The 256,070-nt window shown below is 42.6% G+C and overlaps 7 protein-coding genes across 16 annotated transcripts; 6 read left to right on the top strand and 1 right to left on the bottom strand.

The window, feature by feature from the left end:
- Positions 1-697: 697 nt before the first annotated feature.
- Positions 698-4,411, top strand: LOC120054490 (torsin-1A-like). Its single transcript, XM_039001915.1, has 7 exons — positions 698-786; positions 985-1,251; positions 1,699-1,821; positions 1,918-2,183; positions 2,738-2,913; positions 3,019-3,143; positions 3,782-4,411. The coding sequence occupies exons 2-7, from the start codon at positions 1,086-1,088 to the stop codon at positions 4,027-4,029; spliced, it is 1,104 nt and encodes a 367-aa protein (XP_038857843.1). The 5' UTR covers positions 698-786; positions 985-1,085; the 3' UTR covers positions 4,030-4,411.
- Positions 4,412-21,776: 17,365 nt separating this feature from the next.
- Positions 21,777-43,042, top strand: eps15 (epidermal growth factor receptor pathway substrate 15). 8 transcript variants are annotated; one of them, XM_039002534.1, is made up of 25 exons: positions 21,777-21,902; positions 24,570-24,611; positions 25,114-25,203; positions 25,324-25,371; positions 25,478-25,573; positions 25,718-25,780; positions 26,033-26,158; positions 26,378-26,437; positions 26,664-26,876; positions 26,965-27,110; positions 27,400-27,562; positions 28,307-28,389; positions 30,127-30,199; positions 33,677-33,838; positions 33,993-34,190; positions 34,429-34,749; positions 34,861-34,929; positions 35,070-35,250; positions 35,376-35,420; positions 35,531-35,904; positions 36,211-36,283; positions 36,398-36,468; positions 36,755-36,902; positions 37,118-37,305; positions 40,268-43,042. In XM_039002534.1, exons 1-25 carry the CDS (start codon positions 21,876-21,878, stop codon positions 40,412-40,414), a joined length of 3,207 nt encoding a protein of 1,068 aa, XP_038858462.1. In that variant the 5' UTR covers positions 21,777-21,875; the 3' UTR covers positions 40,415-43,042. The 8 variants fall into 8 exon arrangements, with proteins under 8 accessions (XP_038858462.1, XP_038858463.1, XP_038858467.1 ...); XM_039002535.1 differs by having other exon boundaries at positions 35,067-35,250; positions 36,214-36,283; XM_039002533.1 differs by having other exon boundaries at positions 21,778-21,902; positions 35,067-35,250; positions 40,271-43,042.
- Positions 43,043-54,779: 11,737 nt separating this feature from the next.
- ttc39a (tetratricopeptide repeat domain 39A) lies at positions 54,780-91,228 on the top strand. Its single transcript, XM_039001678.1, has 18 exons — positions 54,780-54,793; positions 56,013-56,117; positions 69,229-69,360; positions 70,746-70,789; positions 71,125-71,222; positions 71,362-71,426; positions 71,520-71,619; positions 71,817-71,882; positions 71,994-72,102; positions 72,304-72,371; positions 72,869-72,928; positions 73,035-73,196; positions 73,435-73,526; positions 88,176-88,296; positions 88,756-88,867; positions 88,966-89,080; positions 89,234-89,350; positions 89,521-91,228. The coding sequence occupies exons 1-18, from the start codon at positions 54,780-54,782 to the stop codon at positions 89,636-89,638; spliced, it is 1,698 nt and encodes a 565-aa protein (XP_038857606.1). The 3' UTR covers positions 89,639-91,228.
- A 607-nt stretch (positions 91,229-91,835) lies between these two features.
- On the top strand, positions 91,836-129,952 carry rnf11b (ring finger protein 11b). The gene is made up of 3 exons (XM_039002531.1): positions 91,836-92,326; positions 125,759-125,928; positions 128,081-129,952. Exons 1-3 carry the CDS (start codon positions 92,204-92,206, stop codon positions 128,250-128,252), a joined length of 465 nt encoding a protein of 154 aa, XP_038858459.1. The 5' UTR covers positions 91,836-92,203; the 3' UTR covers positions 128,253-129,952.
- A 7,340-nt stretch (positions 129,953-137,292) lies between these two features.
- On the bottom strand, positions 137,293-158,788 carry cdkn2c (cyclin-dependent kinase inhibitor 2C (p18, inhibits CDK4)). Of its 3 annotated transcripts, none has more exons than XM_039002528.1 (3): positions 158,116-158,788; positions 140,386-140,512; positions 137,293-138,680 (listed from the first exon to the last, which is right to left on the bottom strand). In XM_039002528.1, exons 2-3 carry the CDS (start codon positions 140,509-140,511, stop codon positions 138,321-138,323), a joined length of 486 nt encoding a protein of 161 aa, XP_038858456.1. In that variant the 5' UTR covers position 140,512; positions 158,116-158,788; the 3' UTR covers positions 137,293-138,320. The 3 variants fall into 3 exon arrangements, with proteins under 3 accessions (XP_038858456.1, XP_038858457.1, XP_038858458.1); XM_039002529.1 differs by lacking the exon at positions 158,116-158,788 and adding an exon at positions 141,203-142,304; XM_039002530.1 differs by lacking the exon at positions 158,116-158,788 and adding an exon at positions 141,321-142,304.
- Positions 157,951-238,003, top strand: faf1 (Fas (TNFRSF6) associated factor 1). Its single transcript, XM_039002526.1, has 19 exons — positions 157,951-158,236; positions 160,507-160,575; positions 165,804-165,850; positions 169,430-169,662; positions 170,276-170,367; positions 170,574-170,665; positions 175,049-175,154; positions 195,322-195,408; positions 202,130-202,225; positions 202,318-202,444; positions 202,539-202,602; positions 202,704-202,785; positions 209,788-209,942; positions 216,953-217,089; positions 217,291-217,379; positions 220,984-221,064; positions 221,356-221,433; positions 229,296-229,508; positions 236,821-238,003. The coding sequence occupies exons 1-19, from the start codon at positions 158,189-158,191 to the stop codon at positions 236,902-236,904; spliced, it is 1,980 nt and encodes a 659-aa protein (XP_038858454.1). The 5' UTR covers positions 157,951-158,188; the 3' UTR covers positions 236,905-238,003.
- Positions 238,004-250,167: 12,164 nt separating this feature from the next.
- dmrta2 (DMRT-like family A2) lies at positions 250,168-251,846 on the top strand. The gene is made up of 2 exons (XM_039001914.1): positions 250,168-250,619; positions 250,957-251,846. The coding sequence occupies exons 1-2, from the start codon at positions 250,168-250,170 to the stop codon at positions 251,801-251,803; spliced, it is 1,299 nt and encodes a 432-aa protein (XP_038857842.1). The 3' UTR covers positions 251,804-251,846.
- The last annotated feature ends 4,224 nt before the right edge of the window (positions 251,847-256,070 follow it).

Here is a 256,070-nt window from a genome sequence, read left to right as displayed (position 1 = left end):
TGACTATGGCTGCATGCCTCCAGAAGGACATCTTCTGAGGCTGAAGGGAGCTTTTCCGAAGGCGCATGGAGATCACACGCTCTTCAAATGGGCAGCAATGTTGCGATGGAGGGAATAGCCTATACAGAGACTACCTAAAACCACTGCAACAGAGTTATTGTAAAGTGTGGGAATAAATTTATGCCAGATTTAGCCTACATTTAACCTCTAACATGTTAATCTCAAAATCCATATGTTCATGACCCGATTCATATAAATCATGTCAAATATTAACCCCTCCTACACAATATGCTTTGGCAAGATTGAGGCATAAAATAAATATCCAAATATTTTGAGTGGCAAAGACTCAAGTGGTCATACATAATTCATAGATGAACTAAACAGCTATTATTCTGTTTTATTATTCCTGGTAGATGCCAATGCTGTAGAGAGACACTTAGCGGACTGAAACTTCACTGTTGTAGGCATAATCAAATTGTATTGGTCACATACACATATTTAGCAGATGTTATTGCGGGTGTAGCGAAATGCTTGTGTTTCTAGCTCCAACAGTGCAGTAATATCTCACAATTCACAACAATACCTAATTGTGAAGTAAATTTAAACCAAGGAGTGATATAGAATGGATACTTTTAACTTGAAAACGTGCAGGATACCTCTTTCCGGTTTCCCTGACTTCCGTTTTTTCTATACTGTGTTATGTTTGTTCGCGTAGCACTCCTCACAGGCCGTTTGGTGTACGTTTTTTTGTTTGTTGGTGAGATGAAATCTCCAAAACTGTGAAAGGTATTATAGTACATCATAATTGCAACACAACAAGATTTGTTCAAACCTAAAATGTTAGTCCGTAATCGTAACATGGTGTTTGTATGTTCACAGATTAAATTTAACGAAACATTCCATGTTTCACGCATTGCTTTTCTTACTATCCTAACAATTTTGATATGGATTTTCTAACGATACGTATATTCCATCTTTTGGCAGATATTTCGCTCCATAGTATGACAGGTTTGAATGGACAGAGGTTTGAAGAATGCCGTCATTGACGACCACTCTCTTATAATCGCACATTTACGGCGTCACTGATGTTCTACTACCCACTATTGCCCATATTTTGGGCTGTTTCTGCAAAGGCAGATTTCTTTCAATTTGACAGTATTTCAAATGTATCTACGTATTATTTCAATTATATTTATTGTAATATATGGCAAGGGGAGTGTCAACCGAATCAAGATGATGCGACTCAGCAAGGTATGGTGTTTATTTATTTTCTGCAAGTTAAAAAAAAATGTTTATTCTGTAGAAATATCAAAATTGAGACCGTAATTCCAACAGTCTGGGTGTAGTCAGATCGATCATGTCGGATCTATCCTCACTAAAGAAACAGACGCACTGGAGCTTGTACTTGTCACTGACTGTCCATAGGAACAATTTGTAAGGCATAAATTCGTTTTTACACAGGACAAACCTATTTTTATTACAATGCAGATAAATATAAGTAAGCAACGATGATTAGTTAGTTTATTCAAACATAGAGGGAATGTCTTATTTAATTTATTATCCAGTGATGATATGTAAAAGTGTTAGTATTTTCCTTGCAAACTTGTCTTAAGCAGAAATTATAGTGTTTAATTGATTGCAACAGCTATGTCTAACTGCATTACATGTTTACACTGTACATTTGTGTGGCCATTTTAGTACCTACTAGGGACCTATGGGCAGCATTCCCTCAAGACTATATCAGTTTGCTGTCACAGTGGTATTGCAGCCTGGGACAGTGCTGTGAATCAGGGGATTGTCGGATAACAAATAATATTACAGGTAAGATGAAGTCATATTGAGGCAATATTTATATTAATGTATGTTCCACCAGCTATGTCATTTTTGTGCAGTGCTCATTTTGATGTTCTGTTTCAGGTCTGGCTAGTGATCTACAGCTAAAGCTTCATGGGCAGCACCTTGCCCAATCAGTGGTTCTGAAGGCTGTGCAGGGCTTCATCAGTAACCCTGAATCCAATAAGCCATTGACCCTCTCCTTCCATGGCTGCTCCGGCACGGGCAAGAACTTTGTGACCCGGATTGTAGCTGACAACTTGTACCGGGACGGGGTGAAGAGCGAGTGTGTGCGTCTGTTCATCGCCCCATTCCATTTCCCCCATGCCAGACTAGTGGACACATACAAGGTGAGCCTAGCTGTTGGTACAGACATGACTCCTCTCTGCCAGGAACATGTGCAGAACAGAACTATGTTGTGAATATGGGTTAATAGATTATATAATACATCTTTTGAGACCCTGTTTTATTGCCATGCATTGTCAACATTCATGGAGTAGGACTACCTAAATATTTAGTTTAAAAAGAAAATGTGAACTTTAACATTTTCCAGGTCACCACCTAAATAAGTTATTGGAACTCACACCAGCTAGGCAACCTTCCAACCAATTATAAACTCAATGTTAAATTGCATAATACATACTATCACTATTTCAAAATGATAGTGAAGCAATTGATTCAATTACACAACTTGATCTCGACCAAAGCAGGAATTAAACAAATGTACAATACTATGTCCAAACTCAGAAAATTATTGAGAGCAATTTTTTGTGGATTAAAACATGTAGAATAATACATGGAATGCCTGTGCATATTTTAATCTTGTGAATATATTGCACACCTGTCTTAAATGGGAGCGAGTGAGAGGTGATATTTTTGTGCTCACACCTGGCTCTCTTTCCAGGGCCAGCTCAGAGAAGCTATCCGGGACATGGTGCTGCGTTGCCCACAGACACTTTTCATCTTTGATGAGGCTGAGAAACTGCACCCCGGCCTTATAGATGCTATCAAGCCCTATATGGACCATTATGACAATGTGGATGGGGTCAGCTATAGGAGGGCTGTCTTCTTATTCCTCAGGTTAGCCATATATACCCTTTAAATTATTGCGAGGCCTCTTCCACTAACTCATGTAAGGAAACCCAACTGACCCTAATCAAGATATGTTGTAATAATTATTTGTAGTAATATTGGTGGGACCACCATCAACGATGTGGCCTTGGACTTCTGGCACTCAGGGCAAAACAGAGAGGACATTGGGATGGAGGACTTGGAACACCGGCTACGTGCTGAAGCTATGGATTCTCAAGGTACCAACAGTGGCTTTACAATCACTCACACTCATTCTCAGCTTTTAGATATAGTGCATTTGGAAAGTATTTAGACCCCTTTACTTTTTCCACATTTGTTACATTACAGCCTTATTCTAAAATTGATCAAATTGTTTTTTTCCCCTTGTCAATCTACATAAAGACAAAGCAAAAACAGGTTTTTATAAATCTTAGCAAATGTATAAAATAAACATCACATTTACATAAGTATTCAGACCCTTTACTCAGTACTTTGTTGAATCACCTTTGGCAGCGATTAAAGCCTCTTGGGTATTAAGCTACAAGCGGGAGTTTCTCCCATTCTTCTCTGCAGAGCCTCTCAAGCTCTGTCAGGTTGGATGGGGAGAGTTGCTGCACAGCTATATTCAGGACTCCAGAGATGTTTGATCGGGTTCAAGTCCGGAACACTTTCCAAATGCACTGTAAATACGTTTTCACAGAGCAAGATTGAAGATGCCTTTCTCATGAACCCTACTACACTGTTAACACAAAAACTAATAGTTTGCAAAATACAGAATACTAATTAGAAATGGATTAAAACATTTGGAATTACATAACATGTTTTGATGTAAATACCTTTCTTGAATTGTGGATTTACCAGTTTGTCTGCTTTCCAGGAGGCTTTGCACAGAGTGAACTGATGTCAGGTCACCTTATTGACTTCTTTGTGCCCTTCCTACCTCTGGAATACCGTCATGTCAAGCTCTGTGCCCGTGATGCCTATGCAGCGCGGGGTTTGGAGCCAGACGAGGGAACGCTGGACGAAGTGGCGAAGGCCATGCTATATATACCCAAGGAGGAGAGGCTGTTCTCTGCCCAAGGCTGCAAATCCATACCACAGAGGATCAATTTCTTCCTACCCTAAACAGACCAATGCAACCCAGAAAACACATGAACAGTGTTTTGGCAAAAAGGAAAAAGTATGTCCTGCTAACATATTGAACATTTCTGCAATGGCACATGTCAATCAAACATGTGGTATGCCCATTCCTCACCCTACACTGCCAAGAAAGGAAGCGTAGAGCATCTGGCTATAGTAAGATTCAATCTGATAACGAAAGAGATTTGAGTGCATTTTCAACTTCCTCATTAGACAATTTTTATGCAATTATTTTACGTCAAGCTCAGGTCAACTCTAGTATTATTATTTGCATGTACAGTACCAGTCAAATGTTTGGACACACCTACTCATTCAAGGGTTTTTCTTTTTGTACTTTTTTCTACATTGTAGAATAATAGTGAAGACATCAAAACTATGAAATAACACATATGGAATCATGTAGTAACGACAAAAGTGTTAAACAAATCAAAATATATTTGATTCTTCAAAGTAGCCACCCTCTGCCTTGATGACAGCTTTGCACACTCTTGCAATTCTCTCAACCAGCTTCATGAGGTAGTCACCGGAATGCATTTCAATTAACAGGTGTGCCTTGTTTAAAGTTCATTTGTGGAAATTCTTTCCTTAATGTGTTTGAGCCAATCAGTTGTGTTGTGACAAGGTAGGGATGGTATACAGAAGATGGCCTTATTTGGTAAAAGACCAAGTCCATATTATGGCAAGAACAGATCAAATAAGAAACGAGGAACAACAGTCCATCATTACTTGAAGACATAAAGGTCAGTCAATCTGGAAAATGTCAAGAACTTTGAAAGTTTCTTAGTGCAGTTTCAAAAACCATTAGGCGCTTTGATGAAACTGGCTCTCATGAGGACTGCCACAGGAAAGGAAGACCCAGAGTTACCTCTGCTGAAGAGGATAAGTTCATTAGACCTTAATGACAGCCGACAGTGTCATCTCGCTTCTAGTCCTTAGGAAACTATGCAGTATTTTGTTTTTTTCTGTTTTATTTTTTACATTGTTAGCCCAGACAATCTTAAGTGTTATTACATACAGCCAGGAAGAAATAGAGGATATCAGAGTGACGGCAACTTACCAACATTACGTCCAGGAATATGACTTTCTCGAAGTGGATCCTTTGTTTGCACCGCAACCCAGGGCGTTGGATCTCATTCCAGAGGCCGACCCAAAGCAACGTCTCCGCAGAAGAGGTAGACGGAGCAGCCTCCTGGTCAGACTTCGGAGGCTTGCACACCACCCACCGCTTCCGATTATATTACTCGCCAATGTCCAGTCTAGATAACAAGGAAGACGAAATTAGGGCAAGGGTTGCTTTCCAGACATCAGGGATTGTAACAGTCTGTTTCACGGAAACATGGCTCTCTCTGGATATGTTGTCGGAGTCGGTACAGCCACCGGGATTCTTTGAGTCGCGGCAACAGAAATAAACATCTCTCTTTTGAAGAAGGGCAGGGGTGTATGCTTCATGATTAATGACTCATATTATAATCATAACAACATACAGCAACTCAAGTCCTTTTGTTCACCTAACCTAGAATTCCTCACAATCAAATGCCGACCATATTATCTCCCAAGAGAATTCTTGTCCGTTACTGTCACAGCCATGAATATCCCCGCTCAAGCCGATATCACGACGGCCCTCAAGGAACTTCACTGGACTCTATGCAAACTGGAAACCACATATCCTGAGGCTGCATTTATTGTAGCTGGGGATTTTATCAAGGCAAATTTGAGAACAAGGCTACCAAAATTCTATTAGCATATTGATTGTAGCACTCGTGCCGTCAATACACTGTATCACTGCTTCTCTAACTTCCGTGATGCATACAAGGCCCTCCCCCACCCTCCCTTCGTCAAATCTGACCATGACTCCATTTTTCTCCTCCCGTCCTATAGGCAGAAACTCAAACAGGATGTACCCATGACTAGAACTATTCAACGCTGGTCTGACCAATCGGAATCCATGCTTCAAGATTGTTTTGATCACACGGACAGGGAAATGTTCCGGGCAGCCTCAGAGAATAATATTGATTTATACGCTGATTCGGTGAGTGAGTTTATAAGGAAGTGCATTGGAGATCTTGTACCCACTGTGACTTAAAATCTACCCTAACCAGAAACCGTGGATAGATGGTGGCATTCGCGCAAAACTGAAAGCGCAAACCACCGCATTTAACCATAGAAAGATGACTGGGAATATGGCTGAATACAAACAGTGTAGTTATTCCCTCTGCAAGGCAATCAAACAAGCAAAATGTCATTATAGGGACAAAGTGGAGTCGCAATTCAACGGCTCATACGTGTGGCAGGGTCTACAGACAATCACGGACTACAAAATGAAAACCTGCCACGTCACGGACACCTACGTCTTGCTTCCAGACAAACTAAACACTTTTGCCTGCTTTGAGGATAATAATAGTGCCACCGACGCGGCCCGCTACCAAGGACTGTGGGCCCCCCCTTCTCGGTGGCCGATTGTAAGACATTTAAACGTGTTGACCCTCGCAAGGCTGCCGGCCCAGACGGCATCCCTAGCCGTGTCCTCAGAGCATGGTGCAGACCAACTGGCTGGTGTGTTTACGGACATATTCAATCTCTCCCTATCCCCGTCTGCTGTCCCCACATGCTTCAAGATGGCCACCATTGTTCCTGTACCCAAGAAGGCAAAGGTAACAGAACTAAATTACTATCTCCCCGCAGCACTCACTTCTGTCATCATGAAGTGCTTTGAGAGACTAGTCAAGGATCATATCACCTCCGCCTTACCTGCCACCCAGGACCCACTTCAATTTGCTTACTGCCCCAATAGGTCCACAGACGATGCAATTGCCATCATACTGCCCTATCCCATCTGGACAAGAGGAATACCTATGTAAGAATGCTGTTCGTTGACTACAGCTCAGCATTCAACACCATAGTACCCTCCAAGCTCATCATTAAGCTTGAGGCCCTGGGTCTCAACCCCGCCCTGTGCAATTGGGTCCTGGACTTCCTGACGGGCCGCTCCCAGGTGGTGAAGGGAGGAAACAACATCTGCACTTCGCTGTTCCTCAACACTGGGGCCCCACAAGGGTGCATGCTCAGCCCCCTCCTGTACTCCCTGTTCACCCATGACTGCGTGGCCATGCACGCTTCCAACTCAATCATCAAGTTTGATTGCCAACAACAACGAGACAGCCTACAGGGAGGACGTGAGGGCACTCAGAGTGTGGTGTCCGTAAAACAACCTCTCATTCAACGTCAACAAAACAAAGGAAATGTTCGTGGTCTTCAGTAAACAGCAGTGGGAGCACCCCCCTATCCACATCGACGGGACAGCAGTGGAGAAGGTGAGTTCCTTGGCGTACACATCACGGACAAACTGAAATGGTCCACCCACACACACAGTGTGGCAAAGACAGCACCTATTCAACCTCAGGAGGCTGAAGAAATTTGGTTGTTCACCCAAAACCCTCACAAACTTTTACAGATGCACAATTGAGAGCATCCTGTCGGCTGTATCACTGCCTGGTACGGCAACTACACCGCCCACAACTGCAGGGGTCTCCAGAGAGTGGTGCGGTCTGCTCAACGCATCACCGGGGGCAAACTCCCTGCCCTCCAACTACAGCACCCGATGTCACAGGAGGGCCAGAAAGATCATCGAGGACAACAACCACCCGGGCCACGGCCTGTTCACCCCGCTACCATCCAGAAGGTGAGGTCAGTACAGGTGCATCAAAGCTGGGACCGAGAGACTGACAGCCATCACTAGCACAGAGAGGCTGCTGCCTACATACAGACTTGAAATCATTGGCCACATTAATAAATGGATCACTAGTCACTTTAATAATGGCACTTCAATAGTGTTTACATATCTTGCATTACTCATTTCATATGTATAAACTGTATTTTATACCATCTACTGCATCTTGCCTATGCCGCTCGGTCATCGCTCATATATGTATTTATTCTTATTCCATCCCTTTTCTTAGATTTGTGTGTATTAGGTAGATGTTGTGGAATTGTTAGATTACTTGTTACATATTACTGCACTGTCGGAACTAGAAACACAAGCATTTTGCTTCACTCGCAAAAACATCTGCTAACCATGTGTATGTGACCAATAACATTTTATTTGATTTAGAGTTAACTGCACCTCAGATTGCAGCCCAAATAAATGCTTTACAGAGTTCAAGTATCAGACACATCTCAACATCAACTGTTCAAAGGAGACTGCGTGAATCAGGCCTTCATGGTCGAATTGCTGCAAAGACACCACCTCTAAAGGACACCAATAAAAAAAGAGACTTGCTTGGGCCAAGAAACACAAGCAATGTACATTAGACTGGTGGCAATCTGTCCTTTGGTCTGATGAGTCCAAATTTGTGTCTAGGAGATGCAGAGTAGGTGAACGGATGATCTTCTCGTGTGGTTCCTACCGTGAAGCATGGAGGAGGAGGTGTGATGGTGTGTGGATGCTTTGATGGTGACACTGTCAGTCATTTATTTAGAATTCAAGGCACACTTAACCAGCATGGCTACCACAGAATTCTGCAGCGAAATGCCATCCCATCTGGTTTGCGCTTAGTGGGACTATGATTTGTTTTTCAACAGGACAATGACCCAACACACCTCCAGGCTGTGTAAGGGCTATTTGACCAAGAAGGAGAGCGATGGAGTGCTGCATCAGATGACCGGCCTCCACAATCACCCAACCTCAACCCAAATGAGATGGTTTTGGATGAGTTGGACCGCAGTGTGAAGGAAAAGCAGCCAAGTGCTCAGCATATGTGGGAACTCATTCAAGACTGTTGGAAAATCTTTCCAGGTGTAGCTGGTTGAGAGAATTCAAGAGTGCAAATCCGTCAAGGCAAAGGGTGGCTACTTTGAAGAATCTCAAATATATTTTGATTTTTTTTAAACACTTTTTTGGTTACTACATGATTCCATATGTGTTATTTCATAGTTTTGATGTCTTCACTATTATTCTTCAATGTAGGAAATAGTAAAAATAGAGAAAACCCCCTGAATTAGTCGGTGTGTCCAAACTTTTGAGTGGTACTGTATATCTTTTTGTTTTGTTGGCACTGATATATTACAACTATCTGCTTAAGCAGTGGCAGGCACGTTCAATGCAAAGGAAGAAATACTGTATATTACAGCAAACTAGACTAAATATAATTCAATTAACTTTTGAAGGGCATTTAAATGATTATTCTAGAATTGTATATAGATTACTTGTTTTACAGGTTGATTAAATATTCACAGGTTAACAGTGTGACATCACTTTAAATAATTTATAACCTGCTGAAAAACTACAATTCACGTTTGAAGAAAGTAGTATTGATGTGCAATAGTACAGGCAACTGCTTATTGTTGAAATGGTTACTGAACTACAGTGCATTCAGAAATTATTCAGACCCCTTGACTTTTTACCCAAATGTTTAACATTACAGCCTTATTCTAAAATGTATTAAATAGCTTTTTTTCCTCATCAATCTACACACAATACCCCATAATGAAAAAGGAATGTGTTGCACATTACTTAAAAACAAAAAAATCTCATTTACATAAGTATTCAGACCCTTTCCTCAGTACCTTGTTGAAGCACCTTTGCCAGCGATTACAGCCTTGAGTCTTCTTGGGAATGACGCTACAAGCTTGGCACACCTGTAATTGGGGAGTTTCTCCCATTCTTCTCTCTCTAGATCTGTCAGGTTGGAGGGGGAGCGTCGCTACACAGCTATTTTCAGGTTTCTCCAAAGATGTGCGATCGGGTTCAAGTCCGGGCTCTGGCTGGGCCACTCAAGGACACTCGGAGAATGGTCCTGAACCCACTCCTGCGTTGTCTTGTCTGTGTGCTTAGAGTTGTTGTCCTGTTGGAAGGTGAACCTTCGCCCCAGTCTGAGGTCCTGAGAGCTCTGAAGCAGGTTTTCATCAAGGATCTCTCTGTACTAGAGATCGACCATCTTTCCCTGGAACCTGACTAGTCTCCCAGTCCCTGCCACTGAAAAACATTCCCACAGCATAATCCTGCCGCCGTGCTTCACCGTAGGGATGGTGCCAGGTTTCCTCCAGACTTGGCACTCAGGCCAAAGAGTTCAATCTTGGTTTCATCAGACCAGATTATCTTTTTTCTCATAGAGTCCTTTAGGTGACTTGGCAAACTCCAAGCGGGCTGTCATGTGCCTTTTACTGAGAAGTGGCTTCCTTCTGGCCACTACCATAAAGGCCTGATTGGTGGAGTACTGCAGAGATGGTTGTCCTTCTGGAAGGTTCTATCTCCACAGAAGAAATCTGGAGCTCTGTCAGCGTGACCATCAGGTTCTTGGTCCCCTCCCTGACCAAGGCCCTTCTCCCACGATTGCTCAGTTTGGCCGGGCAACCAGCTCTAGGAAGAGTCTTGATGTTTCCAAACTTCTTCCATTTAAGAATGATGGAGTGTTCTTGGGGATTTCAATGATGCATACATTTTTTGGTACCCTCTCCCTGATCTGTGCCTCAACACAATCCTGTCTCGGAGCTCTACGGACAATCCCTTCGACCTCTTGGCTTGGTTTTTTCTCTGACATGCACTGTCAACTGTGGGACATTATATAGACAGGTGTGTGCATTTCCAAATTATGTCCAATCAATTGAATTTACCACAGGTGGACATCTCAAGGATGATCAATGTAAACAGGATGCACCTGAGCTCAATTTCGAGTCTCATATTTTTTTATTTCACCTTTATTTAACCAGGTAGGCTAGTTGAGAACAAGTTCTCATTTGCAACTGCGACCTGGCCAAGATAAAGCATAGCAGTGTGAACAGACAACAACACAGAGTTACACATGGAGTAAACAATAACAAGTCAATAACATAGTAGAAAAAAAAAGAGAATCTATATACAATGTGTGCAAAAGGCATGAGGTAGGCAATAAATAGGCCATAGGAGTGAATAATTACAATTTAGCAGATTAACACTGGAGTGATAAATCATCAGATGATCATGTGTAAGTAGAGATACTGGTGTGCAAAAGAGCAGAAAAGTAAATAAATAAAAACAGTATGGGGGGTGAGGTAGGTAAATTGGGTGGGCTATATACCGATGGACTATGTACAGCTGCAGCGATCGGTTAGCTGCTCAGATAGCAGATGTTTAAAGTTGTTGAGGGAGATAAAAGTCTCCAACTTCAGAGATTTTTGCAATTCGTTCCAGTCGCAGGCAGCAGAGAACTGGAAGGAAAGGCGGCCAAATTAGGTTTTGGCTTTAGGGATGATCAGTGAGATACACCTGCTGGAGCGCGTGCTACGGGTGGGTGTTGCCATCGTGACCAGTGAACTGAGGTAAGGCGGCGCTTTACCTAGCATAGCCTTGTAGATGACCTGGAGCCAGTGGGTCTGACGACGAACATGTAGCGAGGGCCAGCCGACTAGAACATACAGGTCGCAGTGGTGGGTGGTATAAGGTGCTTTAGTAACAAAACGGATGGCACTGTGATAAACTGCATCCAGTTTTCTGAGTAGAGTATTGGAAGCTATTTTGTAGATGACATCGCCGAAGTCGAGGATCGGTAGGATAGTCAGTTTTACTAGGGTAAGTTTGGCGGCGTGAGTGAAGGAGGCTTTGTTGCGAAATAGAAAGCCGACTCTAGATTTGATTTTGGATTGGAGATGTTTGATATGAGTCTGGAAGGAGAGTTTGCAGTCTAGCCAGACACCTAGGTACTTATCGATGTCCACATATTCTAGGTCGGAACCATCCAGGGTGGTGATGCTAGTCGGGCGTGCGGGTGCAGGCAGCGAACGGTTGAATAGCATGCATTTAGTTTTACTTGCGTTTCAGAGCAGTTGGAGGCCACGGAAGGAGTGTTGTATGGCATTGAAGCTCGTTTGGAGGTTAGATAGCACAGTGTCCAAGGAAGGGCCAGAAGTATACAGAATGGTGTCGTCTGCGTAGAGGTGGATCAGGGAATCGCCCGCAGCAAGAGCAACATCATTGATATATACAGAGAAAAGAGTCGGCCCGAGAATTGAACCCTGTGGTACCCCCATAGAGACTGCCAGAGGACCGGACAACATGCCCTCCGATTTGACACACTGAACTCTGTCTGAGAAGTAGTTGGTGAACCAGGCAAGGCAGTCATTAGAAAAACCGAGGCTACTGAGTCTGCCGATAAGAATATGGTGATTGACAGAGTCGAAAGCCTTGGCCAGGTCGATGAAGACGGCTGCACAGTACTGTCTTTTATCGATGGCGGTTATGATATCGTTTAGTACCTTGAGCGTGGCTGAGGTGCACCCGTGACCGGCTCGGAAACCGGATTGCACAGCGGAGAAGGTACGGTGGGATTCGAAGATGGTCAGTGATCTGTTTGTTGACTTGGCTTTCGAAGACCTTAGATAGGCAGGGCAGGATGGATATAGGTCTGTAACAGTTTGGGTCCAGGGTGTCTCCCCCTTTGAAGAGGGGGATGACCGCGGCAGCTTTCCAATCCTTGGGGATCTCAGATGATACGAAGGAGAGGTTGAACAGGCTGGTAATAGGGGGTGTGACAATGGCGGCGGACAGTTTCAGAAATAGAGGGTCCAGATTGTCAAGCCCAGCTGATTTGTATGGGTGGGTCTGAATCAAAGGGTCTGAATCCTTTTATTTATTTATTCTCCCCAATTTCGTGGTATCCAATTGGTAGTTACAGTCTTGTACCATTGCTGCAACTCCCATACGGACTCGGGAGAGGTGAAGGTCGAGAGCCTGGCATTCTCTGAAACATCCCAGCCAAGCCGCAATACTTCTCGACACAGACACTTAAACCCGGCAGCCAGCCACAGCATTGTGTCGGAGGAAACACCGTGCACCTGATGACCGTGTCAGCGTGCATTGCTCCCATTCCGCCACAGGAGTCGCTAGTTGTCAATGTGACAAGAACATTCCTGCCGGCCAAACACTCCCCTAACCCGGACGACGCTGAGCCAATTGTGCACCGCCCCATGGGTCTCCCGGTCGCGGCCGGCAGCGACAAAGCCTGGACTCTAACCTGGATCTCTAGTAGCACAGCTAGCACTGCGATGCAGTGCCTTAGACCACTGTGCCACTCGGGAGGCCGTAATGGTCTGAATACTTATGTAAATAAGGTATGTTTTTAGTTGTTTATATTCGCAAAAATTTCTAAAAACCTTATTTAGCTTTGTCATTATGGGATACTGTATTGATGAGTATCTTTATTTAATCAATTTTGGAGTAAGGCTGTAATGTAACAATGTGGGAAAAGGGAAGGGATCTGAATACTTTTCAAATGCACTGTACATGGTCTGAGTATTCCACGAATATGAACTACATTTTTAAGACGTGAATGTAACATTTGTGTCCCCTACACTTTTTTTGATCTAGAATTATTGACTGTTTCATTTACTTGATTTAAGTTATATAATTAAACATTTTTATTTAACCTTTATTTAACTAGGCAAGTCAGTTATGAACAAATTCTTATTTATAATGACGGCCTACCCCGGCCAAACCTGGACGACGCTGGGCAAATTGTGCGCCACCCTATGGGACTCCCAATCACGGCCGTATGTAATACAGCCTGGATTCGAACCAGGGACTGAGGTGATGCCTCTTGCACTAAGATGCAGTGCCTTAGACCGCTGCGGCACTCGGGAGCCCATTATTATAATCTGATTATTCCAACAATGCTTTGATGCTTTTTTTTGTCCATTGGGAATGTGTTACTTGCACAATACACTTCCTAATTATAATTAGCAAGTACATACATATCAAGTTTTTATAAGTGTTCCATTGTCTGTACATGTGCTGTAGCTATTTTTACTGCCTGTTTTTCCGTCATTGTAAAAAGTGTTAGCATATTGACTGCACATCTTTGGTTTTGTAAGAAAATGTGAGGTTGCATTATGAATAGGATATGACTTATGATATTGTGTCATCCTCCATAATTTCTGCTTTTTATTGACCCCTGTCCATATCATTGTGTGTGTAAAAAAAAAAAAAAATGGTTAGTTGTCTCTCTCAGACCAGGCAAACAAAGTGGCTGCAAAAGAAAGAGAAAGTGTACTGTCCCAGATGGATTTTAAGTTACGTTAGACTAATAAAGGATCCTTGATTAATTTGAGTCGGTTTACTGTTGAATCTAAAACCTGCACTCATAATCAATTGTGGGCTGATTATTTCACCTCAGTTGATTCCCATCAGCATGCTTCAGTTCTGCTGGCACCTAGCCGAACTCTAGGGAGGTAAAAGAGTGACTTAATTATACAAGCATGTAAAATATGAGTTGCACCTGTATACTAAGTTTTGTAGTTGCAAAAAATATTTGCAAACATGGAACTTCTTTTGAGAATAAATACAACACAAGCTCATAACATGATGTGTGAATAAATACAACACTTCCAAACATGTAAGTTGATATGTGAATAAATTCAATAAGATTTGCAAGCATGCAATAACATTTCAGAATTAATGCAACTAATTTACTAAACTTGCAACTGGTGAATCTTCTGTGAATCAAAACTACATTTGTCGATGTTGAATTTGTGCGCTCAGAGTTTTGGCACTAATTTTGTGACTAACCTGTTCCAAATGTTTTGCAGTTGTAAAAAAGAAATATGCAAGCAAGCAGCACAGAAAAACACAAGCTCTGGTGGACAGGGCTTTTTCTTCCGAACAATCAGGTGAGGTGTTGTCATTCTGGATTGTGCGTTCACGTTTTACATTGTTCTGGTCTGGAAGCCTGCTTTCTACTGTGTTAAATATGGATCAAATTTGTTAAAATGACTAGATAGCTAGCTAAATGATATTCACAGAATATGTTATTAGATATCTGTTAATATCTGGTTATTTAAAGTTAAGTTATTTATGCAGAAGTTGGATCTAGTGGATATATGGAGAGAGAAATTTTCTGTTGAGAGATCCTACGTATATCTGGTGTTACAAAACATGTACTAGATGTTTATGTATTGACAATTGGATGGTTTCAGAGGGCTTACGAAAGGATGTTTCTGTTCATATTGTTGACACACCTATAACAGACCATAGAGCTATTTGCATACAAGCTAAAATATTTCTCTGTAATGATAGTCAGTGCAAGGCTTTATAATGGAAACTTAATAGCTCCATATTAAAAGATGAAATAGTCCAATTTGATATCATAGGGTGCATTATACATTTTTGGAATACAGTCCAGAAGTGAAAGTCTCCAAAGAACAAACTGGGAAGTTCTAAAGTTTGAAATGGCTAAATATTTAAGAAAATATAGCAGTGATCTTGCGAAGATTTGCTCTTCCAGAGACCTAATAGTCTTTCAGATACGGATAAAGCGGAGTTAATTAAGGAACAAAATAAACTGGGTGAAATTTACAAGGTTAAGGAAGAGGGTACTTTCATCAAGAAGGAAAGCAGAACTCTGCTAATTCTTTCAGACTGGAGAAATTTCACTCTAAAAGTAACTATTTTGAACAGTTAAAGGTGAATAATATGATCTAGGACAATTGCCAACTACTGTGCCAATTTTTTACAGGAACTTAATGTACAGTATACTCCTCTAGGTAGTGTGAGGAGTCTGCAGCTCTGTTCTTTGATTCTCTTGGAAATGTTATCTCTATTGATTCTTTTGATCAAGAATTATGTGATAATTCCATCTCCTTAGAGGAAATTATAGAGGCTATTGATCACTTTCAAATTAACAAATCCCCTGGGGTTGATGGTAATACTACCATCAACAGAATTCTGCAAAAGTTTTTCCAAAGAATTGGCCCCCTTTCTATTGAAAGTGTACTCTGAATTATAGCCAATGAAGCACTCCCTCCCACTCTAACGCAAGGTTTAATTACTCTAACTCCTAAACCTAAAAAATACTTGTTACTCATTGATAATCGGTGCCTTTTAAATAACTATTATAAGCTAATAGCGCTTGTCCTTGCTAAACGATTAAGGGCTGTTTTGGATGCCATTATAGAGGAGTCCCAGTCAGGGTTTATGAAAAACTCTATGGAGGTAAAATAGTGACTTAATTATACAAGCATGTAAAGTATAATTTTCACATGTAAAATATGAGTTCATGAAAAATAGACATCTAGAATAATGTCAGACTGATATTAGATATCATAGATTACTCAAATGTGTTCTCTGATGAGTTTTATACTATTTTGGGATTCTTATAAAGCCTTTGATACAGTAGAACATGAAATTTTATGCCCTTAAAAAATGTGGCTTTGGAGAGGTATTTTGTAAAACTATTAAAACTCTGTATACATATGATAATATCTCTATGAAATTGAAAGAATGTACCTCTCCAAGGTTTGAATTAATTCAGGGTACAGACAAGGGTGTCCAATTTCACCTGATCTCTTTCTATTAGCCACACAGTTTATTACTTCTCATATCAAGACAAGTGTTTTAAAGGGCATTTCTATTGCAGACATGGAGATTATTAGTCAGTTAGCGGATGACACTACCCTCTTCTTAAATCATTCATCTCAGATTCTAACTGTGTTTAATGGGATTCATTCATTATCTAAAGCATCTGGTCTGTTGCCAGTTAAAAACTGTGATATGCCCTCAATTTCTGACATCCCAGTTAAGGACACAGCCTTATCTGGGAATTACGATAACTAAGAATGAAAAAGCTTGATGCATACTGAACTTTAACCCTATCACAGAGAACTCAAAAGAAACTTAATCACTGGATACAAGGGATTTATCTCTGAATAGTAGAATATTGCTCACAAAGAATGAGGGTATTTCCAGGCTCACTTATGTTGCTTTATCATTACATGTCGAAAATCAGATAAGCAAGATACTTTTTTTATTTTGTATGGTAGAACAGGACACATTATATCAAGAAATCTGTCATTATGAATACTTGTGAAGAGGGTGGTCTCCATTTTCTTGATTTTCCCTCTTTGAATAACACTTTAAAGATTAATTGGATTAAGCAATTCCTGAAGAATCCTACCTCTATATGTCATTTTATCTCACAGTATGTTCTTTCTCATTTAGGTGGCCTCAAATAACTACTCCGAAACAATATTATATTGGTGATTCAACTCTTCAATGGTATTTTATTTAATTATGCTGAATTTTTAGCTTTCATAAAATACTGATCACTCCAAAGGAATTTGCTGTAGTTTTTGATGCAATCCCCTCTGGAGTTATTGTACTTTTTATGGATGTAGCCAAATCCATCCTCTCTTCTTTACCTTCTCTTGATCCAGCTGACAGCAGGCAATATAGATTTCTCTCCTTCTGTTTGGAACAACATTAGGAAAATATATGCTTTATTTCAATGTGATGTTGTTTCAGTCCCATACCTCATGTCTTTCTAGAATGGCCTCTTTCTTTTTTTGGTCTCTTTTTCAGAAATGTATTTTAACGCATGAGATTAAAGATATTCTAAATTAATCCATAAGTGCTACACTACTAAACATTATCTTGAAAAGTAAAAAAATATATACATTGATGTTTTTTATACCTTCTGTAATGAACAACCGGAGACTGCTTTACATTTATTTTGGTATTGCTCTTATACCTGGAAGCTATGGCAAGATATCAGAAGATTTGTTTTAGATCAAATACATGGAAATATTTCCCTTCTACTTGAAAATGTGATATTTGGTTTACAACGTATATTAACGTATATGCAAAGCCTTTCTTCTTAAGTAACCTCATTGTTATTTTAGCTAAATTCCATATTCATAAATGTACATTTATGAGTCAAACGCCTCTTATTATTTTTTTATGAAATTGAACGTTCGTTAGTTTTACAAGGTCTTTATATAATGTATTGTCTTTATTCCCCTGACCGTTGTTTGTGATGTTTCTATACTATATTCTATACTCCGTTTGTTTTTCTATATTGTATATTTTAAATCGCTTTACCAAAAAAATAAGAAAAACTACTACCAGAATCACAGAAGGTGCACATGATTTATTGCACCTGGCGCGCCGGGTGGGTAGCGTGTTTTTTTTTTTACCCATTCTACTGCATTCGTGCAAACTCCGCTCTCTCACCCGGGGCGCCGTGCGAGAGATAAATATCACCTACTCATTCGGCTACTGAGGGGCGTGTGTGAAGCAAACGCGTGGTCAGCTGGCATTGGCTGAAACGATTTGTCCCATGCTTTTTTCAATTAATTCGATTGGTTAAAGGTTGTTACGCTTCCTCCTGGAGCTGCTATCCAATGAAAAACAGACATCTGTTTGGAAACGAGAGGAGACCATCAACAGCGTTTGGGGCTTGCAGTAAGTGCAGCATTTGAGGTCAGGATTTTGACGAATACAGCATGTAACTAGCCATAGCTAGTTTTACTGCTAGATTCGGTGTCTATAAAATGTATGGTACTTATTTACATAGTGTATTACATTTTCTATTTTAGAGGGTATTTTTTTAGCAAACTGAAATGACAACCCTGTCGATGCTTTTGATGGCCGTATCGGTCGCATCAATAACGTATTTACTGAGTCCTCCATTTATTTCCGAGAACAATTTGAAGATGGGGGTAAGTAATGAATAAATACTGAACCTTCATGCGTTTTTTTCGACCGTTGAAATGTGGTGATTGGACTACATGTCATATGTTGGATGAGTGTCACAGAGACACAATTTCATAGCCTGCTCACTTTATGCAATATCAGCTTGACATGCTCAAAATGTAATTCACATTTAGCTGACATGTTCTGCTTTAGTGATTACTGATCCAAAACACCATCAATGGGTTGCATGCACTCCCTCTGACCTTTTCCCAGATCAACCACACAGGTACATACATGGCCCTTGCCAAGTGGCTCTGCCCTCATTGCTCAGGTCATTTACTTACATCTGATTTTTGTATAACATTTCGCAGATGGGTGGAATCTAAACACAAGTCAGACTATGGGAAGTTTGTTCTCAATGCTGGTTAATTCTATGGAGATGTTGAGAAAGACAAAGGTGAGAAGAGATTAAAGGTGCCTCTGGCAAATTGCCATTTAGGCTCCAGCAATAGGATCTGGTGCGTCTAGCTGTTTCTCAATAGGTTGACACTTGAAATTAGTATTTCGTGTTTTTTAAACATTTCAGGCCTTCAAACCAGCCAGGATGCTCGCTTTTACTCTGCGTCCTCCCGCTTTGAGTCCGTCAGCAACAAAGACCAGTCACTGGTAATCCAAATACTTTTGCATAGTGAACTAACCACTTTCTGACATTGTTTTTCCCAGGGGGAGAGAATCCTGCCAACAAGGGGAAATGGGTACACCCTGAAATTGACAACCCTGACGACACTGCTGACCCTGAAATCTACCAATATGCCAGCATGGGGGTGATTAGATTTGTGGCAGGTAGAGTGACTGACTCTAATCCTTGATTAATGTAAGATGGTGTGTAATGTTTAACTTTAACTATTCTTTTGACTGTTTTTTTGGAGAATTAAAAATGAATGTTTATTTAAATCTTAACCAATGACTCTTCATCATTTTACAGGAAGTCAGGGACTATTTTTGACAATTTTCTCATCACCAATGACCCAAAGCTTGCAGAAGAAGTGGGGAACGAGACATGGGTTGCAACAAAGGTAAGTCGATTTAAAAAATATATACACTGCTCAAAAAAATAAAGGGAACACTGAAACAACACAATGTAACTCCAAGTCAATCACACTTCTGTGAAATCAAACTGTCCACTTAGGAAGCAACACTGATTGACAATATATTTCACATGCTGTTGTGCAAATGGAATAGACAAAAGGTGGAAATTATAGGCAATTAGCAAGACACCCCCAATAAAGGAGTGGTTCTGCAGGTGGTGACCACAGACCACTTCTCAGTTCCTATGCTTCCTGGCTGATGTTTTGGTCACTTTTGAATGCTGGCGGTGCTTTCACTCTAGTGGTAGCATGAGATGGAGTCTACAACCCACACAAGTGGCTCAGGTAGTGCAGCTCATCCAGGATGGCACATCAATGCGAGCTGTGGCAAGAAGGTTTGCTGTGTCTGTCAGCGTAGTGTCCAGAGCATGGAGGCGCTACCAGGAGACAGGCCAGTCACCACCTGCAGAACCACTCCTTTATTGGGGGTGTCTTGCTAATTGCCTATAATTTCCACCTTTTGTCTATTCCATTTGCACAACAGCATGTGAAATATATTGTCAATCAGTGTTGCTTCCTAAGTGGACAGTTTGATTTCACAGAAGTGTGATTGACTTGGAGTTACATTGTGTTGTTTAAGTGTTCCCTTTATTTTTTTGAGCAGTGTGTATATTTTTTTTTTGTGATTTACTATCAACTTTACCAGTTATGTTTAGGTTGAGTTGTCATATAATATGCCCTCTCTAAAAGGTGATGTGCGCATTGTCTCCTACCCTGTCAATAACTTATTTATTTTTTGCTGTCTACACAGGACCCTGAAAAGAAGATGAAGGACAGTCAGGAAGAGGAGAGAAAGAAACGGGATGCAGAAGAGATTAATAAAAAGGAGGATGAAGGAACTGACTCTAAACACTAAGATGAGTTATAAACTCAAACAGGAACTTCTGAAAAGGAACCCTGTCTACTATGATCCATTGGTGCAAGGCTGAAGACGGGGCTTTGTTGGCCTTTCCGTTAATGATTGACGCTTCTCCCCCAAAACAAATGGGTAGCTATTTTGTTTACATGACAAGGGAAGGGGCAAAAACTAAGGACAGCAATTAGTTATGTTTCCATGTGATATTGATAAACTATGGGAGTTCAGATTTGTTAAGGGTTAAGATTTATTGTTAGATGAGACAATTTTGTTTGCAGTGACATGCCAGTAATTGTTTTTGAAAGTGAAGTTTACAACAATTTGAATCTCATCTCTGAAAACAATGTTCTTCTGCTAACTACATTAAGTATATTGACCATCTAAAATTTCCTGACAATGTTTACCTCAAAATGCATTTTGTTTGTCTGATTTAATCTGACACATTTTTGTAGAGTCTGTGCTACCCGATGTCTGGTAGGTGCTTGTACCCCAAACATGTATATGGCATTAGGATGGTATATATATATATATATATATATATACACACAGTGGGGCAAAAAAAGTATTTAGCTGACTAAATACTTTTTTGCCCCACTGTAGATATCTCACCTGTTTTGGATATGGTGTGAAAGTCTACTGATTATCCTTTTCTGCAGATTATTTTCAGCACCCATGGGGTCACAAGGTGTATTGGGTAGGCAGAGTTTTCACTAATTACTCAAGCTACCTTAAATCAAATGCACCTATTTTCTAAATTTAAAATAACAAAGATGATCAGACTGCATACATACAGCTGTTAAGATGTTCTAAAGCACTAAGCAGGAGGGTCTGATGCCTGACCATTGATATGTTCATCTTGGGGGAAATGTTGATTTATTTTTTATATTGTCATTTTTCCCCCCTCTGGTTTTTAATGCCAATGTTTCTGCACTGCTCTACCCTAAAGACTTGTCCCAATGCTGATTGGAAGTTGACCCTGTTGTGAAACATTTTATACTATGTATGGGGAGGTTTTCATTTTATTGTGGAAGAAAGAAGTTCTGATACAGATTACTCTCCAATAATGAAACATAAAGGAAGTGACTCAATTATTGTTTTTGTCTCATTCTTATATATTCTATAACGCTCCCAGTGTGTGTGTCGAGTAATTTGAAGGTAACTCCACCTTCCGGTGGATAATTTTGCAGCGTTGCAAACAGCCATTCATTATTACACTGGCATAAAATTCGTTCACATTTACACCAGCGCACTGCTGCAGACAGTCGCGGGCGCAGCGCCATCTGACGTAACTGATTGCATGACCCCATTCCAGTACAAAAATTCCAGTGCCTCGTTTTTAAAGCTTCCTCAAATCTATCGCTACGCAGAATGAAGTAGTGGGAAGAGAAACATTATGGCTGCTAGTCTTTCCCTGGCTCAGGTAAGTATTTTATTTCAAAACAACTGGTGATTAGTATGTAGGTGTCTTGTACTTATTGAGCAAATGGATTTAAGGACTGTAAGTGGATTTGAACTGCTGTGCCTCGCGGTCTTGAACTCTTTTGAAGTTTTCCTCAACCCAAGATATGACTGGGTAAAGTTTCTGCTTAACGCCTTTGGGGACTGCGTAAGGGCGTTGCTAGCTAGGCTAACATTAGCTGCCTGTTGTGTCAATTTTGCAATGGTCGAATAACTACAGTAGCTAGCTAAAACTTTTGCGTAGTTTCTTTTGATTGTATTCACTGGTCAATACATTACCTAGTTAACTTTGCATCTTGAAATAAAGGACCTCTCAATAAGAAAGTTCCTATTTGTTCGACTGTCAACATTTATTTGAAAGAGTGATGTTAGCTAACTAACTACCAGTTTGCGCTCATGCTGTGTGAGCCGCTTAGCTAGCTAGGTAACGTTAACTAGCTTCAATCCACTTTACTCCCTTTGTAAACTAACGTTTATTATTGTAACGTATAAGGTAGAGGATATCAAGTCAGCTGTCCGATATAACAGTTTTAATAATTTCTTAAACTACCAATACAAATTAACTTTAACTAGGTAGCTTGCTCTCATCAGCTAGTTAGCGAGAAGAGGAAGTAGCCGCATGTTGTCCCATATGACACTGCCAATGGCCAACTATGTTGCAGACAACCGCTGTTTTATTAATCACATTGATATTAGCATTGGTTTTCTGGTTAATTTAAGTTGATAGTGGACATTATTTGCCAGCAATATTCTACTGGCTAAGCTAGCTAGTTAGTTTAGCTGACATCCTGACTATGGTGATATTGTTAATCTCATAGCTACTAAAACGTAGGTATCTACATATTTTGACTGCATAATGATTGCGTTAGCTATATGTCATTGACTAGCTAGCGAAGTTAGTATGCACTGATTATTATCTTTGTCTTATGTTATGGGATATTACCATTCCTCAATGGAGTGACATGTTCTTTACCTAGGCTGAGCTATACCAAGGCAAAAGACTGGGGTTGGTAACTACAGTTGGTGCAATTTCTTGGCAACAGGGCTGTGCTGTGCGGGGGGAATAAGGATTGGACAAGAAAATACTGCATACAGCACAGTATAGCTAGTATCATGAAGATTATTCACTGCTATGCAATTAGTCACACAAAGACTCCGTGTTTAAACAGCCAACAGTTCCAGGCACACAATTGTTTCCAATAGAACATGGTGTGGGGGTCTGGGAAAGATATAGTGAATAATGGTCGGATTATTAATGTATTATTGAAGTAACATGCAATGTCATTATAAGCTTTTCAATGAGTAAGCTAGATCTATATGTTTTATATAGCCTTTTGGAATCGTCTGACTCGTCTATAGTACTGTAAGGTTGCAGTTGTTAAAATGTTAAATTTATTCGTTAGCTGTTCCTTGAATATATTAATATTTTTGTGAAAGTGCAAAGGAGAAGAGCACATCCAATATTTAGTCTGTTCACAGAGAAAGCTCTTACTGGTCAAACACTCCCATTGTGAATGCACCATAAGGAGCCACAGGAAGTGAATGTCAGGAAGTCCATCTCATGGTTTTCTTCTTCGGAAATCAGAAAATACCCATTAATTTATTACATTACTTGAGGCGCCATTTCTATGATAACTTTAAACAAGGTGGGATAGTGCTCCAATGATCTATTTCATATGATCATTGGCAGATGACGGTCTTCTCCTGATCTGATTTCATACGTAGACTAGACCCTATTTGTCTTATTCATTGTGTAAAAGGTGGTAGTGCAGGCTATTTGTTTCTTTGGAGGAGTTCAGAAGGTTGGTTGACTTACGTTACTGAGGAATGTGATTATCAGTAGGATTTGATGCGGTGGTATGATTGATTATCTATGATGTTTGTATGTAATGTATGTCTGTTTACGTCTGTAATTTGTTTATGATGTCTAAGTTGTTACGTCTGGAAACATTGTTCCCCTGCTGCTGCTGTCTTGGTTGGACTAGGTCTCTTGAAAAGTAGATTTTATCTCTGTGAGACTACCTGGATAATAACTTAGTTTAGCCTGTTGCTTGGACTAGGCATTCCACTTTTCTAACCACTTGATTTCAAGCACTGCACACACACAGTACTGAAGTACACATTGCCAGCCTATGACTGTATTAGCCTAAATGTAATTGAAACCCTGTCTTGGTAGAGGAACTTGAGACACACTGATTAACTATTAAGATGAACATGATGCAAAATGCTCAGAGGAAACATTGATTTCCTGTAGAAATAGGCCTATTCCTATCTGTAATTTATTAGCCTTGCTTTTTGGCAGCTGCCAGGGCAATGTAATACAGGCTTGGCTAGAAGTCAAACAACCACTTGTGGATCTCAGTTAATGGGTCTACTGTGAGTGTACTGTGTTCTCGACGGTGTTCTGGTTATTGAACTAGCACGTTGATATGTAGGCCTAGCTTTATTTAATGGATTATATTTTTCTACTCAGAAGTCCTATGCTGCTTTGCTTTTGCAGCTTGGTTGATGTTGGACAAATTATTGATTGACATGTAATCTTATGATTGGCTTGCTTGAAGGGTGTTGTCTGGCCCTTTTTATGATCATAAAATGTGTCTCAAGGAGCATTTTATGTCTATCTCCACAGCTCTCAAGTGGAAATCCTCTCTATGACAAATACTATCGACAGGTAAGGTGTCTTTTTGTGAGTCCGTGGGCGAATTACCAGGATGTACTAAAGCAGTAGTACCTTGGTTTATAAGCTGAGTAACAGAGAATCTCTCATCTGGATGAGGCCTGTTCAGATGAGAGAGCACCAGATAGAATGGGAAATGCTGTGTCGCATTAGCCAGCAACTGCAGAGCTGCACTGAACATGTCTCCAGGCTTTTCTCCACTCTGTGATCTACTCTGTGCAAGATGAGGCTTCTTTATGAATTAATGATAACTCTTTGCTAACCCTGTCATTGCAGAGGCTCAAAGAGGACTAAGTGAAATTGTTAGACACTGCAATGGGAAAATATGATGTATTAAGGACTCCCATCAAAGTATTAGCCTATACTTAAGCATACCTGTTTATTAAATACTCAATAAAATGTGGTATTGCAAAGTCAGCACAAATTAGCTAGAGATCTGGTGCTTTTACTGGCTAATTCTTCTTTCTAGTGTTGACTTGTTTTGTCTGTGGTGTAGGTTGACCCGTCTGGTAGTGGACGGGTGGCAGCTGCTGATGCAGCCTTGTTCCTGAAGAGATCAGGCCTGGCAGACCTCGTCCTGGGCAAGGTAAGATACTAGATGACACAGCTGATGGCCAGACACCAAGCCATGGAACTTACCCAGTATGGTTGTTTGTGGGAATTCCTATATGGCATGTAATTTAAGTGATTTAAAATGTCTTCTTAGATCTGGGATTTGGCAGATTCAGAACGCAAGGGGTGCCTTAACGATCAGGTAGGCCAGCTGTTATTTAGTAGATTTACAATGTCGTGTTGGACGTATTCAAAAAATCCTTGTAGTAAGACAACCAGAATACACTTCTTGTCTCTGCACCCATCAGCAATTCTTCATTGCTCTCCGGTTGGTGGCCTGTGCTCAAAATGGACTGGAGGTGGCACTCAAGAGTCTCAATTTGTCAGTTCCTCCCCCAAAGTTTGTGAGTACAATCATCACTGAAACCCACAGTCTCTATTCAAGAAACAGACGTTTGATTTAATAGCATGTGAGCTTTACTACGGCAAAAAAACAGCACCTTTGTCGATGATGCTTTTTTTGGGGTCTTTTTTTGTTGTTGTCTCAGCATGACACAAGCAGCCCACTTCTACACGGGGGAGTGTCCATTGACAGCCCATGGGTGGTCAAGGTGAGGGGAAACCTATCAATATTTCTTAAATGTAATCTTGTAATTTTATCCTGGTCCCTAATAATGAAAGCAGTAACAAACCACATGTGGATGACACATTTCTTTTTTTATATTTACCTCTTATTCAAATCAGTTTTTCAAAGCCATTTCAGGGGGGTTCCGAACCTTGCAAAATCAATCAATTACTTTTATCTAAAGTGGAAATTATGCTTGAATCACGCACCTGTACCATGTCCCTGTGTGACTTTTCAGACGGAAGAGAAGCTGAAATTTGATGCCATTTTCGAAAGCCTCTCCCCCGTTGGTGGAATGCTCTCTGGGGAGAAGGTCAAACCAGTGTTGCTCAACTCCAAACTTCCAGTGGATGTACTGGGAAGGGTAAGCCTGACATACAGTATCTACAGGGCTCCTAATGAATGAGTTTTGGTGACCATCACAGAGTAAATGCATGGGGGGTGGTCTTGTGTTAAACATTTGTGTTGCTTTTCCAAACTTGACTTGGATGGTCTATTTTACGACTGGTCTATTTTACTGACTTGATGAATTTTGTTAACGTATTGTTGGATGTGGTGAATTTCCCCATAAATAATGTTGCAGGTATGGGAACTGAGTGACCTAGACAGAGATGGTATGCTTGACCGAGATGAGTTTGCTGTGGTAAGAAGTAGATTAATCATTAAAGTGTAATATAAACATTTAGTATGTTCAAAGATGAAATGTGGACTATTTTGTAAGATTTAGTGTGGGGTTGTGCTTCTCGAATAGAATAAGTAGTTTGTCAACATTGGACTTTCCTGATCTTACATTGAAACAGACATGAAAGGCAGATATATGTATGTGAATCGTATATTTATGAATATATATATATGTTCTCCTTCATTAGGTCATGTACCTGGTCTACAGAGCTCTGGAGGGGGAGCCCGTACCCATGTCTCTGCCTGCTACCCTTGTGCCACCCTCCAAGAGGAAAAAGCTCCCTGTCTCTGTACCCCCTGTGATGCCCCTTTTACCCTCGCCCCCCTCCATCAAAGAGAGACGCTCCTCCCATTCCGGGTCCAAAACCCTGCCCTCCAAACCAGCAGCGACCCCAGTCACAGTGAGTATCCTATTCATCTTAGTATGAAAGTGAGGCTGAAAGACTTACCCTCATCTCTAACAATCCTGTCCCCTCTGTCTTTTTTCAGTGGGCTGTATCTCCTCCAGACAAAGCCAAGTATGATGAGGTTTTTGCAAAGACCGATCTTGACATGGATGGTCTGGTGTCTGGGCCTGAAGTCCGAGATATCTTCCTAAAGACTGGCTTGCCCTCCGCCACACTAGCACGCATCTGGTAAGACATATCAGGACTTGTTCAGTATTAATTCAGGCAACTTAGATAATATGCAGTGCCTGCACTTGCATTTACTAATTAAATCTGGACATTGGTCATACAGGGCTGGTTTCTGGACCTAGAGTAAATTCTTGGACTAAAAAGCTATTTCAATTAAGATTTTCTATTGTGCAGGACTAGGCTTAATATGGGTCTGTGACACCTGCCTATAGTTTGTCAATATTATGCCCATTCCTGGAGGGGTAAATTGATCTTTCTATTGTGTTATGTGGTCATCTGTGTTCCACAGGGAGCTCTGTGACATTGGGGACATAGGGAAGCTTACCAGGGAACAGTTTGCACTAGCGCTGCATCTAATTAACCAGAAACTGACCAAGGGTGTGGACCCACCCCAGAACCTCTGTCCTGAAATGATCCCTCCCTCAGACAGACTGAGCGTTGCAGCCAAGCAGGTAAGACTCCTCTCCATCGTCCTGCACGTTGCAACCCAGTCTTAGACGGCCAATAATCATAAACTGTGAATATCTTATTTTTATCCAGTGTATTTCTCTATGAAGAATGTCGGACTATTTTGATGAATAGGCTACTTAATTGTGATGCGGATTTGGTAACGTCTATTTCCTGATGTTTTACTAAACCTTTCCTTCCCTTCTCCTGTGGTGTGGGTTTTTGTGTTCTAGCTTGCTGCTGTGTCTCTGTCCCTGTCTGTGTATGCTGTCTCTTTGCGTTCTTCCTCATGACTCATGCATTGTACACAAGGTGGGATCTCCCTCTAACTGGGGACTCTCCTGAGTGTTGGCTTCACGGTGTCTCTGGTTAGCCCCTGGCAGTGTCACCCGCCCATGTTACCTACCTCATAATATTTCCTTTGCTTTCCTCCTAGTTCAACTGTTAGTCATTTTAGTGCCCTCTACCATTTGTTTGCATGTAGATGTGCTTTCGGTGTTCTCCCCCATTCAGTTTATCTTGTATGGGTCATTTTGTGATTTCTTTAGCAAAATGGGTTTGATTTAACTGGTGAGATTGATTAGTTGCCACTTTAGCTGGAGGCTCATTTTATTCCACATCGTGTTTGCCATTCCATTGAGCTAATGTTTAGACATTGTGTATATGTTGTAGTGTATGTCTGGTCAGTAAAGCTACACTGATGTGAATGTAAACAATGTTTTCTGCTCTCAATGATCTCTCCCCACCAGAGCAATGCAGCAAATCTGGCAGCAGACTTTTCTGCCATCAAGGAACTGGACTCGCTCAGCAATGAGATTGTAGATCTACAAAAGTGAGTGGCAAGCAGTTGTATTTGAGGGATGGGTTAGCTCCAGCTTTGTTTTGACAGGAGTTTGTTGGCGCATGTAACTTCCCCTGTTAAGGTTGCTATGGCAGCCAAGGAACTGGGCCTTGCTCTGTCTCACATTGGAATATTTCAGGGAATACATGGTATAGTTGTAAGGGGAATCTTGAGAAAAGAGACAAGTTCTCCGCTACGGTATGTTTGTTGTCTGCAGAAAGAGCAGATGGAGGGGAGCTGGTAGACTGTCCAGGGACTCATAACATGAGTGTGGAATGGAGCCTTTAAGCAGGGTCTCCAGAGGTTCTCTCACTCTTTGTGTGTGTGATGAGGGAGAAACACCTGCTGAAGGGGAAGGTGCGGGGGGGGGGGGGGGTTTAAGGCAGCTCCTTAATACTGGGATAGGCTTCTCCCCCTTCCTCTGTTTGTCTGCACTTTCTCAACATCCAATATTTTCTCACCTTCTAACAAATCCCATAGCTGCCCCACTGCAGACATAACAGCAGCTTGATATGGGGGAATTAAAATGGATCTCTTTACAGTTTGTTGTTGTTACTTCCCTTTTCTGGTAAGCAAAGATTGAGGATAGTAGTAGTCTGCATCAGTATATGAATATCAGCTGTAAGTTTCAAGTTTAGGAAAGATTAGGAAAATTTGGGATTTTAGCATTTCAGAATAGTGGACCATAAACTGCAAAGATGATTCATGTTTTCAAGATTGCTGTGAGTGTCCTTGAAGGTGCTGCTGTCCGTGAGAGGTATTCATGCGGTGCCCACTGCCCTATGGAGGGGCATTGGATGAAGCTGTGTTTTTCAACTGAGCCTGAGAGCATTACTGGGTGAGGGTGTCATAGATTTAGACTGACTGTCTGAAACCAGCATTTTCTTATTTTTGGCTGACATTGGAAGAGGTGCGTGGGATGTTGTTTACACATGTTGTTTCTGTATGGTTGCCAGCCAGGGCATCACAATATACAGTCAGTTAAGTTAGTACTCCTGACTCATACGTCGCCTACCTCACTTCAGATTCTCTCAACTGGTTCTACACTCTCTCGACATGTGTGGCTGTTTGTATCTGGCTGCCTTTTTGTTTCAACAGTCTTCATGTTGAGCAAAACATTTAAATTATTGATTTGATTAATATAAACTGTGGTAATATCTATTCTGTTGCACAGTTATGCCTTTTGGCATTTTAGTGTTTTACCTTGCTAAATTAATGGCTTTGTTAATGTCAGTAGATTAAGGATTTGGGCTTGGTAGGGAGAGCAGATAACCGAAAAGGCCCTGCCTATTCTGCACATTTTCCCACTCATCACATCCTCTGCTCCCTCCCTTTTTACCTTGTCATCTGACCGTGCAGGAAAGGGATGGGAGGGGTAGGTGGGAGGATGAACTGACAGGGAAAGGAATGATATTCATCCCTCCCTCTCTCTGCTGAATCACTGAGACTTCCTCCAGGCAGCCATCTGCACACAGTCCTGCCCCTCTGTCTCTCCTCCTCCTGCTCTCCCATCTGCCAGAACACACACACACACACACACACAAGACCCTCTCTCGCTCAAGGCTGTTGCTGCAGGCGTTGGTCGGTCAGTGCGGTCTGCTACAGTAGGATCAGGATGGTGGTGCAGGGAGAGGAGCTGTCATCTGGTGGTGGGGTGGTAGCCTGGCTGGGGGTGCCCTTGGTCTCTACGGTGATTAAAAACTCATGTCTTCTGTGCTGGTCTTACAGGGAGAAGAGCTCTGTAGAACAGGACGTTAATGAAAAGGAGGAGCGCGTCAGAGAAAGGACTAGTGAAGTCCAGGTACAGTAAACTTGCTGCCTACATGCCCCTCAGCTCTCTCACTACCCTTAGATTGTTTATTTTCATCCAGTTGATGACTGTATTGTCTGAATTCGTTTTTTTGTTGTCAAATGTTACAAAGCTGTAACATTCTACTGTTTAGTTGCTCTTGTTGAATGTGTTAGCGGTAGTCTGCTTGGTTCTTTTAGGCTGTGGCTGAGCAGAAGAGAACATACTCCCCTGTGTCTGTCTGTCTGTCTGTGTGCGTCTGAGTATGAGTCAGAGCCGTCTCCAGTAGTTCTATGATGCACACGTCTACACAGTATACAAAACATTAGGAACACCTGCTCTTTCTATGACCGACTGACCAGGTGAATTCAGGTGAATGCTATGATCCCTTATTGATGTCACTTGTTAAATCCACTTCAGTCAGTATAGATGAAGGGGGAGGAGACGGGTTAAAGAATGGCTTGTAAGCCTTGAGACATGGATTGTGTATGTGTGCCATTCAGAGGGTGAATGGGCTAGACAAAATATTGAAGTGCCTTTGAACAGAGTATGGTAGTAGGTGCCAGGCGCACCGGTTTGAGTGTGTCAAGAACTGCAACGCTGCTGGGTTTTTCACTTTTAAGTTTCCCGTGTTAATCAAGAATGGTCCACCACCCAAAGGACATCCAGCCAACTTGACACAATTGTGGGAAGCGTTTGAGTCAACATGGGCCAGCATCCCTGTGGAACGCTTTCAACAACTTGTAGAGTCCATGCCCCAATGAATTGAGGCTGTTTTGATTGCAAAATATTAGGAAGGTGTTCTTAATGTTTTGTACACTGTATAGTGCACCGTGTTGAGATTGATGGCACAAACTGAACTGATGTGATGTAGCCTCAAGCTGTATAGTTTCTGCTTCAGTAACCAGGTTTCCATCCAACATTTTATACTTGAGTAAAGTACATGTTGGATAAAAAGAATTTAAAAAAAAGAATGGGCCTGATGTAAAAATAAAATGTCGGTAAACGTTCCAAATGCCGACAACTAAATACGCTAGACAGTGGGATCTCTTTTTGTTGTTTAATCTTAGGGATCCTTTATACCCCACTCCCGCTCGAATCCCGTTAACGGGATTGATTTGACAACATCCAGTGACATTGCAGCGCGCCAAATTCAAAACCAGAAATACTCATAATAAAAATTCCTAAAACATACAAGTGTTATACATCAAAATAAAGCTTAACTTGTTGTTAATCCAGCCGCTGTGTCAGATTTCAAAAAGGCTTTACAGCGAAAGCAGACCATGCGATTATCTGAGGACAGCACCCTGCATACAAACACATGAAAATCAGATTTCAACTAGGCAGGTGCGCGACAAAAGACAGAAATAGCGATATAATAATTAATGCCTTACCTTTGAAGATCTTCTTCTGTTGGCACTCCAAAATGTCCCAGAAACATCACAAATGGTAATTTTGTTCGATAATGTCCTTATGTCCCAAAAGTGTCAATTTATTTGGCGCGTTTGATTCAGAAATACACCGGTTTCAACTCGCCCAACATGCCTACAAAGTATCTAATAAGTTACCTGTAAACTTGGTCCAAACATTTTCAAACAACGTTCCAAATCCAACCTTAGGTACCCTAAAACGTAAATAATCTATAAAATTTAAGACGGAATAAACTGTTTCTAATACCGGATAAAAACAATGTAAAGCGCGTTCCAGGTCATGCGCACCAAAAGTCTGGTCCTGCTGCTGGGTTGTTGCCCTCCTACGGCCTCCTCCACGTCTCCTGATGTACTGGCCTGTCTCCTGGTAGCGCCTCCATGCTCTGGACACTACGCTGACAGACACAGCAAACCTTCTTGCCACAGCTCGCATTGATGTGCCATCCTGGATGAGCTGCACTACCTGAGCCACTTGTGTGGGTTGTAGACTCCGTCTCATGCTACCACTAGAGTGAAAGCACCGCCAGCATTCAAAAGTGACCAAAACATCAGCCAGGAAGCATAGGAACTGAGAAGTGGTCTGTGGTCACCACCTGCAGAACCACTCCTTTATTGGGGGTGTCTTGCTAATTGCCTATAATTTCCACCTTTTGTCTATTCCATTTGCACAACAGCATGTGAAATTTATTGTCAATCAGTGTTGCTTCCTAAGTGGACAGTTTGATTTCACAGAAGTGTGATTGACTTGGAGTTACATTGTGTTGTTTAAGTGTTCCCTTTATTTTTTTGAGCAGTGTATATATATTTTTTTACAATTACCTCCATGTTATTATCAAGGATATGATTTGATTTATTGATATACCTATTTAAAGGAAGTATATTATTATACTTTCATATTCTGTCATCTGGGGTTGCCAATCTTATTTTACGCAAACAAATGCATTTTTAGGAAAACATCAAGTGTTCTTGAATGAGCCAGTGCCATAGCAGAGGTGTATCACCTGTAAACCATAAGCCTGTGTGTGACTATCACCTTGTCTCTATTTGATCTTACTGGATGTATGAATGTCAGGTTTAATTATCTCCTCTCAGGTCCTGACTTCATTAACATTTTTAAACACCTAGAAAAAGGTGTATATTACCACACTTTCATCCCAAGTGATCAAACATAGAACTCTATAGGCTATATTAACTTCCATTCAAGATTAAATATTTTCTGCTGTGTATTTGTGAAAGACTACTTTTTCTTTGGTACTGTAGGTGTTAGCCAGTGGTGTGAACGGCTGTCATTAGACAGACAGCACTGTTTTCTCACCCCAGGGTTCTGCTCAGCAATGACCAGTCACTGCCAATTAGCCAGCATCCATATATTCATGATGGGGGAAACTAGCTGGTTTTTCAAGAGCTATATGAGTAATTAAGATTGGATTGTACAGTAAAATGTAAGGGCCAAAAAATAGTTCCTCAGTGATCATGGATTATTCTCTCTACAATACATGTTTATTAAGTTATATTGTACTTTCTGACTAATTATTGATCCCTCTTTGTTCAGAATAATTAAACTATTTGCATGTTAGTAGGCTAGCCTTGAATCCTTGGCACGTGTAGCAGTCCCTTCAAAATGATTAGGAGATGTGGGCAGGAGTGCTTTGCCGCTGTGCTGACGTTGGCTTGATAAATGGCTTCTATTTTGGGCTGCGACTCTCTGGCTACTTTAAACAGACATAGCTTAGAGTGCAGAAGCTCCCTAGAGGAAACGGACAAAGACGTTCATCCCTCTGAGCCTGGGCTGAGGAGCGGCTGATTTAGTTTTATACCACCACTTCCCCAAGAAACCTCATGTAGGCATTAACACTAAGTCAGTGTGATGCCACTTTGGGTAACCTCGCGTTGATTTAGTTGGAGCACCTCGTCAAGGCTGGCAGTCATAATGTTTTGACTCTGACTCATCCTCTCTGCAGTCTGCTCAGTTAGTCTCTATTCCTATCCTCTGCTCCTTTTATCACTTATTTTTCTCTTTCTCTGGCTGTTATGTGACTGTTATGACTTCCCCCCTCAGGACTTGCAGAATGAGGTGCAGAAGGAGGGTGGGATGCTGCAGCGGCTGCAGTCTCAGCGCCAGGAGGTCCAGGATGCTCTGGAAGAGCTGGACCAGCAGAAGACCACTCTGGAGGAGCAGCTTGGTCACATCCGCCAGCAGTGCACCCATGAGAACCAGCTGGTGAGACTACATGACCTATCAACCAACCACAACCTCACACCGCACCTGGAACACCTTCAGAGAGGAACCAGTCAATAGCAAGTGTATTGGTTGGTCCGCTTGTCCTCTATTTTGTTTTAACTCTTCTTCTTTTTCTCATCGTGTGTGTGTGTAGATCTCGTCACTAGAGGTGGAGCACGCGGAGCAGGAGCAGAGGATAGAGGAGTACGAGGAGCAGCTGGTGCAGGCCAGAGAGGAGCTGCTGCAGCTGCAGGAGGAGACACAGCAGTTGGAGGAGAAGGTGCAGGCAGCGCGGGAGCAGCTCACCCCCTTGCAGGAGTCTGTCCGAGACTCCTTCTCTCAGGTTTCTCAGGTGAGTCTACTCAGACTCACCATCATTACTACCACAGTGGTGGCATGGTGCAAAGATTTAATGGTGGTGAGACAGCAAAATCAACAATTTTATAGTGATGGGTGTAAATTCAGATTTCACTAATGTCTATTCCTGACATAGGAAAATGTACAAGAGAATATCAGGTAAAGGGTGAGTTAGTGGATTGCTCTCTCTCTCCCTTCTATCCCTCTGCTCTTTACCTCTGTACTGGGGGCAGGTGGAGCAAAAGCTGAGTGATCTACAGTTGGAGGAGAGGACAGTCACATCCCAGCTCAGCTGGAAGAAGGCCCTAGAGGAGGATCCAGTGCTGGTGAATGGCTCAGCGGATGAGCAGCACCTAGAGGACCAGGCAGAGGAGCTGAGAGTGGAGCCTCCAGCCATCCAGCCACAGATGGGGCCAGCTGAACCGATAGAAGTAGTGAAGGAGGATAGGCCTAAGACCCCAGAGGAGCCGGTGCCTAAGTCTGATGCCTTCGAAGACCTCTATAACAGCCTGTCTTCCACTACCTGGCCAGTACCACAGGACAACCCTGTGAAGGCAATATATCATACTCTGAAATATGTCATTTATAATTTTGTTCATTAGTCTGTATGTGTTCTGTCATGCCATCATGGTGTCTGAAATGTGTTTTTCCTTCTCTTTCCTTAGGAGCACATTAGTCCTGTTGCTTTCACTCTTCAGGAGCAGAGAAGTCCTACTTCTGAAGTTGTAGCAGAGGTAGAAGAACAGGAAGAAGAGTCGTTTTAAGCTAGCACTCCCAATGAACAATATGTTCACATAATCTTTAGCCATTGGATTCTTCCCTGGGCTCATGCCTGACCACTGGACTGTACTGATAACCTGTATTTTCTCAGCAGGTGGAATCCCCAGAGCCAGAGAGGAGACCAGAGTCAACTGAGCCTCCGCAGGCTACCCCGCCTGCCCTGCCTCCACAGACCACTCCCCCTCCACTCCCTGCCCAGCCTACCATGTCCCCAATGACCAGCCCCCCTCCGCTCCCTGGCATGGACTTCTTCCAGTCAGACCCCTTCATTGACCGTGAGTTCCCCCTCCACCTCACAAATGGTACAATTAATTAACAGGAGCCATTTCGAACTTGACAAACCTATGTATTTAATGAAATCCCAACTGATTATTGTATTTCCTTCCGTCTCTCTGTGCAGATGATCCATTTAAAGATGATCCGTTTGGAAAGGCAGATGTTTCCTGTGAGTGAGACTTATTAACTCACCAAATCGTATTATCACCAAATCAGATATTTTCATATTGGCCTATATTTTGAATGTTAACCTATAACATAGCTGTTCTTCATCAACAGATCCGTTTGGTGGAGACCCGTTTAAGGGCACAGACCCCTTTGCTGCTGACTCCTTCTTCAAGCAGTCTTTGGCTGCCCCCTTCCCTTCTGCTGACTCCTTCACCCTCGCTGACCCTTTCAGTGGCAGTGCCAGCCTAGCAGAGCCCAATCTGTTTGCCGCTCCGCTCAACAATGCTGCAGGAATGGACCCCTTCAGCTCCAAACCCCAAAACAAGGCAGCCAGGGACCCATTCAGTGCCAAGGTCAACAATGTGGATGCAGATCAGTTTGGATCCAAAATCGACTCCCTGGCAGAGCCAGACCCGTTTGGCTCGCAGGGCACAGCAGGCCCAGATCCCTTCAGCTGCTCCCAGCCAGGCTCTGAGCTCCCCACTGTGAGTGGTGCCACCATAGAGATCCTATTAAATTACGATAGTATTCTAATTCCTAATTCTATGGGTGCCACAGTGCTGTACTGTCCATATGCCTTAAGAACACTCACTCAGGCAGCTACCCAGTTTACCCCAATCCCTCCCCCTGCACCAACACTTTGTGTTAATTATGCTCCCAGAAAGACTGTCTGTGCATGGTTATGAAGATTGACTGTGCACCTACTCCTGTCCTTAATTATTCTAGCTAGGTTGGCACTGTTTTATAGGATTTGAGTCATAAAACTGTCATTGTATGTGTTTTTCTCCCAGAAGGATCTCACTGCAGCAACTAATGACCCTTTTGCACCTGGAGGCACTGCAGTAAATACTGGCTCTGACCCAGGTAAGACTCCAGGGATGGAGCTTCCCTCTGGGCAGTGGGTGGTAGGGCAGATGGTAGTACCCTGTTTGGCTAAACTGTGTGTGCTGAGTAATATCTACACCGTGTGTCCTTCAGATCCATTTGCTGCCGTCTTTGGCAATGAGTCATTTGGAATTGGATTTGCAGACTTCAGCACCCTGGCCAAGGTAAAATCCTGATTGGGTTCTCTAGTTGTCCCTGTTGTGTATCATCATGCTGCGACGTGAGGAGGACTAGGGAGCACTAGCTATTAACAGGGACTTCCGTTTAACCTCTGTCCTTTTTTTTTAGATAAGGAGTAGTTTGATATCTGTGGGTGTGAGCATGTCTGGAGAGGACTGCCTGTTAACACATTCCCCTCAATTATTCATGCTGTCAAGGAGGAAGGTGGTGTTGATGTAAACATAAGAGAGTAGTCAGTCATGCTCTTCTGGACCTCTGGTTGTTTGCCAGTCGAACAGTTCTGACCCCTTCGCCTCATCGAACCCGTCCAACAACAAGAACCTGTTTAAGGAGGACAGCCAGCCCAGCAGCCCTGATGTTCCGCCAGCTTTGCCCCCCAAGACGGGAACGCCCACCAGACCTCCCCCTCCACCCCCAGGTCAGTTCTCCTGCTGCTCCGAACTCTGGAAAGCTCATTTTCCTTCATGCTGTTTGTTGTCAGTGCTTTTCTGCTGCCAATTACTAGTAGCAGAATGGCATTTGTATTTAAAACATGGAGATTTAGTTCCTAGTGTGTTTTTATAGTCCTTGTTGCACTTGTTAGGAGTTCTTCCCTGGGCGCCTCATTCCTTACTGAGGTGTGTGTGAATGCAGGTAAGAGATCCTCCATCTCCAGATCAGAGTCGTCGGACTCTTTCCACAGAAGGGGACCATTTCTGCCCCAGGGCTCAGGAGATCCCCCTTTCTCCCAACCTGCCAAGGACACTGCCCTGGACCCCTTCGCCCCATCCTCACCCCGCCAGCACGCACGGGACCCTGACCGATTTGCCAGCTTTGACAAAGTGAGCACCTCCCCTGCCCCCTCTTCCTCTCCTGACAGCGACTAGGTCGCCCTCCTCTGTTTCCTCGCTCACAAGCCACATCCAGCAAACGGCACTCTCAGCATCTCCTCCATTCATAGCCAAACTCTCAACCTTAACTATCTAAGGAGCATTTTAAGGCCTTAAGGAACTCTGTGTGTGTATATAGACTTTTGATTATTTTAAATGCGTTCCTTTGTTTTGCTAAAGAGGCCATCTCTATAATTTTGTGTCCATTTAAAAAAAAAAAAAAAAATTCCTTCTACCTTATGTATTCCACAGTTTATTTTATTTTCAATGTTATGTTTCTTTATGTAAAGTTTTATTTATATCTGTAGTTACATTTCTGTTTATTTCTAAGTTGAACTGGAGTTTAGCCTTGTAATAATTGAAGATGTTCCCTTGATTAACTTGCACTGCCTAACTTTACTCATTTATTAGTCTAGATATACACTGTGTACAAAACATTAGGAAAAACTGCTATTTCCATGACATGGACTGACCATGTGAATCCAGGTGAAAGCTATGATCCCTTATTAATGGATCTTGTTAAATCCACTTCAATTAGTGTAGATGAAGGGGAGGAGACAGATTCATTATGTATTTTTAAGTCTTGAGACATGGATTGTGAATGGGCTAGACAAAATATTGAGGTGCCTTTGAACGGAGTATGGTAGTCGGTGCCAGGCGCACCGGTTTGTGTGTGTCAAGAACTGCAATGCTACTGGTTTTCATGCTCAACAGTTTCCTGTGTGTATCAAGAATGGTCCACCACCCAAAGGACATCCAAGCCAACTTGACACAACTGTGGGAAGCATTGGAATCAACATGGGCCAGCATCCCTGTGGAATGCGTTCGACACCTTGTAGAGTCCATGCCCCGACAAATTGAGGCTGTTCTGAGGGCAAAGGGGGGTGCAACTCAGTATTCCTAATATTTTGTCCACTGTGAATATTAATAAACATTCTAATATATTTAAAATCAATAATCTTCACTGAGTGACATTAGTCACCACTAACTGGACTAAAAGCACACACGTATTCTGCATATCCCTCATGAGCCCCTGGTTGGCTGTGGATGGGAAGGCTGCTTGCTTTGACTCTTGTGATGTATTTATTTAGCACAACCCCAGAAAGGATGAAAGGCTTGCTCGAGCTCCTCCTCCTCCCTCTGACTGCCTCCCTGCATGACCTCCTGCGCCCTGCACACACTGTGTCCTTGTGTCTGATTGGCTGGTTCCCAATGACCCTCCACAGCTCCTCATCACCTTCTCACTCTGACTGGAATCATTCCTCATCCTGCATCCTACCATTTGTCCTGCTATTACCACTAATACCACCCATTAGCACTGACTGCACTGTGGAGGATACTTCTGCTCTCTTGAGTTTTTACTCTTCTGTTCCTCAGTCGAATAAGCTCAATAAAAGGTCTGAAGGGTTCCATCTCTGGACTCCATGTGTATCCATATTCACCAGATTGATTTCCCACAGATTGCTGCTGTTTGTGTAACGGAGTTAAGAACGTACCATAAGCGCGCTCCACAGCTAACTCGAAATGTTGTGGATTGAGCCATCCAATTGGTACCTTTTTGGGTGGCTCAACCCATTGGAACATTGTCAAGGAGAGCAGTCACATGTGTTGGCAAAGCAGAGGTCCCGAGTTGGAGCCAGTTTATGAGCCGAAAAGGGGGGGAAGTGGTACTAGCTAAGAAAGCAGCGTGACATCCGTAACATTTGGTCCTTTTTATGTTCTAATATGATGCGTCAATTCTGGTGTAATCAAATCCTGGATTCAATTATGACTTGAGCTGTAAAACAAATAACAATCGGTTTGCTCTGAATTCACTAACCTAGTTTTACTGCCCTCTTATAAGCATGTATGGATGTTTGTTAAATTGAGTAGCCATTTTATGAGTAGAGTAGCAGAAGTCAAATGATCCAGAGGGTTGAAAGGACAAAGAGGACATCCGTCTTCAGATTAACACTAATGTGTAAATGACTCTGTGCATTAGGCAATTGTGGTGGTCAGATTACTTCGACTACAGTTAACGTGATTGAATTTGTGCATATAGTTCTAATGACACTACTTACTACAGGTTGTTCACCTTTTTGCTCAACTCTCTTCAAAGTACCCTTTATTAATATTTATGTGCCAAACACCAGACAGTGAACATAGACTCACATGCTCATTATCTAGAGGGAAGTAGTAATCTTGTTAAAACAGTATAACGTCTCCCAGGTCTGACTGTTAACTTTTGTGACCTCCTTGCCAATGTGCAGAACTCTATATAGAACTACTGCTTTGTCTTTGTCGATCTACCACATCTCTCCTTTTGGTATCAGTCACGTGCACTTTAGGACTAAGAAATACGCATGTCACAATCTCTGAGCCAATAGTCAGCATATTGCAGTACAATACTGTATTCATTTGCATTCACATTGATATAGATGGGACACTGCAGAGACACGCATGCTTCTTATTATATTCCGTATGTACTCACTAAACACTAACCAGGTTTTGCCATCCCACTGTCTTATGTGCATGATGTCTGTGTTGCTGTTTGAAACAGACTTGTAAATTCTGTCACATGACTCTGGGGTGGGGGGTAATACATTTGTCATTTTGACTCTAAACATTGTGAGAAATTGCAAATGTTCGCTATTGGAACAAACAAAAAGCTATATTGTAATGTATAGAATGGAACAGCTTACCATGACCAAGGCGATCAGTATGCTGTTGCTTCGGAGAGACATGGCTGTTTTTAATACAGAGAATTACAGACATGCTGTATCTTGGGAAAATTTGTGTCCGAGATTGGGGATGTTAAGTTCAGTGGATGTCTTTGGGGGGGTTGTAGTATGTATTTTCTGGATCTCTGAGGTGTTCTGATGGGGCTGTGCTGTGTCTATGCGTGTGTTTTTGTGTCTTTCTATGTGGTGTGAAGCAGCAGTACCCTACCGAGGAGGACATGATTGAGTGGGCGAAGAGGGAGAGTGAGCGGGAGGAGAAGGGGCGCTTGGCCAGACAGGCACAACAGGAACAAGAGGATCTGGAGCTGGCCATTGCCCTGAGCAAGTCAGAGTTCTCCTGAAAGACTCTGGTCACCCCTTGTGACCCAGCATGCACCAAAGGAAGGAAGGAGTGAGGGGTGGGAAAACTGAACTAAAGGGCCTACTATTCGGTCCCAATGAAGAGATTTGAGTATTTGCTCCTCGCTCCTACCCAACCCCCACATTTCCACCAACTGTCTTTTGTTTCACTCACAATTGGCATTTTCAGAGTTTGTCTATGTAACAACAAATCCTCATGTTTGTTATTTTTGGTGTTTGGCTGAGTAGTGGGTATAGAGATGATTGGCTGTTAGACTTCAGTAGTCCTCCTGGTACAATATGTAGACATGGAGATTGTATGTGTAGCTGTAATGTCCCCTCATTTCAACTACACAGACCACATTGCTAATAACCAACTGCAAAAGTTCAGTCCCCGTCTGCATTGCTCTTGCCTGCTCCAGACCAGATGGTATTGAGCACTTTAAAAAATATATTGACTTTATATGATTAACTCTAACAAGATAGGAAAAGAGTAATGCTCATCTAATTCATCTGGCTGTAAACCAATGTCAAATTGGAATCCGTATGTGATCAAGGGTTGCCTGGAGCAAGTGACCTGAGCAGTCGTGCAAGTTGACTGCTCTGTGGTTGCCCCATTGATGACAACCCTAATGCAAAGAATTCCAGTAGTCTGGTCTTTCTGGTTCCTCACGTGTGTAGGTGAAAAAGGCTACTTTACATTTTGATCATAATCTTTGTGCAAACCAGAAAATACTCCTGACTTGCCCAATGGGTGCCTTTTCAGACCTTAATGTCAATCTCTGTCATTCATCTGTCTATACACCAGACATCTACAGTACAGAGTGAATTGTATTTCGTGGCTGGGGTGAAACAATGGCTTGTGTAAAAAACAATGTTCTTAGATGACCTGACATGTCCTTACGTCAAGTTCTACCAAATTAAATGAATTAGCCGTTTTATGAGTAGAGTAGCAGAAGTCAAATGATCCAGAGGGTTGAAATGGCTAAGCGGACATCCGTCTTCAGATAAACACTCATGTGTGAATGACTCCGTGCATTAGGCAATTGTGGTGGTCAGATTACTTCGACTACAGTTAACGTGATTGAATTTGTGCGTATAGTTCTAATGACACTACTTACTACAGGTTGTTCACCTTTTTGCTCAACTCTCTTCAAAGTACCCTTTATTAATATTTATGTGCCAGGCAGTGAACAAGAGTCACATGGTTGTACAGGTGCTAAAAAGAACTAAACCAGTAAAACCACTTATGTCCAAACCTCTGCATGTAGGCCACTTTTAATGATCTTGATAAATAATCTACCCCTCCCAACACTACCCACCAATACAGTCAAAAGATGAAGAATATGACTAAACTATTTTATTTTGTGGTTCATGAAGTAATGTGTTAAATATCAGATGTCAAGATTTTGGAAAGTAAGTTGGTTGTACAGGAAGATATTTGAAATGTATTTTAAGTTGAAAGATATAATGATTGAATTGTTAACTAGAAACGTGGATACAGGCTGAGTAATACATGTGTGAAAATACTTCCTACTAGAATAGTTGGTTTTGCCATCTGTAATGTCTGATTCCAAATGTCACAATAATCTACAACATATGACACCTTGTCTCACCTCTTTAGACATGCAATAGTTTAGTCATGTATTCTGGATAAAGGAGTTTTTTTCCTGTACTCTTGCTCAGAAATACTCCTGGCCCCACTATGGAAAATTCTCCCTTGTTTTATATACGCTGCATTTTCAACACGTCTAGTTTTAGGTGAATACAGTCGTCAGTAGGGGGTTCCGTTGTAAAGCAAATGGCTGTTGCTGCTCATGTTAGTGTTGTAAAGTTAAGCATCTTTTCATGTTTTGTGTTTCACTGAGGTGATTCCACAGTGTTTGACTGCATTTCAAAGTCTTAACTGACTGAGGAAAGTATCCTTTGCCTTTTTGTACAAAGTCTGTTCTTCTGTCTGTGAACTTCAGCCACTTGGGGGTTTTTACTTACAAAGCCCTGTTGTGTTGGCAAGGAGAGGCCGAATTGGGGGTGAAATTAAATTAAGGCATGTTAACATCTCAAAGCATACCATTAAATGTTTTTTTTGTTTGGTTATTTGTTTTTCAGACGAAATGAGGCCATGTCACTAATCAAGAGGGCTATACTGTGTAAGTACACTGTTGACAAGGGAAAGGCAAGGCGCTCGAGTGATATGGGCTGACTGTTTTCTGACCAATGCACAACTTATCCTGCTTTTCATCCAGGTTTAAGTTCATCAATAGAGAGCATTTTGTAAATGAGCTTTGTGGTCAGTTATGACTTTCTAGTGTTTTTCATTCAATACATGGTTCTGTTTGTAAATACAATGGAGTTGTCCATTCTCCTGTGAGACAGTGGTTTCTTTTATACCCTCATCTAGTATTTAAAGGCTATCAAATAGTATTGATCATTTGTATAGACTTCTCTATTTTCAAATTACAAACCACTTTTCTTTCATATGCCGTCTACGTATAGGCTTTTAAAAACGGGCTAATTGTAGGCCTATTTTAGTCAATTTAAACATGTCAGTATTTGGAGTTATGGTCAGAATATGGTATGTGCAACATTTTAATTGAAAACAGAATAATAAATATAAACCTCTCGAACAACACCGGACTGATAAATGCTTTTTTTGTGTGGGGATGGATGGATGTCAATCAAAACTGACAAGCGTATTATCAATATACTGTTTTTAATAATAAATGTGAAAGCCTTCATGTATTTTATAATGGCTAAATGCCAAAGCAACTCTATAGTTGACTTCAAATGAGTTTTTGTAGGCTAGCAGTAGTCTTGGAAATCCCAGACCTAGGGCAGCAACAAGCTGGAACATTGGTAGGTCTACATTGTTTGGAGGCAACCCGTCTGACTTGGGGTTCTCCAACCCTGATTCTGGAGGGCTATCCTCCTGTAGGTTTTTGCTCCATCTCCAGTTGTAACTAACCTGATTCAGTTTATCAACAAGCTAATTATTAGAATCAGGTGCGCTAGATTAGGGTTGGAGCAAAGACCAACAGGACAGTAGCTCTTTAAATGTATTTCATAAATGCTTCAAAATTCACAAAAAGTGACTAGCTGATGAAGATTACCATAGAGCAAAACATATAAGATCTCCTAAACTGGTGTTTACCACAGACCTTATTTTCGTTGTTTATCCAAAAACTCAATTTCCCCATAGGCTTTGTCCAACGAACTATAGTGGAGGTAGTGCCAACAAATATACATTATTGCTCTCTAGAATACCACAGTAGGAGTCATAATACACTTAACCTAACAGTCAAACAGGGAAATAGCTCCAATCGTTTTTCCACCATTCAATTTTCCCATAGGGGATTTTAGAAACACGTCAAATAAGGGCTGTGTTTCATGTAGGTTTACCCAGGCATGACGTTTTGATAACTGTAAATCTCTCTAGGACAAGTTGACTTATCAATATAGTCATCTGTATTTACCCCACAAAAATGTAATGCTAATGTGGCTATCATAAAGAACTACAAATGACATGATGATCTGGACGAGACTGCCGAATCAAGGCAAAGGTAAGAATCTCTGGATTAACTATCTGTTAGCTAAATGTAGTAAGGAATAAAATTGGGAAATTTTCTTTAAATGGACAATTCTGTGAACTGTCTTGTGCAAGTTTTACTTTTACACAATACCTGTTAGCAAAAGTGTCAGCTACAGATGACATGCAGGAGCTTGTAGCGATTTGTTGTTTTGCATGATGTCTACTTTTACGCTAATTAGCATTTCAGAATCTGAGAGTAAATAGACCCGAATATATTGATAAAAGTCCACCTGTACGAGAGAGATTTGCATGGTTATCAAAACGTCACGCCAGGGTAAGCCTACACAAAACACAGCCCTTATTGTAGGGGATTTTAGAAACACTTATGGGAAAAATGAATGGTGGAAAAACGATTGGAACCATTTCCCTATTTGACCGCTAGGTTTTACGGGTATCATGACACCACCACTGTGGGGCTGTATTGGAGCGCTCTAAGACCTTGTAGCAGTACTACTGACCCACATTCCATTGCACTTTAAAAGGGATCTGGTTATAATAGTGATGAGGACATCCACGTTTAAAAAAACTAGGTCAGGAAAGAGGAATATATAGTTATCAAGAAGACACAACCTCTTCCTCATACTTTATCAAACACTCGCCAGATACATTATCTCCTGCGCACAGGTAAAAACCGTATGTCATTTTAAGGATAATCAGGCGCCGCACTTTTGCTGGATATTCTGCACGTTTACAGTATTTCAGTGCAGTGGAATGAGTGTTATCACTGGTTGGAGACGCAGCGTGAAGAAAAATGGCAGCAAAGGGTGAGTCGCAAAATCCACTGAACTATACAGTAGGCTAGTTGCAGTAGCCTAGACAAGGTTTTTTACGAAGAAACCCAGCAATATTTGTATTTACAGTCTACAGTAGTCTAAGCATGTTGTATTTGTGGTCACAACAGTAGCTATGTTTCCATTACCTTGTCCAGTTATGTTGTTTGTCGACACTTAGAAAGTTTGCATAGAAAACCGATGCAACAATTGCCTGCTAAAGTGCGTTTCCATTTAATTATCTTCTGTCGATTAAAAACGTGTGGACGTAATGACGTGACACCTAACCCTACAGTGTCGAATACAAATATATTGGTTGAACTGTTTCCATTACCCATTTAGGCAAATTGCGCATTAATATATTGGCGACAGCCTGTATGTCCTCCAACCTATCTGTTTCATGTCTCAGGTAGCCCACGAAAGCCAGCATTTTACTGATATGCCATATTCTAATAATTATCACGTGCCAATGTATAGCCACGATCAGTGCCATGGTGAAACCTGCATTCCTGTAGATCTGAAATAATTATATGATGAAATTTGCCAACAAACCAGAAAAGCAAGGCGAAGCAGTTTTGGGATTCATTAAAATTAGGACAAACCTTGTCCTGCGAAGAAACATTATTAGAAACTTTTTCTGCATAATTTATTCGAAAAACACCGTTTCCATCATCATTTGTCGAACGGATAAAAACGTATCTTTAGAAAATGTCCATATCTGCCGTTGCCAATACACATTTAGCAAAGATTTCTTTTGCGACATTTCTTTTGTCGAATAAATCTAGGTCAATGGAAACCTGCCTAGTGTTAATGATTGATTTGTGCGATGATTTTAGATTACCTATCCGATTATTGCAGACGGATTTGATAAATATTGAGTGATTATGTACGCATTCTGATTATGATACACTTTTTTTATTTGACAGAAATTGGAATGTTATTGCCAGCTGTTATATTAGCATTTAGATGGAGACAGCATGTAGTAGGAAATGTAATATATTTCAATTCTGCAAAGTAAATAAGAAAATTAAGCCACTTTAGATTACTTTTTCTACACATCAAATCAGTTGATTTTCAGACTCAAAAACCTAGGAATAGCTTCTCTAAAGTATAATCTAAGATACATTTCTATAAAGTATAATCTAGGTAAAGCACATTTGTAATCACAGTACCACCATGTTGCTCTTTAACATTACATGCCATCACCAGTGGTTACATCTGGAGATAAATGTACAGTCAAGAAAGTTCAATTAAGATGGGGTAAAATTAGGCTTACTGTAAAGGAAAACTTTTGTAATATCATGTTAACAAATATTTATTGGCAGTTACGGAATTCATAACTCTTTTCTTAAAAAATACAAAAGGGAAGAACTAAACTGCATAGTAACAGGCTACTTACTAACTAGCTTGTTACAAACTAATTACACAAATGGTTAAAATTGTTCTACTGATAGGCCTTACGCCCGCCCGACTAGCATCACCACCCTGGACGGTTGCGACCTAGAATATGTGGACATCTATAAATACCTAGGTGTCTGGCTAGACTGTAAACTCTCCTTCCAGACTCATATTAAACATCTCCAATCCAAAATCAAATCAAGAATCGGCTTTCTATTTCGCAACAAAGCCTCCTTCACTCACGCCGCCAAACTTACCCTAGTAAAACTGACTATCCTACCGATCCTCGACTTCGGCGATGTCATCTACAAAATAACTTCCAATACTCTACTCAGCAAACTAGATGCAGTTTATCATGGTGCCATCCGTTTTGTTACTAAAACACCTTATACCACCCACCACTGCGACCTGTATGCTCTAGTCGGCTGGCCCTCGCTACATATTCGTTGCCAGACCCACTGGCTCCAGGTCATCTATAAGTCCATGCTAGGTAAAGCTCCGCCTTATCTCAGTTCACTGGTCATGATAACAACACCCACCCGTAGCACGCACTCCAGCAGGTATATCTCACTGATCATCCCAAAAGCCAACACCTCATTTGGCCGCCTTTCCTTCCAGTTCTCTGCTGCCTGTGACTGGAACGAATTGCAAAAATCGCTGAAGTTGGAGACTTTTATTTCCCTCACCAACTTTAAACATCTGCTATCTGAGCAGCTAACCGATCGCTGCAGCTGTACATAGTCCATCTGTAAACAGCCCACCCAATTTACCTACCTCATCCCCTTACTGTTTTTATTTATTTACTTTTCTGCTCTTTTGCACACCAGTATCTCTACTTGCACATGATCATCTGATGATTTATCACTCCAGTGTTAATCTGCTAAATTGTAATTATTCGCTCCTATGGCCTATTTATTGCCTACCTCCTCATGCCTTTTGCACACAATGTATATAGACTCTTTTTTTTTTTTCTACTGTGTTATTGACTTGTTTATTGTTTACTCCATGTGTAACTCTGTGTTGTTGTCTGTTCACACTGCTATGCTTTATCTTGGCCAGGTCGCAGTTGTAAATGAGAACTTGTTCTCAACTAGCCTACCTGGTGAAATAAAATAAATAAATAACTATGTAAAAGAAAGCAACAGCTACCAACCCCTCTCAGGTGACTTGCTTTGATAAGGAAAAATACACTGTGCTGAATATAAAGCTACTTAGGGAAACCAATTCACTGAAATATAAACTATAATGGTAAATGGCTCCAAAGAATAGCATCTACAGTATCGGCCTTGTATTATCATTGGCAATCTCAGCATTGGTAAATGAGACACATCCCTAGTACTTACTGTTCTGTCTGTTATACTGTGACCCTAGGGACGCCCTGCAGGCGAAAGAAATCTCAGCCGACCCCAATGGCTCCCCAACACTGTAAGTTTACATGAAAAACATGGAACAGTTTCTGTGAAATATATATTTATCATCATTATGCCAAGGAATTGATTGGGATTTGATTAATATAAACATTTTATAACAGCATGGTTTGCTTCTAGGTTGTCCGTCATAAACAGTCCAGAACTTGACCCCATCCTCACAGATTTCAAGTAAGTTTTCCCAGCTGTATTTCTTAGAAACAATGATCTTTCAACTTCGGTCCCCTAGGCATGTTTGACAACAGAGTAACTGAATTACATTTGTACTTTGTCTTTGTTCATGATACATATTACATTTTGGTAAATCTGCCCCTGCACTGAAAGTATTTTTCGGTGTCAAGATTTCTATGGGTTACAATATTACGTTACTCACACAATAGTACCTATTCAAATCGTTTCCATACCTTGTGCTCACCTTTTTTTCTAAATGGCCTCAATTCTGCCCCCGTTTCAGGTTACAGTTACCAGACAACAAAGAGGCACTCAACTCCACAGAAGCATCAAACACGTAAGTCTCAGAGTCAATGGCTGATGGCTGAGTGATATACAGGATTGATTAGTTTGTGGAAAGGCTATTGACAGTTAGCAGTCAGTGGGGGGGGGGGGGGCAGTGACATCGCTCCTTCCTGCTGTTCAATATATCAATAATTCAGATAAGGATGCCATTAAAACTGGCAATCTCAGCTCCGGTCCAGGCAGGGATTGACCAAGAGGAAGACGAGCCTATCTTCTCATCCATAGAGATATCATTAGATTTCCATGCCTCTCACCTCACCAATGCCTCTCACATGTGGAAAGAAGGCTGTTGTTTTATTGACATCACATGATTGAAGGTGGAGCTGTCCCTGAAATAAATTGCTTTCCCATGATCATGTATAACAGAAAACAATTCCACTGAAGCAAAAAGAGCAGGAGCCCAAAAATGTTTTTGGACTAAATTGAACCTCTAGATGTTGTCCTAGTGCTCATAGATTTAAAAACTTCAACTGATTCAGCTTAACAGATGTCAGAGAGAAAGCTAATAGAACACTGTAAGTGTGTGTGTGTGTGTGTGCATGAGTGGACCTCTTTCCTGTGTCTTGAGATTTACAGATTTACCATGTTGCAGATCACTTCTCCTCTATGACCTACATGTAGACAGCTGTCTGAGAGCTCATTCTGATCAGTGGCTGGCTCCTTTCATGGGTCATTCACTTTCAGAGCGATTGGCTGTGGTGTAATTACTGGGTCTCAATGGTACTCATCTCTCCTAAGCGCTACACAGCGTCCTACTGGCTCTGTCCTACTGGCTCTGTTATAGTGGGCAGTGTGTCTGTGCTGCTGCAGTAGTTAGCCTGAGTCACTGCAGTAAAGGCTTCCTTCTTCGCAGGACTCTTCCTCTCACCGGCATGAAGTCACTTTACATCTCTGTACGGAATCTTACTGAGGGATTTTGAAATCTTCTATTAAATATATTCAGTGATCTGAATTAGTACCTGAATATTTTTTTTATTTTTATTTTTGATCGTCTGAGTGCGGTTGCCTGTCCTCTTCGGTTGATGTAATAGCCAGGGTACCTCTTATCTGTGCTGCATAGTTAATTTTGTGTATGATTTTTGTTTATCATTTGACTGGAGTCCTGTGCGGCTAGGCCAGCCCTGCCACTGCCTCAGCCAATCAGTGAGGCGACTGCAGTGTGTAGCGTGAGTGTGATGATGGGAAGAGGTGGGATAGGAGGAGAGATTAGGGACTGTGTGTGTGAGAGCGATAGAGTGTGTATGCATGTGTGTTTGGAGGCAGAGAGTTGGGGGGTGGAAGATGTTTAGTTTCCCTACGTGTGATAGTCATCCCAATCTTATTAAGAGCTGCGTTCTTCCTCCCCTCGCCTGCCTGCTGCTGCTGCTGCTGCTGCTGTTGCCAGAAGGAAACAGTGTGTCGGGCTGCCCTGCTGGAAGGGCCTGAGCCAGAGATAGTCAATTATCTTCTGCGTTTGCTGTCTTTACTTCCCTCTAGTACTCTGTCTGCTAGATGAAAATGTCAGGAGAAGCAGAAACTCTATCAAACGGGTAAGAGTTATGTAGATACTGCTGCGTGGTGAAGTGATAGGTACTGACAATGTGTTGAAGTAAACAGAGAGATGCTGAGTTTGTGGTTTTGTGTGTGTGTGTGTGTGTCTTTGAATGTGATATACTGTCACTATTAACCATTTCTGTTTTTGACTGTGATTGAAATAAGATAGGATTTTTAATTGAGCTGTATCCAGTAAAACTTGACAGGTTTTTTAAAGATCCACCTCATCTCTTTTGTCTCATGACTTCATTGTGTTTAGGAACAGCTTGTTTTACTGCTGTAGTGCTTTGTTTGCCTTTCTGTTACTCAGCCTCCAGGACTTTAATTCAATGGAAAATAACACTGGTGAAAGAATTCAGGAGGAAGGCAGATAAAGCTATGTTTTGTCACTCTATCTTTGTGTTTGTGTTCAAGTTTCCCTCAAAAGAAATCAGCATAGCAGAGTTGCTGACTTCAATTCATTAATTATCTGGATGTATACTATGTACAACCTTTCAGGAAACAATGGCCTCCATTATGTGTACATTATCATGCCATTTCTCAGACCCACCTACATTATTCCCCTATTGAGTTTATGGTTAACCGTCTTTATAAGTGTGCTATGTTCATTCAAATGGCCATAGTAGCCAATAGGCCAATGTTAAACTACATTGTCCTGCTTTAGCACTGTCTCTTGAACAAGTCTTCTTGAGTTGTCCGATTTACATCTGTACTTTCTGATGGACAAGTTTGCTATCTTTGGTCTGATAAACAACTTAACTAGCTCTCCAACATAACAGCCAAGTCACTTGACATTTTTTATGTGCGTCAGCAGGTTTTCTTTATTCAATAAGAAATATCACATTTTATTAAAGGTGGTGTACTGATTGTAGCAACTGATTTGAAACTGGGCCTTATGGACCTTTTAGATGGAAATACAGAAGCTACTAGAATGCATCCATCTTTCTGCATCTTTATACCGCATTACTTTTCAGGTATTGCTTATACATTTCATTATAACTAAGTGAATTGAATATGTTCATGACTGTGTGTGATAGTATTAGGCCCTAGACTGTCTGTGTTGCGCTGACATTCATCACGGTGTGTTAGTGAGCAGGAAGTTACAGGCTGGTGCTGGTCATAGGTTGGATGGATGTTATGGTCATCCCCATGTCATTAGCCTGTGAATGAGTAGAAATACAGGCTTGTTGTTCCATATGATCCCAAGTGGACTCATTACAGTTTGAGAAATTTCAACCATGGTATAGCACAGGGATGGGCAACTGGCGGCACATCATTTTGTAGGCCCGTGGATTCATTTAGGAAATATAAAAACTCAGTTGCGGGAACTCAATTGCGGTCTCAACTTACTGTTGAGTTAGAATAGTACTTAAGGTGCAATTTCGAAATTTGTTTGCGCATCTACAGTTTTTCCTCTTATGTCAGTCACTGACAGTCACTCAATTAGCCCATGTCAGGATTTGTTTTTTAGATTGTTAAGTTAGTCTAGCCAGCTATCTAAACTTGTAGTTGTCATGGTCGAATTACAGAGCGTGGGGCTCCCCTTTGATTTTGTTAGTCACTTTCACTCAGATTTCATACTAAAACCTGTAAACATTTCTCTCCACCCTATGGCAGAAGGTGTAGAATTGCAGTAAATTAGCTGTAAAACTGCTAATTTCTCTCTTCGTCTCATGACAAAATTAGTAGAATTGCATGAAATTAACTATAAAATTGCTAAATCTTTTCTCCGCCCATGGCAAAATGTGTAGAACTACAGCAAACTTGCTGTAATTTAAAAAAAAATCTCCGCTGTCAAGAGCAGGACCGCTAAAATGTTTGGCTCACAAGGTGGGGCCCCATTTGGGCACCCAAAGGGTTAAGGCCGGCTCTGACTGCATGTGTGGGTATGGATGGGGTTGAACAGACCCGCGAGCCACTTCTGCCCCTAATGATGAATTCAGATTTTTTTGTGGTTCCCACCCCATCAATGTTGCCCTGGTCTAGCATAAAGAAGTCCTCTGTATCACTGATCTGCAGGAATGTAAAGGGATGTCAGTTAGCCGTCTTCATTGTAGAGATTCTCCTCAGTTGTGTCAGCCGGACTCCATTGTTTGGTTCAATACATTGTGTCCATGAGCCCAATTAGCTGAGAAGACATTATGTCGACTTTGGGACTGTTAAGCTTGGGGTGGTTTAGGTATGGTACAGTTTGGCAAATAGTGTGACGAACCCCCACTTTGTTGTGAACTTCAGAGGCCTCAGCCAAATTGTTGCTGTGTCTTTCTAGGTATAACTTTGGACAGCTTTCTTGGAACCTTTTATGAAATGTTATTGAGGTCACACCGTGGCTTCAAAGGTACAGATCCTTTCTGTACCAGTAAATATCTGTTGTAAACAAACATAAAAAATGTTAATCAATGAAAGTACAGTTGAAGTTGGAAGTTTACATACACTTAATGTTGGAGTCATTAAAACTCGTTTTTCAACCACTGCACACATTTCTTGTTAACAAACTATAGTTTTGGCAAGTCGGTTAGGACATCTACTTTGTGCATGACACAAGTAATTTTTTCAACAGTTGTTTACAGAGAGATTATTTCACTTATAATTAACTGTATCACAATTCCAGTGGGTCAGAAGTGTACATACACTAAGTTGACTGTGCCTTTATACAGCTTGGAAAATTCCGGAAAATTATGTCATGGCTTTAGAAGCTTTTGTTAGGCAAATTGACATAATTTGAGTCAATTGGAGGTGTACCTGTGGATGTATTTCAAGGCCTACCTTCAAACTCAGTGCCTCTTTGCTTGACATCATGAGAAAATCGCAAGAAATCAGCCAAGACCTCAGAAAAAAAATTGTAGACCTCCACAAGTCTTGTTCATCCTTGAGAGCAATTTCCAAATGCCTGAAGGTACCACGTTCATCTGTACAAACAATAGTACGCAAGTATAAACACCATGGGACCACACAGCCGTCATACCGCTCAGGAAGGAGACACGTTCTGTCTCCTAGAGATGAACGTACTTTGGTGCGAAAAGTGCAAATCAATCCCAGAACAATAGCAAAGGACCTTGTGAAGATGCTGGAGGAAACAAGTACAAAAGTATCTATATCCACAGTAAAACTAGTCCTATATCGACATAACCTGAAAGGTCGCTCAGCAAGGAGGAAGTCACTGCTCCAAAACCGTCATCAAGCCAGACTACGGTTTGCAACTGCACATGGGGACAAAGATCACACTTTTTGGAGAAATGTTCTTTGGGCTGATGAAACAAAAATAGAACTGTTTGGCCATAATGACCATCGTTATGTTTGGAGGAAAAAGGGGGAGGCTTGCAAGCCGAAGAACACCATCCCAACCGTGAAGCACTGGGGTGGCAGCATCATGTTGTGGGGGTGCTTTGCTGCAGGAGGGACTGGTGCACTTCACAAAATAGATGGCATCATGAGGGAGGAAAATTATGTGGATATATTGAAGCAACATCTCAAGACATCAGTCAGGAAGTTAAAGCTTTGTCACAAATGGGTCTTCCAAATGGACAATGACCCCAAGCATACTTCCAAAGTTGTGGAAAAATGGCTTAAGGACAACAAAGTCAAGGTATTGGAGTGGCCATCACAAAGCCTTGACCTCAATCCTATCGAAAATTTGTGGGCAGAACTGAAAAAGTGTGTGCGAGCAAGGAGGCCTACAAACCTGACACAGTTATACCAGCTCTGTCAGGAGGAATGGGCCAAAATTCACCCAACTTTTTGTGGAAAGCTTGTGGAAGGCTACCCAAAACATTTGACCCAAGTTAAACAATTTAAAGGCAATGCTACCAAATACCAATTGGGTGTATGTAAACTGCTGACCCACTGGGAATGTGATGAAAGAAATAAAAGCTGAAATAAATAATTCTCTCTACTATTATTCTGACATTTCACATTCTTAAAATAAAGTGGTGATCCTAACTGACCTAAGACAGGGAATTTTTACTAGGATTAAATGTCAGGAATTGTGAAAAACTGAGTTTAAATGTATTTGGCTAAGGTGTATGTGAACTTCCGACTTCAACTGTACATAGTGCTCTATTGTTTTTAATGGAGAGGAGTCTTGACATCACCAACAGAGATTTGTTTGGATGAAGATTCTAGCTTCATATTAAAAGATGTGGTGAACCTCCACTTATTTTTTTCTTAAATCACCCATTTGAAAGACCTGTAATTTGATGCCGAGCGAATGAGAAAGCAGCTCACTGAAGAAACAGTGAAAAGAATCCAATCTTGTCAGATAAGAAAAATCTAGCGTTAGGCTGATGACAGTAAAAGAACACTCAATATTAGATGCAGTGAAAACCATGTACACTGAACAAAAATATAAATGCAACATGCAACAATTTCAAATAAGGAAATCAGTCAATTGAAATAAATTAATTAGGCCCTAATCTATGGATTTCACATGACTGGGAATACAGATATACATCGGTTGGTCACAGATACCTTTAAAAAACAGTAGGGGAGTGGATCAGAGAACCAGTCAGTATCTGGTGTGACCACCATTTGCCTCATGCAGCGTGACTTCTCCTTTGCATAGAGTTGATCAGGCTGATTGTGGAATGTTGTTCCACTCCTCTTCAATAGCTGTGTGAAGTTGCTGGATATTGACGGGAACTGGAACAGGCCGTGGTACACTTCGATCCAGAGTATCCAAAATATGTTCAATGGGTGACATGTCTGGTGAGAATGCAGGCCATGGAAGAACCGGGACATTTTCAGCTTCCAGGAATTGTTTACAGATCCTTCCGACATGGGGCTGTGCATTATCATGCTGAAACATGAGGTGATGGTGGCGGATGAATGGCACCTCAATGGGCCTCAGGATCTCGTCACGGTATCTCTGTGCATTCAAATTGCCATCGATAAAATGCAATTGTGTTCGTTGTGTGTTGCTTACGCCTGCCCATACCATAACCCCACCACCACCATAGGGCATTCTTCTTCACAACGGTGACATCTGCAAACCGCTCGCCTACACGACGTCATATCATCTGCCCGGAATAGTTGAAACCGCCATTACTCCGTGAAGAGCACACATCTCCAGCATGACAGTGGCCATCAAAGGTGAGCATTTTCCCACTTATGTCGGTTACGACGCCAAACTGCAGTCATGTCAAGACCCTGGTGAGGAGGCCGACCACACAGATGAGTTTGGTTGGTTGTGTGGTGCAAACCCACAGTTTGGTTGGTTTGGTTGTGCAAACCCACAATTTCATCAGCTGTCCAGGTGGCTGGTCTCAGACGATCCCAGAGGTGAAGATGCCAGATGTGCAGGTCCTGGGCTGGAGTGGTTACACGTGGTCTGTGGTTGTGAGGCCGGTTGGATGTACTGCCTAATTCTCTACAACAACGTTGGATGCGGCTTATGGTAGAGAAATGAACATTCAATTATCTGGCAACAGCTCTGGTGGACATTCCTGCAGTTAGCATGCCAATTGCACGCTCCCTCAACTTGAGACATCTGTGGCATTGCGTTGTGTGACAAAATGGAACATTTTAGAATAGCCTTTTATTGTCCCCAGCACAAGGTGCACCTGTGTAATGATCATGCTGTTTAATCAGCTTCTTGATATGCCACACCTGTCAGGTGGATGGATTATCTTGACAAAGGACAAATGGTCACTAACAGGGATGTAAACAAATTTGTGCACAAAATTTGAGAGAAAAAAGCTTTTTGTGCATATGGAACATTTCTGGGATCTTTTATTTCAGCTCATGAAACATGGGACCAACACTTTACGTGTTGCGTTTATATTTTTGTTCAGTGTAAAAGCCTGCTCAGATTGGGTGGGAAAGTGGGACAATATCATGACCTACACTCCTCACAGAACGTTTGGAGGTTGTCCGTGTTCCTCTTGCCCCCCCCCCCCCCCCCCCCCCCCCCCCCACTGAAAACAGAACAGGGGCACTGCACCAGAGCTGCCTGGAAGAGAAAATAAGTGACGTGGCTCTTTTTAAAGATATCCGTTACTGTAGATAGCCAGTGAAGTGCTCCTTTGTCGTTAAAGCTGTGTCATGCTACTCTACAGGCTGCTACTCTACATAGAACTCAGACATGTCACCTAGTTGACATGAACAAATACATAGGTTTTGTCCTGGGGTTCATTCATAAAATAATAGAATATATTTAGGTCCACTGGGAAGTTGGCAGTAATCAGCTTCTTTCATTCAACAATGTAAACCTAATTTATCAGAGGTAAATTATTTTCTGTTCTGAGGGGATGTCAAGAATATAATGTGTTATTCTAACATTTAGGTCCTGCACTGAGAAGCAATGGGTAGGTACTTAATTGACCAATGCTTCATCTCTCTCTGTCCCCTTTACCCCTTTTCTGTGTCTCAGGTCCAAGAAGTCGGACCTGTCTTTGGCTCTGGAGGACTGCATGGCAGCAATGGACCTGTTCCTGAGGAATGACTTTGATGAGGCCCTGTCCAGGCTTCGCTGCAGGTGAGACCTGTACCCTGGTAATGTGTGTCCACACAGGTGGCTGGTGGTAATACACAATGTGACTGGTGCTACAATGTTCACTCTGTGCTAGTTTCATAAACATCACCACCTCTCCTGTTTGACACCCATTCAGCATTGTGTTCAAACACACCATCATCAGGTTTCTTAAATTTCCTCTGTGAATTTTCTCCTCCATTATCATGGCCTTCTCAACATTCAATCTTTTCTCTTCTTTGGCCAATCCCAAGTCCCAGTTTCTCTCCAGCCCTCCCTACTGTGTCTTCCATTTCCCATCCTTTCACTGTTTCACAACTCAATAGATGTACTTAATCCCTTTCAGTTCCCAATGTTGATATCCTGTCTTCGTTCTGAATACATGGTTGCCTAGTCTATGTATACAATTAATCTCTCCAAGTCTTGGCATATTCTGTCAGCTGTCACCCTGGGGCGAGACAAGGGGAGTGATGGTAGACTGAGTTGTTTAGGCAGAGCAAAGGTATAGGCACTTAATCTTCCCTATGGCTTCCTTTGTTTGCTATTCCAAGAAAACCTTTGTGAGAAAAGCCTCAAGAAAGCCTCCACGTCATCAGAATCCTAGTGTGTAATATTACCTAATGTGTTTGTTGAGCATAGGTTTACACAGCATTGTGTGGTAGAACAACGATAAGAGAAAATCTATGGAAGGAAAAAAACCTGTAGAGAAAGCCTGTGGTGCTGAAATAGCAATGTCTCTCTCTCTCTCTCTCCATCTCTTCTTCCCTCTCTCCCTCCTTCCCCTCCCCCCAGGCTGATGTATTGTACTGACGCAGTAAATTGGGCCAGGTATATTCCAGAACCTCTGCAGGGCAGTGAGCACACAAAGTGGCAGGCTTTCTCCCATATACTAAACACTTGTAATAATGCAGAGAGTATGTTTATACTGTGGGGTCTGCCCTTCCATATCACAGATTGATGAACACAGCAATATAATGTATGTTTTAACGACTTATGGTGTAATCGTAAAAACATACAGCAACTCAAGTCCTTTTGTTCACCTGACCTAGAATTCCTCACAATCAAATGCTGACCATATTATCTCCCAAGAGAATTCTCGTTGGTTATTGTCACAGCCATGAATATCCCCCCTCAAGCCGATACCACGACGGCCCTCAAGGAACTTCACTGGACTCTTTGCAAACTGGAAACCATATATTCCGAGACTGCATTTATTTATTGTACCTGGGGATTTTAACAAAGCAAATTTGAGAACAAGGCTACCTAAATTCTATCAGCATATTGATTGTAGCACTCGTGCGGGCAATACACTGGATCACTGCTTCTCTAACTTCTGCGATGCATACAAGGCCCTCCCCCGCCCTCCCTTCGGCAAATCTGACCACGACTCCATTTTTCTCCTCCCGTCCTATAGGCAGAAACTCAAACAGGATGTACCCATGACTAGAACTATTCAACGCTGGTCTGACCAATCGGAATCCATGCTTCAAGATTGTTTTGATGACGTGGACTGGGATATGTTCCGGGCAGCCTAATATCGAGAATAATATCGATCTATACGCTGATTTGTTGAGTGAGTTCATAAGGAAGTGCATTGGAGATGTTGTACCCACTGTAACTATTTAAACCTACCCTAACCAGAAACCGTGTATAGATGGCGGCATTCGCGCAAAACTGAAAGCGCAAACCACCGCATTACACCATGGAAAGATGACTGGGAATATGGCCGAATAAAAACAGTGTAGTTATTCCCTCCGCAAGCCAATCAAACAAGCAAAATGACTGTTTAGGGACAAAGTGAAGTCGCAATTCAACGGCTCAGACACAAGACGTATGTGGCAGGGTCTACAGTCAATCAGACTACAAAAAGAATACCAGCCACGTTACGTACACCGACGTCTTGCTTCCAGACAAACTAAATACCTTCTTTGCCCGCTTTGAGGATAATACAGTGCCACCAACGCGGCCCGCTACCAAGGACTGTGGGCTCTCCTCCTCCGTGGCCGACGTGAGTAAGACATTTAATTGTGTTAACCCTCGCAAGGCTGGCATCCCTAGCCGCGTCCTCAGAGCATGTGCAGACCAACTGGCTGGTGTGTTTACGGACATATTCAATCTCTCCCTATCCCAGTCTGCTGTCCCCACATGCTTCAAGATGGCCACCATTGTTCCTGTACCCAAGAAGGCAAAGGTAACCGAACTAAATTACTATCGCCCCATAGCACTAATTTCTGTCATCATGAAGTGCTTTGAGAGACTAGTCAAGGATCATATCACCTCCACCTTACCTGCCACCCTAGTCCCACTTCAATTTGCATACCGCCCCAATAGGTCCACACTGCACACTGCCCTATCCTATCTGGACAAGAGGCATACCTATGTAAGAATGCTGTTCATTGACTACAGCTCAGCATTCAACACCATAGTACCCTCCAAGCTCATCATTAAGCTTGAGGCCCAGGGTCTCAAAAGCAACGGCACCGCCCACAACCGTAAGGCTCTCCAGAGGGTGGTGCGGTCTGCCCAACGCATCACCGGGGGAAAACTACCAGCCCTCCGGTACACCTACAGCACACAATGTCACAGGAAGGCCAAAAAGATCATCAAGGACAACAACCATCCGAGCCACTGCCTGTTCACCCCGCTACCATCCAGAAGGCGAGGTCAGTACAGGTGCATCAAATCTGGGACTGAAAGGCTGAAAAACAGCTTCCATCTCAAGGCCATCAGACTGCCGCTCGGTCATCGCTCATCCATATATTTATATGTATATATTCTTATTCCATCCCTTTACTTAGATTTGTGTGTATTAGGTAGTTGTGGTGGAATTGTTAGATTACTTGTTAGATATTACTGCACTGTCGGAACTAGAAGCACAAGCATTTCGCTACACTCGCAATAACATCTGCTAACCATGTGTATGTGGCCAATAAAATTTGATTATTTGATTAACTATACAGTACCAGTCAAAAGTTTGGACACACCTACTTATTTTTGGGGGGACTGCACTTGAAGAAACGTTCAAAGTTCTTGACATTTTCTGGACTGACTGACCTTCATGTCTTAAAGTAATGATGGACTGTCATTTCGCTTTTCTTTTTTTAGCTGTTCTTGCCATAATATGGACTTGGTCTTTTACCAAATGGGGCCATCTTCTGTATACCACCCTTACCATGTCAAAATAACTGATTGGCTGAAATGCATTAAGGAAATCAATTCCACAAATTAACTTTTAACAAGGCACACCTGTTAATTGAAATGCATTCCAGGTAACATCCTCATGAAGCTGGTTGAGAGAATGCCAAGATTGTGCAAAGCTGTCATCAAGGCAAAGGGTGGCTACCTTGAAGAATCTCAACATTTTGACCGGTACTGTACATTTCATCAAACAGCCAGATGTTCATGAGCTACTTTATGTACAGTGGGGAGAACAAGTATTTGACACACTGCCGATTTTGCAGGTTTTCCTACTTACAAAGCATGTAGAGGTATGTAATTTTTATCATAGGTACACTTCAACTGTGAGAGACGGAATCTAAGACAAAAATCCAGAAAATCACATTGTATGATTTTTAAGTAATTAATTTGCATTTTATTGCATGACATAAGTATTTGATCACCTACCAACCAGTAAGAATTCAGGCTCTCACAGACCTGTTAGTTTTTCTTTAAGAAGCCCTCCTGTTCTCCACTCATTACCTGTATTAACTGCACCTGTTTGAACTCGTTACCTGTATAAAAGACACCTGTCCACACACTCAATCAAACAGACTCCAACCTCTCCACAATGGCCAAGACCAGAGAGCTGTGTAAGGACATCAGGGATAAAATTGTAGACCTGCACAAGGCTGGGATGGGCTACAGGACAATAGGCAAGCAGCTTGGTGAGAACAACAGTTGGCGCAATTATTAGAAAATGGAAGAAGTTCAAGATGACGGTCAATCACCCTCGGTCTGGGGCTCCATGCAAGATCTCACCTCGTGAGGCATCAATGATCATGAGGAAGGTGAGGGATCAGCCCAGAACTACACGGCAGGACCTGGTCAATGACCTGAAGAGAGCTGGGACCACAGTCTCAAAGAAAACCATTAGTAACACACTACGCCGTCATGGATTAAAATCCTGCAGCGCACCCAAGGTCCCCGTGCTCAAGCCAGCGCATGTCCAGGCCCGTCTGAAGTTTGCCAATGACCATCTGGATGATCCAGAGGAGGAATGGGAGAAGGTCATGTGGTCTGATGAGACAAAAATAGAGCTTTTTGGTCTAAACTCCACTCGCCGTGTTTGGAGGAAGAAGAAGGATGAGTACAACCCCAAGAACACTATCCCAACCGTGAAGCATGGAGGTGGAAACATCATTCTTTGGGGATGCTTTTCTGCAAAGGGGACAGGACAACTGCACCGTATTGAGGGGAGGATGGATGAGGCCATTTATCGCGAGATCTTGGCCAACAACCTCCTTCCCTCAGTAAGAGCATTGAAGATGGGTCGTGGCTGGGTCTTCCAGCATGACAACGACCCGAAACACACAGCCAGGGCAACTAAGGAGTGGTTCCGTAAGAAGCATCTCAAGGTCCTGGAGTGGCCTAGCCAGTCTCCAGACCTGAACCCAATAGAAAATCTTTGGAGGGAGCTGAAAGTCCTTATTGCCCAGCGACAGCCCCCAAACCTGAAGGATCTGGAGAAGGTCTGTATGGAGAAGTGGGCCAAAATCCCTGCTGCAGTGTGTGCAAACCTGGTCAAGAACTACAGGAAACGTATGATCTCTGTAATTGCAAACAAAGGTTTTCTGTACCAAATATTAAGTTCTGCTTTTCTGATGTATCAAATACTTATGTCATGCAATAAAATGCAAATGAATTACTTAAAAATCATACAATGTGATTTTCTGGATTTTTTAAAAAGATTCCGTCCCTCACAGTTGAAGTGTACCTATGATAAAAAATTACAGACCTCTACATGCTTTGTAAGTAGGAAAACCTGCAAAATCGGCAGTGTATCAAATACTTGTTCTCCCCACTGTACATAGCAACACAGACAAAGGCTTGAAAGAGGGAAAAGGCACTGCAATGACATCAAAACAGCCAGCGTCATGCTTTTCATTTCACAGCTTTAGCGTTTCTGATTAGACAGTAAAATGATGCATTGCCTTCTGCTCTCTGAAGCTACTATTTACCTGTACAAACATGCATACTGGGTAGGAACAGCAGCGGGCCTTACGTAATTGTCCTATCCCAATCAAGGACTTGCCAGTCCCACCTCATTCCTGACAACTATTGTAAGAGAAATGTCAAGATTGTTATAATACTGTTATTGCATTAAATTGTTGTTTTATGCAACAGAATAGAGGGTTCATATAACTCTATTGTGTCTGTGAACTGAAAGTGGGCCTCTGGGAGATTTAACACTGACAGTGGATTTACAATGGATTGGGGATAAACCTAACAAGACCGCATTCCATAGCATGATTAGTGTATGTGTGCCTGACTGGAAGGTACCAGGAAGAGATGACTCGGGGCCAGACCCTGGTTTGTACACAATGAGAGGTTTTTACATCAGATACTGTTGGCTGTGAATTATAAGTATCTTTCAAACAAATCTTAACCTTGTGACCCATTCCATACATCTATTGTTTGTCATGTAGACTGAAGGGGGTGTATCTTGGCTATAAAAGACCTTTGTACCTTTGTCTCGGGGCTCTCAACGAATCATCTGAGGGTGATTCATCGACCAGCCATCATTATCGTAGAGCACTCAATCGATTCACTTTATATGTGTGTGTTGTATTGACCTGCTCCCATATTTAATAAGTGAATAAAGATTTAGTTGAAGTATAACTCTGACTTGTGTGATACGTTTGTCTCTCCTCATTTGATAGTAAAGAAATTAGCCACCACACTATATGTGAGTGTTGTACACTAGGCATGGAACTGTTGATAGTGTATACATCGTGAAAGGTGAGGGAGGGGCTGTCCATCTATACTGAGAAATATGTAGCGATGGAACACACATGTTCAGACAAAGGGTGTAGCGTAATCGCCTAGCCAGGCTCCGTCTCATTTGGTGTTCAACATTCTTCTGTAATTTTGGTAAATAACAGGTAATATATGGCAATCTATGGTAACTTTCTTAATGTTTATTCATAAACCGTACCAGTCAAAAGTTTGGGCACACCTGCTCATTCAAGGCTTTTTCTTTATTTGTACTATTTTCTACATTGTAGAGTAATAGTGAAGACATAAACTATGAAATAACACATATGGAATCATGTAGTAACCAAAAAAGTGTTTTGGTTACTACATATAAAATATATATTTTATATTTGAGATTCTTCAAAGTAGCCACCCTTTGCCTTGATGACAGCTTTGCACAGTCTTGGCATTCTCTCAACCAGCTTCACCTGGAATGCTTTTCCAAAAGTCTTGAAGGAGTTCCCACATATGCTAGGCACTTGTTGGCTGCTTTTCCTTCACTCTGCAGTCCAACTCATCTCAAATCATCTCAATTGGGTTGAGGTCGGGTGATTATGGAGGCCAGATCATCTGATGCATTCCATCACTCTCCATTTGGTCAAATAGACCTTACACCGCCTGGATGTGTGTTGGGTCATTGTTCTGTTGAAAAACAAATGATAGTTCCACTAAGCGCAAACCAGATGGGATGGCATATCACTGTAGAATGCTGTGGTAGCCATGCTGGTTAAGTGTGTCTTGAATTCTAAATAAATCACTGACAGTGTCACCAGCAAAGCACCATCACACCTCCTCCTCCATGCTTCACTTGTCTATCTCCACAACAGTCAACAACAGAAGCTAGGCAGCAGGCACAAACATCCCAATTCATGGCCTGTTTTTACCATTCTGCACTTTCTCATGACTAAATATCTCTTGATTTATGTCTTCCTTTTAAATAAAATGTGTATGGTTTTTGATGTGACATACATTTGATGATAAAGTGTATATTCACACATCGTGAAAGTGAGTCACACAAAAAGCGAAACTTTATTTTTGATAGGTAAGGTGCCCAGGACGACACTACTCATCTTGTGGCTAATAGACTAATGATTTTGTAAATGCTGCTTATTTTTGTACAGAAGTCCTCTCGGTAGTCCCATTAGTTGTTTTGTGGTCAATGGCAGTCAAATGTCAGGCATGCAGACATGCAACATTCCAGTTAAGAGACTTCTGTCGCACCTGCATTGTCTCATAGCTACTTTGACTATGGTGGAACTTTCTGGGAACCAGTCAGACCAGCACTCTTGGGTGTGCATTGTCAGACCTGCAGTGTCACATTCAGGGACTTAACTTGGGCCTGTTTCCAAGAGAACATATTATAACTTAGGGTATTTTCACATATAGTTCTCTTTAAAACAACCGATCTCAGTCCTCTTTAAAGTGAACTCTCGGGTAAAAAAATTGCAAAATAACTTTGTTCTCTTTGTATTCACACTGCCCTTGGCTTTGAATGAGGACTCAACTCTTTTGCCTGTTCACCTATTTTGTGGTCCGTCCTCTTTGCATTCACATTGCTATATTTACAATTGAAACCAAGATCTTTTTCCCTACATTCTCTTAATGCACTCTGGGTTTTTACAAATGCGGGACAAGCTATTACATCAGAATGTGTTATTCGACAGCTAGATATACGTACTTATATTTTTGAAGCTAATAGATTGCATTTAGTTAAAAGATGAGACATAATAATTGTAATCAGAAGATACTATTAACATGTAAATATTATTGGTAACAGAATAAATAGCTGAAGAATAACTGCGGATTAAATAATACTGTAATCGAAGATTTTACACCCAATGTAGGCTACTGTCACACCCTGACCTTAGAGAGCCTTTTTATGTCTATTTGGTTTGGTCAGGGTGTGATTTGGGGTGGGCATTCTATGTTTTGTTTTTCTATGATTTTGTATTTCTATGTTTTGGCCGGGTATGGTTCTCAATCAGGGACAGCTGTCTATCGTTGTCTCTGATTGGGAACCATACTTAGGTATCCCTTTTCCCTCCTTTCTTTGTGGGAAGTTAACTTTGTTTGTGGCACATAGCCCTTAAGCTTCACGGTTGTTTTGTTTATTGTTTTTGTCGGCGTCATTTCTAAATAAAAGGAATATGTACGCTCACCACGCTGCGCTTTGGTCCTCTTCATTCGACGGCCGTGACAACTACTGCCCCTTTAAGAGCTAGAATAGATTTTGAACCCTATGTTGGTGTCTTCTCATGCTATTCAAACCCTACAATCGAATAAACAGCTTATGTAAAGAAATAATCTTAACTAAAAACTCCACACATGTTTTGGAATTTCTTTGCATCCTTGACAATCGCTAATCAATAGGCCTAACCAGTGGCGATTTTAGCATATAAATCTTGGTCGGGCAAAAAAAAAAAAAGTGGGAACATGCCAGCAAAGCCACAACACTTAACAATACATGAATTGCACTATAACGGTGACAAACGCTTCCCACAAACTGTTAGGGCCTACATAAAGCTATCCCAACAGCAGAGTCCCAAAAGCAGTCCCAACACCTTATCACTGCTACACCTGGCTATCAGCTGAGCCTTGTCTGGCAGCGAAACAGTTCATTCAGCCTCATTTACTGCCTTTAAAAAAAAAACATAGCTGATATGGCTGACTTGCTTAAACAATTAAATAAATGTGGTTTCTACTGACAATTGAGATGTGCAAACTATAGCATGAGGGGACAACAAGCGGATAAGAGGCAATCCGTAATTTCGATTAAGACATTAATGAGCGAGCGACGACGGACGTAGTCAATATAACTATTTGTTCAGCACTTTTGTACAGTGACAGAATTCAGAACATGGGCCGTTCTTACAGTGTACTCCCTGTACAACAAGTCAGAACCGTAGGATAAATAAATGGGTCATATAAAAAGACAATGAAAGCTCTTACAATATTCGATGATTACATTTCTCTAAAACAGGTTATTGGCTACATGTGCACCACCAAGTCAGAAAAGTAGGTGAAATTAAGAGGTGAAAATCGACCAAATTATTAGGGTGAGGCACATTGAACGCTGTTTGGCTCTCTTTGACGTGTTAAATAAGCTTTTCATTTGACACGTCAAATAACACAATTCTATTATAGAATGTTGTGTGTGCTGAATTTGAACGTGCAAGCCAAGCACCATCACTCCTATCAGTAGCACTGTCAAAGTTGTACAAAAAGGTTTGCAAACAAGCACACACCGGCCACGAACGATGTTTTTAAAATACCGCGTTGGTGAAAATAGACCAAATTATTAGGGTGAGGCAAATGGGCTATTAACAGCTTACTACACAATACACTTAGTATAACTTTCTTAGCTACAGTATACATATCTACCTTGCAAATTACATCATTTATGCAGCAGCATACAATACATTTTTGGACTCACCTTGTGAAGGTGATGTGGCGGTCCTTTGTGGACAAATTTTGTCATCAAAGTCTGGCATTCTCTGGATTTATAGTGGGAACACACAGCCACTCCACTGAATAGCAGGCTAGTGGTTGCTTTGCAATGCTTGCAGTTAGCCACTGATTCCTTACAAACCACTCATTGTTGAATTTGCGATTTCCAACTTGTGTAATCTTAATGTCCAATGGCCGATGAGCACCGATATGTTTTATCTATAATTTATTTTCATTATTTCTCTTCATATGACAAGGCTTAAAAATGATTTGCCAGTAGATTGTCGCCTTGATTCATGATGATGACTGCTAGCTAAGACTTTGAAAGTAAGATGTTGACATGATCAGTCCAATCTAAGCTTCTGTACATATAACGTGATTTGACGTGATTTTATCTGTGGCCAATGATCTTTAGCCTTGTTGGAAGGGCACTTGTAATATAACTCTATGGCAGGCTCTGCTCCACCTGCCCTGAATGACGGGTCGCCACTGGGCCTAACCAAAAACATTGTGGCTACATTGATCATCCTTGAGATGCTTCTACAACTTGATTGGAGTCCACCTGTGGTACATTCAATTAATTGGACAAGTTTTGGAAATCTGTACACCTGTCTATATAAGGTCCCACTGTTGACAATGCATGTCAGAGCAAAAACCAAGCCATGAGGTTGAAATAATTGTCCGTAGAGCTCCGAGACAAGATTGGGTCGAGGCACAGAAATGGGGAAGAGTACCAAAACATTTCTGCGGCATTGAAGGTCTCCAAGAACACATTGGCCTCCATCATTCTGAAATGGAAGAAGTTTGGAACCACCAAGACTCTTCCTGGAGCTGGCCACCCGGCCAAACTGAGCAATCGGGGGAGAGGGGCCTTGGTCAGGGAGGTGACCAATAATCTGATGGTCACTCTGACAAAGCTCCAGAGTTCCTCTGTGGAGATGGGAGAACCTTCCAGAAGGACAACCATCTCTGCAGCACTCCACCAATGAGGCCTTTATGGTAGAGTGACCAGATGGAAGCCATTCCTCAGTAAAAGGCACGACAGCCCACTTCAAGTTTGCCAAACGTCACCTAAAGGACTCTCAGACCATGAGAAACCCAGAATATCTGGTCTGATGAAACCAAGATGGAATTCTTTGGCCTGAATGCCAAGCGTCACGTCTGGAGGAAACCTGGCACCATCCCTATGGTGAATTATGGTGGTGGTAGCATCATGCTGTGGGGATGTTTTTCAGTGGCAGGGACTGGGAGAGTAGTCAGGATCGAAGGAAAGATGAACAGAGTAAAGTACAGAGAGATCCTTGATGAAAACCTACTCCAGAGCACTCAGGACCTCATACTGAAGGTTCCCCTTCCAACAGGACAACCCTAAGCACACAGCCAAGACAACGCAGGAGTGGCTTCTGGACAAGTCTCTGAATGTCCTTGAGTGGCCTTGCCAGTGCCCGGACATGAACCCAGTCGAAAATCTCTGGAGAGACCTGAAAATAGCTTTGCAGCGACTCTCCCCATCCAACCTGACAGAGCTTGAGACGATCTGCAGAGAAGAATGGGAGAAACTCCCCAAATACAGGTGTGCCAAGCTTGTAGTGTCATACCCAAGAAGACTCGAGGCTGTATTCGCTGCCAAATATGCTTCAACAAAGTACTGAGTAAAGGGTCTGAATACTTATGTAAATGTGATATTTCATTTTATTTTTTTATACATTTTAATACATTTCTAAAAACCTATTTTTCCCTTGTCATTATGGGATATTGTGTGTAGATTGATGAGGGGAAAAAACGAATCACTTTTAGAATAAGACTAACGTAACAAAATGTGGAAAAAGTCAAGGGGTCTGAATACTTTCCGAATGCACTGTATTGCACTGTTGAATGCACTGTTGAATGTCAATGACTATATACTTCAGAAAGGATTCACACCCCTTGACTTTTTCTACATTTCGTTGTGTTACAAAGTGGGATTAAAATTTGATTTAATTGTCTTTTTTTGTCAACAATCTCTCAAAATGGAAGAAAAATGTTAACAGTTGTAAAAAAATATGAAAAATAAAACACTAATACAGTATATCTTGATTAGATAAGTATTCAACCCCCTAAGTCAATACATGTTAGAATCACATTTGGCAGCGATTACATCTGTGAGTCTTTCTGGGTAAACTTTGCACACCTGGATTGTACAGTATTTAGGTTGTACTATAATTCTTCAATATCTGTCAAGTTGGTTGTTGATCAACTTGACATATCTTGCCATTGATTTTCAAGCAGACTTAAGTCAAAAATGTAACTAGGAGACTGAAGAACATTCAATGTTGTCTTGGTAAGCAACTCCAGTGTATATTTGGCCTTGTGTTTTAGGTTATTGTCCTGCTGAAAAGTGAATTTGTCTCCCAGTGTCTGTTGGAAAGCAGACTGAACCTGGTTTTACTCAAGGATACTGCCTGTGCTTAGCTCTTTTCCATTTATTTTTATCCCCCAAAAAACTCCCTTGTTCTTGCATGATGCAGCCACCCCCATGCTTGAAAATATGAAGAGTGTTAGTGATATCATGTGTTGTGTTGGATTTGCCCCAAATATAACGCTTTGTATTCAGGACATATAGTTCATTTCTTTGTCACATTTTTTTTTGTTTTACTTTTGTGCCTTGCATGTTTTGGAATATTTTATTCTGTACAGGATTCCTTCTTTTCACTCTGTCAAATAGGTTAGTATTGTGGAGTAACTACAATGTTGTTGATCCATCCTCAGTTTTCTCTTATCACAGCCATTAAACTCTGTAACTGTTTCAAAGTCACCATTGGCCTCATGGTGAAATCCCTGAGCGGTTTCCTTCCTCTCCTACAACTGAGTTAGGAAGTACGCCTGTATCTTTGTAGTGACTGGGTGTATTGATACACCATCCAAAGTGTAATTAATACTTCACCATGCTCAAAGGGATATTCAATGTCTGCTTTTTTATTTTTACCCATCTACCAATAGGTGCCCTTCTTTGCGAGGTATTGGAAAACCTCCCTTGTCTTTGTGGTTGGATCTGTGTTTGAAATTCACTGCTCGACTGAGGGACCTTACAGACAATTGTATGTGTGGAGTACAGAAATGAGGTAGTCATTCAAAAATCATGTTCAACAATATTATTGCACACAGAGTGAGTCAATGCAACTTTTTATCAAATCAAATCAAGCTTTATTTATATAGCACGTTTTGGACACAATGCGCTTCATAGGAAAAAAACATTAAAAAACTAAATTAAAAACTGAAATATTTACTACACAACAAACAAGAGGGTAAAAACAAAAAAATAACAATAAAAACTGAAAGACTCAAAAAGGTGTAACTTGTTAAGCACATTTTTACTTCTGAACATATTTAGGCTTGCCATATCAAAGGGGTTGAATACTTTTTCAGCTTTTCATTTTTCATTAATTTGTAAAAATTTCAACAAACATAATTCTACTTTTACGATATGGGGTATTGTGTGTATGCCAGTGATAAAATCAGTCTGTAACACAAAAAAATGTGGAAAAAGTCAAGAGGTGTGAATACTTTCTGAAGGCACTATACTTGTGCTCCTCCTCTTTTCAAGACGTGCAAAGGAATATTTTTTGTTGAGTCATCTGATTGCATTTTGAGAAGGCAACAATAGCTGCTAAAAATAGAGCTGAATATTTCTGTGCTGTCTCTTTCCCCCCCTTCCTAGAACCAAAGACAGCATGTACCATGCACTCACATACGCCACCATACTGGAGATGCAGGCCATGATGACCTTTGACCCGGAGAACATCCTGGCAGCTGGTAACACCATGAAGGAGGCTCAGGCAGTGTGTCAGCGGTAAGGCTCATTTGTAAAGGATCCACATTCAAAGAGCAGGAAAATGTCTCCGCACCCTTCCAGTTAGATGCACATTTCTTTAATTGTGGATGAGCTTACGTCAGTCTACCTTCATCAGAGCATGTCTCCACAAACAATAGTGGGACAGATGAGGCCACACAGTGAGCCAGTGGTAATTACAGACACATGTGGTAATCTAAAGTACCCAAAAGGGCCACTAGATGTCATAATATCAGAAATACAGTTAAAATACTATAAAATATTCTACATGTATTTCTACTAGAACAAAATCCATGTACAAATAAAACATTTGGTGTTCGTATAAGGAACCCATACTCTCAAAAAGAGAGCAATACAGCCGAAAAGAGGCATTAAAAAATGGGTCCACATAAAATATATAGATTTTCAAAGTTATTTTTATTTAATAAATTCAAAAACAAAAGTTTTGACTCAGTGGAAAGGCTCCCTCCCTTATCAGATCTATTCAATCATGAAGAGAGGAACTACATGATCCGATCAAGTGAAACCACTTTGTGAATTGTGTAACACGTGTTTTTAACCAAGTAAGTCTCATTTAACTCTCGTATTATGAACAACAACAATATACAGAGGAAATCCATTTGGCTCTTGATAAACCTGGCCATTCCACTGGGGAGGGACTCTGGCTATTTTGGGAGATGTCCATCCTGGTCTGTGGTGGCTGGTGAGCTCCATGTTCTGCGAGATAATCACAGAGCAGATATCACCCAGGTTCTATCAGATCTTGCTGGCTGGGGGAGTTTGAGTGGCCTGTAACAGTGAGCTCTGGAGTCAGTGTGTGAAATGTCCTGTACGGACGCTTCTTTCCAAAGGCTGGAACACACACACACAAACTCCCGGACTGGGCCTGCCACACCTTCTGAGACCCTGGGGGGGCAGGGGAACCCCATGACACAGCCATCTGCCTGGCTACAAGGCCCAGGACCCTGTGTTAACCTGGGAGACGCTCTACATCTTATCAATATAAGCCATGGAATGTGGCTGGGTCACACTGATTTGCATGAAATGTAGATATCTATGCAAATACAACTTTTATGTTTTCCCATGTTTCACAGTAAACCACTCATTATACGTGTGTATCTCCCTTAATCCATATTATTCATCTAATTCTGAAACCTGATTTTAGTTAGAAATACTCTCTGTCAATGTCTGTCTGAATGTGGTTACTACATGTCACCGTTTTTCAATATCCAAGCACAGGAATGTGTTTAATTCCCAGATTCTTAGCTCACACATCCACAGACTGGTGTTGAGTTGTTGTGAACAAACACTGCTATATCTGTCTCATCAAACACTGTAATGTGGCATGTTGGATTTGGAGTGTAATGAAGTGTATTCTCTCCCAGGTTCCGCAAGAAGTCAACCTTTAGCAACAGAAACTCCACAGAAGGTTAGTATAGTTAAAAGATACTTACTTCAGTACATTCCACTTAGACATAGACATATTATTTTATCACAGGCCTCTTATCTTATCACTCATTTCGCTAGTGTAAATTGAACAATGTTTTTTTATAGCTGTGTATTCCTAAGTAAATAAAACACAGCTGCTGTGATACTGGAGAATATACTCTGTTTTTGAGTGATTTTAATGTATTACTCCATTACTTCAAGCCATGATGGTTGTTCACTAGTTGTTCAGTAGTTGAGAATACAGTTTAAAATGTGTTTCTTGTCTGTGGGTTTATTGTGCAGCCTCCTGCTGATGTAGTGGTTTCAGTATGTCAGAAGATAATTGTGCTGTCATTTTCACCTCAGAGGAACTCCATGCTGAAGTCTGCTATGCAGAATGTCTCCTGCAGAGGGCAGCACTCACCTTCCTTCAGGTAACCCACTGCTACCACAACATCAGCAACCCACACTCTTTATCTCGCTGAAGCACTGATACAGATTTAAAAGTTGATTGTGCATTTATGATATTGTTCTTTGTACCCTTAAACGTTTTCTTTCCCCCTGTTTTTGTAGGATGAAAACATGGTCAGTTTCATCAAGGGAGGAATTAAAGTGAGGAATAGCTACCAGACATATAAGTAAGTACTCTTGATGTAGTGCATGGCCCTTATAGTGTATTCCCCTTATGTCTCAACTCATACTATAGTAAAGAATGTATATCTGTATTTCAGAGAGCTTCATACGGTCCTCCAGTCCTCAAGCTACGTCCATGGTGACAATCATGGGCATTTTGAAGGCGGGGTCAAGCTTGGAGTGGGAGCCTTCAACCTGGTGAAGGAAATGCTTCATGTCAACAATGTTTGTGGTCCAGTTTGCTGGGCTGGTAGACTGTATAGAAGGACCGTTTAGGGTGTTATGGCTATAGCTACTCTGTGTAACTCAAAGCATGGTCCTGATTGGTACAATATGTAATTGTGTCTGGCTCATCTTCTCACTCTTCCACTCCTGTGTTCTTGGGTTGTGTACAGATGATCTCCATGCTGCCCACTCGGACCCTCAGGTTGCTGGAGTTTGTGGGTTTCTCTGGAAATAAGGTAGATCTCCTACTGTTAAACAGGTATCCCTGAGATGACGTGTGAGATGCTGGACTAGACTGGGCTGAGCTAAGCTAAGCCCCCTGTGTCCTGTGTTGTGTGTGTCTGCAGGAGTTTGGCTTGCAGCAGCTGACGGAAGGCGCAGCAGGGCAGACGTTCAGGTCCTTCCTGTGTAATATGCTGCTGCTCTGCTACCACACCTTCATGAGCTTCATCCTGGGTGCGAGAAAGACTGATGTTGCCACACATCAAATGTTACCACACTGACCTTTTCAACTGCCAAAACAAGCTCTATACTGTAGCCTAGCCACATTCTGGTTGGTGGTCACCTCTACAGGAAAGGAAAATCCTGGTCATATCTTGCACAAATGTCTTAAACTAACATGAAATAACATTGTATTTTTCTCCTCGTGGCTTGCAGGCACTGGGGAAGCGGATGTGGAGGATGCAGAGAAACTCCTTCAGCCATATCTCAAACGGTATCCTAAGGTCAGTGAGAACATTGTAGCATGTACACTGAGTATACAAAACATTAAGAACACCTGCTCTTTCCATGATATAGACTGACCAGGTGAATCCAGGCAAAAGCTATGATCCCTTATGGATGTCACTTGTTAAATCCACTTCAATTAGTGTAGGTGAAGGGGAGGAGGCAGGTTAAAGAAGGATTTTTAAGCCTTGAGACATGGATTGTGCCATTCAGAGGGTAATTGGGCAAGACAAAATATGTAAGTCCCTTTGAATGGGGTATGGTGGTATGTGCCAGGTACACTGGTTTGTGTCAGGAACTGCAACACTGGTCGGTTTTTCACGCTCAACAGTTTCCTGTGTGTATCAACAATGTTCCTAATGTTTGGTATACTCAGTGTACAGTTAAATCATATTCAAGTTGTATTGATTTTGTGAAACTACTCTGAATTATTTAGTGCATAGGCCTGTACACACACTCTGTCGCATCAAAACAGTTCATAGTGTGTTGTTTTTAGGGATCCATCTTCTTGTTCTTCGCTGGTCGAATTGAGGTTATCAAAGGAAACCTGGATGCTGTGAGTGTGGATCAATAATTCTGACTACTACCAAAATTAGTTTGTATTTAGACTCCAAATCTGGCCTGCTGTCACATGTATTTGTGTGTGTGTGTGTGTGTAACAGGCTATAGTGCGCTTTGAGGAGTGCTGTGAAGCTCAGCAGCAGTGGAATCAGTTCCATCACATGTGCTACTGGGAACTGATGTGGTGTTTCACATACAAGAGACATTGGAAGATGGCCTACTTCTACGCTGATCTGCTCAGCAAAGAGAATGCATGGTCCAAGGTGGGACATTCTGGAGTAATTGTATTTGTGCATATCAGTTCAATATAGTGCAGTATGAAGGACATCTGTTTCAGTACAGTAATGGTTGCATTATTTCGCTGGTAAATGCGACAGTCTTAACAGAATATAGATTTGTTTGTTTAACAGCTTTTAATGTATTCCGCTTAGCCTTTAGAGGGACAAATCTATGTTGATGCTTACAGAGTTGCAGTAGTAAAACATGCACATTTCCCTCCAGGCAACATATGCGTATATGAAAGGTGCCTACCTCAGCATGCTGACCAGGGAGGAATGCCAACCATTCAGGGAGAGCGAGGTAGCGCTATTCAGGTAGGTCACTGCAACAAACAAACCCCTGTGTCACCAAACTGTTGGAAAGAATTGTGTTTGACCAAAGACAATGCTATTTCTCTGTAAACAAATGAACAACAGACTTTCAGCATGCTTATAGAGAAGGGCGCTCAACATGTACTGCACTGACACAAATGACTGATGATTGGTTGAAAGAAATTGATAATAAGAAGATTGTGGGAGCTGTACTGTTAGATTTCAGTGCAGTCTGATATTATTGACCATAACCTTTTGTTGAAAAAAACGTATGTGTTATGGCTTTTCAATCTCTGCCAAATCGTAGATTCAGAGCTATCTATCTAATATAACTCAAAGGGTTTTCTTTAATGGGAGCTTCTCTAATGTCAAATATGTAAAGTGCGGTGTGCTGCAGGGCAGCTTTCTAGGCCCTCTACTCTTTTCTATTTTTACCAATGACCTGCCACTGGCAATAAACAAAGAATATTTGTGCATGCACAAGGCATTCGGAAAGTATTCAGATCCCTTGACTTTTTCCACATTTTGTTACGTTACAGCCTTATTCTACAATTGATACCCCATGATAACAAAGCAAAAACAGGTTTTAATAAATGTTCGCAAAAAAAACAGATACCTTATTTACATAAGTATTCAGACCCTTTGCTATGACACTCAAAATTGACCTCAGGTAAATCCTGTTTCCATTGATCATCCTTGAGATGTTTCTACAACTTCATTGGAGTCCACCTGTGGTAAATTCAATTGATTGGACATGATTTGGAAAGGCACATACCTGTGTATATAAGGTCCCACAGTTGACAGAGCCTGTCAGAGCAAAAACCAAGCCTTTGGGTTCAAAGGAATTGTGCGCTGAGCTCCGAGACAGGATTGTTTCGAGGCAAAGAATCAATCAATCAAATTTATTTATAAAGCCCTTCTTACATCAGCTGATGTCACAAAGTGCTATACAGAAACCCAGCCTAAAACCCCCAAACAAGCAATGCAGGTGTAGAAGCACGGTGGCAAGGAAAAACTCCATAGAAAGACCAGAACCTAGGAAGAAACCTAGAGAGGAACCAGGCTATGAGGGGTGGCCAGTCCTCTTCTGGCTGTGCCAGGTGGAGATTATAACAGAACATGGCCAGGATGTTCAAATGTTCATAGATGACCAGCAGGGTCAAATAATAATAATCACAGTGGTTGTCGAGGGTGCAACAGGTCAGCACCTCTGGAGTAAATGTCAGTTGGCTTTTCATAGCCGATCATTCAGAGTATCTCTACCGCTCCTGCTGTCTCTAGAGAGTTGAAAACAGCAGGTCTGGGACAGGTAGCACGTCCGGTGAACAGGTCAGGGTTCCATAGCCGCAGGCAGAACAGTTGAAACTGGAGCAGCAGCATGGCCAGGTGGACTGGGGACAGCAAGGAGTCATCAGGCCAGGTAGTCCTGAGGCATGGTCCTAGGCCTAAAGTCCTCAGAGAGAAAAGAGAGAAAGAGAGTGAGAATTAGAGAGAGCATACTTAAATTCACACAGGACACCGGATAAGACAGGAGAAATACTCCAGATATAACAGACTGACCCTAGCCCCCCGACACATAAACTACTGCAGCAGAATTTATTTATTTATTTTATTTCACCTTTATTTAACCAGGTAGGCTAGTTGAGAACAAGTTCTCATTTGCAACTGCGATCTGGCCAAGATAAAGCATAGCAATTCGACATATACAACAACACAGAGTTACACATGGAATAAACAAAACATACAGTCAATAATACAGTAGAACAAAAGAAAACAAAAAGTCTATATACAGTGTGTGCAAATGAGGTAAGATAAGGGAGTTAAGGCAATAAATAGGCCATGGTGGCGAAGTAATTACAATATAGCAATTAAACACTGGAATGGTAGATGTGCAGAAGATGAATGTGCAAGTAGAGATACTGGGGTGCAAAGGAGCAAGATAAATAAATACAGTATGGGGATGAGGTAGGTAGATAGATGGGCTGTTTACAGATGGGCTATGTACAGGTGCAGTGATCTGTGAGCTGCTCTGACAGCTGGTGCTTAAAGCTAGTGAGGGAGATATGAGTCTCCAGCTTCAGAGATTTTTGCAGTTCGTTCCAGACATTGGCAGCAGAGAACTGGAAGGAAAGACGACCAAAGGAGGAATTGGCTTTGGGGGTGACCAGTCAGATATACCTGCTGGAGCACGTGCTACGAGTGGGTGCTGCTATGGTGACCAGTGAGCTGAGATAAGGCTTTACCTAGCAGAGACTTGTAGATAATCCGACGAGTATGAAGCGAGGGCCAACCAACGAGAGCGTACAGGTTGCATTGGTGGGTAGTGTATGGGGCTTTGGTGACAAAACGGATGGCACTGTGATAGACTGCATCCAGTTTGTTGAGTAGAGTGTTGGAGGCTATTTTATAGATGACATCACCGAAGTCGAGGATCGGTAGGATGGTCAGTTTTACGAGGGTATGTTTGGCAGCATGAGTGAAGGATGCTTTGTTGCGATATAGGAAGCCGATTCTAGATTTAATTTTGGATTGGAGATGCTTAATGTGAGTCTGGAAGGAGAGTTTACAGTCTAACCAGACACCTAGGTATTTGTAGTTGTCCACGTATTCTAAGTCAGAGCCGTCCAGAGTAGTGATGCTGGACGGGCGAGCAGGTGCGTGCAGTGATCGGTTGAATAGCATGCATTTAGTTTTACTTGCGTTTAAGAGCAGTTGGAGGCCATGGAAGGAGATTTGTATGGCATTGAAGCTCGTCTGGAGGTTACTTGCGTTTAAGAGCAGTTGGAGGCCATGGAAGGAGATTTGTATGGCATTGAAGCTCGTCTGGAGGTTAGTTAACACAGTTTCCAAAGAGGGGCCAGAAGTATACAGAATGGTGTCGTCTGCGTAGAGATGTATCAGAATCACCAGCAGCAAGGGCAACATCATTGATGTATACAGAGAAGAGAGTCGGCCCGAGGATTGAACCCTGTTGCACCCCCATAGAGACTGCCAGAGGTCCGGACAACAGGCCCTCCGATTTGACACACTGAACTCTATCAGAGAAGTAGTTGGTAAACCAGGCGAGGCAATCATTTGAGAAACCAAGGCTGTCGAGTCTGCCAATAAGAATGTGGTGATTGACAGAGTCGAAAGCCTTGGCCAGGTCGATGAATACGGCTGTGCAGTAATGTGTCTTATCGATGGCGGTTATGATGTCGTTTAGGACCTTGAGCGTGGCTGAGGTGCACCCATGATCAGGTCTGAAACCAGATTGCATAGCGGAGAAGGTACGGTGGGATTGGAAATGGTCGGTAATCTGTTTGTTAACTTGGCTTTTCGAAGACCTTAGAAAGACAGCGTAGGATAGATATAGGTCTGTAGCAGTTTGGGTCTAGAGTGGTTCCCCCTTTGAAGAGGGGGATGACCGCGCCAGCTTTTCAATCTTTGGGAATCTCAGACGATACGAAAGAGAAGTTGAACAGGCTAGTAATAGGGGTTGCAACAATTTCGGCAGATCATTTTAGAAAGAGAGGGTCCAGATTGTCTAGCCCGGCTGATTTGTAGGGGTCCAGATTATGCAGCTCTTTCAGAACATCAGCTATCTGGATTTGGCTATCTGAAATGGTGGGGGCTTTGGCGGGTTGCTGTGGAGGGTGCCGGGCAGTTGACCGGGGTAGGGGTAGCCAGATGGAAAGCATGGCCAGCCGTAGAGAAATGCTTATTGAAATTCTCAATTATAGTGGATTTATTGGTGGTGACAGTGTTTCCTAGCCTCAGAACAGTGGGCAGCTGGGAGGAGGTGCTCTTATTCTCCATGGACTTTACAGTGTCCCAGAACTTGTTTGAGTTAGTACTACAGGATGCAAATTTCTGTTTGAAAAAGCTAGCCTTAGCTTTCCTAACTGCCTGTGTATATTTGTTTTTAACTTCCCTGAAAAGTTGCATATCACGGGGGCTATTCGATGCTAATGCAGAACGCCACAGGATGTTTTTGTGCTGGTCAAGGGCAGACAGGTCTGGAGTGAACCAAGGACTATATCTATTCCTAGTTAAACATTTTTTGAATGGGGCATGCTTATTTAAGATGGTGAGGAAGGCACTTTTAAAGAATAGCCAGGCATCATCTACTGACGGGATGAGGTCAATGTCATTCCAGGATATCCCGGCCAGGTTGATTAGAAAGGCCTGCTCGCAGAAGTGTTTTAGGGAGCGTTTAACAGTGATGAGGGGTGGTCGTTTGGTCGCAGACACATTACGGATGCAGGCAATGAGGCAGTGATCGCTGAGATCTTGATTGAAAACAGCAGAGGTGTATTTGGAGGGCGAGTTAGTTAGGATGACATCTATAAAGGTGCCCGTGTTTACAGATTTGGAGTTGTACCTGGTAGGTTCATTGATAATTTGTGTGAGATTGAGGGCATCAAGCTTGGATTGTAGGATGGCCGGGGTGTTAAGCATGTCCCAGTTTTGGTCACCTAGTAGCACGAGCTCAGAAGATAGATGGGGGGCAATCAATTCACATATGGTATCGAGGGCACAGCTGGGGGCAGAGGGAGTTCTATAGCAAGCGGCAACAGTGAGAGACTTGTTTCTGGAAAGGTGAATTTTTAGAAGTAGAAGCTCGAATTGTTTGGGTACAGACTTGGATAGTAATACAGAACTCTGCAGGCTATCTTTGCAGTAGATTGCAACACCGCCCCCTTTGGCAGTTCTATCTTGGCGGAAAATGTTATAGTTAGCGATGGAGATTTCAGGGTTTTTGGTGATATGGGGAAGAGTACCAAAACATTTCTGCAGCATTGAAGGTCCCTAAGAACACAGTGGCCTCCATCATTCTGAAATGGAAGAAGTTTGGAACCACCAAGACTCTTCCTGGAGCTGGCCAGCTGGTCAAACTGAGCAATCGGGGGAGAGGGGCCTTGGTCAGGGAGGTCACCAAGAATCTGATGGTCACTCTGACAAAGCTCCAGAGTTCCTCTGTGGAGATGGAATAACCTTCCAGAAGGACAACCATCTCTGCAGCACTCCACCAATGAGGCCTTTATGGTAGAGTGACCAGATGGAAGCCATTCCTCAGTAAAAGGCACATGACAGCCCGCTTGAAGTTTACCAAAAGACACTGAAAGGACTCTCAGACCATGAGAAAACCCAGATTATCTGGTCTGATGAAACCAAGATTGAATTCTTAGGCCTGAATGCCAAGCGTCACGTCTGGAGGAAACCTGGCACCATCCCTATGATGAAGCATGGTGTTGGCAGCAACATGCTTTTGGGGATGTTTTTCAGTGGCAGAGACTGGGAGAGTAGTCAGGATCGAGGAAAGATGAACGGAGCAAAGTACAGAGATCCTTGATGAAAACCTGCTCCAGAGCACTCAGTACCTCAGACTGGGGTGAAGGTTCACCTTCATACAGGACAATGACCCTAAGTACACAGCCAAGACAGGGCAGGATTGGCTTCGGGACAAGTCTCTGAATGTCGTTGAGTGGCGGCCCAGCCAGAGCCCGGACTTGAACCCGATCAAACATCTCTGGAGAGACCTGAAAATAGCTGTGCAGTGCTCCTCATCGAACCTGACAGAGCTTGAGAGGATCTGCAGAGAAGAATTGTAGAATCTCTCAAAATACATGTGTGCCAAGCTTGTAGCTTCATAGCCAAGAAGATTTGAGGCTGTAATCGCTGCCACAGGTCCTTCAACAAAGTACTGAGTAAAAGGTCTGAATGTAAATGTGATATTTCAGGGGGGTTTTGTTAGTTTTTTTTGCAAAGAAATCAACTTGTTTTTGCTTTGTCATTATTTGGTAGTATGTGTAGATTTATGATGGAAAAAAACTTTGTCGTGTCTTTGGCATCATTAAATTGAAGACTGTTATTTTATCAAATCAATTCTTTGTTATTATTATCACCTGATTAACTTTTTAGGGATAGGGGGCAGCATTTTCACTTTTGGATGAATTGGTGCCCATAGTGAACTGCCTCCTACTCTGTCCCAGATGCTAATATATGCATATTATTATTACTATTGGATAGAAAACACTCTGAAGTTTCTAAAACTGTTTGAATTATGTCTGAGTATAACAGAACTCATATGGCAGGCAAACTTCCAAACAGGAAGTGGAAATTCTGGGGCTGGTTGATGTTAAAGTCATCGCCTATTCAATTCCCAGTAAGATATGGATCTGTTCGCACTTCCTACGCCTTCCACTAGATGTCAACAGTCAGTAGAACGTGGAATGAAGCCTCTAGTGTGATGTGGGGCCGGATGGCAGCTATTTGAGTCAGTGGTCTGGCAGAATACTAGTTCCTGGTCACGCGCGCTAGTCATGATATGGCCATGTGTTCCAGTACTCTGTAGACAAAAACGTATGCTCCGGTTTGAACGTTATTGGATATATATGATAACAACATCCTGAAGATTGATTCTATACTTAATTTGACCAGTTTATTTGACCTGGAATATAACTTTTTGAAGTTTTCGTCCGAGTTCACCTGGACCGGCGCCAGCGTTTGGACATGTGAACTAAACGTGCTAGCAAAAGTAGCTAATTGGACACTAGTAATGGACATTATCGAACAAAACAACGATTTATTGTGGAACTAGGATTCCTGGCACTGCATTCTGATGAAAGATCATCAAAGGTAAGGGAATATTTATGATGTAATTTCTGTTGACTCCAACATGGCGGAGAAATGTTGTGTATTTCTGAGCGCCGTCTCAGATTATTGCATGGTATGCTTTTTCCTAAAGTTAAAAAAAGATCTGACACAGCGGTTGCATTAAGAACAAGTGTATCTTTAATTATATGTAAAACATGTATCTGTCATCAGATAGTTTATGATGAGTATTTCTGTTATTTGACGTGGCTCTCTGTAATTACTCCGGATATTTTGGAGGCATTTCTGAACATGGCGCCAATGTAAACCGAGATTTGTGGATATAAATATGCACATTATCGAACAAAACATAAATGTATTGTGTAACATGATGTCCTATGAGTGTCATCTGATGAAGATTATCAAAGGTTAGTGATTAATTTTATCTCTATTTCTGCTTTTGTGACTATCTTTGGCTGGGAAAAATGGCTGTGTGTTTTTTGGATTTGGTGGTGATCTAACATAAATACACTGCTCAAAAAAATAAAGGGAACACTGAAACAACACAATGTAACTCCAAGTCAATCACACTTCTGTGAAATCAAACTGTCCACTTAGGAAGCAACACTGATTGACAATAAATTTCACATGCTGTTGTGCAAATGGAATAGACAAAAGGTGGAAATTATAGGCAATTAGCAAGACACCCCCAAAAAAGGAGTGATTCTGCAGGTGGTGACCACAGACCACTTCTCAGTTCCTATGCTTCCTGGCTGATGTTTTGGTCACTTTTGAATGCTGGCGGTGCTCTCACTCTAGTGGTAGCATGAGACGGAGTCTACAACCCACACAAGTGGCTCAGGTAGTGCAGTTCATCCAGGATGGCACATCAATGCGAGCTGTGGCAAAAAGGTTTGCTGTGTCTGTCAGCGTAGTGTCCAGAGCATGGAGGCGCTACCAGGAGACAGGCCAGTACATCAGGAGACGTGGAGGAGGCCGTAGGAGGGCAACAACCCAGCAGCAGGACCGCTACCTCCGCCTTTGTGCAAGGAGGTGCACTGCCAGCGCCCTGCAAAATGACCTCCAGCAGGCCACAAATGTGCATGTGTCTGCTCAAACGGTCAGAAACAGACTCCATGAGGGTGGTATGAGGGCCCGACGTCCACAGGTGGGGGTTGTGCTTACAGCCCAACACCGTGCAGGACGTTTGGCATTTGCCAGAGAACACCAAGATTGGCAAATTCGCCACTAGCGCCCTGTGCTCTTCACAGATGAAAGCAGGTTCACACTGAGCACATGAGCACATGTGACAGACGTGACAGAGTCTGGAGACGCCGTGGAGAACGTTCTGCTGCCTGCAACATCCTCCAGCATGACCGGTTTGGCGATGGGTCAGTCATGGTGTGGGGTGGCATCTCTTTGTGGGGCCGCACAGCCCTCCATGTGCTCGCCAGAGGTAGCCTGACTGCCATTAGGTACCGAGATGAGATCCTCAGACCCCTTGTGAGACCATATGCTGACACATGCACATTTGTGGCCTGCTGGAGGTCATTTTGCAGGGCTCTGGCAGTGCTCCTCCTTGCACAAAGGCGGAGGTAGCGGTCCTGCTGCTGGGTTGTTGCCCTCCTACGGCCTCCTCCACGTCTCCTGATGTACTGGCCTGTCTCCTGGTAGAGCCTCCATGCTCTGGACACTACGCTGACAGACACAGCAAACCTTTTTGCCACAGCTCGCATTGATGTGCCATCCTGGATGAACTGCACTACCTGAGCCACTTGTGTGGGTTGCAGACTCCGTCTCATGCTACCACTAGAGTGAAAGCACCGCCAGCATTCAAAAGTGACCTAAACATCAGCCAGGAAGCATAGGAACTGAGAAGTGGTCTGTGGTCATCACCTGCAGAATCACTCCTTTATTGGGGGTGTCTTGCTAATTGCCTATAATTTCCACCTTTTGTCTATTCCATTTGCACAACAGCATGTGAAATTTATTGTCAATCAGTGTTGCTTCCTAAGTGGACAGTTTGATTTCACAGAAGTGTGATTGACTTGGAGTTACATTGTGTTGTTTAAGTGTTCCCTTTATTTTTTTGAGCAGTGTATATGTTGTGTTTTCACTGTAAAACATTTTAAAAATCGGACACGATGGGTAGATTAACAAGATGTTTATCTTTCATTTGCTGTATTGGACTTGTTAATGTGTGAAAGTGAAATATTTCTAAAAATTATTTTTGAATTTCCCGTGCTGCCTTTTCAGCGGAATGTTGGGGGGGGTTCCGCTAGCGGAACGTGTGTCCTAGAAAGGTTAAACTAATCATGTAAATGTAATTAACTAGGAAGTTGGGGCACCAAGGAAAATCTTCACATTACAAAGTTATAATTTTCCTAATATAACTCTTCAGATTTTAATATTTTATCAATTATTCTTTACCTCACGTTAGTCTCATTCCAAACGTCGTAAATTGTTGGTTATCTGCATGAACCCAGCCTTCACTATGAATCATCCATACATCAATTGTCTTAATCATTTATTTACTAACTAACTAAATAATCACAGAAATGCATAAACAAATAAACAGTAGATATGGTTACAAGGAAATGATAAGGGAGGTTCCCTAGTGGGCTAAGCCGATATGACGGCTTGGTGTGTCACGTTCCTTGATGGAATGAGGAGACCAAGGTGCAGCGTTGTAGGCGAACATCTTACTTTTAATCAAATTAACACATAAAAACAACAAAATACAAAACTAACGTAAAGTTCTGCAGGATACACAGCAACTATACAAAATCAAGATCCCACAAACTAAGGTGGGAAAAAGGCTGCCTAAGTATGATCCCCAATCAGAGACAACGATAGACAGCTGCCTCTGATTGGGAACCATACCAGGCCAAACAAAGAAATAGGAAAACTAGACTGCCCACCCTAGTCACACACCCTGACCTAACCAAAATAGAGAATTAAAGGGATCTCTAAGGTCAGGGCGTGACATGGTGAACAAAGGGAAGTGGGTGTGGACTGAGAAGGGCGCGAAAGACAAAAGAGTCACTACACAGTTGATAATTATATTAATTGAAATGCTAATCCTTTGCACATTTGAAGGCTCACTCATTCGGGAATAATTGAAATCAATATATATATTTATGCTCAGTGTGTCGTCTTGATCTCTGTTGGAAAGTTAATCTGCTCATCTCTCCATCTGCTTCCAAGAAGTCTTTATTTTGTAAAATTATTTTACCCCTTTTTCTCCCCAATTTCCTGGTATCCAAATGGTAGTAGTTACAGTCTTGTCTCATCGCTGCAACTCCCGTACGGACTCGGGAGAGGTGAAGGTCGAGAGCCATACGTCCTCCGAAACACAACCCAGCCAAGCTGCACTGCTTCTTGACACAATGCACATCCAACCCGGAAGCCAGCCGCACCAATGTGTCGGAGGAAACACCGTACACCTGGCGACCTGGTCAGTGTGCACTGCGCCCGGCCCGCCACAGGAGTCGCTAGTGCGCGATGAGACAAGGATATCCCTGCCGGCCAAACCCTCCATAACCCGGACGACCCTGGGCCAATTGTGTGCTTCCCCATAGGCCTCCCGGTCGCGGCCGGCTGCGACAGAGCCTGGGCTCGAACCCAGAATCTCTGGTGGCACAGTTGGCACTGCGATGCAGTGCCTTAGACCACTACGCCTTCCAAGAAGTCTTTCGTGGTTATGATGGATACTTCAGAGTCCCATTCAGAAATGTTCTTATAGATAGATGTTTCGGCGGTTGTCGGTACTCGCATCTCAGGTTAACATAATTTCTAGCTGCAGACTAGTAATTAGTATCGAAGAGTTGCTCTTATTGTCGGGATCGATAGTCTCAGAGTTTCAACAACCATTACAACCTTAGCTTATACTGAGGTTTTTGTGGTCTCTACTCAACCTTCGCTCCCTCAGCTGACCGAGGTATGCATGGTCTGAAGTGGGTTTCTTCAGGTGGGGGTTTTATGCGTAACAGTAGAAAAGGGCTGTCCCATGAGCCAGATCATGTCTGTGCTCACGGGGGCGGGCCAATGACTTAGTTAAACTTTGAAGGGAATACAATTCTCTCACATTAACGGTTCAACATCACCTTACATAATTTCACAAATAGTTTAATCTTTACTCATTTATTTTATACAATAATTAGACGCACACCTCATAATGGAGGCTCCTGTATAAACAGAGTTATGGTAATGTGGCTGTATTGTCTTTCATGAGGTCACAACATGAACCAAAACGGACCGGGTCGTAGCTGGCTACTCCACCGGCCATTTACACATTCTCCAAAACATGGATATTGTTCAGTTCTCAAGTTCTGTGATGTAGAAGAAGTTCCGTTGTTCTACTGTGAAACCCTCTCTCTATACTGCCTGGCCATGAGGAGAGCATCTCCTCCAGGAATTTACAACCTGAGATAACAGAACCTGGGTGTAGGAGGGAGAGAGAGAGAGGGGGGGGTGGTACTCGCTATACCCAAAGAGTGCCACGTCATGACAAATTGAATCAATTTTAGAATTTATTTTATTGATTTAATTCACCTTTATTTTAACCAGGTAGGCTAGTTGAGAACAAGTTCTCATTTACAACTGCAACCTGGCCAAGATATAGCAAACCAGTTCGACACACAACAACACAGAGTTACACACGGAATAAACAAACATACAGTCAATAATACAGTAGAAAACATCTATATACAGTGTGTGCAAATGAGGTAAGATAAGTGAGGTAAGGCAATAAATAGGCCATGGTGGCGAAGTAATTACAATATACCAATTAAACACTGGAGCGATAGATGAATAAGGCTGTAACGTAACAAAATGTGGGAAAAGTCAAGGGGTCTGAATACTTTCCGAATGCCCTGTATGCTGTATACTATATGCTGTATGGTGATGATTCAACCATATCCGCACCAGAAGCCACAGCTAATGAAGTCACTGAAAACCTTAACAAAGAGTTGCAGTCCATTTTGGAATGGGTGGCCAGTAATAAACTGGTCCTGAACATTTGTAAAAGTAATAGCATTGTGTTTGGTACAAATCATTCCCTAAGTTCTAGACCTCAGCAGAGTCTGGTAATGAATGGTGTTGCTGTTTAACAAGTTGAGGAGACTAAATTACTTGGTGTTACCTTATTGTAAACTGTCATGGTCAAAACAAACATTTAAAGATGCGGAGAAGTCTGTCCGTAATAAAGAGATGCTCTGCTTTTTTGACTCCACAAAGCAAGTACTGCATGCTCTAGTTTTATCTTATCTTGATTATTGTCCAGTCATCTGGTCCAGTGCTGCAAAAAAATACCTAGTTAAGCTGCAGCTGGCCCAGAACAGAGCGGCACATTTTGCTCTTCATTGTAGTCAGAGGGCTAATGTAAATACTATGCATGCCAGTCTCTCTTGACTAAGAGTTGAGGAAAGACTGCGCCACTTCTTGTTTTTATAATAAACAATGTGTTGGAAATTCCAAATTGTTTACATAGTCAACTTACACACAGACACAGCACTGACACACACACTTACTGCACCAGACATGCCACCAGAGGTCTTTTCACAGTCCCCAGGTCCAGAGCAAATTCAAGGAAACGTACAATGTTATACAGAGCCATGAGTGCATGGAACTCCCTTCCATCTTATATAAGTGAGTGAACAGCAAACCAACCTCTTGGAAATAGGGGGCGCTGTTTTCACTTTGGGAAAAAATCGCGCCCAAATTAAACAGCCTCGTACTCTGTTCTAGATCATACAATATGCATATTATTATTACTATTGGATAGAAAACACTGAAGTTTCTAAAACTGTTTGAATTATATCTGAGTAAAACAGAACTCATTTGGCAGCAAACTTCCAAACAGGAAGTGAAAATTCTGAAAATGGGGCTTTGTGTCAGGGCTTGCCTATTCAATTGCCTTATATTTGTGGATCTGTATGCACTTCATACGCCTTCCACTAAATGTGAACAGGCAGTAGAATGTTGAATGGGGTGTCTAGCTTCATGTGAGACCGAATGAGAGCTTTTGGAGTGACAGGTCCCCGCCCTATTGGCAGTATTCAACTGCGCACCAGGGAACCCCACATTGTCTTCTGAAATGCGTTAGGTATACACGCCGAAATGCTCCGTCTCGGACTTTATTGGATACATATGAGAAAAACATAAAGATGGATTTTCAACCGAGTTTGACCAGTTTATTAGACGTTTATTGTGACTTTTGGAATTTTTCGTTCCATGCGCCAAGAGATTGTTGTGTTATAGGATTGAATTCCACTCTTGATTCCTAATAATTTACCCCACTTAACTAAAGCCCAAATTTCACATTTGACATTATATGTACATAGTACCTGTATACATATTTGAATTGAATTCCACTCTTGATTCCTAATAATTTACCCCACTTAACTAAAGCCCAAATTTCACATTTGACATTATATGTACATAGTACCTGTATACATATTTGTATACAGCGCCACAATGCTAGCCAAAGTTGCTAATTCGACAGAAGAAATGGACATTCTAAAACAAAACAACGATTTATTTTGGAACTAGGACTCCTTGCACTACATTCTGATGGAAGATCATCAAAGGTAAGAGAATATTTATGATGTTATTTCGTATTTTTGTGGTATATGTTGGCTCCAACAAGGCGGAGAATTGCTGGGCGCTGTCTCACAATATTGCATGCTGTACTTTGTACTAAAGTTATTTTTTTAAATTCTAACACAGCGGTTGCATTAAGAACCAGTGTATCTTTCATTTGCTGTACAACATGTATTTTTTAGTAAAGTTTATGATGAGTTTTTTGGTTAGATTACGTGACTGTCCAAAATTTCTCCGGACAATTTGGTGCATTATGGTGACGTATTCACAATGTAAAACCACGATTTGTAGCTATAAATATGCACATTTTCGAACAAAACATAAATGTATTGTATAACATGATGTTATAAGACTGTCATCTGATGAAGTTGTTCAAAGGTTAGTGATTAATTTTATCTCTATTTGTGGGTTTTGTGAAAGCTACCTTTGCGGTGGAAAAATGGCGTTGTGTTTTTGGATATTGTGGTGAGCTAACATAAATATATGTTGTGTTTTCGCTGTAAAACACTTAAAGAATCGGAAATATTGGCTGGATTCACAAGATGTTTATCTTTCATTTGCTGTACAACATGTATTTTTCATAAATGTTTTATTATGAGTATTTATGTATTTCACGTTGCTCTCTGTAATTATTCTGGCTGTTTTGGTGCTATTTGTGATGGTGGCTGCAATGTAAAACTACGATTTATACCTATAAATATGCACATTTTCGAATAAAACAAATGTATTGTATAACATGATGTTATAAGACTGTCATCTGATGAAGTTTTTCAAAGGTTAGTGATTAATTTTATCTCTATTTGTGGGTTTTGTGAAAGCTACCTTTGCGGTGGAAACATGGCGTTGTGTGTTTGGCTATTGTGGTGAGCTAACATAAATATATATTGTGTTTTCGCTGTAAAACATTTTAAAAATCGGAAATGTTGGCTGGATTCACAAGATGTTTATCTTTCATTTGCTGTATTGGACTTGTGATTTCATGAAATTATATTATATGACATCCCTGTGGCGCTAGGCTAGGCTAGGCTATGCTAGTCAGCTTTTTTGATGAGGATGATCCCGGATCCGTGATGGGTAGTCCAGAAAGGTTAAAAAAAAAATAAAAAAAAATAAAGCAACACCTCATGGCACAACGCCTCTCCCCCATGTGACCTACTTGTTGTGTGTATGTACTGACATGTATGTGTAACTGATAGATGCACACACACACACACACACTACATGTTTATGTTTTTAAATGTATGTGAATTGTAAATAAAAATGTGTCTGTAATGTCTTCTTCGTTATGTGTCGAACCCCAGTAAGACTAGCTGTCGCCACTGGCGTCGGTTAATGGGGATCCAAATAAATAAAAACAAAAACATATTGCTTTGTACTCTATTCATGTATTTTTACCCAGACATCTGAGATAATCAAGTCATTCTATCCATATGAATCTATATCTTATATTTATCTATTGTCTATCCATTCCAGGCAGGTACATGGGCTTAAGCAGAAAATTGCTGGAAAGTCTTTGCCAACTGAGAAGTTTGCCATCCGAAAAGCCCGTCGCTACCTGACTGAGAACCCAGTTACACTACCTGCACCTCCTCTGGTCAGTACAAGTCTCCGAAACCCGACCCTAGATGACTCTTTTGGCATAGAAGAACTGGGTCACTGCCTACGTCACTACCTTATTCGCTTAAATAAAATCGAAAATGTAGCTAGCAAGGTTATTTTTAATGAGTGCATTTCGCAAGTGGGAAGTGCATCGACTACCTTCACTAAAACCACTGGAACGGTTTTGCCTGCAAACTTTGGTTTAAAATCGCAATGTTCTGGCATGTCTGCCTTGTGATTTGTTGGAAGAGTTGTCTGTCTGAAGAGGACACACCACGGAACAAATTTATTTCCATTATCGAAGTTGCCAAAAGAGTCCGTCATTGAAACCAGACCCTAGTCACTGTTGGCTAGGGTCTGGTTTTCAAGACTAGGTCAGTACTGCGTGGTCTGACCGCATGTTCACTATTACAGTGTAACTGTGACACCCTTTGGCCTTGTCTGTCCTCTGCAGGAAATGATGTATATCTGGAACGGCTACACAATCATCGGGAAACACAAAGACCTGACAGAGGGCATGCTGAAAACACTGGACGAGGCACAGGCGAAACTCGAAAGTAGCCCAAGTAAGTAACACAAACTCATGTCCCTCTTGGAGAGTTGATATTGCCTCTACACAGTCTAGTGTGTGAAGGGCCTGAGTATCGTATGTTGTGTTCCTCAGGGACCGAGTTCTCCATAGACGACCAGTGTCTGCTGAGCCTGCTTAGAGGTCTCTGTCTGAAGCACCTGGGACACCAGGAGGAGGCTGAGCACTACTTCACCCTTGTCCTCTGCAAGTGAGCTCAACACACACCAATATTCAGCACACACTCAAATTTTCACAACATGACAGTAGAAGAGACCTACTCGATTACTATTCCTTACAAGTTAAGCAAATACTTCCTTTCTTGTTTAAATCCTGATCTCTGCTGTATTTTTACTCTTGTCAGTGAAACACAGATCAAGTTTGATCACTACTTGGTTCCCAATGCACTGCTGGAGCATGGGCTGCTATGTCTGGAACAAGGGAGGAAGGAGGAGGGAATCAAACTACTGGAGACGGCCAAGTGAGTGTCTTGGTTCTTACACAACATTATTATCTCTACCCATTCCATTACAGTTACATTACAATTGGAATTCTTAAACATGACTTGTTTACAATAATTATATTAGAACAGATAGTTAAATCATCTGGTCAAGCTGTTTCATTGATCTGCTCTTTCCCCAATATTTACAGGCAAAGTTACAAAAACTACTCCATGGAATCGCGGACACATTTCAGAATCCAGGCTGCTTTGCACAAGGCCAAGGCCACAGGCGAGAATGGAATTCACACCATGCCCTCCAGCCCGTAGCTGGTGTGGGCAAAACAGGCCCAAAGTCCAGCCATCCCAAAGTGCACAGCCCAATGCAGCAGGGATGAGGCGGAGTACCAAATCACCTACTACCAGCAACAAGTGCTTGACTTGCCAGCCATCAAGCTTTCAAAAAGACACACAACACTACACTAGTACACTAAACAGTCAAAAGCATACAGACACTAGCATTTACTCAGACAAAGGAAATCTACGCAATATATAGAAAATACCTCACTAATAGATGGAAATGTACAGGGTCTCATCCGTCTATTGCAAAAACCTATTCGTTACCAATGCCTGAATATTCTCCCTCTAGTATAAATACATAAATTCACTGACAAACATGTATTTTCACACCTGTCACAAGGGTTTCTGCAACATACAGTATTCGAGTGCTTAACGGTATTCTCCTTCCTGGGTTTTGCCCTCTGCTCAGAGCTAATGACTAAAATCACTGTGTCCAATCTTGGACAAGGTCTGTCTTGGGTTGACAATGTTCTATGGCAGATAACCTCCTTCCCTAATGCTTTTATCTCTATGATTATTCTACTGGATTTATTCTTATTTCTTAATTTTCACCCTCCTTTCCCCACTCTGAACAGCTCAATGGAAGTTTTGGCACATTGAATCAACTGAAACACTTTCTGTGATGGAATGCATGACCAGTCCAACTGAATTTTTGTGAAAATAGTGCCCACTGATTGCACAAAGTTAAGTCATCCAACCGTGCAAACTCACATTGCAGAAATACACGTGTGATGGTAAGGGGTTATTTTGTCTGTATTTATTTATTAACTGTAACGGCGCCTTTTACTAAATTGTCCCGTTTTAAGTGGACAGATGAATGTGTCTTTTAGAAAGGCAGACTCCTTCCTTGTTATCTTAATGTGGACACAATCCAACAGTACTTGAGCTCAAACAAGCAAGTCTTTCAGATTGACACAGAAAAACCAGGCTGCCAGTTCCATCTGTAGTAAGTGAAGCGTTGACAACCACTAGAGCCTTCCATATATATAAATATACACCTCCAACATCAACCTATACAAGAATGGCTTATAGGAAACTATTATATATTAAATAGTTCCTTTCCTGTGTAATAAATGAGCTAATAGACTGTGTATGACCAATGTTATTTGTAATTCGAATTTTCTTTCCTTTTTTCATGTTCTATGATTATTGAAACTTTATGTACAACAGGATGAGTATCCAACCCCAAGCACTAGAATGGTGTCTCAAGTTTAAATGTAATCAGAACTGATTTATTCATACTTAGAATATGGTTTTGGGTGAAAGCAATTGACCAGGCGTTCATTTAGACTTTTCTAACGCGTGGAGGAAATGTAGACATTGATTTATTTAAAATATCGAGATGATTGTAGTTTGGGATGTTCAAATTATTATGTTAGACATTACTTGTTTTGTTCCATGGTTTTCTTTGAATTAACTGATATTAGTACAAACAATCTTATTAGCACTGTGATGTTGAGGTCAGCATATTATATGGGAACTGGTTACTAAACAGATTGACATTCCTGGGCCTGTACATAAGTGAATGTTTGTTTTTTAATTTAAGATTAAATAAGTAACTGAAATTGAGTCTGTTTATCGAGTTTTTTTTTACTCTTGTATGACCCCTTTGCTTTTGGATGAACTGCACTCTGAACACCAAGCTGCTGTCTGGTTTTCAAATTGGTATTGTTTGTGTACTTATTTCATATAACAGTATAAAGTGACTAGGAACAGTCAAAACTGCTATATTAGGCAGCCAGGAACCAACTACGACGTGCTGTAAGGCACATGCAACTAAACTGTATCCCCTCCTTCAATAAAACACAGAAATTACAAATATATTGCACATTTAACATAGTAGGTATAGGCATTTTATACCACAGTAACTGCTACTGGAATAACGTGTCCTTGTGACTACGCACTACTACTAGTGTACATGCAGACGCAGTTATGTAGAAAACTGCCAACATACAACTATCTGTACTTAGCTACACATACTTGCTTGTTACATTGTAATTCATGTTAAATGTTACCAAATATAATTTTTTATCATGTTTTTAACAACGGTCTGATTGGTGAGATGGTGGAAAGCTTCCTTAATACAGATCGCTGTTGATTGGTCCGTGCATTAAGGGGCGGTGTTTCATGTTGCTACGTTCGTTACCTTCCCAGCGTTTGACGGGGCTGGAAAGTCCCTTTCAAATGGTCTTCAGTCTGAAAATGAGAATACGATTTTAGAGCATTAATAACTATTATGTGTTTAGCATTATTACGTTCAACCTACACATAGGCGTTGTGAGATTTCTAGCTAGCAAACAACCGCTATATCACTTCAGTTTGAGGGTGTACATTGGCTAGGTGGCCAGCCAGGCTCTTTGTGTGGGGATGTTTTGTTTTTGTTGAGCATCACAGCTCTCGTGGCTTGTTAGATAATTTGCAATGTGTTGAAGGCCATAAGATTGATAGCATACGGTGCGAATTTTGACTGAAAGGTTAGAGAAAGTGGCCTGTGGACGTTGCAAAGCAAGATATAAGGAGTTTGACGTCGAGGAGATGGGGAATTGTCTAAAATCTCCAACCTCGGATGATATTTCCTTGCTTCATGAATCACAATCGGATAGAGCTAGTTATGGTGATGGGGCAGATCCAGATCAGGAACCACCGCCACCATACCAGGTAGGTCATTAGCTAATAGCTATACAGTATTTAAATAAATTCAGGTGTTTTTCAAGGTTTGACATGCGAAGGAACTTCACAATTTGGTGCTGCCTTGATGTGGCGATGGCAGCTGGCTAACCGAAGTAAAAACAAACTGCACTCAAGCTTGCCAGCCAGTTATGATTTTCAGATGTTCATGTAAACAGTAATAACCAGCTGACTCTGGGAGATATGGCAGGTATACACACACATCCTTACATTGTTTATCAATGCTGCACACAACCATCAACTAGCTGTCCTTTTACATTATCATCTTGTTCTATTTCTACAAGGATTTAGGGTGTAATGACACGTTTACTATTGCTGCAGTCTTTAGTTTTATCAGACCATCATGTCTTCCTTCATTACATATCATCATCACAGAACACTGACCCAAGCGACTCATGAGATGCAAATTATCTAGCAATGCATTTTATGAGAACAGCCTAGTAGTCACACACTACAGCAAAAAGAGCCTGGAGATGCTATTCATACTCCTCGAATGAAGTGTATGGCCTGAAGTGTTGAGGGAGAGACGAGGCAAAAGCTGTCTGTTTTTTTAAGCTCAAGCGAGAATCCAAAAATATACTTGATATAGGCCTAGACCAAAGACTACAGAAGTGCCCACCTTTGCTTTTAGCTCAACAAAGAAAGATAACTTCAAAAGTAGAATGATCTTCAGAACCTGTAAGCTCCCTGATACAGGCAATGTCAAAAGCCTAAATTGGAGAACACAGATTGAACTCTTATGCTGATGAGAAAACAGCAGTCTTTGTGCTCCCTAATTTTTTTATGACCAGGTTGTTGCAGGTCATTGTCATTATAATAATCCAAATATGGATTCCTTTTCTGGAAATCGGTCATGTTACGTAAGACTTTTTAGCTAGGAAGGAAAGAGTGTCACCAGGTTAATTCCCTATCTCAAATGTGTTATACACAGTTGTTATACACAGATCTTGATAACTGGAGTCTCCCTGCCTGAACCCTTCCAGTAAAGGTCTCCAATGGCCATGGCTGACACGGGTGTCAGCTTCCACAACTCCCAGAGCTTTGGCCACCTACTCTACTCTTTCACCATAGTCTCCGGGTCTCATGTGACACCAGAATTATCCATTAATTAGTTTGAGCCTACTTACCAAAGTAGTACAATACTGTAAGACGCGTTCAAGAGAACATGAAGTCTGATCATACACATAGCTTGCATGATGACGCATACCTAACTCATTTCGAAAAGTAATTTTCCTTATAACATATTTTCTACTAATCTACATTTAGAATATGTCTTTGTTCTTAAAAAATTGACATTACAAACAATTTACAAACCGGTAGACCTAAAGTTGACTGCATATGTCAACATTATAAGGGAGTACAGAACAGAATAAGTCATTTTTATTTCACCAAAATGCAAAGACCTATAATACCCACGAGGCCATTTAAAAGGCAAGGGAAAACAGCTTCTCTTAAGTGGCTTCTATCCAGATTATACCCCATAATACAAAAGAAAACAAACAAAAACATTTTACTCTCATTTGCACAGAAATGCAGATTCACACACCCCGGATACTGTGTTTTTCTGCTGAAAACCACTAGTCTCTCATTTTCTTAGAATTTCAGTGTTTACTTGAGTCCCTTGGGTCCAGGATCAGGAATTAATAAGAAGGGCTGGAATTCAACAGTCTGGAGCTGATTTTCTAGTAACAGACTGGATGGCAGGACGCGTTGTGCAATATCCTGGTTAAACAGCTGAGGCGCTTGTTGGATTTTTCAACACTAACTGTCTTGTTTGAACCATAGCTTGAACAAAGGAAGGCCAGATATCTACTTTAGGACCCACATCATTTCCAATTTAGACGCTTGCCTTGGGCACTCGCCAAGCATTTTTGATTGCGCTTTCTTCTTTTAAACAGAGACCTGCCAATGCTTGGTATGTTTGGAGAGCCTTGGAGCTGCACGACTCTTGCCCATTTTCATGTCTATTATCATCAAACCTTCAGAGTAGAAAACTGGTAACATTCACAAATTATCCTAGGCTATGGTTAGACAAAAATGTAGATGTAAATGTAAGAAATCACTTGATATTAGACTAGGATTTTTTTTGTTGTTGTTGTGGGAATAAATACCATTTGATTCCTTTACAGTTCTCAGCCCAGCGGTGAGGCTGTAAACACCAATAATGTTGATTTTCTTTTGTTTTTTTCCCTTTCTGGTAAATTATTTCTTAATAAACAAGACTGACACATCCTCCTTGATTACCAGCTCAAAAGATATGTTTATTGGGGGATTGTGTTACTGTCATCACCCTCCACTGCGTGGTGATTTGAGGAAGAAGGCTCCCCTATTATTTGCAGTGCTACTCTGCAGTCTGTTGTGAGAGGAAGGGGTGTGTACAGAGCTAGTGGTAATTTGGATAGCAGCTGGCGAGAGTGCTAACTGACTGGGCCAGAGGAGATAACTGCCCGTCTGTGTGAGTGAAGGGGGGCACGGTGTGTAATATATATATATATTTTTTATTTATTTTTTATTTGACCTTTATTTAACTAGGCAAGCAAGTTAAGAACAAATTCTTATTTACAATGACGGTGTACCAAAAGGCAAAAGGCCTCATGCGGGGACGGGGGCCTGGGATTAAAAAAAATAAAAAATAAATACAATATAAATATAGGACAAAACACACATCACAACAAGAGACACAACACTACATAAAGAGAGACCTAAGACAACAACATAACAGCAAAACGTGACAACACAGCATGGTAGCAACACAACATGACAACAACATGGTAGCAACACAACATGGTAGCAGCACATAAACATGGTACAAACATTATTGGACAAAGTCAACAGCACAAAGGTCAAGAAGGTAAAGACAACAATACATCATACAAAGCAGCCACAACTGTCAGTAAGAGTGTCCATGGTTGAGTGTTTGAATGAAGAGATTGAGATAAAACTGTCCAGTTTGAGTGTTTTTTGTAGCTCGTTCCAGTCGCTAGCTGCAGCGGACTGAAAAGAGGAGCCACCCAGGGATGTGTATGCTTTGGAGACCTTTAACAGAATGTGACTGGCAGAACGGGTGTTGTATGTGGAGAATGAGGGCTGCAGTAGATATCTCAGATAGAGGGGAGTGAGGCCTAAGAGGATTTTATAAATAAGCATCAACCAGTGAGTCTTGCGACGGGTATACAGAGATGAACAGTTTACAGAAGAGTATAGAGTGCAGTGATGTGTCCTATAAGGAGCATTGGTGGCAAATCTGATGGCCGAGTGGTAAAGAATATCTTGGTCCCATCACTGTAGCTACTGTCATCAAGTTTCCTGACATGACTAATCCAAGGGTCTATTTACCTCCTCACCCAATGACAGAGCTGAGGCCCTCTTTTATTGATCATATTCAGTCCAGCACAAAGGCCATTATCCTGTTTTATTGATCATATTCAGTCCAGCACAAAGGCCATTATCCTGTTTTATTGATCATATTCAGTCCAGCACAAAGGGCATTATCCTGTTTTATTTAATATTTTCAGTCGAGCACAAAGGCCATTATCCCGTTTTATTGATCATATTCAGTCCAGCACAAAGGCAATTATCCTGTTGTCAGTGTGTTTTATGGTTTGACCTCATTGGATTGAAAACCTTGCAGACATTGAAAAAGCTGCCTGCCTGTCACAGCCAGGGCTGGAGGGGAGAGCATGATCTAAGACTTACCAGCAGCGTGTGCTGCCCTGGACTGAGAACTAACACTAAATCTCCCCTCAGAGGTGTCATGAGGCCTAGAGGAAAGAATTGGAGGCAAAAGGAGGAGAGAACCTGTATCACAGTCACTGCTCTGGTGAATGGAAGTCTGGTCAACGTTTTGCTTTGAGCCAGCAAGCTCAAGTTCGGGCTGTGAAGAGGGAAAGTTTTTACTTTGGAGGGGCGGTCTAATGAGCTGTGAGACCTACTGCTGGCGGGAGAGAAAGGTGAGCGAGTGAAAGCAGAGGGAAAAGAAAGCAATGAAAACAAAGCTTCGATTGGAATAGATGCTGACTTCACAATGTTTAAGACACTCGCCTTCACACTGCTGTACCAATAGTGAAAGGAAAATATGGGGATAATTTAAAATAATAATTCCTCACCAGTGAATTCCTCAGATGTGACCGACCTTTTTTGTGTGGAGCTGCTCTGGTACCTGGTTCACCTGCAGATCCTTGGTCTCCCACTCCCACAATGACCCAGATGTCTAGCCTCATTGGCCTGGCTGTGCTTCCATAGAAATGCTTGAGGATAGGAGATGCAAAAAGAGATCAGTATTACTGTATTCTTGTTTCCCTGTTGTACTGCGCTGTCTTGCACAGTGTGTCCTGTCTAACATTGTTGATTTGCAATAAAGTTGATTTGCAATAAAGTATCTTATTGTGTAAGATAAGAACATGATACATGTTTATCCCAGGCTCTGGCAACTGGGACTAGTTTTCTTCTAGTGTAAATCACATTTTATGGTATGCTTCAAGAGAAACAACCCTCCTCAAATGATCCAGTACAAAGACAAAATATACTTATCATGCCTGTATTGTACATTCTTCAAGTATGAACACAATGACGGACATGTTCCTTCGAAAAGACGTGAGTCAGACTGACTGTAATCTGAAGGCATTACAACATTGTGGCGTTCCCAAATTATATATTTAACTGTTACGTCAGAACTAACTGACAAAGGACAAACAAACAGGCCTTTGTCAGCCAGGCCAGCCTTGACCAACCAGTCGGCCAGCCAGTAGAGTGTGTTTACTGTTCCTGTTTGAGAGATCCCCAGGTCTCCTTACTGTACTACTGTATGTAGAACAACTCTGCACTGGTTCAGCCTGTTACTACTCTGACTGTCTCAGGCTCTGATTGGCTGTTAGATATACACTTGTTTGTTTAACCTTCCCCATTGAGATAACCAACTGTTTCCACCTTCATACCCCCAGCTCCCGTAAGTGCTAGTGACTGAGGAGACATGTTGGGGGGCTTGAGTGGGGGTAACTTGGAGGGGGGCCTATGTAAACAAATGTTTCAGTGGCAACATTTGTTCATATTTGGTTTATGATGTGGCGTTTAGCTGTACTGATAGAATAATGGGTCATTTCTACCTTAAAAAGCACAAGAAAGAGGACCCACCATCTCAGATTGTTCTGAAATTGTTAATGTAGTTAGAAACGGGTTAGATTTGTCACGCGGGACTAGGTGGGCGAAAGAACCAGACGCAGAGAGAGAGCCGCTTGGGAAAAATATTCCTTTTTACTCTTAACCAAAAATGAATAAGCCCGAACATCCAGGGCGCAGAGAAACACTTGCCAACAACCCAAAATACACACACGTAACAAAAAACACATACATTCCCCATGTCACACCCTGACCTAACTAAAACAATAAAGAAAAACAAAGAATACTAAGGCCAGGGCGTGACAGTACCCCCCCCTTAAGACTCCGGCCGCACAACCTGACATTGAAGGGGAGGGTCCGGGGTGGGCCTTATTATGGCGGCGGCTCGGGTGCGGGACGTGGCCCCCACTCCACCATTGTCAATACCCGCTTTGGTGGCGCCTCTGGAGCGGCGACCCTTGTAGCAAGTCCCGGACTGAAGACCATCCCAGAGGGCGCCACCGGACGGATGGGTAGCTCCGGACTGAGGGGTAGCTCCGGACTGAGGGGTAGCTCCGGACTGAGGGACGGCAGTTCCGGACTGAGGGACGGCAGCTCATGGCTGGCTGACGGATCTGGCTGCTCATGTCTGGTTGACGGATCTGGCTGCTCATGGCTGGCTGACGGATCTGGCTGCTCATGGCTGGCTGACAGATCTGGCTGCTCATGGCTGGCTGGCGGCTCTGGCTGCTCATGGCTGGCTGGCTGCTCATGGCTGGCGGAAGGCTCTGGCTGCTCCTGTCTGGCGGAAGGCTCTGGCTGCTCCTGTCTGGCGGAAGGCTCTGGCTGCTCCTGTCTGGCGGAAGGCTCTGGCTGCTCCTGTCTGGCGGAAGGCTCTGGCTGCTCCTGTCTGGCGGACGGCTCTAGCGGCTCCTGTCTGGCGGATGGCTCTGAAGGCTCATGACAGACGGGCGGCTTTGAAGGCTCAGTACAGACGGGCAGTTCATGCGGCGCTTGGCAGACGGACAGTTCAGACGGCGTTGGGCAGACGGGCAGTTCAGGCGCCGTTGGGCAGACGGGCAGTTCAGGCGCCGTTGGGCAGACGGGCAGTTCAGGCGCCGTTGGGCAGACGGGCAGTTCAGACGCCGTTGGGCAGACGGGCAGTTCAGGCGCCGTTGGGCAGACGGGCAGTTCAGGCGCCGCTGGGCAGACGGCAGACTCTGGCCGGCTGAGGCGCACTGTAGGCCTGGTGCGTGGTGCCGGAACTGGAGGTACCGGGCTAAGGACACGCACCTTCAGGCTAGTGCAGGGAGCAGCAACAGGACGCACAGGACTCTGGAGGCGCACAGGAGGCTTAGTGCGTGGTGTAGGCACTGGTGGTAATGGGCAGGAGACACGCACCATAGAGCTAGTGCGTGGAGGAGGAACAGGGCTCTGGAGACGCACAGGAGGCTTGGTGCGTGGTGCCGGCACTGGTGGTACTGGGCTGGGGCGGGGAGGTGGCGCCGGAAATACCGGACCGTGCAGGCGTACTGGCTCCCTTGAGCACTGAGCCTGCCCAACCTTACCTGGTTGTATGCTCCCCGTCGCCCGACCAGGAGGTGGAATAACCCGCACCGGGCTATGTAGGCGAACCGGGGACACCATGCGTAAGGCTGGTGCCATGTAAGCCGGCCCGAGGAGACGCACTGGTGGCCAGATGCGTTGGGCCGGCTTCATGACATCCGGCTCAATCCTCAATCTAGCCCTGCCAGTGCGGGGAGGTGGAATAACCCGCACCGGGCTATGAACACGTACAGGAGACACCATGCGCTCTACTGCGTAACACGGTGTCTGCCCGTACTCTCGCTCTCCACAGTAAGTACAGGGAGTATGCGCAGGTCTCCTACCTGACTTCGCCACACTCCCTTGTAGCCCCCCCCCCCCCCAAGACATTTTTGGGTTGTACTCGCGGGCTTCCAGCCTTGCTTCCGTGCTGCCTCCTCATATCGCCTCCTCTCGGCTTTAGCTGCCTCCAGCTCTTCACGAGGGAGGCGATATTCTCCCGGTTGTGCCCAAGGTCCCTTTCCATCCAATATCTCCTCCCATGTCCATGAATCCTTTATGCGCTGCTCCCGTTGCTGCTTTACACGCCGCTTGGGAAAAATATTCCTTTTTACTCTTAACCAAAAATGAATAAGCCCGAACATCCAGGGCGCAGAGAAACACTTGCCAACAACCCAAAATACACACACGTAACAAAAAACACATACATTCCCCATGTCACACCCTGACCTAACTAAAAAAATAAAGAAAAACAAAGAATACTAAGGCCAGGGCGTGACAAGATTAGCATTCCTGCAACATTATTTTGTTGAAATATCATTTGAACTCTGAGAAATTAAGCTAATTGATTGCAAATTGGGTATTTTAAAATGATAGGATTCATATAATATTCAATAAATATAGTACATGTCATCCAATTTGGACCCAGAAAAATTTGAACATTGACAAAGATGCCAATCCCAAATCTACAACGATTGTACAGTTTCAGTTCACTATGTATGACAAGTAGTATGGAGCTGCGGCTCAGAGTATTATTTCTTCATCCTATGTAACGTATTCTCAGTGAATTTGGTGATTGGATTTTTTTCCCCTGTTCAGAGAAATTAGTTGTTGAAGGTTTATGTCCCATCCTACATCCTGATATTACCAGGTTCTGACCACTAGATGCTGTTTCTGCTATTAGATTATTTTATTTTAAGTCTCTCCCCCACCCAATGTTAAAGTGATATTTTTCATCAAAATTTTCAAAATGACATTGGTTTCCTTACCCTGTAAGCAATCTATGGACAAAAAAAAATCATGACAGCTGTGATGGAACAGGGAGTTTCGGAACTATTTTTATAATGCTGACAGATAATTTGTTCGTTCGACATGGTGGGATCTTTTTGTGGCGGTAAAATTAATTATGCGAGAAATAGCGGTGGAAAAGCCTTTATGCGCATATATTGATATAATATCCATCATATCAAAGTAAATTTGGAGTCACATGATATTGTTTGGGGTCCTCCCTCTGCGAATTGGGAAACCATGCAGTTTATTAGGCTACAGAGGAAATACAGTGCCTTGCAAAAGTATTCATTCCCCTTGGTGTTTTTCCTATTTTTTTTGCCTGTAATTTTTTTTGTAACCTGTAATATTAAATATATTTTTATTTGGATTTCATGTAATGGACATACACAAAATAGTCCAAATTGGTGAAGTGAAATTTAATAAATTACTTGTTTAAAAAAAAAAAAAAAGTTTGCGTGCATATGTATTCACCCCCTTTGCTATGAAGCCCCTAAATAAGATCTGGTGCAACCAATTACCTTCAGAAGTCACATAATTTATTAGATTGCACACAGGTGGACTTTATTTAAGTTCACATGATCTGTCATATGATCTCAGTATATATATACACCTGTTCTGAAAGGCCCCAGAGTCTGCAACACCACTAAGCAAGGGGCACCACCAAGCAAGCGGCACCATGAAGACCAAGAAGCTCTCCAAACAGGTCAGGGACAAAGTTCTGGAGAAGTACAGATCAGGGTTGGGTTATAAAAAGATATCAGAAACTTTGAACATCCCACAGAAAACCATTTAAATCCATTATTAAAAAATGGAAAGAATATGGCACCACAACAAACCATGCCAAGAGAGGGCTGCCCACCAAAACTCACGGACCAGGCAAGGAGGGCATTAATCAGAGAGGCAACAAAGAGACCAAAGATAACCCTGAAGGAGCTGCAAAGCTCCACAGCGGAGATTGGAGTAGCTGTTCATAGGACCACTTTAAGCTGTACACTCCACAGAGCTGGGCTTTATGGAAGAGTGGCCAGAAAAAAGCCATTGCTTAAAGAAAAAAATATGCAAACACGTTTGGTGTTCGCCAAACGTTATGTGGGAGACTCCCCAAACATATGGAAGAAGGTACTCTGGTCAGATGAGACTAAAATTGAGCTTTCGGGCCATCAAGGAAAATGCTATGTCTGGAGCAAACCCAACACCTTTCATCACCCCGAGAACACCATCCCCGCAGCATCATGCTGTGGGGATGTTTTTCATCGGCAGGGACTGGGAAACTGGACAGAATTGAAGGACTGATGGATGGCGCTAAATACAGAGAAATTCTAGAGGGAAACCTGTTTCAGTCTTCCAGAGATTTGAGACTGGGATGGAGGTTCACCTTCCAGCAGGACAACAACCCCCCAAAAACTATTTTAATTCCAGGTTGTAAGGCAACAAAATAGGAAAAATGCCAAGGGGGGTGAATACTTTCGTAAGCCACTGTAACTTTTGATGAACTTTACAGGGTGGTGAAAGTCCACAGTGATCTTGATGCTCCTTTCCAATAAATATCTAACGTATTATTCTAGTGACATGATCGATGCTTGACTGCCTTTTGACAAATATAAATGTTTTGGCTCTTATCCATAATAATCTCATCATGTAGACTAGCCTACCCGAACTGTATCTGCGAGCTGTTGGCTAGAGCACTCGTGGCAAGACCAGTAAGCACATTTGCTATTTAACGATAGATAGAGTTGAAAATGCGATGGAAACACATTGAACTTTAGATTTTTATTCAGTACATGAAAACTTAAGCAAAAACAAAGTACATTTTGTTTGCACTACGTCATCACAGTGATTTTTATCCACAACAAGTCAATTTGGTGGAAACACACCACTGGTGGGAAAATGTGCATATTTTGTTGAATATTTTCATGAAAATACGTTGCCAATTGGATGGATACCTAACTAGTGTTCGAATTTTTTGGGATCCAACTCGGATGTTATATGCTGTATGAATACAATGTTACATTTGGTGTAATCTATTTGCTTAATTTCTCAGTTCAATTTACATTTCAACTGTCACGTTCCTGACCTGTTTTCTTTTGTCTTGTATTTATTTAGTTGGTCAGGGCGTGAGTTGGGTGGGTTTGTCTATGTGTGATTTTCTATGTTGGGATTTTGTGTTCGGCCTGGTATGATTCTCAATCAGAGGCAGCTGTCAATCGTTGTCCCTGATTGAGAATCATACTAAGGCAGCCGGGGTTTCACGTGTGTTTTGTGGGTGTTTGTATCTCGTGTCAGTGTTCGTGCCACACGGGACTGTTTTCGGTTTTGTCACGTTTGTTGTTTTTTGTATTTGTAAGTGTTCAGTTTCGTTTTGATTAAATCAATATGAGCACTAACCACTCTGCGTGTTGGTCCGATCCATGCTCCTCCTCGTCTGAGGAGGAGAACGACTATGACGACCGTTACATCAACAAAATAATGTTGCAGGAATGCTTATCTGTTTTTAACTACAGAAACGAATTCAGAACGATCTGAGATGGGGGATGTCATGGCTTGCTGAAATGATATGGAACGACCCTAATGTGATATGACTAACCTGACAGTTACAGGCTTTCCTGTGAGAAAATGTAACACAACATCCATTGATGTTCAGGTTTTTCCTCCCCTGTTGTGTCGTTATACACTACAAGGGTTAACACTATAGGGTTTGCAGGTTGAACGAATGACTTGGTTGCTCTGAGGAGCGCCAGACTGACGGCTAAGATTTCACAGCGAGGGCTACAGTTTCTTCTATTGTTTTCAGAGGGAATAATGCAAAGTCATGCTGCCTATTGTAGAAGGCCTTGTTTTGTTTATTCCTCAGGAAACCGCTGAAGATTTTTTTTGTGAAAGCAGCATCTAACTCTTTGCATCACTGATGACATTGCTGTTTGAAAACAGGCTGAAGAGAAATCTGTGTCATCAGACATTCTCTATCACTGCTGCCCATATCAACAGAGACTTGGACGTGCCTGTAGCCTCCACACAGACACAGGCCAGTGGCCACAGGGACACTGCCACTCCCTCAGTGGCTTCCTTCAGGGAAGCCCCCGTGTGTGTGTGTGTGTTGCTGTGTGTGTGTGTGTGTGTGTGTGTGTGTGTGTGTGTGTGTGTGTGTGTGTGTGTGTGTGTGTGTGTGTGTGTGTGTGTGTGTGTGTGTGTGTGTGTGTGTGTGTGTGTGTGTGTGTGTGTGTGTCCAGGCTCTCAGACGGGGCTCAGGAGTTCAGGCAGCCAGCAGAGCCTTCCATTGTTTGTTCCCTGAAGGAAGCCACTGAGGTAGTGGCAGTTGCTACTGGCCTCTCTCTGTCTGTGTGGAGATTACAGGCACGGGGCCTGAAATTCCTACTGCAGGCTGAGAGGGTGCATCTGTATGCCTGTTTGTCTGAGTTGAGGAGTGGGGGAGTGGATGGTAGAAGAGAAATAGACCCACGCCCTCTCTGTCTCACTCGCTCTCTCTGTCTGTCTCGCTCGCTCTCTCTGTCTGTCTCGCTCGCTCTCTTTGTCTGTCTCGCTCGCTCTCTCTGTCTGTCTCGCTCGCTCTCTCTGTCTCGCTCGCTCTCTCAGTCTCGCTCGCTTTCTCTGTCTGTCTCGCTGTCTCCGTCTCGCTTGCTCTCTCGGTCTCGCACATTGTTACAACAGTGTTGTACGATGTGCAAATGGTTAAAGTACAAAAGGGAAAATAAATAAACATAAATATGGGTTGTATTTACGATGGTGTTTGTTCTTCACTGGTTGCCCTTTTCTTGTGGCAACAGGTCACAAATCTTGCTGCTGTGATGGCACACTGTGGTATTTCACCCAGTAGATGTGGGAGTTTCTCTCTCGCTCTCTCCGTCTCGCTCTCTCTGTCTCACTCTCTTTCGCTCTTTCTCTCGCTCTCTCTCGCTCTCTCGTTCTCTCTCTCTCTCGCTCACTCTCTTGCTCTCTGTCTCTCTCTCTGTCTCTCTCGCTCGCTCGCTCTCTTGCTCTCTGTCTCTCTCTCTGTCTCTCTCTCTGTATCTGTATCTCGTATCTCCAGTGAGTCTGTGGGGGAAGGCTGGCAGCCAGTATTGTCTGCTGAGTCCCTGGCTGCCCAGAGCTTGGCAGTGCACATAGGGCTGCTCTGTGGCTCAGCTCTAGCTTTCGCTCTCCCTGTCACACTCTGGCCTTTGTTATATTGATTTTCTTTATTAGTTTAGTTAGGTCAGGGTGTGACATGGGATGTTTGTGTGTTTTGTCTAGTTTAGGGTGTGTGTATTGTTTAGGGGGGTTTTGTATAGTGTATGGGGTTGGGTTAAGTAGAGAGGTTTAGGAAAGTCTAGGGTTGCCTGGTTTGGTTCTCAATCAGAGACAGCTGTTTATTGTTGTCTCTGATTGGGAGCCATATTTAAGGCAGCCATAGGCTTTAGGTGATTGTGGGTAATTGTCTATGTTGAACGTTAGTAGCTTGTGTGTGCACTTTCGTTTATAGCTTCACGGTCGTTTATTGTTTTGTTAGTTTTGTAAGAGTGTTTCGTGTTACGTCTTCGTCTAATAAAAGGAAGATGTATGTCTCTCATGCTGCGCCTTGGTCCGCTTATTATGACGATCGTGACACTCCCTCTCTATATGGCCTCCCTGTCTGTCTATCTGCTCCCCTCTTCACATGTGTTATCCTTAGAGTTACCAGTGTTCAGCCTATATTCATTTAGCAGCGGTGGGCTGCTTAAAAATTCAGGATGGTAAAACGTTTTCTGTGTAAACAAATGACTAAAACCAGATATAATGTATGCAGAAAAGATAATGTATCTATGTAATTATAGTCTTTGAGAACTAACAATCACCAAAATATAAATAGTCAGGGACACAAGATATACAAGATACTTTGCTGAAGAGAATCTTAAATTCCCAAAATGTCATGGCATGGGCCCCCATTAATTTTGTTATGTTTGAGTGACTCAGATAGCATAAGAACAAAATAAAATAACATTTTATTGTATACTGTATTTAGCAGATGTTATTGCAGGTGTAGCGAAATGCTTGTGTTCCTAGCTCCAACAGTGCAGTAATATCTAACAATACACACATCTAAAAGTAAAATAATGGAATTAAGATATATAGAAATATTAGAACGAGGTGTGTGTGTGTGTATGGGATGTATAGACATTATGGACAGTATGTGGATATAATATGTAGTATATCTGAAGAATACGTAGGATAGAATAGTGTCTGTGCAGCAATGGTTAAATAGGATGGCCTTGAATAGAATACAGTATATACATATGAAATGTGTAAAACAGTATGAAAACATTATTAAAGTGAACAGTGATTCTATGTACATAGGGCAGCAGCCTCTAAGGTGCAGGGTTGAGTAACCTGGTGGTACCCCAGCTGGTGACAGTGACTAAGTTCAGGGCAGGGTACTGGGTGGAGTCCGGCAGTCTGATGGCCTTGAAGATTGAAGCTGTTTTTCAGTCTCTCGGTCCCAGCTTTGATGCACCTGTACTGTAGTCTCTCGGTCCCAGCTTTGATGCACCTGTACTGACCTCGCCTTCTGGAAGATAGCGGGGTGAACAGGCTGTGGCTCGGGTGGCTGAGGTCCTTGATGATTTTCTTGGCCTTCCTATGACACCAGGTGCTGTAAATGTCCTGGAGGTCAGGCAGTGTGCCCCCGGTGATGTGTTTATTTTCCTGGCACCACTCCGCCATGGCCCTCACCTCCTCCCTGTAGGCTCATCGTTGTTGATAATCAGGCCTTTCACTGAACATTAGTAAGTAGTATGCTCTGAAGTGGTAGATGGTGTGCACGCCTCCTGAGTCAGACTAAAGGTCCACTCTGAATACTACTTCTCCGCCGGCGGCGTCTTGGAGCAGCCTCTGGGATAAGTTAAATCACCTTGGAGGGTACTAACAAAGGATCCAATTCAGGAAAGTCATATTTCTAATCAAAATGCTGGTTAGTTACCACCGCTCTGATTTCCAAAAGTTATTTCCGGCTGTATGTAATAACGCAAAAAAACGTTCTGGGCTAATAATGTGAGAAATTACCAAAAATATATATATTACAAAAGTGACTTAGTAGCTACAAACAGAGCGGCCATGTCTATCAGCGCCATCTTTAATTCTACACTGCATAAGCCAAGGCAAAATGTGTAGAATTGCAGGAAATTAGCTTTAAAACATTGCCATTATTGGGCACGGGAGGGTGATGCGTTTTTTCCCAGGTTTACATTTGCCCTTTTGCTGGTTTGACTATATATTTTCTTCCATCCAAGCTAAATTTCCTCATCTCCTAGCATGCGCCTCCACTATATCAAGGTGTTTTGGTACTTGCCTTATGCACTACGCTTTAACGTGCGCTAACTATACCACAGGTCAATATGGTCTACAGTCTGTCTTAGTGATGCACCGATATGACATTTTTAGCCGATACCGATATCCGATATTTTCCTTGCCAAAAAAACCCTGATACGATACCGATAACCAATTTAATTTTTTTAATGGTGGCCTTTTAAGCATTCTAGTACAGTTAAATAGTTAACACACATGGACGCAGCGGTCTAAGGCACTGCATCTCAGTGCAAGAGGAGTCACTACAGTCCCTGGTTCGAATCCAGGCTGTATCGCATCCGGCTGTGATTGGGAGTCCCATAGGGCGGCGCACAATTGGCCCAGCGTCGTCCGGGCCATCATTGTAAATAGGAATTTGTTCTTAACTGACTTGCCTAGTTAAATAAAGGTTTCACACACACCACACTGACCAAAAAGTTATTTTGTTGGCATTTACATACATTTACATATCCCCATTACCAGTAAAACATAATGAAAACCTATTTCTTTCACTTACTTGCTGTGCTGTTTCGTTGTTTATTTGTTCAGTCGTTTCATTCTCAACCAGGATTTCTATGGAACGCAGTTTGGGTCTTTGCGTGTCATAAAAGATACACGTCAAATAACACTATTTGACATGTTAAATAACACTATTTGACCAATCAGGACCTGAATATGACTGCATGTTACATAGTAATTGAACGCGTTGATAATTTTTTTATGTAGTTCTTACACATTGATTACCCTATCACTCGGATTTCATATGTCACAACGATTCATTGATACGTATGCTATGATGCTGGTAAAGCTGTCTCACGCACCTACAGTGCTGGTCATAAAAAAAGCTAGCTAGCTCATGGATGCAAACAATGTTCTTCCCCCAAAACAGAGCAAAACGACATAATCTGTTTCAGTAGCTATAATTAGCTAACTAACTATATAGCTAGGTGTCCTCATCTAAAATAACCCTAATTTATAAGACAGTTCTTATTTGATTAATGGTGGTCGGACCCATCTATGTGAAGCTTGCCAAAATAAGGATTAGCCACAATAGTGGACTTTGCGGTTAGCTTTCAAAATAAAAGTATGGCATATTTCTACTATTTGTATTCATTTGCATCACTGTCAATGACATATTTTATTTTGAAGGCAAACCGCAAATTCCACTATTGTGCCTAGTCCTTATTGCGGCAAGCTTCATAACACATAACCCGGTCCGGTAAAGCCTCACTAGCCAGATGAAGCTAGCTGGCTGCTTATAACATTAGCTTTGGACAACAGGGTTAAGTAGCTTGCTAGCTATTTATTTTCATGAACTGAAGTTCAATTTCAATAGGCAACCTAGCTAATACTTACTCAAAAGGATTCCTAAATCATTGCTAAGAATAATGAAAATGACTGCAGATTCTACTGGTCATTGTTTTCAGGCTGGTTGTATTGGTGCTAGCTAGGTACCAAGCTAAAGCTAGCTACCCCAGAAGTTGCGGTCGAACAAATTATGCTTTATTACCAACGCGGTATTCTAAAAACACATCGTTCGTGGCCGGTGTTTGCTTGTTTGCAGACTTTTTTGTACAGCTTTGACAGTGCTAGTGTATATTTTTTGACATGCAAAATCCCAAACAGCGTTCCATAGTAAACTTAGGGGGAAAAAAGAAACATCCTCTCACTGTCAACTGCGTTTATTTTTAGCAAACTTAACATGTGTAAATGTTTGCATGAACATAACAAGATTCAACAACTGGGACATAAAATGAACAAGTTCCACAGACATGTGACTAACAGAAATGGAATAATGTGTCCCTGAACAAAGGGGGGTCAAAATCAAAAGTAACAGTCAGTATCTGGTGTGGCCACCAGCTGCATTAAGTACTGCAGTGCATCTCCTCTTCATGGACTGCACCAGATTTGCCAGTTCTTGCTGTGAGATGTTACCCCACTCTTCCACCAAGGCACTTGCTAGTTCCCGGACATTTCTGGGGGGAATGGCCCTAGCCCTCACCCTCCGATCCAGCAGGTCCCAGACGTGCTCAATGGGATTGAGATCCGGGCTCTTCGCTGGCCATGGCAGAACACTGACATTCGTGTCTTGCAGGAAATCACGTACAGAACGAGCAGTATAGCTGGTGACATTGTCAGCTGGAGGGTCATGTCAGGATGAGCCTGCAGGAAGGGTACCACATGAGGGAGGAGGATGTTTTCCCTGTAACGCACAGCATTGAGATTGCCAGCAATGACAACAAGCTCAGTCTGATGATGGTATAACACACCGCCCCAGACCATGACGGACCCTTCATCTCCAAATCGATCCCGCTCCAGAGTACAGGCCTCAGTGTAACGCTCATTCCTTCGACGATAAACGCAAATCCGACCATCACCCCTGGTGAGACAAAACCGCGATTCGTCAGTGAAGAGCACTTTTTGCCAGTCCTGTCTGGTCCAGCGACGGTGGGTTTGTGCCCATAGGCAACATTGTTGCCGGGGATGTCTGGTGAGAACAGGCCTACAAGCCCTCAGTCCAGCCTCTCTTAGCCTATTGCGGACAGTCTGAGTACTGATGGAGGAATTTTGCATTCCTGGTGTAACTCGGGCAGTTGTTTTTGCCATCCTGTACATGTCCCGCAGGTGTGATGTTCAGATGTACCAATCCTGTGCAGGTGTTGTTACACGTGGTCTGCCACTGCGAGGACGATCAGCTGTCCGTCCTGTCTCTCTGTAGCGCTGTCTTAGAGTACAGTACGGACATTGCAATGTATTGCCCTGGCCACATCTGTAGTCCTCATGCCTCCTTGCAACATGCCTAAGGCACGTTCACACAGATGAGCAGGGACCCTGGGCATCTTTATTTTGGTGTTTTTCAGAGTCAGTAGAAAGGCCTCTTTAGCCTCTTTAGTGTCCTAAGTTTTCATAACTGTGACCTTAATTGCGTACCGTCTCTAAGCTGTTAGTGTCTTAACGACCGTTCCGCAGGTGCATGTTCATTAATTGTTTATGGTTCATTGAACAAGCATGGGAAACAGTGTTGAAACCCTTTACAATGAAGATCTGTGAAGTTTGGGATTTTTACGAATTATTTTTGAAAGACAGGGTCCTGAAAAAAAATAAAAATAATTTTCGCAGAGTTTATGTATGTCGTGAAGCTAATAGCAGTGACGCTACTGCTGTGTAACTCCGGTAGGGCAACTTCTGAAAAATAGAGCACTTGGTAGTGTGTACCGGTACTCAACTAGTCGGAAAAAGCCAACATAACCCATGACGGAGAACGGTTGATTGTCAAGGGCAATGAATTCCATTATCTTGGCTCCAATGGATTTCGCCTTTGAGTTGTGTCGCTGAATTTTTTTTACTCTTTCAAATGACTGCTCGACTTGTTGACTGCTTGATACACACAGCAGACATTGTGGGCTAGGTTAGGAATGCTGTGTTGCACGTGTAGTGCAAAATTTCATGTGGCGTTATTATGTAATGTTCCTATGTTTTATAGGTATGCACGGAAGCTTTGACAACGGTTTTTAACATCGGTGTTAAACTAGACATCGGGCCGATACCGATGTTTGCATTTTTAGCTAATATCAGCCGATTCCGATATGTTCACCGATATATCGTGCATTTCTAGTCTGTCTATCTTGCACCTTATACACCATTCATAGTGACAATAGTGGTAGGTAGGTCCAGATCTGCAATATGCTAACTAGCAATCATACCACACACAAAAGCATTCAAAGCTGCACCAATTTTCAATATAAGTGGAGAGAGGCCATGGTGCGTCATTGCGCATGAAAGAACAGTGAAGACATGAGACGCTCAGCTCAACGCTCCCCTATTGATCTAGTTTAGGGTCACTACAATTATCCTCCCTAGTCTAGTCTACAATACCACATTACAATGAGTAATTGCATTATTGTTTTCAAGTGAGTACAAAATTCTACTCTAGGCTGTAAACTGCTGTGAAAATATCATTTTGAATAATGGCGCAAAATATTTCATTCCAATTGGATCAGTTGTGGGTCTATTCTCGACAGTTTATAAGGTACAGAAAGACACATTAGCATGCCAGTCTGGCTGTATTTTTAGTTCGGATACTGAGATGGGCTGTCTGTTGCGGATCATCATTCTCCCAAGTCATCCTATAATAATGTTGCCACATATGCTCCCAGCAGGCCCAGTTATTCAGGAAAGCTTAATGCCCTCTCTGCCTCCTCTGATTCGAGCCTCTATTCCTTGCCCACCTAGAACTCATAACTCTTCAATAGCATATAGCCTAAATATTTGTCTCAACTTTTAAAATTTATTATCTTTTGTGTGGCATAAACACAACCAGGTCCAGTGTTTTAATATGATTAGGCTACTTCAACCGCCTCCTGTAGGCTACCTGCACACAGGGCCGGCCGGCCCATTAGGCAGAATTAGACGCTGCCTATGGCGCCAGATTGGCGATGGCGACATTTTCTGAGCTAAACTGGCCAAGACACACCTCCAACAACACATAAAACCTCACATAATCCTGCCCAAAAACAATGACAATTTCTTTCAACCAGTGGCATATGGGCTTTTTAGGTGAGCACTGATGCCGCCCTGTGATAAGCAGTTCCCACTTTGTCAAAGGCAGGGAACCCAAAATATCTTGTTCGTTCCCTGCGCGCCTCTCCAGGGTGCTGTTGGAGAGCCGCATCATCTCTGCAGCGCTCCACCAACGTTCCGTCAAAAAAATGATCTATAAAATCATGTAGCAGATATAGCATAATGGTAGAAAGAGTATGTGGACTTTTCTTTAGCCTACAGACTGAAGTTAAAATGTATGACAATGTAAATGAGACGGAAACTTTTTACATCATGCAGGCTTCTCCGATTTAACTAGCTTAACCTAAATGGCGGACAATCAAAAGAAAATTCACTGGCATGTTAACAAACAACATATCCTTAAAACAGGTCAAAGTAAAATGAACAGTATGGAATGGACAATCAGGCTACTCACAGCTGCTGTCCGGGAGTTTCATTGGGTTAAATTGTCATGATTGGTGGTTTTCAAGTTTGTATCCGTAAATGTTTTTATGAGTTGATCATAATGAAATGAAATAAAATACTTCTGCATTTCCCGCTGTGTGAACACATTGCAAATAGGCTCAGCATAACTCCTTCTTGTAAAGTTGGGTAGCTGATATTCAGAACTTAAATAGCCAAATTCATTAGTCACAGGAATCAGGACTAATAAAGCCAATGCAACTGCCTGTTTTACAAACGGTGGGCCTACCACATAAATGGGCATTTCTAAAATTCAATTTCAGGCAACAATGTAGGCTTCTGGATGTCTTTTTTTGGTGCAGTGTGAACCGGCCTTGATTTCCATGTCCACAGATGTTGGTTTTTGTTCTGGACCAAATCTAAACCAATCAGACGACCAACCAGCCTTGATTTGGCCCAAACATAGACGTCTATAAATGAAGTCTTTTCAACTTTCACTTAATTATCCTGATTTCAACGTCCGGAAAAGACACAGTTTCTCCTTTCATTCAGAATTTAAATTGAACCTAACTTCAATGTCATTTTGCTTACTAGGACAATTGTAGTTTTTCGGGGGGCGGCACTTTTTTGGTCCCGCCTGGGGTGGCAGAACGGCCCGGATGGCAAACCATGATGTGGAATTAGACATTTAACTCAAAATTTACTGTAGGGGGGGGGGCTGGTCAGTAAATTTCAAACTGTCCTTTAGGTAATTGAAGGGTGTCTGTTCTAGGGTGACTCTTTGAGTTAAATGGGAGAGCAGGGAGAAGGACAGTCATCTTCCTGTCCTCCTCGTCATCCTGTGGGTTTCCTGCCAAAAGGAGAGTCCGAGCTGAGCCGTCACATCCCAGCTGACGCCCCCGGGACAAAGAGACTGCTGACTGCTGCACTACGTCCCCTGGCCCCACCGCCACACCCCCAGCTAATCACACAGCCTCGCACCAGACCTCGTCTGGAAAAGTTATTCTGACACTTTTGTTCTCAGTCTGTCTGTTTTTGACACACACAAGTAGACAGGGAGAATATAATTCAGGGCTGAAAATTATGTCCTGGCCATTTTGTTAGTTAAATGCTGAGTCACAGCTTTTCAAAAAACACTGAGTGACTGTATAAGGGAATGAGGGACTGTGACTGAAATCCCACAGGAACTTAATCACTCATGCTTCACTTTTGCTTTTCACAATACAGTGCCCAATGCAAAAAGCCTAACGGATATGAATTGTTTAGCCTTTACGCCTATTAAAACTAAGTTTCAAGTTGAACCGTTTGCATGCTTGAGAGATGTTATGTTTCTGACATTAGTAAATGTGTGTACAAAGAAAAAGCACTTTTTTACACCGCGACCCTGTTTTTCATTATACTGAGTGTGTGATCCATGTTGAGGTGAGATTGGATGCCCAATTTGAGTGAGGTTTCCATGGGAGAATATTAATTGAAATTTCCTTGATTCTTTGCATCCTCTCTCCACACCTCTTTCTCAAAACCCATTGGATGAGAAGGTCAGAGGTCCCTTCTCTATGACCTCATCCAATAGGTTTTGGGGAGGTGGTAAGGAGCAAGGACATGAGGAATCAAGGAAAAGTTTTTGAGCTTCTCCCCATGAGACAACACTCGTGCCTGGAGCGCATTGGTCTGATGTGATGTCATCTCAGTCTGACGGGCTCTGACAATAGACGTAAGAGGACTCTAGTACCCAAAAGGCTGTTTTAGCATGGGCAGCACCATTGACGACTTTCACCATTTTGAAGTAGTCAACTGGGTGGGACTTCCTATGGGTTAAGGAAGGATCACATAATTCCATTCAGGTCATCAGGAGAGATCAGCCAATGAATTATACTCTTGAGCATACATTCCATAATTGCAAGTGGCAGTAAATCACCAATCTTAGCTTTATATCTGTTCAAACAACACACTCCAGGTGGCAGTATGCACCCTTTCAGTTTATCAACTTCAAACATAGGTGGCGTTTCAAATTTGGGGAAGTTAATTTTCACCATAAAAATTCACCTTTATAATAAAGCATTCCATGCATCATTGCATTTGCAGACTTACGGAAGATAGCCTTCTATTCCTAATGTGATGAGTAGATTGGATAGTCATTATTTAGGTTAATAATATAACTCAATCACTGTTCGGCAAAAAAAACTTCAATGCATGGCTTAGCGCGAAGTGGCATCGAGTAGGCCAAGGCTTTTTCAAATGCATTTCTTCTCTGCACGGGAAAAATTGTTCAGTTTTTATTAACACATTTGATGCAATTCTACTACACTTTATATGACTGGAGACATTAGCAGAATCTTTTTTAATAGGAAAAAAAATTGCAGGGTAGACTACTCTGCTGACACTGACAAACAGATTAATAAAAACGACGTTGTCTGATCCATATAATAGGTCTACGAGAAGGGGAGACACAAATACAATATAACATCCATCTAATTTGGAGGAGGAAATGATTGTCCAAAAATAAACTGTCAAGTGGCACTGACCCAACAATGATAAAGAGTGAATATGTGCACTCACTGGGGACATGGCCGATGCTCTCCGTTGGTGCCAATAAGATAGGCTATACTTGTAACGGAATTCCTCCTCCTCTTCATACGAAAAGGAGGAGTGGTGATTCGACCAAGACGCAGCGTTGTAACTTGACATTATATTTATTAAACAAAACCGAAAAACAGGAAGAACACTTGAATAGATACAAAACAACAAACGACGTAGACTGACCTGAACGTAAGAACTTACATGAAACACGAAGAACGCACGAACAGGAAAAACAGACTACACAAAAACCGAACGAACAAACAAACCGAAAACAGTCCCGTGTGGCGCAACATACAGACACAGGAGACAACCACCCACAACAATCAATGTGAAAACACCTACCTTAATATGGCTCTCAGAGGAAATGAAAACCACCTGCCTCTAATTGAGAGCCATATCAGGTCACCCTTAAACCAACATAGAAACACAAAACATAGACTGCCCACCCAAACTCACGTCCTGACCAACTAACACATACAAAACTAACAGAAAACAGGTCAGGAACGTGACATAACCCCCCCCCCTTAAGGTGCGAACTCCGGGCGCACCAGCACAAAGTCTAGGGGAGGGTCTGGGTGGGCATCTGACCACGGTGGTGGCTCAGGCTCTGGGCGAGGTCCCCACCCCACCATAGTCAATCCCAGCTTACCTCTCCCCCTCCGACTGACCACCCTCCTATTACACCCACTTAATTTACAGGATAACATGAAAATAAGGGGCAGCACCGGGACAAGGGGCAGCACCGGGATAAGGTAGCTCAGGACAGAGAGGTAGGTCAGGATAGAGAGGTAGCTCAGGATAGAGGGGCAACTCCGGGCTGAAGGGCAGCTCCGGACAGAGAGACAGCTCTGGACTGAGGGGCAGTTCAGGATTAATGGCAGCTCTGGGCTGAGGGGCAGCTCATGGCTGGCTGACGGCTCTGGACGCTCATGGCTGGCTGACGGCTCTGGACGCTCATGGCTGGCTGACGGCTCTGGACGCTCATGGCTGGCTGACGGCTCTGGACGCTCATGGCTGGCTGACGGCTCTCGACGCTCATGGCTGGCTGACGGCTCTCGACGCTCATGGCTAGCTGACGGCTCTCGACGCTCATGGCTGGCTGACGGCTCTCGACGCTCATGGCTGGCTGACGGCTCTCGACACTCATGGCTAGCTGACGGCTCTGGACGCTCATGGCTCGCTGGCGGCTCTGGCAGATCCTGTCTGGTTGGCGGCTCTGGCAGATCCTGTCTGGTTGGCGGCTCTGGCAGATCCTGTCTGGTTGGCGGCTCTGGCAGATCCTGTCTGGTGAATGGCTCTAGCGGCTCCTGACTGACTAACGGCTCTGACGGCTCGGGACAGACGGGCGGCTCTAATGGCTCGGGACAGACGGATGGCTCAGACGGCACTGGGCAGACGGATGGCTCAGATAGCGCTGGGGAGACGGATGGCTCAGATGGCGCTGGGGAGACGGATGGCTCAGATGGCGCTGGGGAGACGGATGGCTCAGATGGCGCTGGGGAGACGGATGGCTCAGATGGCGCTGGGGAGACGGATGGCTCTGGCCGGATGAGGCGCACTGTAGGCCTGGTGCGTGGTGCCGGAACTGGAGGCACTGGGCTGGAGACACGCACCATAGGAAGAGTGCGTGGAGGAGGAACAGGGCTCTGGAAACGCACTGGAAGCCTGGTGCGTGGAGTAGGCACTGGTGGTACTGGGCTGGGGCGGGGAGGTGGCGCCGGAAATACCGGACCTTGCAGGCGTACTGGCTCCCTTGAGCATTGAGCCTGCCCAACCTTACCTGGTTGAATGCTCCCCGTCGCCCGACCAGTGCGGGGAGGTGGAATAACCCGCACCGGGCTATGTAGGCGAACCGGGGACACCATGCTTAAGGCTGGTGCCATGTAAGCCGGCCCGAGGAGACGTACTGGTGGCCAGATATGTAGGGCCGGCTTCATGACATCCGGCTCAACGCTCAATCTAGCCCTACCAGTGCGGGGAGGTGGAATAACCCGCACCGGGCTATGAACACGTACAGGAGACACCGTGCGCTCTACTGCGTAACACGGTGTCTGCCCGTACTCCCGCTCTCCACGGTTAGCCTGGGAAGTGGGCGCAGGTCTCCTACCTGCCCTTGGCCCACTACCTCTTAGCCCCCCCCCAAGAAATTTTTGGGTAGTACTCACGGGCTTTTCGGGCTTCCGTGCTAGACGCGTCCCCTCATAACGCCGGTTCCTCTCTCCGGTTTCCTCCGCTCTCCGAGCTGCCTCCAGCTGTTCCCATGGGAGGCGATCCTTTCCAGCCAGGATCTCCTCCCATGTGTAGCAACCCTTACCGTCCAAAACATCCTCCCATGTCCATTCCTCCTTCTTGCGCTGTCCCTTCCTCCCGTTACACCGCTGCTTGATCTTTTGTTGGTGGGTGGTTCTGTAACGGAATTCCTCCTCCTCTTCATACGAAAAGGAGGAGTGGTGATTCGACCAAGACGCAGCGTTGTAACTTGACATTATATTTATTAAACAAAACCGAAAAACAGGAAGAACACTTGAATAGATACAAAACAACAAACGACGTAGACTGACCTGAACGTAAGAACTTACATGAAACACGAAGAACGCACGAACAGGAAAAACAGACTACACAAAAACCGAACGAACAAACAAACCGAAAACAGTCCCGTGTGGCGCAACATACACAGACACAGGAGACAACCACCCACAACAATCAATGTGAAAACACCTACCTTAATATGGCTCTCAATCAGAGGAAATGAAAACCACCTGCCTCTAATTGAGAGCCATATCAGGTCACCCTTAAACCAACATAGAAACACAAAACATAGACTGCCCACCCAAACTCACGTCCTGACCAACTAACACATACAAAACTAACAGAAAACAGGTCAGGAACGTGACAATACTGTTCTCTCAGTTAAGTTGATCATTTTGAACTAAAATCATTTTGAACTAAAACACAGATTATTCTTCATTTTTTTCCCGCAATTGAATTTTAAAATATTGCAATATGCCTAGCTGGGCCTTTCTACTTTTCACTGACAGTTGCAACTCAACAATAATCTATTTGATATTTGCTGCGCAAGCTACCAAAATTGCAGGCCCTTCCGACGATAGACACTGCCATTTTTAAAGAAGCTAAAGATCCTCTGTGGCCAAATCATGCTTTCTTGGTAACCTATTTTGAATTATTTTATTTATTTCTGTATAGAAAGGACTAGGCTTATTAGGTTATACAATTTTGTCAATTTAATTACATTTACTTTAGGGGAAGCTTCAAAATGGAGATGGCCTCAATGACGCCATAATGGGACAGATACAATGTTGCATCCTCCAACTCTCTATGGCAATGACTTTTATATATATATGCAGCATCTCGGCACTGAGGTCACCTGGTGAAATGGCGGCCTACCCCGGGTTTGGCCGGGGTAAGCCGTCATTGTAAATACGAATTTGTTCTTAACTGACATGCCTAGTTAAATATAGGTTAAATAAATAAAGAGGACTTAAGCATTTTCCAAAAGGGTTGCATTTTGAGGAATTAACCTGTTTTGTTGTTTTAAGTCCAGCTTTCACCCTGCACTCATTTCTTGCTTATTTTCTGTCATCCAGTTCTTGCTATAATCCCTCAAAGAGTTGAGACTCCCTCCCATCTTTTAGGTTACATACACAGTACTATGCATGCCCTCACTACATCATTGCCTCACTACCATTGAGGCTCTGTTGGTTTTGAGAGTGAAGTTAATCTGTGACCTGGTTGTAGCTTCCTGTAAATTGACATCTGACTGAACTGGGCTCTGAGACAGTGAACTGGTCTGAACTCCGGTCTCACAGCCAGACTCTGACAGAAATAACCCCAGAGAGGACAGAATGACAGATTGGGAAGCACAGGACGTTACAGTCCATGTGCTCTGTTCATGCAGACACACCACAGACAGATCACTTGCTGGCAGACCACATATCACATGATGTTGTACATCATAGCCAATCCCATTGAGAAGATTCACAGATCATACACTAAGTAGGCCTAGACTATAGCTGAGACGGGCTGTTGTGAACTTCTGATACATGGACACCATCGAAACCCTGAATCAAGGAGATTCCATTGTGGTTATTCCTATTACATAGTACTTTCCTTAAATGCCCCACTTATGTTCAATTAGCGAAACAAACTATACTGAGCAAAAATCTAAACTCAACGTGTAACAATTTCAACGATTTTACTGAGTTACAGTTCATAGAAGGAATCAGTCAATTGAAATAAATTAATTGGGCCCTAATCTATAGATTTCACTTGACTGGGCAGGGCAGGGGCGCCGCCATGGGTGGGCCTGAGAGGTCATAGTCCCACTCCCACCCACTTGGGAGACTGGCCCACCAACTGGGGAGCAAGGCCCAGCCAATCAGAATGAGTTTTTCCGCACAAAAGGCTTTATTACAGACAGAAATACTCCTCAGTTTAATCAGCTGAATCCCGCAGGTGAAGAAGCCGGATGTGGTGATTCTGTGCTGGCGTAGTTATACGTGGTCTGCGGTTGTGTGGCCAGTTGGACGTAATGCCAAATTCTCTAAAACAACATTGGAGGCGGCTTATGATAATTAATGTTCAATTCTCTGGCAACAGCTCTGGTCGACATTCCTATAGTTAGCATGCCTATTGCACGCTCCCTCAAAACTTAAGACATCTGTGGCATTGTGTTGTGTGACAAAACTGCACATTTTAGAGTGGCCTTTTATTGTCCGCAGCACAAGGTGCTCCTGTGTAATGATCATGCTTTTTAATCAGCTTCTTGATATGCTTGATATAACACATTTGTGCACAAGATTTGATAGAAATAAGCTTTTTGTGTGTATAGAACATTTCTTTTATCTTTTATTTCAGATCATGAAATCATGGGGCCAACAGTGGGGAGAACAAGTATTTGATACACTGCCGATTTTGCAGGTTTTCCTACTTACAAAGCATGTAGAGGTCTGTAATTTTTATCATAGGTACACTTCAACTGTGAGAGACGGAATCTAAGACAAAAATCCAGAAAATCACATTGTATGATTTTAAAGTAATTAATTAGCATTTTATTGCATGACATAAGTATTTGATCACCTACCAACCAGTAAGAATTCCGGCTCTCACAGACCTGTTAGTTTTTCTTTAAGAAGCCCTCATGTTCTCCACTCATTACCTGTATTAACTGCACCTGTTTGAACTCGTTACCTGTATAAAAGACACCTGTCCACACACTCAATCAAACAGACTCCAACCTCTCTACAATGGCCAAGACCAGAGAGCTGTGTAAGGACATCAGGGATAAAATTGTAGACCTGCACAAAGCTGGGATGGGCTACAGGACAATAGGCAAGCAGCTTGGTGAGAAGGCAACAACTGTTGGCGCAATTATTAGAAAATGGAAGAAGTTCAAGATGACGGTCACTCACCCTCGGTCTGGGGCTCCATGCAAGATCTCACCTCGTGGGGCATCAATGATCATGAGGAAGGTGAGGGATCAGCCCAGAACTACACGGCAGGACCTGGTCAATGACCTGAAGAGAGCTGGGACCACAGTCTCAAAGAAAACCATTAGTAACACACTACGCCGTCATGGATTAAAATCCTGCAGCGCACGCAAGGTCCCCCTGCTCAAGCCCCCCCTGCTCAAGCCAGCGCATGTCCAGGCCCGTCTGAAGTTTTCCAATGACCATCTGGATGATCCAGAGGAGGAATGGGAGAAGGTCATGTGGTCTGATGAGACAAAAATAGAGCTTTTTGGTCTAAACTCCACTCGCCGTGTTTGGAGGAAGAAGAAGGATGAGTACAACCCCAAGAACACCATCCCAACCGTGAAGCATGGAGGTGGAAACATCATTCTTTGGGGATGCTTTTCTGCAAAGGGGACAGGACGACTGCACCGTATTGAGGGGAGGATGGATGGGACCATGTATCGCAAGATCTTGGCCAACAACCTCCTTCCCTCAGTAAGAGCATTGAAGATGGGTCGTGGCTGGGTCTTCCAGCATGACAACGACCCGAAACACACAGCCAGGGCAACTAAGGAGTGGCTCCGTAAGAAGCATCTCAAGGTCCTGGAGTGGCCTAGCCAGTCTCCAGACCTGAACCCAATAGAAAATCTTTGGAGGGAGCTGAAAGTCCGTATTGCCCAGCGACAGCCCTGAAACCTGAAGGATCTGGAGAAGGTCTGTATGGAGGAGTGGGCCAAAATCCCTGCTGCAGTGTGTGCAAACCTGGTCAAGGACTACAGGAAACGTATGATCTCTGTAATTGCAAACAAAGGTTTCTGTACCAAATATTAAGTTCTGCTTTTCTGATGTATCAAATACTTATGTTATGCAATAAAATGCAAATTAATTACTTAAAAATCATACAATGTGATTTTCTGGATTTTTAGATTCCGTCTCTCACAGTTGAAGTGTACCTATGATAAAAATTACAGACCTCTACATGCTTTGTAAGTAGGAAAACCTGCAAAATCGGCAGTGTATCAAATACTTCTTCTCCCCACTGTATATTTTTGTTCAGGAAACCAATTGAATGGTATTTGGTAATTTATATAATCTCTTCCAATGCGATTGGGAATAGGATTATTTTTTGTTTATTAGCCCTAAACTATGCTGTTTATCCGTGGAGATATTGTCACTTTGAAGAACATTTAACATTCTTCCATCAGGCTTATTGTCCCTGGCCTGACTGCAGAGATTCATTTACATAGTTTAAGGGTTAAAATACTTGCTATATGAATCCGCAAATGTATGAAATTGAGGTCTTTGCCATGCACGCCATGCCTCTATGAAAATTGCTGATGTTACACAGTGTGTGCAAATAAAAAGATCAGTCAGGATTTCTAATGGCTAAGCAGAAAAGGCGATTTCATAATCAGTGTAAGTACTATGTTTGTAACATTAGAAGCTACGTATGATGGGACCTGATCAAGTTATGGTTGATTAGGAAAACGTAAACAAAGCTTCTGGCAGGATTTGGATATCTACAGTGCCTTCAGAGCGTATTCACACCCCTTGACTGTTTCCACATTTTGTTATGTTACAGAAGGGATTTTGTCAATTTTTTGTCAACAAACTACACAAAATACTCTGTCAAAGTAGAAGGAAAAATGCTAACTTTTTTTTTAATGAATGGAAAATTAAACACAAATATATCTTGATTTAGATAATTATTCAACCCCCTGAGTCAATGGGGCGGCAGGTAGCCTAGTGGTTGGAGCATTGGGCCAGTAACAGAAAGGTTGCTGGATCGAATCCCCGAGCTGACAAGGTAAAAATCTGTCCTTCTGCCCCTGAACAAGGCAGTTAACCTACTGTTCCCTGGTAGGCCATCATTATAAATAAGAATTTGTTCTTAACTGACTTGCCTAGTTAAATACAACTTTTTTAAATAAATGCATGTTAGAATCACTTTTGGCAGCGATTACAGAGTTTTTCTGGGGAAGTCTCTAAGGGCTTTGCACACCAGGTGGATTGTACAATATTTGCCCCTTATTCTTTTTTTTTTTTTAAGTCAAGCTGTCACGTTCCTGACCTTATTTCCTTTGTTTTGTCTTTGTTTAGTTGGTCAGGACGTGAGCTGGGTGGGCATTCTATGTTATGTGTTTCTATGTTGGGTTCATTTTCAATTAGCCTGATATGGTTCTCAATCAGGGGCAGGTGTTTTACGTTTCCTCTGATTGAGAACCATATTAAGGTAGGCTGTTCTCACTGTTTGTTTGTGGGTGATTGTTCCTGTGTCAGTGTTTGTGCCACACGGGACTGTTTCGTTTCGTTCCGTTCGTTCGTTCGTGTGTTCTTTCCTGTTCTTGTTTTATGTTCTCAAGTACAGGTCTGTTCACGTCGATTTGTTATTTTGTCAAGTGTTGTTCGTCTTTCTTTAAATAAATCAAGATGTATTCACACTACGCTGCATATTGGTCCGATCCTTGCTCATCCTCAGACGAGGAGGAGGACGAGCGTTACAGAATCACCCACCAACCAAGGACCAAGCAGCGTAGTAACGGGCAGCAGCGACAGCAGCGGCAGCATACACAGGACTTCTGGACATGGGAGGAAATTCTGGATGGTAAGGGACCCTGGGAACAACCTGGAGAATATCGCCGCCCTCGTGAAGAGCTGGAGGCAGCTAAAGCCGAGAGGCGGTGGTATGAGGAGGCAGCACGGAAGCGAGGCTGGAAGCCTGTGAGTCAGCCCAAAAAAATTCTTGGGGGGGGCTACAAGGGAGTGTGGTGAAGTCAGGTAGGAGACCTGCGCCAACTCCCCGAGCTTACCGTGGAGAGCGAAAGTACGGGCAGACACCGTGTTATGCGGTAAAGCGCACGGTGTCTCCTGTACGTGTGCTTAGCCTGGTGCGGGTTATTCCACCTCCCCGCACTGGCCGGGCTAGATTGAGCATTGAGCCAGGTGCCATGAAGCCGGCTCAACGCATCTGGTCTCCAGTGCGTCTCCTCGGGCCGGCATACATGGCACCAGCCTTACGCATGGTGTCCCCGGTTCGCCAACACAGCCCAGTGCGGGTTATTCCACCTCCCCGCACTGGTCGGGCTACGGGGAGCATTCAACCAGGTAAGGTTGGGCAGGCTCAGTGCTCAAGGGAGCCAGTACGCCTGCACGGTCCGGTATATCCGGCGCCACCTCCCCGCCCCAGCCCAGTACCACCAGTGCCAACACCACGCACCAGGCTTCCTGTGCGTCTCCAGAGCCCTGTTCCTCCTCCACGCACTAGCCCTGTGGTGCGTGTCTCCAGCCCGGTACCACCAGTTCCTACACCACGCACCAAGCCTCCTGTGCGTCTCCAGAGCCCTGTGCGCCCTGTTGCTGCTCCCTGCACTAGCCTTGAGGTGCGTGTCTTTAGCCCGGTACCACCAGTTCCGGCACCACGCACCAGGCCTACTGTGCGCCTCAGCCGGCCAGCGTCTGCCGTCTGCCCAGTGCCGCCTGCACTGCCCGTCTGCCCAGTGCCGCCTGCACTGCCCATCTGCCCAGTGCCGCCTGCACTGCCCGTCTGCCCAGAGCCATCTGCACTGCCCGTCTGCCCAGAGCCGTCTGCGCTATCCGTCTGCCCAGTGCCGTCTGAACTTCCCGTCTGTCCTGAGCCTTCAGAGCTGCCCGTCTGTCCTGAGCCTTCAAAGCTGCCCATCTGTCCTGAGCCTTCAAAGCCGCCCGTCTGTCCTGAGCCTTCAGAGCCGTCCGTCAGTCAGGAGCCGCTAGAGCCGTCCGTCAGTCAGGGGCCGCTAGAGCCGTCCGTCAGACAGGAGCAGCCAGAGCCGTCCGCCAGACAGGAGCAGCCAGAGCCGCCCGCCAGACAGGAGCAGCCAGAGCCGCCCGCCAGACAGGAGCAGCCAGAGCCGCCCGCCAGACAGGAGCAGCCAGAGCCGCCCGCCAGACAGGAGCAGCCAGAGCCGCCCGCCAGACAGGAGCAGCCAGAGCCGCCCGCCAGACAGGAGCAGCCAGAGCCCCCCGCCAGACAGGAGCAGCCAGAGCCGCCCGCCAGACAGGAGCAGCCAGAGCCGCCCGCCAGACAGGAGCAGCCAGAGCCACCCGCCAGCCATGACCTGCCAGTGCCGTCAGCCAGCCATGACCTGCCAGTGCCGTCAGCCAGCCATGACCTGCCAGTGCCGTCAGCCAGCCATGACCTGCCAGAGCCGTCAGCCAGCCATGACCTGCCAGAGCCGTCACTCAGTCCGGAGCCGCCCCTCAGTCCTGAGCCGCCCCTCAGTCTGGAGCCGCCCCTCAGTCCGGAGCCGCCCCTCAGTCCGGTGCCGCCCCTCAGTCCGGTGCTGCCCCTCAGTCCGGTGTTGCCCCTTAGTCCAGTGCTGCCCCTTAATCCAGTGGGGTTAATATGGTGGGTAGCCATTAGGAGGAGGCCACGGAAGCGGGGATTAACTATGGTGGGGTGGGGACCACGTCCAGAGCCAGAGCCAGAGCCAGAGCCGTGGACAGATGCCCACCCAAACCCTCCCCTATAGGTTCAGGTTTTGCGGCCGGAGTCCGCACCTTGGGGGGGGGGGGTACTGTCACGTTCCTGACCTTATTTCCTTTGTTTTGTCTTTGTTTAGTTGGTCAGGACGTGAGCTGGGTGGGCATTCTATGTTATGTGTTTCTATGTTGGGTTCATTTTCAATTAGCCTGATATGGTTCTCAATCAGGGGCAGGTGTTTTACGTTTCCTCTGATTGAGAACCATATTAAGGTAGGCTGTTCTCACTGTTTGTTTGTGTCAGTGTTTGTGCCACACGGGACTGTTTCGTTTCGTTCGTTCGTGTGTTCTTTCCTGTTCGTGCGTTCTTGTTTTATGTTCTCAAGTACAGGTCTGTTCACGTCGATTTGTTATTTTGTCAAGTGTTCTTCGTGTTCGTCTTTCTTTAAATAAATCAAGATGTATTCACACTACGCTGCATATTGGTCCGATCCTTGCTCATCCTCAGACGAGGAGGAGGACGAGCGTTACACAAGCTCTGTCAAGTTGGTTGTTGATCATTGCTAGACCATTTTCAAGTCTTGCCATAGATTTAAAGCTGATTTTTAAGTCTAAACTGTAACTAGGGTGCTAAGGAACATTCAATGTCGTCTTGGTAAGCAACTTCAGTGTATATTTGTTATTTTGTCTAAGTAACGACGGGTGTGTGCGCAGGGGTGTAAGCTGATTTGGTGGTGGTGCTCACTCAGAAGTTATGTAGCAAGCTAAGGTGACAACAATGCCTGCCATGGATGTTTTCCAGTTTCTTTAAATGTTCAAAATCATAGTGTAAGAACACTTTTAAATCCTCAAAGGATAACTTTCAAAACGAGTCATTTTTGGCTGGCCACAGCAGTCAACTAGCTAGCTGTAGCTGTTTAGCTTTCTAGCAAATTCACTAATTTGCTTGTAAACAATTAAGAAGCTATTTAGCTACCACATGTTCCTCTCAAACTGTCAACAGAGTAGCTAGCAAGCAACAAGCTATGCCAAATAACAGTCTAAAAACCACTTGAGGGCATATAAATTAGATTTGACTGTTCAGACACAAGTCACATGGCCAGGAATCAGATTTCTGTATGACTTCAAACCACTTACGAAGGGGGTTTGAAATGTGGCTTGAAATATCTGATTCTATGTGCTTTTTGGCTGTTTAGACTGCAGGAAGAATATCAAATTGGAATCGGATGTGCAAAAATAATAGGATTTGAGTCACTTCAAACGGTCCAACGTGAACACGGCTTAATAGCTTACGCTGCCCTTGCCAATCACTCCTTTCATTGGTAACAGATTTCAATAGGACACTTTGTCTTGCATTTTCTCAATTACAGTAATTTGAACTGAAACGCCCATGTTCCCCTTTTTAGAGTGAAAGTGCTCTGACTTGGGAAAGATTGCCACCTGCTGGCTCTATAATTTCAAACCACCTCTGATATACTCGTTCTAGTTGCACTACAGTGATACTCTTTACTCCAGTCAGCACTTAACTTGGTAGTTTGAATGTAAAACAGTGTAATGGCCTTGTACGTTATATTCACAATAAACAAGGTTTTTCAACGTGGGTGTTTTCACTAATCCCCTCTGTGTTACCTAGGCCTATTCTCAGGCCTCTAAGTACAAGTTCATATGTGTCGTTGTGCCCATACAGGAGCAGCCCTATGTGCCAGTGTACCACCCCACGCCCAGTCAGGCCCGCCTGGCCAGCCATCTAACAGAGGAGGAGCAGGTCCGCATTGCCCAACGCATCGGCCTCATACACCACCTCCCCAAGGGAGTGTACGACGCTAGCAGGGACGGCTCCGAAAAGAAAATCAGAGAGTGAGTACCACCGGCAACAGCACTCAAACACAACACATCTCCAAGCATTAAAACACTTATGTTGTAATTGTGTTGGATTAATGTGCCTCGTACTGAATGGAAATGGGCATCTGCGTTACCTCTGTATGCACATGCACATCGGGTATTTCCATGTAAAAGACCCCATGAGGACCAAGATGTGAAGTTCATGGGAGCCTATCAAATGAAAGCTAAGAGTTTATATTTTGTGGAAATGAAGCCATAGATCGATTTTCCATCTTAAATATTTGGCATGAGTTATTTCTGGATAAACATCTTCCAGAAAAAGTCAAATAAGGAATTAGAAATACATCAAAACACAATGTTGATGTAAAGTCCGTTGGCAACTAATATCAACACTTATATTTAGTTTTGGAGAAATTGTTTGCCTTCTGTAAGTTTAAGAAATATTGCCTTGTGCCTTGTAAATCCGTAATCAAAAACTCACATATCTATAAGATATTTTCACAATTCTCTACCTCATGAGAGAGGATAATGAAATTTCACAGATGTAACAAGTAAAGTTAATTAGTTATAGTGCTTTTTCTTTTTGTTTATTCATTATTTTGCTTATTAAAGGTATACTTTGGTATTTTGGTATGCTAGTGGATACCCATAGACTTCTAGTCATTGTGCTAACACTAGTTAGCATTGGCTCATGAAACTACCTCTAACTTCCTTCATACTGGACACAGAGACATAAAGATGGCATCCACAAGTTCATCTGACTCTGGGGAAGTAGATAAAGGGCCTCGTTGCCAAAATTTCAAAGTATCCCTTTAAGTGATTAAAATTCATAATTTTGTTACCAAATCGGTAACAGAATTACAAAAAAATCTGTAATGGAATTACCGCAACTGAATCGGCTTCAATGGGAAATCATAATAGTCACAAACCACAGTTGGGTCCCCTGCTACTTTCCTCCCCCCATGTTCAGCTCATATCTGTTTTTTCTTTCTCTTTCTGTCATCTGGTGGTCAAACCAAGAGTGTTATAACGGTCTGAGTCTAGACAACTCATCCCTCTCTCTCTCTCTCTGCTTCTCTCTCTCACTCTCCATTTGTCACCTTTCCTAGCTCTTACTGACACCTACCCATGAGCTCCCTCTCTTTCCATCGAATGTAACCAGCATCCTCACACTGAGCAGTGACCGTCACCGGATGCCCATGGATGTTAAAAAGTAGTTGCAATTTGGTCCACCCTAGCCTTGATTTCAATGTCCACAGACAGACTGGACTGGACTCAATCTGAACCTACCATAGGCGTATGTTTCACAAGTTTGGAGAGCACAGTACAGTACACTACAGTGAGTAGAGCACAGTAGAGTACAATACAGTACACTACAGTAAAGTAAAGTGCAGTACAATACTGTACAGTAGAGCACACTACTGTAGAGTACTGTATAATGTACTGTACTGAACTATACTGTACTTTACTGTAATATACTGAACTCTGCTGTACTGAACTCTACCCTACTCTACTTTATTCTGCTGTGTTGTGCTGTACTGTACTGCAGTGTATTCAACTGTGCTGCACTGTGATGTCCAAACATGAGGAGAATGACATTCATATCCATAATTATGCATTGCTGTGTAATACAGATAAGGGACCCATGATATAATTACGTTACCGTACATATGTTACCGGGTGTTAATCCACTTCACTTAATGTAGTTCAAAGCCCAAAATATATGTTTTCTAACTCAAGGTGTCGTGTCATAGCTGACACCCCATTCTTTCTGCAGACATACTTGAATCTTAATTCGGGCAGATATTTAAGAGTTTTTGTAAAAACATGGTCGCTTAAAAACCTGAGGGAGATTTTACCGTAATTCTGTTACCAAAGTTGGCATCTGTACATTTCTTCCACAAAATTTGTTTTTGTAAAATATTCTACGGAAATTGATCAAAGTAGTTGTATGGTTTGTTAACTTTGAAATAATAGTTTTTTGTTTGGCATACATTTTAAAGTGAAAAAACTGGTAACGTAATTATGTTACGGTGGACTTGCCCGATCACTTACTGGTGCTGAATGTCAATTTGTAATAAATGAAAATACTGCATAAGATAGGTAGGTAGATACAACTTCTTTCTAAATCCCACATGATACAAACGTTGTCTCCCCATCTGTGTAGGTGTGTGATTTGTATGATGGACTTTGTGTATGGAGACCCCATCCGGTTCCTGCCCTGCATGCACATCTACCACATGGACTGTATAGATGACTGGCTGATGCGCTCCTTCACCTGCCCCTCCTGCATGGAGCCAGTGGATGCTGCGCTGCTCTCCTCCTACGAGACCAACTGAGACACAACAGCACCACCGCTACCACCCCTGCACACTGTTTTGACTTACTCCCGCATTCCACCTATGCGGCCCCCTCCAGCATCCTCATGACCCACAGACAGCACCTCCAACAACGAGGAGGGTCACAGCCTCTGGGAGCAGTTGAGGGCTGTGTGGTGGTGTTGAAGGGTGCTGTGGAGGCGATGGATGGCTAACACAGAGAGGGGGCCTCTACCTTCTGGCCTGGCCTGCTGGACAGGAAAGCCCAGGCTGGGGGAGGACTGTGGATACTGGTGATCAAGACTGCCTCTTACTGTCATATATCACCCTCTGTCCACAGCCAGAATTCTCCTCTCTCTCACTACCACACTGTTGTCGTAAACGGCCACGCTAGAAGGGAGGGGAAGGAAAGAAATGCGTTAAAACTCTCTAGAAATACAGATATATGCAAAGATCTCTTGCAAGGAGGTGATTCACTGGCTTTCCTCTCCTTAACATTGTGTTCAAGTCAGAACCTCTGTTCTACCAGTCATCTTAAGGGCTCATTGGATTCGTTTTACTAATACAGAGGAGCAAACTATTATTGCACATGTACACAAAGCAGAAGAACTTCCACTTATTTTCTAGCCTCAGTGGAAGAGTTCAGCATATGCTTACAAAATATTTGAATAGAAACACTTAATTTTCTCATATTCAGTATCTGCAACATGATTGTTTCAACACAATGGTAAGCTTTGTTTTCCTGAAGTTGACACTGTATCCTTAATTGGTGAGTTTCTTAGACTAATGATCAGTCAAAAACGGATCATATTGGAAGCAGAGGTTTGTTGGTCTGCTAGAGGTTGGTCACAATGTGTTTTTGATCAAAGTACTCTTGTTTAGCACAGTCTTTCTAGACTGCACATCACGTTTCATACCAGAGATATTCAACCTTCAATTCACTCCATTCAGAACAAGTGTCTTAGTCATATTACCAAGACCATATGATTTATCATAATTAGGCCCCTGTGTTTTGGTTAATCATGTCACATGACCTGGATTTTAACTTTTTATTTTTTAGCCTTTTCTAGAAATTAGAATTTAGATTAAAAATGAAAGCAATTGTCTAAGGATGGATCTGGTACATCTGACATACAAAGTTTGATGAAAAAGCTTTAAATAATGGTTGAAATCCAGGTCATGTGACATGATTAACCAAAACACAGGGCCCTAGTTCATAATGCATACACACAAGTCATTCAGTTAATTTCAATGAATTAAGTCACATGCCCTAGTGTTTATTTATTAGTTCAACATATGAATCATCACGTTGTTGTGCAAGAGGTTTGGAAATGAGTGTGCTAACCACCCCAAATCCTTAGATTTTTGTGTTCGTCTGCATCTGTCTGAGCACGTGTGTTTCTTCATCCTACTTGTAAATAATGTTGTTTTTCCAAGACTTTCCTGATTTTCATACTTAAATATAGAAAAAATTCCTAATGTATTATAATAACATACTGGGAAAACAAACTATTCAATCAGCACAGTTCGCTGTAACCAATAGTTAATAAATAATGGGTGTGGTTTTGGTCATGTTATGTTGCTGTATTTTGACTGGCTCCAATTAAATGTAAATGTTTATTTAAATTTTATTTTAAATGGGGGCAAGGTATCTTTCATGTTAAGTGATCATTTTGCGACATTTAATAAAAGTATTTTAGATGTACTTTGTTAATTGAAAACCTGTTCTCTCATAGTTGGGAAAAATATGCAAATGTTCCATAAATTACTATGAAAGCATAAAATGTTGATCTATTTTGTTAGTTCGAAGTTTTTGGATGTGAAGAGCGGTATATTATCTATTTTACAAAGGAAGTAATGTAGTAACTTGTTATCGCTGTTTTCTCCTCATCCCAGACATTGAATTCACCACCGCCAGCTCTCTTTGGCATTCAGAGGGCTAGTCACATTCGTAATAATTGACAGATCTTTGATTTTCTCAGTGGAGGTAGAAAACATGCCTTCAGTGATCATTAGTCCACTGTTGATACAGTCCCAAAAGGTTTTCAAGAAGCAAAGTGTCACTTGCCACATCATTATGATGATGCAAAATGCATTATTTGTTATGAAACGCATAAGTGTGATGATGTGGCAGGTGACACTTTGCTTCTTGAAAATCCTATGTATTGAAAACTTGACAGCTGATATGCAAAACATTTTGGGACCGTATCAACAGTGGGCTAATGGAAAAAAATCACCAGAAGATAGTGTTTGTGTGGATTTTTCCTTAAATCTTTTAGTTTTATTTTGATCTCCATTCAATGTGGAGTTCCATTCCCTTAGGTCTTATGAGATGGAGGTTGATTAGCTCCCAGGCTGGCATGGGACCCATATTATCTCAAAGAGATGAGGGGAGTGAAAATGGATCCCAGACATGACTTAGGAATGGCCTGGTCGTTGCCGATAAGTTTTAAGGACACTAGAGATGGTGGGAATACTGAAAGATGAAGCAACAATGAGATTGTGTACTTCAAATTATCCAAAGCCCCCAACAGCATAAATTACAGGAATGCACTGCAAGACTAGAAGATATACAATACCAATCAAAAGTTTTAGAACACCTACTCAATCTAGGTTTTTTAATACTATTTTCTACATTGTAGAATAATAGTGAAGAGATCAAAACTATGAAATAACACATATGGAATCATGTAGTAACCAAAAAAGTGTTTAACAAATCAAAATATATTTGAGATTTGAGATTCTTCAAAGTAGCCACCCTTTGCCTTGATGACAGCTTTGCACACTTGGCATTCTCTCAACCAGCTTCATGAGGTAATCACCTGGAATGCATTTCAATTAACAGGTGTGCCTTGTTAAAAATGAATTTGTGGAATTTCTTTCCTTAATGGGTTTGAGCCAACCAGTTGTGTTGTGACAAGGTAGGGGTGGTATACAGAAGATATCCCTATTTGGTAAAAGACCAAGTCCATATTATGGCAAGAACAGCTCAAATAAGCAAAGAGAAACGACAGTCCATCATTACTTTAAGACATGAAGGTCAGTCAAACCTGAAAATTTCAAGAACTTTGAACGTTTATTCAAGTGTAGTTGCAAAAACCATCAAGCGCTATGATGAAACTGGCTCTCATGAGGACCACCACAGGAAAGGAAGACCCAGAGTTACCTCTGCTGCAGAGGATAAGTTCATTAGAGTTACCAGCCTCAGAAATTCCAGCCCAAATATTTTTTTATTTTCACCTTTATTTAACCAGGTAGGCCAGTTGAGAACAAGTTCACATTTACAACTGCGACCTGGCCAAGATAAAGCAAAGCAGTGTGACACAAACAACAACATAGAGTTACACGTGGAATAAACAAACGTACAGTCAATAACACAATAGGAAAATCTATATACAGTGTGTGCAAATGAGGTAAGATTAGGGAGGTAAGGCAATAAATAGGCTGTAGTGGCGAAGTAATTACAATTTAGCAATTAAACACTGGAGTGATAGATGTGCAGAAGATGAATGTGCAAGTAGAGATACTGGGGTGCAAAGGAGCAATAGTAAATAAATAACAATACGGGGATGAGGTAGTTGGATGGGCTATTTACAGATGTGCTATGTACAGGTGCAGTGATCTGTGAGCTGCTCTGACAGCTGATGCTTAAAGTTAATGAGGGAGATATGAGTTTCTAGCTTCAGTGATTTTTGCAATTCGTTCCAGTCATTGACAGCAGAGAACTGGAAGGAAAGGCGGCCAAAGGAGGAAAAGGCTTTGGGGGTGACCAGTGAAATATACTTGCTGGAGCGCGTGCTACGGGTGGGTGCTGCTATGGTGACCAGTGAGCTAAGATAAGGCGGGGCTTTACCTATTACCTAGCAAAGACTTATAGATGACCTGGAGCCAGTGGGTTTGGCGACGAATATGAAGTGAGGGCCAGCCAACGAGAGCATATACAGGTCGCAGTGGTGGGTAGTATATGGGGCTTTGGTGACAAAACGGATGGCACTGTGATAGACTGCATCCAATTTGCTGAGTAGAGTGTTGGAGGCTATTTTATTAATGATATCGCCAAAGTCAAGGATCGGTAGAATAGTCAGTTTACGAGGGTATGTTTGGCAGCATGAGTGAAGGATGCTTTGTTGCGAAATAGGAAGCCGATTCTAGATTTAATTTTGGATTGGAGATGCTTAATGTGAGTCTGGAAGGAGAGTTTACAGTCTAACCAGACACCTAGGTATTTGTAGTTGTCCACATATTCTAAGTCAGAACCGTCCAGAGTAGTGATGCTGGACAGGCGGGCAGGTGCGGGCAGCGATCGGTTGAAGAGCATGCATTTAGTTTTACTAGCATTTAAGAGCAGTTGGAGGCCACGGAAGGAGAGTTGTATGGCATTGAAGCTCGTCTGGAGGTTAGTTAACACAGTGTCCAAAGAAGGGCCAGAAGTATACAAAATGGTGTCGTCTGCTTAGAGGTGGATCAGGGAATCACCAGCAGCAAGAGCAACATCATTGATGTATACAGAGAAAAGAGTCAACCCGAGAATTGAACCCTGTGGCACCCCCATAGAGATTGCCAGTGGTCCGGACAACAGGCCCTCCGATTTGACACACTGAACTCTGTCTGAGAAGTAGTTGGTGAACCAGGCGAGGCAGCCATTTGAGAAACCAAGGCTGTTGAGTCTGCCGATAAGAAAATGCTTCACAGTGTTCAAGTAACAAGAATCTCAATATCAACTGTTCAGAGGAGACTGCATGAATCAGGCCTTCATGGTCAAATTGCTGCAAAGAAACCACTACTAAAGTATACCAGTAAGAAGACTTGCTTGGGCCAAGAAACATGAGCAGTGGCCATTAGACCGGTGTAAATCTGTTCTTTGGTCTGATGAGTTCAAATTTTAGATTTTTGGTTCCAACCGCCGTGTCTTTGTGAGACGCAGAGTAGGTGAACGGAGGATCTCACTTGTAGTTCCCACCGTGAAGCGTTAAGGAGATGGTGTGATGGTGTGGGGTTGCTTAGCTGGTGACACTGTCTGTTATTTATTTATAATTCAAGGCACACTTAACCAGCATGGCTACCACAGCCTTCTGCAGCGATACGCCATCCCATCTGGCTTGCAATTAGTGGGACTATAATTTGTTTTTCAACAGGACAATGACCCAACACACCTCCAGGCTGTGTAAGGGCTATTTGACCAAGAAGGAGAGTGATGGAGTGCTGCATCAGATGACCTGGCCTCCGCAATCACCCAACCTCAACCCAATTGAGATGGTTTGGGATGAGTTGGACCGCAGAGTGAAGGGAAATCAGCCAACAAGTGCTCAGCATATGTGGGAACTCCTTCAAGACTGTTGGAAAAGCATTCCAGGTGAAGCTGGTTAAGAGAATGCCAAGAGTGTGCAAAGCTGTCATTTTAGTCCCATTCTCCCCTGGGTGTAAAGAGACCAGGAGTTGCACCAACAGTGTTAGGGGTGTGTAGATACTTTGAAGAATCTCAAATATAAAATATATTTTGATTTGTTTAAACTTTTTTGGTTACTACATGATTCCATGTGTTATTTCATAGTTTTGATGTCTTCACTATTATTCTACAATATAGAAAATAGTAAAAATAAAGAAACACCATAGATTTTTTAGTTAACTAGGCAAATCAGTTAAGAACAAATTCTTTTTTAATATGACGGCCTACCCCAGACGAAGCTGGGCCAGTTGTGTGCCTCCCTATGGGACTCACAATCACAGCCGGATGTGATAGCCTGGATTCAAAGCAGGGACTATCATCTCTCTTGTACTGAGATGTAGGTCCTTAGACCACTGTGCCACTCAGGAGCCTAATGAATGACTAGGTGTGTCCAAACTTTTGACTGGTACTGTATGTAAGGAGTGTTTGTACAGTATGTGTGTTTGTATGGGTGCCTGTGAGAATTTTCTTTGTAAAGTATACACATGCATATGATATGTACTACAGGCAAATAACAAATATAAACTATGCTATGGGACATGTTTGTGTGTGATTTATTTCATGGTGTCTCAGAATAGAAACTGCTTGGTTTTAGCTAACAAATGTACTCTGGTTTGCAAACCCTTCAATCACAAGCAATGTGTGTTGTTTCTACAAAATGTTATCCTTACATTTCCGGAATTAACCAACCAACCAACAGTTGCACATTGTGAACTTGTAATTGAAAATATGTCCAGTAGAGGGACATGATATTAATTATAAACTTGCCTCCATTGTCAAAACACAACCAATATTTCCAACAGAGTATAATTTTTTTTTTAAACTGAATAGAAAAACAACATTCACAATTGCTTTACACAAGACATTGACCTATTTGGTGCAGTGTCCAACTCAGAATTGTAGCACACTTTTATACGTAGACAGAGCCAAGTAGTAATCCTAAAGTAGTATTCAAGTAGCAAAACAATAATACATCTGTGTACGTGAGGATTTACATTTTCTACACAATCTGCTTACCGATCCTCCCTGCAGCCATGCGCCACACTGAGAAAGCCTTTGGGAGGAAGCTGCCTTTGATGAAGGCTCTCTTGTCACTCTCCCTAACCAGAATACACTGCTGAAAGAAATAGGAAGTATATATATATATATCTCCCTAACCCTGTTGTGGTTAGGCGTTCTTTGGCTGCAAGCACTTTTTTCTGAATCATCTCTCGAGAACAAAAGGGAAATATCTCTTTGCCATATCTATGAGAAAGGTAACACATTCAAATTCCAGTGTAGATAGAGGTCATGTTCCAAGAGTTGGGGATGACACGGAGGTCAAAGGCTCTCTGGACACTATTTTCATGTCAAAAAAGTTTTTAGTCCCCTACTCCCCTGGGTGTAAAGAGACCAGGAGTTGCACCAACAGTGTTAGGGGTGTGTAGATGTTGATCAACTCTTAATGCAGTGGGCCACAGGGCAACTTAGTGAGACAATCCTGTTAGGAAATCAGACAGTAACAGAGGATGAGTTCGTACATTGTCACTCTCTCTCTTTCTCTCTCTCTTTCTCTCTCTCTTGCTCTTTTTTTTATCACTCTCGTTCTCCCCCCGCCACCCCTCTCTCTCTCTCTCTCTGGGATCTAGCTGATTGTGAAAAACATTCAGTGCCAGTTGAAATGTTTGTTGACTTTCGTCACCTTGAACCCTGGATAATGACTAGACAACCCACATCTTACTGGAACTAAATGTCTCCCTTGTAAAGAGACTATATGTGTCTCAATGGGCCTATTACTGGTTAAATAAAGGTTAAATAAATAAAATAAAATAAATATGATTGTTCCACTGCTTTGTGTTGGATAGAATCGACTGACTCAGTTGCAGAGGCAATGAAACAGCTATAAAGGAAGGAGACATAAGGGGTGACACTGGTATGAGGGTGAGTGAGAGAATGGTCAAAATAAGGTACTGATAAGAGCAATGAATCATAGTGAGGATGTCTAAAGATATGGGGAAAATAAACATGGATTTATTTATTATTAATGAGCCCATGTGGAATCTCAATCAGGGTTATCAATGTATTTTCTATCCAAACCATGTTTAGGGTCATCATTTTAGATGCAACTTCCTTCCAATGCGCACCAGAAGTTCTCAACAGTAATACTGTATCATATTTCAATATTCATCATGCGTCATACACCCACCCCCCCCCTTGCGCGCTCAAGTTGTGGAAAACTGTTTGACAGTGCAGAATTGGCAGAAATCCAGGAGTATCTGAAAAACAGCCTATTTAAAATCAATAACCATTATACACGTTCTGACATCCTTTAATGGACAGGATTCCTACATTTGTCATTTCAATCCATATCAAATCTAGCCTACATCTGAATCGACTGCGCTGCAGGACAACGGTGAAGATTAACTAATAATTACATTCAATCGGATACCTACCTGACTACTTGTGTCTTAGTGACTGTATCCCGATTTATTAAAGTAGTCTCTTCGCTTTGCTTGCAATAATTATTCAACTTGTTTAAGCGACAACACGATGAGATGCACCCAACCAGGAAGAAGCCAAACAAATAGTTATATTAGCTATTACATAGCCATTCACAGTTTGACTACACTGATATTTATGCAGTGTGTTTTCTTCTAATAAATATTAACGTTTTCTCGCTTTTGAAAGAAAAATAACATTGCCATTCAAAGCGCCAAAATTCGAAAATATGACCATCGGACAAAAAAAGGACATGTTCCTCCTACTCACCTAACGGTTGTAGGCTATGGTTTTGCTTTTCTCCATGTGGCCTGCACAAGCGTGTGATTGTTTGAAGTTCGTGTTTTAATGTTCATTGCACTGTCAATTTGCAAAGGAATAACAATATATATAAGAATTATATAAGAATCGCCTGTCTAAGTGGTGAGTGGCCTATAATTTCATGCAGATATTAATATAATGTTTACATACCCTACATTACTCATCTCATATGTATATGCAGGCTGGTATGTGACAAATAAAATTTGATTTGATTTTGATTAGATTTGAGATATTATTAGTGTTGGTTATATATCAAATAATGTTGTCTAACATGTGCCATAATCGCATCTGAAGTATCCTATAAGTATTACTGTAATTGTAAGTGAGGCATGCCGAGATGATGTACTGATTCAAAATCTGTTTGAATGTGAAATTAGGGTGGCCTATAGACAGACATTCGATGGCTTGAATAGTCCCATAAAATAAAGCAACTCTATAGTCACATCAAAACTAACATTATGTGATTTCATAATCACACTGATATTACTAGACACTCAATTCAGAAGTAACGGGGATGTCGTATAGCCCATGTTTGGATATGAGTAACAATATTTTGCAGCATTTTTCATTTTGAACAGTATGTAGGCTATTTACGCTCCAGCTCAGATATTTAATTCCAATATATAGGCCTACTTTCAATAGCCTATATTTTCCTCTAATGACTGAGTAAAGGAAAGGCTATAGTGTAATGCACAATTATTAATGTAGGTGCATTGATCACAACTGTAGTGCTGAGTAGCCTAGGCTATCATGAAAGCATGGGGATCTAGATAAAAAGGTCAAATCCTAAAAGAAAAACGACAAAACAATCGAATAATCAGTGGACAACTGAATTTATTCGTCTCACAAATGACAACAGTGCAAAACATTTATTAGCAATATTCAAATAGAAGACAATACAGAAAGATGACGGCCGTCAACATTCTATTTCAACCAAATTTTGACCTGACACGCCAATCAGAAAATTAAACCTACAGGTTAAACAATGCAGACCTGTAGTCAGTTGCTGTCTTTGGTACAAAATAAAACGTCAATATTAGCAAACGCATACTTTCACAGTTCATTACAACATGTACTTGTTTCCCTATTTACAAAGTGCAAATAAAATCGAAGAGAATCGCCACATCAGTCAGGCTACCATTAGATTGGTCATTTATTACCAATGGTATGCATGGAAAAGGAGAAGAAATGTATAGGCTACAGCTTTTTAGTCAAAATATCATGAGTTTAATTAACCATGACAAATGGGACAAAATAAGACATTTGCTATGGTGCACAAGAGTGCAATGGATGAAGTGGGTCATCTTTTTAAATTGTTACAGCCTAGAGAAGTTAAACGATACAATGTTGTTCCTCATTTCATTTGAAATGGTCGTTATAGCCTACTAAACCCATCTCAAATTCAGTTATTATATTATTGGGATTGAATTGAATTTGAAAGACAAATTTCTCTTCACTTTAACCAGCCATTAGGCTTATGCCACTATAGGCAACATCCCAAAACGCAAGATCATGTTGCCGCTCGAGATGTTGAGTTGTTAGGGAAATGTTGTGGCCTAAAAGTTTTAAATTGATTAAAATTATTGATATAGTTCCAGTGGCATATAATCTTGTCACATTTGTTTCGCAATGGAGCAAACTGGAGTCAAAACCTATATGGAATGTGTTCTTATCAGGTTACAAGGAAACGTAACTGGACCTGAGTTCATGATAGCCTTTATGGTTGAAATTGAGGCTGTCATGTCTGAAAACATCCAAACACATTGTAACAAAGGAGAGGTAGATTACATGTTTGCTACTCTATCTCCACCTCTTTATCCCAGTTAGGATTGTCCCATGTATATTCATAAATTCATGTGCGCCTGAATGTATTGCGCAATGGATACTCTATTGTTCATAGTCGCCAAATCATAAGGTGTATGGCCTCCGGAGTTGTGCCTTGCGGCGTCCTTCGTACAACCAACAAGGAGCTGAACCACATCAAGATAGCCTTCTCTTGCGGCTAGATGCAATGGAAGATTGCCGTCGTTGTCCAAGAGGTTGACGTCTGCGCCATGATCTATCAGGACGCGTAGGGTGTCCACGTATCCATCCCTTGCAGCATCATGAGTGATAGTGAGACCCCTGACATGGTCGCGCACGTTTGGATTTGCGTTCGCCCTCAGCAACGCCTCCGCGATGGCTGGGTTACCAAGTTTCATCACCTGTAAAATATAATGAGAAGAGGGATAGAGCAGGATAATTACACACAAGTAATAATATAAAGACAAAATGTACCATATAGGAAGTAAAAGCTACGGTTTTAATATAAAATATAAATCATTTAGGAATATGTTGCAGAGACACAGGTCTAGATTTACACCTATGTTTTCATAAGGAATGATCAAAAATAAATCGAACCCACAAAAATATTTATCAGTCCTGGGATATAATTTATTATCTTAACCTTTTTTATTCTTCTTCAGACCTAAATGCTGTAGACCAACGTCTGATACGTCTGATAAACAGCCGTACACTTAATTAAATCATAGAGCCTTAGTTGATCATCAGTATATAACTAAGTTTCATGATAGGCCTATATATTTTTCATTTGGAAGAGAGGAGCGATACGAATAGCTTATTACAGTTTTGTGACAGTTTTTTGTAGTATGACATAGTTTTGTGTCATAGGCCTACTTAAATTATCATTTTTAAAATAAGGTCAAGCTTTGAGCGCTTTGAATAAAGTATGTCAATTTGTAAATTGTCATTATACATTCAACAGGCTAAAGCAACTTGTTCTAAATCTCTCAAAAACGTGTGTTATGGTTCAGTCAATGAACCATACTTGAACCACTTTTAGCATTTTCATCTGTGCCCTGTGCCCTATGACATGGTAAGAGATTAGCCTATCTGAAAATCTATGCAGCATGGTCATATGAACAGGCTGTCCAAATCAACCAAGTCTTTCACAATCTGCAATTTGTTCGTTTTTCATATTAGTTTGATTGTGTCATTTGACAAAACAATGAACGGTAGTTACATTCCTATAGCAAACAGAGCATTTTGGGACTCCCATGTGGTACAAGGAAGTCATTCAAAGGTATCGGTCAAGGAGGGTAACAATACAAGCAAAGCAATACAGTATAAGTTCTCAACCACCATCATTTAAGTATGAGATGAAAAACCAGATCATTTTAACTATAGGTCTATAATTCGAGAAATATTCTTGTTGAAAACTATTCGCGTTTTCATAGGCCTATTTGAGTGTGCATGCGGGCCCAAAGTGGTGCATGGGGTCATGCAGGGTCTTGATGTTTCTATATTATTTTCTTTATCACTACTGATCAATGATCTAAGGCACACATTATTCTTAAAAATACCAAAACATAATCAAATTATTCAACGAGTTTTCATAGTGAACCCATGTGAATCACCAGCTTCATTAAGAAATATAAAGCTGCTAAACTTTTAGCCTACAGAATGTGTAAAACAACAACATTACATTGCATTTAGAGTGTTGTATTCTGTATTTCACGTCTCTGGTAAATCATATATAAATCATTAATCTACATTGGGTTTTTTAGTGGTTCAGATAGTGTTACTAAATTAAGGCCTATAAGTCACTTTAAAGCCTTCTAATTCCATAAATCATACAATAAAATATGACATCCAACATAGTAGTCTATGCTTTATAAGGTCTTGAAAATCACTTGGATTTTTTCAAGTAAGTCCAAGTTACAGAAATTGTATAGCCTCTTAATACCTTTACCACTTTGTCACCAAAGCACACCGTTCAGTCTATTTTACATTGTCAATGCACAAATATGCTAAGATGTTGTAGTTTAAGTTGAAATCGATCATATAACTTCTGAATAGACTGAATAATGAATTTATAGATTTAGGCTTCATATAAAATGCTTTACCAACCTGTAACGGTGTCCTGCCGAATACATTGTTTGCATTAACATCTGCTCCGTTCTGTAATAACATCTCAACTTTTGCCAAGTCTCCTCTCGCAGATGCACTGCTCAGTCTGTTTGCCTCTCCAGTCATTCTTGGTGGACGAAAACAATAAAGAGAATAAGGTTATATAATACAGGTTAAAAACCTTGATAGGCCTCCTCTGTATATGCTTGAGTTTGGTGGTAAGTCTTGGTTGTGACACAAGGCACTGCTAAAGTGTAGTAAATAGTCTGTAGCCCTCTAAAAGAAATTGGTAGGCTACACTGCCAGGGTCCGCCTCCCTTTTTAATGCCATCCCACTGTAACAACTCGCTTCGGCACGGAAAACAACAGGGATGTCACGCCATTTCTAACTCAAATTCATGGTCATCATCACCTTCCTTAAAAATATATATTTTCATCACGTTGGATTGGTGTTTGGGATATCCAGTAGTGGACCAAGACGCACGAAGTTGAAAAATGTAAAACTAATTCCAATCGTCCAGCTGCAGAGTTGACGTTCATATTTATTATTGAACCCCGTTCACGTGCAGTCGGTAACATTTGAGATTCTAAAATAGAGTTCATGGATATTCCCCATGTTTATGTATAGGCTAGACCGGTGTTATTACAGATGATTTTACCCAACTCTGCAGGTAGCAAAACCTACTCTCATTAGATTTTAACCTATAGCCTGATAATGTATTCTAAATGCAGGGGGGGGGGGGGGGGGGGGGGGGGGGGGGTTATGTCCATGAAATGATATCATCTAACAGTTACAACGCATTAGGCTACAACTCACATTCAATGTCCAATTCGACCTTGAGTAAAAACCCATATTAAACTATTCTGTTTCATAGACAGCCTACTCCGTTCGATAGTCTACTTCACTCTGGGACTGACAATATAGGTTAGCCTACAGGTGCAACTCCTCTGCAACTCCCCAAAATGCTGGTCTGCTGCTCTCAAAAGCGTTGCCTATGTCCTGCAACTGTATCCATGGCTGCCGCTTCGATAAGGGCTTGCAACTTTGTAGCGTCTGATTGCCGACTTGCTCTCTCACCAGTCCCCGCTGAGAAAGAGAAGAAAAAAATATTCTGACAACGTTAGGTTATCCAATGACATTTGGAGAGATGCTTGTTCAGACTTTTATGTAAACTTCCCGCCCATTTTCAAATGATGATACTTGGTCTGGATATCGTCCTTCTTTTGGTTCATTAATAGTAAAGAGTTTGTTCAGACAGTGCGCGGGAACAGTTTCGTCATTTGATAAGCAACGTTCTCTTCTTCCACTTAGCACAATGTAGCAGTATAGGCGACCATCTGTTACAATTAATAGTTAGGCTACTAAACTTTTGTAAAGGTGGGTAAATAAAAATAAAAATCAACCACACCACGGAGTTTACGGGACTTAGTAGCGTTTCAAGTTCAGCCTGCAATAGGCATATGCCGGGTAGGTGTAGCCTAGTCGTGTAGGAATATTAAACATAAAAGCTTGCACGATTTTCGATTTATAGCCTAGCCTTCAAATAACAATCCCCTACTTACTAGATACAACACCTCGGCATCATTTGTTGAATGAGTTCACTCATTCGATTGGTTGGCAGTCAATATTTAGATGGGGGAAAAACGCTGGTTTTGACATCACTTATTTTTGAAATACAGAGCCATACGCCCACATAACAGTCGATGAGAGCAAGAGAAGGAGGGCGGGACAAAAAAGGCTGCAGTTGTGACGATAGCCTGGGCTTCTTTCCCGGTTGTAAAATCACATTTTCATAACCGACAAATGCCACGGAGTGTTGTTCTAGGACAGTTAATATTGCTTTCTGGTTAGTCTTCTTAGCGCTCTCTGGCAAAAACAACAACGATAACCTAAATCATAAGCATGATTCTTTTGCTATGAGGTCTGTATGCCTAGATGATGTATTGAAAGATCAGTCTTTATAATTTCAACACCCCTTTGGTAAAATGAAGGATGGAAAATATTCATAGGCAGAGCTAGGATGCAAGGACTGATATTCCATGAGATTGATAATTTGAACATATTTTAAAGCTATTGCTTTTATACTACATTGTTAAAAGGCTCAATTGACAATAAAAAAACAACCGTACATTTTGCGTTACGATGGGGGGCAGCTGTAGGGCCTATCACACTAAGCACGGACCGACGCAGACGTCTTTTGGATGTATTTCTTTGGTCCTATCTAGACCGCCCGTATTTTTTAATTTATTTTATTGGCGCGGTCCGAACCCGCCTTGATTTCAACATTCATAGATTTCTATGTTTGCTTAATCTTTGGTCCGGTTCGGACCGACCTATATTTAACGAGGTAAAGTTGGTTTTATATTCACACATTCGGACATTCAACAGACATTCAACAGACATTCAAAAGACATTCAAAAGACATTCGCCAAAATCCATTTAAAAATGTAAAAATCCATAACTAATTCACCGTTTGTCACAGAATCATCAAACTAGATATGATTTATTCTATAAATGTCTAGCATACTTTTACAACTTTTGTTTTGACTAAATATTCCAGTTTGGATTTGATAGAAGGCATGTAGTCTGTCTAGGTCAAAGTTCTAACGAGTCTGTTATACCCTATTAGAAGGGGCCTGGCATAAACTTCTGTATCTTCAGTCATATTAAATTTGATTACAGGAAAAAACTATGGGATGAAGGGGTCAGGCTTGACTAACAAAGAAGACAGGTGGATGGACCAAGAGGATCAACATGGACATTCCACAGGGGACATAAGGAAAACTAAGAGTGATAACATACACTACTGTTCAAAAGTTTGGGGTCACTTAGAAATGTCCTTGTTTTTGAAAGAAAAGCTATTTTTTTGTCCATTAAAATAACATCAAATTGATCAGAAATACAGTGTAGACATTGTTAATGTTGTAAATGACTATTGTAACTGGAAACGGTGAATTTTTTATGGAATATCTACATAGGCATACAGAGGCCCATTATCAAATCAAACTTTATTTGCCACGTGGCCGAATACAACAAGTGTTGACTTTACCGTGAAATGCTTACTTACAAGCCCTTAACCAACAGTGCAGTTCAAGAAGAAGAAAATATTTACCAAGTAGGCTAAAATAAAAAGTACAGTGGCACCGGTACCGAGTCAGTGTGCAGGGGTACAGGCTAGTTGAGGTAATCTGTACATGTAGGTGGGGGCGAAGTGACTATGCATAGGTAACAAACAAACAGCGAGTAGCAGCAGTGTACAAGGGGGGGTGTCAATGTAAATTGTCCGGTGGCTATTTTTATGAATTGTTCAGCAGTCTAATGGCTTGGGGGTAGAAGCTGTTGAGGAGCCTTTTGTTCCTAGACTTGGCGCTCCGGTACCGCTTGCCGTGCGGTAGCAGAGAAAACAGTCTATAACTCGGGTGACTGGAGTCTCTGACAATTTAATGGGCTTTCCTCTGACACCACCTATTATATAGGTCCTGGATGGCAGGAAGCTTGGCCCCAGGATGCTCTCGATGGTGCAGCTGTAGAAACTTTTGACGATTTGGGGGCCCTTGCCAAATCTTTTCAGTCTCTTGAGGGAGCCATCTTCACGACTGTCTTGGTATGTTTGGACCATGATAGTTCGTTGGTGATGTGGACACCAAGGAACTTGAAACTCACGACCCGATCCACTACAGCCCCGTTGATGTTAATGGGGGCCTGTTCGGCCCGCCTTTTCCTGTTGTCCACGATCAGCTCCTTTGTCTTGGTCACATTGAGGGAGAGGTTGTTGTCCTGGCACCACACTGCCAGTTCTCTGACCTCCTCCCTATAGACTGTCTCATCGTTGTCGGTGATCAGGCCTACGACTGTTGTGTTGTCAGCAAACTTAATGATGGTGTTGGAGTTGTGTTTGGCCACACAGTCATGGGTGAACAGGGAATACAGGAGGGTATACAGGAGGGGACTAAGTACACACCCCTGAGGGGCCCCAGTGTTAAGGATCAGCGTGGCAGGCGTGTTGTTGCCTACTCTTACCATCTGGGGGCGGCCCGTCAGGAAGTCCAGTCCAGGATCAGCAACCATCACTCCTGTGTTCCAATGGCACGTTGTGTTTGCCTCACTAGTCCTCAACTGGCAGCTTCATTAAATAATACCCGCAAAACACCAGTCTCAACGGCAACAGTGAAGAGGCGACTCCAGGATGCTGTCCTTCTAGACAGAGTTGCAAAGAAAAAGCCATATCTCAGACTGGCCGATAAAAAGAAAAGATTAAGATGGGCAAAAGAACACAGACACTGGACAGAGATATTGTCAGAGTCGTGTGTATAGGTGGCAGGGAAGTCAGGCACAGGAGAATCAAACTGAGTGTAATGGAGTTATTTAATAACAATAAACGAAACATACTCCAAACACTAAATGTAACAAATAAACAAAGACATGAGGGGAAACAGAGGGTTAAATACACAACAGGTAATGAATGGGATTGAAACCAGGTGTGTAGGAAGACAAGACAAAACCAATGGAAAATGAAAAATGGATCAATGATGGCTAGAAGACCGGTGACGTCGACCGCCGAGCACCGCCCGAATAAGGAGAGGCTTCGACTTCGGCAGAAGTCGTGACAGTACCCCCCCGATGCGCGGCTCCAGCAGCGCGTCGACACCGGCCTCGGGGACGACCTGGAGGGCGAGGTGCAGGGCGATCCGGATGGAGACGGTGGAATTCTCGCAGCATGGAAGGATCTAATACGTCCTCCACTGGAACCCAGCATCTCTCCTCCGGACTGTACCCCTCCCAGTCCACGAGGTACTGAAGGCCCCTCGCCCAACGTCTCGAATCCAAGATGGATCGAACAGAGTACGCCGGGACCCCCTCGACATCCCGCACTTCAGCTTCCTGGAGCGGGCCAGCCACCGCCGGCCTGAGGAGAGACACATGGAACGAGGGGTTAATACGGTAATTAGTGGGTAGCTGTAACCTATAACATACCTCGTTCACTCTCCTCAGGACTTTAAACGGCCCCACAAACCGCGGACCCAGCTTCCGGCAGGGCAGGCGGAGGTGCAGGTTTCGGGTCGAGAGCCAGACCCTGTCCCCTGGTGCGAACACCGGGGCCTCACTGCGGTGACGGTCTGAGCCAACTTTCTGGTGCAGTATGGCGCGCTGAAGGTGGACGTGGGCGGCCTCCCAGGTTTCCTCCGCGTGCTGGAACCAATTGTCCACTGCAGGAACCTCGGTCTGGCTCTGATGCCAAGTGGAGGAGTGGCGTAGCGAGCGAGTTCTGGGCCATCTCTGCCCAGGGCACGAACTGCGCCCACTCCTCTGGCCGGTCCTGGCAATAAGACCGCAGAAACCTACCCACATCCTGGTTAACTCTCTCCACCTGCCCATTACTCTCGGGGTGAAAACCTGAGGTAAGGCTGACCGAGACCCCCAGACGTTCCATGAACGCCTTCCAGACCCTTGATGTGAACTGGGGACCCCGATCAGACACTATATCCTCAGGCACCCCATAGTGCCGGAAAACGTGTGTAAACAGGGCCTCCTTAGTTTGTAAGGCCGTAGGGAGACCGGGCAAAGGGAGGAGACGACAGGACTTAGAAAAACGATCCACAACGACCAGGATCGTGGTGTTACCCTGTGAAGGTGGAAGGCCGTGACCACGGCCGTTGTGGAACGGGTAAGGATTGTAACTTACCTCTGGGCAGGTGTCTAGGAGCCTTGCACTGGGCCCACACTGAGCAGGAGGAAACATAAATCCCCACGTCCTTAGCTAAAGTGGGCCACCAGTACCTCCCATCAAGACAGCGCACCGTCCGACCTATCCCAGGATGACCAGAGGAGGGTGACGTGTGGGCCCAATAGATCAGTCGGTCGCGGACAGCAGACGGAACGTTCAGACGCCCAGCTGGAAACTGAGGGGGAGAGGGCTCTGCACGTGACGCCCGCTCAATATCCGCGTCCAGCTCCCACACTACCGGCGCCACCAAACAAGAAGCTGGGATTATGGGAGTGGGATCCATGGACCGCTCCTCTGTGTCATACAGCCGGGACAGTGCGTCTGCCTTAACATTCTGGGAGCCTGGTCTGTAAGAGAGGGTAAACACAAAACGAGTGAAAAACATGGCCCACCTTGCCTGACGAGGATTCAGTCTCCTCGCCTCCAGGATGTACTCCAGATTGCGATGGTCAGTCCAGATGAGAAAAGGGTGTTTAGCCCCCTCAAGCCAATGTCTCCACGCCTTCAAGGCTTTTACGACAGCCAACAGCTCCCGGTCCCCCACATCATAGTTTCGCTCCGCCGGGCTGAGTGTAGCACCACAGAATACGCAGAAGAATCAATAAGGAAGACTAATATTTTCCTTGTGACCCCCCTGCGTTACCATACACAAAGGAGTGGTGGCCTCCCTGATAAACCCTGACCCTAATGGTTGACTATCTAAGGCATGAACGGGGAAAAGCATATCCACAGGAGCAATGGGGATCCCTAAACTATGAGCTAAACTTTTATTAATGAAATTCCCAGCCGCGCCTGAATCTACTAGCGCCTTATACTGGGAACATGGGGAAAATTCAGGAAAAGTGACAGAGACAAACATATGTGCAACAGAGGGCTCTGGATGAGAATGGTGCCTACTCACCTGGGGTGACGCCAGAGTGCCCTGCCCGGTGCCTTGATTCCCAGAGGAACCAACCCGGCACCGACCAGCAGTGTGACCTCTGCGACCACATATGGTGCTCGAGCGGGAACCCCCTCCGGTCTCCCTGCGCACCATCCCTCCCAACTCCATGGGTACAGGAGAGAGGGTGCGGGAAGATGGAACAACCAGACCCCGATCTAGACGTCCACAAGTAGCCAGCATGTTGTCCAGCCTGATGGACATGTCCACCAGCTGGTCGAAGGTGAGGGTGGTGTCTCTACAGGCCAGCTCCCGACGGACGTACTCGTGTAGACTACAGCGGTAATGGTCAATCAGGGCCCTGTCGCTCCATCCAGCGCCGGCAGCCAGGGTCCTAAACTCCAGAGCAAACTCCTGTGCGCTCCTCGTCTCCTGCCTCAGATGGTAGAGGCGCTCACCCGCCGCTCTGCCTTCGGGTGGGTGGTCGAATACTGTCCTGAAATGGCTGGTGAACTCCTCAAAATGGTCCATCGCCGCATCCTCTTCTCCACACACAGCGCTGGCCCACTCCGGGGCTTTCCCGGTGAGGCACGAGACGAGGGCGTAACTCTTCTCACGGTCCGATGGAGTTGGGTGGACCGTGGCCAGATACAAGCTTAGTTTGAGGAGAAAACCCTGTCAGCCGGCAGTATCTCCGTCGTACCCCTTAGGCAGGGATAAATGGATCCTGCTGGGTTCAGGCGGGGGAGGGCGCTCAGGGGAGACCCCGGTTATGCTGGTGGAGGCGCTGGAAAAACTCCCTGTCTCTCCCAGCGGTCCATATTCTGGACAACGCGATCCATGGCAGCGCTCAGATTGTCAATCATCTCCGTGTGTTCCATGACGCGCTCCTCCACCTCGATGGCCGGGGTACCTTCTCCTGCTGACTTCATTTTTTAGTTCAGAGATTCTGTCAGAGTCGTGTGTAGAGGTGGCAGGGAAGTCAGGCGCAGGAGAATCAAACTGAGTGTAATGGAGTTATTTAATAACAATAAACGAAACATACTCCAAACACTAAATGTAACAAATAAACAAAGTGGGTACGAGGACCCGTCACGCACCAATACAAAAACAACACAACACTGAAATAACAAACAATCGCTGACAAAGACATGAGGGGAAACAGAGGGTTAAATAAACACCAGGTAATGAATGGGATTGAAACCAGGTGTGTAGGAAGACAAGACAAAACAAATGGAACATTTATAATGGATCAATGATGACTAGATGTCGACCGCTGACGTCGACCGCCGAGCACCGCACGAACAAGGAGAGGCTTCGACTTCGGTAGAAGTCGTGACAGATATGGCTTTTTCTTTGCAACTCTGCCTAGAAGGCCAGCATCCTGGAGTTGCCTCTTCACTGTTGATGTTGAGACTGGTGTTTTGCGGGTACTATTTAATGAAGCTGCCAGTTGAAGACTTGTGAGGCGTCTGTTTCTCAAACTAGACACTCAAATGTACTTGTCCTCTTGCTCAGTTGTGCACCGGGGCCTCACATTCCTCTTTCTATTCTGGTTAGAGCAAGTTTGAGCTGTTCTGTGAAGGGAGTAGTACACAGCGTTGTACAAGATCTTCAGTTTCTTGGCAGTTTCACACATGGAATATCAAATCAAATCAAATGTTATTTGTCACATACACATGGTTAGCAGATGTTAATGCGAGTGTAGCGAAATGCTTGTGCTTCTAGTTCCGACAATGTAGTAATAACCAACAAGTAATCTAACCTAACAATTCCACAACTACTACCTTATACACACAAGTGTAAAGGGATAAAGAATATGTACATAAAGATATATGAATGAGTGATGGTACAGAACGGCATAGGCAAGATGCAGTAGATGGTATAGAGTACAGTATATACATATGAGATGAGTAATGTAGGGTATATAAACATAAAGTGGCATAGTTTAAAGTGGCTAGTGATACATGTATTACATAAAGATGGCAAGATGCAGTAGATGATATAGAGTACAATATATACATATACATATGAGATGAGTAATGTAGGGTATGTAAACATTATATTAAGTGGCATTGTTTAAAGTGGTTAGTGATACATTTTTACATAATTTCCATCAATTCCCATTATTAAAGTGGCTGGAGTTGAGTCAGTATGTTGGCAGCGGCCACTAAATGTTAGTGGTGGCTGTTTAACAGTCTGATGGCCTTGAGATAGAAGCTGTTTTTCAGTCTCTCGGTCCCTGCTTTGATGCACCTGTACTGACCTCGCCTTCTGGATGATAGCGGGGTGAACAGGCAGTGGCTCGGGTGGTTGTTGTCCTTGATGATCTTTATGGCCTTCTTGTGACATCGGGTGGTGTAGGTGTCCTGGAGGGCAGGTAGTTTGCCCCCGGTGATGCGTTGTGCAGACCTCACTACCCTCTGGAGAGCCTTAAGGTAGTGGGCGGAGCAGTTGCCATACCAGGCGGTGATACAGCCCGACAGGATGCTCTCGATTGTGCATCTGTAGAAGTTTGTGAGTGCTTTTGGTGACAAGCCGAATTTCTCCAGCCTCCCGAGGTTGAAGAGGCGCTGCTGTGCCTTCTTCACAACGCTGTCTGTGTGGGTGGACCAATTCAGTTTGTCCGTGATATGTACACCGAGGAACTTAAAACTTTCCACCTTCTCCACTACTGTCCCGTTGATGTGGATAGTGGGGTGCTCCCTTTGCTGTTTCCTGAAGTCCATGTTCCGCTCCTTTGTTTTGTTGACATTGAGTGAGAGGTTATTTTCCTGGTACCATACTCCCAGAGCCCTTACCTCCTCCCTGTAGGCTGTCTCATCATTGTTGGTGATCAAGCCTACTAATGTTGTGTCTTCTGCAAACTTGATGATTGAGTTGGAGGTGTGCTTGGCCATGCAGCAATGGGTGAACAGGGAGTACAGGAGGGGGCTGAGCACGCACCCTTGTGGGGCCACAGTGTTGAGGATCAGCGAAGTGGAGGTGTTGTTTCCTACCTTCACCACCTGGGGGCGGCCCGTCAGGAAGTCCAGGACCCAGTTGCACGGGGCGGGGTTCAGACCCAGGGCCTCGAGTTTAATGATGAGCTTGGAGGTACTATGGTGTTGAATGCTGAGCTGTAGTCAATGAACAGCATTCTTACATAGGTATGCCTCTTGTCCAGATGGGATAGGGTATCGTCTGTGGATCTATTGGGGCGGTAAGCAAATTGAAGTGGGTCTAGGGTGTCGGGTAAAGTAGAGGTATGATATAGAGGTATGATATGATCCTTGACTAGTCTCTCAAATCCCTTCATGATGACAGAAGTGCGTGCTATGGGGTGATAGTTTTGCATTACTCATCTCATATGTATATACTGTATTCTATTCTACTGTGTCTTAGTCTATGCCGCTCTGATATTTCTCATCCATATATTTATATATTCTTAATTCTGGGCCGGCAGCCTTGCAAGGGTTAACACGCTTAAATGTCTTTCTCACGTCGGCCACGGAGAAGGAGAGCCCACAGTCCTTGGCAGCGGGCCGTGTCGTTGGCACTGTTATACTCAAAGCGGGCATCTCATGTCTCGTGTCTGAGCCGTTGAATTGCGACTCCACTTTGTCTCTATACTGATGTTTTGCCTGTTTGATTGCCTTACGGGGGGAATAACTACACTGTTTGTATTCGGCCATATTCCCAGTCACCTTGCCATGGTTAAATGTGGTGGTTTATGCTTTCAGTTTTGCGCGAATGCTGCCATCTATCCACGGTTTCTGGGTAGGGTAGGTTTTAATAGTCACAGTGGGAACAACATCTCCTATACACTTCCTGATTAACTCAGTCACTGTATCAGTGTATTTGTCGATGTTATTGTCAGAGGCTGTAACGGGCCTCCTCCTTCTCTTCATCCGACGAGGAGTAGCAAGGATTGGACCAAAGTGCAGCGGGGTGTGAATTCATAATGATTTATTTAACAAGACAAAGACGAAACGAAATACACTTTAACAAACTACAAAACAACAAACGACGTAGACGCACCTGAACATAGGAACTTACATGACACGAAGAACGCATGAAACAGGAACAGACTACATAAACCGAACGAACGAACAAACAAACCGAAACAGTCCCGTGTGGCGTAACATACAGACACTGACACAGGAGACAACCACCCACAACAAACAATGTGAAACAACCTACCTTAATATGACTCTCAGAGGAAACGCCAAACACCTGCCTCTAATTGAGAGCCATACCAGGCAACCCATTAACCCAACATAGAAAACACATAACATAGACTACCCACCCAAACTCACGCCCTGACCAATTAAACACATACCAAACAACAGAAAACAGGTCAGGAACGTGACAGAGGCTACCTGGAACATATTCCTAGTCCACGTAATCAAAACAATCTTGAAGCATGGATTCCAATTGGTCAGACCAGCGTTGAATAGTCCTTAGCACGGGTACTTCCTGTTTGAGTTTCTGCCTATCGGAAGGGAGGAGCAAAATGGAGTCGTGGTCAGATTTGCCGAAGGAAGGGCGGGGGAGGGCTTTGTAGGCATCCCGGAAGTTGGAGTAGCAGTGGTCAAGTGTTTTAGCAGCGCGAGTACTACAGTCTATGGGTTAATAGAACTTCGGTAGCATTTTCTTCAAATTTGCTTTGTTAAAATCCCCAGCTACAATAAATGCAGCCTCAGGATATGTGGTTTCCAGTTGACATAAAGTCCAGTGAAGTTCTTTGAGGGTTGTTGTGGTATCGGCTTGGGGGGGAATATACATGGCTGTGACTATAACCGAAGATAATTATTTTGGGAGGTAAATAGGTCGGCATTTGATTGTGAGGTATTCTAGATCGGGTGAACAAATCACACCATGAGTAGTTAATCATGAAACATACACCCAAGCCATTCTTCTTCCCAGAGAGATATTTATTCCTGTCTGCACGATGAACTGAGAACCCAACTGGCTGTACGGACTCAGACAGTATATCCCAAGAGAGCCAAGTTTCTGTGAAACAGAGTATGTTACAATCCCTGATGTCTCATTGGAAGGAAATCCTCGCCCTCAGCTCGTCAACTTTATTATCCAGAGATTGAACATTAGCGAGTAATATACTCGGAAGCGGTGGGTGGTGTGCGCGCCTCCTGTGTCAGACTAGAAGTCCACTCCGAGTACCTTTTCTCCGCCGGCAATATTTTGGATCTGCCTCTGGAATCAGTTCAATTGCCCTGGGGGGTATGAACAAAGGATCCGATTTGGGAAAGTCGTATTCCTGGTCGTAATTGTCACACCCTGGCCTCTGTTATATTGATTTTCTTTATTAGTTTAGTTAGGTCAGGGTGTGACATGGGGGATGTTTGTGTGTTTTGTCTAGTTTAGGGTGTGTGTATTGTTTAGGGGGTTTTGTAGTAGGTATGGGGTAGTGTTCAGTGTAGGTGTTTAGGAAAGTCTATGGTTGCCTGATTTGGTTCTCAATCAGAGACAGCTGTTTATTGTTGTCTCTGATTGGGAGCCATATTTAAGGCAGCCATAGGCTTTAGGTGTTTGTGGGTAATTGTCTATGTTGAACGTTTGTAGCTTGTGTATGCACTTACGTTTGTAGCTTCACGGTCGTTTGTTGTTTTGTTTTGTAAAAGTGTTTGTTTCGTGTTTCGTCATCTTTAATAAAAGAAGATGTCCTCATATCCCGCTGCGCCTTGGTCCGCTTATTATGACGATCGTGACAGAATTACCCACCAACAAAGGACCAAGTGGCGGAATAAAAAGCAACAGCAGCGATCGCAGGATTTCTGGACATGGGAGGAAATCCTAGACGGGAGAGGACCCTGGGCACAGCCAGGGGAATATCACCGCCCCAAGGCAGAGATGGAGGCAGCACGGCGACACGGTAGGAAGCTCGAGAGACAGCCCAAAAAAATTCTTGGGGGGGGGGGGGCACTTGGAGCAGTCGGCGAAGTTGAGGGGTGAGTCTGAGAGGGTCGAGGAGTTATTGGACAGATTGGAGGAGAGTGAACGAAGGGGAGATTATGAGACATTCGAGGAGTTGTTGACGAAATTGGAGGAGAGTGAAGAGAGAGAGCTGTTGATTTGGCAGAGTATGCATGGCATTATCACTGAGGAGCGTGTTAGCTGTCCGATGCCACCTGTGTCAGTTCCTCGTACTCAGCCTGAAACGTGTGTTAAAGTTCCGGAAGATTTGATGCCGGCTATACACACCAGGTCTCCAGTACACCTTAACAACCTGGTGTGTCCTGTTCCTGCTTCTTGCACTCATCCTGAGATGCGTGTCCCCAGCCCGGTACCACCAGTTCCGGCACCACGCAATAGGCCTAATGTGCGTCTCCAGAGCCCTGTACGCACTGTTCCTGCTCCCCGCACTAGCCTTGAGGTGCGTGTCTCCAGCCCATTACCACCAGTGCCTACACCACGCACTAGGCCTAATGTGCGTCTCCAGGGTCCAGTATGCCCTGTTCCTTCTCCCCGCACTAGCCTTCAGGTGCGTGTCCCCAGCCCGGTACCACCAGTTCCGGCACCACGCACCAAGCCTCATGTGCGTCTCCAGAGCCCTGTACGCACTGATCCTTCTCCCTGCACTCGCCCTGAGGTGCGTGCCCTCAGCCCGGTACCACCAGTCCCGGTACCACGCACCAGTCCTATAGTGCGCCTCGAGAACTGTGTGCCCTGTTCCTGCTCCCCGCACTAGCTTTGAGGTGCGTGTCTCCAGTCCGGTACCACCAGTTCCGGCACCACGCACTAAGCCTCATGTGCGTCTCCAGAGCCCTGTACGCACTGATCCTTCTCCCCGTACTCGCCCTGATGTGCGTGCCCTCAGCCCGGTACCACCAGTGCCGGTACCACGCACCAGGCCTATAGTACGCCTTGAGAGTCCAGTGTGCCCTGTTGTTGTTCCCCGCACTAGCCTGAAGGTGCGTGTCCTTAGCCCGGTACCTCCAGTTCCGGCACCACGCACCAGGCCTACAGTGTGTCTCAGCCGGCCAGAGTCTGCCGTCTGCCCAGCGGCGCCTGAACTGCCCGTCTGCCCAGCGGCGCCTGAACTGCCCGTCTGCCCAGCGGCGCCTGAACTGCCCGTCTGCCCAGCGGCGCCTGAACTGCCCGTCTGCCCAGCGGCGCCTGAACTGCCCGTCTGCCCAACGGCGCCTGAACTGCCCGTCTGCCCAACGGCGCCTGAACTGCCCGTCTGCCCAACGGCGCCTGAACTGCCCGTCTGCCCAACGCCGTCTGAACTGTCCGTCTGCCAAGCGCCGCATGAACTGCCCGTCTGTACTGAGCCTTCAAAGCCACCCGTCTGTACTGAGCCTGCAAAGCCGCCCGTCTGCCATGAGCCTTCAGAGCCGTCCGCCAGACAGGAGCCGCTAGAGCCTTCCGCCAGACAGGAGCCGCCAGAGCCTTCCGCCAGACAGGAGCCGCCAAAGCCTTCCGCCAGACAGGAGCAGCCAGAGCCTTCCGCCAGACAGGAGCAGCCAGAGCCTTCCGCCAGACAGGATCAGCCAGAGCCTTCCGCCAGACAGGATCAGCCAGAGCCGTCAGCGAGCCATGACCAGCCAGAGCCGTCAGCGAGCCATGACCAGCCAGAGCCGTCAGCGAGCCATGACCAGCCAGAGCCGTCAGCGAGCCATGACCAGCCAGAGCCGTCAGCGAGCCATGACCAGCCAGAGCCGTCAGCCAGCCAGGATCCGCCAGAGCCGTCAGCCAGCCAGGATCCGCCAGAGCCGTCAGCCAGCCAGGATCCGCCAGAGCCGTCAGCCAGCCAGGATCCGCCAGAGCCAGCCAGCCAGGATCCGCCAGAGCCGTCAGTCAGCCAGGATCCGCCAGAGCCATCTGCCAGTCCGGAGCTGCTCCTCAGTCCGGAGCTGCCCCTCAGTCCGGAGCTGCCCCTCAGTCCGGAGCTGCACCTCAGTCCGGAGCTGCCCCTCCGTCCAGTGGCGCCCTCTGGGATGGTATTCAGTCCGGGACTCGCCGTTCCAAAGGCGCCACCAAAGCGGTTAGTGACTATGGTGGAGGGGGGTCCACGTCCCGCACCCGAGCCGCCACCATAGGAAGGCCCACCCGGACCCTCCCCTTCTGTGTCAGGTTTTGCGGCCGGAGTCCGCACCTTTGGGGGGGGGGTACTGTCACACCCTGGCCTCTGTTATATTGATTTTCTTTATTAGTTTAGTTAGGTCAGGGTGTGACATGGGGGATGTTTGTGTGTTTTGTCTAGTTTAGGGTGTGTGTATTGTTTAGGGGGTTTTGTAGTAGGTATGGGGTAGTGTTCAGTGTAGGTGTTTAGGAAAGTCTATGGCTGCCTGATTTGGTTCTCAATCAGAGACAGCTGTTTATTGTTGTCTCTGATTGGGAGCCATATTTAAGGCAGCCATAGGCTTTAGGTGTTTGTGGGTAATTGTCTATGTTGAACGTTTGTAGCTTGTGTATGCACTTACGTTTGTAGCTTCACGGTCGTGTTTTGTTTTGTAAAAGTGTTTGTTTCGTGTTTCGTCAACTTTAATAAAAGAAGATGTCCTCATATCCCGCTGCGCCTTGGTCCGCTTATTATGACGATCGTGACAGTAATATTGGTAATGCTGGTGAGTTGTCGCTGCTCATATATCCAAAAGTTCTTCCCGGCTATATGTAATAACACCAAAAAATGTCTGGCCTAGTAATGTAAGAAATAACACATAAAAAAACTGTAAAGTTGCCTAGGGGCTAGAGGCACTGCTGCCCTCTCTATAGGCACCCTTTTCAGTAAGTGGCATATGTCTGTAAATTAGATAATTGCTATTGTGCTATTACATATTTGTAATCCCTAAATTCTATTTGTTCAGTATAAAAACACAATATATACCATCACACCTCACTCAAACACTGTAGTGGTGTTATGGGGTATCCAGGGTACATTCAAGTGTCCTTTCAACCTCTCCAAAGTGTCCGAATGTGGTAATTGTACTGTTTTTGCACACTGGATGTGCCTTAAAGTTATTGTTCACTATAAAAACGAATGTCTACAACACCAACCTCTCTCAAACATTGTGGTGGTGTAGGGGGACATACAGGGGATATCCAAGTGTTTTCATCATATTTTTCATGCACAAAGATTAAGTCATACATCATCAGATAACATTGGCAGTAGGCTAGATTTGTTCCAACCTAAGCATTCATTTCATACCCCCCATGTAGCTATAGCTCAAACACAGACCAAATCTAAGATGTTTGCTGTTTGGTGAAAACGTTGTGTAAAATAAACATTTTCACTTTCAGGGCTGCTGATCAATAACGGTAGGTCACAGGCAGACAAATAAGACATCCTCATTATCTGTGGAGTCCCGGCTTTCGGTGTGAATAAACGTATTCCGTGTTTATTTCGTTTATGCTTCACAGCGCTAACCTGAATGTAGGTAGCAGTCATCTTGAAATGAGGTCTGTATACAGGCATTTGTATGCCCATATATGGTAGTAAGTCACACCAAAAGATTATGCACAGATCAATAGCCAAGACACTCAGCTTTCCGCAGACACCCTGCTTTTGCAGATAGGGGCTACCGTTCACATACCAGACTGAATTGAATAAAAAATAAAATAATAGGATCCTCAAATATGGAGACTTTACATTTAAGAGGTTTAGGGTTAAACTTTGTGCATACAGTGAAGGCGCAAAGTTACAATGTTGCAGATAGAGAGCCCTCTTGGAGACTTTTTGTGCTTTATACATTGCATTCTATCTGCAACATTCTGAACATTGTGGCAAAATGAACCATATACATAGAAAATAAAAGAGGCTTCTAGAGGCCAAAAGGCCATTTTAGCATGGGCAGCGCCATTGAGGACTTCCACTATGCTTCCACCATTTTGAAGTAGTCAAAGTAGGCCCAGTCAACTTGGTGGGGATTCCTATGGATTGTAGCCTCAATGGCACTGTGTCCATGCTGTCACAGACACTGTAGAAGGGTTAGCTGACAACGTCACAAAAAGGATGTGCACGCTTCAATGGGGAGTTGTTGTGATTCTGGATGGCCAGATAGCTACCAACAATTACAAGAAACTGCCATGTGGGGAATCATAAGTGACTCGTTTGAGCTAGTTTCATATTGTTCTTGATACCATGTCTTGTTTTTTGGTGTTTTGGCTGATTTCATGTCAATGCTAATATGGTTTCATATTAGCTTTCATGTCAATGCTAATATATATATATATATTTTTTTTAACCTTTATTTAACCAGGTAATGTAGGCCAGTTGAGAACAAGTTTTCATTTACAACTGCGACCTGGCCAAGATAAAGCAAAGCAGTGCAACACAAACAACAACACAGAGTTACACATGGAATAAACAAACGTATAGTCAATAACAGAATAATAATCTAAGCCAACCCTGTCTGTTTTTCCCCATAGTTGCTCACTAGTCGGTTGTGTTGCTAAACATCCAACCCGTCTATAATAGAGAAATAGTAATGGCGTCTTTTTGTAGGCACTAACTCCGCTATGGTTCATTGAACAAAGCCTATTGAGAAAATGAATGGCGTTTCAGTAGGGTTTTTGGATAAACACTGAAAATAAGGTCTGTGGTAGCCTAAACACTGGCTTAGGAGATCTTATATGTTTTGTTCTATGAGATAATGTTAATCAGCTAACATCAGTTTTTGTGAATTTTGAAGAATGTATGTTATTTAAAAAAAGCACATAAAGGCTTCATAGTTCATAGTCATGTTAACTGGCTACTATTATCTCATAGAACAAAACGTATAAGATCTCCTAAGCCTGTTAACTTAAGACCTTATTTTCTGCGTTTATTGCAAAATCATATTATTTCCCCATTAATTTTCCATATAGCGATAGCTGAAACAACCAGACTTAACTATTTTCCGGGTTTTAGGACTACAAGTTGGCGAGCTCTATGGTACATATATAAAGATGAGTCCTCTATCAATCTCTATTACGTTATCCCACTTTGCGATTGCCGTAAAGAGAAGACAAAGCCGTGAATACCAACCAGAAAAAAAAAAAGTGACGATAACAGAGAATTGAAATCCATTTAAGTCGTAAAACCCAACCCAAAGTGCGGCATTTGCAACTTACATAGCTGCCGCATATATATATGTATTGAGTTTACTTAAGCAGATATTTACATGATATCGTACTCACCATTTGCTTGAGTGAGTGAGGCGAGAAAGCAAGCGATAGCTAGACGAAGAATAGCGTTTAAGCAGTCACTGCGATGGCCTCCGATAGCATGGACAGAGAAATGATTCTTGCTGACTTTCAGGTGGGTTCCGACTTTCCTTAGGATACAAAACGATCTAGATTGCTAGTTTAATTATGTTGAACCTTAACGTTAAACAATAGGCAGTGTTAACGTCAACAGCAATGTCTCGTCAGCTGACACGGAAAACACATTAGCTTACTAGCAAGCTAGCTAACACGATAGCTAGCGAACATTATATACGTTACTAATTAACGTTAACACTAGTTAACGTTACGTCTAGACGCAGGAGCGAGTTTGCTACTAAATAATTACATTGTTGCATAGCATTTCGTAAAGCTGTCTACTCCAAAAGTATCTGAAGTCAGCAATATGATATACCAGTATGTCTGGTAGTTATCTAACAGTACTGTTAGACGTCAATTTAGCGAACCAACGTTAGTTGTTAGCTAAAAAGCTAGCTAGTTAGTAAAAGCTGGGCTCATCGTAGCTAATTATAGAGGAATTTAAAAACGATATAGCTACGGTTAGCTTGCTTTGTCATTTCTCAGCGAAGATATATGCTGTATGAATTGTAAATGTTCTCAACCGAGTTGGTTAGCTAGCTAACTTGTGTTGGCTTAACTCTCCAACTAACGTTAGGTAGCTAACTACTTGATTGGTCACTATTGAGTAGGCTAGCTAGCTAAACTATCAAGTGACATCACTAGCGTGCATGTTTCCAAGCTCTGTAAATTTAACGTTAGTGTTGAACGCTTGAGCTCCTCATCCTGACAATTTACAGGTCTTTGAATAATAACAGGGCCACAAAAAACTGAAGAACACAGTATTAAGCTGTCAGTGCTACATGCACTCCTTTTTAGCTCCTCGTTAATCCACATTAGGCTACATGGAGGTAAATAATAATTATGGAAAATAATTCTTTAAATGTAGCACTAATACTAGCTTGAGCATAGTTGGTTTGTGCAATGTAAATACTTCTAGGCCACTGAAACATGTCGTTATATTGATAATGACCAGTCAGTCAAACCACCCAGTGATATACTGAGTGGAGGACCCTCATTCATTGAGGACCAGAGTAATTCATTTGGGTGGTTGATACCAGGTAAATTACAGTATCATTCAGTGTTATGGTATTGATAATGGCAATTTATGCGAGCAGTGTACTTTAAGCTCACTGTCCATTAGGAACATTTGGAATGTGGAACTTTTTGAAAGTTAGCTATAAACCCAATATTTTAATATCAATCAAATGTATTTATAAAGCCCATTTTACATCAGCAGATGTCACAAAGTGCTATACAGAAGCCAGCCTAAAACCCCAAACAGCTAGCAATGCAGATGTAGAAGCATGGTGGCTAGGAAAAACTCCCTAGAAAGGCAGGAACCTAGGAAGAAACCTGGTTGTGCCGGGTGGATATTATAAGAGTACACGGCCTTTAAGGCCAGATTGTTCTTCAAGATGTTCAAATGTTCAGAGATGACCAGCAGGGTCAAATAATAATCAGTGGTTGTAGAGGGTGCAACAGGTCAGTACCTCAGGAGAAAATGTCAGTTGGCTTTTCATAGCCAAGCATTCAGAGGTCGAGACAGCAGGTGCGGTAGAAAGTCGAAAACAGCAGATCTGGTACAAGGTAGCGTGTCCGGTGGAACTGGAGCAGCAGCACGACCAGGTGGACTGGGGACAGCCAAGAGTCATCAGGCCAGGTAGTCCTTTGGCATGGTCCCAGGGCTCATGTCCTCTGGGGGGAGAGAGAATTAGAGAGAGAATAATTAAATTCACACAGGACACCAGATAAGACAGGAGAATTACACCAGATATAAGACTGACACTAGCTCCCTGGCACAGACTAATGCTGCATAGATACTGGAGGCTGAGACGGGGAGGTCGGGGGACACTGTGGCCCCGTCCGACGATACCCCCAGACAGGGCCAACCAGGCAGGATATAACCCCACCCACTTTTCCAAAGCACAGCCCCCACACCACTACAGGGATATCAACAAACCACAAACTTACTACCCTGAGACAAGGCTGAGTATAGCCCACGAAGATCTCCTCCACTGCACGAGCCCAAGGGACAACAAACAAATCTTCTAAAACTCGTCAGTTTCTAAGAACATTTCAAAGTTGGCCTTGGTTTATTTACCAGTAGCTTTTATCCAAAGTGACTTAGGCTACAGAACAGGTCATAGTGGCACATTCAGTATATGTTGCAAATGCAGGAATCAAATCTATAATGCTGGTATTTCCGGGCAGCATCATAAATGCTCAATTACACTTTCCTTTGGTCCTTGTGTTTTATGTACATTACCTCTTCTGTTTTTCTTACAGGCTTGCACTGGCATTGACAACATTGCAGAGGCAATCACGCTCTTAGAACTCAATAATTGGGATTTAGTGGTAAGTTCACACATCAGGTCATACAAACCTGACATTTTCTTCTTTTAAATTGAAAATATATTATATACTTATTTTGCTATTAAAATTGTTAAACAACCTGGCCACTGTAGTGACTATAGCCTTTACCTCATTGGTCCCCAATCACAGCCGTGGGCCTATTTCTTTTCCTTGAGCAGATGGTCGGGGGCCAGAACAGAAGCTAGTTTTCTATCCAATTGGCAAAGATTTCCATGCAAATATTCTGAAATCCGCATAAAAACAATGTGTTTTTTTCCCATCAGATGTTTCCCTCAAATGTACTTTTTGCACATTAAAGGCTGTGTGTGACAACGCGGTGCACATAAAAATGACTTTGGCGGTTAAATTCTCATATATATATATATATAAAAAAACTTAAAAAAAAAAAAAGTGTTTTCATTATGAACTCAGCACTAAAAGAAACGTCCTCTCACTGTCAACTGTTTATTTTCAGCAAACTTAACATGTGTAAATATTTGTATGAACATAAGATTCAACAACTGAGACATAAACTGAACAAGTTCCACAGACATGTGACTAACAGAAATGGAATGTGTCCCTGAACAAAGGGGGAGGTTCAAAAGTAAGTCAGTATCTGGTGTGGCCACCAGCTGCATTAAGTACTGCAGTGCATCTCCTCCTCATGGACTGCACCAGATTTGCCAGTTCTTGCTGTGAGATGTTACCCCACTCTTCCACCAAGGCACCTGCAAGTTCCCGGACATTTTTTGGGGGAATGGTACTAGCCCTCACCCTCCAATCCAACAGGTCCCAGATGTGCTCAATGAGATTGAGATCTGGGCTCTTCGCTGGCCATGGCAGAACACTGACATTACTGTCTTGCAGGAAATCAAGTACAGAACGAGCAGTATGGCTGGTGGCATTGTCATACTGGAGGGTCATGTCAGGATGAGCCTGCAGGAGGAGGGTGTCTTCGCTGTAACGCAAAGCGTTGAGATTGCCTGCAATGACAACAAGCTCAGTCCGATGATGCTGTGACACACCACCCCAGACCATGACGGACCCTCCACCTCCAAATCGATCCCGCTCCAGAGTACAGGCCTCGGTGTAACGCTCATTCCTTCAACGATAAACGTGAATTAGACCATCACCCCATGTGAGACAAAACCATGACTCGTCAGTGAAGAGCACTTTTTGCCAGTCCTGTCTGGTCCAGCGACGGTGGGTTTGTGCCCGTAGGCGACGTTGTTGCCGGTGATGTCTGGTGAGGAACTGCCTTACAACAGGCCTGCAAGCCCTCAGTCCAGCCTCTCTTCGCCTATTGAGGACAGTCTGAGCACTGATGGATGGATTGTGCGTTCCTGGTGTAACTCGGGCAGTTGCCATCCTGTACCTGTCCCGCAGGTGTGATGTTCGGATGTACCGATCCTGTGCAGGTGTTACACGTGGTCTGCCACTGCGAGGACGATCAGCTCTCCGTCCTGTCTCCATGTAGCGGCGTCTCATAGTACGGACATTGCAATGTATTGCCCTGGCCACATCTGTAGTCCTCATGCCTCCTTGCAGCATGCCTAAGGCACGTTCACACGCAGATGGCACGTGGTCTCTAGCCAACAGCTCGCAGATGCGGGCGTTGCCTACATTATGAGATTATTATGATCAAAAGAGCAGGATTATTTTTATTTGTCAAACTGCAGCCAAGCATTGATCATCATGTCACCAGACCAGAGTAAGACCCTCAAAATGTATTGGAAAGGAGCATCAAGCGAATCACCGTGCACTTTCACCACCCTGTGAAGTTTATCATAATTTATTTAATCTGTAACCAAATTACTGCATGCTTTCCCGAGTTGTTGTGGGAGGACCACACAACGTATCATCGCGGGACTCCAAGTTTACTTTGATTTGATGTTTATTACAGTGCATTCAGAAAGTATTCAGACCCCTTGACTTTTTCCACATTTTGTTATTTTACAGCCTTATTCTATAATTGATTTAATAAAATAAAATCCTCATCAATCTATGCGCAATACTCATTATGACAAAGTGAAAACAGTTTGTTGGAATTTTTGCACTTTCTATAAAAAAATAAACCTTTCATTTACATAAGTATTTAGACCCTTTGCTATTGGACTCGAAATTGAGCTCAGGTGCATCCTGCTTCCATTGATCATCCTTGAGATGTTTCTTCAACTTGATTGGAGTCCATCTGTGGTAAATTCTATTGATTGGACATGATTTGGAAAGGCACACACCTGTGTGTATATAAGGTCCCACAGTTGACAGTGCATGTCATAGCAAAAACCAAGCCATGAGGTCAAAGCTATTATCCGTAGCGCTCCGAGACATGATTGTGTCGCGGCACAGATCTGGGGAAGTGTACCAAAACATTTCTGCAGCTTTGAAGGTACCAAAGAACACCGTGGCCTACATCATTCTTGAATGGAAGAAGTTTGGAACCACCAAGACTCTTCCTGGATTTGGCTGCCCTGCCAAACTGAGCAATCGGGGGAGAAGGGCCTTGGTCAGGGAGATGACCAAGAACCCGATGGTCACTCTGACAGAGCTCCAGAGTTCCTCTGTGGAGATGGGAGAACCTTCCAGAAGGACAACCATCTCTGCAACATTCCACAATCAGGCCTTTATGGTAGAGTTGCCAGACAGAAGCCACTCCTCAGTAAAAGGCTTGGAGCTTGCCAAAAGGCACCTAAAGGACTCTCAGACCATGAGAAACAACATTCTCTGGTGTGATGGAACCAAGATTGAACTCTTTTACCTGAATGCCAAGCGTCACGTCTGGAGGAAACTTGGCACCATCTCTACGGTGAAGTGTGGTGGTGGCAGCATCATGTTGTGGGGATGTTTTTTAGCTGCAGGGACTGGGAGACTAGTCAGGATCGAGGGAAAGATGAACGCTGCAAAGTACAGAGAGATCATTGATGAAAACCTGCTCCAGAGCGCTCAGGACCTCAGACTGGGGTGAAGGTTCACCTTCCAACAGGACAACGACCCTAAGCACATAGCCACTCCTGCATTGAGTTGGCTTCGGGACAAGTCTCTGAATGTCCTTGAGTGGCCCAGCCAGAGCCTGGACTTGAACCTGATCAAACATCTGGAGAGATCTGAAAATAGCTGTGCAGCTATGCTCCCCATCTAACTTGGCAGAGCTTGAGAGGATCTGCAGAGAAGAATGGGAGAAACTCCCAATATACAGGTGTGCCAAGCTTGTAGTGTCATATCCAAGAAGACGTGAGGCTGTAATCGCTGCCGAAGGTGCTTCAACAAAGTACTGCGTAAAGGGTCTGAATACTTATGTAAATGTATTCTTTTTTTTTATATAGACATTTCTCGCATAATGAATGTTTGACCCCAAAAGATCCCACATTGTCTAGCCTGTTTTTTGTTGCCATTTGCAAAGTTTACAGATGAATTTGCTATTTCCATCAGGCCTGTCGTGATATTTTTGTACTTTACTAGCATAAATAGGTTGTGTGGAAACCTAGTTAGAGTTCTAAATAAATTGTACACAGCAAATTTGATCGCAACCGTCCCAAATGGATATAATATTTGACAAAAACAGAATCAGACCTTGATTACATTGGAATACGATCACGTATGCCTCTTTTCTGTATGTGCTTTACTCTGAAAGAACTAATGTTGTCGTTTCTAGAATATTATGCCTAACCATAATTTGTTTTTAGTATAATGTCTAGTGATACTCCAATTACTGTATGCTGAGATACATTTTTTTTAAATGAAGACCTATTTATATAAATTGAAGGCCTAGGTAGGCCTAATTCACAACTCTACTCCTGTCATCCACCAAGGCTTAGTCTACATGGTAAACCTGACCAAATCATACTACAGTACAACTGTGAGCACTGGTGCTTGCTAGTTACTTCAACTTGTAAGCCAATTCAAATGACCAAAGAAGCAAAAAGCATAGCTGCTAAAAGCACACAGTCTATTTCAGTTTGCTTCCTATTTGAACTAAAATGGGACACTTATTACTGAGATGTATTGTCACCTTGATTGTGACGTTTCAATCAACAATGCACCATCATTGCCATGTGTCTCCGTTTATCAGTGAGACATCATTTGGGCTACCTACCACCCCTCTTTAATGGGCGTATAAAGAAAGTATTCTGTCAGTTTTGATTTCAAGTTTGAGATTCAAAGGAGCGGTATGAAACGGTTTTACTTTATATCCACAATGTAACCCTCTATCATAGTGTGTGTTGAATGGGGTGGGCTATATTTAGCAGAGCGCTGTTCTTGTGCTGGCAGCTTTTCAAAGCAAGCAAGCAGAGCCTAAGCAGTGGTTAAACGCACCTGTAAATGTGATGACTTGCAGTTCCTTTTCGGTGCTGTTAGGTTGAGCAAAATGTACAAAAGAAACCTGTGTGTTGGGACAGGACAGCGAACAAGTGTTAAATACTCGGTGGCCCTTCTCATGGATTTGTGGCTTCACTAGTAGACCTACTTACAAACTTTTCTTAAAATACTTGCCAAGTTTTCACAATTACAATTTTCTCGTATTTTTGTCAATTTAAAATTATTTTATGTTCATGTACTTTTTAGTTGATGGTACATTTTGCAATGTTTGGAAACACTGCTGGTCATTTCCAAGTGTTCTAGAGCACTCATCTCAATAGGTCTCCTAACAATGGGCCCCTAATAAACTCATTGCAAGTATTGTCCTCTCGCTGGTCTGTGTCCTCAACAGTTCCCCTAAATCAGTTTCACGGTTTAAAAAAAATTCTGAGGCCAACGACATACTTCAACCTCCTTTCTCATTAATGATCTGTTCTCGTGTGAATGTTATATCATCGTTTGGGCACCAGTGCCCCCTCATTTGCTTGCATTACATTCCCTTTGCTTTCAGTCCAAATATGATAAAAATCGAATTGTTTTAACAGAAAAAAGAATAGCCCATCAATGCATGCCTATAGCCTATACCTAATGTGTCTGACTATCATCCTAGCTGTGTCTGTGCATGTGTCTGACTATCATCCTGTACAGTAACATTCATTTCAGAATTATATTTGCTGTAGAGACACTCATAGACACTCGTATGGCTACCAAAAGTTGCCTTTGAAATTCAAATGACTGTAGTTCTATTGGCAGGAACTGGCAGTAGATAGTTATGGGAACATTTACTGTTGATTATCAGTGTTTGAACATGCATGCTCTCAAGAGTGTAATACTTTGCGACACATTTTATTCCATGGTCTTTTCTCTTTTTACAGGCAGCCATCAATGGTGTGATGCCACAAGAGAATGGGATCTTGCAAAGGTAATATGCCAGAAATGACTGTTGCATCTTCAGAAGTGAATCAAGTGTTCACTCTGCATTTTCTAAACATCCCCTCAAACTAATGTTTTGACCATATTGCAAAAAGTCATATGTTAACCAAAATAGGATGCACAACTTGTACACAGGAGGTAAGTATAAGGGAAGGGAAAGGGGGATACCTAGTCAGTTGTACAACTGAATGCATTCAACTGAAATGTATCTTCCGCATTTAACCCAACCCCCCCACCATATGGCATAGTGTCATATGCAAAAACGCGTCGCCGTCAATGTGATGTTCTACCTGCTACACAGAAACAAACGAAAATCAACTTTATTTCTCATTTCAATTCACAAGCTAGAATAGAAAACTACCATAGCACATGCTCTTCATGTACTTTATGTAAGCACAGGTGTGGGCAAGGCCAAGAACCTTGTTTTGTTGACCTGAATATCAATCAAATTTATTTATAAAGCCCTTCTTACAACAGCTGATGTCACAAAGTGCTGTACAGAAACCCAGCCTAAAACCCCAAACGGCAAACAATGCAGGTTCTGCTAGAGGTTATAGAAATGTAGTATCTAGAACTCGCAGTGAAAGCACATTTTGGAGCAATGGTGGTTACTTGTTCATGCTCCTGCAAAATAATTTTTTCAATTTATATCACTTTATAAAGTGCAGCTGTGGTCTGTCGGCCTAGTTGTCAAGAGCTAGGTTTTATGTTTTAAAACAGCAATAACCTTGTGGCCTGATGACGATTGAGGAGTTCAGAAGATTCAGGATACATGTAGTAATCAATGGCTAAATCAGTCACTTGACCTCTTGAATATGTAGTTCTTGTACAAAGCCTATTGAGTAGGCACTGACTGACATGATGGAAAAAATCGTGATCATCAGTGCAGGAAATTGAGGCTTTGGATCTCATTTCCCCCACAAAGCTGTGTCATGTAGTTATTCAGTCAAGATTTGAACACCAAATTAGGTAGAAATCAAACAACCAGATTGGTAGCCCATAGCTGGGCAATATCAAGCGAGAGACTGTGGGGGTGGTTATAGTTTGAAGTGATATTCAAAGTTGTAGGCTTGACATTGCTTTGAATTACTGCATTTCAGTGGTAGGCAGAAAAATATAACTCTGATAGTATTTGGTATGGTCTTTGAGTATAGAGTATCAACAGAAGCAAAAGTGTATTTATGTGAAAGAACATAGAGAGGAATATCTTCCCAAAAACTGAAATTAAAACAGCTACTGAGAAAAACGCCTCTGAGGCATTGTGGCTCACGTTTTTTCTCAACGGTCAGTCCGAACTCATGAATACACTGGGCTGAAGAACAAATACATTGACTGGGCACATTCTGTTAAACGGTTTATTTTGCGAGTTTCTGAAGACTTTGGGCATGAGAACATGGTTTCTTAAGGGCACACATAATTATGAATGGAGCCTGGCTGTGTGACTTGCAGTCAGCCCGTATACTGGCTGGCACCAGGCTGCTCTCGTAGGATGGCACTCCTCCTCAGTAAACGGCTCCATTGAGGTGACCGGAGCCAGCTGGAGGCCTGCTCTTATCCCCAAGCCTGCCTCCTGACTAGGTGGAGAGTGCCATCTAGATGTATGCCATGGAACAACCGTTTGTATTATTTTTAACACTCATAATAGTCAACGATCCTCGGTATCAATGTGCCAAGTTTCAAATTGTAGTTTAGAATGCTTACAAAAACCTTCCATCACGTTGCAAGGGAAATGTATAGCCTACCGTCTAGGGTGAATTCTGACTTTGCTTTTTTCATCCTGTTTAAGAAATTGCGTAGCATGTCCTCGTTGTTAGACCATGTTATGGTTTCTTTGGTTGTCTGCACCCCTGATGAGAGTACAACTCAAACACACCAACATCTTCTATGATGGATATGAATGACAATCAACTGTGTATAACAGTTTTGCACCAAGATACTGAAACTGAAATATCAGTGCACTCTAGTTTTCTAATTTGTATAGGTACAGGAAGTGTTTATTTGCGGTATTGGCTGTTATTTCACTCACTGAACCTCCTTTTCACTCACTGAATTTACTAGCTAATGGTGAGTTACCTGAAACTGTCAGTTTGTTTTCTGTCTATATGTAAATGCTTACTGCATAGCTGATTATGACTTGATCTAATTTTCCTAACATCCATGCTTGTAGACTTCTTATTCTGTGGTTCTTAGTATATAAGAGGTCATTATGCACCTGTGCAGATCTCTGTGGGACAGGTGTTTGTCCATGCAGCCTTAGCGGGTTAGACCCTTGTATATGGCCAACAGCAAGCCGCTGCTCTCCCTGAACCGTCATTTCCACCTGCCTATGATGGTAGGCCTAATTCTTGCCTGTGGGTGAATCCAAGCCTCACAAGTGGTTTCTGTGTACGGTATGTTGTTTTTATGCCATTATCATGGAACATTGATCTCTAATGATTTCCTACGTGCCCTCAGAACCCCCAACGTCTTTAACCTTTTTGGTATTGTAATCAGGTTGGATAAATACAGCCTTTGTGCAAGACCCTGCTCTCCCTCCCAGCACGATATGTGCTGACCCACGAGGAAAAGAGAAGCGTCTTTGTTCGGGTTGGGAGAGAGAAAATACATTATTTACTGCCGTGTGGGACAGAGGCTCAAGGGAATTCAGGCTTTAGACATGGAGAGAGGGTGAGAAAAAAATATGTTTTGTGTCTCTGGCCTCTGCAGCAAAATAAGACTGAATTTGTTCTGTGGCAGACAATTCAGCATCTGTTGGGCCCTGCCCATATTATCCACTAAAGCCTGTTTACACTGACTCTGAAACTGTTTGTATTGCTGCTGAGAGGCTCTTGTTGCTGCCTCAGAAGGGGGCTGTGGGTATTTTGTGGATTTTGAATATTTCTGTTCAGTGCTGCTTGTATCATTTGTGATGGGGAAGAAGCAACAAGCATAAATTATTTTAAAAAATCATATTCAAGCTATTTCCAAGGTTTAGCCCAGGGGTTTCAATGAGGTCCGGAGGGCCGGCCTGAAAATGTATTATATAGTCTTCTACCCATCGTTTTTGGGAATTTTTCAATGCTCTCTGTCTATCTTTCATATCTGTGATTTATTAGTTTGCTGGACACAGTCAAGAAGCCTTAAGAATGTATGTCCTTTATCACGTCTGCACAGTTTCTATTTGGTTTTTAGACGTTTTAAAGTATGAGTTTTATTTTTTTGCTCAAACTACCCGTGGGCTGGATCGGACCCCTGGTTTGACACCCCTGCTTTAGCCTATTTAGTGGACAAAAATGTTTTTCCTGCAGTGGATAAAGTATTCAGAAACCCAGTAAAATCTGCATGGGCTAAATGTTTGAGTTTACTGAAATATTTTGCTTTGTTTTTGCATTTCAATGGTGTTGAGTAAAATTGCACATGTAGGGTCTAGTCTGAGAATTACACTATTTTGGTGATAGACTTTCTACTTTTCTAGACACACTAAACTCTGTATACAATTCAATATGATATTGAACTGCACTACATGATGCTCCCTGTGTTGACGTTTTCTGAACCTCTGCTTACTGTCTGAACCCACAAACTTCCCCAGCGAGTCATCCCAGGCCAACATCTATGGGCCTCACAGCCAAGCAGCAACAGCAGAGGCAGCAGTGGCCCCACCAGCCACCTCATCGTCTTCCTCTCCGCCATCCTCCTCCTCAGCCTTCTGCCCTGTCCTCCCCTCTCGACACATTGTGGAGCGGCAGCCGCGCTTGCTCAACTTCCGGGTGGAGTACCGCCAGCGCACTGTGGAAGTGGTCGTAGAGGAGGGCAGCGCAGTTGGTGAGGAGATGCGCTCACCATACACTACTCTTCATACTATGGTTCCTACACTAATATTCCACTACGGGCCTACTCATCATTAATCTGTTGTGAATGTCTTGTAATTAAAACTTTTTGTTTTTATTACTGCCTTGATTTTGCTGGACCCCAGGAAGAGTAGCTGCTGCCTTGGCAGGAACTAATGGGGATCCATAATAAATACAATACATCACACACCCTTACTGCTTACTCAGAGAAAATGTGGGTGTTACAGATGTGGTGTTACTGAGAATCCAAAATATTGTGGGTTTCTGGTAAAAGGAGCGATGTTGGTCAATACAACACCTGGGTATAGTGCTTTCGTTTTTAGACTTTGAACCCTTTCTCAGAATCTACACACTTGTACCCAGTGTTGAAGCAATTTATGTTGTGAAGGTAGTGGAAGTGTGTATTACGAATGTTTTACTCAAATGTAAATCGCTTGTAAGGTGTAAAATTTCATGAATACACAATGAATTTTGTACTTTGCTTTGAAAACAGGTTTTCTCATCTATTACTACCATCTTATGGTGGGGATATGTCCAACTGCCTGTTCATAGTACTACAACTTGTTTCTTCCTTTTATTGTTTGTAGGGGAAATCAAACATATCCTTGAGACAGAGCTTCAGGTCCCCATATCAAAAATGCAGTTAAAGGGTTGGAAAAGTGGAGACGTATCTGACATTGTGAGTATTTCTCTCAAAACAATTGTTTTGGTTAATGTAATACCTCTTGAAATTAGCATGTTTAAAGCATCTCTTTGCCACCTTTTTAGTTTTATCTTTTATTTTTCACATCGGATGAGGTTTCACAAATGTCACTCACACCCATCTAGTGGGGATAGATAAAGTACCACTTAGTATTATTTATTGGTCTTTCCCTGTGTCCTCAGACGGTTCTGCGAAGTTTACACTTGCCCAAGAACAACAGCCTGTATGTGCTGACCCCAGATATCGCACCCACTGCCAGCACCAGCCAAAACAGGTACCCAACTTGACTCACTTACACTCATCTTTTGTTTCCTGTTTTGAGTCACATTCAGCAAACAATTCCCAGCAGGTAACTGACACTGTTTACCCAATACCCTCCAGTACCTCAATATGCAGCAGAATTGATTTTTACCAACATCAAAAGGACTGGTAAATCAACAGGACTGCACCACTTTGCCAACAAAGCCATTTTCATATGGGTTGAACACTAGGTGGCACTGTACACCTAGTCATTTTAAAAATAGTTTATGGAATATATGCCATGAATATTGTACAATAGCTTCCAATTTGAATATTTACAAAGATATTTGACCCTTGTGCACAGAAGGCTTCTGTAATTTATTTTGACATTTGAAGTGAAATCCTACTGAAATATTCTTTGTGTAATGTAAATAATGCTCTTCATTGCTGTATTTGTTGCTATTTCCAGTCTTTATTTTGTTGCTGAAAATATTCTCTTCCTATACAAATAGTAGAGCAGCTTTTTCACTTCTGTAATTTTGAGAGAAATTTGAAATTCAATGAGGAGGATCCATTAAACCACTCTAGAAGGTCATTCTACCAAGCTTTATGAATCCAATGAGGCTTTAGCCACGTCTCCTTCTAAAATGTCATAATATTCATCATTGAGCTATAATCCTGTCACGAAGGCTGGTTTTGTCACTGATCTGATATTTCATCTGTATCAGCCAGGTAAAGTTCATACTAATAACGAAGTCCCACTCACTGTAATAATTCTCTCTGCTACATCTGCTCACCAGCATGGCAACAAACCACACTAATAAGGCTTGTCAATATTTGGTACGCTGTACACATGTTCAATCTTTATCTGAGCATACTTTAGCAACATCCTATTCAGAATTCCCCGAATGTAGAGCGAGAACGGTGTGAAAGGCACTAAGGCATTGCTCCTGTAATTGTTGATGAGCTGAAGTGCTGTTGGAGTGTGTCTGTTGTCGGTTGTAACAGGAGGGGATGTGTCTGTGTAATTATCTGTGTTGATTAGGGAGACTGTCGGGCCCAGAGGGGTTGCTGAGGAGATAGACGCGTTGCACTGCCATGCATTATGAAGAGTCACTCTGGTTCTACAGCAGTCATTGTGCACCGACGTGTGTCGGACAGGAAGACAACAGTCAATACAGCTGGTCTCATGTTTCTTCCCCCGTGTTCATCTCAGAACCCATTGAATCAAACACAGAGAAACGGCCAGATACCGACACGGGTCAAATATTGCAATGCCTTGTATGGTTAGGGTTCTATAATATCTCACAAATATGTAGGGTGTTGAGTTCCAAAAAGAGAGAAGGCTACTGCTGCCATTGGCTGTGCGTCTTTGACAACCAGTAAGTAGAGGTTTGACTGTGTAGCAGGCAGCTAATGGCTATTTTCTGGATAACCATGGCCACTGCAGTGTCTCTTAGTGGTACAATTTTCTTAGTGCTATCATTTTCAGTGTTAGGTGCTCATTATCCTCCATAAACTGTTTTGGTGAGGGTGTGTGGCGACCCTGTTGTGATCTTTGCTGCTGGAAGAGGGTGACAGATCACACCGCTCAGAGGAGCAGGCCTCCTACAGGGAGGGCAGGCAAGCTGTTAGCACAGCGGCATTAAAAATAACCGTTGCAGCGCATTCACAGAGCTGGAAGTCTGCTGCGGTCAGGGAGCTGCCATCCCACCGCTCTGACAAACCCTGTACTAATACCTGCTGAAACAGGGCACTACTAGCAGGGCTAGCTTGGGTACCACCTTTTTAAATCACAGGGAACAACCAAGATGTACAGTAGCCTCTTCTGAGTTGTACAGTTCAAGCCTGCTTAACTCTAATTGAAATGAAACTTTGTAGGAAATAATACGTACGCTAAATCAATTATGATTAGTATATGTCATTAACACATTTTACTATTTATCTATTGCCTTAAGTTATGGAAGGCAATTATGTTTGGTGGCAATTTATTTATTCCAAAATAATCATATTGATTGCTTGCTGGAATAGACCTTCAGTATTTAGTACTTCACTGGGATGTTTGTGTGTGTATTACTATGCAAGGAGTACTTGTGTCCATATGTAATATACTCATTGCTTGAGTTTAAAATAACATTTTACCTCTGATTTAGTTCCTATTCCTTTGTAATAATTGGGAGAAGTTTCTGAACATGGGACATAACTTAACAAATAAAAGCCACAGTAGGCAATTACTTCAAAGCACATCTCTGCACACCTAAACCAAACAGACTAATCAAATAGTTATCCATATCACCAGGCCCACTCAGTCAATCCTCTGTTTGATTTTAAATAAATTGGGAGGCGTTGGAGATTTCAGACAAGCGCTCCCTCCTCAAAGGTAGTTACCGAGATCCACTCCTGAGCCAAACAAACGTTTCCCGGTGTCTGTGTTGACAGACGGTTAATACAGGAGGGTATCTAGATGGAGCTAATCTCTTGCATAAATAATGTAGGTTGATTTTATATATTAATGCGACTCATCTATTTCTGTTGCTTCCAGGAAGTGTGTTTTATTGAAGGTTATTTTAATTTGAACTCTGAATGTGAAATACAAATGGATTATTAGACATTTGGAATTAATTTGCAGCGTCCCTCCCTCCCCAGTTTGTTATCCCCTCAGAGATACTGATGCCTCAGATGCTGGCTGGCAAAAATCAGTGGAAATTATTAACAATTAGTATGCTGATTGGTCTTGAGACAAAATGGCAGACCAAGACATACCAGATCATGGGAGATTGCGTATTTGCCTATTATGTTGCAGACACAGAATGTGGAGGTAGGATGGTTATGCATGTCTGCCTGTAGTTTGACCTCTTTAGATCATACATCACAGATGAGATGGTCAGTGTGTGTGGTGTTCTAACGTAAAGGGAAAAGTGTGTGTCTCTCTGGCAGGGCTATTTTAATAAGGTCTGTGTCTGCTCTGTGCCTGGGGACTCTCAGAGGCTTATCTCAGAATGAAACCAATCTGTTGAGACTGCTCCTCCCCTGCAAAACTGTTTATTTTTTTGTCTATAAAGTTAAGCGACATTTTACTCAGAACACCTCATGCCGTGTCAAGTACTCCTGAGAGGACACGGCCCGGTGCCTCCATGTATAGAGGTCACTGACGGCTGGCGCAAACGCTCAGACGCAGGACAGCCTGATGGGAGTCAAGTGTAGAGAGGAGCTGAAAGCACTTTGTTGAGTCAGTAGTAGGACCCCGGAAGCAAAGATATTAATTCTCCTCTATATTTGCTTAGGTCTTTTATCTCAATACGACCAACTTGCTGGAAGCCAAATCGCTAAGTAACAGAGGAGACAAATGCCTCACAGTATGGGCCACATAGTCCGCTCACGTTCAAAGTGTTTACTGTGTAAAGCCATAAGTCCCCATATTATTATTTATTATTATTGCTGTCTTCACAATGGCTTATGGTAATGCTACAACACAGCTACCCACTTTTCCCCTTTGCTGTTTCGTCTGCCAGAATCAGTCGGGACTGTGTCTAAACAAATCATGCCGATATTAGCTTGGTCCCCTATGTGAGTCCCCATTCCTCCCTCTCTCCTGCCTGCCTCTCCCTGCTCAACCCATTACATATGCATCCAGTCCTTCCACACCACACATTTTCAATCTTCCCGGTTAGCTACAACAAACATTACATTTACATATTGATTTCGTAGTTTTAGTCAATGTAAATATGCTGTCATTACAGTAAATTTGAGCGTCTGTTAACATAAGCTCGTCCAGATCTGCGCAGATTAAGGCAGTGATTGCATAATTAATGTGTGCTACATATTAATTCCGACTATCCTTTTCCTCCTCGCTTCGAGTTGAGCTCTGATTAACTGCCTGGCTTGGACTAAGCTTCCGATTCATATTCACGAACACAGACTGAGCGTTTGCTCAAACCGCTACTTAACCTCAACGTTTATTATAAGTGAAGCGTCCAAAACTTTAATCTCTCTGTGAAGCACACAGTGTCTTCCTGTACTGTACACATCCTCAGTCATTGTTCATAGCTGCAAGCTAGGGCCTAGAACTCTCCACTTGTCTGCCCTTATTAAAAACCACTCTGGCCCAATGTATAGGAGCAACTTTGAGAAAAGTCAGTCTGACAAATCAATACATTGACTTGTCTGCCAGACCAGCAATGTTGATGTCACTGCTGTGGCCCCGTGTCCTGATCACCCCATGCTGGCTCAGGGAGCAGGCTAGCAGGCTGCTGCGCAGAAGAGGGACCCGGCACCAGGCCTGTCTGGACAGAGACGGAGGAGTGGGCACGAGCCCCAGGGGAGACGCAGGAAGTCATCTCACTGCAGGGATAAGTGTCTGACTAGTCTCAGCTTGTTCTCCACTTGACTCTTGTTTTATTTGTTCCTCCTTCTCCAGCGTTCTTCAGGAGTCATTAAATCAGAACTTCCTGCTCGTCATCAGCCACCGTGAAGCCCAGAGAGACTACAACCTCAACTTCCCTGGCAGCAGAACCATACAGGAGGTGGGTCTCCCTCTCTCTTCACATAATGTCCTGTCAGTGCTGAAAGATCTTAAAGATATGGCCTTCTACCAGTAGGATAGTTGTAAGGTTTGATTGATATTAGTTCTTATAAAACATAACCGCCATCACTGAGTAGGAACATTTTTAATATTTTAATTGACTATACAACTCTAATAAACGCTAACTGCAATCAAAGTTTTGCTCAGCCATGTTGCTACAATAGGAATTCATATCAATATTCTACATGAATGCTCAAATTTTACACACAGCTGTGGTGCATTGTTTGCTTACTGCAGCACCTCAATAGAGTTGGTAGTTATAATTTCTCTTCTCCAAGATTGCCCATCTATCAGGTCCACACAGCCAGTGACTTTCTAAATGTCCGAAAAGCTGTTTGAGGACAAATTGGCAAGCAACATTGGGGAGAAATGTGTTTGTGTAGTGGGGGTTGGGAACGGGTCATGCTCATTTTCTCTATCTGAAACCAAACACTGGATTTGGTAGCAGATTAAATATTCATACTGGGCCCACTGGCTTCCTATTTGCCCCTCTTTTTACTTATTACAGTCTCAGCTGCAGCTCAATCTGAGGGTTGAACGTGGTTGGGTGGGGGGACTGCCATGTAGACAACACCATAATCTATTCTGTTCAGTGTTTTCCCTATATGCATTTAGCAGTGGTGGGCTGCCCCTGCTAAATCGTTGTTGCCCCTCAAAGATATATACAAAAATCTTGCTCTCTCTCTTAATAAAAAATGTTTTCAGTGTTAATTTTAATTAAACAACTTAAACCAGATGTAAAGTATGTAGAAAAGATAATGGAGCTATAATTTTTGTATACACACTTTGTTTAAAAAAATTATCACCAAAGTAACTAGACAGTCGGAGAATCAAAAATTCAAATGTCATGGCATCGGGCCATTGATCTTATGTTTGAGTCACTCATAGTATAACAGCAACACTTGTAGGATGTTAGAAATAATGGAAAAAACATCTGCAGCCAATAGAATGATAGTAAAAAGCTTTGGAGCACCTTAAATTATGTTTTGGGCCAAAAGGCAAACTCTGCTTCATCATTCCTGAAATGATCACAAATTGCACTGATATTGCCAACTACTTTAATTATATTTTTATTGGCAAGATTAGCCAATTTAGCTATGATATGCCAGCAACAAATGCTAACACTACACATCCAAGTATAACTGATCGAATTCTGAAAGACAAGCGTTATTTTAAATTCCGTAAAGTGATTGTGGAAGAGGTGAAAAAATGATTGTTGTCTATCAACAATGACAAGACACTGGGGTCTGACAACTTGGATGGAAAATTACTGAGCATAATGGAGGATGATATTGCAACTCCTATTTGCCATATCTTCAATCTAAGCCTACTAGAAGGTGTGTGTGTGCGCCCTCAGGCCTGGAGGCAAGCAAAAGTAATTCCCGTACCAAAGAATAGTAAAGCTCCCTTTACTGGCTCAAATAGCCGACCAATCAGCCTTTTAGAAAATTTGTCAACTTTTGCCCCCTTTTTTTTTGACCAGAAACGATGCTATTTTACAGTAAACAAATTGACAACAGACTTTCAGCAAGCACGGCACATATGGTAAAACGATTGTGGGAGCTGTTTTGTTAGACTTCAGTGCGGCTTTTGACATTATCGATCATAATCTGCTGCTGTAAAATGTATGTGTTATGGCTTTACACCCCCTGCTATATTGTGGATAAAGAGTTACTTGTCTAACAGAACAGAGAGGGTGCTGTTTGAGGCGCTTCCATTAAAATATAATCCAGGTAGAATCAGGAATTCCCCAGGGCAGTTGTCTAGGCCCTTTGAGAAAAGTAATCTTTACTAATGACATACCAGTGTCTATGTATGCGGTTGACTCAACACTATACACGTCAGCTACTACAGTGACTGAAATGACTGCAACACTTAACAAAGAGCTGCAGTTAGTTTCAGAATGGGTGGCAAGGAATAAGTTACATTGCTTTTAGTTTTTGAAATATTTGGAAGTATTTGGAACAAAACACTCACTAAAGCCTAAATCTTGTAATAATTAATGTGGAAATTGAACAAGTTGAGGTGACTAAACTGCTTGGAGGAAACCTGGATTGTAAACTGTCGTGGTCAAATCATGTTGATACAACAGTAGCTAAGATGTGGAGAAATCTGTCCATTTAACACATTGTTACTCTGCCTTAACACTATCAACTAGGCAGGTCCTGCAGGCCCTAGTTTTGTCGCACCTGTTCTACTGTTCAGTCGTGTGGTCAGGTGCCACAAAGAGGGACCTCAAATTACTATTGGCTCAGAACAGGGCAGCACGGCTGGCCCTTAAATGTTCACGAAGAGCTAATATTAATAATATGCATGTAAATCTCTCATGGCTCAAAGTATAGGAGAGATTGACTTCATCACTACTTGTTTTTGTAAGAAGTGTTGACAGGCTGAATGCACCGAGCTATCTTTTTAAACTACTAGCACACAGCTCTGACACCCATGCATATCCCACAAGACATCCCATCATAGGTCTCTTTACTATCCCCAAGTCCAGAACAGACGATGGGAGGCGCGCAGTACTACGTAGAGTCATGGCAACATGGAACTCTATTCCACGTCAGGTAACTGATGCAAGCAGTAGAATCTGATAAAAATACACCTTATGGAACAGCAGGTACTGTGAAGAGACACGCGCACAGACACACACGTAAGACACACACTCTACCCACACATAAACATGGATTTTGTATTGTAGATAAGTGCATTCGTAAAGTATTCAGACCCCTTCCCCTTTTCCACATTTTATATTAGTCTTATTTTTTAAATTGATTAGATAATTGTTTCCCTCATTAATCTACACACAATACCCCATAATGACAAAGCGATAACAGGTTTTTAGACATTTTAGCAAATTTACTTAAGAATTCACACCCTTTGCTATGAGACTCGAAATTGAACTCAGGTGCATCCTGTTTCCATTGATGATCCTTGACGTTTCTACAACTTGATTGGAGTCCACCTGTGGTAAATTCAATTGATTGGACATGATTTGGAAAGGCACACACCTGTCTATATATGGTCCCACTGTTGACAGTGCATGTCCGAGCAAAAACCAAGCCATGAGGTTGACGGAATTGTGTGTAGAGCTCCGAGACCAGATTGTGTCGAGTCTCAGATCTGGGGGAAGGGTACCAAAACATTTCTGCAGCATTGAAGGTACCCAAGAACACAGTGACCTCCATTATTCTTGAATGGAAGATGTTTGGATCCACCAAGACTCTTCCTTGAGCTGTCCTCCACTGCCAAACTGAGCAATCGAAGTAGGTCAGGGAGGTGACCAAGAACCCAATGGTCACTTGACAGAGCTCCAGAGTTCCTCTGTGGAGATGGGAGAACCTCCCAGAAGGACAACCATCTCTGCAGCACTCCACCAAACAGGCCTTTATTGTAGTGGCCAGACGGAAGCCACTCAGTAAAAGGCACATGACAGCCTGCTTGGAGTTTGCCAAAAGGCACCTAAAGGACTGTCAGACCATGAGAAACAAGATTCTCTGGTCTGATGAAACCAAGATTGAACTCTTGGTCCTGAATGCCAAGCGTCACGTCTGGAGGAAACCAAGCACCATCCCTACAGTGAAGCATGGTGGTGGCAGCATCATGCTGTGGGAATGTTTTTCAGCAAGAGTGGGAGTGGCTTCGAGTCCCTGAATGTCCTTGAGTGGCCCAGCCAAAGCTCGGACTTGAACCTGATCGAACATCTCTGAAGAGACCTGAAAATAGCTTTGCAGCGAGGCTCCCCATCCAAGCTGACAGAGCTTGAGAGGATCTGCAGAGAAGAATGAAAGAAACTCCCAAAATACAGGTGTGCCAAGCTTGTAGCGTCATACTCAAGAAGACTCAAGGCTGTAATCGCTGCCAATGGAGGTTCAACAAGGCCGATACTAACATTGACTTTCATTGTACTGTTGCATGGGATGGCAAATTTAGAGGCCAAAACTTAACTCAAGCATACAAAAATAATCATATTAGGTGTTATATATTATTAGACGATAGCATAGTCATTACAAGCAGTGTAGTTAAGCCACATTTAAATATTGAGTGGAGTACAGCACAGGGTAGCAGCAGCTCATCAACCCAGTTATGAAGTCAGAAACAGACTCCAGGTCAGAAACAGACTCCATGAGGGTGGTATGAGCAAACCTTCTTGCCACAGCTCGCATTGATGTGCCATCCTGGATGAACTGCACTACCTGAGCCACTTGTGTGGGTTGTAGACTCCGTCTCATGCTACCACTAGAGTGAAAGCACCGCCAGCATTCAAAAGTGACCAAAACATCAGCCAGGAAGCATAGGAACTGAGAAGTGGTCTGTGGTCACCACCTGCAGAACCATTCCTTTATTGGGGGTGTCTTGCTAATTGCCTATAATTTCCACCTTTTGTCTATTCCATTTGCACAACAGCATGTGAAATGTATTGTCAATCAGTGTTGCTTCCTAAGTGGACAGTTTGATTTCACAGAAGTGTGATTGACTTGGAGTTACATTGTGTTGTTTAAGTGTTCCCTTTATTTTTTTGAGCAGTGTGTATATATATCATACGCACACACACACATTTTTGTAATAATGACAATTGCAACAATACTCAATGAACACTTTTATTTTAACTTAATATAATACATAAATAAAATCAATTATTCTCAAATAACATGATGTTAAACATATGTTAAAACGAACCACCAGCTTTCATGGGTCTTCAATATTCCCAGTTAAGTTTTAGGTTGTAGTGCAGAAAGCAGAGCTTGTCTGCATGGTCCCCTGTCAGTCTGCTCCTCCGCGAAACACAGACCTTATTTGAAGTAGATCAAGACATTCTCTATGGAAGACATGAACGGTAAAATAAGGAAGGAACCCCTTTCAAGTTCAGCCGCAAGTTATTACAGGGATTATAACGCGTCGACTATTTCTCTCTAAACCATATACCTTTGACTAATCCGGAAACTATCACCTCAAAAACAAAACGTTTATTCCGTTCCGTATTTTATCTAACGGGTGGCATCCATGAGTCTAAATATTCCTGTTACATTGCACAACCTTCAATGTTATGTCATAATTACGTAAAATTCTGGCAAGTTAGTTCGCAAAGAGCCAGGTGGCCCAAACTGTTGCATATACCCTGACTCTGCATGCAATGAACGCAAGAGAAATGACACAATTTCACCTGGTTAATATTGCCTGCTAACCTTGATTCCTTTTAGCTAAATATGCAGGTTTAAAAATATATACTTGTGTATTGATTTTAAGAAAGGCATTGATGTTTATGGTTAAGTACACATTGGAGCAATGACAGTCATTGATTGTTTTTTTATAAGATAAGTTTAATGCTAGCTAGCAACTTACCTTAGCTTACTGCATTCGCGTAACAGGCAGGCTCCTCGTGGAGTGCAATGTAATCAGTTGTTAGAGCATTGGACTAGTTAACTGTAAGGTTGCAAGATTGGATCCCCCGAGCTGACAAGGTTAAAAATCTGTTGTTCTAGAATGTTCCTAGGCCGTCATTGAAAATAAGAATGTGTTCTTAACTGACTTGTCTAGTTAAATAAAGATTAAATAAAGGTGTAAAAAAATAAATAAAAAAAAAACGGTAAATCGGCGCCCAAAAATACAGATTTTCCGATAATGAAAACTTGAAATCGGCCCTAATTAATCGGCCATTCCGATTAATCGGTCGACTTCTAGTATGTAGATACAGTTGAAGTCGGAAGTTTACATAAACTTTGGTTGGAGTCATTAAAACTCGTTTTCAACCACACCACACATTTCTTGGTAACACACTATAGTTTTGGCAAGTCGGTTAGGACATCTACTTTGTGCATGACACAAGTAATGTTTCCAACAATTAATTACAAACAGATTATTTCACTTATAATTCACTGTGTCACAATTCGTGGGTCAGAAGTTTACATACACTAAATTGACTTTGCCTTTTAAACAGCTTTGAAAATTCCAGAAAATGTCATGGCTTTAGAAGCTTCTGATAGGCTAATTGACATCATTTGAGTCAATTGGAGGTGTACCTGTGGATGTATTTCAAGGCCTACCTTCAAACTCAGTGCCTCTTTGCTTGACATCATGGGAAAATCTAAAGAAATCAGCCAAGACCTCAGAATAAAAATTGTAGACCTCCACACGTCTGGTTCATCCTTGGGAGCAATTTCCAAATGCCTGAAAATCCCATATTCATCTGTACAAACAATAGTACGCAAGTATAAACACCATAGGACCACGCAGCCATCATACCGCTCAGGAAGGAGACGCATTCTGTCTCCTAGAGATGAACGTACTTTGGTGCGAAAAGTGCAAATCGATCCCAGAACAACAGCAAAGGACCCTGTGAAGATGCTTGAGGAAGCAGGTACAAAAGTATCTATATCCACAGTAAAACGAGTCCTATATCGACATAACCTGAAAGTTTGCTCAGGAAGAAGCCACCGTTCCAAAACCGCCATTAAAAAAGCCAGATTACGGTTTGCAACTGCACATGTGGACATAGAATGTACTTTTTGGAGAAATGTCCTCTGGTCTGATGAAACAAAAATAGAACTGTTTGGCCATAATGACCATTATGTTTGGAGGAAAAAGGGGGAGGCTTGCAAGCCGAAGAACACCATCCCAACCGTGAAGCACGGGGGTGGCAGCATCATGTTGTGGGGGTGCTTTGCTCCAGGAGGGACTGGTGCACGTCACAAAATAGATGGCATCATGAGGCAGAAAAATTATGTGGAATATTGAATCAACATCTGAAGACATCAGTCAGGAAGTCAAAGCTTGGTCGCAAATGGGTCTTCCAAATGGACATTGACTATAAGCATACTTCCAAAGTTGTGGCAAAATGGCTTAAGGACAACAAAGTCAAGGTATTGGAGTGGCCATCACAAAGCCCTGACCTCAATCCTATAGAAAATTTGTGGGCAGAACTGAAAAAGCTTGTGCGAACACACAAACCTGACTGTTACACCGGCTCTGTCAGGAGGAATGGGCCAAAATTCACCCAACTTATTGTGGGAAACTTGTGGAAGGCTACCTGAAACGTTTGATCCAAGTTAAACAATTGAAAGGCAATGCGACCAAATACTAATTGAGTGTATGTAAACTTCTGACCCACTGGGAGTGTGATGAAAGAAATAAAAGCTGAAATAAATAATTCTCTCTACTATTATTCTGACATTTCACATTCTTAAAGTAAAGTGGTGATCCTAACTGACGTAAGACAGGGAATTTTTACGACGATTAAATGTCAGGAATTGTGAAACTGAATTTAAATGTATTTGGCTAAGGTGTATGTAAATGTATGACTTCAACTGTACCTCTGTGGGCCTGTAGCAAATTATAAAGTCTAGAGACAGCCTTATCCTTGTCAAACCCCATTCAAAAGGGTCAATATAATGTAGGGTTCTTTGGCTTAATGCCATACTGTGGGATGTGTCCTTAAGAAATTCCTGATTTGGAGGTATCTGATAAAGTGTTGTTGGCATGTTAAACTTACCCTGTGATTGTTGAAATGTAGCTAAATGACCAATGTATAAGTTACCGATTGTTGTGAGCCCCTTCTCTCTCCACTGTGATAACACCATATTATCCAATGCATGATTCAGGCAAATCGGGCTGTCAATGTATACAGTGGGTATGTTAAGAAAATACAGAATCTGTTTCCAGATCCTTAGAGTGTGACAAATGACTGGGTTAGAGTCATAAGTGGCCTTTTTCACATATGCTGGGCTGTTAACAAGTGCAGGGAGTGAGGAACGTTGACCGGAGCTCTGCTCAATCAAAAGTCATGAAGGCATATCATTCTGTCAGATCCCAGGTAAACTTTCCCTCCAGAAAGACACAATGTTCAGATTAGCAGCCCAATAATACAGTTTAAAGCGAGGAAGGCCAAAACCCCCCCTGTACTTTCTTAAATGCTTCTTTGAAATTCTGGCTGCCTTGTTATCCCATAAGAATGGAATTATTATTGAATCCAGTTTCTTAAAATAGCTTTGTGGTATGAAATTGGGTAGATATTGGAAGAAGTAAAGAAACCTGGGTAGGACAACCATTTGGAGTGTTTATACAACCAACCAAGCAGAAAGGCCGAGTTCTCCAAAAATCTGTATTTTGTTAAAGCTGATCAATTTTCATATCCCAATTCGTTTTCAATAGCTGATTTAAGTTTTGTCACTGATGCCAAGGCTTGTGAACTTGTCCATCACTGTTCTAAATGGGGTAGTTTGTAGAAATGGCACAACCACAGGCGGTGATATTGGCATCAATTTGCTTTTTTGCCAGTGTATCTTGTAGCCAGAGAAGGAGCCAAATGAATTCATCAAGTTAAGTAAGGGGGGAATAGTTTCAGGCTTGGATAAAAACAAATGAACAGTCTGCATTGAGGGACATTTTGTTCTGCGTGTCTTATTTTAACGGGAGCTATATCGGCACATACACAAATGAGAGTAGCAAGGGGTTCCATGGCTAAAGCGAAGAGAGCAGGTGAAATAGGGCGCCCCTGTCGGCAGCCTTTGAACAGGTGGAATGACTGCAACATCTCTTGATTGGTTACCACGGATGCTATTGGGTGTGCATAAATAATTCTTATCCAATTAATACATTCCTTTCCAAACCCGAAATGCTCCAGAACCGACATATACTTCCGCTCAATCTGATCAAACGCCTTCTCTGTGTCGAGAAATTACCACTGCCTCAACTTTATGATCATGATACATTACGTTGAAAAGGCATCTCAAATTGTAGTATATATGTCGACCTGGGATAAAACCTGTCTGGTCAGGGTGTATGATGTCAAACATATTTTTTTCTATCGGTTTGCCAATATCTTTGTCAACACCTTATTTTCTATGGGGAGCAACAACACGGGGCGATAAGAAGACATCTCCGTTGAATCTATCTTTTTTCAAGATCAGTGCTATAGTAGCCTCATACAGTGTTTGTGGGAGTTTGGCATTTTCTTTGGATTGTTTAAACATTCGCAACATAAGTGGAGCTAGACTGGCGCAATACTACTTAGAGAATTCTATTACATATCCATCGGGCCCAAGTGCCTTGCTGTTTGGAAATTGTGCTATTGCTGTGTTAATCGCCTCTAAAGTTATCCTGGCATCAAGTGCAGCAGCTGCCCCCCTGTCTAGTTTAGGAAGTTCACATTCAGTGAGAAAGCGTTCCATAGTTTGTAGATCAGTAGCATCGCATTTCGATTGATATAGCTCTGAGTAAAACTGCACAAAACATTTATTAATATCCTGCGGGTCTGTTACTATTTTACCATTGTCTCTTTTATTTTATGAATAGCTCTAGATGCCTGTACATGCCTTAGCTGTCATGCTAATAATCGATGTGGTTTATCACCCAGTTCAAAATAATTTTGTTGCGTTCTAGCAAGTAAAGAGCCCACCTGTTTTGGAAGGATGGTACTGTATTCATATTTAAACTTTGATCTTCTCAAGGACTGCATTCGAGGAATTCATAATAAAACCTCCTGTTCCCTTAACTCTCTTTCAATTTCTTTCAGCCTAGTATTGGTGCGTTTCTTCCTCTCTGATGTATATGAAATAATGTAACCTCTAATCACAGCATTGAGAGATTCCCAAAGGGTGGAGTAGTCAACATCCCCCGTGTCGTTAGCTTTTTTCCCCCTCGGAGCTATCTGCTCCTTCAAACACTGACAAAGTATCATCTTTCAACAAGTATGCGTCTAAGCGCCACAGTCGTAGACACATTGTCGAGTTTCAGCACCATGGACAACAGAGAGTGGTCCGTAATTACAATCGGATGATGGGTAACCGACGCAGCTGCTGAAATTTAGTTTGGAGTACAACAAAAAATAGTAAATTATGGAATATGACATGAACTGACAAAGAATGACCCCCCCAATAGATAGACATTAGTCTCTAAATATCGACTATGTTACGGGTTGTCATCAATGTATTTAGACTGACACTGGCATTTGATTGTTGAAGTGGCCTTGATAGCTGTTTTAACTGTACATTAGATCCTCTTTTAGATAAAGTTACCTCCAACAATAACACTTGTATTTGAGATATTTGGTATGGCCTTAAATTTCGTTAGAAAAAATAATGGATCATCGACGGTGGGTCCATATAAATTGACCAAGGTTATTGGTATCGAATTCAGTGTACCAGCCACAATAATATACTGACCATTTAGGATCTGAAATCGAGGATGAATAAATAAAAGGAATGTTTTTCCTTATCAGGATTGCTACCCCTCTAGCTTTTGCATCAAAATTAGACTGGTATATCTGACCAATCCAGCCGACTCCGTTTTGGCCTGAGCCGAGCGTTTTATTGAGTTTCTTGAAGAAGCACTATGTCAGCACCCAGTGATTTTTAAGATGAGAAAAACATTAGCTCTATTCACGACATGACCTAAGCCATTACAGTTCCAACTGACTATCTTTAATCCACCAGGTCTACTCTGTGCCTGGTCACTTTGGCATTTCTTATTTTAGAGCAAATTGTTGCTGTCATACAAAACCAAAACGAAAAACATCCCACCATGTGGGAACTTGTCATGCCACCTGTACTAAAAGTAAACATGAAACACAGACCACGTCCTCTTACTGAGTGACTTCTTCAAACGAAGCACTCCTTGACTAACACACAAACCTTAGTTCAGGCTTTATGTCTAGGCACCCTAACTTGGCATCTATAGGCTCTGCATATAAAACGAATATTAGATAACACTTAACTCTCACATTGGGACTAAAACATGATAGGCTAAACAATGCTATATAAGCAATAACATCTCACCCATCATAAGTCCCAATCTCTGATCTTTTGATCAAAAAGACATCGGTAGGAAATTCAAACACATTCCTGGCCTCTGTTTGGCCACTTCTGTGTCCTCAGCCAGGGAGCTTGCGTGACAAGAACAGGTCAGCCTCTCTTGGGTTGTCAAACGTAGGTGTTGATCCCTCGACTGTCACCTCAAACCAGGCTGGGAAGAGGAATCCATATCGCATGTTGGCCGCCCTGCATTTCTTGCGCAACTCATCATACTCTTTCTGTTGGTTCCTCACCTCCTTAGTAAGATCTGGGTAGAAAGACACCCTGGCTCCTTTGTAGTTAAGGGGGAACTTTTGACTAGCCAGTTTAAGGATGAGATCCCTGGTCTGGAGATAGTGCAGTCGTGCAATGAATGTCCTTGGTGGTGCGCCCTTGGCTGGCTTCGTTGCCTGGGATCTGTGTGCGCGGTCGATCGGGATGGGTGTTTTGAAGTGTTCACTCTCTAGCAATGCTGGTATCAGCTCCGAGACAAATTCAAAGGAATTCCCTTTCTCAGTGTCCTCCTGGATCCCAAATATTCGGATGTTCTGGTGTCTTGAATGCGACTCGAGCATTTCGTCGGGCTTTCATGGTTTTGTGATTTTTTTTCCCCCTCTGTCCTGTAGCCTGGCCTCGTGATTAACTGTCTGCTCGACCTCATGCACCCTGCCATTGGTTGCCTTCACAGTTTCAGTCAAAGTCCCAATACGCTTTGAGATATCAGCCAACCTTGTGTCTACCTTCTTGCTTAGTGAGTTTATAGCAGCCAGTAGGTCACTTGGAGTAGGTTATATTGGGAGCTAGCATCTTCAGCTAACTCCTCGTTGGACGGTGATATTGAAATCGGTTCGTTGTCTGTCTCATCCAAATTCTTGTTTAGGACCCCCTTTTTTTGGTGCATTTTCCCATTTATCGTATTGCCAGATAATGTTTGATATTATAGGTGGTGAGAAATTAATATTAAATATGAATTATTTTAAAATTGAGCGGAGCTCTAACAAAACACGTCTTTTCCATAGCTTGCTCCCGAGGGGGGGCACTAGAGAGCAAGCTATGGAAAAGACGTGTTTTGTTGTGTTGCGAAAAGTGTTATGTAATATTTTATATAACATAACTGTCTCAATGTTGCTGTACCCCAGGAAGAGTAGCTTCTGCTTGGCGATCCTTAATAAATACAAATAGGATGGCCACCATTGCCCACGCCCACTAGCACCCCCCCCCCCCCCCCCCCCACTAACTTTACCGCCACTGCTGAAAAAATCCTAGGGGAAACACTGCAGTTGCTCTCTTTTCATCCGTTGCAGCTTTAGCCTCTAGTGTTTCCACTTAGTTAGCTCAGAGGACTAAAACAAAGTGTTCTATTATAAGGAAACACCTCATCCTCTTTCTCTTGTTTTAATAGCATATGCAGAGCAATCTGAAATGGCTCCATTAATTATTCACAGCAGGTAGTCTGGTCCACGTTAAGTGTAATAAGCTCCCCATGGACTGACAGTGTCGCTGAAATACCTCTCTTCAATGTGAGCGATACTGGGGTACGTAACGCACTCGGGGAGTAGCCTCCATTTGAAGTTTGAATCAAGTTTGTTGGGACCAAGTAAGAATGTTGAGTCGGCAATGACCTCTGACAGTCCCAAGGCGCAAAACATTCTGATTGATAAAAGCAAGATGATATTCAAGTACAAATGTATCATCTTTGTGGGAAAGTTGTTTTCATTCTGTTCATGTCAAAGGCAGCATTTCCACTACTGGTGACTCGAGCGACGCCAAAGTGCCAGTGGTTATTGTTTCTGTCTCTCATAATTAGTCAGACTGCAGACAGACCGTATTGTTGTGTTTTGCTGGTGCATCGGTTAGATTGGTTTCCTGGGCCCCAGCGTCCCCTGCTCTTGGTGTTGCTGACTGCATGGCGCTGGTGACCATTACTGTAATCAGTCTACTTTACGGGTTTGTAATGGTGCTAATTGAAGAGATTAATACAGCAGCAGCGGAGTGAGGGTGTCCTCTCCCCTTCCTCAGGCAGATGGTTTTGATGAGCACCCACTGTGAACCTTAAGTGTTTCTGCTGGGATTACAAACACTGGGGAGGGGTCCCTGTTGTGAAGATGGGGATAAGAAACGATGAAGAGGGCTAGTAGCTTGTTGGGGGAGCAGGAGAGGGGACAAAGCAGAATCAAACAGTCCTCCATGTCCTCCCACATGCTTGTCTTTAGGCATTCTGTTCCCCCAAAAGAGAATATGAGACCCAGCACCTTTACCACTGTTAATCGATCTGTGGAACACTGCGTGTTGGGCACATATTTACTGTTTGGTCATTGACAGTTTTATTTAGTATTTTATTTTTTGCACCAAAACATGTAGAACATAATGAAAGATGCAGGTGATGTTTCATAAACTAAAAGGTGGAGAACTGCTATTTGTATCGTCAAGTGCCAGGCCTAAAGAACATCAAAGGGTTTTGGAATACTTCATAAAACTCAATGAATTCTTAGAATAAGTATTGTGGGGAAATATGCAGTTGGCTGTCTATTAATTGACTTGCCAAGTAAAAGTTGTAAGGGATTGTATTGTCATGGAGATCTGAATGATCAAATAAGAACGCAACAAAGAAGCAACACCATATTCAAAGATGCAGCCAGCCGCATTTCGTCCATTCTGTCCCCAACACCGCCACATAGGGAGCCCACTGCAAACCATCTTTCTCATCCTCTTTTGTCTTAGTTGAAGACCAGCCGATGGTCTCTGCTTATGCATATCAATGGGGAGAGAGTCCTGTCCTCTTGTTTGTCTTTGCCAAAAGCTCTGGCTTTGCCTTGTGGCTCCCAGGGAACGGCTCCCTGCTCTCCTCGCTCGCCACAGTTCGGCCTCGGGGGCTTTGATTGGCATTCACAGCCAAAATGTGGGGGTACGCTAAGCTGGAGCGCAAATGTTTGCCAGGAAAGTGGCGGGTAGAATAGTGATGGCCGATGGGTCTGGAGTGTCCGTGATCAGAAGAGTTGTCCGGGGGATTTCTCCACCCCTTGCCGTTTCTCCTCTGCAGCTGGGGAGAGGAACAGAGAAAAGAAAGAGGGGAGAGAGACTGAATGAAAGGCATCTGGTGCTGGAGAGCTTGTGACTGTTTAACGGCAACCTTTTCTTCTTTGATTTTGCTCCAGCCAAGGATTACTAGTACTTGGCATTTCGAATGATTTGATCATTAATGTTTCTGTGTATGTTGCCCAAGCACTGTGATATCGAGTACATGCTGGTCTCAGCCTTAACAGCAGGGAAGGGCTTTCTGTGTGTGTTAAATTCTGTTAAGTTATTAAAATGTGTTATTACAGTGGATAATTCATTTTCTATCTATGTCCTTGCGTAAAATGACACCGACTCAAAGCATTTGTCACAAACTATTTTTTTCATTGTCTGCGTCTCAAACTGCTATTACCTTTTGTAGTCACAGCCCTTTTTGTTATTACTTAAACATTTACATTTCAACAGGGAAATCCCATTGAGACCAAGGCATATTTTGCATAGGGAGCCATGCATGTATACAAAATTCACATTTACAAATGCAATGCAAGCAATTTAAGAAAAGCAATCCCATTCCTCAACAAGGAGGTCCTCCATTAACAACTACCCCACTCCAGAGCATCAAGGTGCAGAGAGCTCTGCAGATCATTCTATCCACGGGTGCAAAAAAATAACTGAATGCAGATGTACCTAATTCCATAGAGATCAACGGGACCTCTAGAAAGATGTTGACCGGGGGAATTTCTGTGGAATGTGGATTTGCACAAGGCGTTTGACACGGTTGACCATAGTATCATGTGCTACAAAATGAAAGCCCTTGGTTTTAACCGCAGGACCAAATGGTGGATGTTAATGGAAAACATTCTAGTGCGAAAGGGATCAGCTGTGGAGTCCCGCAGAGGAGCATCCTTGGTCCACTTCTCTTCCTACTGTACATTTAACGATAAAATCAGCCTGCTCTCGTAATTAGTTTTTTTTATGCGGGTAACTACTCTACTGGTGTCCCATAAGAACAAAGCCTCGGTCAAAGAGCTCCTTAGTGCAGAGTTATCCAATATCAGTAAATGGCTTTCAGATAACAAACTTTCTCTGCATCTTGGAAAAACAATCCATCTTATTTGGTTCCAGAGTAAAGCTTGCATGATCCCCTGATTTTAGTGCCAAAGTGGGCAACTCGGTGGTTACACCAAAAACTTTAGTCAGCGACCTTGGGTGTGAATTGGATAAGTACCTGACTGGTGACACTATGCCCCTAAAGGTTTTAACAAAGATAAACCAAAGCATTTAATTCTTAGCTCAGACCTGAAAATATCTTGATAGTGACAAACTAAAGACTCTGGCAGGTGCGCTAGTTCAGTGACACTTTGATTATGCGTACACATACCTAAACCTTTAAAGAATAAGCTACAGACCAGCTACAAAACAAGCTGGTGAGTATTATAATATTAATTCAACTTTGTCTGGTCCATGTAATTTTGGACCAGACCAAGGTACCTTTCAAATTATTTTACTTATTAGATATGTCCACCAATACAACACTAAAGCCAAAGACTATTGCCTTTTTTTTTATTGTTTAATTGTTGTATCTGGTAAGAAGACATTTTTATATATGGGTACTGTTTCACGCAACAAACTACCACAGCAACTCCAAGCCATGCCGACCATAACTTAATTTAAAAAGAATGTCAAAAGCTGGCTAATGATCAAGCAATAGAAAATGTTTAATGTCTGTATGTAATGCTCTAGGTTATGACAACATTGTCCTTTTTGTTTTGTGTAACCAAAGTACGCCTAGTTTACCCTAGGCCTACTAAGTTTTGATGAAGTGTGCAATTGGCATGCTGAATGCAGGAATGTCCACTAGAGGTGTTTCCAGATAATTTAATGTTAATTTATCTTCCATAAGCTGCCTCAAACATCGTTTTAGAAAATTTGTCAGTAAGTCCAACTGGCTTCACAACCGCAGACCACATGTATGGCGTTGTGTGTGCGAGCGGTTTGCTCATGTCAACATTGTGAACAGTGCCCCATGCTGGGGTTATGGTATGGGCAGGCATAAGCTACGGACAACAAACACAATTGAATTTCATCGATGGCAATTTGAATGCACAGAGGTACCGTGACGAGGTCTTGAGGCCCCTTGTCGTGCCATTCACCCCATGTTTCAGCATGATAACCCCATGTTGGAAGGATCTGTACACAATTCCTGGTAGCTGAAAATGCCCCAGTTCTTCGTCCTCACCAGACATGTCACCCATTGAGCATGTTTGTGATGCTCTGGATCTCTGTGTACAACAGCGTGTTCCAGTTCCCACCAATATCCAGCAACTTCGCACAGCCATTGAAAAGGAATGCGACAACATTCCACAGGTCACAATCAACAGCCTGATCAACTCTATGCGGAGGAGATGTGTCGTGCAGCATGAGGCAAATGGTCACACTAGATACTGACTCGTTTTCTGATCCACGCCCTTTTTGTTTTAAGGTATCTGTGACCAACAGATGCATATCTGTATTCCCAGTCATGATTAGGGCATAATGAATTTATTTCAACTGACTGATTGCCTTATATGAACTGTAACTCAGTAAAATCTTTGAAATTGTCACATGTTGGGTTTTTATATTTTTGTTCAGTATATTTATAGTTGGCTATCCATGTGATCTGGTTTGGTGACTCGTGTATCTGGATTTTAACAATGAACTAAGGTACGGCGGAAGTTTGTAAAAGGGCTTTATAAACAAAGAGAGCAGTGTATCAATCTACGAGACTTAAGAGAGGGCCAGCCTGCTTTCTGATATAGGATGCAATGATGTGTACTCAACCTGTCCCCTGTAATAAAGGGACATGTGCTGTGGTAAACTGCATCTAATGGTTTCAGTGTAGTGGCAGCTGCATTCATATAAATGGTGTCACTGTAGCCTAGCACTGGCAGGAAAGTTGACTGAATGATCTGTTTTCTCCTGTTCATGGAGAGGCATAGTCTATTTCTAAAGAAGCCCATTTTTATTCTCAACTTAACTCATTTATCCATATGCTTTTTAAAATAACTTCATCAATCCATATGCCCAGATATTTATTTATAATATAATAATCTGAGAACTTGTACCGTTCTAAACATTCTACATAAAGGGGATTGGGCTACATGTTGTGTGATTTTTTATGTAATGTATCTGGTGAAGTGAGACCCTAATCAAGCTCTTCTCAAAGTAAATACAGTTCTCTGGCAGACAGGGGGCAGCATTAGACAGCACTGTTATCAGAGTATGTGTCTAACTGGCCTTACTAGTAATGTGATGGGCTTTTTTGAAAAGTGAATTGTAATATCGCTTTGGTCAGCAGTGGTAATGGTAGGTTGCTTTGGTGAAAGCTGAGTTGGGCGATTGGAGTTTTAATGAGATTTGTAATTGGAATGCCTAGCAAAAGGCTGTAGTACATAGAGATTGCATAAAATCATCATGAATAGTTAATGCTGGTTCTATTTAGCCAGATATTGATTAAAAAAGGAATCCTGGTCTTATGTTGATATTGATTTTAGGGTAGCTTCAGAGGCAATTGGTCAAGATGGTTGTTATAAGCAAACATAATTAGCCTAATTGCTCATTCAGTTCTTTCCAAATTAGGGATGAGCATGAGTTCTTGAACGGACGTCAAATTTCCATCTTTAACCAGAAATACTGTTAACATTTTTGGTGGATGTGCGTTGTGGCTGCCCGAACAGGCAATTGAAATTTTGTCTTGAAGACCTAGTTAATTTGCTTTGACTCTAGTGTTCCATTTGTACATGTGCATTTGCGGCTCACAAAAAAAAAAGAAACCAAGCCAAGGATCACACAGTTCTTCTCCCTAAATTACTTTTCCCCCTCAGTGTCTCATTCACTCAATTGCCTTCCAACTGCTCCCTACACACACATTTGCGGAGTGCGCCCACAAGCTCCAGTTAGGCCTACAGAAATAAATGCCTATCAAAACACATAACTAATGGTACACACAAGCTACATTTCTTGACAAATGACAGTTTTAAAACACAAATGGACTGGTTGGTTGAAGTAGGAAAATGTGTTCCAACAACGAGTTGCAGTTTTGGAATAATTGAGTCCTGTCCATTTTCCGCTGCGGCTACTTTGCTAACTGCTAGTGCCATTTAGAATTGGTTATCCTAGGCTTTAACCCCCTTAAACATAGACCGGTTCCACACTGAAAATCCGCCAAAGACATTGGTTTGATAAAGACAGAGCATATTTTCATCACATTTATTAAGCATAGGCCAAAGAAAATGTCAAACAGGCAGAATTTTCTAAATTGAACATCTGTATATCACCCCGTTTCAAATGATCATTCTTTTAGAGTTTAACTGGTCCAGATTTGAAATGTGCATCAACTTTTCTTTTTTCATATATTTTTTTATTACTATAAAATAATTGTCTTGACTGTGAGGGCTCAGGAAATATGGGTGTCTTGTCTGCTAAATTAGCCTTATTTTGTTATGCCATTGCACATCCATAGGCTTCTACAAGCAAGCGCCACTGCTGAGGTTACTGCCTTTTTGAAGATTGCGTTGCACCATCTTATTTAACCAGTTGATATTACGGTTTCAATAAATTCCTTTTTTTATGGCACTTCTTTATCGACTGACGTGTATACACTACATGGCCAAAAGTATGGACACCTGCTCATCTAACATCTCATTTAAATATCATGGGCATAAATATGGAGTTGGTACACCCTTTGCTGCTATAACAGCCTCCATTCATCTGTGAAGGCTTTCCACTAGATGTTGGAACATTGCTGCGGGGATTTGCTTCCATTCAGCCACGAGCATTAGTGAGGTCGGTTCCAATTGTCGAAATCGGTGTGTAAGAACTTGACTGGCCTGCACAGCCAAGGCTTCAACCCATCGAACACCTTTGGGATGTTCAACGAGTAGGTTTCCACATACCTTTGGTCATGTTGTGTATCTTACTTTTAGAAACTTTGTTCTCACAGTTCTGTCAACTTTTTTGGGTTTTGAGGCTCGCCTTCCTGTTCTGTCTACTATGCACGTGTTAGAGGATGTGGATACGTTGTGGTAGGGAAAACTTTCATTAAAGCAGGAGATTGTAATGCGTCTAGTAAAATCTGAGCTAATAAACGTATAGCTGCTCTGATAGAATAGGTTTGGTTAAGGTGCTGTTTCCAGCTTGCAGCCATCAGGACCTCCTTTATGGGCATTAGTTTGTTGTTTCTCTAAGGCTGCCTTAACCTCTGACTGGAGACACTTAATTACAGCTGGGCGCTAGTGTTTATGCCTGCCTGTCGGTCAGCGCTCGGAGGAGAAATCCCTGTAGCCCTCTGGTCAAACACAGATATTACACTCTGTAATAACACTGGCCACCCGGCCTGACCCCACTCCACTTCATAAAGAAAGGCACTGTGCATGTGTGTGTTTGGGACTGGCGTCCTGCTTCAGAGAGGAGAAAATGAGGTTTGAATATCGTGATCCCATGTCAGCCACACATTATGTCTAAACTTTTACCAAGGCATTTTCAGGCCGGTCTGCTTCTTACCAAGTGACACAGACCTCAACACAGACACTCTCATCTGCAGAATTGTTGACTTTTATTCAACATAAAAAAGCACTCCAGCTATGGGCACGAGACCGACGTCTCGGCAAGGATACATCTCTCCCTCTGAGTGTTGGAGGGAGGATTTGGCTGTGCGGGGAGCTTTCCACCACAATGGCCAGTTTGCTCAGTATCTACCCCTGCAGGGTAGTGCATTCTGCAGGGGTAATGCGCTAGAATCCAGCACTCAGGCGACACCTGCTTTGATCACCCTCGCCTTGCGCACATCAGGCTGACATTGGGCTTTAAACCAACAGGGCAGGGATGGCGGAGCATGGTGCTCGTGGGACGCTGCTAACTGTTTAAAAGCATGGAATGTTAAGTGCAGATACACCGGTCATGAATGGGAGAAGAGAAATACTGTTAATTTGAGAGTGTGTTTCTGTGCATTAAGCAAGGCATCTGTGGAATGCAGATTACACAGGGCTTTTTCTCTGTCCAATGGAGGGAGGCTCCATCTTTGTTATTCCCTGTGGTGCTATAGTGTGTGGCTGGCTATCTCTCAGTTCCTTTCCACACCTCCACAGGAGACAATCAAAGCTATGCCGACACACCAATGATGTTGTCTCATGTTGTGTTTATTGTTATAGTTCGGTATAGGATACTTACTGATATTTGCAGTTATTTTCTTCAGGATTTACATTAAAAGTATTCATGTTTTAATCTGAAATGATAGATTTAATAATTATTTGCCATTGTCTTTCTTTCCAGGTGAAAAGGAATGTTTCAGACCTGACAAACATCCCAGTGCGACACCAACAATGGGAGGGCTGGCCTGCTGCGGCATCTGACGATTCGGTAAGGAACAAAAACACATGTCTCTCAGGCTTGGACTTGGGAACACCACTCCATTTCCATGTTGTCTTTGGCCCTTATAGCTGCTGTTCACCAGCAGTCTTACATAAATTAGGAAAAGATGTTACCCATGTTTTCATTTACTGAATATATTTTGATTTAAGAAGGTTAAAGTTTATTCCATGAAGGCTTGACAAAGCCTATTATTTTACAATATGTAGTGAATCTCGGTTTGAGAGAAACTGGTAAATGTTTTCAGTGCTGAAACATCTGTCCAGTCTAAAAGTAAGATGTAGAAACTAATTAAGATGTCAGGACAGTCTGCAGGGGTCTGCAGGGTCCTTCTATCTGTGGACATTAAAGCTCACATCATTGAGTGTCACTGACCTTTCCCGCCCGGGGTCACCGTTCAGCCATTCAGCTAAATTTAGTCAAAGTGATCAGACGCGGTCCTCACACGGAGCCCTGAGGAACTCCGACCCCCCCCCCCCCCCCCTCTTGCTTTTCTTTGACAGCTTGTATGTTCCCATGCTAATTTTATGGATGATTGTGCAACTGGGTTGTTCCATACACATTCAGTTGGCTCATCAACTTTTATCTTTGCTGTTGTTTTAAAGTATTACCTCTTATTACATTATTTTGTGGCATCCTCTTTACTACCCTGAACTGGGTTTTCTTGCTCTGATCATGATTAAAATCTACAATGACATTTCTATTTTAGATGTAGTAGGACAGGGTGTGGTCACCTGGTGAGAACCTGTTCTCTAAATGTTGTGTGGTTCATATGGCAACCCTCTCTTTTCCCATCTAACATCTACATTCAAATATTCACTTTGGCAAATTGAATTAACAATCCCTGCATCTTTTGTTTTGTTTTTAAGTGGAGCTTTTATGTCTCGCTTGGTTGCTCTCTTGTCAAAGCAAATACGTACATTGCAACCGTTTATTTTCCTGAAAGGCTGAGACAAAAGGTTATATTTCTTTTTTGTTCTAAATTGTTTGCTCTTTGTGTGCCTTAATGTAAAGCGCAGTGGCCAAAGGCAGCCTCTCAAACCACAAACCCTATACAGCACTGATATGGATCTATTTAATTGTTATCCATCTCTTTCCTTAGACAGGCAATCTAGCCAAGAGATCAAGTCCAACCTGAAACCACAGTAAAGTTTACATTATCACTTCTCACCCATAGCACTTTGGAACCCACAATATTCTGGAATATGAGGTGGGCTGCTTGTCAATGAGTCTTGGCTCGACCAAAGCTCTAAGGTGGCTTGGGGATGAATAGAAAGTGGCTTTAGGTCATAGCCATGTGCCTGGCCATAGCCTGGCTAAGGCGGCTCACTGCTCCCATGTTTCATGGGAGGAGATATTAAAAGCATTGACTGCAATATTAGCCCTTTCCAGCCCAAACCCTTATTGAAATGTCTCTGAGCATTACAGAGAAAGCCCTTGCATGCCAGCCTGGCTGTTCCATTGCATATCTCATTAACCCCGCCTCATCTCTGGGGATTTGTACCAATAAACATGGCAGCTAGGGTTTAAAATTAAATTTTCAAGGAGTCATAATCGATGACTACTTAGCTCCGTTTTTCATTATTTTTAAGCATTTTTTCATTCAATGCACTCACTTAATATTTAGTTGGGGGAAAGTCAGAATTATTTTTTACAGTGTAATCATTTGTTGTTCAATTTAGGGATCAATATTGTTCAAACTTAGAGTTTTTATTGTCACCAGGCTGTTTTATAATTAAATACCCAATTTAAGCCATGTCAGAAATGATTGTCTACGTTCAAGTGAATGGGAAAAATATATATATTTTTTTCAGACAACAACACACAAACAACACACAAACATGCATACTGTTAGATAACAGGCCTTATATTGGTGGTGCACAGTTTTGTACACTGCTGGAGCATCTCTTGAGTTAAAGATCAGTTCACAAGCTCAGCTGGGCACCACTTCTGCCAGCCACTCCAACACCCACTGCCTTTTGGCCACAAATTACCCAGACTCATTTTTATTTAAAGCCTTGCAGAGGTTGAAAATACAGTTTTCACATCTAGGGCTTAGATTTGTCAAATTAAACATGAGCTAATTGATTAACTTATTTACCTACTGCTTATTTTATAATTGTGCTTTACACTCAGAAATCGTAATCTTCAAAGATTGTTAGGTTGTTGTTTTTGTCCAAGAAGTCAAATGTTGTAGGAGCTAGGTTGTTGTTTTTGTCCAAGAAGTCAAATGTTGTAGGAGCTTACCTGTGGAGAAACAAGTTATTTCTTTTGGTACTTCACCTCCCTGATTCCGTGCCTTCATTGTGTATTGCTCTACAAAGTGTTAGACATCAAATTTAAATCGGAGCAGGAAGAAACACCTGTTGTTTTGGTTGGCAATGTGATTCAGTGAGGTAATTTGATACTAAAAATTTAAACGATGAAATATAAAAGGTGATTAAGGGAAATGCAAGCAACCTGGCCACAGAAACAAGAGGGTAATGCTCATTTGGCAGTGTAAGCCTATATCCATGGTGCCTTAGATTATGATGAAGCTGATGCTTTAAAGTCCCCATGCAGTCTTGAAATTGTTTTTAAATCACTGTCATCACTGTGTGTGTATTGAAAATAATAACTTTTTCTAATGAATTTCCCTGAGCCTCCTTTTGCCATTTGAAATGTTAAATAAAGGTTAAACAAGGCCAGTCAGTTAACAATTTCTTTTTTACAATGACGGCCTACCCCGTCCAAACCCGGACGACTCTGGGCCAATTGTGTGACGCTTCCGCCCTATGAGGCTCCCACTCACGGCCGGTTGTGATACAGCCTGGAATCGAACCAGGGTCTGTTGTGACGCTTTTAGCACTGAGATGCAGTGTCTTAGACCGCTGTGCCACTCGGGAGACCCTCCAGTGTCGTCATGTGTTTACATTAACATCCCTGAATGGCGGATAGGATTGTCTAGAATCTAGAGCAGGGCTCTCCCACCCTGTTCCTGGAGAGCTACCCTCCTGTAGGTTTTCAGTCCAACCCTGTTCCTGGAGAGCTACCCTCCTGTAGGTTTTCACTCCAAACCTGTTCCTGGAGAGCTACCGTCCTGTAGGTTTTCACTCCAACCCTAATCTAGCACACCTGATGTTGGAGACCCCTGCTCTAGAGCTTACTCCTTCAAAGTTGGAGGATACATATGGAAATAAAAGATGACTGACCATTGGTCAGAATAATTCTATCAGATTTTGATGATCTGGGCCAAAAACATCTCACCTGAACAGACTGAAATTCCTGTAATTTAGTTTTTTTTTTAAATGACTCTTACACAAAAAGGGCACTATCATAATTTCACCATTTTGAGTGTTTTTTCTGACCTCTCTGTGGACATATTCATAAAGAGGGGCAGTGCAGTCAAACGTTTGGGGTTAGCTGAGTTGAAAAACAAAAGGCACATTGTGGAGAAACAGTTGTTGCTTGAGGTAATGGGCCACTGACTGACTCCCTTGGTGTGAAAGATGATTGATCTGTTGTGAGACTTTCTTATTACCACCACTTTCGTCTACTCCTTTGAGGAAACAAGCCGAGCCAAGCGGCAAGTATTCTGGCTATTCTGATTGACAGAGCGATCCTACACCTGTGGGAGTGATTGACAGACAGTGAGACATCCTTATTAGACTGCTTTTTTCTCTTCTGCCATAATTGCTGACATTTATCCAGTGTTTCATGGTGTTTGCTAATGTATTAATGCAGTCACTCTGAGGGCTCCTCTCCTCCCGGCTTTTAATGGATTCTGTGGTTGACAGCCCCTTGCAGGCTTATTGAGGCCTGCTGGTTGCCGTAGAGACAGGGCTCAGTGATAAGCCGAGAAAGAGCCCCCTGTGTGATTGCTGTCTTCAGGTAACATTCAGTGGGGCCAGACTCAGTGAGGAGGACATGCGCTGCATGGAAGAGAGACTGTAGGCTCAGCCTCTATCTATCTCCCTCTGACCAAATGCATTTGCTACTTTGAGGGCTTTAATGCATAAGTTCCCCCCCCATCTCCAGAATGTTCCTCATTAGCTTGGGCACTTCTTGGATCCCCTGCTCTGTGAGCATAGTAGTAAAACGCCCCGCTGTTGATTTCAGCAGCAGACAGGCATGCATTTTCCTTCAGCACTATGACTTTCTGTGGAGAAGCCGGTGATCACAGTTGCCTGTGTGAACCTCAAACACTTGGTGCAGGACCCCTGATCTTAATCAGGAGTGACATACTGTAAACAGGCAAGGAGGACCAACAGGTGTTTAGGGTGGGGCTTCTTTCTTTTCTTCTGTCTTTATTTTCTCTTTCTCAGGCTCTGTTGTCCCCCTTTATCAAAGAGTTGTTGAACAAGGTGGTATTGGGGCTCTGGGTACTGTCAGTGCAGCTGTCAGTGATAATTATCTCACACTCACAGCCAGAGACCTAATCCAAACACTGCCCAGACAAAAAAGAAACAGAAAGAGAATGAGGGAGAGCGGGAAAGAGAATTCTTTCCTGGCATCGCACCCCAATGCTTAGAAGCTTCAGTGCAAGTGTTAATTAAAAGAATCCAAAAAAGAGGAGCTTGTTCTTTGTGTTGGGATGGAGGAGAAGGTCAGTGGGGGGGGTTAACCTCTCCCCTGTGCCCCGCAGCGTTCCGCCACAGAGCCGGGAAGCTGCACTTGTCCCGCAGCATCAGTGGAAGGCACAGGGTCAAAGCTTGGCTTGGATGACCGCTCAACTTTATTTTTCTGATTTTCAGCACATGTCGTCCCTCCCCTCAATGTCCCCCATTGACAAGGGAAGTGATCAACTTTATTTATACACATATTAGGGCCTTGGAGGAAACCTTTTATTGTCAAGGGGGTCCACTCAACCGCCATTAAGATACTCACGTTTGATTGCCACTCGATTGGAGAGGCAAGAGAAAAGAGCAAGACATTCCTTCACATCTCAAAGCCCTCGTCTCTGTCCTGCTCAAGGGGTCAGCCTCTCAAACCCCTGTGTCGATCATTTTTTAACAGCACTTGGCTTTCTATGGAGCACTGTTTAGAAATGCTCTTTCAAACCAACAGTGTGGCAACCTGACTCAATTTACAGTCAAGGTTATTTCCATCCAATTCTATTTGATTTAATAAGATCAACTTGGCTAATGAGAAAATAGGAATTGTACCATTATACAATACTTACGCTAAAGAATTACTGTGGGAGTATTTTTGTTACATGAACAATGTCAGGCAGTTCTTCCTAGGTGTTCCAGTGTTATTCAGTGCAAGTGTTAATGCTTTTAATTAACACTTGCACTCAGCTGTCCCAGCCATGGCAGCCTAGTCCTGCCTCTTTTTATTCATATTTTTTCTTTTAAAGTACATTTGCTTAAAGTTAGTTGTGAGAGACAAACACAATCTGTTGTGTGTGTGTGTGTAGCGGAACTAACGAGGCCAAATTGGAAGAACATGACAAGAAGATGGTAACATGACTTTACGGACTCTGCTGCTTCTGCTGCACGGCTTTCCTGCATCTTCCCCTGGCACTGTGCTGCACAGCAGGGAAATAGCAATGGGCCACAGCAGGATATTGCTCATGCTTTATTTGTCCAGGGAATACTGTTTTTCTGCTATTTTTCCTCAACTGTTGAGCAAGTGGAAATTTGACTTACAATGGTCAAGATACAACCTTATTTCTTGCGCCAGTAGTAATTTAACAGTGGATTCAAATGAGAATGATGGCTCTCTATATTTGGATATGTTCTGTTTTTATCAGCCAGCAAATCATGTGCCAAACGAGGACTAGTGGTTACTCTATTCTCTGGCTGAATTACTTTTAAAGAGACGTGGAAAACTCCAGCAGTCACTCTGCTTTTGAAACTCAATTGCCGTTACATGTAATCGGGTCCTGATTCAATAATTACCAACTGGTTTTGTTGGCTAGAGGACCTGACAATAGCAAAGATTGCCACCCCCTGCTGTTGACGGCCAGGGACTTTCTGTTTTGTCTGTCCGTGTCAATCACGGCATTAGGGTTAAACCTCCAGTTAATGCCACTATAGCACTTGTTTGCAATAAACATAAGGTTGTTTTCTCAAACGATGAACCAGTAGGTAAATACATTTTTACTTTATTTGAACTGTAGTGGATGAGTTGGCTTGCTAATGTTGATTATGAACGGACTAAAATACTGTATTGTTAAGTAGAGATTATTTGTGCTAGGTTTTGACAATGCTTTTATTAATTTGCCGCTTGGCTTCAGTGGGCCATGTAGGATGTTGTGGTCAGGTTCAGATCATCTGCCCCTAGACTGTCATACTTGAAATGAAAGCCTTTTAAGACATGCAGTATCGATTTAACACTGATCATCCCTTACACTCTCAGGGAGAGCAGGTTAGTGAGTAGCATAGGTTGAGAGATGGGTGCTGGGGCCCCATCAATTTCCATGGCCCCTGCCTCTATCTTTAGCCTATCCCATTGGGTTCAGCCATATAGATACTCTTTAATGAGTCCCTCCAGTGCTGCGGTTGGTGACATTTCCAGTTTTTAATTAGGTTGTCCATAAACCATACCTGTACATTTTATTCTGGGCTTCCTCATAAGTCTGGATACATTTTTTCTAATCCTATCAGAAAATCAGAATGGTTTATCTGTGAATGCTGAACTTGGATCTCTTTCTGCCTTTACGCCTCCTTATAGAAGGTTAATGAATTGTAAGTTTATTCAGATTTTATTATTATTTTTCTGTCCACAGATGACACTAGCTGCCTCTGGAATCAGCTACCCCTGCCATCACCTCAGTGTGTGTCGAAGGTCCTCACCAGCCAACAACCAGGAGCCCACAGAAGAGGTAGAGCAATACACACAGTACATTTGGCTTTGTTTTACATTTTTCATTGTGTTTGATAGGTCAACAATACTGAAGCGAATATGTTTGAACAGTGCGCAGATGTCCACATGGTAAGCGACAGCGAGGGGGATGACTTTGAGGATGCGTCTGAATTTGGAGTGGACGAATCAGAGATGTTCGGTATGGGGTCTTCTACAGGCTGTCGGAAAGCCGCCTTGAGTACGTACCTCACTTAGCATGAAGCTACGACTCGATTCAAAAAGGTTGATTTGGTATTTAATTGTTATCAAGCTAATGCGTTTTTTCTCTGCAGTGCCAGAAAATAGTGAGAATGAAAGTGATGCCTTACTGCACTTTACTGCTGAATTTTCAACAAGGTACGTATTTAGTATTGTTTTAAGGGTTCTGTGCTTCTCAAACGATGTGGAAGATCCATGCATTCTTTTTTACAGGTCAATCTCCTTTGTGTGTGTTGCAGGTATGGAGAATGTCATCCAGTGTTCTTCATTGGTACTTTGGAGGCAGCATCTCAAGAGGCCTTCTATGGCAAAGCCAGAGATGTAAGTAACAGTAGAGGAGCTGGTCTCAGTAGTATAATTTACAGGTCAACAGGACATGATACTAGTGCCTTTAGAAAGTGTTCATACCCTTTGAATTATTCCACATTTTGTTGTTACAGCCTGAATTCAAAATGTATTTTTTTAAATTATCACCCATCTACACACAATAAATACCCCATGATAAAAGTGAAAACATGTTTTTAGACAATTTTGCGAATTTATTGAAAATGAAATACCGAAATATTGCATTTACATAAATATTCACACCCGACTTTTGGTGGTGTTTAGTTTTTTTTACCCCTTTTTTCTCACCAATTTCGTGATATCCAAATGGTAGTGAGTCTTGTCCCATCGCTGCAAATCCCATACGGGCTAGTAGAGGCGAAGGTCGAGAGCCATGCGACCTCCGAAAGACGACCCTGCCAAGCCGCACTGCTCGCTTAGCCCGGAAGCCAGCCGCACCAATATGTCGGAGGAAACTGGCGACCGAAGTCAGCGTGCTGCGCCCGGCCTGCCACAAGGAGATGCTAGAGCGCGATGGGACAAGGACATCCCGGCCGGCCGAACCCTCCCCTAACCTGGATGACGCTGGGCCAATTGTGTGCCACCTCATGGGTCTCCCGGTCACAGCCAGCTGCGACACAGTCTGGGATCGAACCTGGGTCTGTAGTGAAGCCTCAAGAACTGCGATGCAGTGCCTTAGACCGCTGCGCCACTCGGGAGGCCGCGATTGCAGCTTTGAGTTGTCTTTAGTATATCTGAATCAGCTTTGCACATCTGGATTTGGGGATTTTCTCCCATTCTTCCTTACAGATTTTCTCAAGCTCTGTTAAGTTAGATGGTGAGTGCCGGTGAACAGCAATATTCAAGTCTTTCCACATATTTTCAATGGGATTTAAGTCTGGGCTTTGTCTGGGACACTCAAGGACCTTCACATCCTTGTTCTGAAGCCATTCCAGCATTGCTTTGGCTGTATGCATTATCCTGTTGTCTCCCCAGTCTAAGGTTGTTTGCACTCTGAAGCAGGTTCTCATCAAGGATTTGCCTGTATTCGGCTCCATTGATTGTTCCCTCTATCCTTACCTCTCTGCTGCTGAAAAGCATCCCCATAGCATGATGCTGCCACCACTGTGCTTTACGGTAGGGATGTTGTTAGACGGGTGATGAGCTGTGCCTGATTTCCTCCAGACAGCGCTTTGTGTTCAGGCCAAAGAGTTCAGTTTGTCTCATCAGACCACAAAATCTTTTTCCTTATGATCTGAGTCTTTCACATGCATTTTTGCAAACGCCAGGCGTGCTGTCATGTGCCTTTTTTCTCAGCAGTGGCTTCCATCTTGGTCACCTCCCTGACCAAGGTCCTTTTTGCCCTGTTGCTCAGTTTGGTCGGACGGCCAGCTCTAGGCAGAGTCTGGATAGTTCCATATTTTGTCAATTTATTTCACAATGGTGGGGGCCACTTTTAACTCCAGTAATTGTTTTATACCCTTCCCCAGATATACAGTACCAGTCAAAAGTTTGGTCACCTGCTCATTCAATGGTTTTTTCTTTATTCTTACTATTTTCTACATTGTAGAAGATGATTGTACATGCGCTAAGAAAAGTCTGCCAAAACTTAAACCATCAATATGGAGCCAACATACAAGTGTAAGTAAAATGAATGTAAATAAGTTAGAAATTGTGCTACTAATGCACAAACACGTCTCGTAAAAGTAAGAATGTTTTTGTTTGATTGGCTTTTGGAAATTGTAGAAATAAAACATTTTCCTTCAGTTGTAGCTAGGCAGGCTAACGTAAGTTAGCAAATTAATTTGCTAGCAATCTCACAGGGGTATATTAATAATTATATAGTTAGTAGACATGCAATCATAATTGACTGTATCGCATATAAAAAGCACCCACAAGCTACCAGTGGCTGAAAACACAATCGTCGCGGGATGAACGAGTGATGAATTTCTGGGCAAGAGCGGCCCATTTTTAAAATTAATTCCTTCCTCCCTCGCCCTGCATGTGTAAACTCGTCAGACGTCATGATGTGTTATCAAAAGTGTCTGGTAGGCTGAGGGGAGAGGGTGTGTCGTAAGTGTTTCCACTTGAAGAAACTTTCAAAGTTATTGGCTGCATTCCAGTCACAAAAACCATCAAGCGCTATGATGAAACTGGCTCTCATGAGGACCGCCACAGGAAAGGAAGACCCAGAGCTCTGTTGCAGAGCTAACAATTTCTTAGTTACCAGCCTCAGAAATTGGAGCCCAAATAAATGCTTCACATCTTTGGTCAGATAAGTCCAAATTGTAGATTTTTTTTTTGTTCCAACTGCCGTGTCTGAGATGCAGAGTAGGTGAAAGGATGATCTCTGCTTGTGTGGTTTCCACCGTGAAGCATGGAAGAGGTCGTGTGGGGGTGCTTTGCTAGTGACACTGTCTGATTTATTTAGATTTCAAGGCACACTTAACCAGCATGACTACCACAGCATTCTGCAGCGATACGCCATCCCATCTGGTTTGGGCATCATGCCCTCCAGGCTGTGTAAGGGCTATTTAACAGAGGAGGAGAGTGATGGAGTGCTGCATCAGATGACCTGGCCGCCACAATCACCTGACCTCAACCCAATTAAGATGGTTTGGGATGAGTTGGACCACAGAGTGAAGGAAAAGCAGGGAAGAACTGCTCAGCATATGTGGGAACTCCTTCATGATGATTGGAAAAGCATTCCAGGTGAAGCTGGTTGAGAGAATGCCAAGACTGTGCAAAGCTGTCATCAAGGCAAAGGGTGGCTTGAAATATATTTTGATTTGTTTAACACTTTACTTTGGTTACTACATGATTCCATATGTGTTATTTCATAGTTTTGATGTCTTCACTATTATTCTACAATGTAGAAAATAGTAAAAATAAAGAAAAACCCTTGAATGAGTAGGTGTGTCCAAACTTTTGACTGGTACTGTATGCCTAATCACAGTTCTATCTCTGAGATCTACAGACATCCTTGGACTTTATGGTATAGTTTCTGCTCTGAAATGGACTGTCAAATGTGGGACCTTATATAGACAGGTGTTTTTTTTTTTTTTATCATGTCCAAACAATTGAATTGGCCACAGGTGAACGCCAATCAAGTTATAGTGACATTTCAAGAATGATCAAGGAAATTGGATGCACAATTTGGAGTGTCATAGCAAAGGGGTATGAATACTTCTGTAAATGATTTATTTCTATATTTCATTTTCAATAAATGTATTAACATTTATAAAAACATTTTGTTCACTTTGTCATTGAGATATTGTGTGTTTTGAATTCGGGCTGCATCACAGCAAAGTGGAATAAGTCAGAATATGAACACTTTTTGAATGCACTGTAAATGACCATTGTCATTTATTTATTTTTTACATCTAAAGGTGGGAGTGCCTGTTCAAAAAGAGCCTCCATTTGATTCCTCTCATAAACCTCATTACATTTTCATCATGACAGCTGCCGCTTTTATTTTTAGCCCACAATTTTTCTTCATTTTTCTGCTTTGTCCTTTTAAGGAGGGTTGTATCAACTGACAGCTTGTGTGGATTACTGTCTTATTAGAATGGGAGAATACAGCAAGATGTTTGGGGGGTTTTAGACCGTGAGGCAAAGGCTCGGCTTGCCTCCCAGCTGATATCCTCTTCCCTAAGCTAGCTCAGTATGGCCCCCTCTCTGTTGATCTCTCTGTGGTGCAGCTGGAGACTGTACATTGTGTCAATGAAAATAAACCAATATGAAGGGACACATGCAGCTGACCCCCTACTCTCTCTAGCCCTAGAGGAGATGAGACTGGAGAAACAAACATCTGACTCACTGATGTGACCATTGGGTGTCAACTTCCGAAACACCCCTCCCCAACCAGCACCACCTCCCTCTTGAAGAAATTGGTCTAAATCTCTCCTCTCTTGTCATCACAACTAGCTGTTCATTTAGTGGATATTGGTATGATGCAGGTTTCAGGGGAAGGAGGGACCAGGGAGAGATTTTGCAGAGGAATCCGTCTCAATGTCTGATGGGCTAATCACTAAGTAAAACACTACATTTGATGAAGTGTTTCTGGAGGGAGAGATGTGCCTCAATCCAGCCTTAATGAAAATGCTTTGGGCCCCTGAGCCCTCCAGAGGATCAGCAGTAAGGCCCTTCAGACAGGCCACCCATCACTGCCAAGGCTCCCCTCAAATCCCCTTAACGGTGCGGTTAATCGGAGTAACCCTCCTCTCTCACTCACACAAAGACACACATCAAAATTCATAGCAGTGCCGGGGTGAGGGTTTTATCACACTCGAGTATCCGCTTAAATCCCCCGTAGTTTAGCAAAAGAGCAATGAGAGGGAGAGAGGAGAAATCGATACCACGGGTAGGGAATGGATAAACACATTTTCATCCATCTCTCCCTGCTCTAGTGAAAGTGATCTCATTTTAATGTCTTAATGTTTTTATTTGTTTCTACTAGAACACTTCCAGTCAGGTGAACTGAAGCCCAGCTGAATATTTTGACTATTATAGTTTCATGTGTATAAAGACTGAGGTTTATTATGTTAAGGTGCAATATGTATAAATCTTTCTGCCATTACCTGGTTGCAAAAATTTGAATAGTTCGCCTAATTTCAGCTTATGTGACAAAACAATGTATAGTGTTGAGAATTGTTGTACCATCTAAACCACTGTCAAATATATTTTCAATAACCAAAAATATTTTATTTTCAGCTGTTTTGAAGCTGGTGTACAAAAGTAAAAGATGCAAGAACAGGGAGCATAGAATAGCGTACCTAGAGAAGATCTACCGCTTCTTAGACTCACAGGTCTATAACTCACATTTATATGTAAATTTGGTTAGGTCTCCCACAAAGTTACATGTTGCTGCTTTAAATTCAATTTGACAATTGTGTGCTTTTTTGTCTTCACTAAAATGTTTGACTAGTTTATGGCAAAAAAAAAAAGATGAAAAAAAAAAAGAAATCAGAACTGGTTACTATTAATACAAAATGTGTTTTTCAATCATGTACCTACCATCTGTTAAAGCATTGATCCGAATGTGTGTTCTGTGTGGCAGGGGAGCAGTAATTTAAGGTCTTCATTTTGAAGTGTTTGTTTTTCTTCGGGCTACTGTGGATGATCACTTTCCCCTGGCTTCTCTGCTCCCCAACACTGGCTATAATTAAAAACGTTCTCCCACAACACACATACATAAACTGAATGAGACTAATGAAAACGCATGGCTGGCACAAATGACATATGGTAGTGTGTTTATCAGGGGCCACGGTTATCAAGCAGGTGTATTTTCACATTGTCCTCTAATGACCCGTACAACAAACTTTTTGTAGAACAAAACAAATGCTTGTATTTTTCACTGGAGTCGTGCTGCATTATCACAATCTGGGTGGTGTGGTTAAAGATGAGATGAGTTCAACATTTCACAAACTTTGCGAGTCGTTTTATTTTGACTGGTCTACTGAATCTTTCGGTTGTCATTCTATTCATCCCCCAGTGGCACACCTGTGTAGAAGAATTCCTGCTCATGTTGCAGATAATCATACGGTCCAGGCTGGACACAAAGACCATCCGGATGTGAGCTGAGCCCATTCTGCTTCCCCAGCTCCTGGCCAACGGCTACCTGTTTCACATGGCTCTAGTCTACACTAGGAGAGGGACAGACGGGAGTGACTGAGAAGTGAACACTGACAGGGTGCTGTGTGAAAATCACTACAGTCTGGCTCACAGAACAGATCGGTTTTCTCTAGTTTCTTTACTCTCTCCTCCCCTCTGTATGGTGAACAGGTGGGAGGATTCACACCAGAAAGAGGGCCTTTTGGGTCACTTTCTAGCCCAGGTTGAACCTAGTAATTTGGTTTTACAGGTGATTTGTCCCTGCTAAGGAAAGCATTACAAAAGATGAAAGGTGAAAGAAGATAGGGAACAGTTGGAGAAGAGAGGGAAAGACAGTTTAAGTAAAGTGAGGGAGTTGGTGATTGGGTGTTAATATAGGAGAGGGGTTGTTCCCTCTTTACAAAATGTTTGGAGACAAAAAATATTTTGGAGACTTAAAACAAGTTGCAGAGGAACAAATGTGTGTGTGTCTACGTGCATGTATGTATAAGATAATGAGTGCAAGGGTGTGTGCGTGTGTCTTCATCTTTTTTGAGAAGGGGGAAAAAAAACTCAATGCTGCATTTGCTTGTCTTCTCAGCATGAGTGTTTAATCTTTTCAGGGCGTTCAATTGGGCCACTGAATGAGCCCCAAGCTCCTTCCCGCTAGGAACCGGGGAGCTTATTCTAAACCTCTAATCGCTGAGCAAACACAGCAGTGCTCTCCCACTCCTTTTCTACACAGGCCACAATATAGCACAACTTTCTTTTAACTTTCCCTCACTTTTCTGCTTGTGCTTATTTTGCTTTTGGTATGTAGCTACAGCTCCTGAGAAATCACCCCCTTGAGTTTTGTACGGAACGTAGGGGGTCAGAAAAATTTGTGAGTGATGTAATTTAGAGGGCTTTATTTCCTACACCGTCCAAGATAACCTTTTGTGTTTGTTTTTTTAATTAGTTGTCAGTGAGTCCTGAGAATCTGTCGCTCATATGATGGTGTCAATATCCTTGGATTTTAGAGCTTCGGCAATATTTCACACCCCTGCTGCTAACCTGAGAAGGCCAGTGGCATTCGGTGTAAAATAAATGAAGTGATTTGTCTGTTTTTGTTTTCTTATCGGCCCCCTCAAAGGAAGTTTTATTTACTCCCTGTTCATTTGATTTTGTGTGTTTGCTTTTCATTGGTTTGGCCTTGCTGTCGGTGCAAGCAATCGCTTTACTCACGGTCTCCTGTTGAGCGACGCGTGAAAGCTGTATAAAACCTCTCCCTTCAATGATTAAATTCTGAGCAAGGACCAGACTGAGCAAGGACACTTTTCTCACCCTGTGTTTCAGGGTCTGGCTTGTCATTAGCTTCTCAATCCTCACACCTCTGCTAATGAAAACCTCTCTTGTCCATTTCCACAGAGAAAACTGCTGGCCATTTACCTCCACAATGACGAGAGTGTGCTCAGCAACGTCTTCTGCTCCCAGATGATGTGTGCAGACTCCATAGTGGCCTATCTGAGCCAGAACTTCATCACATGGGCATGGGATGTCACTAAAGAAGCTAACAAAGCCAGGTATGTATGAGTACTCTATGCCCTCATCACATCTCAGGAATCCACCGCTGTAGCCCTGAAAACAAAATGAATATCAGAGATTGTCTGACAGGTGGATGCCATCTTAATAGCTGAGATTCGTCCCCTGCTCCGCACCACTCTTTCTCTTTAACTCAAGCCCCTCTTCATCGGTGAGGGGGATGTGTGCTAACAAAAGCAGTTGTGTTTGCAGTATGAGGCCCCAATTGGGCAATCTTCACTAATCTGCCTCATTGGAGGGTAGGTTAGAAATGAAGGTCCCATGAAGTCTACATTGCCTGGGAGAACATCTCTATTTCCCCAAGGCTGAGGGCGCTCATGACATGGCAGCCTTATCAATTCTACTTAATCTTTCCTCCATAACAATTCACAACCCAATTCCATTATTTCCACCAATGTCCTGCCTGTCTCAGTATGTGACTCCCTGCACTAGCAATACCCAACAACACTCTCAAGCCTTCAACTCCTGACCCCAAAGCCAGGCTTGACCCTCCCTGGCCATGCTCTACTCCCCTAGCCAAGGGCAAGAATGGGGCAGCGTCCCAGGTGTGATGTGTCTGCTGTGGGAGAGAGGGCCGTTAACCAGATGGTTTGATTAGGGCCCAGCAGCAGCCTCTTGCTCCGGGGCAGGCCCCAGCTTTTCCTTCCACTAGACTTCAGGGCTAAGCCCACCCCCTGGTAGGAGGCGTTTAAGAAAGACGGGGGAAAGGCTCAGACACTGACCTTCCCTCATTCCGTACCCTTTCTCCCTTTTGGTTCTTGCTTTTTGCCCCAGCTGAGCCTTTTTATTGCAGATTAAAGGCAGGTAACATCTGGAGCTTTTCATAATGTGCACTGCTACTTGCTCTAACGTACGTACACACACATTTTCCCACATTCTCACGCTCTTAGGTTGATCCTGAGTGACTGGTGATTGGCATGAGTCACAGTGGCTATTAAGAAGGTATTCTAACTCATAGGGCCTCATAGCGTATCCTTTAGTTGAGTGTGAAATTATGCATAAAACCAGACCTGTTGAATACGTCCCAATGTAATTGTTGCCCATGGCAAAATGTCTCTGAAATACCACAGACACTGAGCCTCATGCACAGCTAGTATTGAACTTAATTATGAATAAATATATTCAAAACACTACATCTTTCAGGTAGTTGTTAGCTTTTGATTCCATGCTTTTGTGTTTGACTGCCTACTTTCATACCACATCTCATCTATTTTTATTTATCATACGGTGCTGTACCGATCAATAATGGTATTGAACTCCTCGTAATTGAGCACATTACCAGTAAAAGTGTCATGCACTCATCTGACTTGTTCAGAAGCACTGTATTCAAAACGTGAGAATTGCCTGAGAAACGCTATTTTCCATTCAAAACATGTCTGCGCGGAGTATCTGTTTTCTGTGTAGCATCCGGTTCCTATTCCACGTGATTGACTAAAGCACACCTGAGAGTTTGTTGTATGCTCACTGGAGTGTATGTAAAGTTGCAGCAGTCTCTCAACATCTCATGCATGACTTTGATGTAAATAAGTGAACCTGACAGTCCAGGGAAACATTAACACTTTACCATGTGGAGAGGAAGAGAGTGAGCTGAATTAGAAGCTGTCACTCTCATTACCAAACCAACCATGACCTGATATTCAAGGACCAGGTGTTTCCAGTAGTTAGAAAAAAATAACTCCCTTAAGGATTTTGTGAGAAGCAAAGCTATACATTCTTTAAGATATGTTATGGCTGAAAGAGACTGCAGTGAACCGCTCACCTTATTGACCTTATTTCTTGGTTTAATTTCTACTTCCTGCGCTTTAGACACGATTTTCACCCTTCATTTGTGATGCTGTGTCAGTACGTGTTATTGTGCACCATATACAGGTTGATGTTTATTGTCATGAATCTTGCCCTGGAGGCAGAACTGAGTGATTTCTGCAAGATGGCCCAGATGCAATGTCAAAATTGTCTATCGTATAAATGTGTGCAAATTAAAGGTTAGTGTTAGGCATTAGTGTTACTGTAGCAATGTGGTTAGGTTTAAAACCAGATTTACTGACTTTGTAGCTGTGCCAGCGAGTGACCACTATGCAGAGCAGCCTCCAGTATGAGTCATCCCAATAAATGCCGACCTGCGCGCCATATATAGAAACATTTCTGCTCTTTAGGGTTACTCCGGAGTTAGTGTACTTCTGCTTAATCTTTTTACTATGTATGGTAGTTGTAAGAGAAAGGTGTGTTGGGTTGACTCCTAAGGTGTTTGATTGGAACCAAAGGAGGTTGTGTTGTTTAATATGGGAATTAAGATTGGGTTTCTCTGAAGGCTGTGGCGATTGTTGCCAAGACCTTGGTGGCAGGTTAGAATTACCTCTGTCCAATGTTTTGGCCTGGCTGTGTTGAGGCCTTTTCAGGGCCCCCTAGAGCAGGGACAAGGACAGGGCTTGGACATCCTCTTAACCTCATCGTGTCATGGGGAGAACCCCTCCTTAACCACAGCTGGATGGTCAAAAGACTGGTCAGCCACATTGTCAGAACCCATGATCAACTACAGTTGAAGTCAGAAGTTTACATACACTTAGGTTGTAGTCATTAAAACTCGTTTTTCATCCACTCCACAAATTTCTTGTTAACAAACTATAGTTTTGGCAAGTCGGTTAGGACATCTACTTTGTGCATGACACAAGTAATTTTTCCAACAATTGTTTACAGACAGATTATTTCACTTATAATTCACTATCACAATTCCAGTGGGTCAGAAGTTTACATATACTAAGTTGACTGTGCCTTTAAACAGCTTGTAAAATTCCAGAAAATTGTCATGGCTTTAGAAGCTTCTGATAAACTAATTGAGATCATTTGAGTCAATTGGAGGTGTATCTGTGGATGTATTTCAAAGCCTACCTTCAAACTCGGTGTCTCTTTGCTTGACATCATGGGAAAATCGCAAGAAATCAGCCAAGACCTCAGAAAAAAAATTGTAGACCTCCACAAGTCTGGTTCATCCTTGGGAGCAATTTCCAAACGCCTGAAGGTACCACGTTAATCTGTACAAACAACAGTACGCAAGTATAAACACCATGGGACCACGCAGCCGTCATACTGCTCAGGAAGGAGACGCGTTCTGTCTCCTAGAGATGAACGTACTTTGGTGCGAAAAGTGCAAATCAATCCCAGAACAACAGCAAAGGACCTTGTGAAGATGCTGGAGGAAACGGGTACAAAAGTATCTATATCCACAGTAAAACAAATCCTGTATTGACATAACCTAAAAGGTCGCTGAGCAAGGAAGAAACCACTGCTCCAAAACTGCCATAAAAAAAGCCAGACTACGGTTTGAAACTGCACATAGGGACAAAGATCGTACTTTTTGGAGAAATATCCTCTGGTCTGATGAAACAAAAATAGAACTGTTTGGCCATAATGGCCATCGTTATGTTTGGAGGAAAAAGGGGGAGGCTTGCAAGCACAAGAACAACATCCCAACCGTGAAGCACAGGGGTGGCAGCATCATGTTGTGGGGGTGCTTTGCTGCAGGAGGGACTGGTGCACTTCACAAAATAGATGGCATCATGAGGGAGGAAAATTGTGGATCTCAAGACATCAGTCAGGAAGTTAAAGCTTGGTCGCAAATGGGTCTTCCAAATGGACAATGACCCCAAGCATACTTACAAAGTTGTGGCAAAATGACTTAAGGACAACAAAGTCAAGGTATTGGAGTGACCATCACAAAGCCCTGACCTCAATCCCATAGAAAATGTGTAGGCAGAACTGAAAAAGTGTGAGAGCAAGGAGGCCTACAACCCTGACTCAGTTACACCAGCTCTGTCAGAAGGAATGGGACAAAATTCACCCAACTTATTGTGGGAAGCTTGTGGAAGGCTACCTGAAACGTTTGATCCAAGTTAAACAATTTAACCTCTAATTCCTCCCAATCCGGGAGCACCCCCATCAGTAAAAAAGCTGACTAGCATAGCCTAGCATAGCGTCACAAGTAAATACTAGCATCTAAATATCATTAAATCACAAGTCCAAGACACCAGATGAAAGATACACATCTTGTGAATCCAGCCATCATTTCTGATTTTTAAAATGTTTTACAGGAAGACACAATATGTAAATCTATTAGCTAACCACGTTAGCAAAAGACACCACTTTTTTTACTCCACCATTTTTTTACTGCATCAGTAGCTATCACAAATTCGACCAAATAAAGATATAAATAGCCACTAACCAAGAAACAACTTCATCAGATGACAGTCTGATAACATATTTATTGTATAGCATATGTTTTGTTAGAAAAATGTGCATATTTCAGGTATAAATCAGTTTACCATTGCAGCCACCATCACAACTCTCACCAAAGCGACTAGAATAACTACAGAGAGCAACGTAAATTACCTAAATACTCATCATAAAACATTTCTGAAAAATACACAGCGTACAGCAAATGAAAGACAAACATCTTGTGAATCCAGCCAATATTTCAGATTTTTTAAGTGTTTTACAGCGAAAACCCAATATAGCATTATATTAGCTTACCACAATAGCCAGAAACACAACACCATTTACCAGCAGCAAAGGTTAGTGATCGTAACAAGCAAGCAAAAGATATATAATTTTTGACTAACCTTCATAAACTTCCTCAGATGACAGTCCTGTAACATCATATTACACAATGCATATAGGGTTTGTTCGAAAATGTGCATATGTAGCGGCACAAATCGTGGTTATACAATGTGAGTAGTGGCCAAACTTCAAGCAATCTGTCCGGCGCCATCTTGGAGAGGCACCTAATCTAATCGATAACTATTCATAAACTTGACTAAAAAATACAGGTTGGACAGCAAATGAAAGATACATTAGTTCTTAATGCAACCGCTGTGTTAGATTTTTAAAATTAACGTTACTGCGCATACAGCGTGCGCTAAAGCGAGACCGCACCGAAATTCATGGCGGAATTATTGTTTAACATTTGTCAACATAAATACGAATTAACAGCATAAAGACTTCTTACTATTTGACGAGCTTCCATCAGAATCTTGGGCAAGGTGTCCTTTCTCCAGAACAATCGTCTTTTGGTTGAAAGATGTCCTCTTCTCCTGTAGAATTAGCAGCTAACGCTAGCTATGTGCCGGAGAGGTGTCCAACTCGTGATAGCGCATCACAAAGAAATTCCAGAAAATCGCAATAAACTGATATAAACTGCTATAAGTCGGTTTAAATTAACTACCTTATGAAGTTTAAGACAAAAATCAAATTAAATCAGAGCCGGAGATATAGAACTGCTAAAACAAAAGCTTTTCAGGACGCCATTGTGATGTCCCTCCTGCGCCAGGCGCCCCGTTGAAAAGGTCGGACCTTCCGTTCCACGGGCTTTTATAGTGCCCCAGATGGTGCAATCCACTCCATTCAAATTCTCACCGCTTACTGACATCTAGAGGAAGGTGTATGCAGTGCATGTAGCCCCATAGCTTAAATGGGAATTTATAAACTGACCCCAGAACAGAGACCTCGATTTCAGAAATCTCACTCCTTGACAGGAAGTGTGCTGCAGAATGAGTTCTGTTTCACTCAGAGAAATAATTCAAACGGTTTTAGAAACTAGAGAGTGTTTTCTATCCAATAGTAATAATAATATGCATATTGTACGAGCAAGAATTGAGTACGAGGCAGTTTAATTTGGGAACGAATTTTTACAAAGTCAAAATGGCGCCCCCCTATTGACAAGAAGGCAATGCAACCAAATACTAATTGAGTGTATGTAAACTTCTGACCCACTGGGAATGTGTTGAAAGAAATAAAAGCTGAAATCATTCTCTTTACTATTATTCTGACATTTCCCATTCTTACAATAATGTGGTGATCCTAACTGACCTATGACAGGGAATTTTTACTAGGATTAAATGTCAGAAATTGTGAAACTGAGTTTAAATGTATTTGGCTAAGGTGTATGTGAACTTCCGACTTCAACTGTGCATGAGCTATTTGGTGTAGATTTAGGGTAAGAGTTGATTTAAGCATCAGTTGTCAGAGCAGCTTACCGATCACTGTACCTATACACAGCCCATCTGTAAATAGCACACCCAACTACCTCATCCCCATATTATTATAATATATTTTTTGCACCCCAGTATCTCTACTTGCACATCATCTGCACATCTATCACTCCTTGTTAATGCTAAATTGTAATTATTTCGCCTCTATGGCCTATTTATTGCCTTACCTCCCTAATCTTACTACATTTGCACACACTGTACATAGACTTTTTCTATTGTGTTATTGGCTGTACGTTTGTTTATTCAATGTGTGACTCTGTGTCGCACTGCTTTGCTTTATTGTGGCCAGGTCACAGTTGTAAATGAGTACTTGTTCTCATCTGGCCTACCTGGTGAAATAAAGGAGGAATGTTGTGGTTGAAATGACCTTGTTTCTCCTGGAATGCTGATTGGAGATTGGTGCTAATGCTTCCCATGGTTAAGCGTTGAGTTGATGCTGTTCCATCTCAAAGTTTGAAAAGTATTGCAACTAGCACTCTCAACTTTGAATTCATGATTAATGAGTAGCACCGCCGCCCAGACCAATCACTCCATCCCTCTCCCCTCTGACCTCATCCTCCACCCATTTCATTACTCCTATATTTTACCAGCCAGTTATTGAAGTGGATCTTATTAAAAGGTGAGCAAAAAATATAATCTGTATTTGCATTCACTCTATAGCAATTCATTAATATTATGACATTTACAGTGAGCTCCAAGGGCCTGCCTGCTACCCTTTTCCTTCTAGTGAAATGTTAATTTAAAGTTCTGTCTTTGTAATGGAATAAGAAATCCTCTCTGCCCTATCAATTCATCACATGCGGTGGGGAATACTAATTTGTCTACTAGGCCTATTTAGACAGGGACGTCTACAGTAAGAAAAGGCAGAATTGGTTTTAAAGTCCTTAATGGTATGAGCTGTGTACCTCTGTTCATGTGAAAAATGTCCGTCCTGTCTTTTCCTTTCCTAGACTACTCACCATTTGCACGAGGCATTTTGGCAGTGTGGTGGCACAGACGATTCGGACGTACAAGACCGATCAGTTCCCCCTGCTCCTTATTGTCATGGGAAAGAGGACATCAAATGAAGTTTTAAATGTTATTCAAGGTAATGAATGTCAACAATATTGATGGGTTGAATATTTGTTATGTTCTGGATAAAGGGAGGGTTTTTTAAAGCTATACTTAACTATAGCTATAATTTAGCAATTTACTCTGACCCTTCTATAATGATAAAATAGTAAGTGTTTGTGCGAATGGGGGGGAAAGGTTTATTTTTTTATGCCTTGTTTTTTCTTTTTCTTTGAAGGCAATACAACAGTGGATGAGTTGATGATGAGGCTAATGGGTGCGATGGAAATCTTCTCAGCTCAGCAGCAAGAGGACATCAAGGATGAGGTACAGATGAGAGGAACTCTAAAAGCACACAGAAGAACAGAGTCTTTAAGGGGGAGTAGATGTTTGAAATGTAAGCCATGATTAGGCCATGGCCACTGAAATATACCATGATTTGTTTAGTCACAGGAGGCCAAGAGGGAGCCAATTATTGTGCCATTTGAGCCGTTCTCATAGAATTATGCCATAGTTTGTCTCGGAGCTAAATGGGGACATGCGGAGACAAATCGGAATGCATTGTGACTGCCACCAGCTCCACTTAGGGCCAAGGCTAGGAACACACATCTGAGAGGCCCTTTGTCTGGGACAGGGGGGGCGAAGCACAATTAATTTCCCTCCCATTTGGTTTTAGTTAACTGTGCCTAAGGTCTTCACAATGGGAGCAGGATACAACTGTTCTCTTCTTCACCATTCTCTGTCCATTGCCGCTTTAATCCAATAGAAACTCGACAAACAAATTCCAAGCTTCACTCTGAGAAGAAAGCAGCGAAACAGAAGCGGTATTCTTTCATGTGAGGACAGGAATCTTGGGACAGTATGGCTGGGGTCCCTCTGTCAGACATTTACCTGACCTCATGAATGCTGTCTTTTGTGTCGAAATGGATGGATTTAATCATTCTCCCGCTCTAGCAGATATTTACTCAACATCAAATAAACAAAGAACGGCATTCTAGTTTTGTCTGACCCTTTAAACAGGTAGTTCCCCTCAGCTGACTACACTAGACCATGTTGTCTTTGGCATACAGTTCTTGTTGTTAGTGAATACAGATGACTCAATGCCCTGTTTCTTTGTACTGTTTAAATCTCTCATTAATCAGCAGTCTGGAAGAGATGAAGTGGGAAGACGTGCCATCAGGCTCAAACCAATGTGCTCAATACTTAGCGTCAACTTGTCAGTGGGAGATGACTGACTACCAGTACACATTCTCTCTCACCGACTTATCTTTAAACCTTTCACACTTGTTGATGGGATAGAGATTTAAAGAAAGAAATAGTCACAAAGTGGTTACTGTCTCTAAGATGAAAGGCATCTGCAGCAGCGTGTTGTAGTAGATTAACACCTGAGATTGTCTCATGTTCCTCAGCACTAGGCCTGGCTGGTTGCCTGTCTGTCTTAGTCACATCATATGAGGAATGTGTTAGACTCCCACTGTGTTTACGTAACAATACTAGTTTAGTGACCTTTCAGTGTTTGATTAGTTTAGTTACAGCATATCGTCATGGGAATTGTGAGACAGTGTTGTTTTGTGCACAGCCGGAGGGGTAACTGTAGGTGAGCCAATGAATGTCTGCAACTGGGGTTCCCATTATGTTCTTATTGGATGCCTACCCTTTCAGAAAAAATCATTAAGACCAATAAGCAACAAGTGTGTACACTGTGCACATGTCACTAAGCTGTATGTCCTGTGTGACCAGGCTGGATGATACAGCACCAGGCTGGATGCACTGTGTGACCAGGCTGGATGATACAGCTGTATGTCCTGTGTGACCAGGCTGGATGATACAGTACCAAGCTGTATGTCCTATGTGACCAGGCTGGATGATACAGCAGCAAGCTGTATGTCCTGTGTGACCAGGCTGGATGATACAGCACCGTTTAGAGAAGTTGAGGGACAGGTTTTCATGGGTAGAAGCTTGGGTGGTTGCGTTGCTATTGTCTTCATAGATGCAAAGCGAATATGACAGCTTTTGATGTCAACAGAAATACTGTTATTCACTTAACATACCATGCAATTTGGTTCTTAATGACTTTTCAATTTGACATATTTAGAATGTTTCTGTTCATGACAAGTAGTATATTATTTTCTGGCACATTGACAAGTGATCTGGCTCCATAAAGGTCACTGGTTGTGTTAATTACACAGGCCTGTCGGGATTGATGGAAATGTGAAGTGATAATGTCACAAATCAGGAGAACAAATGATCATGAGTGGGTAATGTACCAGAGTGATTAATAACCACAGGAATCTGCAACCACATCCTGTAAATGCCAGACCATATACATCTTCGCTGTGAAGTGAACTTGTCACTCCTTGAGCTCGCCGACCGCCTTTCAATCATTGGAAAGAGTTATCATATTAGCTAATTCTCCTTACAGTCATAGATATTTAAATACAATTGTTTGGCCCCTTGGCCCCCTTATCAGTCGAATGCCTTGGGTCAGATTTATGTACAGCATGTCAGTAATCAGTCATCATTTGGACTTGAGAGTTCAAGCAGAGGACTCCTAAGGCTAGGGGTGTTGGTGTACTCTGAGTCACCCTTCAGTACAGGTCACTCAGAAGAATTCAGGTTCACTCCAGAAAGACTAGCTGTCGCCATTGGCGTCGGCTAATGGGGATCCCCCAAAAAATCTAAACCTGATTCCCTATATTCCGACCTGATGTACTCCCATTGCCACAGCCCCCGCTATCCCAGACTGCTCTGAGCTCACACCTACTCACTGTCTGAGGCTGTCCTGCTCTGCTGGCCCATTCCTCTGAGGACAGACCCAGACATCTGCCAACATCACACTCGCATTCCTCACTAACTGACAGATATGCCTGGGAGGTGGACAGACTGCAGCAGAGCCAAAAAGTTACTTTCACATAGATTTGAACGAACTTGACTTAACCAAACACACCTGGATTGTCTGTTTAGTTAGTTATGGAGTGTGCATCAACAGCAGGAAATACCTGGCTGTTAGAATCTGTTCCATACTTTTTTGTTTATTCCTTTGATCTATTTTAATACCAGATAAAGGCTACATAAGTAGTTGGAAACTGTATTGTATGGTATCACCTCAATACCCAGTAAATGAAGAAAGGTACCTGTCCATAATGTGTGTTATGTGTAGTAAAAGCAACGTTTGTTTGTTTCATGATATTTTATCAAAAGGAATGAACACAGTACAGAACCTTATACTTTACAGTAACTGTTATTGCGTGACTGCTGGGCAAATGCACTTACGGTAAGTGACCCTTTATTCTTTTGTCCTCAACCATGCTATTACAGTGTCTGTTCAGCGACCAATATGATTTAGGACAACAGAAAAATGTATCCTTTTCATTCTCAGGCTTGCAAGAATTGACCACTCCCCCTGCCCTGTGCACAAACCCCACAAATCACAATAGCTCAACTTTTTCACGTAATTGGCACAAAGTCCAGGGTTCAGAAAAGAAAAGGTAGTCTCCCAGGCTCCAAAACAAATGCCATTGCTGACACAATGGAAACAGTTCTTTCTCCCTGCTTTAGAAAGCCTCTTACACACAGCCCGTAGAAAGGCAGTCGTCTGCCTCTGTACAAACAGGAACTCTGAGGGAAAAGAAAAGAGCCCTCAGGTCTGTTAAGGAAGTTGAGGCCCGGATGGATTCCCTTCTCCCACATGATACTCTTTCAAGCCTTGTCTGGCTAAACCACACAAAGCATTCAGTTCTCTCATTCTACTTCCTGCTGCTCAGCTGCCAGGTATCACAGCTATTCAACACAGAACAATATAACATGTGGCAAAGGAAGAAAGCAACTTTGTTTTTACTTTAACTACTTCTGTTGTTATTGGTGTTATTGGTTACCTCATAACTTGAGGGTATTTGTCTTCTCTTCTAACGTGGTCTCTTTCTCTATCCAGGATGAACGTGAAGCCAGGGAAATGGTGAAGAGGGAGCAGGATGAGGCCTACCAACTGTCATTAGAGGCTGACCGTAAAAAGGTTGGGCATCAACTACAACACAATGGCATGGATCCATTCTCGTCAGATAAATGTTAGAGGGTTTTTAGCATGCATTTTAGCATTAAACTCAAGTGAAACATCTATACAGAGCACAACTTTAAAGTGGATAACCTTCTATAATCATGTTATGATTGTGACCATTACTATGTGTCGTTAATGGTTATTGTGAAACCACCCAGTAAACCTGTTAACATGGTTGATTGTTTGATCACTATTTGTAATGGTTTGATGTCAGCTGGATGGATTAATAAAAATATATTTCTGTTTCAGAGAGAAGCACAGGAGAGAGAGCAGGCAGAACAGCTTCGCCTGCAACAGATCCAGAAAGAAGCAGATGATGAGAAAGAGGTGAGAACATTATGGTTAATGTTTAGAGTTAAACAATCATTTCCTACTTAGATAACTGAAAACACATGGTCACTTTGTTAGATAAAAAAAATATACATCATTTATACAGTACATGACCAAAAGTATGTGGACACATACTCGTCAAACATCTCATTCCAAAATCATGGGCATTAATATGGAGTTGGTTCCATCTTTGTTGCTATAACAGCCTCCACTTGACTGGGAAGGCTTTCCACGAGTTGTTGGAACATTGCTGTGGGTACTTGCTTCCATTCAGCCACGAGCATTAGTGAGGTCTGGCGCTGATGTTGGGCGATTAGGCCTGGCTCACAGTTGGTGTTCCAATTCATCCCAAAGGTGTTCGATGGGGTTGAGGTCAGGGCTCTGAGCTGGCCAGTCAAGTTCTTCCACAACGATCTCAACAAACCATTTCTGTATGGACCTTTCTTTGTGTATGGGGCATTGTCATGCTGAAACAGGAAAGGGTCTTCCCCAAACTGTTGCCACAAAGTTGGAAGCACAGAATCGTCTAGAATGTCATTGTAGGCTGTAGCGTTAAGATTTCCCTTCACTGGAACTAAGGGGCCTAGCCCGAACCATGAAAAACAGCCCCAGACCATTATTCCTCCTCCACCAAACTTTACTGTTGGCTCTATGCATTGGGGCAGGTAGCGTTCTCCTGGCATCCGCCAAACACAGATTCATCCGTCAGACTGCCAGATGGTGAAGCGTGATTCATCACTCCAGAGAACGCGTTTCTACTGCTCCAGAGTCCAATGGCGGCGAGCTTTACACCACTCCAGCCGACGCCTGGCATTGCGATCTTAGGCTTGTGTGCGGCTGCTCAGCCATGGAAACCCATTTCATGAAGCTCCCAACGAACAGTTCTTGTGCTGACGTTGCTTCCAGAGGCAGTTTGGAACTTGGTAGTGAGTATTGCAACCGAGGACAGGGTTGTTTTACACGCTAAAGCACTTGGTGGTCTCGTTCTGTGAGTTTGTGCGGCTACCACTTCGCGGCTGAGCCGTTGTTGCTCCTAGACGTTTCCACTTCACAAAAACAGCACTTACAGTGGACCAGGGCAGCTCTAGCAGGGCAGAAGTTTGACAAACTGTCCTATGGCGGTGCCATGTTGAAAGTCACTAACCTCAGTAAGGCCATTCTACTGCCAATGTTTGTCTATGGAGATTGCAAGGCTGTGTGCTCAATTTTATACACCTGTCAGCAACGGGTGTAGCTGAAATAGCCGAATCCACTAATTAAGGGGTATCCACATACTTTTTTATAGTATTTGTCTGTTTTGTGCTGCATGTCCATATATGTTGTTTGTGGAGTGAATGCTAACATGTGATCCCCATGGTGGAGGCAGAGAGACAGAGGGACATGTACTAATCTCTTGTGTGTACAGTAAGCCCTATCCCTGTTAAGCTTGTCATACAGAGATGTTATTGTCCTGTTTGAATTCCCTACGACACACAAGATCATATTGAAACCAAGTGAACAAAAGGTGCAGCACAAAGCACGGTGGGACAAAGAAAAACAATTATGGCAGTGGGACCGCAGTGGGAACGCAGTGGTGGATGCTGTAGATATAGCTCCTTTTAGCCAGCTGATTGGCTATTTACTCAGCAGCAAACTCCACAGACAGCAGGGATCAGGTGAACCAGCTAGCTGAGATGATTTGTCACATTAGTTAAACAGCCCCGAACAAAAGACCTTTCTGTCCAGTCTTAATTATATCACTGTAGTCCTCTAGCCCGTTGCCATGGTTTCCTCTCCACCAACCGACCCTGCTTGTATGCAACAGTGTAGATATTCAGAAACATGATACCCAACAATGGCCCCTCTGTTGTTTACATGCAGTCTATACCACATCCTTTACCTCAGACAGGCTTACCTTATTGTGGCCTTAAAGTCTAAAGCAGGGGAAAACGCAATCTAGTCATTGACCTGACCTGTGTGTGACTGTATCAGGTGTATTTTCACCTGGTCAACTGTTTCACCTGTCTGGTTGTGTGTCTGCCTGGTCAAGTGTGAGGCAGGCAGGAGGGCATGTGCTGTGTTTAGTAGGGTTTCACATTTTGGGGAATATTCAGAGGTGTAAACTCTCCGTGGGAATTAACAGGGAATATATGGGAATTAATGGAAATACTTGCATATTAATACCATTTAAATGTAGTTGTTTTTTGCATTGGATATACACTGCTCAAAAAAATAAAGGGAACACTTAAACAACACAATGTAACTCCAAGTCAATCACACTTCTGTGAAATAAAACTGTCCACTTAGGAAGCAACACTGATTGACAATAAATTTGAGTCTACAACCCACACAAGTGGCTCAGGTAGTGCAGCTCATCCAGGATGGCACATCTTCTTGCCACAGCTCGCATTGATGTGCCATCCTGGATAAGCTGCACTACCTGAGCCACTTGTGTGGGTTGTAGACTCCGTCTCATGCTACCACTAGAGTGAGAGCACCGCCAGCATTCAAAAGTGACCAAAACATCAGCCAGGAAGCATAGGAACTGAGAAGTGGTCTGTGGTCACCACCTGCAGAATCACCCCCACATTGAGGGTGTCTTGCTAATTGCCTTTAATTTCCACCTTTTGTCTATTCCATTTGCACAACAGCATGTGACATTTATTGTCAATCAGTGTTGCTTCCTAAGTGGACAGTTTTATTTCACAGAAGTGTGATTGACTTGGAGTTACATTGTGTTGTTTAAGTGTTCCCTTTATTTTTTTGAGCAGTGTATTTACCTTATATGGAGACAGAAACATAAACCTTTTACCTTATCATAAGTAGACATAATTGCAAATGATTAAATCCTTCCAATACAAATTTAAAAAACAATTTAGTTACAAATTTAACTTTAATTGAGTTGACTCTTCACATGGGATGATTTCACTGGACAACAAAAGAAAGGGAATATTGAATGATCCCCAATGATCCATCGCATCTCCCAAAACTTTTCTCAATGTTACATCTGTAAAATGATAGTCTAGAAACTAAAGCTTTGGTTGTCTTCCTCTCAGGCTTCCATGTCTTCTCCCTGGACCTCCTCAATGTCCACCTCTTGAACATCAGACTCTGAGGCCTCATCTTCACTGTCACTTTCCAGCCTTGTTGAGGATGACTTGTTGTCAGGCTCAAAAAGCCACCAATTTTTCAACCATTGTATTTGTCAGTCTGTTGCGCGTGTGTGTGTTCCCAAACAATGACCAGTTGCGCTCTGAGGCGGCTGATATTGGTGGAATTTGGAGGATGAGGGGAAAGAGCCTTAGATCCACAAAGTCCCTTCCACCAGGTGACTGATGAGATATGCTGGCACGACTGCCATATTGCATCTCCATCCCAAAGCCCTTGCTTGGAAGTGTACTTTACCAGACTGCCAAGATCCTTTCCCTCATCCAGGCCAAGGTGGCGAGACACGGTAGTGATGACACCATAGGTCTTGTTGATCTCTGCACCAGACAGGATGCTCTTGCTAGCATACTTGGGGTCCAACATGTACGCTGCGGCATGTATGGGCTTCAGGCAGAAGCCCATACTTTTTGATGTATTTCAGATCTGCAGTTTCCTCTGCTTGGAGCAACAGAGAAGTGGGCAGGGCAGTACGGATTTCTTCTTACATCTGCAAGCAGAGTCTGAACATCTGACAGGATGGCATTGTCTCCCTCAATCCGTGCAATGGCTACTGCTATAGGTTTCAGGAGTTTCAGGCTGCTTACCACTCTCTCCCAAAATACATCATCCAGGAGGATCCTCTTGATGGGGCTGTCCATATCGGCAGACTGTGATATGGCCATTTCTTGGAGAGACTCCTTCCCCTCCAGGAGACTGTCAAACATGATGACAACACCACCCCCAACGGGTGTTGCTGGACAGCTTCAATGTGGTGTTCTTATTCTTCTCACTTTGCTTGGTGAGGTAGATTGCTGCTATAACTTGATGACCCTTCACATACCTAACCATTTCCTTGACTCTCTTGTAGAGTGTATCCATTGTTTTCAGTGCCATGATGTCCTTGAGGAGCAGACTCAATGCATGAGCAGCACAGCCAATGGGTGTGATGTGAGGGTAGGACTCCTCCGCTTTAGACCAAGTAGCCTTCATGTTTGCAGCATTGTCTGTCACCAATGTAAATACTTTCTGTGGTCTAAGGTCATTGATGACTGCCTTCAGCTCATCTGCAATGTAGAGACCGGTGTGTCTGTTGTCCCTTGCGTCTGTCCTCTTGTAGAATACTGGTTAAGGGGTGACGATATAGTCAATTATTCCTTGCCCACGAACATTCGACCACCCATCAGAGATGATTGCAATACAGTCTGCTTTCTGTATGATTTGCTTGACCTTCACTTGAACTCTGAACTCTTTATCCAGCAAATTAGTAGATAAAGTCTGGTTGGAGGGGTGTATGCTGGGCGAAGAACATTCAGAAATCTCTTCCAATACACATTGCCTGTGAGCATCAGTTGCATACACAGCTCGAGCAAGACATTCATCAGCATTTCTCTGACTACGTTCCTCCATTAAGTCAAAAACTTCTGATTCCAGGAGGACCATGAGCTGTTGCTATCGATAAGGTATCTGATTCATCATTTTCACCTTGAATAGAAGTAGAGGGACTTTTGTCAGGGTTGCTTGTTGTGAGCGCTGTTTGAACTTTATGCACTCCGCCAGATGATTCTGCATCTTTGTTGCATTCTTCACATATGATTTGGCACAGTATTTGCAAATGTACACAGCTTTCCCTTCGACATTAGCTGCAGTGAAATGTCTCCACACATCAGATGGTGCCTGTGGCAATTTCCTGTAGAGTAGGAAGAAAATTTGTAAAAGAAAAGCAAATACAATTCCATGTACAGATAAATAGTTAAGCTGTTAGATTAAACAACTCCTTTGTAAGATAAATGTTTTAAAATGAAACATGTATGGGAACAGGTGAATTAACACTCCTCAGTTAGCAGGCTTAAGCAAGATAAACCCCAAATGGTAGCAGAAACTAACTAGCAGAAATTGTTAACAAGTTAGAAATGATTTAAACACACTTTACTGTAGGCTACTATTTACTAGTTAACAAAAAATCATGTTTGTCATATATATTCACCCCAGCCAGTATTGTAATCAAAACTTGACAGAAAGCATCTCATTAGTGTGCAAGATCTTGAATTAGCTGTACATGTGATGGAAGAATGCACTGTGCAATTCCATTGAATTGGGATAGTTTAACCAAAATATGCTACAAGACCTAGAATTGCCTTGTGTGTGTCCCACAAAAAAGGTTCACTGTTATAAGCTAACTTTTTTGATGAATTGAAGCAAAATTCCCGGGCTTAACTTCCCATGGAAGATATTTGGGGAAATGTCGGAAATTTACTGGAAAGTTTCCGACCCTAGTATTTAATGATGAGAGTGAAGACAGACACACTGGTGGATTCAGTAATGAAGCCTCAAGGACACTCCCCACAACAGGAGAGACACAAACAACCTGGAGGAAGACCACTAGCTATAAGCCACAGACAGACATCAACACATATCATAGCACAACCATAATCATGTGCAGGGATGAGTGTCTCCTAGAGATGAAGGTACTTTGGTGCGAAAAGTGCAAATCAATCCCAGAACAGCAAAGGACCTTGTGAAGATGCTGGAGGAAACGGGTACAAAAGTATCTTTATCCACAGTTAAACAAGTCCTATATTGACATAACCTGAAAGGCCGCTCAGCAAGGAAGAAGCCACTGCTCCAAAACCGCCATAAAAAAGCCAGACTACGGTTTGCAACTGCACATTGGGACAAAGATGGTACTTTTTGGAGAAATGTCCTCTGGTCTGATGAAACAATAATAGAACTGTTTGGCCATAATGACCATCGTTGTGTTTGCAGGAAAAAGGGGGAGGCTTGCAAGCCGAAGAACACCATCTCAACCGTGAATCACGGGGGTTGCTGCATGTTGTGGGGGTGCTTTGCTGCAGGAGGGACTGGTGCACTTCACAAAATAGATGGCATCATGAGAGAGGAAAATTATGTGGATATATTGAAGCAACATCTCAAGGCATCAGTCAGGAAGTCAAAGCTTGGTCGCAAATGGGTCTTCCAAATGGACAATGACCCCAAGCATACTTCCAAAGTTGTGGCAAAATGGCTTAAGGACAACAAAGTCAAGGTATTGGAGTGGCCATCACAAAGCCCTGAACTCAATCCTATAGAAAATGTGTAGGCAGAACTGAAAAAGTGTGTGCGCGAGCAAGGAGGCCTACATACCTGACTCAGTTACACCAGCTCTGTCAAGAGGAATGGGCCAAAATTCACCCAACTTATTGTGGGAAGCTTGTGGAAGGCTACCCAAAACGTTTGACTCAAGTTAAACAATTTAAAGGCAATGCAACCAAATACACTCCAATTAGTATGTAAACTTCTGATCCACTGGGAATGTGATGAAAGAAATTAAAGCTGAAATAAATCATTCTCTTTACTATTAGTCTGACATTTCACATTCTTAAAATGAAGTGGTGATCCTAACTGAACTAAGACAGGGAATTTTTACTTTTAAATGTATTTGGCTAAGGTCTATGCAAACTTCAGACTTCAACTGTATTTTAACAAGGCTAGAGTTCTAACCACAGACCTAGTTCCAGATCGTTTCGCTCGATCACCCACTACTACTGCTGTCGGTCATCAGGTAGAAGGTTGGGAGATAATAAGCGGAGCCAGTGTGTCTGTATGGTGTGTGGAGGAAGGACAACAGCTGTCCCAACCATTCAGAGTTGTGCTGCTTATCCCTGGCTGCTCCAATGCCTAATTTCTCTGACATTGTATATGAGTAAACAAGGCAGCATGGTGTCCCACACCTGGAGCCCAGCCAAACACCCACCCACTCAGCCGCCCGGACTACACACTGTCTGTACCCACAGACCAGACCTCAAGTCTGCCTCACGTCTCCGGCTGTCTGCCCTGCACCACCCGTCACAATGCCCCGCAGGGAAACAAACCGCTCAGTAGACCCATGAGTACAAGGGGAAATGCTTTCTGTGATTTTGTCTTTGTGTGGAGAGGGAGATGAAAGGGAGGCAGAGGGGGGAGTGGTGATGTCATTATTCACTAGTACCAGTGGCCTCATGGTGCTCCTGTCAGGTGCGCACACTGCCCCCCTGCCCCCTCCCGCCCCTCCTGTGGTGGTGTTTGTTTTTTGCGTTGAGTGGTTATGCTCCTGTGTTCTTTGTGCGAAGCAGAGCCTAAGTGAGGCGTGTGCTCTGTGGCTTTAGACGCCACAGTGCAGTGTGCTGCTGGGGGGCCCTTTACCAGGCACCTACCTGGGGAGTGCCTCTGGCACGCTCCCACTCAAAGCCTGGAGCTGCTAATGAGCTACTGTTGTACACTTTTATGAAATATAATTGCATTATGGTTGGTAAATAAAGCTGCTGTGTGTTGTCACAGCATATGCTACCCTCTGTCAAAACAGGAACAACAAGCTGGAGGGAAAGAGCCCCGTGGGAGCAGCAGGTCCTGCTCTGTGACACTGGAGACCTGATTAATTTCCCTGCTGTTGATGAGGCCATCCTATTTGTTTTGGGCAGTTATCTAATCTACCCCGGCACGAGTTAGCGTTGTACTGCATGTCTTTATTAATGAGACACAAAGACTAGCCTACACGTTTTGGAAGAAGAGGCCAGAGGATTTGATGCCTTGTGGATTCATATGTTGCCTCATAAATAGTCGTTTTAAAGTTCCCCGAAACAAAGTGAATCCATGTCATTGTAAGCAAATTAATCACACTTAAAAGTCATTGTCCAACTGAATAATCACCCCCTTCCCTACCTAACTCTATGATCGCTTTGTCCCTCCCCTTTGTTTAGGCCATCCGTCTCTCATTGGAACATGCCCTGCCGCCAGAGCCTGCAGAGGAAGGAGAGCCAATTAGCAAGCTGCGTATACGAACTCCTAGTGGTGAGTTTCTGGTGCGGCGCTTCCTGGGCAGCACCAAGCTGCAGGTCCTCTTTGATTTTGTGGCCTCCAAGGGCTACCCCTGGGATGACTTCAAACTGCTCACCACCTTCCCCCGCAGAAACGTAAGTATTGACATTTTTAGCCTTATCCAAAGCGACTTACAGTAGTGGAATGCATACATTTAAATACTTTTTTCGTACTGGTTCCCCGGTGGGAATTGTTCCCACAACCCTGGCATTGCAAGTGCCATACTCTACCAACTGAGCCACACGGGACCACAGTGTGTTTATATTAGAAATGTAGCGATTCACCGATACGTATCGGTCCCCAATACAAATATTTAAGATACAAGTGCATCGAGCCACAAACCGATTTGAAATGTAGCATGCGTCGATCAGAAAATATTTTATATTATGTTTTTTCTAACTTCCAAAAAAATAACTCCTATTGTGACAACTGATGCAGCCTCTCCTTTAGTGTGGAACTGCATGTAGGCTTAACTGTGTTGACAGTCATTGATCTACAAGTAATTTTGCATGCAGAACAACTCCAGGCAATGTCAGTAGCCTAGTCAAACTGAGCACTGTGCCCAGCTTTGCGCACTGACCAACGCGAGGTAGGCGGCCTGTTCCTGATCTAGCTCATCTGCGCGGCACCTTCAGCATTCAAATGCTAAAATGGCTTGCATGATATTAGGCTTTATTAGTTGAGTAAAAACAAATTATATTGGTTATGTGCTGTTGAAAAAAGTGATTTACAGGAGTAAAAGTAAGATACTGGAGACAAAAAACAGTCTCCATTGCACACCCCTAATCTGGTAGTGGTAGTGGGGTGGTAGAAGCCTGGTCTCCCTAATAATTATTATTGTTAGGTGGGTGCTTACATTTGTCCTATTTCACACATTAGTGTGTATTATACACGTGTGAATTGGACATGTTACTTTTTTGCATATCCCACTCTCCCTGAGACACCCTCGGCGAGTGAGGCCAGGGATCAGCCATTATTGATGGCGACCCTGGAGCAATTAGGCTTAAGTGCCTTGCTGAAGGGTACATTGACTGATTTCTCACCTAGTCGGCTCGGGGATTCGAACCAGCGACCTATTGGTTACTGGCCCAACGCTATTATGGCTCAACTCAGGTGCCTACAAGGTACATATGCCATAGACCTACACGGATTATACAAAACATTAACACCTGTTCTGTCCATGACCTAGACTGACCAGGTGAATCCAGATGAAAGCTATGATCCCTTATTGATGTTACCTGTTAAATCCACTACAATCAGTGTAGATGAAGGGGGAAGAGATTATTAGGCTTTGAGACATGGATTGTGTACGGGTGCCATTCAGAGGGTCAATGGGCAAAACAAAAGATTGAAGTGCTTTTGTACGGGTATGGTAGTAGGTGCCAGGCTCACCGGTTTGTGTCAAGAACTACAGCGCTGCTGGGTTTTTCAAGCTCCATTTCCCATGTGTATCAAGAATTGTCCACCACTCAAAGGACATCAACCAACTTGACACAACTGTGGGAAGCATTGGAGTTGACATGTGGAAATGTTTTGACACCTAGAGTCATGCCCCAACAAATTTAGGCTGTTCTGAGAGCAAAAAGGGGTGGGGGGGTTGCACGCAACTCAATATTAGGAAGGTGTTCCTAATATTTGATATACTCAGTGTACAATCATTTACACACACCTAACACAGCTCAGACAGATCAAGCTCAGAGGCCCAGGTCATGAGCTCGATCAGCAGCAACAAATGTTAGTGCATCGGATTGCGTTGAACCGAAACGCATCGATTTGTTCTCTAATCGCACCAAATCATTTAACTAAAACGTATCGTTCCTGTATCGTATTGGAGCCTGTGTAATTAGATATGTATCGAATTGTCTTGAACACATCCCTACTTTAAACAAGGTGGAACCAAAGTGTAACTAATGACCATTATTTAACTCTACAGTATGTTTATCTTTATTTGCTCAGTACCTCTGGTTGGCTAACTACAGGTACTAAGCAGTGATCAACACAGCAGCCTGTAATGTAACATCTCTGCAGGAGAAGTCCACAGTCATAATTGGCTCACCCCTGCATGTGGCTCCAGTTTGTTGCTCATCTCAATCCCCAGTGTCCAGAGAGTGTGACTGTTCAGATAGTTAGAGGATTTCTGTATAATTAAAAGCCATGGTGGGCTAATGAGAAATGTGTTTTTTCGTGTGCTTGCGTGAGTGTGTGTGACTTCTATCCACAAGTGCATTTATAATGTGTTGAATATTAATTAGCCAGTACGTATACACAGAAGAGCGCTGGCTACTTAGGATACAGTCAACAGTATTCTCCTCGGTTGGTTCCTCTGCAGCCACGGTGCACGGCGCCGGACCGACTGGACTTCTCCCAGTAATTAGAGCTGTTGGCCACGCTCTGCTCTGTGCTGTGGCAGGTAGCTAATGAGCACCATTTTAACTACCTGCTTAATTGGAGTGGTGGAAACAAAAATGGGATTTCCATTAATCAAGGGGAGTGTGTGTGTGTGTGCAGGCCTGCCCAGACAGCCTGCCATCCAGGTCTGTAGGGAACATGGGGGTACAAACACTTCACTCTAGCTAACGCACACACACATGCACACACTTATACACATGCGCACACTAGACACATATACAGTACACAAACATTGATACACATACAAATGCTCACACACTCAGGTGGGCACACATGCCTTCATCTATTCAAGCAGATCCATGCCTTATTCACATCTTCTTAAATACACTTTAAAATCCACGTGTTTTAGGCCAAGATAAAAATGTCTTCATCTCCAATGAAGTTCCAGTAGAGACATGGTGCGGAGGACAGGAGAAAGAGAGAGCAGAATTTATGGGTATGTCCCAAATGGTACCCTGTTCTCTATATCGTGCACTACCCTATGGGCCCTGGTAAAAGGAACTGCACTACCCTGTGGGCCCTGGTCAAAAGTAGTGCACTACATAGAAAACAGGGTGCCATTGTGGACATCGCCAAGCAGTGTGTGCCAGTGTGTTTGTGCATCTGAACAGTGCCCAGTCCGTCTAATCCTGCAGCTCTCCTCTCTAATTAAAAGGAGCCTCAATCTCCTCCAGACGCTTCCACTGTTGCTCTGCTCGGATTAGCGGATGTACCACTATTGCATTTGTAATACACCGCAAATGTTTAAACTTATTCTCTCCTTCCCCTGCATGACAACTCAAGATAATTGCCAGCAATAAGAAAGCAATTAAGTGGAAGATGATTAAACAGAAATAAAATAAAATGCATCGCTGACTTTATACTTTAGTTTCTTTGACTGCTTGTTAGTTATTGGAGGAAGTTACATGTTGACGCAAAGAGCAAAACATGTCTCTTCACACTCACCAGAACCAGTATGTACTGTGTATGTGGTCTAGATACTTAGTTGTTCCAGTTGTGAGTTAACTTGGCTCAGTCTAGGTTTTAGACCCCCATACATTGTCTTCACAGGATATTTTTCTTCACGTTGTGTTACTGTACTTTGTGCTGAGTTTAACCTTGCCCTAATTGATGTTCCAGGTTTCTGAAAATGAAATGTTTGAACAGTACCAATGTGTAGAATGATTTAGACAAAACTCTAGATTTAGTCAAAATAAACAGTGCTATGAAATGATCCTCGTGTCCAACTGAACTAGACATCACATCTGCGTTCATTTCAAGTCTGAAACAGTGAAACGCACAGGAAGAACAATTGCAGTTTATTGATTTAGTCCCAAAATTCATACTCCTTCCCCAAAAGTCTTTCCACAATATCTTCTCCCACCTGTATGACTGCATGTGGGATATAGCTCCATGTAGGTTATAGCTCTGATTCCAGTCGCTCTTATCCAGAGCGACTTACAGGAGCAATTAGGGTTTAGTGCCTTGCTCAAGGACACATCAACAGATTTTTCACCTAGTCTGCTCGGGGATTTGAACTAGCGACCTTTCGGTTTCTGACTCAATGCTCTTAATCGCTAGGCTACCTGCCCCCAAAAATCCTGTTCATGTATACTGTACTCAGTCTCACACTTTATGCACTGTGTGTGTGGGACTGGTGTTTGTGTTGGCTCTGCTCTAGACAGCATATAGGGGACTTCTGAGAGCAGATTGCTTCCCTGTTCCAGAGAAGTTAAAAGCTCAGGGCCTGTTCCCCTGGGGAACGGCAGCCCCCCTTTTCACCCTCCTCCCTCTCTCCAGGCTGCGCGGCGGCCCACTTTGAAGTGTGTTGTTCACGCCCTGGCTCTACGTGTTGTCATCGTTCCTGGAAGCACATAATGATCTCCCACTGCTTTTGTAATTGGCCAAATAAACACTTGACAACACAAGTTTAAAACAGACAAGCTATATGGTTTGAATTAACATAGAACCTAAATGGCTTCATAAACAACTATTATTTCAGCTGCACGTTTGATTATGTTGGAAACTGACATCTTGAGACGGTGTTTATTTTTTCACTCGTCTCAAGTTTTATTCATACTAATGAAGTGATTTGCAATATTTATTTTTACTTCAACTTAAGTGTTAATTATGTTAAGCACGATAATCATAACACTGAAGACAATGACATGGAGTTAATACATTATTTTGTGAGATGTGATAGCGGATTCTCAAACCGATATAAAGAAATGTTCCTACTAGTCCTTCACTAGAGATTGAAAGTAAAGATCCAACATTATCTCAAATAAAATCTAGAAATTCTACTTAGTGGGAGGGTGGAACATCCGATGGTAGGCATAACATTTCTTGTGCATTATTTTCTTGATACAACCCACATTGATGTTCACACACTGAAAACTCTGTAGTGCTTGGGTAACTTGCATAAGTAGTGTACGTGAATGAGCCTATTTTAGACCAACATTTGCCAATAGTTTTAATTTGATGGAAACAGTTTTATATGACATCTTCAGAGGAATTAGACTATTTTGGCAGTAGTAGTGGGTCTCTCAAGGAAGGTGGCATCTTGTTCTGCTCTGTTTGTTTGGCCACTGTGAGGCCTGTCAGGATGAGTGTGTGATCGGGTTCGATGATTATCCACCAACATTGTCAAGCACTTGAGAAAACACCGCTGCTACGGATTAAACCGGAACCTTCAAAACACTTCAAATGGCACTTCACAGACTGATGCTAGACTGATGCACAACTTTCACAGACTGATGCACAACTTTCATGTTGTGTGCCAGACATCTAGTTGGTTTATCTACTACACTAAAATGTAATTACAAGTCATACAGTACAGTTTAAATGCTTGTGTATTGCCTTTATCATAGAGCTGTTTGTTGATAAGATTGCTTTGTTGGCCATATCATGAATAATGTAGGCCTGTGTATGTTTGTGTGTCAGGCTCTCCCCGGCTGCTGTATGTGTCAGTCAGGGGAGAAGAGAATTCATCGGATATAGGGAGAGCCAGACAGTGAAAATATAGAGAGGGTATCGCGACGCAGAGTGGAGAGAAAAACAACAGCTTTGTTTGTTGACAGATGCCTCAATGCTTATGGTCTCTTAATTGGATAACAATGTAAACAATCACTGATGGTGCTTGTCTCCTGTGTCAGTGTGGCATCTTGTTTCTCTACTTTCTTTTTAGTCAGATGCTCTCCCCTCCCCCCGTCAACACACACACGGCTGCACCTGCTCCTCCCTAAACCCTAATTTACTCATACCTGATGCTGTGGTGTCATAACAGCCTGTCAGGTTCATTAGCATAGCTGGCATTTGTGAAATACTGAGCAAAAGGTGGGGAAAAAAGGTCTTCAGTTCACCCGTTGGGACGTAATCTGTTAGCAGCACACCATCTTGGTTTCCCCTGGCTGCGGTGCGTTGTGTAGGTTGACGTGACACCCCTCCCTGTGCTGCCTTATGAGCTCAGGTCATGCTGGGGAGCGAGGAGCCCTAATGACAGGAGAAATGAGTATGAGAACGTGATGTCAAAGAGCCTCCATTGGTGTGACATTTTCCTTTTCCTCTGGGAATAGCTGTTTGCTGATGAATTCTTGCTCCTCTTTGACCTCCCGGCATCATACCGTTGAAATTATGTAGCTCTATTGAAGGTTAGTTTTTGATGACTCAATGATCATTGGAAATATTACTCGTTAGGAAAGACGACTCATTATTTATATTGAGGGAAGATTAGTTTATTACCATATGTGTGTGGTAGAACAGAAGAACATGAGATGTCATATCAGGGAGTAGGATCAGTCTGTTGGCGGCATAACAGGCACAATGCATCCAAATTCAACGGCGAACCGGGCAGGACAACTGCAGGGATTACTTCCCCAGCCAGAGCAGAGATTGAGAGAGACAGAGCTGTCAGGATAGTTATAGAGCAAACTCTGACTCCATGGTGAGGTGGGTGTTTAACTTGGTTTCAGCCTCAAAGGTCTTCCAGCTATCACATCATCCAGCAGTGTTTCTCCACCTAATGTCGTTGTGATGATGGTCTCATCAGTGTGAGGTGAACTCGGACCTTGTTGCGCTGGTTGTCTGATGCCTGCTAGTTAATTACCACCCCAGTGATCATAACAGGAGGTCTAATCAGAGGCTGTCACCACAGGCAACAGATAAGCCCTGCCCTGGCCTGGCTCCCACGTCACAGTAGACAGAGGGCCCAGGTGTGCGGAAGGGGATGACGGGGCCTATGTAACAGGAGACTCCCGGTGATTAACCCTCATAAGCTAGCAGGCTGGGTTGTCTCATGTTAAACAGCATAGGTTACCCGTGTGTCAACATGGCTGACAAAATTAGCTGCATTATGGGTGGCAATGCATTATTACCATCTTGCTCTGCCGATGCCCTCAACCTGGATTTGAATGATGAATATTTTGACACTTATTGATACTGTATGTCTTTTTTAATATTAGCATCTACCTTATGTATTTTTGTTTGGTCATTCATTCAGTAGGTAAAGGTGATTAGTTTATGGTCGTACACACATCGTTCAAGGCAGGTCCTTGTAGAAACCACAGCCGTTTAGTTTGGATGGAAACCTTAGAAAACAGAAATGATCGATCTCTCTGGGGAAACGCAACGCTGGCCACCAAAACAAAGATGATCAGATTACTGCCTCACTGTCAACAGCTTTTCCACTTGATGATGTAGCTTAGAGACATACACCAAGCAGAGGCCAAGTTAACACCTTTCCAGTACATCTGTTTGCATGGCGTACTTTGGTACGTCCACGTTTGTGTACATGTCCTAAGGTACACAAAACGTGTTCAATGATAAAAAGATTAAGAAATGGACTAGTTGACCGTTTGTACTTTTTACCAGGCACATTGCAACTTAATACTTTCCATGTATGCACATGTGGTTAAATGTCACTTCCAACTGGAGCTAGAACAAGGACTTGTGTAATGACTGTCATGTATCCTGTATGAATGTGTCGTCTTCTCATGCTTCTCTTGTTCTCTTTCTCTGCAGATCACCCAGCTAGACCCAGCCTCGTCTTTACTGGAGGCCAAGCTTTTCCCGCAGGAGACCCTGTTCCTGGAAGCTAAAGAGTAGGACAGCCTGGCCATGTGGTGGTGGGACTGGCTGGAAGAGTAGTGAAGAGTTCTAGCATGGTTTTAGTGGGTCTACAAAGACAGACCACCCTCTCACATGGAGGTGAACTCTCAAACACACACAATACACAACATATACAGTACACTATTCACACTCACACAAAAAACCACACACACGCGCGTGTAAGCGTCCCTGCTCTCGGCCTGTGCATCGTACATGAATGCCTAGTGTACACGTATGCACAGAGAAGCTACCACAAGCATACAGCCAAACACTCTCGCCCCTCACTTAATTGCAGTGTCATGGTTTTCTCTGTCCACACTTACAGTATGATAAAGGATATTAATAAGAAACTTGAGTAGAAGAACAGCCTCACGGACAAAGACTTCCCACTACAGTACGGCTGCTTTTTTTTAGTCATGTTTTGTTTGAATAAGATAAGCAAGGAGACATTTCCTGGAGAACGCTGGACTATCTAATCTCCACCTGCAATTGGCCGTACCCCCATTGCTCCCTCCTGCCCCTCCATGCACCCAACCAGGGATGGACCTCCTCCTGCCCCCTTCCCACCCGCAGCCAGAGAGGCTCAATGTTCCTGATCTGCACCCCTCTTCTGCTCCAACCAATCTGGTTTTAATTTCAAAATGCTCCACAACCAACTGTTACTACTTTATTTTTCTTGGTCCTTTTTAAGTTTGATGCTGTATTCGTTTTAGTTTGATATACATTATATAAAATATATATGAACATGCATCCGTCTGAGCCAGCACTCTCTTGAAACGCACACACACACACGTCATATGAATTTTGTATTATTGTGGCCTTTTGTGATTTCTTTTCTTTTTTTCTCTTTTTTTTCTTCTAATTTAAGTGGTATCGTTACAGGTTTGACCGTGAGTGTTTCGAGCTGTAGTGGAGAGATTGGTAGGCTATTCATTTTGTAAATCTGACTTGGAACATTTAGTATTTTAAGTGGCTATTAGGTTTTATTTAAATTTGGTTTATTCCTTGTCACCTTCTGAGTCATTATTTCAGGGTTTCTGTCATTGAGACCTCAGCAAACTTTCTACAAAACATTAAAGCTATATTATTTAAACCATTTATTGTCTATTTGGCCAGTAGGCTATGGGCTGTCCTTGTATGAAGGATCTGAATAGGAGTTTTTGTGTTTGACTCTGAAGTGTGTACGTCAGCATGCTGAACTCAGTTAGCTAACATGGTAAGCTTCCTGTCAAGCCAGGCATGGGGAAAATACACCACATCTGGTCAGCGATTGGCTCTCTGGAGTAGCTGTGAAGACTACATGTCTCTTTGCAGCCTGAGTTTGCGTTAGACATTTGAGACATTTCTAAAAGCAATACGTTTGGATGAACTTCAGTGTACTGAGTGACTGAATTCCTGATGGACAACCAGTTCTATTGTCTAATATAAAAAATGTGACTAGTGATGGGTATCAGTGTATGATCATGCGTCAGTATTTGCTATTCAGTAACAATATACACTATACATACAAAAGTATGTGGACTTCATAGGAACAGCAGTTACAGTTGAAGTCAGAAGTTTACATACACTTAGGTTGGAGCCATTAAAACTCGTTTTTCAACCACTCCACACATTTCTTGTTGACAAACTGTAGTTTTGGCAAGTCGGTCAGGGCATCTACTTTGTGCCTGACACAAGTAATTTTTCCAACAATTGTTTAGATGATTTCACTTTTATAGTTCACTGTCACAATTCCAGTGGGTCAGAAGTTTACATACACTAAGTTGACTGTGCCTTTAAACAGCTAGGAAAATTCCAGAAAATTATGTAATGGCTTTAGAAGCATCTGATAGGCTAATTGACATCATTTGAGTCAATTGGAGGTGTACCTGTGGATGTATTTCAAGGCCTACCTTCAAACTCAGTGCCTCTTTGCTTGACATCATGGGAAAATCGCAAGAAATCAGCCAAGACCTCAAAGAAAATTGTGGACATCCACAAGTTTGGTTCATCCTTGGGAGCAATTTCCAAACGCCTGAAGGTGCCACGTTCATCTGTACAAACAATAGTACGCAAGTATTTTATTTTATTTTACCTTTATTTAACCAGGTAGGCTAGTTGAGAACAAGTTCTCATTTACAAACACCATGGGACCGCGCAGCCGTCATACCGCTCAAGAAGGAGAAGTGTTCTGTCTCCATAGAGATTAATGTACTTTGGTGTGAAAAGTGCAAATCAATCCCAGAACAACAGCAAAGGACCTTGTGAAGATGCTGGAGGAAACGGGTACAAAAGTATCTATATCCACAGTAAAACGAGTCCTATATCGACATAACCCAAAAGGTCGCTCAGCAAGTTAGAAGCCACTGCTCCAAAATCGCCATTAAAAAAAGCCAGACTACGGTTTGCAACTGCACATGGGGAAAAAGATGGTACTTTTTGGAGAAATGTCCTCAGGTCTGATGACACAAAAATAGAACTGTTTGGCCATAATGACCATCGTTATGTTTGGAGGAAAAAGGGGGAGGCTTGCAAGCCGAAGAACACCATCTCAACCGTGAAGAACAGGGGTGGCAGCATCTGCAGGAGGGACTGGTGCACTTCACAAAATAGGATGGCATCATGAGGGAAATTATGTGAATATATTGAAGCAACATTTCAAGACATCAGTCAGGAAGTCTACATACACTATATATACAAAAGTATGTGGATACCCCTTCAAATTAGTGGATTCGGCTATTTCAGCCACACCCGTTGCTGACCGGTGTATAAAAGCACATAGATATGCAATCTCCATAGACGAACATTGGCAGTAGAATGTCCTTGCTCAGTGACTGAAAGGTGACATCATAGGATGCCACCTTTCCAACAAGTCATTTGGTCAAATTTCTGCCCTGCTAGAGCTGCCCCGATCAACTGTAAGGGCTGTTATTGTGAGGTGGAAAGGTCTAGGCGCAACAATGGCTCAGCCACGAAGTGGTAGGCCACACAAGCGCAAAGAATGGGACCCCCGAGTGCTGAAGCGCGTAGCGTGTAAAGATCGTCTGTCCTCAGTTGCAACAGTCACTACCAAGTTCCAAAGTGCCTCTGGAAGCAAAGTCAGCACAAGAACTGTTCGTCGGGAAATGGGTTTCCATGGCCGAGCAGCCGCACACAAGCCTAAGATCACCATGCGCAATGCCAGGCGTCGGCTGGAGTGGTGTAAAGCTCACCGTCATTGGACTCTGAAGCAGTGGAAATGTGTTTTTCTGGAGTGATGAGTCACGCTTCACCATCTGATAGTCCGATGTACGAGTCTGTGTTTGGCGGATGCCAGGAGAACGCTACCTTGCCCGAATGTATAGTGGCAACTGTAAAGTTTAGTGGAGGAGAAATAATGGTCTGGGGCTGTTTTTCATGGTTCGGGCTAGGCCCCTTAGTTCCAGTGAACATTCTAGACGATTCTGTGCTTCCAACTTTGTGGAAACAGTTTTGGGAAGTCCCTTTCCTGTTTCAGCATGACAATACCACCTTGCACAAAGTGAGGTCCATACAGAAATGGTTTGTCGAGATTGATGTGGAAGGACTGGACTGCACAGAGCCCTGACCTCCTTTGAGATTAATTGGAATGCTGACTGTGAGCCAGGCTTAATCGCCCAACATCAGTGCCCGACCTCACGAATGCTCTTGTGGCTGAATGGAAGCAAGTCCCTGCAGCAATGTTCCAACATCTAGAGGAAAGAGTGGAGGCTGTTATATCAGCAAAGGGGGGACTAACTCCATATTAATGGCCATGATTTTGGAATGAGATGTTCGACAAGTAGGTGTCCACATACTTTTGGTCATGTCGTATCATGGTAGAGACAAGTTTGCTTTTCCTAAAAAAGTAATTTGCCTTATTTTCTTGGTTTAGAGCAATATTTTCCAGACATCTCCTGGTATTATCTGCCACAAAGGCAAAAAAAAAAATCTCACTTCCACGACAAGCTTATAGGCTTATCTCTCCATCTGAAATGGGGTTCTTTTAACAGCAAAAAGCAACGTTTGAGCCGGCACAGTGGGCCCAACAGTAGAGCCCTCCTGTTCACTGAGGACTTTTCCTTTAATCAAAGAGGCAGGTTTTGGGAATCAGGATTAGTGCTCTCAATGCATGCCTCTAATGAAATGACCAGAATAGATTTAGTTATTTCTGGCATTCTTATTTATTCTTTGGGTGGAGGGTCAGTCATTAAGTTGGAACAGGAGCTCATGCAGTGTGTTTCAGAGCAGGAGTCTGACGTTCGTTTGGTCATTGGTTAAAACAGGTGGTGAGCAAATAAGAAAATCTAGAAATTCTTAATCTTCTTGTCAGATTGTGTTCATATGACCTCTGTTTAAGTGGAGAGGAAAGAATCTCTCCATCCTTGAGGCGAATTCATCCCTCTGCAACATACCCACCGCTTTCTTGGTTCTCACGCAAGGAATTTGAATGTTTAATGTGTTCATTCAGTCAGACTTCCCCAGGCTGCTGTGTGTGTGCCTGGTGAGACCGAGCAGAGCATGCGTCAGTCGGTCCCCTTCACAACCTGACCTGACACACCCTGTCAGTAACATACTGCTCAGTATTTAAATCCTCATTTGAATTATCCAGGATTATACATAGATAGGAAAACTGTTCCTGATACCCTGGCGAAACAAATAACTCGGTGACAAACTTCCCTCATGCGTTCCCATTTTAAGATCCCACAACTCTGACTTGTTTAAATAGGTAAGATGATGATTTTAAATGTAAGGAGCTTGCTGCATGTCAAAGGTGGGCACGTCCAGTTACAGAGCTACCTGTTTTGGCCCAGAGTTGACATCATGGTTGTAAAAATAAGGAATCCTGAACAGAGTTTAAGGCAGAGGAGAGGTCACTGGAAGGTCAGGATTTCATTGAACATATACTAGGTGCACTTAATCAAGAGACAGGTGCATAATCCTTGTCAGGCATTCTTCCCCAGGGAACTATGTGGATTGTGCAACTCCTCTGGTGTGTGATATTACAGTTTCAATCATTGAATGGTTCACTAATGCACTTGGGCATCTCTTTTGTACAGCTGCAACTAATGATGATGATTCAGTCAGAAATGCCTATTGGATATTATGATATTTCTCTCAACTTGATCCAACTTGTCACCTGATTTTTTTTTTAAGGCCAGTATATGTTAACTGTGCCATGCTAAAACAACATTTTACTGTACTAGAATTGCAATTTGTCCTGTTAAAGATTTCTCTTACAGAGAATTGGTTGTGTATTGATGTCTACACGGTTATTCAAAACCACTTTATAGCTAAATAATTAATCCGTAAAGGCTTATTTTTACAATATTGTTGAAGTTTGTAGGAGTCGTCAGTATTCCCCAGGATAACCATTTTCAAGCATAATGTTGCAGTAAACAGTGGGTGAGGTGAGTGTCTCTCAATGAGTTGATCATTCAGAATTGTAAAACTTGCTTTCTTCCAACAATATTTGACTTCACTGTCCTACTTCCATGTATGTATGGCTTAGTAGAAATATTGTTTTATGTTGTTGACTGTGAGATTTTCCACCATCTCTCTTAGACTGGACCGTACCGTAATTATAACAAGGTAAGTGTTGTATAGGCCCATGTTCATATGGATATTGGAATGCAGATAGCTGTTATTGTGCATGTACAAATCAAGTCAATATGGCTTGACTATTTGGTGACGTCAGCTTGAACTCCCAGGACACCCTTTTTTTTGGCGTCTTGGTCAACCTTTGGATGTCAGTGTCTTAAAGACGGTGGCTGTCACTCAGGGTCTGATCTTGTAATGCCACCACCGTTAAAACCCACAATTTGAGAATGTGGCCGTGTGACAATGGACTTATTATCTGGCTTCCTATGACACAGATTCACTGGTGGCAACATCAGGTGGTGACTTTATTCTTCCCTAACAAAAGGGAAGTGTTCAATAATGTTTAACCAGTCTTCCAGGGTCAAGAATGTTGGCCCCTGTTGAGGGAACAGAATTCCTGATGCAAGTGATCTCTCCTTTTGAAGTAAGTTGTGATCCCACAGCATCCTGCTTTTTAAATCCACTCACCAAGTGATGGAGGGATCCCAGACTAAACTAACCTGGAGGGTCACTCAACGTTTACTTTCTCAGAGACGTTGGCACTCAATGAGTGCCAAAGAAACAGAATCTATGCAGCTTAAACTGTTAGGCACAAAAGGGGGCTCATTTCTCTCTGGGTTTCTTGTTCAATAAGAGGGAGTGTGGTGGTGGGGGTAGAGCAAGGGAGAGTCTGGATGTGTGCATGATCAATGGATCATGAGGTGGAAGAGTCAAAAATGATCATCTGAAGCGACAACTTTTTCCTAATGAATGCATATTAACTGTACCTCCCTTTACAGCATAGCATCAGAAGATATGATTCATTAGGTTTAACAGCCTTATGATGAGCCTATCATTATTGCCTAATACCCCACCCCTAAAGTCAATTTAGCTTTGGATGATGCAAATAAAGGTTGTGATAGTAAAAGTATTATTTAGTAGAAATAATAAACGTGTGTACACACACACACTCTATAGGTAAAATAGCTATGTAGAACACTAATCAGTGACCTGCATATTTCTTTTATATGGTGTAAATCTATAGGCTTACATGTATACTGTACATTGGACCGTTAAATACTGATTACAGTGAGTCCCCCTAGTAATAAAACTCAACTGTTTCGATTGAAATTAGGACTTATAGCATATGAAAAATGTATCACTAATGTTTTTAGGTCTTTCTCGCATTATTGTTGGTCTGTCTTTTATTCAATTTGTAGAAGTAAATAAAGTTCAGAACTTAATTAAACCTCTTGACGCCTACAAAATAAATGCCTTTCTATAGAATTTGATCCTTTATGTAAATTCAAGCGGAATAAGAACTATTTAGGGTAACGCATAGACCATTTTAAATGCAATTGGTCACAAACATTGGCACAGCTACAGTACGTTTAAAATAATGTTTGTTTCATGTAGTTTATAGGGACTGTAGACCATTTTTATTTGTTAATTTATTTCACCTTTATTTAACCAGGTAGGCCAGTTGAGAACAAGTTCTCATTTACAACTACGAACTGGCCAAGATGAAGCAAAGCAGTGCGACACAAACAACACTGAGTTACACATGGAGTAAACAAACGTACAGTCAATAACACAATAGAAAAAACGTAGCAATATGTTCCATTTTTAGGCCGCTTTTTATTTTGATAGAATATAATAATTACAGCCTCCGTAGGCCTACACTTATAAATGTCATGTGAACAGCATTTTAATCAACAGCTATTATGAGGCTAATCAGGGCAAACGCGATGCAGTTAAGTTTCGCTGCGTGCTTAGAGGACCAATTAGCATACAAAAATATATATATTTTTTCCATTTATGAAATTGTTTAACTTTCTCTCATTCGTTGCCCTACTGAGTTGTAGCTTTTACGATTTGTTATTTTTCCGTTTTTTTGTTCCTCACTAAAAGCATGAGATAGTGAGTTGATATGCGGAGTGCGATTTTTATAAACCTATTTCTGACTGCATGAATAGCCAACCACCAAAATAAACTAAAGGCGCATAAAAACCAAGCCAATAGGTTTGTTTCCCGACCCTCATGTAAATTGCATGACAATCTAAATGTTGTGTGACATAATATAGCGGTTCAGTTATTACAAGGTCTGAAATACTGACACAATTGTGAACTCGTGTCAGTAATTTCAGCTCTTGTAAAAACATAAGGAATAAATATCAATGCCATCATGCCTATTGTTGATGTTTTGTAATTGTAGTAAATTGGTAATAGATTAAACTCAAATTGACGCTTAATTGACTGTAGTTGTGTTTTTATTATGGGCCTAACATCCGGCTAAACGTTAGGCCTGAGCGAAAAGCTATATAATTCAGCAGGCTGGTATTGCAACGACATGGAACATTAATTTATTTAACGAGTCCCAAATCAATTTATATGCAAAAAAAATATATACGCCAAATAAATTAAATCTGTTGCTTTCGGATTATCATGCCCTGGAATAAAGCATTAAGCAGAGCTAAAGGGAGTTGAATGGGAGCAGTGGCGTGCGAAGTGAAGCAGAGTAGCCTAATTATTGCTTCATAATTGTGTTATTTTTCTTTTTGAGCACGGTCTTGAGGCGAGCATTCAGGAGGTGACATTTAGGAGGCAAGCCTTTGTACTGAACACTTCAAGTTTAAAAAACAAGGGCAATTGAAGCGGCAGAGCTCAAAGCCCAGCCCATTGTAGGACAACACATTGAGTTTTGATTGGGGACAATGGTGTTTCTCAAATTTCGAGCAAAAACCCATACTCCATCTGTGATCTCAATGAACGCCCATTCATGGGCTACCTTCTCTGTGCCATTCGTTTGCAAAGGAGGCAGATGTGGAAGGATAACGTCTGCATTTTAATTGGCTGTGCGGACGTAAGTTACACACACACATTTAGGCTACTCTAAAACAGTTTAACATTTTAGAATTGGAGGCGTGGAATGTCTGTATATTAATAGCTTGATTACTTTTGTTGACGTAGTTACGTGCACACTGTTGTCATTATTGTATGGGTGGGTCTAAGGCTAAGTAGCCTAATACAGTATGACATTATCAAATGAATCTCCTTATGGATAAATTAATTTTAACCCCCACTATGTAAAGTGAGGGATGTCGGGGTTATCCCCCATTTAGAAATGCGTGTTCCATCGGTCAAGAGTGGGGAAGAAGGGCTCAAGTGTTTTTTTGAGGGACTGCGACCTTCCACGTATTCTCAGAGAAATGTACAGCAATGCTAGTGTCTCGCCTTGAGCCTATGGGACTCATTATTTGAAGAGTAATCCATGAGTTATGGGTAGAGTAAGGTAGGCCTACTAAGTACGACCAAGCGTAGTCAATTTTTACTGGGGTGGCCTGTGAGGTTCAATATAGCTAAACTATTTCAGGGCCTATATTGTGGGTCACAGCAACAAAGGGCTATTTTTATGTAGTTGTTTTAAGGTTTTGATCTAAAATGTCTTTCGGGAAATGCTACCATTCGCTTAAACTCAACATCGCCAGAGCCTCATTTGAACTAGAGGTTAACAACCTAATGAGCACTTGGTGAACAAATGAAGCGTGTAAATGCGCAGTGTTTTTTCCACCAAACCAGGTGCCGCTTACACTTTGTATAACTGCTACTCTCACCTCGGTCTCGTTTAATAAACTATGCTATTTCAGCGGAAGACCCCAGGAGGCAATCCTGGTTCAGCCGTGCTCAGGCAGGGCGGCAGCAGCGAAAGAGTTCGCTGCAATACTTCACCAGGGTGCTGCGGTAGCGGAAACATGCTGCTACATACGTTGTGTCAAGCATTCCTTTTGTGGCCGTCTAAAAAGGTGTAAAAACTCAGTCACCTAGCCTTTCGTAAAGAAATGAAAGCCTCACATGTTTTTTTTATGCATAGGCCTAATGAACAGTTCATTTAAGTGCCCACCGTCAATTAATTGCGCTGGGCCATTTCATTGGAAACCATGAGAGAACACAGATAATGTTTTATGGTAGTAAGCCTATTGATTATACTACTATTTTAAAGGAAAATGCCACCCCAAAACTATCTTTTGGTATTTCTTTAATTAGTCCATTGCAGATATACTTCCAAAATATTTTGCATGTCAGCAATCAAGTTTTAAAGATGTAGAACTTTAAAAATACAGAAATACAGCCAGTATGATGCAAAACACAGCATCCTATGATGCAAAATGCATCATACCTAATGTATTTTGTATTATAATGTATTATATCTTTAACTTGATTGCTGACATGCAAAACATTTTGGGAGTATATCTGCAATGGACTAATGAAATAGAAAAATATAGTTTCTGGGTGGACTCTATCAAGGCTATTATATTTTCAACTTTAACCGATATTGTTAGATGAATGCTTAGTTCCACACAGCCCTCCAAAAGGATTTGTGGGCCTGTGTTTATTAGCATGTTGATGTTTTTCGTCAATATATTAATCAACAAATTTGTTCAACATTTACTACAGGTTACAAACTCCACCTTTTTAAATAAAATATCACATTAACCCATACTGTGATTTATAGTGAACGCAATGAACCCCTCTTTTTTCATGCGTGTGAGATAACTGCCGACATAATGACAATGTAAAAAAATAAAAATATGTATTTAATATCTTCTATTAGGTAGGCTAATTAAAGGTGCAGATGACAGCTGCATGGGAAACAGGTGTCATTTTGCTTACTGTGATTCTGTAAGTAATCAACGAGTGGCAGTTCCGCGTGCTGGGAAACGCAGCGCGCGGAACAGAGTGGGGTATACACCTCCAGTGGAGGAGCCCAGAAAAGCCCAAGACCAAATGTGGAAAGGTGCTCAGGGTTATAGAGGTACAGGTTATGATGTTTTGGTTTGCTTTTGTGAAGTTACGCATGCAGCCCTATCCAGTCAATATAGCCTAAACCCACATTCATTAGAATACAATTATTGCAGTGTCCCATGTAGGCCTACAGGTGAAATGTTTAGCCGACCTGTATTAGTCATTCTGAGGATTATTACTAAAGGTTACTAGAGAGGGGACATGGGTAATGTCGGGTTTTCTGCGGTCCATCAATATCACTGTGAAATTACAGAATTATAGGCCCTATGTTAGTTAATTTGGTGCAAGTAAAACGTAACACTCAACATTGCATGATCTACCAGGATCGAAACATGATGGCCTACAGACCCATTTGCTCTTGATATTTGCGTTTGTTTACCAGTAGTATTGTGCCATTTTAAAATGGTTATTGGAGTCGACTAAATTAATCAATAAAATATTCTTATTGAATTGATCCACTCGAATTGACATTTAATCTCACCCGTTTATATTTTATAATAGATCATTATCGTTAATTATTTGCCTCATTATTTAAATGGTTTGTACAAAGTTAAAATGAAGTTCTGCGGTTGATTAAAATGTACCCAGTGTAGCATCGGCGAAGTTTCATCCAATTTATCAACCAACCCACGTCGTTTACAATGTGATTGTAGGCATAGGTCATCGAGGGCAGGGATGCAAGGCACCATCAGGATCCCAAGTTCATCCTGGAGTGACATGAACGATTGCAACATCATCCCCTGGTGTCCATGGCGGGCCAGCAACCTTCTAAGTTAGTATCACCTGCAATCTGGTCGTCCAAAAGTACAAATTAAATACCTTGGTATGTTGTGATTTTTTAAAATTTACAATTCAATGTACACTTAGCCTGTATATGAACCATTATTCAACTTGCAGCCTAAGTTGGAATTAATTTGTCATAATTCAATATGAAACTATTTCAACATTTGCTGGTAATATAATTGTTAATTTGTGTAAAAAATTACTTACTGATTCTCACGTTGGCAGTCAATGCCTTTTTAAATGATTCGGTCTAAAAATAGGAAATAAATTAGGCTAAACCATAAAAACACTTATGAACATCGATTATTAATAGCAAATAATACAATTAGCTTGATTGCAGGAAAATGTAGACGTAGTCTATGGACTAATTTAAGAATTTCGCCTATTGTCTTTTTCTTGGGGTGCTGCATACAGGCTTTGACTACTGTTTGCACTTGACTTGAGGTATTGCCTACTGACAAAAGCCAACGTGACAAGCAGCAATTATTTCAAGATGGTTATTCTCAAAAATAATTCCAAGCAAAAGATCAGTCTGTCAAGTACGAGGTTGTTGGATTTTATATTTTCTCACGACCTCAAATGCTGTTTACTGTAATTGCAAAACATGCGGTCTTTAAATTTCCGTCTCACTCACAGTAAATTATTTGATTAGGCTATAGCCTATCAACTCATAAGGTTACTCGTTTTTACCATTTGATTTATGCATGTTGAAGGTATTTGGTAGCTATGTGCTTGAATTGAAATATTGTACCAAAAAAAATTGAATGGCAGGATAGTTGTTGGCTCACTGTTTGCTGACGACGTAAATAATATGTAGGCTACTTTTCGACATGGTCTTCGATATACCAATTGTATTCCCAAACTTAACCGCACTGAAACCTTTTTTTATTATTGTCAGTGCACAATAGCCTACATAAGATAAGTAGCCTATGTATCAAAGGGCCCGGCTTGGCTCAACCGATTCCATAATGAATGTCCATGAGTAGCATTAAAATCGTGTAATGGTCCTATCATTGTACAATAAAAACACGTAAATTACTATTATGATACAAAAGTTATGTATTTTTATTTATCTTAGACGTTTTTTTCCCCAACTCCATGCACAACATTCTACCAGCTCTTGCACTGCATAGGCTAGTCTATTTGAATCAATATGTAAATGTACTTACCTTGTGATTTGACGGAATTAAATGGCAGTGACGTCAGTGATCCTTTAAACATTGTCTTAATAAAAAAAGCGTAAATGAAAGGATCAATAAAGGCGTTTTATACAGGAAAGACACGTGACGATACATCAAGCAATATAATCAAGTAAAGCAATATAGATCAACTTCAGAAATCGAATTATTGCCTGAATGTCTCGATAATTGCATTTAATTTGAGCTTTGGAATCTGTTTCCATAATATTTACAATTTTTATAAATATTACTTGATTTGATACGTAGTTTTATATTTGCTTTTGAATTCAAGTTGAAAAAATTATGTATTTTAGCTCTTCAGGATCCCCTTCAGATTCTAAACACTTGTTATTTGAGAAAGAACTCAGGTGGACACAGTTGAAAAAGTGACAGGCCAATCAGATTGCACCTTCCCCCCTTGGCCAATGACAGGCGCCACATTGTTGTCAAATTTGTCTAATGAAAACGTAGGAGTAACAATGGAGAGAGGAGGATCTGTATCTAGTGGCAATCTCTTGAGTAAGTTAGTGTCTCACGCTGGTGCGAGTATAGCAACCTCGGCTCCTTTTAGGTGATATTAAGTTAAAACAGGGCACTAATTTCTGCAAGTCTCTTGGATTTCTCCTCGTACATAACACGTTAAAAGTTAGTTTTTCAGTACAGATTGTTGCTGAGTTAATCAACTCTTGACAGGTTGCATGGCGTTTTTATACCTTACTCGCGCAAGTTGACAACCGGTCTTATCTGGTTGAGGCTACGTGTCGTTATCTTCAATGGACAGAACACCAGTAGATTAACCTACTTTAGAAGTTGTGCAGAGATGTTGACAACTGTTCGACTGGTGTGAACGGTTGAACAATTTACTCCTCAGCATCAATACAAACTACGCTGCTCACGTTACTTTTTCCAATTGATAGTAGATATTGATCAGCAATAGGACATGGATCTGAGACCAGAGCTCTCCGCCGCGCCGTCAGGATCCCAGGTCCACCCTGGAGTCGGAGCGTCTGTCAACATCCCCGTCTCCATGGCCAGTAGCTTCCTGAGGGGTCCAATGCTATATCGCGCAACGGAGAAGTATCCTCGCACCCCGAAGTGTGCCCGCTGCAGGAATCATGGCGTGGTATCTGCGCTAAAGGGCCATAAACGCTATTGCCGCTGGAAGGACTGTATGTGCGCCAAATGCACCCTAATCGCTGAGAGACAGCGCGTAATGGCTGCACAAGTGGCTCTCCGTCGACAACAAGCTCAGGAGGAGAACGAAGCCCGGGAGCTGCAGCTCCTGTACGGGACAGCAGAAGGGTTAGCTCTGGCGGCCGCCAACGGCATCATACCACCTCGTCAGAATTATGAGGTCTTCGGTTCTGTCAACAACGAAAGTAACTCCGGTAAGTGGATTTATATATTATCATGCTCAGAGTAGCCTGCTCATAAACACTGATAGGCCGACATAATGATATTGGCATGATGTAGGTCAGATTGTTTTGTACGTAAGAGTGTTTTCCGCATTGTTTTTCGTAACTTTGAAGAGTAACGTAAAGGACCCTGATGGAGAAATGTTTGAGGTGACGCATATTTCAAGATGACAAGTTGGCATTTTAATTTACCAAACTGTCAAGTGACAGTGACCATCTTGGTAAAACAATCAAACGGAGCGTATTGGGCGTCTTTGTTATTTGACTGACATCTCATCGTTTTTTTTTTTATGTATCTATTTCACAGATTCAAGCATGCAGAAGTTTGAATTGTTTCCGAAGTCCCAAATGTCGGTATCAGTGACCCAGCAGCAGACGGTGGGCAAATCGGTTTCCACTGACAGCGAACCAGGGATCTCATCCCCAGACGGGCGTCATGGCTCGGGCTCCGAGAATGGAGACGGAGAGTCGTTCATTAGCTCTCCTGTCTCCAAGGCACTGAAAGACGGAGAAGACACCCCGGGTTCGATTAGCCCCTTAGGATCTGACTCGGGTTCGGAGACCGACAAAGATGATCAAGAACCATCGCCCTCCTCGGCCGCCTCCAGGCAAATGAACCCCATCGACATATTGACCAGAGTGTTCCCCAGCCACAAGCGAAGTGTTCTCGAACTGGTTCTACAGGGCTGCGGGAAAGACGTGGTGCAGGCCATCGAGCAAATTCTCAACAACAGTGGACAAGCCAAGGCCCCGGAGCAGGTGTGGACAGCAGAACGCATGCTCCAGAGCGCACAGCCGCACCTCTCCTCCACTCCAAGGCCCATGTTACCGGGAGCAATGACGCTGAGCAACCGCTCCGCCTTCTCCCCTCTGCAGCCAAATGCGCCACACTTTGGCGCGGATCCCAGCACCTACCCCCTGAGCACCCATCTGGGACTAAACCCCTTGCGGCTGGCCTACTCGGCCCACAGCAGAGGGCTCACCTTCATGACACCCTACTCCACCACGGGGTTGATGCCAACTCTGGGCTTCAGGCCACCAATGGACTACTCATTCAGTGACCTCATACGGGACAGGACACTCTTGCACAAAGACCAAGGGTACACCAATGGCCTGTACGGGCCCCTCGTCAACAACAACCCAGACAAACCGTTAGACTGAGAATGGGCAATGTTTCATTATCTCAGTCGTGTTGGGACTAGGATTCAAGTGGACACATTCAGAGAGGAACAATGTATTTGTAGCCACAAGTGTTGAATGTTATGGGAGAGATCAGTAATGTTTGATACTCCACTGCTGTACATAATGCTTTGTTTTTAGTCCGTTTACTTGCCCAAAATGGCATGAGAACCCAAGCTCACTTATATAACTTTGTTTTCTCAGAGAGAGCCTATTATTCCATGGGCATATACACAATTGTTGCTGTAAGTCCCCCGCCAATCATAGTGTGTAACCTGAAAATATCTCGCCAATGAAAGTATTTTGTCTGAAACATTACTAAAGGGTTTGTAATTCCAGAAAAACGGACAGGCAAATTATTCATCACACCATAATGTATGCAGTAGCATAATACTGAAGTACATGTATGGAGCACATCCAAATTATAACTTCGATATGGTTCCTGTAAATTGTAGGGTTTTGTGAGATTGAAAAAAAGTGGTGCAACCCAATTTAACTTTTTGAAATATTTGGGTTGTTGTGTTTGGTGAACCTGGTGCAATTGTTACTTTGGAATTTCTAGTTAAAATAATAAATCTGGAGGAAACATCCAACCTTAGTTACTAAGAAATTATTGCTCACACTTTTTTATTTATTTTTTAGGACAGCCAAGCTTAAAAAAAAAAACGTTCAAGTTGGATCAAGTTATTTCCATAACGTTTAGGTTACTGACGTTGAACATTACAATCGAAAGCTTTATTGTAAAAACGAATGATGTATTGCCATTCCTTTTCTGACTTTGTCTCCAACAGTACATTGTATATTGCATTTGATTATATAAGATTGATTATATTATAATTGACTAACTGTGTACTTTATCCGGCATTTATCAACTACATTACGACACTTCTCTGTTTTGTGAAATTGCATTTGTTTGCAAGTCTATTGCTCCTCTGTCACAAGCTGTAGTGTCACGTGAAATTACTGGAAATAAATGTTATTTTATACAAAATGATTGCCAATTATTTCTAGACACCACAAACAATTTACTGATATTATTATTATTCCTATAAGGCTATTATTTGCAGTAATGATCATATAGTGCTTACACAAATATTATGTAACCTTTGCTAACTTTTATGTTTCAGAAATGTGTCATGTCTCATCATGCACCCCAAAAATCTGATGGGGCACAAAGTATGTGAGGGTGGTGGTCCGGAGGGGGTCATTTTTCTAACACCTGAAAAAGCTTTTTCCTGCAATCTACAGCTATAATCATTATGCTTCATTCTATGTAAAAAAAAAAAGTGTTTTTCTGCATATCTAAAAATACGTCTTGAGCTGTCTGTATACTCCTGTTGGTTCTTTTTAATTTTTTAAAGAAACGAAATATGCATCTTTGCTAAAATCGGGGTAAAGAAATTAGTCTTATTCAGTACGTTTAGTTAGTGCTTGTTTTTCCTAAGTCTACCAACCTTGCCAGCAGGCATGCCAGCTAAGATAGAGTAGCTGGCTTATCAAACTGACTTGATTGCTAGCCTGAAATGGCTTCTTGATCGCTAGTTATGAAGTTGGGAGATTGGGAACCTAGCTGGGCTAGCTAAAGCCAACTTCATGAAATTGTTAGGTGGCTAGCAATATTACAGGCAAACAAGATTTATATATACACACACACACACAGTACCAGTCAAAAGTTTGGACACATCTACTTATTCAAGGATTTTTCTTTATTTGTACTATTTCCTACATTGTAGAATAATATTAAAGACATCAGAACTATGAAATAACACATGGAATCATGTAGTAACCAAAACAGTGTGAAACAAATCAAAATATATTTTACATTATTCAAAGTAGCCACCCTTTGCTTTGATGACAGCTTTGCAAATGCTTGGCATTCTCTTAACCAGCTTCACCTGGAATGCTTTTCCAACAGTCTTGAAGGAGTTCCAGATATGCTGAGCATCTGTTGGCTGCTTTTCCTTCACTCTGTGGTCCAACTCATCCCAAACCATCTTAATTGTGGAGGCCAGGTCATCTGATGCAGCACTCCATCACTCTCTTTGGTCAAATAGCCCTTACACAGCCTGGAAGTGTTTTGTGTCATTACCCTGTTGAAAAACAAATGCGCAAACCAGATGGCATGGTGTATCACTGCAGAATGCTGTGGTAGTCATGCTGGTTAAGTGTGCCTTGAATTCTAAATAAATCACAGACAGTGTCACCAGCAAAACAACCCCACACCACCACCTCCATGCTTCACGGTGGGAACCACAAGTGAGATCATTCGTTCACCTACTCTGCGTCTCACAAAGACACGGCGATCGGAACCAAAAATCTAAAATTTGCACTCATCAGACCAAAGGACAGATTCCCACTGGTCTAATGTCCATTGCTGGTGTTTTTTGGCCCAAGCAAGTCTCTTCTTATTATTGGGGTCCTTTAGTAGTGAAGCTGGTTGAGAGAATGCCAAGAGTGTGCAAAGCTGTCATCAAGGCAAAGGGTGACTACTTTAAAGAATCTCAAACATAAAATATATTTGGGTTTGTTTAACACTTTTTTGGTTACTACATGATTCTATATGTGTTATTTCGTAGTTTTGTTGTCTTCACTATTATTCTACATTGTAGAAAAAAGTTAAAATAAAGAAAAGCCATGGAATGAGTAGGTGTCAACTTTAGACTGGTACTGTGTATATACTTTTACAGGACACATCTGAAGGGGCACGTGCCCGTGTGGGCATGACGCCTCTGTCTCATGACAATATTTGTATTCCTTTGTATGCATTTTTTTAACTTATAGTAATCGTATAGACTTTCCAGCTTTATGCCTAGTCGCATACCTTTTGAGAGGGAAAACAGAAACACACTGGAGAAGTGGCAAAGAGCACATTCATTTCAGAATTCAAATTTCACTACTCTTGAAATATGCCGTGGAAACCTCATCTCTCTTGCTCGGCATAATTGAAGTGTTTACTCTCACCTTCCAAATAACAATGTAAACAAAGTCACTGACAGGGTGCCTTCATAATGATAAACGGATAACGAAACCCAACGCTTATTGAGAGGCCCATTATTACACATTTCATAAAGTGTATTTGTTGTAATAACTTCAGAGCCTTACATTAAATGACTTGCCACAAGGAATTATAATAAATCTGGTTTTCGAATATCGGATTGAGCAATCCTTGTATCTGGACATTCAAACCCTGCGGTATAATCGTGTCTTTGATACTATGATTGTCCTTTGGACCAAGTGATTGTCAGTCAGCCGCATACATCACAAGTTCTTAGTAAGGTGATATTCGATAGGAATGGGATAGAGACCATTTGATGGCTTTAATTTAACTGGAAATACATGTTCTCTGTTATTCGATTCATATCTTTAAATTATTATTTGTAAAACAAAACATAAATTGTTTTTGATTTGTTTTTCCACATCACAAACACAACACAAAAACCAAACGCCCACTATACAACACCTACCCCGGTGATCAAAAATAAAATAACATTTTATTTGTTACATGCGCCGAATACAACCGGTGTAGACCTTACAGTGAAATGCTTACTTACAAGCCCTTAACCAACAATGCAGTTTTAAGAAAAATACATATGGTTTCAAATTTTGTCAAACACTTCCGGTTTTTCTTTACCTTTATAATATACAAAATCCAACCGTACGTAGCTAGATAGTTCAGTCCTCCAGTTTGAGGGTGAATATGAGGCTTTCCAACCGATGGCTCTACATTTTTTTTGCAGCAACAATTAGACCTAGATTACAAAACTTTGATATTGAGAACCAATATTTACATTTCCCAACAGACATAATCGTGGAGATGGATGGGTATAAATTCCTATACACAATGAAATTATAGCACATCATCCCAAAATGGTATCAGTTTATCACAGGACCACAGCATATGCAATAGGGTTCCAACAGAGATCTGATATTTCTGAGTGCATTGCATGCATTCTGGCAGGAGTGCAACCTGGTCAGAGCATTTTGGATTATTCTGTACATAAACCCGAGACTCCATTTAGTATGATACATGTTAAATTTCGTATGGTATTTATTAATTTGTGGATGTCCATCACTCATTTCGTATGACATGTTACGAAATACAATTCGTATTATATGTTACACATTTGCAAAACATACAATATGTTACGAATTAGCTAAATGTATATGTTGCAAATTCTAGCTAACGTTAGCTAGCCTAGGGGTTAGGGTTAAGTTTAGATGTTGGGTTAAGGTTAGGGGAAAGGGTTAG

The sequence above is a fragment of the Salvelinus namaycush genome, chromosome 10 (genome assembly GCF_016432855.1).
Source record: "Salvelinus namaycush isolate Seneca chromosome 10, SaNama_1.0, whole genome shotgun sequence".
Taxonomy (NCBI): Eukaryota; Metazoa; Chordata; class Actinopteri; order Salmoniformes; family Salmonidae; genus Salvelinus; species Salvelinus namaycush.
The sequence above is the reverse complement of the archived record's forward strand: the minus strand, read 5'-3'. Positions and strand labels throughout refer to the sequence as shown.

Bases quoted from the DNA above. Each gene is read 5' to 3' on its own strand.
- LOC120054490 (XM_039001915.1), top strand. From the start codon at position 1,086: ATGTTCTACTACCCACTATTGCCCATATTTTGGGCTGTTTCTGCAAAG. The intron at 2,914-3,018 runs GTTAGCCATATA...AATTATTTGTAG, and splicing joins GCTGTCTTCTTATTCCTCAG to TAATATTGGTGGGACCACCA. The intron at 3,144-3,781 runs GTACCAACAGTG...TCTGCTTTCCAG, and splicing joins TGAAGCTATGGATTCTCAAG to GAGGCTTTGCACAGAGTGAA.
- eps15 (XM_039002532.1), top strand. From the start codon at position 21,876: ATGGCTGCTAGTCTTTCCCTGGCTCAG. The intron at 25,372-25,477 runs GTAGGCCAGCTG...TGCACCCATCAG, and splicing joins AGGGGTGCCTTAACGATCAG to CAATTCTTCATTGCTCTCCG. The intron at 36,284-36,397 runs GTAAGACTCCAG...TGTGTCCTTCAG, and splicing joins AAATACTGGCTCTGACCCAG to ATCCATTTGCTGCCGTCTTT.
- ttc39a (XM_039001678.1), top strand. The intron at 71,620-71,816 runs GTGAAGGAAATG...GGTTGTGTACAG, and splicing joins GAGTGGGAGCCTTCAACCTG to ATGATCTCCATGCTGCCCAC. The intron at 71,883-71,993 runs GTAGATCTCCTA...GTGTGTCTGCAG, and splicing joins TGGGTTTCTCTGGAAATAAG to GAGTTTGGCTTGCAGCAGCT.
- rnf11b (XM_039002531.1), top strand. From the start codon at position 92,204: ATGGGGAATTGTCTAAAATCTCCAACCTCGGATGATATTTCCTTGCTT. The intron at 92,327-125,758 runs GTAGGTCATTAG...GTGCCCATACAG, and splicing joins AACCACCGCCACCATACCAG to GAGCAGCCCTATGTGCCAGT. The intron at 125,929-128,080 runs GTGAGTACCACC...CCATCTGTGTAG, and splicing joins TCCGAAAAGAAAATCAGAGA to GTGTGTGATTTGTATGATGG.
- cdkn2c (XM_039002528.1), bottom strand. From the start codon at position 140,511: ATGACTGGAGAGGCAAACAGACTGAGCAGTGCATCTGCGAGAGGAGAC. The intron at 138,681-140,385 runs GTTGGTAAAGCA...TATATTTTACAG, and splicing joins TCGGCAGGACACCGTTACAG to GTGATGAAACTTGGTAACCC.
- faf1 (XM_039002526.1), top strand. From the start codon at position 158,189: ATGGCCTCCGATAGCATGGACAGAGAAATGATTCTTGCTGACTTTCAG. The intron at 158,237-160,506 runs GTGGGTTCCGAC...TTTTTCTTACAG, and splicing joins TGATTCTTGCTGACTTTCAG to GCTTGCACTGGCATTGACAA. The intron at 170,368-170,573 runs GTGAGTATTTCT...CTGTGTCCTCAG, and splicing joins GTGGAGACGTATCTGACATT to ACGGTTCTGCGAAGTTTACA.
- dmrta2 (XM_039001914.1), top strand. From the start codon at position 250,168: ATGGATCTGAGACCAGAGCTCTCCGCCGCGCCGTCAGGATCCCAGGTC. The intron at 250,620-250,956 runs GTGGATTTATAT...CACAGATTCAAG, and splicing joins AACGAAAGTAACTCCGGTAA to CATGCAGAAGTTTGAATTGT.